The sequence below is a fragment of the Eublepharis macularius genome, chromosome 9 (genome assembly GCF_028583425.1).
Source record: "Eublepharis macularius isolate TG4126 chromosome 9, MPM_Emac_v1.0, whole genome shotgun sequence".
Classification (NCBI taxonomy): domain Eukaryota; kingdom Metazoa; phylum Chordata; class Lepidosauria; order Squamata; family Eublepharidae; genus Eublepharis; species Eublepharis macularius.
Genome location: NC_072798.1, coordinates 3,982,468 through 4,225,699, shown reverse-complemented (window position 1 = coordinate 4,225,699; position 243,232 = coordinate 3,982,468). Strand labels below are relative to the sequence as shown.

The 243,232-nt window shown below is 46.4% G+C and overlaps 6 protein-coding genes across 7 annotated transcripts; 4 read left to right on the top strand and 2 right to left on the bottom strand.

Moving 5' to 3' along the window:
- Positions 1-6,247: 6,247 nt before the first annotated feature.
- LOC129336274 (carboxypeptidase A2-like) lies at positions 6,248-28,567 on the bottom strand. The gene is made up of 11 exons (XM_054989391.1): positions 28,463-28,567; positions 25,695-25,776; positions 19,192-19,326; positions 16,907-17,005; positions 15,461-15,562; positions 13,556-13,657; positions 12,724-12,834; positions 12,539-12,629; positions 10,933-11,132; positions 8,804-8,888; positions 6,248-6,566 (listed from the first exon to the last, which is right to left on the bottom strand). The coding sequence occupies exons 1-11, from the start codon at positions 28,525-28,527 to the stop codon at positions 6,379-6,381; spliced, it is 1,260 nt and encodes a 419-aa protein (XP_054845366.1). The 5' UTR covers positions 28,528-28,567; the 3' UTR covers positions 6,248-6,378.
- Positions 28,568-49,314: 20,747 nt separating this feature from the next.
- TMEM209 (transmembrane protein 209) lies at positions 49,315-72,175 on the top strand. The gene is made up of 15 exons (XM_054987820.1): positions 49,315-49,407; positions 51,465-51,604; positions 52,156-52,214; positions 54,587-54,718; positions 56,231-56,469; positions 57,371-57,575; positions 58,063-58,238; positions 58,741-58,812; positions 59,452-59,548; positions 63,023-63,148; positions 64,844-64,941; positions 66,400-66,514; positions 66,760-66,857; positions 68,752-68,825; positions 70,317-72,175. Exons 2-15 carry the CDS (start codon positions 51,468-51,470, stop codon positions 70,369-70,371), a joined length of 1,683 nt encoding a protein of 560 aa, XP_054843795.1. The 5' UTR covers positions 49,315-49,407; positions 51,465-51,467; the 3' UTR covers positions 70,372-72,175.
- A 7,337-nt stretch (positions 72,176-79,512) lies between these two features.
- Positions 79,513-118,121, top strand: LOC129336045 (uncharacterized). Its single transcript, XM_054989012.1, has 20 exons — positions 79,513-79,580; positions 88,500-88,655; positions 91,593-91,720; positions 93,015-93,123; positions 93,889-94,005; positions 98,124-98,185; positions 98,713-98,850; positions 100,750-100,935; positions 102,186-102,288; positions 104,273-104,414; positions 105,555-105,738; positions 107,383-107,482; positions 108,495-108,613; positions 109,533-109,570; positions 110,437-110,549; positions 113,261-113,409; positions 113,802-113,896; positions 115,518-115,596; positions 116,423-116,531; positions 117,495-118,121. Exons 1-20 carry the CDS (start codon positions 79,526-79,528, stop codon positions 117,566-117,568), a joined length of 2,256 nt encoding a protein of 751 aa, XP_054844987.1. The 5' UTR covers positions 79,513-79,525; the 3' UTR covers positions 117,569-118,121.
- A 1,702-nt stretch (positions 118,122-119,823) lies between these two features.
- Positions 119,824-137,135, bottom strand: KLHDC10 (kelch domain containing 10). Its single transcript, XM_054988757.1, has 9 exons — positions 136,933-137,135; positions 130,256-130,477; positions 127,827-127,981; positions 125,731-125,879; positions 125,113-125,197; positions 124,063-124,129; positions 123,873-123,920; positions 123,124-123,263; positions 119,824-121,373 (listed from the first exon to the last, which is right to left on the bottom strand). Exons 1-9 carry the CDS (start codon positions 137,069-137,071, stop codon positions 121,164-121,166), a joined length of 1,215 nt encoding a protein of 404 aa, XP_054844732.1. The 5' UTR covers positions 137,072-137,135; the 3' UTR covers positions 119,824-121,163.
- Positions 137,136-141,575: 4,440 nt separating this feature from the next.
- Positions 141,576-161,383, top strand: ZC3HC1 (zinc finger C3HC-type containing 1). The gene is made up of 10 exons (XM_054988560.1): positions 141,576-141,727; positions 144,677-144,788; positions 145,553-145,703; positions 148,661-148,744; positions 149,925-150,052; positions 151,084-151,241; positions 154,034-154,277; positions 155,394-155,615; positions 158,473-158,682; positions 160,274-161,383. The coding sequence occupies exons 1-10, from the start codon at positions 141,576-141,578 to the stop codon at positions 160,346-160,348; spliced, it is 1,536 nt and encodes a 511-aa protein (XP_054844535.1). The 3' UTR covers positions 160,349-161,383.
- Positions 161,384-187,109: 25,726 nt separating this feature from the next.
- On the top strand, positions 187,110-237,553 carry UBE2H (ubiquitin conjugating enzyme E2 H). 2 transcript variants are annotated; one of them, XM_054988235.1, is made up of 7 exons: positions 187,110-187,436; positions 216,832-216,908; positions 219,097-219,171; positions 228,817-228,856; positions 229,884-229,936; positions 232,132-232,260; positions 235,697-237,553. In XM_054988235.1, exons 1-7 carry the CDS (start codon positions 187,384-187,386, stop codon positions 235,819-235,821), a joined length of 552 nt encoding a protein of 183 aa, XP_054844210.1. In that variant the 5' UTR covers positions 187,110-187,383; the 3' UTR covers positions 235,822-237,553. The 2 variants fall into 2 exon arrangements, with proteins under 2 accessions (XP_054844210.1, XP_054844212.1); XM_054988237.1 differs by lacking the exon at positions 187,110-187,436 and adding an exon at positions 199,575-200,655.
- The last annotated feature ends 5,679 nt before the right edge of the window (positions 237,554-243,232 follow it).

Below are 243,232 nucleotides of genomic sequence, written 5' to 3'. Positions count from 1 at the left end.
GTGACTGGAAGAAAGACAAGCGCCAAAGGTGTACCTCTGGATCTTGTCCTTCCCCCAGCAACCAGTGCCACAGGAGGAAATGATGGGCCTAACCCATGCCCATTGCAGCTCCCCAGATGCAAGGCAAACGAGACCCTGAGGTACTGTTAGGGTTACTAATCTCCAGGTGGTGGCTGGAGATCTCCTGGAATTATAACTGATCTCTACACCACTGTGATCTGTTCCCCTGGAGAAAATGGCTGCTTTGGAGGGTGGACTCTATGGCATTATACCCCGCTGAGGTCCCTCCCCTCCCCAAACCTCAACCTCTCTAGGTTCCACCCCCCCAAATCTCCAGGAATTTCCTAACCTGGAGCTGGCAACACTAGGCACTGCTGGAACCTTTGAGACTCCGCTTTGACGTACAATGGACAGTGCATGGAACTGACTTGGAGTGGCAAAATATCTTCAGCTGCCCTTTTCTTCTAGTACTTGAGTAAGTATCTAGTAGATTTGAGACTTGGAAGAGCAGCTGTGAGGGAGCTAGAGAAGATCCTTAGAGATAAAGATGTCTCTCTGGGGACCGAGATCAAGAGAATCCAAACTATGGCATTCCTCATTACGATATATGGATGTGAAAGTTGGACAGTGAAGCAAGCTGACAGGAAGAAAATTGATTCATTTGAAATGTGGTGCTGGAGGAGAGTTTTGCGGATACCATGGACAGCCAAAAAGACAAACAAGTGGGTACTAGATCAAATCAAGCCGGAATTCTCACTAGAAGCTAAAATGACAAAACTGACTCAGAGCCTTGCTACAAGTGACATTTTACACGTGAAGGATAAAGGATCATTTTCGCAAGTCTTTCTGGGAACTGAAGTTCCTCTCCCCTAACCCTTTTCCTTCTGTTACTTCCCCTCGCTGCCTGAAAAGACAGAGAGAGCCTATGGCAACAGCAACTTTTGCAAATCGTTTCTCCAGTCACAAGCCTGCTCTCAATGATCTTTGGGGCAGGCAGCTGCAACTTTCTCAGCTTTCTCCGGAGCATTCCCCCCCTCCAACAAGACGATTTGCAAACGCTGATGTTGCCGTAGGCTCTCTCTGTCTTTTCAGGCAGCGAGGGGAAGGAACAGAAGGAAAAGGGGTGGGGGAGAGGAACTTCAGTTCCCAGAAAGACTTGCGAAAATGATCCTTTATCCTTCACGTGTAAAATGTCACTTGTAGCAAGGCTCTACTTTGGTCCCATCATGAGAACACAAGATTCTCTGGAAAAGTCAATAATGCTAAGAAAAGTGGAAGGCAGCAGGAAGAGAGGAAGACCTAAAACGAGATGGCTGGACTCAATAAAAGAAGCCACGTCCCCCAGTTTGCAGGATCTGAGCAAGTCTGTTAATGATAGGATGTTTTGGAGGTCTCTCATTCATAGGATTGCCATAGGTCGGAGGCGACTTGATGGCACATCACACACACACAAACACACACGAGTCAGTATCCAGACTCTAAAAGAAACACTCCCATTTTTTTGTCGTGGGAACCCACCGAAGCACTACAATAGGCCAAGCCCGTAAGAGTAGGGTTGCCAACACCAGCTTGGGAAATTCCTGGAGATTTGGGGGCAGTGCTTGGAGAAGCTGGAGTCAGGGCAGGGATTTTGACAGGGATGTGATGCCATAGAGTGGATCCTCCAAAGCTTCCATTTCCTCCAAGGGAATCAAACTCTGCAGATGGTTTGCAATGCCAAGAGAACTGCAGGCCTCGCCTTGAGGCTGGCAACACGATCAGAGAGACCCATTCGCAATAACTAGACTCCAAACCTTCAGCAAACATTTTGCCTTCCAGTGAGTAACTCAACAGCTGTTGGGAATGGCGAAGGACACGGAGATAAGCCTTGTGGTGTTGACTGATCAGTCTTTGCGCCAGAAGAAGGAAATGGCCTTAGATGACTTTGGATTAGGTTGTGCGATTATCCTCCAGTTAGAAACTCATGTGCAACTGCCCGTAGGGTTGCTAACTCTGGCTTCGGAAAATCCTAAAGATTTGGGGATGGTGTCTGGGGAGAGTGGACATTGTGGAGGGGGATGAAGCCCACCTGGGATGTGATGCCATAGAACAGGCTCTCTGAAACTGCCATTTTCTCCAGAGGAACCGACCCCTGTAGTTGGGAGATCAGTTCTAATCCTGGGAGGTCTCTAGACGCCACCTAAATACCAGCTTTTCCCATCAGCGGACACCCTTGGAATTTGTACACCATAACCCTTTGTATTACTATATGAACGTCTAATGATTATGTTTAAAACTTGCACATTACAGATTTTTATGGAATTATAGAATTTCCTATTGTATTGTACTTTGCACTTTAGAGAATCGGCTACAATGTTCTGGGTTGAAAACCATCCCATGAAATGTGTTGTTTGGTGATCCTTAGAAGTCCTTGATATTTACAGAAGTTTATTGTTTGCATGTAAATAAGACTCTTAGGAGGAGTGATATGTAATTGGTATGGATTTTACCATCTGTGTATAAGAACTGGAACTTTGTTTGCTAACTTGGCGCCCCTCCTTACTGCGTATGATAAGTGTAAGTGGAGTTCTTTGTGTGACTTCACTTATCTTTTCTTTGTGAATTAATACACATAAAAATAATTTTTGTATATCATTTTACTATTGACTGGTATCTGAAGAAGTGAGCTGTGGCTCACAAAAGCTCATTCTCTACCACTAATTTTGTTAGTCTTATAGGTACTACTGGACTCTTGCTCTTTTCCACTGCTTCAGACAGACTAACACGGCTACCCATCTTGATTTGACTGCTCATTACCTAGCTAGATTTCATGGTTGTGTTGTTTCTTTCTGCCTTGTTACGTGATACTCTCTTGGCTATTTTTCCATGTGAAGGTTGGCAACCCTCTCTGTTGGGATCTGCCAGGGGCCTAGTAGTTCCTGCCTTGGGAATTCTTGCTCCTTCCCTCTTCTGGAACGGCCTGCCTGAGGAGGTTAGGAAAGCTCCCACCTTTCTTGCTTTCCGCAAAATATGCAAAACTGAATTCTTCAGTCCCATTTAGTCCAGCGCGCCGTCTCTAGCAATGGCTTAGAATGTCAGTCAATGAGATAATCCATGAATGTAGTTTCAGGGCTTTCTACTCAGATTATAGGGCTGTGTCATAAGAAATAGCTCAGAGAGACAAACTGTAGACTATGCTGTTAACTACAGCCTGCTGATGTAAATACGTTCCTACTGGATAGTTCGACATTGCTAAAGATGGCATGTTAATTACTAAAGAGTCCAGTAGCACTTTTAAGACTAACCAACTTTATTGTCGCATAAGCTTTCGAGAACCACAGCTCTCTTCATCAGATGCATCGACAGCTTTCGAGATGATACATCTGATGAAGAGAGGTGTGGTTCTTGAAAGCTTATGCTACAATAAAGTTGGTTAGTCTTAAAGATGCTACTGGACTCTACTATTTTGCAGCTCCAGACTAACACGGCTAACTCCTCTGTATCCATGTTAATTACTAACTCTTTAATTCCCTCTATGTTCCATTTATGTGTTTGGCTTTATGCTAGTTTTCAAATTTGCAGCTACCACACCCTATTGAGTTTTCACTGAACATCCAAACTAATGATCATACTGTATTTTTGCTCTGTGAATGTCCTAGCTATTGATTAGATTGTATTCGCAGTATGTAGTCCGCCTTGCATCTCAGCGAGAAAGGTGGACCATAAATAAACCATCGTAATGATCCTGTGGCTCATATAAATCCCCTTTCATTTTTCTAACTGTGATCTGAGGAAGAAACGCTCTTTTCCTCACCGGTGTTGTTCTTGCGCCTATAACAAAGAAATGTAGCAGTGGTTCATTCTCCATTATACTATTTCAGTGACAAGAAAAGTTTTGCCTGCTTAACTTCGGTGTATCGGGTACCAGTTATTTAGGGGCACCTGCTTCGAATCTCTCCTGCTGTTGTCTCCACTCATGGGCTGCATCACACATTGCTGGATTTTGCACAACTGTTGCTGTGTTGGAATCATTCACCTCATGCCCTAACTTGCCCACACGGGATAACCCAGAAGGGAAGGATTACTATAGTATAATGATAGTGCACAACCCAGCGTATGCATTCATGCATAGTCTTGACCAGCAGTCATTTTGTGGTGGTGCTAAGGTTGCCAACCTCCAGGTCAGCTACAACACGAACCACCGTCCAGAGATGGAACAGATATATCTACGCATACCTAAATGATTTACAAATATACTTTAGTAGAAAGTGCAACAGTGCTAAAGTGCTCAATATGAAAAGCATAAATATAATCCGGAATTCCCCTAGAAGAGCAAAATCCGGATCCAATAGCACTTTAAAGTGCAACACGGCTACCCGGCTGAAACTATCTCCCCCTAGGAGGGTTTCCAACTCTGGGATGGGAAATTCCTGGAGGTTTAGGGTGGAGCTTGGGGAGGGCAGGTTTTGAGGAAGACGGGAGGTATAATGCCAGAGTCCACCCTCCAAAGTAGCCATCTTCTTCAGGGTAACTGATCTCTGTGGTTTGGAGAACAATTGTAATTCTGGGACGTCTCCAGGCCGGACTGGGAGGTTATTATGCAAGAACAAAAGGGCTCCTCCAGGTACAACCAAGCACAACATGAACTACCATTTGGAGGAAGAACAGATATATCTACTCATACATAAATGATTTACAAATATATTTTAGTAGAAAGTGCAACAGTGCTAAAGCGCTCAATAGGAAAAGCATAAATATAATCCGGAATAAGAATCCTAATATCTACTCACTCATGAACCCATCAATAAATATCGACACTGTGGGACTCTCTGTGAAGAACTTGAGGTGCCTACTGATTGTCATTTGTTATGAACGTTATTTATTGTATAGCACTCAATGGCTGCTTCCACACACATTGGATAATCCACTTTCAATACTCTTTAGTGAACATTTGAAACTGATTTTCCATGTGTGGAACAAAAAATCCACTTCAAAAGGATTGTGAAAGTGCATTGAAAGTGCATTATTCAATGTGTGTGGAAATGGCCACGGTCTACTATTTATTGTTGATATTTACTGATTGATATTTATTGATTGGTTCATATGTGAGTGGATATTAAGATAGTTATTCCAGTTTGTATCTATGCTTTTCATATTGAGCACTTTAGCACTGTTGCACTTTCTACTAAAATATATTTGCAAATCATTTATGTATGCGTAGATATATCTGTTCTACCTCTGAGCAGTGGTTCATGTTGTAGCTTAGTTGTACCTGGAGGAGCCCTTTTGTTCTTGCATAATAACCTCCAGGTCCAGCCTGGAGACGTCCCAGAATTACAATTGTTCTCCAAACCTCAGAGACCAGCTACCCTGAAAAAGATAGCTACTTTGGAGGGTGGACTCTATGGCATTATACTTCCCTTCCTCCTCAAAACCTGCCCTCCCCAAGCTCCACCCCAAATCTCCAGGAATTCCCCAATCCAGAGTTGGAAACCCTACTAGGGGAAGATAGTTTCAGCTGGGTAGCCGTGTTGGACTTTAAGGTGCTATTGGACCCAGATTTTGCTCTTCTAGATAGAAGTGATCTCTGTAGCTTGGAAAGCACTTGTAAATCTGGGAGAATTCCAGCCCCCACCCCCGGGGTTGCCAACCCTACCCATTTCCCCCCTTACAGCTCTACTAAGCGGTGACCGGCAACCAGGGCTGCTGGCCAAGAGGTCTCCCACCACAGCAAAAGGCCTAACAGAACTGCCACCTTCCTCTGGGATGAGTGGAGAGAAGCCATAGATGGAGGATGCTGAATTAAAATACCATTTTAAGCATTTATTGGCTGATTAAAAGAAGCCAAGGAGTATCTCAGCCTTAGAACTAAGTGCTGAGATTTGAACCCACGGTTCCTGGCTCCCACCCCAGACTGCAGAACCTCTCTTTGTGCCTTTCTTGGGAATTCCCCCGAGGCCTCTGGCTGTGTTTGGTGGAAACAGAGGTTTGGACTCTACGGATCCTTGGTCTAAAATCTGGTCCACTGCTAGACCAACAGGTGGAATGCAAGTATCTCTTGCAAAAGACAGGGTGAAACCTAAAGTTCATCGAGTGTTCTTCTGTGCAGTCCCACATGAGAACTGTGTATGCGCAGACCAGCCATGTGGGACTGCACAGAAGAACACTCCATGAACAACAGTTACAGGTAGGCGCAACCCTGTTTTCCTGGTGCTTTGAGCAAGAATACTGACAGAGACCCCAGAAATAAATCCACATGACACAGAGGTATATTTAGAAATAAATTTGATTTCAGAGAGAAGACAGACAAAACACCGAGTGTCGCTATCCAGCAAGACCAAAAGGACTTTGTTCCCGTGAACATGATCCCTTCTTTCGCCACCTGCCCTACTCCCTTTCTCAATAAGGGTGGTCTCGCACGTATTCCATGGTGGTCTTCAGCGCCAGCCAGGTCTCTTCTGCTGTAGGAATGATCTGATTTGCGGGTAAAAGGAAGCCATACCGGCCGGTGTCGCGCAGTTCGAAGGCAAAGGAGTACTTGATGCCGTAGTCGTAAGACCAGTCAATGCTGCCACCACTCGCTTGGTCTGAAAGACACAACATGTCAGTGAGGTGAATTGTGGCCAAATGCCAGCTCTGCAGCAATTGGGGATCCCTTTCACAGCAGAGGGAAGATGAATGGAATTTGGAAGTGGGAGCTCTGGCCTTGCATACATAAGGGCCCTGGTTGTTGGAAGAGGAGGATTCAGTGCTGTCCCTTTCCTCAGGGCACTCTGTTTACTGTTTACTGCTCTGACTGTCCTTTGATATGTAGATTGCTATTCCCAGGATTTCCTCTTCTTGACTTCCTCTCTCTTACCTCTTCTCATCCTGGCATTGTTGCAAGCAACGCCTCTCACCTTTCCTCCCTCCATCTTGCACGCAGGAATGCAGGACTTGTCCTAGCATCAATGTCCATCCTTAGACTAGATAGATAGTCAGGATCAATCTCTCCTCCTTTCCTATCAGAGTATGGAGTTCCTACAATAAAGAACTCTTATTTCCTTTCTAAATATAAGCAAGTGTATGCTTTGTTATTTTCATTCCTGTACACACACCAGCCAGCAGAACCAGCTCACAACCACCTCTAATCACACTTCCTCTGCTAAACAATAGACTCTGCTAATGGCCCAAACATGGAATCCTTTAATTAGGTTTCTGGGGGCAACATATGATTTATTTATCACTGATAAAGGGTCTCTCTAGACATGGAGGCTTTTAAAGAGTTGGGTCAGGTTTCCCAAGACTCAGCTTGGGTTTCCACAGCCATATAGCAGTTAAAAAGTAAAGGGCTGTTAAAAAATACAGGAAAGCTCAAATGGCCTCAGAATGTCTCCATGGGGGGAGGAGGGGCTCCCATCCCTTCTCAAGCCGTTTCCTCTGTTTTTACTGCTCTATGTGCAGGGCCGGCGCGCCCATTGAGGCCAGGTAGGCGGTGACCTCAGGGCACGGGGTGCCAGAGGGGGCGCCAGAGGAGGCACAGGGGGCGGGAGCGCTCACCACGGAGCTGCAGCCTTGTAGCCCTCCCGCCCCGCGCCGCCACTGCCGCCAGCACACGCCCCCAGCCGGGCGCAGCAGCGGCGGGCAGGTGTCTGCAGTGGCACAGAGCGGGAGAGCTCGGAGGCCACCTGCATGCCGTCCCAGCCGCCCACCGCAACATTCAGCCTGGCGGCGTGCAAGCTCCCATGATGATGTCACACAATGTCATCACGCAGGCCGGTGCGTGTGTGAGTGCATGCACGGGGGCACCCGGCCCGCCGACCAGCTCCGAGCGCCAAAAACCCTGGCGCCACTGCTGTCTTTGTGCACAGAACACTCTACACAGAATAGGAAAAACAGGAGAAAAAGCTCCCTCCCCTGCTATTTTGAGAGGGAAACAGCTTGAGTGGGGAGGGAGGAGCCCCTCTTTCCCCCGCGGAGGCATTCCACAGTCGTTTGGGCTCACCTTTATTTTTTTTAACAGCCGTTGCCCAAAGGTACTGTGCAGTCAAAGGGAACTTGAGTTGTGTCCAGGGAGCCGAGACCCAGCTCTTTAAAAATCTGCATGTCTAGCTTGGCCCTAAGTCTCTGCCATCTCCAGTCTCAAAGGATCCATCATAGCAGGGGTGAAGAAAATCTCCCAGGGCTATTTCAGGCTGGAAGAGCAGCCTGGTGGCGATGGGCAGGCCCCATTCACATGTGTTGTGGTCCCGTTCTGAATTGGGCCTCCACATGTCTGGACCTTGCAGCGCACATCTGATCATCTCGGACATTATTTATTTATTTGTGTATTTATTTATTATTAATTTAATTTGTTGTTCATCCTCCTCGCAAGCGGGCTCAGAGCAGATTTACGACATAAATACATAAAAACAATTAAAAACATTGGTAACAATTGTGTACGTACAGCATTAATTTGTTTAATTTATTATTAATTTATTATTAATTATTAATTTTATTTTAATTTATATGATCTGAGAATAAAGACCTCTGATGGTAAGAGAGCCCTGAACCCTGTGGTCTGGAATGGTTTGACTTCTTAATGCTTTTTGCCTTTGTGTTTATTTTCGGTCTAAAAAGTTAGCTCTGATTTCCTTTTATAAAGAACATCTTGTCTTCCTGAATAGAAAACTTGGTCTGTCAGTTACGACTCCATCTACTTAGTCAGGCTATTATAAGAACATAATAACCTAAGAAGGGCCCTGCCAGATCAGACCGACATCAGCGTGCATCATACACGTGCATACATAAGATATAACATGGCCTGCCATGGTTACAACAACTTTCTAGGTATCAAAGTACTTACAGATCACGGAGCAAATTGGCCCGACTTTATATTTGGTGCCGTATAGGGATGTCAAGGCGCTAGTGGCAGCTTTCACCACTTCATCCTAGAAGGAAAGAAAAAGTCGATGAAGGGACTGCAACACACAAATCTGTGGGATATTGTTGGGTTTTTCAAGTGCCATCTCTTCAGTCATGAAAGAGTTAAGCTGAATTTTCTGTAAGCTAATGATAGCAAGTTTAGCATAGAGACAATTAGGCGTAGAGTAGACTCTTCCCGCCAAAGAAGGGCAAGTTTTATTCTTAATTAGGGGACCCTAAGATTGACTATTGGCTGATCAATATATTGGAGATAGTTTATGCTATCCTGCATGTACACCAGGGGTCACACACACACAGAGAAGAGAGTGAACAAAGAAACAGGATGGAGTATATCAGAACTAGAAAGATAATTTACAGTAGTTAGACTGTTGTTGTTTTCTTTCCCTAATTTTTGAAATAAACTTTTTCTTAGAAGTTAAACACGTGTTTGTGCTACACTATTAAGTTGTGTTTTATTTACTCTGCTAAGCATCCAACAAGTATCCATTAGCAAAGGATGATGAAATCTACGGAACTATGGAATGTTATGAGACTGCACAAGGTGCTGGTGAAACCACAAAAAGTTAATACAATCTCCAACAATGTGTTGGACTAAAATCTGGGAGTCGTGGATTCAAATTCCCGCTCTTCCATGAAATTGTCCTAGACGGACAAAATAATAGGTGGATGGGCAGACAGAGAGAACTATCTTTCTTCTACCGGGATGACAGCAGCTGCAGCAGCCGGCCGCAAGCATCCACCTGATCAAACCTCTTTGTGGCAAGAGGTCGGGCCTGATGCTTGATTTCCACAGACTGGTACACAAGGCAGAGGAACCCCCACGTCAATACTGAATTCTCAAAAGTAGAAACCTCTACAAGTGAAGGAGAACCCAATCAAAAATTATTGTAAAGCTAAAGGAATACTGTCGAAGGCTTTCATGGCCGGAGAACGATGGTTGTTGTGGATTTTCCGGGCTGTATAGCCGTGGTCTTGGCATTGTAGTTCCTGACGTTTCGCCAGCAGCTGTGACTGGTATCTTCAGAGGTGTAGCACCAAAAGACAGAGATCTCTCAGTGTCACAGTGTGGAAAAGATGTTGGCAGGTCATTTATATCTACTTGGGAAGGTGGGTTTGGGCTGAGTCATCCTGTAAGATCTGTGTCTTTTGGTGCTACACCTCTGAAGATGCCAGCCACAGCTGCTGGCGAAACGTCAGGAACTACAATGCCAAGACCTTGGCAATACAGCCCAGAAAATCCACAACAACAAAATGAATACGTTTTTTTCTTTACACAGGATCAACAAGCATTGCTTTGCTCAATGAACAAGAATAATTAACCAAGTGTATTCAGTTAATTAAACAGGAAATCATGCAAGCCCAGACCGCTTTCATGAAATAATCTCTCAGTCCATATAAGTCCATTCAAATGATCAAACCCATCCTTTATAAAAGTCAAAGGTAAGTATTCCAAAAGGTAAGTCCAAGGTAAGTACTCCAGTAAGTTCTTAAGTAACCTCTTTGGTTCTTTCTCTTCCTTTCAGGTGGTGTATGCCAAGTTCAAACAGCCAAAGAGGCATATCCCATTCGCCCAACACCAGGGCCGGCAAGACGCTGCCTGATGTTTTGTTCGTAGATCTCCTCCGGGGCGGTTACAAACCCACCACAATTTACCATAGATTCTCTTAGAGTACACTAATTGTCATCCACAACGTGTATTCTCCTGTAGTCAATAGTTGCGGCTGAGAAGCAATGATTTCCACAGACTGGCAAGCAGGATTTGAGTCCAGTGGCACCTTAGAGACCGACAAGATTTTCAGGATATGAGCTTTCAAGAGCCAAAGCTCCCTTCTTCAAATAACCTGAAAATCTTGTTCGTCTCCTAGGTGCCACTGGACTCAAATCCTGCTGTTCTACTGCAGACCAACACGGCTACTTACGTAAAACACACTGGCAAGTTTTTCTAACCCTGGTCATTCATTTCCCGATATTGGCCTTGGTCATCTCGTGTTCCTGCTACCGCGGGGCACGCCACAAAGGAAGAGAGGAGAGCGCCCTCCGATGTCTTACCAGCTCTTTAGCATCCTTGGGGTTGCTGCACTTATATCCATAAGGGTACATCATAAGCTGGGAGTAGCTGTGGATGCTGACGAAGGCTTTGACGTTCCCATGGCTCTTGATAAAATCCACAATGGACCTGACTTCCACTTCGGAGTTGGCGCTGGGCCCGTGGTAGGAATCGGAACAGGGGTTGCTGCTGGCTCCGGGTCCTGCAAGGAGGGGGAAATCAAAACCACGATTAAAACGGGAAGTTCAAAGCAGATGCATTCGCTTGAATCACAGTGAAAGCGATACAAGCAGGGCTTTTTTTCTGGGAAAAGAGGTGGTGGAACTCAGTGGGTTGCCCTCGGAGAAAATGGTCACATGGCTGGTGGCCCCGCCCCCTGATCTCCAGACAGAGGGGAGTTGAGATTGCCCTCCATGCCGCTCGGTGGAGCAGAGGGCAATCTAAACTCCCCTCTGTCTGGAGATCAGGGGGCGGGGCCACCAGCCATGTGACCATTTTCAAGAGGTTCCGGAACTCTGTTCCACCGCATTCCAGCTGAAAAAAAGCCCTGGATACGAGCGAATGGCCAATTAAAGAAATCCGGGATGTGAGACTCAAGCAACATCGCATATGCTTGGAATAAAGAACTCTTCTTGCTGTTAACTCCCTATGTGCCCTGTCAATGACTAGTCCATACCAAACCAGGAAAGAGGGCAATGTTACTTTGTCTGGCCTCAACCATGACCAGGGCTTTTTTGGCCCTGGCCACCAGCTGGTGGAACGCATTTCTGATTGAGATTCAAGCACTGCGGGATGTTTTACAGTTCCGCAGGGCTTGCAAAACGGAGATGTTCTGCCAGGCTTTTTGGTTCAGAGGCAGCAAATTGTCCCCTGCCTCATCCCGTGCTCCACCGGTGGCTGCCCTGGGCTTGTGACAGAGTACCCATGCTTTCTAGATACTTATTGTAGCCTGTATTGTTCATGCCACCAGTTTTTGTATTGTACTTAGCTTTTAAATATCTGTGGGTTTAGATATTTGTATATGGTTTTAATGTATGCCGTTTTCTTTTGTTGTTATCCACCCTGAGTCTGTTCACGGGGAGGGTGGGGTATACATTTGATAAAATAAATACTTGACACACACAACAAAATAATATTAGCAAAAACAAACCAGTCTTTTTTCGAAGGCTTTCACGGCCGGAGAACGATGGTTGTTGTAGATTTTCCGGGCTGTATCACTGTGGTCTTGGCATTGTAGTTCCTGACGTTTCGCCAGCAGCTGTGGCTGGCGATAGAGATCTCTCAATGTCAAACTGAGAGATCCAGTTTGACACTGAGAGATGCCAAGACCACGGCAATACAGCCTGGAAAATCCACAACCAACATCAGCCTTCCTTGAATTAACATAACCCCACTGTAATTCATTCCTCTGTTGATCAATCATTTGTCCAACCCTGCCCTCTTTATTACTGTTTCAGCAAATACAGAAACTGACAACTAAATAATATAAGATCATGTAATTTAAAAACAACAACTCTAGTATCAGTCATGGATATAGAGTAACTTGGCTGTAAAATGGGGGAAAAGAAAGAAATCCCTGCTACAGCATCGGCCCCAGATGAAACCAACCTCCAAAACCTGCGTCCCAGTTTCTGTTGGGATCCACTCCAACGCAGGTGCTGCCGGGGACCCTGGAACGGGTCTTCCTCCACATGCGGTTCTAAAAGCAAAAGGCAGAGGGGAGGCAGTTGCCTTCAGCAATCTGGTCTGAAAGAGGAGCCAGAGGAGGAGTTGAGGGTGCAGGAAGGACTCACCGTGGTATGAGAGAAGACATATCCGTCGGGATTGGCAGCAGGCAGCAGGAAAATATCCATTGTGTTTAATACGGCGGTTAATGCTGGATCATTCCCATAGTCACAGGCAATCTAGGGAGGGCAAAAGAGAGTTCCCAGACAGTTCTTCTCTCCACTTCTCTCTCAGAGTCTTTCTACATGACACGCCTTGGCACATGTTCATCAAGTGTAGGGAGACGCAATGCTAGCTGGGAAGTATAGTTTTAAAAGACAGAGCCGGTAGAGATCACTCCTCAGAAGGTTTGTTAATTTCATCTTCACCTCCTAGAAGGCCTCCCCTAAGGCTCTGTCAATTTCACCTCTCTGTCTTTTTAAACTACCATTCCTGGCTAACATATCATCTCCTTACACGTGTTCTACACATGCCAGATATCTTGTGTCGAGAGACTCTCAGCGTGCTTAAGTTGGGGCAGGGTTAGGGTTAGGGTGTCGTCCTTGTAACTTTTAGTTAGCAAGGGGCAGGAGGATGGATAGAAAATAAATGATGTGCAGACCAGCATCAGAGTCGGACATTAACAGTCCTGGAGGAAGCTTAGCCAAGCCGCCCTAATGATGCTACTGTAGCTGTAGGAGGTACCTGGCTTGGACCCAGGCTGCAGCAATGACGATGACAGGTGTAGGCTGTTACAATTGTCCCTAAGACCCAGATCTTAGCTGGGTGGCTTCTGGACTTTACCAACACTGCAAGGCCCACTGGGCTCAGCTTGTCCCTGGCCACCAGTGGCCCTCCACGCCAGCAGCCCACCCGAAACTTTCCCGGTAACTGACATGGCCACTCCTCCCCACCACTGACCTTGTTCGCTGTCCAGAGGGCCGTGGCTTGGGTGACCCATTCCCGAGCATGAATCCCGGCGTCAATCCAGATCGCGGGACGATTTGTCCCTCCGGTGCTGAACTAGCAAACGGAGTGCAAAGTTTCACGAAACTTCTTGCGTTTTTCATTTAAAGATGGTGTTAGACATTTTGTTCCATAGACAAAATTTGCCTTATAATAAAATCATCTACTTCTGTCAGTATTAAACCTGCTCCTGCCTCTCTTTGTTAGAGCCAGTGAGTACAATGAATGACACGTGTCAAGTTTTTTTAAAAATACATACAGCTTAAAACATAAAGAAAGACCAAAAAAGTGTGTGTGTGTGTGTGTGATTTATAGTCTTCTTTCTTTTCTTTTATCTTTTTTCTTTCCCTTCCTATGCTTCAAAGCCACAGTTCATTTTTTTCAGTCTCACACACAGGAGGGTCAATACGGGGTTTCCAGTTTGCTAAAAATGTGGGTAACGTTTTCTCTTTAATCAGAGCAGTAAGTTTAGCCATCTTGGCTAACTCCATTACCTTCACAATCCACTTCTCTACTGTAGGTAATAACATGCTGTGTAATCCTAAGCATGTGTACTCAGAAGTAAGTCCCACAGAGTACAATGAAAGTTAGTCTTGTTTATTACACATTTTTGGGGGATGTTTCTTCTATTGAGGAGGCCAAGGCAGAATCCAAAGAGGTCTCTTGTCCCCCATCCAGCTACGAACCAGGCCGAGCCCAGCTCAGTTTTAGCTAAGGTCTCCAGAGAGCCGCCCCCCCCCACCGCCACCTTGCCTAGGAAACTGATTGATCGGCACCAGGCTGTCTGCAGGGATGAACCCAAATACGAACGAAATGAATCGGGCTAAAATTCATCGTGGTTCATGAGAAATAAGCTCCCAGAAACCACCAGTTCGCGAACCACAAACCGGCCCAGTTCGCAACGAACTTCCGTTCGTATTTCAGTTCGTACCTGCCTCTAAAGCTGACCAAAACTGTAATTCATAGCATTTAAATGTGACTGCCACATTTCAATTTCTCCTGGAATGCACATGGCAACAGACTTTGGCAGATATATCCCTGGCTGGATACAGAATCACAGCCTAATCTGATGGGACAGGTCCCCCCCCCAATCTGGACCAATGCAAAGGCTGTGTGGACACAGCCCTTTCTATAATACTGCAATCCTGCAGATCAGCTGTACAGAATCAAAGGGGGGGGGTCTGGATCCAGTTCTTCCATCACATTCCCCTTCCCCTCCAAACAGAAAAATGGCAGGATTTTCAGTTTTTTAAAGGGAGCTAGGCTCATGAACTGTGCTTTTGTGGAAGTACCGTGCCCATTTGAGACACAGGCACATGTAAAATTTCTCGAGCAGAGGAGCTGCTCGGGAAATGCTTTCGCTGCACTCCGTCCAAGTGTTCCTTTCACCTCCAGATCAAAAAAAATTTCTGTACATTTAAAGTGGAAGCCCGCTGTGCCTGGCACTGACTGGCTAGTGCCTGTATAGTCACCAGTACAACTATCTTCTCCCTCTCTTGAAATCTGTGAAGCAATTTTGTGCTTTGAAAAAAAAATCATTAAAATGTAATACAGAATGAAATAAAGGGTCTAACAACGCTCCTTTAAAAAGGCAGGCATCCCAAAGAAGCACAAAGAAAAGGGGAAGATTGATAGCTGAGCCAGAATTCCATTGTTGGAATATAAATTTGGCAATTTGGTTGCAAAGCGCAGAAGAAGCCGGATATACCCAGCAGTGGAAGATGTGGCTCCAAGCTCTCGCGGTCAATAGTACTGCCATCTTTGCCCCTTTCTGGCTCGCCCCCACATGTGCTTAACATGAAACGAAAATGCTTATTGCTCATTCACAAGATTTTAATTCAAAGTTGGGGGGAACAATACCTTGAGAATGTTGAGAGGCCTTTTTTCATATGATTCTCCAATCTGGAGTTTGCTCACAAGCTGGGGGTGTTCGGCTGCAATATCGTCCATAGCTTTATAAATCTAAAATTCAAAATATAGACTTTATATTGTCGGTAGAGAGAAAGATATTTATGGGCAGAGATGGAAATGGAATTGTGCTTGAGGACTAGAACCTTGAAAGCTGTTCTACAGCCAAGTTAAGATGAAGTACACGGACGTATAAAATTCTTTGGTATCTTCAGAGGGTTTCTTCTTTAAAGTAAAGACTGAGATTTCTTGACTGTACAAAGGAATACTTCAATAATATAATACCAGGGGATGGGGTATATAAGTCTGATGCAAAGCAATACAATGGCAGGACAGGCCAACATGTGCCTAACCTAGAGGAGCAACCAACAGTAGATAGGCTGGCTGGCTGGCTGGCTGGCTGGCTGGTTTGTTCGTTCGTTCGTGTTATTTATAGTCTGCCTTTATCACTGAGACTCAAAGCAGATTACACAATGTAAGTCAATACAATCAGCAGGATGGGAACAATGCAACAGGATCTAGGATCTAGATCTGGGAGACCCAGGTTCGAATTTCCGCTCTGCTACGGAAGCTCAAGGGGTGATCTTGGGCCAGTAACACACTCTCAGCCTAACCTACCTCAAAGGGTTGTTGTGAAGATGAAGTGGAAGAGAGGAGGACAATGTAAACCACTTTGGGCCCCCATTGGGGGAAAAGGTAGAGTATGAATGATGTAAACAAATAAAAATGCAGTAAGGTTTGGATTGCAGAAATCTGAATTGAAGCAGAAATCTCAAACAGAAGCCGACTGGTGGGTCAGCAAGAGTGTAGCAGTGCAGAGGGACAACCTAGAAGTTCTCCTCAACGGCAAGTTACCACCACTGGATGAGTGCAACACAGTGGTATAGTAGGTGCAGGATTGGTTCTCTGGGGTCACCTGATTCCCAGGAACCTGGAGCTGTGGGGCTGGGGAGATTAACATCCCAACTTGTAATACCTTCCTCCAGCCAGAAGCTCTGGTGGCGCATGGGGCAGGAAAGCAGTCCTTGACTCAGTATGAGCCCAGACAATGCACCTATTGGTTCTGACCCCTCCATAGGCTCTTATTTATTTCCAATTTCTTTACACAGAAGACATGGAACTAGATTTATAGGTGATGCCAGTGGAGGCCAGGCAGGATTTGTACTGGTACGACATCTCAGGGAAACAGAACTGCTACCCGTGCAAAGAAGTTACGGAACTACTTTCTGTTACGGAACTACTTTCCTCGGGTGGCAGCCCGTCTCCCCTGTGACGCCATGTGAGCACAGAAACTAATGGGAAAGTTCTTTGGCCTTCTCTGTTGTCCCCTTTAAATCAGGTTGGAGATGAAGTAGAAGAGGAGAAGGGATAGACAAGCGGAAACGCCACCCCACTTACGGATTCCAAGGGGTGATAAGCGGCATAGTTGAAACCATTCCCGCTGCGTTCTCTTCGTTGACTTAATTCCATCTCTCGGGTTTCTTCATCCACCATGGCCTATGGCAAGAGCACCCATCAGAATGGAAAGTATATTCACTCCTTCTCCTCCCATGGGTTTTCACCAGGCGTCTGAGCAAAGGGCACGAAGTCTACTCACAAGATCTATCTAACTAAACTGCGGGAAAGTGACAACATTTTGCTTTGGAGTGATCTCTTTTTCCCAAGCAAGTCTGTATGGGCTTTTGTATTAGGATTTAATACTGTCCCTTTCCTCAGGTTTCAGAGGACAGGCCAAAGAAATAACAACTGCGCTCATATACTGCTCTTCTACACAGATTAGTGCCCTTCCCAGGGCGGTGAACTAGTGTTATTATTATCTCTACAATACAGCTGGGGAGCTGGGCTGAGAAGAGTGGTGGATCCACGGACACTTACGGAGCTCATGGCAGGAGTGGGATTTGAACCAGCAGAGTGCTGATGCGCAGCCCAACCACTTAACCACTGTGACAAGTCATGACATCTATTTACTGTTTACTGCTCTGACTATCCTTTGATGCATGGATTGCTAATCTCAGGACTTCCTCCTGACATACTTCTCTTCTTGGTTTTGTCACACAACAATCTCTTCTCTCCATCTTGCACCACGGATGGAGGACTTGTCCTGCCATCCATGCCCATCCTTAGACTAGATAGGTAGATAGGAATCTATCTCTCCACTTTCCTATCAGAGTATGGAGTTCCTATAATAAAGAATTCTCATTTCTTTTCTAAACCTAAATTAAGTGTAAATTCATTATTTTCTCTCTCACACACACACCAGCAAGCTTTAAACACCCATTATGTTTTCTTTGCAATTGATGCTACTCTGCTATCCTCCTGCTAGTTTATGGAGGAGTGCTAACTAGGGAGTCCAAGGTTATGGTGTTAGCGGTTTCCCCTCTACACACACAGATGGGCTGCCACTTGACATCTCCAGTTTAAAATGACCACGTGGTAGATGATATGAAAACCATTTCTTTACCTGAGACCCTGGAGGCAAGACTAACCTTAAGAAACCAATACTGTAACTCTAGGTCAAACTACACGAGACAAAATACACTCGAATTACACTCAAATACACTTGAATGACAAAATACACTCGAATTACCCGTGTAATTCGCATGTATTTTGTCTCGTATGGTGAGACCCTCTGTATAAGGCAGTTGCACTTGCTTTTGGTTTACTTCTACGGGCTTAACACAGCACAGCACACTTTGTGTCTGCCCCAGGTTCTGTCAAATGAGACATGCTTTGTTGAAACTTAAAGCTCAGGCAGGAAGTGGTCCAGTTCTGTTCGGGATTGCAGCATGCACAGAGAGGGGGCTTCAACCTCCCCTCCATGGCCTTTCCCCACCCTGAAATGGCTCGGAGAAGCTGTTATTTGCCCCGTCAGGGAAACTGCTGTGTAAGAATGTTTAGATACGAGTTTCCCCACTGGGAAAAACAGCAGCTCCCTGAGCTGTTTCAGGTTGTGCAAATGACACAGGCCCTTTCCATCCACATGCCTGATCCGAATTCGATCCCCCCACACTTGAGTTTTAAATTTCAAAAATAGATGGGAGCTCTGAACATAATACCCTTGGCTTGACAGTGTAATGTATAGTTAGGCCCTGAAATACTGAAGGCAAGATGAAATCCCACAAGAAGCAACCCCTCAGCCACCACCTTTAAGTTTTAGAAAGGCTTTACCAACGAACTTCTGTGAGTCAAAGGCAATTCAAACAATCATGAGGTTTGTGGCAGCAACATAAAACTCCTTTCCTGGTCTGACAGTTTGTGGGTTGCTACCATGCACAGGGTTATGTGCCATGCTAGAGGGCCAGTTTGGTGTAGTGGTTAAGAGCGACAGGAATCTAATCTGGAGCCGGGTTTGATTCCCCACTCCTCCACTTGAAGCCGGCTGGGAGACCTCGGGTCGGTCACAGCTCTTCCAGAGCTCTCTCAACCCCTCCCACCTCACAGGGTGATTGTTGTGAGGAAAATAACAATAACATACTTTGAAAACCACTCTCCCGCTCAGCAGCAGCCCAATCCTGACGATTTTGGGCCCCCTTTCAGCCATTTTCAGCCCCTTTTTTCCATTTTGGGCCCAATTTAGACCCAGGATTGGGTCTAAAACAGCTAGGACAGGTGAGAATCAGTTTGGTGTAGTGGTTAAGAGCATGGGACTCTTATATAAATTGAATGTTGTTGTTTCTGCCTACCTGGACATTTTCGATCATGACTGAGTATTTGATGTGATGGGACTCCAGGAAAACCTTGACCGCTTGGAGACACGCAAAGGGCACCTGGACATCCACCGGGCGATCCAGGTAGGAAGGGAACCGCCAGAAATCAAGCTGACAAAGAGGAAAAGAAAATAAGCAAAGAGATCCCTGAAAGAAGAAGAGGCTCCTGGGAGCAGTTTACAAAGTGCCCAAACTTGATTCCAGACACACCAAAAACACAATCGTCCAATCAGAAACAGAGGAGCAGCCAGGCCTGGTTGATGCAACGTGTATTCTACTTCGGGCCAAGCTAGAATTGATGAGTTACACTTGAATGGCAAGTGAACAGACTCAGGGCCAAACTACAAGTGACGCCTGACACTGGTTGGACACGTATCAGCTTCCCTCCAGTTTTGATGGGAAATGTAGGCAGCTTGGCGGAATGTCGGAGAAGTGACAGTTGAAAAGTCCATTGGACAGCAGTCGGAGAGCCAAGCTGCAAGATCAGGACGCCTGCATTTCCCATCAAAACTTGAGGGAAGCTGACAAGTGTCCAACCAGTGTCAGGCGTCACTTGTGGTTTGGCCCTCACATGTATTCCTCCCTGTTCACTTGCGCTCCACTCAATCAGCGCAAGTGAACAGGGAGGAATACATGTGAGTCTATTCACTTGCCATTCAAGTGTAATTCGTCACTTTTAGCTTGACCCCTTGTTTCCTTGTGTTATTTTACTCTCTCGACTGGTATAACTGCAACTAATACAAAGGGGTCTCCGACCCTCCAATGACCAATACTGAGATAATCAATAAGCAATGGATAAATATATCAATATTTATAACCCATAGGGCATAAGTGAATCATTTAAAATGCTGACATGCAATAAATAACCATGGTTGTTGGGGGTTTTCCGGGCTGTATTGCCGTGGTCTTGGCATTGTAGTTCCTGACGTTTCGCCAGCAGCTGTGGCTGGCATCTTCAGAGGTGTAGCACCAAAAGACAGAGATCTCTCAGTGTCACAGTGTGGAAAAGATGTAGGTCATTTGTATCTACTCAGGAGGGGTGGGGTTGAGCTGAGTCATCCTGTAAGAGTTTCCCAGGGTGTGGAATGCTAATGGCGGGAGGCTTCACTGTATCCTGAGGAGGTTCTTTTGCATATGGATTGGTGCTTGATGTGCTAATCTTCTCTGCAGGGCTATTGTCGGGTGTGGAGTGTTTTGTTGGCCTGGTGTTTTTCAGAACTGGAGCCCATGCTCTGTTCATTCTTAAGGTTTCTTCTTTCCTGTTGAAGTTTTGCTTATGCTTGTGAATTTCAATGGCTTCCCTGTGCAGTCTGACAAAGTAGTTGGAAGTGTTGTCCAGTATTTTGGTGTCCTGGAATAAGATACTGTGCCCTGTTTGAGTTAGGCTATGTTCAGCCACTGCTGATTTTTCAGGCTGTCCAAGTCTGCAGTGTCTTTCATGTTCTTTTACTCTCTCGACTGGTATAACTGCAACTAATACAAAGGGGTCTCCGACCCCTTTTATGACCAAGGTATCCAGGAATCTCCTGCAGGACCACATCGGGAAAACCTCGTCTTACATCAAAGATTCAGCAGATTTCATCAACAAAATCAGTTCTCTGAAACTCAATCCACAAGACATACTTGTCAGTTTTGATGTTGTATCCCTGTTTACCAAGGTTCCAGTAAAAGACACTATTGCACTGATTAATCAGATTTTCCCAGAGGATGTAACAGCCTTATTCCATCATTGTCTGACAACCAGTTACTTCCAATGGGACAACGAATTCTATGAACAGATGGATGGGGTGGCCATGGGGAGCCCACTCAGCCCAGTTATAGCAAACTTCTACATGAAACATTTTGAAAAAACAGCTCTAGAATCAGCACCCCACAAACCCAGTGTATGGTTCCGGTTTGTGGATGATACATTCATCATTTGGAGCCATGGGGAGGAAGAATTGAGGGAGTTTTTGAATCATCTCAACAACATCCACCTGAACATACAATTCACAATGGAGAAAGAAAGTGAGGGAAAACTCTCATTCCTGGATACCTTGGTCATCCGCAAAGCAAACTTTCAGTTAGGTCACAAGGTCTACAGGAAACCAACTCACACTGATCGGTACTTACACAAAAACTCCAATCACCACCCCCGACAGAAAAGAGGCATAATGAAAACATTAGTGGATCGTGCAAGACGGATATGTGAGCCGCGCTTTCTCAATGAGGAAATTAATCATCTAAACCACGCACTTCAGGCAAATGGCTACTCCAGAAATGAAATCCGAAGAGCAATCAAACCCAGGATGAATCAAACAACCAAGGAAAAACAGTCACCTACAGGAAAAGTGTTTTTGCCATATATCAAAGGAATTACTGATCAGATGGGAAAGCTTATGGAAAAGCATAACCTTCAAGCAGTATTCAGACCCACCCGAAAAATACAACAGATGCTACGATCAGCAAAAGACAGCAGAGACCCCCTCACCTCTGCAGGAGTATACCGTATACCCTGCAGCTGTGGACAAGTTTACATCGGGACCACAAAGCGTAGCATCCAGACAAGAATAAAAGAACATGAAAGACACTGCAGACTTGGACAGCCTGAAAAATCAGCAGTGGCTGAACATAGCCTAACTCAAACAGGGCACAGTATCTTATTCCAGGACACCAAAATACTGGACAACACTTCCAACTACTTTGTCAGACTGCACAGGGAAGCCATTGAAATTCACACGCATAAGCAAAACTTCAACAGGAAAGAAGAAACCTTAAGAATGAACAGAGCATGGGCTCCAGTTCTGAAAAACACCAGGCCAACAAAACACTCCACACCCGACAATAGCCCTGCAGAGAAGATTAGCACATCAAGCACCAATCCATATGCAAAAGAACCTCCTCAGGATACAGTGAAGCCTCCCGCCATTAGCATTCCACACCCTGGGAAACTCTTACAGAATGACTCAGCTCAACCCCACCCCTCCTGAGTAGATACAAATGACCTACATCTTTTCCACACTGTGACACTGAGAGATCTCTGTCTTTTGGTGCTACACCTCTGAAGATGCCAGCCACAGCTGCTGGCGAAACGTCAGGAACTACAATGCCAAGACCACGGCAATACAGCCCGGAAAACCCCCAACAACCATCGTTCTCCGGCCGTGAAAGCCTTCGACAATACATCAATAAATAACCATATTTGTTACAAGGATTCTCCCATCAACACCTGCAAGAGACAAGAAAGAGTATACATTAATTGGACTTTGTGGCCACTCTGGTGTGCTCCTTTATTGGCAAGAGGAGAAATCGGGCGGGGGGGGGCAATTTTGAATGAGAAACACTAGAAGGGAAAGGATTAAGTACCCCATCTCCTCTTCCACTGCTCCGCTCCCTCACCTCCTCCAAAGTTTTTTTTCCCCCTTACAAAAAGAAATGTAAATGTCAGGGCTCAAAAATACACGGTTACTTCCTCCACTTTAAGCAGAAGTTGGCTGTGCCTTGTGCTGATTGGCTGCCTCCTGTGTGATGTCACCAAAATCATGATCAATTTCCTGCTTTTTTAAAAAAGACAATAATAGTAGCAAAAAAGCAACTAACAACACCATCCGTCCGTCCGCCCGCCCGCCCGCCCGCCCGCCCGCCCGCCCGCCCGCCCGTCTGTCTGTCTGTCTGTCTGTCTGTCTATCATCATCATCATCATCATCATCTGTCAGTTGCCCCAGAGGGCCAACAAACAGGGAACAGAGGCCAACGTCCTCCCCAGATATCAGCTCCTAGCTCTGGTTTTCAGAGGTTAACTGCCTCTAGATGTGGAGGGGTTTTTTTTGGCCATCTTAGCTAAATGAATGGACAGGCATTCCTGTTGTGCTTTGAAACTGAAAAAGGAAAGCAGTCGGCCTGTTTTGGAGCAAGAGGAGAGGGGCGAGACTGAAAGCTCTTGCCAGCGTTTCATTCTCTGGTAGGCTTCTATATTATTTAATGTGAAGCTGAAAGGAAGCTTCAGTCACTCCACATTTGAGTACGGCATTTTATTTTATTTGCATCTGCCTTCACTCAGAGTTACACAAGCCAAAGCTGAGAACTAGCCTGATTTATACACCAACTCACTTGCAAAACTATCCACAAACCAGATGAACTGGGGAGTGTGCATTTGAATGTCGCATTCCCTGTTATTCTTTGTCTTGAGATGTCATGTTGCGTTGAAAAGCAGAGAATAAATAGATGTAAGTGACAAATTTGTCTGTTTGCTTGTTTTATTCAATTTGTATTCCGCCCTCCCCGCATCAGCAGGCTCAGGGCGGATTCCAATTAATACAATAATATAAAATACAAATACCTTTAAAACCAATAAAAACATGTTAAATATTTAAAAATACCCACAGACCGCAATCTTTCAGGCTGTGAGTGGAGGGTGGCATCCTTGAGTGCTTCCCTACAAGGGGGAAAATCCCCTACATGTGTTGTTTTTTAATTGCTTTTACGTCATTGATACCCCACCTTTTCTTCCTGATGGGACCCAAAGCAGCTTGCATGATTCTCTTCTCCTTCATCTTTCTATATGCTATATCATTTTATATGCTATATACTATATGCTATATCATAAACTTCCTGTGACAGGCTTACATAAACTCCGTTTTCTGTGCCTCCCTTCCTCCAACGAGCTCAGGTTGGCAAACATGATTCTCTGTTCACCATTGTATCCCCACAACAACCCTGTGAGGTAGGTCAGGCTGAAAGACAGCAACTGGCCCAAGGTTGCTCAGCGAGCTTAATGCCCGAGTGAGGATTTAAACCCAGGATTCTCAGGTTGTCGGGCAACACTAACCACTACACAACACTGCCTCTCTGACATCATTTGCAGGGGTGCAAGACTATGCTTTCCTCTTGGTTACCTTTCTGTGGTCCTGCCCATCCACCAACCTATCTCAAAAGAACATGTGGCAAAGTGAAGAGCTGATGGTAAGTGGACCCCCCCCCCTTTTATGGCATCAGGGACAGGAGGTCATCTGAAAAACCTGAAGATGTAGACCGCAGAGCTCTTTGGAAAGCAAAGAAGCAAATACAAAACAAAGGAAACAGAGCAAGCTTTGTAGATATTGGTGCCCACGGGGCTGTTTCTGCCACCATGCCACCCAAGCGGCATACTCTCCATTAGGTGATAATCCCTGGAGATGAATCATGCAATCCTAAACCGAGTTACACCCTTCTAAACCCACAGACTTAGAAGGATGTATTTCTCCTTAGGATGACACCGGAAGTATCTTGGAAGAATCCCAAATATTAGCCCTTCCTTCCCACTCCCTGAACTCCGGTTTAGAAATCCTGACACGTCTTTAATCAGCACAGGGTTTGGCTTAGGAACTAAGGAGGGGAGAGGACAGGGAGGTGGCAAACTTGTACTTTACTTGAGGTGACAAAATATCTTGACATATCCCTGGGTGTGATACTAGTATGTTTAGCCTAGAGAGATGACTGAGAGGTGATATGATAGCCATCTTCAAGTTTTGAAGGGCTGTTATATAGAGGATGGAGGGGAGTTGTTTTCTGGTGCCCCAAAGGCCAGAACAGAGCCATTGGGTTAAAATTAAACCAAAAAAGTTTCTAGCTAAACATAGGGAAGGACTTCATGATGGTTAGAGCAGAGAAGCCAGGTTCCTCGGGAGGGGGTGGGCTCGCCTTCTTTGGAGGTTTTTTAGCAGAGGTTAGATGGCCATCTGCCAGCAATGCTGATTCTATGACTCAATATGAATTAGGCAGATCATGAGAGGGAGGGCAGGAAGGGCTAAGCCAGCGCTTGGCTCTCGTGGCTTCTTCTTACGTGCTCAGGGTCAGGGCTTTTTTTCAGCTGGAACGCGGTGCAACGGAGTTCCGGAACCTCTTGAAAATGGTCACACGGCTGCGGGCCCCGCCACCAGCCATGTGACCATTTCCGCCAAGGGTGATTTAAACTTTTAAAAACTCCCCCCTTGTTCCAGCGTACCCAAAATGACGTCATTGGCCCTGGGAGCATGCGTGCACCTTGCGTGCACATGTGGTACCAGGGGCACCACCTCCTGCCAAGAGTTTCCCCCTGTGCTGGCAACCCACTGAGTACCACCACCTCTTTTCCCAGAAAAAAAAACCCTGCTCAGGGAAATATTGGATCACCACTTTGGGGTCAGGAAGGATTTTTTCTCCAGGTGTTTGCCTTCCTCTGGGCATAGAGCAGAGGTCACCAAGGGGAGAGAGATAGCTGTGAATTTCCTGCCGAGTGCAGAGGGGTGGACTAGATGACCCTTGGAGTTCCTTCCAGCTCTACATTTCTATGTTTCTATAACAGATTTATGGGCATAACTTTGGGACATTAATAGAGCCATCCCAGACAGCAGATAAGCATTGCCCTGGCTCGTAAATCAGAGTGCAACGCTTTCAGCTCCATCATTCTCTTCTTCCAAGGCACTCATTCACAGTCAGAAACAGATCATTATCAAACACCTTCATAACAACCAGCTACACACCCGGAGAGATTCTTGCGCTTCCAGCTGCTTCAGTAGGTGGACCTGTTCGGTGTTGCAAGGCTCAACCCGAAGAACTTGGTCGCTATAAAAACAACACGGTCTTGTTAGGAGGTCAGCAGCCTGCTGCAGTTGATTGATTGACAGGGTGTCTTTTTCTAACACCCCTCCTCAATTTTCTTGTTTTAATTTATTTGATGTCTTTTTGACTGCTTAGCACTCCTCATTTCCCAGCAAGTTCCTGGGCAGTTTTAGTGAATCTGCTGCCTTTAGAAGAGAAGATCACTTAGCAATGGTGGGAGCAGGGTACCATTAGAAGAAAAGATCTCTAAACGGCCGAGGGGGGTACCAAAACGAGACGAGGGAGGAAAGGAGATACCCTATCCTTGGAGGGAATTTTTGGAAGCTGATTCCCCCCTGCAACTTCTCTCCAGCCACTCTCCCACGACCCAATTATGAGAGTTTTGTAGTGTTGATTTGTGCAACAGTTTCATCTGATGCTTTTGGGGTGCGCTGGTACCCAACCTCCAAGCCTAGTTACCTCCTCCAAAGGCTCCTTTGCAGCTTTGCGGGGGCACGGGGGGAGGTGGTGCTTGGGAGAGACGTGACCCTCTGAGCCTATTCTCTGCCCCCACATCCTTTAACCTGCAAGAGGCAATGACCCTATGCTATGGGCTCGCAGTGCATTGCCGTTCAAGGAGGCGTTTCCTCCAAGGCCAATTGGCCCATGAATATACACCCGTCCCCGCATGGCTCTTATAGGTGGGGGGAAACCCAGGCCAGCAGTGCAAACAAAAATCTGCAAGAGAAGCAAGTCTACACACCCCAATCTCGAAACAAGGTTGTCTTTCCATTTTCACGGGACAAATTTAGGGCCAAACAAGATAAGAGACTGGGCAAGACTTGTTCAGAACGCCCCAAAGCCCCCCCCCATTTTGTGAGTAGAAATTGCACGGGGCCCTGATATGGATTAAACTAGAGTTGCCAACTTCCCAGAATTACTGCTACTCTCCTAGACTACAGGGAGCAGTTTTCCTGGAGGAAATGGTGGCTTTGAAGGGTGGACTGTATGGCATTCTATCCCATCGAGGTACATTTCATCCCTCAAATTTGTCTGTTTCAAGGCTTCACCCCCAAATCTCCAGGAATTTCCCAACCAAGAGTTGGCAATCTTACTGTGGGCACTTTGAGAATTTTTGAGCATCAAATGGCTGCCATGGAGGAAGGGTTACCAATCTCCAGGTGGTGGCTCGTGATCTCTCAGAATTACAACTGATCTCCAAGCAACAAAGATCCGTTCCCCTGGAGAAAACAGCTCTTCTCGGAAGGTGAACTCTATGGCATTATACCCAGCTAAGATCCCTCCCCCAAACCCCTCCTTCCTCAAGTTCCACCACCCAAATCTCCAGGAATTTCCCAACCTGGAGCTGGCAACCATACACTGGGGCCAATCAGAAAATGTTGGAAAGTTGCAAGCCAAGTCTTCTCCTACTTTGAAGTCTGTCTTTTCTGGGTTCTTCTGCTCCAAGGAAGGGATGAAATTCAAGATAGGCTTTTTGCTTGGAGAAGAAGCAAACAGGCACCTGGAAATCCATCAGGGGCACCCATGGGCACCCTGTTGGGGATCACTGCTGACCTACCTTACAGGATTCATAAAATCACAGAATCACAGGGTTGGAAGGAAAATAAAAAAGAGTCCAGTAGCACTTTTAAGACTAACCAACTTTATTGTAGCATAAGCTTTCGAGAATCACAGTTCTCTTCATCAGATGCAACTTTATTGTAGCATAAGTTTTTGAGAACCACAGCTCTCTTCATCAGATGCAACCTGACGGTTGCATCTGATGAAGAGAGCTGTGGTTCTCAAAAGCTTATGCTACAATAAAGTTGGTTAGTCTTAAAGGTGCTACTGGACTCTTTTTGATTTTGCTACTACAGACTAACACGGCTGACTCCTCTGCATCTATGAGGGTTGAAAGGTACCTCCAGGGTCATCTAGTCCAACCTCCTGCACAATGCAGGAAACTCACAACTATTTCCCCTCCCCACACCCCCAGTGCCCCCTGCTCCATGCCCAGAATTTGGCAAAACACCTCCAGGATCCCTAGCCAAACTGGCCTGGGGTAAATTGCTACCTGACCCCAAGTGGCGATTGGCCTTACCCTGGGCATGTAAGAAGGGGCCACGAGAACTAAGCAGTGAAGTCGCCCTTCCTGCCCTCCCTCTCACTATCTGCCCAGGTTCACAGAATCAGCATTGCTGTCAGATGGCCACCTAGCCTCTGCTTAAAAACTTCCAGAGAAGGAGAGCCCATCACCTCCCGAGGAAGCCTGTTCAACTGAGGGACCGCTCTAACAGTCAGGAAGTTGTTAATGTTCAGCCGGAAACTCTTTTGATTTAATTTTGGCACATTGGTTCTGGTCCGACTTTCTGGGGCAGCGGCAAACAACTCTGCACCATCCTCTATATGACAGCCCTCCAAGTTCTTGAAGATGGTTATCGTACGTAAGGAGTAATGCCAGATAATGTACAGGAAGCACTTTGAATGTGCTCAATAGTATTAAGTCAGCGCCCTGTCTAAAAATGCCCCGTAAAAACCATTTATACCCAACATTTAAGCAAACACATTTTTCTTGGGCCTCACAATGCACCCTGATGCTTCCTAAAATGCAAAGACGAAGCACCTGTATCCCAGCCTCTGCTGCAACTGCAATGCTTGAAAGAGGCCAGAGGAAGGCGAGTACCTTCTGGAACGCAAAAAGAGAACTCACCCAGCAAATATTTGCAGGCCCCGGGCAGCCCCGAGAAGGGCCCCGAGAAGTAGAATCCACCTCATATCTGCAGACACGGCCAGAAGCAGGGAAAGGAAGCTTCAAGGCAGCTATATTTATACGTGCATCTCACCGGGGCTTCCTCTGGAGAGCGCCGTCCAAGAAGGCTGCATCTGCTCGAATTCTCATGCACCTCTCAGGTTGCGCAGGACCTTGGTAGATAAAGGAACTCCTTTCTTGCCAGCCCAGAGGTGGTGCATGCGGCTAAGGCTAATTAGAGGGAAGGTTCCTCTCCTTGCTGTGAGGAAGCAACAAATAACACACAGGGAAGAGCCGGGTGAGATTACTCACTATGTTCTAGCTGGTGGTTGCAGCCCGGTGTGAACCCAAGGCACACGCCTCAACTTTCAGGTGTGTAATGTTCCTCTCAGCACTTCGCCACTGATCGCCTGTCAATACGGCTGTCGCTTCCTTCTTTGTGGCTTCCCATCTTTTTTAAAAAATACTTTATTTAAATGTGGTTGTAATAGATCTATACAACATATGAACAGAAGAAGTGGTTTAACCTGATAGTCTGAGAACTATTGATCTAACATGCCTATTTTACAGTTAGTTACTAAACGATTGAAAAATAACAAAGTTTATACAATGATACACAACATTTACAGACAAAACAGTGCTTCAAAGCAGGGCTTTTTTTCAGCGGGAATGCGGTGGAACGGAGTTCTGGAACCTCTTGAAAATGGTCACATGGCCGGCGGCGCAGAGGGCAATCTAAACTCCCCTCTGTCTGGAGATCAGGAGGTGGGGCGACCAGCCATGTGACCATTTTCTCCAAGGGCAACCCACTGAGTTCCACCACCTCTTTTCCCAGAAAAAAAGCCCTGCTTTAAAGTATTCACTGGTTGAAGTAGACTTTCTTGCCAAGTCCTTTTCTGTGAGATATTCCATCACTGGAAGCCAATGTTCCATGAAGTATAATTTGTGGTCAGGGCGTTTTGTTTGTGCGATCTGATCAGAGAGTTTCTCTATAGTGAAGCAGTCCGAAACACGTATGGTCCAGTTGGAGATTTGTGGTGCAGTTTTTTCTTTCCAGAAAAGGACTATGGTTGATTTAGCTGCTGGTAGCAGAACAGCTATTAAATTCATGTGAGATGGTGGGATTGTTTTATCGTGCCGATAATTAAGGAGTATGAGAGCCCCGTGGTGCAGAGTGGTAAGCTGCAGTACTGCAGCCCAAGCCCTGCTCATGACCTGAGTTCGATCCTGGCGGAAGGCGGGTTGACTCAGGGCCAAGCTACAAGTGACGAATGACACAGGTTGGACACTTGTCAGCTTCCCTCAAGCTTTGATGGGAAATGTAGGCAGCTTGGCGGAATGTAGGACAAGTGACAGTTGAAAAGTCCATTGGACAGCAGTCAAAGAGCCAAGCTGCAAGACCAGGACGCCTACATTTCCCATCAAAACTTGAGGGAAGCTGACAAGTGTTCAACCTGTATCATTTGTCACTTGTAGCTTGGCCCTCAGCCTTCCCTCCTTCCGAGGTCGGTAAAATGAGTACCCAGTTTCCTGGGGGTAAAGTGAAGATGACTGGGAAAGGCAAACCCAGTCAAACCACCCCATAAAAAGTCTGCCAAGTATACGTCGTGATGCGACGTCCCCCCATGGGTCAGTAAAGACTCAGTGCTTGCACGGGGGACTACCTTTACCTTAATTAAGGAGTATAATCTCCAGCTTCATAGGTACAGTGTAATTAGTTATTATTAGTTTTATCATTTCAATTACCTTAGAGCAAAATTTTTGGATTACAACACATTCCCATCAGCTTTTGTGGCTTCCCATCTAAAAGCAAGGCCACGCCATGAGGTCTAAATGAGAAGCGGCCACAGTTCCAACGTGGAGCTACTCCAAGCATGCCAGAGATGGTGTGTGTGTGTGTTTGACATTAGCCACAAAAGGGAAGAGCACAGGATCCTCTTTCCACTTGCAGCCAGGGGTGCCAAGAGGGATAGTGATCGAGTAGAGCACAAGTGGAGCACATGTGAACAGGGAGGAATATGTGTGAGAGCCAAGCTACAAGTGATGAATGACACTTGAACGGCAAGTGAACAGACTCACGTATATTCCTCCCTGTTCTCTTGCGCTCCACTTGCACTCCACTTGATCACGTAGGGGCGCAAGTGGAGTGCAAGTGAACAGGGAGGAAGGGCCAAGCAACAAGTGACGAATGACACTTGAACGGCAAGTGTATTTCTCCCTGTTCACTTGCCCTCCACTCAATCCACTTGCCATTCAAGTGTCATTCGTCACTTGTAGCTTGGCCCGAAGACACGTGAGTCTGTTCACTTGCCGTTCAAGTGTAATTCGTCACTTCTAGCTTGGCCCTGAGTCTGTTCACTTGCCGTTCAAGTGTCATTCGTCACTTCTAGCTTGGCCCTGAGTGTATTTCTCCCTGTTCACTTGCACTCCACTCAATCCACTTGCTGTTCAAGTGTAATTCGTCACTTCTAGCTTGGCCCTAACAGTTCAAAATTGAGGGGTGGGGCAAGGAACTAGGCAAAAGCTGCTCTGAAGGACAGTTGTGGCATCTTTGTTTTCATCAAGATTTGGGTCCCGTAGCCCCTTAGAGACCAACTAGATTTCCAGGCATTGAGATTTCAAAAGTCAAAGCTCCCTTTGTCAGATACCTGACTTGAAAGTTCATACCCTGAAAATGTAGATGGCTAGCCATGTTCGTCTATCAGTAGCAGTAGAAAAGAGCAAGAGTTCAGTAGCACCTGTAAGACTAACAAAATTTGTGGTAGGGCGTGAGCTTTTGTGAGCCACAGCTCAATTCTTCAGATACCTGGAATCTGAAGAAGTGAGTTGTGACTCACAAAAACTCATACCCTACTACAAATTTTGCTAGTCTTATAGGTGCTACTGGACAAGTCTTTTTGGGCTCCCATGATGGCTTTTGAGTCACCCTGATGGTGGCTGGTTACCCTCCCTGCACCTTCTTCTCCTGAGCTCTTTTCAGCCCGGCTCAGCTCTGATGTAGGAAGTGACCTGAGGAACAGGGCTAAACAAAGACTGGTGTGATGCAGAGCACTGTAGATACAGGTTTATTTATTAATTAATTTATTTATGTAATTTATAGTCTGCCTTTCTCACTGAGACTCAAGGAGGATTACATAGTGTGAGATTAGTACAATCAGTGGCAAGGACATTTCCATAAACAATGTCATAGGATTTTACAAAGACCTAGCATTAGCAAGGATCCAATATAGAGCTGAAGAACTGCTGAAATAGAACATAATCAGTTCTAGGAATGACATTAGATAACATGATGCGCAGGTAGTATATAGGAGTACGTATTTAAAGCAACAGATAATATGGAAGGCAACATAGTGGTGAAGTCTACGGTCCCTAACTCATTAGCGAAGCATCTGAGATCCCCTCCCTATAATACAGCCCCCCCATTTGAGCAAAAAGCCTCTTTGAATAATTTGGGTTTGCATCGTTTGTGGAAAGCCAGAAGAGTGGGGGCTCTCCTGACCTCCTCAGGCAAGCCACAGCCCCTTTCTGCCGTGAATAATCTCATTGACTGAACTTAAGCCAATCTCTCTCTCTCTCTCTCTCTCTCTCTCTCTCTCTCTCTCTCTCTGCCTAACCTACCTTGAAGGGTTGTCATGAGAAAGAACTGAAGGAGCAGAAAACCATATGTGCTGTCCTGAGTTACCGGGCGGATGAAAATGTGCAAGATAACCCATGGGAGAGGGCGGAAAATTCTGTGCTATTGCCATGGGCATCCTTTGCTTTCGAAGCTGGACGCACCCAGCCCACACTTCTTTCTACGTAAATGGGCAGCTGTATAAACGCATGCAACTGCCAGCATTGTTTCTTGTTGGGCTCTTTGAGCCAAGCTACAAGTGACGCCTGACACAGGTTGGACACTTGTCAGCGTCCCTCAAGTTTTGATGGGAAATGTAGGCATCCTGGTCTTGCAGCTGTAATGGAGAGCCAAGCTATAAAACCAGGACGCCTACATTTCCCATCAAAACTTGAGGGAAGCTGACAAGTGTCCAACCTGTGTAAGGCGTCGCTTGTAGCTCAAGCTCTGTTTTTAGGTCACATCCCGTGCCTGGATTTCTCCTTACGGAAGAATGAGGCTCCTCCTAGTGGCGAAGGCTCTGTACTCCCTCAGGCGAACTCTTCATGGGTCCAACTTTTCTATTCTGCAAATGTTCAGGATGGCCTTCCAATCTGGCCCGAGCCCCTTTTGAGCCAGCTGCCGCAACGTCCTGCCTCTGGGGCTGCCAGCTCTGCATAACGTGCCTCTCGCCCACATTTGCATTCAAGCAAGCAGGCCGCGCCAGGGAGCTGCCGGAGGTGGCTACTGCTGTGGGGAGGTTGGCACCCAAGGAGAACTTTGACTTTGGCGCCCACATGCAATAGAGAGAAAAGGGAGCAGTCTAGAACGCACATTTTGCTTGGAGCAGAAAGTGCCCTTAAGTCATAGCTGCCTTACAGCGCCCCCTGGCGGGGTTTTCATGGCAAGAGAATAGCAGAGGCGGTTTGCCGTTGCCAGGCTCTGCAACCCTGGTCTTCGTTGGAGGTCTCCCATCCAATTACTAACCAAGGTCTAATGCCAATAAAGGTTATTATTATTGTTGTTATTGTTATTGTTGTTGTCATTACTACTACTAACCCTGCTTAGCTTCTGAGATCTGACAAGATCAGGCTCACCGAGACTATCCTTACCCACATTCAGAATGAACAACATAAAAATAAAAATCGATATGCTCTTCAAAAGCCATCCCTGTTCCATCGTGGCAGCAATAAAACTTACTGGTTGGGCCAGCCCTGGCAGAGATCTGGTGTGTCCCTGTGTCTCTCTCTCCATGGATCGGTGCTCCGGGCCCCAGAGCTATCTGAGGCGCATTGGCTTGCTGGCTGGTGCTATAATTCCATACTTCTGATAAATGGTTAAGCAACTCAGGGTTCAGATGAAAAGCTCCAGCATGCCAGATGTGGTCTCAGGGTCATAGTTTGTGCACTTGTGCTGCTTTATGCTCCGCAGGCTCTGGGGTGGTGGCCTGTCCTCTCCTGGATGCTATCTCTGCGCTCTCTATGCATGTACCTTGCAAACATCCACTCCATAGATTTGCCTGGCAGAGATGCGGCACTGGAAAGGATGCTTGAACTGACTCCGTTCCTCACATTTGAGTAAGGCGTGATGCAGAAGCCAGTGTCTTCTGCAGGAGGGGTCCAGCAAAGAAAACTGTAGGACGTCCCTCATTGTTCACATCGGCCAAACTTGACCGTCTCTATGCAAGAGAACAAATGGACACAAATCAGACATCACAAAAACCTGCACGAGAGTATTTCACCTCCCCTAGTAGAGTGGCCGGCTCTGGCCTCAGAAAACCCTGGAGACTGGTATACCATAGAGTTTGCCCTCTGAAGCGTAGGGATCCCAGGTGGTTCTGGCGGTTTACCTTCTTGCCCACCGGTCACTGGCGACCGGTGATAGGTTTTAGTCTGGCCGCAGAGATCGCCCACCACCGGCAGGCACCATGGGAACACGTGTGGAGAGCACACTCCCACGGGGCACAATGATGTCACTTCCTGAAGTGACATCATCGCACCGGCCACAGGAGTGCCTAAACGGGCCACAATTAGCCCCACACAAAGCATGGGAGCACGCCGGTGGCTGGCGTGGTGACAGCACTTCCTGGAAGTGATGTCATCAAGCAAGTGCGGGAGCACACACAAGCTTTTTGTGCATGAACAGAAGCATGCTCAGAACATGAAGTGCCAGGTCACCCTCCCTCCCACTAGGAGGGTATGGTAGCAACTCTACTGAGCCTCCCATTTTCTCCAGAGGAACTATGCTGTAGCATAGCAGTTAAGTGGTTGGGCTGTAAATCAGCACTCTGCTGGTTCAAACCCATCTACTGTCAGCTGGTGGCCTTGCGTAAGCCACTCTTCTCAGCCCCAGTTCCCCAGCAATACTGTGGGGATAATAACAACACTGACTTTGTTCACCCCGCTGAGTGGGGCACTAATCTGTCTAGAAGAGCAGTAGATAAGTACAGTTGTTATCATTACCATCACCATCAGAGATCAACTGTGATTCTGAAAGGACTCCAGGCTTTGCCTAGAGGTTGGTAACAGTACTCCCTGGACATTTAATAAACAATTAAAGCCTGTACTTATTCACCAGAAGCGTTTCAGAGAGAGACTCCAATGAGAAGGTACCGATTTGAAATTCAGATGAGACGAGTGACAGAAGGTGGTTATAGCACACTGCAAAGAGTAATTGCTACCCTATAGCAGCGGCTATAAACAACAAAGTTGGAAACACCGCTTGCTTGGAAAGATAGTCTGGTAGGACAGGAAAGAGGGAGGAGAGCAATAGGGAGATGAGAGATTTGACCTGGGCCTATTTTATTTTACTAAGTGATGCCGCAATTGCATCTGCTTAAGTTATGCAACAAACCTGGCGTTGAACTTAAATGGTACACAGTTGCTTGATACAACAGTACATGATATGTATTCAGCCTGCTCTCCTGAATGGCCCACACCGACTCTGGCTGCACAACCTGTTTGGAAAGCATTGTTTTCTTTTGTGCTCTGCAATGTAGTGTTGCAAATCAACAGTTGCCAACAGGCCTGGAGAAAAATGCCCCTTCCCTTTAACAAAGGCTTAATGTGCGGGAAACGGGGAGTCCAAGTAAATTACATCACCTGTTAAATAAGAGCCCGTGAAATCTTTGTTAAAGGGGCAGGACATTTTTCTCCAGGCCAGTTGGCAACCTCAGTCAGCTGGTCCTAGGGAACTGGGCCTTTTGGCCTCTCTTCATACTAATCCCCCACCCCCATGCTGTTTGTAAGTTTGGGTACAAATATCTTTACAAACTGAATGTAACACTTCGTGCATCTGACAGAATAGGTTTTGGAAGGTGGCGCACAATATATTTCCTTATCTTTAAGGTGTCGCAAGATGTTTTGGTTATTTAAGCAGTGATTCGTCTTCCAAATATGCTCTTGCATTAATGGCATTTATGGATGACATTAAAAAGTGCCAGAGAGGCTCTGTGGCCCTTTTAAATGTAAAATACAACTATGCCCCAAGAAAGTCTTGCGAGCCAAGAAGTCCCCAGGTCAATTTTCACCTCCACCACTCACTAGGAGATAAGAAATCCTTCCTTTGCTATCTGTTCTACAGATATAATCATCCTGGCCTCCCTAACAAGGCGAGATGGACAACTTTGAAACGTGCAATTAAATCTTTTTGATGTATTGTCGAAGGCTTTCACAGCCGGAGAACGATGGTTGTTGTGGGTTTTCCGGGCTGTATTGCCGTGGTCTTAGCATTGTAGTTCCTGACGTTTCGCCAGCAGCTGTGGCTGGCATCTTCAGAGGTGTAGCACCAAAAGACAGAGATCTCTCAGTGTCACAGTGTGGAAAAGATGTTGGCAGGTCATTTGTATCTACTCAGGAGGGGTGGGGTTGGGGATGACTCAGCTCAACCCCACCCCTCCTGAGTAGATACAAATGACCTGCCAACATCTTTTCCACACTGTGACACTGAGAGATCTCTGTCTTTTGGTGCTACACCTCTGAAGATGCCAGCCACAGCTGCTGGCGAAACGTCAGGAACTACAATGCCAAGACCACGGCAATACAGCCCGGAAAACCCACAACAACCATAAATCTTTTTGCCTGTTCACTTGGAAGCAAGTCCCACTGACTTCAGTAGGGTTTACTGAACTGCTGTAGCATACTACTTAAGTGGTTGGGTTGTAAATCCACTCTCTTGCTGGTTCGATTCTCACGACTGCCATGAGCTCAGCAGGTGGCCTTGGGTCAGCCATTCCTCTCAGCCCAGCTCGCCAGCTGGACTGTGGGGATAATAACAACATTGACTTTGTTCCCTCTTTGTGGGGCACGAATTGGTTGGGCTGCGAATCAGCACTCTGCTGGTTCGACTCATACTACTGCCATGACCTCAGGAGGCGGCCTTGGGTAAGCCACTTCTCTCAGCCCCACCTTCCCAGCTGGATTGGGGGGATAATGATAAGACTGACTTTGTTCATCCCTCTGAGTGGGCACTAACAGAGGAGTGGTATATAAGCACACTGTTATTATTTTAAGGGAGCTGCTGTAGCATAGTTGTTAAGTGGTTGGGTTGCCAATCAGCACTCTGCTACTTCGACTCCCACTACTGCCATAAGCTCTGTAGGTGGCCTTGGGTAACTGATTGGACTGTGAATCAGCACTCTGCCTGTTCGACTCCCACTCCTGCCATGAGCTCAGCAGGCAACCTTGGGTAAGCCGTGCCTCTCAGCCCAGTTCCCCAGCTGTATTGTGGAGATAATAATAACACTGACTTTGTTCACCACTCTGAGTGTGGCACTAATCTGCCCAGAAGGGCGATATATAAGCACACTGTTATTATTGTTATTATTCCCAAACCGGGGTGCTTGGGAGAACTAGGAGTTCAAATTCCAAGGGCCCAGGTAAGCCAGGGGAAAGTAACGTAATTGCTTTGCATAGAATGTGCGGGTTGTGTTAGGGGTGCCAAGAACCACCGTTGGGTCCCAGGGTGGCTCTTGGCAGTCCTGCTTCCGATTGGGATTGCAGCGTTAAAAGTGGCTTATTTAGTATTGCCAACTTGGGTTTTGGAAATTTCTGGACTGGGGGGGGGGATAGAGTTGGGGGGGAGGGTCTCAGTGATGCCACAGAGGGATGCCAGAGGGATGTGATGCCACAAAGTCCACCCTCCAAAGTTGCTATTTTCTCCAGGGGAACTCATCTCTGTAGTCCGGAGACAGGGGGTCACCAACCTCTAGGTGGGGCCTGGAGATTTTCGAGATTTGCAACTGATCTTCGGACTACTGAGATCAGTTTCCATGGGAAAAACACCTACTTTGGAGGGCAGCCGCTACGGCATTATACCCTGCTGAGCTCCTTCCCCTCCCCAAATTCCACCCTTCCCAGTCTGCACCCCCCCCCAATTTCTACAAATTTCCCTCTCAGAGCTGGCAAATCTATCTGGGAATCAGTTGCATTTCCGGAAGATCTCCAGGGCTCACCTGGAGGATGGTAACTGTAGTTATAACAGATTGGAAAAAAGGAAATGATAGGAAACGGGCCATCCTGCAGTGAAAAAGGATGGGAATAGCATTTGATTTGGAAATCGTATTTTATAGTCCACACCCTTTTCCAGTCACACAAACACAGACACAGATAGGTGTGTTGACAAGCCGATGAAGGTTTCCAGCCCCTCTGTGTTTATTAACAGGACCCAGTCTTTAGCTGAAGACTGAACCAGCTGTCTTTGTACGTCTGGTTCAGGCCGACAAACCCCAGGTGAGGCATAGGCCAAAGTTGGGCACGGGTCCGTTTTCCCCGAATGGATCCTCTTCAGATTAGCCGCTCTTCTTGTGAGGGGGTAGATCCCCTTCGAAAAAGTGCTGAGCGAGCCACTCCTTGGTCCTCTTGGCTTTGCAGTGGGGGCAAGGTGGCTCTCTCGCCCAGTGGGTCCCAGGACCCTCGTCCGCCCACCGGGTCTTCTTGGCCTTCCGGCTGGAACCGCTGAAGCTGCCCTCGGAGGTCGGGGGCCGCGTGTCCAATGTGCCCGAAACCCAGGAGAGGCTGTCACAGAAGGACTGCCGGTCTTGGCTGGAGAGGCGCTTGCTGCGGCGCCTCTTGAGGGAGACAGAGCTGGCCGAGCTGCCCGCGGACACCTTCGCGTTCTCTCCAAACAGCTTTCGTAAGATGCAGCACATGCGAAACAGGCAGCAACAGGCACAGCCGGGGCCCCTGACTTCACTGCGGGAACCTGTAAGAGAGGAAAAGTGTGGGTGTGGGTAGGAAACGTTTTAGGATTCCCTCCTTGGCATGAACTAGGCCTCAAGACCTGGCCAGTCCACAACACTGAGGAGGAGGAAGGGGGCCTAGGGTTGCCAGCCCCCTACTGGGGGCCGGAGATCCCCGCTCCCACCCTCAACCCTGTTTACCTGGCCGGCAGGGGGAGTGTTGCATTTCCTGGGACACGCTCCCAAGTAGCGTGGCACACTCCCGTGCTCCACAGCGACCCAATTCGGTCCCCTGCGGAGAGCGGGAGTGCTCCCAGGGTGGCACGTGCCCTACGCGATGATGTCACTTCCTGGAAGCGATGTCATCACATGGGCTGGGAGCATGTGCCTATGGAGGGACATCAAAGGGTGGGTGCCGGACCCCCAACCTCTTGCCTAGGGGGTAGGGAGACCTGGCAAGCCTAGATGGTCCTGCTAGGGATGCCAACTTTAGCTTGGGAAACTCCTGGAAATTTGGGAGCCGTGTCTGGGGAGAAAGGAGTTCAAGGAAAGGTGGGAGCTCGGCAGGGAAGTAATACCAAGGAGTCCACCCCCCCCCCGCCCCCAAAGCAGTCATTTCCTCTAGGGAAACTGAGCTCTGCGCTCTGGAGAGCAGTTGTAGTATCAGGAGATCTCCAAGTCCACCTGGAGGTTGGTAACAGGAGGTCCTGCAGAGGGGCCTGGTACAAACTTAGGGTTGCCAACTCTGGGCTGGGAAATCCTTGAAGATTTTGGGGTGGAGCCTGGGGAGGGAGGGGGTTGGGGATTGGAGGGACCTCAGCAGGGTATAATGCTATATACTCCACCCTCCAATGAAGCCATTTTCTCCAGAGGAACCGATCTCTGTAGACTGGAGCTCAGCAACAATTCTAGGAGATGTTCAGGCCCCACCTGGAAGTTGGCAACGCTTGTGGACCCAATCCTAAAGAAGCACTATTTCCAAGACCAAGGTGCCAGGAGCTGAGACACTGTATGCAGGCCACTGGAATGGCACTTTTCTATAAACCCCATTTTAAGCTCGTTCGGTGTCCTTGGGCCAGTCTCTCTTGGCAAAGCCTACCTTACAGGATCGTTTTGAAGATGAAATGTAAAGTTTACATACACCACCCTGAGTTGCTGTTGCACAGCGGTAAAGTGGTTTGGTTGCGAATCAGCACTCTGCTGGTTCGACTTCCACTACTGCCATGAGCTCAGCAGGTAGCAGTGTTGCCAGGCCCCCTCAACCTCCGGGGGGGGGGGATAGGGGCCTGGCACTTACCTTGGGGGAGAGGGGGTGCGCGCACATGCACCCCCACAAGCACCATGACGTCACTTCAGAATGTCATCACGCAGCCCCTGGGAGCACGTGCAGGCTCTGCAGGGGCTCAAAATGGGCCTGATCCGCGCTGAAACGGGCCTGTTTTTGAGGTGCTGCAGAGTGCAGGAGCACCCCCGTGCTCTGCAGTGGCCCCGATCCAGGCCAAAATAGGCCCGATCCCAGTGGCTGCTGTGCACAGCGCCATGCACAGTGCTGCAGGGGATCCCGCAGGGAAGGTGCATGCCCCCCTCCGGTTAGGTAAGTGGGGGTGGGGGCGGGGGATCCCCTGCCCCCACCGGGGGTCTGGGATCCCTAGCAGGTGGCCTTGGGTAAGCCATTCCGCTCAGCCTCAGCTCCCCAGCTATGTTGGTCACTGCTCTGGGTGGGGCACTAATCTGTCTAGAAGAGCAGTATATAAACTCAGTTGTTGTTATTAAAATATGACAGAGACGGACAGACAGATAAACCTCTCCAGAATGGATAAAGAAAGGAAGATAGACAGGTGGAGATACATGGTATGGGAAATCAGGAAAACATTTAGCACAACCTTTAAAAACTACCAAGCTCTTATTTCAACACTAATCATCTTAAAGTATTTTTCAGCCTGTTATATCAGCAAGCAAAAATCTATTAAATGTTAACGTTGACTTGTTAAATCAATGGCGTATCTTTAAACTCTATCTTTCAACCCAATCCACCTCATTGGGTTGTTGTGAGGAGGAAATGTGTGCTGATGTGATATGCAAATATATTTGTCACACAGTTACATATCTAGCCTTCCAGTATTTTAACCTCGCATGGGCTCTGCAATTTTACAAACTGACTGAAATACGTTTTCGACAGGTTGCATGGTCTTCTACTTTTATTTATTTATATATTTCTTTATTTAGAACATTATTCTGTGCCTCCCAAGAGGCTACTGAGTTGGTTTCCAAAACTTGTAGTAAAAACTCTAACCATCTCGTAAAAGCAACAAACAACATTGTGAAACAGATAACTAGCAATAAAAAATACCAATAAAACAAAGAAACCTTGAACTTGTTTCCTTAAAAATCAGAGTCAGCGAGCCATTTGTGGCCAATAAATCTGGGGGGGTGGGGGTGAAAAAAATGTTTGAGATTTGAGGTGCCACCAGAGAAGAGGCCCCATCTCTGGTAGCTTTTTGTACTGGTCTAACTTGGTATAAGTATGCCTTTTTGCATTCACAAGTTTATACTTGATCAGCCAAGACTTAAATGTGTAGATTGGAATCCAATTTGTTTCTGGAATGCTGTTTCCAGGTAAAAAAATTAGATCTTGGATGGTGTGCATGTGGATACGCATCAGTTACATTCTCCAATTACATTTCCCTCCTCAGCCACCATTTCCTCCTTTTTAAAAAGTCTCTTTTGTAGGTTGTACTTTAAAGAAAATGTAGACAAGAGGGAACAGGGTCAGAGGAAGGCAGCAAAGATGGTGGGGGGGGGTCCCAAAGATGAGGCCCTTCAGAAAAGTTTGAAGGAACTGGATGTGTTTAGCCTGGAGAAGACAGAGAGAAGACACTTTTCAAAGCCCTGAAGGGGCCTGTGGCTTGTATTGTCGAAGGCTTTCACGGCCGGAGAACAATGGTTGTTGTGGGTTTTCCGGGCTGTATTGCCGTGGTCTTGGCATTGTAGTTCCTGACGTTTCGCCAGCAGCTGTGGCTGGCGTCTTCAGAGGTGTAGCACCAAAAGACAGAGATCTCTCAGTGTCACAGTGTGGAAAAGATGTTGGCAGGTCATTTGTATCTACTCAGGAGGGGTGGGGTTGAGCTGAGTCATCCTGTAAGAGTTTCCCAGGGTGTGGAATGCTAATGGCGGGAGGCTTCACTGTATCCTGAGGAGGTTCTTTTGCATATGGATTGGTGCTTGATGTGCTAATCTTCTCTGCAGGGCTATTGTCGGGTATAGAGTGTTTTGTTAGCCTGGTGTTTTTCAGAACTGGAAACCATGCTCTGTTCATTCTTAAGGTTTCTTCGTTCCTCTTTCCTGTGGCTTGTTCTCTGCTGCCACCCAAGGCAAGACCAGCTCTGACGGGTTATTTAGGGGAGATTTAGGTTGAACATTGGGAGAAACTTCAGATCAAGAATGGAACCACGAACTGGGGGCAAGGGCTCTCTCTCACTGGAGGTCTTCAAAGAAAAGGCGAATGACCACTTTTCCAGGGTGTTCTAGTTTTGGATTCCCTGCACCGAGCTGGGGGATGGTTGTCCTAGAAGGTTCCTTCCAGCTCTAGAACTCTCTAACATTACTAGGAAAATTCCGCAATGTACAGGGGAAACTGCCCAAAAAAATTACTAATACCTAGCCAACTACTAGACTAGGAGACTAGATTTGGTCGTATTACTCTCTTTCTCCACCAGTGGAGGCAACCATTCACTTCTTCTGTCAAAGGAAGAGGATCAGTTGTTTTTTCCTATTGCATTCTCTGTAGGTCTTGTTGATTAGAAGCGCACTGCAAGGTTCATGTTCGAAACTCAATTTGCAGGGGTGTGGGATATGATTTGGACTGTGGTTGCAGGGAGTAGGGGCTTAAGACTTCTGCTTGTGCTGTTTTCCCAACCTGAAATGGCCCCAAGGGAGCTATTTACCCCACTGGGAGAACCACATGTACTGATGGACTGCACATAACTTTCTCCCAAGCAGGCAGCTGGCATCCCCCAGGGCCATTTCAGGTTGGGGAAATATAGTGAAAGGAGAAAGTTCAAAGCTATCGGCATTCACTAGTCCTGATCCAAACTTATGCACAGAACCTACACTGCATGTCTGCTAACCAGAGCTTGAGGAAAGTGTAAGGTTTGAGTTACACCCTTAGTGGAACGACATCGCTGGATCCAACCCGAAGCTTGAGTTGATGCTCCACCAGGAACCTGACCGTAATCCAACATGATGAGCAGTTCCGGGATTATTCTTCCTGGTTTCTTTTGAAAAGCAGGGGGGGCTGATACCAGTGGGAAGCTTGGCGAGGGTGGTGTTTCTCCCCCTGTGGCTTGACCACTCAAAATCACCCTCCCTTGGCATTCACAGGTGGCCATGTGTCTTTTCTGCCACATGTGGGAAAGCTAACTGTAAAGAAGCCTTCCCCAAGGAAGATACTGGAAAACAGAGAAACTAATGCAACAATGCTAATGTGAAGAGACTATATATACATTTATAAGTTATTAAAGTGCAACGTGTTCAAGTGCTATAAGTCAATAAATACATTAATAGATATCCATCATTCACAATAAATAAGCGTTATACAAAATTTCAGATTCTCTTATATCTAATAAGGCGACGGCCAATCTAGAAATGTCAATAAATATTGCAGTCCAAAGTATGTGATATTTATTGATATTTATAGATTGGCCGTCACCTTATTATATATGAAATTTTGTAATAACGCTTATTTATTGTGAATGATGAATATCTATTAATGTATTTATTGACTTATAGCATTTGAACACATTGCGCATGTGGGAAAGCAGCTGAGGGGAATCAATTTTGTGGAAAATCAACCATGGTTCAGAGTTAAGCAGCTCCTCCTACCCCAGGCTATTCCTCTCTGGCAGATTTCCACCTCTTGCTGTTCATTTGCATTGAATTAAAAAAAAGGACAGGAGGAAGAGTCACAGAATTGCCTGTCAAATGTTGTTGGCCTCGCAGGCAAGCAAAATAGTAAAGAGTCCAGTGGTAGCACCTTTAAGACTAACCAACTTTATTGTAGCATAAGCTTTCGAGAACCACAAGTCTCTTCGTCAGATGCATCGTAAGATGCATCTGACCAAGAGAGCTGTGATTCTCGAAATCTGACAATGCGCATGATGAAGAGAGCTGTGATTCTCGAAATCTGACAATGCATATGATGAAGAGAGCTGTGATTCTTGAAAGCTGACAATGCATTTGACGAAGAGAGCTGTGGTTCTCGAAAGCTGACAATGCATATGATGAAGAGAGCTGTGATTCTCGAAAGCTGACAATGCATTTGATGAAGAGAGCTGTGGTTCTCGAAAGCTGACAATGCATCTGACAAAGAGAGCTGTGGTTCTCGAAAGCTTATGCTACAATCAAGTTGGTTAGTCTTAAAGGTGCTACCACTGGACTTTTTACTATTTTGCTACTACAGACTGATATGGCTAACTCCTCTGGATCTCAGGCAAGCAAGAACCTCAGGGGCCACAAAAAGCACCTGCCCCAAGGTTGTTTCCTTGTTGCTGCCTGTCTTGCAGTGTGACTGCTCTGGAATGATGGCTGCCTCTGGCAGGATAGTTCCAGGTGGGTAGCCATCTGGGGACCTTCAACTCTTGTTGAAATGTTTTTTATTTTTTAAAACAGATAAAGTGGTACAGAAAAGGGAGAAAAGGGAACAAAAGTTTTAAAAGAAAAAATGAAGATTATGCATTACACGGACTTTCAAAATACAATAACCATATAACATTTAAAATATAGTTTTAGAATATACAACACAATCAAACTCAGGCGTATTTCCTCTCTTCATCCTAAAGAACCTTGTTATTAAATCAACCAATGATTAATAAACTATATAGTCGCATTAGCTTAAATGAAAAAAATATTTAACGTTAACTATTATTAACTAGTTATAGTTAATGTTAATTTTTTTTTCATATAGAGCTATTGTATTGTATTTTAACAGTATTTGTAAGAAATGTTACTGTTAAAAATACAATACAATAGCTCTATAGTTTTTATACGTCACCAATCAAATTATAACACAACCATTTTCCCTCTTAGTAAGTTTCATTATTAAGAAAACTATTGGATATTTTCATTTATACACTTATCCAGGCTAATTATATATAAGATACATGACCTAAGAAAGTATTCCAGTACTGGCTATAAGAAATCGTATTCTACAGGGACCTTCGACTCTTGAAAGCTCATATTCTGGAAATCTAGTCAGTCTTTAAGGTGCTACTGGATGCGAAACTTGCTCGTCTGGCAGGACAGAGGATAATATGGCGGGGGGTGGAGTGGAGTGGTTTGGGCTCAGAAGACTGGGGGGGGGGCTATTTATGCTTTGCCCAAAGAACAAATTTTGCTTTCTCCAACAGCACCCCTTTGCTGCCGGCTCCTACAAGCCAAAGACTGACATTTCAATCCCCAGTTGTCCCTCCCACTTAACAACAGTGTACCTTTTCTGCTACCATCAGAGAGCTCCTTTTTTCCTTTCGAACTTCTAAGCCAACAGCCCGATGACAGAATTCCACCACAGCGGTTCTCATGCATCTGTGCCCGAAACATACGGAAAAGTGATCCCAACTATAAACACATGTCGTGCACAAATACTATGCTGAGTGTAAAATATCTCATTTACTGTATTTACTGTATCACATAAGGAAAAATAGGCAAATCCTAGAACAGTAACCAATATTTTGGTTACTTTGCAAAGCTGGACTCCTTGTTCCACCAGTGTTCTTGAGCAATGCCTTCCAGTTCCAACTTTCCACTTTCTGAAAGGCCACCAAGTAAGGCAATTCCACAGATTTCCAAAATACTCCATTAATAATTCACTATAAAATATGACATTGACTTTAAGAATATTACCATTTAAAAAGAAGTGGGTGACTTCTTACTTTCAGTGTTTTTAATTGCATATTTTTTAATTTAAAATATTTGCATCCTGCTAATTGCATATTTTTTAATTTAAAATATTTGCATCCTGCTAATTGCATATTTTTTAATTTAAAATATTTGCATCCTGCTACTATTGCTAAGGAAACTAGCAATAGTAAGTTACAACAATACTCTTAAGTGGGCTGCAAACGTGCCACAAGTCCTCTCTGCAAATATGACTTTATGGAATGTTTTTTGCAACATTAAAATTTGCACCCACTCACCTCCCCCCTCCAAACACAAAAGATACAGACTAGCAGAAATATATGGGCTTGTGTCAGTTGTGAATGGGGTGTGTGTATCTCCTCCTCAGTTACTTCTGCTTTCACAGCAAACCGTAGCTGTTGCACCAAAACTAGTAGACTTTGGTTTGTACTTGCGCTGCAAATCAGGATTCAACTACTATTTGGAATCGCAGTTTGCAAGAAAAGTGTAAACCATAGTTAGTCCATTCGGATGTTATAGCCAACTATGGTTTGTTTCAAAAGTGGTAATAAATATCTTGTTGCGATGGAGAGAAGAAAGTGTAAGCCCAGGAAGCAAAGCTGCAATGTCCGAATCTAGCCAGAGCATTTACTTGAACCAGGTAGGGGCACAATTTCCTTTTGCCCTCTCTCTCAGGCTGCCCCGATCTCCCGTCCCACATGGCCAGAATACGGCTAACCAAAGACTCTCACCCACTCCAAGCCATGGTAAAGGAGCTTCAGAAATGCAGCCGCCAAACAGTAAGAAAGTAGCACCTCCCCTAATAACCAGCAAATCGCCTCTTCGTCTTCCTCCTCCTCGCACGGTAATTCCTCTTGCAGGTCATAATCTTCATCCCGATGCCACCACCAGTTGAGAAAACAGAAAGCCATTGCTTGACAGCCAAACAACGTGTATAGCAGAGACATGGAGACCCTCAAGGAGAAGCTCTCACATGGCTTTATATCGTAGGCTATGACCGGAAACTACTAGAATCCAGTTTCACACATCATTCTCAGAACCATGACGACACAGAACGGGAGAAGGCCCCTTTGACATCACAGTACTGTCATTCCTTTTCAATCACACTTTCTGCCTGGTCTCATCTAAACCACAGATATTATAGCGGCTTAATACCGTCCCATCTTTAAAGAACCTTGGCAACTGAAGTTTGCTAAGGATGCTGTTTGTTAGTTACGAAACTACATTTCCCAGGATTCCCTGGAAAGTAGGTGTGACGATTCAGGTTGCCAGTTACAGGTTGGGAAATTCCTGGTGATTTGGGGGTGGAGCCTGGAAAGGGAGGAGTTTGGAGAAGGGAGGGAGCTCAGCAGGGTATGATGTCATAGACTCCACCCTCCTAAGCAGCCATTTTCTCCAGGGTGACTGGCCACTGTTGCCTGGAGATCAACTGCAGTTCTGGGAGATCTCCAGGCGCCACCTAGCTCAAATGTTACTAATTTGCTCCTGTTTTTCAACTAAATGTTCATCCACTCCATCTGCGACACAGTGTATTGTGGTTTATTAATGACATCCCTCACAATTAAGGCACATTAGAGGCCAGCATTTCTTCAACTCTCGATTGGATTATTGCTGGTTTAACATCTTGCACATGTGCATTTATATACCCTATTACGCTGTTTATTTAAATTCTCTTAAAATTGACTGTACTGACTCACGCTGTGTAATCCACCTTGAGTCTCAGTGAAAAAGGCAGAGTATAAATAACATAAATAAAATAGGTCCAGAGGAGGTAGCCGGGTTAGTCTATAGTTGCACAATAGTAGACAGTCCAGTAGCACCTTTAAGACTAACCAACTTTATTGTAGCATAAGCTTTCAAGAATCAGATTCAAGGTTTTGGTCCTTACCTATAAAGCCCTATGCGGACTGGGACTGCCTCTTCCTATATGTGCCCCAGAGGACGCTTAGATCAGGTACCAAACAACTATTAGTGGTCCCTTGCCCCAGAGACGCCCGCTTAGCCTTGACCAGAGCCGGGGCCTTTTCAGTCCTGGCTCCAACCTGGTGGAACGCTCTGTCCAATGAGACCAGGGCCTGGCAGAATTTGTTATCCTTCCGCTGGGCCTGCAAGACAGAGCTGTTCCGCCAGGCGTATGGTTGAGGCTGAGCTGGGCCCCTACTGGCCAAATAGAGGCATCCGCCATCAAACTGTTTTAACCAACCACGCAAGTAATTTTAATATGGTGGAGCAGGTGGCAAACTGATTGATCAACTGACTTCTCCTGCGCTGCTTTTTTGTACCTTTTAAAATATTTATATTGCTCTGTTTTATATGGTTGTTTTAAAATTGTAAAATGTAAGTTTTTAGTGTGTTGTTTTGTGGAGTGTAATCCGCCCTGAGCCTGCTAGTCGGGGAGGGTGGAATAGAAATCGAAAGTAAATAAATAAAAACATTCGTCAGATGCAACTGACAAAGAGAGCTGTGGTTCTCGATAAATAAATATCTAGCTAGATACTTCTGGAGTTGTATGCGATTTTTAGCTCACCCTTGCTCCAAGGAGCTCAGGGGAATAATCACCGACTCCTCCCTCCCACTCTTTCTTTATGAGACACATTTTTATCCCATCCACCTTCTTCCAAAGAGCTCATGGCGGAGAAGTTAAGTTACGGTTGCCCACAATCTTGTAGAAGCAGAGGAGTTAGCCGTGTTAGTCTGTGGTAGCAAAATCAAAAAGAGTCCAGTAGCACCTTTAAGACTAACCAATTTTATTGTAGCATAAGCTTTCGAGAATCACAGTTCTCTTCGTCAGATGCATGGTACAGAGACACCAGTCTCTGTATCAGGCATCTGACGAAGAGAACTTGATTCTCGAAAGCTTATGCTACAATAAAATTGGTTAGTCTTAAAGGTGCTACTGGACTCTTTTTAATCTTGTAGAAAAATGTCTTGTCCATTTAATAGAGGAAATGGGTAGGTGAAGCTTTTCCTAGAATGGAGGTAAATAGCATCCTATTAAGGCTCTTGTTGAGGGGACAGGACCTCTTATTCTCCAGATATTTGGCAATCTCTCCCCCTCCAAGCTGTCCCCACATAAGGTTGCCAACCTCCAGGTAGAGCCTGGAGATCTCCTGGAGTCACAACTGATCTCTAGACTAGAGGTCACTTCCCCTGGAGAAAATTGGGTGCATTGGAGGGGGGGGGACTCTGTGGCATAATCTCCTGCCCGAGGTCCCTCCCCAGGCTCCACCCCATAAGTCTCCAGAAATTTCCCAACCTGGGGTTGGCAACCCTTGATATTGACTGCACTAATCTCACACTGTAATCCTCCTTGAGTCTCAGTGAGAAAGGCAGACTATAAATGTAGGGCTGCCAGCCTCCAGGTAGTGGCTGGAGATCTCCTGGAATTACAACTGGTCTCCTGGCCACAGAGATCAGTTCACCTGGAGAAAATGGCTACTTTTGGGGTGGGCTCTATGGAGTTATGCCCTGCCGAGTTCCTTTCCCTCCCCAAACCCCACTTTCTCCAGGTTTCTCCACGTTTCACTTCCCAGATATCCAGGAATTTCCCAACGTGGAGCTGGCAACTTTATATAAATGACATAAAAAAAGAAAATAAAAACAAATAAATAAAATGAAAGCTCATCCTAGAATAAAGATCGTATGCCATTAAAGGTATTTGAATTGAATTGAATAAATATTGTTAGTCTTTACGTTTTATTTTGCAAAAATATCAAGCCAATTTTCTCTCGCTCCCTTTCCTCCCGAGGAACTGTTTGTAATTCTGTGCACGCTCATTTAGAATTAAATCTCGCTGAATAAAACGATCAATAGTTTTTTTAAAAAAATAAGTAAAAAAAAGAGTGCAGAAGGCGTCTTCTCAAGTGCGCATGCGCAGGTAACTGCCGCTTCAACTTTTCTCCCGCCAGAAATTCAGAGCCGGCTTGGAGAGGGCGGAGAAGGGGCGTGGCTTCCCGCGACGAGACGAGAAACAGGGGCGGGACCCAAGGAGCCTCAGAGAACCGCCCCGAACCTCGTCGCCTTGGCAACAACTGCCGCCCCTTCTGTTCCCCCAATAGCACTTCCTTCCTTTAGTGAAGGTTAAAAAAAAAACCCGTTGCGCAAGCGCAGTGCCGGAAGTTAGCGCGAGGAGTCGGTGGGGGAGAGTCGGCTGGCTGCGCGCGCAGGCTTCTGGGAGCCGGTGAAGAGAAGCTACACGTGTCCTGGAGGTCGTGTGGAAACGCTGTAAGCCAAGGGGAAAGGGGAAGAGGTGGCTCCTTTTCTCTGTCCCACATCTGCTAGGCCCTACGGGGAAGAGAGGGGTCAGTTCCCCTTCTCTGTGCGTTGGGTAAGGGTTAGTGTCAGGTTAGAGGTGGGGAGACTCGGGTTTAGATTTCTGCCCAACCGTAAAGCTCGTTGGGAGGCTGTGAGGCTCTCGCTTGCGAACTCCGGGTTGGGAAGTTCCAGGAGATTTGGGGGTGGAGGCCGCAGAGGGAGCTCAGTAGGATAGGATGCCATAGAGACCTGGAACAGCCACTTTCTCCAAGGGAATTGTGTTTCCTAAAACCTAGCTGTAATTTGAGGAGATCCCCAGGCCGTGCTTGGAGGTTGGCAACCTCACACCCTGATGCCCCCCCCCCATACAAGGCTGTAAGAGTAAAATGGGGGAGAGCTATTTATGCCTCCCTTGAAGGAAGGGCTGGATAAAAAAGTGTAGGTAGGTAAATAAAGGTGGTTGTTCGGGGGGCTCAATGTAGATACCTAGTGGTGGTATGCCGAGTAGTGGGCTACATGGAACCACAGTCCGTCTCAGGCAGCTGCATGGGTATGCATGACTTTTGAAGGCGAGTCTTGAGCTCAGTGGTGTTTTCTGCTCTGAGTGGGGTGCTAATTGGCTAGAAGAGCAGTATATAAGGTGTGGTGGTGGTGGTGGTTAATAAGGGTAGACCCTGTGCTTCGTGGCCCCCAAGTCCTATGCTCTGTCCCTAGCACCTCTAGCTAAAAAGGGATCTTGGACAGCAGAGCTTAGAGATGCTTTTTCCCCCCTGAGTCTTAGGGGAGTTGAGAGTAGACAGTGCTGAGCTAGGAGCGCCAAGATTATTTGTTCTGTTTTGTCCTCACACCAGTCCTGAGGAGTAGGTGAGTTTGAGAGATAGCAGCTGATAGTTGTGTCCACCCAGTCACGGGGTGAATGGGAATTCAGGGGCAAGTGCCCTTGGTAAAATCCCCTTCAGCAAAGCTGTGTGTATTTGGCGGCTGCATACTGGGTATTTCAGCTAAAAATGAGGAGGGGTTCCCCTGAATTCTGTTTATGGGATGTTGTTCTTGGAGCATATCTGTGACTTTTCAAGTTGATGCAGCAAAATGAGGCTGTAGAGTGGGCTGTGCAGCTTCAGAACTGCAGGTGCAGGAGTCATGTTTTTAATGCCCCCTGTGTAAAAACTCCCTACAAATAAAAAGGAGCACATCTGGAGGAGAGGCCTGGTAAAGCAAAGAGTGTCAGACTGGGATCTGGGAGGTTCCAGGTTCAAATCCCCCCACTCAGTGTTCATAATGACATTCAATTTATATACCGTCCTTCAGGGCAACTTAATGCCCACTCAGAGCGGTTTACAAAGTATGTCATTATTATCCCCACAACAACAATCACCCTATGAGGTGGGTGGGGTTGAGAGAGCTCCAGAGAACTGTGACTAGCCCAAGGTCACCCAGCTGGCTTCAAGGGGAGGAGTGGGGAATCAAAACCGACTCTCCAGATTAGAGTCCCACGTTCTTAACCACTACACCAAACTGGCTCACTTGCTCAAAGTGGCTCACTTGCTGTGCTAGTCTAGCCCTTCATTTGCTGTGCTCGAGAATTATTAGTATACTAATACTTTGAAGAATATCATCTTTTTCCTGCAGTCCAAAGTAGTAAAGCCCAGTCCGTTTTGCCCCCACCTTATTGCCATATTCTGTTGCTACATAGTCCATGCCTAAGATAAGTAAATGCTTCCTTTTGAGTACCTATATCTAGATCACCAAAACACATAATTGTTGTGACTGACATTATTTATAGGTGACATACTTCTATTTAATTGTCCTTAAGATTGCAGCAGAAGTCCTATTGAACAAAATGGGACTTACTACTGAGTAGACCTGCTTAGGATTGCTTCCAGAAAGTACTCATAAAAGTATGGTTGAAACTCTTGCTAAGAAATGAAACGTCAAGATGAAGCTTTTTGATTAATATGGCATTAGAAGATTGCGTGTGTTACTTAATGCAAGAGAAATTATATTGTCTCCTTTTCTGCTCTTACTAGAACATGCAGGGGGAACCAAGTCCTACCGCTTCTCTCATTGACAGAACCATCAAGATGAGAAAGGAGACCGAAGCAAAGAAAGTGGTCTTAGCCTGGGGCCTTCTGAACCTGTCAGTTGCTGGCATGATTTACACTGAAATGTAAGAAATTCTCTACCTGGATGAGATCTTTAATTCAAGTTGGAGATGTGCAGTGGTTAAGCCGGTCTGAAATGGGCCCCATTCAAAAACATCTTCGCCAAGATGCTTTCGTGTCCCCAGCCCCTCTTTCTAGTTTGCAGTACGGGTGAGAAGAATTCCAGCCTGCCACGAAGGATTGTTGTGCTAACTGTTGAGTAAATGTACACAAGCTTTTTTTGAACATGTGTGCTGTTCAAAAAGTCAAGTATTGTGGAATAAAGAAGATTTACTGTTCTCTTGGAAGGTTGGGTTTAGGATGGAGACAGCTGAATGGGAGGCAGATTGGGCATAAGATGTGTGACAAGAACTTGGGCAGTGAGACTTTGAACATGGGAGCCCCGGGTTCAGATTTGATTCTGCTGAACCACACCATTCTTCTTGAGCGAAATGATTGTGTCTCTATTGCATTTAAAAGACAGGGTGATGTGGACATTTTTAAGGAATTGCTAGTGTTGCTTTCATACCATTGTGGGCTTGTGGATGACTTTTGGCTCCTCCTTCCATTTTTCTAGGTCCGGGAAACTTTTAAGTTCCTATTATAACATTTCTGGCTGGTTACTGTGGTATATTGGTAAGTGCTTTGTATCAACCACCAAGAGATATAGCCTGCAAAAGCTCCCATGTAAATGTGTGTGTGTGTGACTGAATATTTATTTATTTATTATGTCATTTATATTCCGCCTTTCTCACTGAGACTCAAGGCGAATTACATAGCGTGAGATTAGTACAATCAGTGGCAAGGACAAGGGCAGGTATTTCCATACCGTGTCGAGAACATTTCCATAAACAATGTCATAGGGTAAATGATATAAGTTTACAAAGACATAGTATTAGCAAGGATACAGTATGGGGTTGAGGAATTGCTGAAACAACACAATCAATTCTAGGACTTAAACAACATAAAGCACAGGTAGTATATAGGAGTACATATTTAAAGCAACAGATAATATGTAAGGCAACATAGTGGTGAAGTCTATGGTTCCTAACTCATTAGCGAAACATCTGGGACCCCTTTCCTACAATATCGCCCTCTTAGCTGAAAAAAGGCCTTTTTGAATAATTCAGTTTTGCATTGTTTATGGAAAGCCAGGAGGGTGGGGGCTCTCCCGACCTCCTCAAGCAGGCTGTTCCATAGGGTAGGGGCCACCACAGAGTAAGCCCATGTACGGTTGCTGTTGATTTCTCCCATGTACAGGCTGGCACCTGCAAGAGATCCTGTTCAGGTGTGCGAAGCTGCCGTGGAGGGACATGCGGAGGGAGGCGGTCCCATAGACACGTTTGTGTGTGTGTACTTTTGTGATTGATTAAAAACATATGAAGGTAGCGCTCTGATCAGCTGAGAGGGATGTTAAACTACCTTACTGTCTAGGCACTCGCTGTCCAGCCAACTCACTTGGATCTGGTCTAGATAATATAGTCCAGTGCGGATTCCATGCAAACAATAGCTTGCAAAGCAGGAGCTACCTGTCGGGTGCACTCTCTCTCCTGTCAACTCCCTTGGACAGATCCCTTGTTTGCCTTAACAGGAGTTTAGTGCTACATACATGTGAACTCTTAGCATGGGTAATTCAAAACCGGCCCCTCTTCATCCGTGTTTGCAAATCGGCTCAATAACCTGGTTTGAAACTCTTGAAGAGAGGAACATATAAGGAAGGGAAGTCAAAATGGAAAATGTAGCTATGAGTGCAAGGCTTGCAGTAAATTAGCTTCCCAGTTTGTGTCCGCCCCATCTTTCCGAGATTTGGTTGTTTAGGTGAGCAGTTAACAATTCTTGTAAAGTACAAAGGGGGTCTGACTGTTCTGGTTGCAAAGAGTAAGTATGAAGATGCAGCAACATGCCTCCGTTTCGGCGTCTGGGCTTGACTTGCGGAATAGATACTTTAAAAGGTTAGCTTTCTTGAAACATTTGCTGCATTAAACCTTATTATTGAATTTCAACCACAAACAGGAATATTACATAATAGCTCTGTTTTTATGTAAACAGCGATTTTTTAAAAAAAGAAATTGTGTTTGACCAAAATATTGTTTTCAGATGTCTGGAACAACACTGTGTTTTAACAGTATACAAGAGCTTTATTTATTCACAACCCTTGTTATCTTTTCGCCCCTTCGGGAAATTCAGAGCAACCTTTGTGGTAACTTGCCCTTGAATATCTTATTGATAGTGAGGGAACAAAGGGGTGTTGTTGTGTGCAACGGCTGTTTGGCAGGTGATCTGAAGACAGACAAGTCTCACAGTGCCTTAAAGACTAACAAATATATTGTGACATGAACGTTTCTGGAAGACAGCCCACTTTGTCACATGCAGGCAATGGTCACTCAAACAGGATGTGTATCCTGAGAACCAAGAGGAGAAAGACCCCTACTGAGTGGATCGTTTATCCAGCCGTTGTATCGCTTAGGGTCTAATAATACAAGGTGCTAAATGTGAGTTGGGGGAAACCCCAGTGGTCTCTGGAGTGCATACAAGGAGGCAGAAGAGGCTTCATCCGTCCTTGTCTTCCACCCACCGTGCTTTTTGCTATGGGAGGCAGGTGTCTCCTACCGCCTATTCCACGCTTCTCCTGGGCGGACGCTTGTTTCCAGCAGTAATACAAACAGCACACACACACACAGCCCTTTTCTCACTGCAAAGGTGTGCTGGGTGGAAAGCTAGGACCATAAAAGCCTCTCGTCCCTCTGCATGTGGACTCTGTAGCCCATTTCCCCCGTTGCACACCATTTTGAAGGTGAGTGCAGTCGCACGTTAAATGCAACTTGTATTTAGTGTCTTGTATAATCAGACTTTTGCTCATTTGATCTCACAGTAAAAAAAAGGTGTGAGTTGATCTCTAGACCATTTGATATCTGGACTCTTAAGCACGAAAAAATCTCAGAGTAGTTGAGTGTGTGATTTCTTTTGTAACGTTTTGTAAACCGGTGTCATCTTATCTCTTGCTCCAGAGCTTGCCCTTGCATCCCTCTTCAGCCTCAATGCCTTGTTTGATTTCTGGAGATACTTCAAATACACCGTGGCCCCAACCAGCCTGGTCGTGAGTCCTGGGCAGCAGTCCCTCCTTGGACTGCAGAATGCGGGTAGGTGCGCTTTCACGGTATCTGTAATGCAGATCTCTGATCATCCCAAATGTTTAGAACATAAGGAGAGCCGTACGGGATCAGACCAGTGGTCCATCCATTCCTGCATCCTGTCTCACACACTGGCCAACATGTTACTATGCAGGGCCAATAACTGGGCACAGAGAACAAAGCCTTCCCCCTGAGGTTGCCTTCCCCCTGTGCTGGTATTCAGAGGTACGCCACCTCTGATTGTGGAGGCTCCCTTTAGTTGCTGTGACTAGTAGCCACTAATAAACCTCTCCTCCACGAATCTGTCTCATCCCCTTTTAAAGCTGTCCATGCCTGCGGCCATCGCTACAGCCTCTGGCAGCGAATTCCATGTTTTAATCACTTCTTGTGGTGCGGCCGAGCAAATACTGAATAAACGGTGGGGATGAGAAGGCAAAGCAAATGACTTTCCAGCCACAAAGTACTTAAGTAGAAAAGAGACCAGTAGCACCTTTAAGACTAACCAACTTGACCGTAGCATAAGCTTTTGAGAATCATAGTTCTCTTCGTCAGATGACAAAGTACTTAAGATAGGGTACAATGTTGGTTGTAAGAAGCCAGGGGAGCAAGTCCATGAAGAAATAGTTTCTGATGTCTCATGGTGCTTAATGATGCAAATAATAGGACACATGCTGTGGTCAATGTCAGCATCAAATATTCAGCCTCCATCTTATTGCCCAGCAGTGGCCAAGGAGCATCAGCGACTCACCTACACCAGCCATTTATTAGCTACTAACTAAACTGTCATAGCTCTCAGCCAGAAAAGGACTAAGAAGTGTAGTGTTGCGATGGCGCTTTCTTGAATAAGCACATCACCGAATGAACAAGAGTTGCCTATTATAGCAGTTCAGGTTTGTAGTCTAAACATTACCGGAATGGTCAGATCTATACCTGTTTATTAGAGGGAATGATACACCTCATAGGCTGCCCTGATGATGTGCCCACCTTTATAGGCTGCAAAGGTGTCTGCCAAGCTTCTGGGATCCTCTGACTGGTATGGGTGGTGTGTAGACGCACAATGCAGGTCTTGGATGCCGGTTTGTTGATCCTTGTATGGGTTTATGCTGGTGGAGAAGGCTGAGGTAGCAGGGAAGAGGAAGCACTGATGATGTGTTCGCTTTTAAGGCTTTTAAGGAGAAGCGGGGAAGCGCAACAGGAGTGGGCTCAGAGGCTCATCTCTTCTGCATGCAGAAGGTCCCAGGTCCAGTTCTGTTAAAAGGACCAGGCAGGAGATGTTGTGAAAGGCCTGCCTGTGGCCCTGGAGAGCTTCTGCCTAGCAGAGTAGAAGATACTGACACTGACAGTCTGATTCAGTATAAGACAGCTTTGTATGTTTCCTTTCAAAACAACTCATTGACATGGGATTTAACCATGCTTTCAGTTTTTGTCTCTGAGCTGCAGTCTGAATAAACGGCTCAGTTCCCCAGATTCGGGTGGTGCCTCTTGTCTTGCCAGTCTTTCCAGTTTGTGTTCTAATTTTAGTGGTCCAGACAACTCCACCGCATGAGCTGGTGCCGAAGAGAACACCTCCTTCCACACCCTCCTCTCCCATCCAAGGCCAAAGTGTGCTGAGTTACAGCCCTTCCCGCTCGCCTAGTGCCAGCCCCAAATTTGCTGCCGGCTGCATGTCCAGCTACAGCCCTCAGCTTCAGGCCCTGTCAGGTGGAAGCGGCTCCTTTGGCGCTTCAGTGAGCTATTCTCCAGGCAGCAGCTACAATAAGGTAAGGCGTTTTCTCAGTCTTTTGTTGATTTTTACACTTACTTGCCTTCTGGGGAGGTTGTATGCCTTATACCCAATTTGCAGATGGGATGGGGCAGGGCTGAGGCTGCAAAGAGTAACTTGTTTAGGTTATCTACTGCATTCAGGGCTTGGTTGAGGTCTGAACGGCAGACTTTCAGTTCATAATCTTAATTGTTTCATCTCTGACTCGTGATCAGTATTTAAGAGCACGGTGCCTTGAATGGCACGAACATATTACTTTGCAATGCACAGGCAGAATTTGTACCTTCTGTCCCTTTTCATTTTCCTACGATCTGTCAGGCATGAATAGAAATTACTGTTATGTTAATGCAAAGTCTTTCTTTTACTTCATTTGTATCCCATGTGTCTCCCCAACGGGGAAGCAAAGTGTCTTACACCATTCTTCCATTTTATCCGTCCTCAACATTTTATCCTCGCGACAGCCTTGTGAGATAGGAGAGGCTAAGAGTGTGTGATGGGCCCAAGGTCACCCACTGCAGAAGGGGGGAGGTTTTTCAGCTCCTTGTCTGGCAGTCTAACCGCTGCACCACACTGGCTGTCAAATTAAACAGCAAATAAAATTTAAGAGAGCCGGATCTTGTCAGATCTCAGAAGCTAAGCAGGGTTGGCCTTGGTTAGTAATTGGATGGGAGACCTGCAGTGAAGACCAGGATCGCAGAGACAGGCCATGGCAAACCATCTCTATTAGTCTCTTGCGATGAAAACCCCACCAGAAGTTGCCATAATTCAACTATGACTTGAGAGCAGGATTTCATTTTCCAAGCAATCGAGTATAATTCAAGAGAGTTGCTTGTCTTATGAATAGCCAGACTTTTAACCCCCACCATTACGATGCTAGTTATTCCTTTCCTTCCACCCAGGTACCATCTTTCAGCCCTTCTCCAGGTCCTTCGCCATACCCCACCAGCATCGGCCCAGTGGATACCAGCGGAATGAGGTCTCGGTACCGTTCATCACCAACTGTCTATAACTCACCAACTGGCAAGGAAGACTACATGACAGACCTCAAGTCGCTAGAGAGCTTCCTCCGAAGCGAGGAAGAGAAACAGCATAGAGTTCAGCTGGGTAACCAACTCCATTTTGCGTTTAAAAAAAAAAACTGGGTTCTGTGGTGAGATGGGGACAACCAATGCCTGAATTTTGCAGCTGTTGTTGTTGTTTGTTTATTTATTGTCCGCCTTTCTCAGAGCGATCCAAGGCAGATTACAACAATGCAAGTGAAAATACAATATAATCGACAGCTAGGACGTTCACTGAGCAAGTACAATAAAGAACAACAGGGAGGACATTCAGGGAAACAGATAAAATAGAAATTGGTAGCAGAAAAATTTTAAACAAGCATAAAGCTGAGCACAGAGATGAAATCGATCTGAAACATAGCATAATTAATTTCCATGGCCTGCTTAGCAGCACGGAAACTTGCTAATAGGCACATATCTACATCAGCAGACTGTACCTAGTAGCGTAGTGTTTAGTCTCCATCCCTGCCGAGTCATCTTTCTGAGCTATTCAGTTTCCATTGCCTGCGTCCTTGTTTATTGGGTCATTACAGGTAGCTCAGATTCCAGCTCTCCGTCTAGCAGTCCGACCTTCTGGAACTACAGCCGGTCCATGGCGGACTACGCACAGATGCTCAGGAAATTCCAGTACCAGCCGGCATGCAGGTCTCAAGCTCCCTCAGCCCACAAAGATGAAGCCGATCTGAGTTCCAAGCAGGCTGCTGAAGAGGTGAGTTAATAATGTCAGGTTCTGATTGTGTTTAAGCCAAAGAGACTCCATTTTAATCCTGTCTGTATGTTAAGTGTTTCTTTTGCAGGTGGCAGGCCTTCCGCTGGAGGCTTACAGAGAGAAGAGGAATGTTATGTCTATATATATCTGCTTTTCCAACACCCTTGAGAAACTTTCACTTTCTCACCTGCAGGCTGATTGGTTTTGAGAACTGAGGGGGAGGATGGGGCCTGCAGGGAACTGCTATTCTGTACCTCAGCTTTTGCCTGGCATTCGTAACAATTTTCAAGCTCAGCCAAGATCCTTGGGTCTTGGAATGTGTACTTCTAATGGTTGTTTATCGTCAGTAAAGCCTTTTGAAATCGATGGACTTTTGTCTCATTGCAAGGGGTAGTCTGAGTTGCAACTTTTAGCAAGCCACAGTCTGACAAATATTTGGCGGCGTGTTGGCACAATGCGGAATTCCCGACTTGTTTCTGAGCTCTTTTGCTTTCTTGTGCAGGTTTGGGCCAGAGTTTCAATGAGCAGACAGCTACTCGATCACATGGACTCCTGGACGGCCAAGTTCAGAAATGTGAGTAATTGAGGGTGGGGTAGGAAAAAAAGAAGGGCCAGGCGAGGGGCAGCTTGTCCAACTTGATCATTATGCCAGATTATGCCTGTCTGCCTTAGGGCGGGGGGGGGGGGGCTGTTAGCGCTCAGTCGTGGTGCCTGCGGCCGACCCACCGTCTGCGGGGTCAGGGTGTCCCCCTCAGTCATCCACCAACCTGGACTTCCTTGATGGCTTTAATGGCCAGTCCACTCCTGCGTGCTGCTCTGGGCTCTTTGGAACCAGAGGAAGTGACTTGCATCCTCCCACACACAAGCTTCCCTTTTTATTTTCTGAGCTAAGGTGGAGGTAGCGTTCTAAACGTTGTGCTGTTCGCTTGGGAATTGTCATTGCCTCCCACACTCACTCGGAGGCAGCAGTGGGTCGATTTGTATGGCCCAGTTCTTCCTGACTTCATCTTTAACAAGTGGTTCCATAAAGTGTATCAGTCTGTATGTTGGCTTATTAAAAAGCACCATGAAAATCCAGGAGATTCTCTTTTTCTCTCTGTGATTCCTCCTTGGTGTGGGTTCGGTAATTTCAAGTTTGGGGCTGCTGCTTTAACTTCCTGTGTTTTTTTTCCCCTCCCACTTCTGTACTCTTCCCTGTCCTGCCTGGCCCTAGTGGATTAATGAGACCATTTTAGTGCCCCTGGTTCAAGAAACTGAGTCTGTGAGCACTCAGCTGAGAAGGATGGGCTGTCCAGAGCTACAAATTGGAGGTATGATAAGTTCAATGTGCTGTAATTTGTTTTATTTACTTAATTTATACCCCACTGTTCTCTCCAGTGGGAACCAAAGTGGCTTACATAGTTCTGTTCTCTTGTTTATCCTCCCAACAACCCTGTGAGGTAGGTTAGGCTGTGAGGGTGCCACTGGCCTCAGGTCACCCCGCAAGCTTTCATTGCAGAGGCTGGATTCGAATCTGGGTCTCCCAGATTCAGTTCTGATGCTCTAACCACTGTCCCATGCTGGCTCTTTTGTTCCGGGTTAAGTACCTGGATTTAAAACGAGCAGCAGCATTTTGAGATAATCTTATAAGAGTTCAGGGGAGTGATCCAGTACTTAGACCAGGAGTAATTCATTCAGGAGCTTTGAGCCCTTGGTGGCAATCTTGCCAAGAAGGAATGACCCAGTGACTCTATTTCAGCCGCCTTCTCACATTCTTTTTCTGATTGGCTAGTGACTGCTGCCGATCCTATTGTGCCTTTGCCAAGAGGTGCCAGGAAGCAGATCTGTTGAGGATTCCATTTATGATCTTATGCATCTGACGAAGAGAACTGTGGTTCTCGAAAGCTTATGCTACAGTAAAGTTGGTTAGTCTTAAAGGTGCTACTGGACTCTTTTCTATTTATGATCTCAGTTGCTTTTCTTGTTCTTCTGCCACTAAAGAACAGTTGCTCTGCCGTTTAACTATACTGTTTACCACTTGAAAACCATATATGATCAGCACCATTACGGCCGATTCATTTTGGCTCCTGCCCTAGGAGTCTGATGGTAGTGGCCTGCTGTGACCCAGAGCAAATAAATTTGCGTACTTCAGCCACCGAAGCTTGCAGGCCAAGGGAATGAACGGCCATGGTGAATGATGAACTGACCAAGAAATTGACGATTAGTAAAGGAACAAGACAAGGTTGCCCGTTATCTCCATTGCTGTTCATTTTAGTATTGGAGATTCTGATGATACAAATACGACAAGACGAGGAAATACGAGGAATAAAAATAAAGGACTATTCATATAAGGTCAGAGCATTTGCAGATGACATAATGTTAATTGTAGAAGACCCACTGGAGAACATGCCAAAAGTGATAGATAAGATTAAGGAGTTTGGAGACTTGGCAGGTTTCTTCATTAACAAAAAGAAGTCAAAGATACTATGCAAAAACATGACTAAGCAGAAACAACAATTGTTAATGGAAACAACGGATTGTGAAGTAACTAGTAAGGTGAAATATTTGGGAGTTGAGCTGACTGCAAAAAATATAGATTTGTTCAAGAATAATTATGAAAAATTATGGATTCAGATAGAGAGAGACTTGATCAAATGGAATAGATTGAACTTGTCATGGCTGGGCAGGATTGCAGCAGTTAAGATGAATGTGTTACCAAGAGTAATGTTTTTGCTACAGACAATACCAATCATCAGAGACTCTAAACAATTTGAAAAATGGCAGAGGAAAATATCAGATTTTGTTTGGGCAGGCAAGAAGCCTCGAGTGAAAGTAAAAGTTTTACAAGATGCAAAGGAAAGAGGCGGAATGCAACTGCCCAACCTGAGACTTTATCATGATGCAATCTGCCTAGTTTGGCTAAAAGAGTGGATGACATTAAAGAATAAGAAACTATTAGCCCTAGAGGGATATAAAAAAATTTTTGGATGGCACGCATACCTATGGCATGACAAAGTGAAGGTCAACTCGATGTTCCTGCATCATTTTGTAAGGAGAAGTTTATATACAATCTGGAAGAAGTACAGAATTTATCTACATGAAGGAACCCCCTTGTGGGTGGTTCCATATGAGGTGATAGACCCGAGAGCTGTTGATAATGAACAACAATGCTTAACGTACAAAGAAATAACTAAAATTGAAGTATCTAAACTTAGAATAAAGACGCAAGAGGAACTATCACCTAACTATGATTGGTTCCAGTATAGGCAGATCAGAGACTTATACAATTCGGACTCTGCAAAACGGGGCATACGAACAGAGAACTCGGAACTAGAGCAGACCCTTCTTAAAGAAGATAAGAAAAGAATATCCAAGGTATACCAAGTACTGCTGAAATGGTATACTGAGGACGAGACAGTTAAAACACAGATGGTGAAATGGGCTATAAATTTTAATAAAGAAATAACAATGGAGGCATGGGAATACTTGTGGAAAACTACAATGAAGATAACGACATGTACTAATATTAAAGAGAACATTTACAAAATGATTTATCGTTGGTACATGACACCAAAGAAGATTGCGCTAGGGAACTTGAATACTTCTAATAAATGCTGGAAATGTAAGAAACATGAGGGCTCCCTCTACCACATGTGGTGGTCGTGTGAGGTAGCTAGGCAGTACTGGGGGGAAATAATAAGAGAAATGAGTGAAATTTTACAGTTTCAAATAAATAAGAACCCAGAACTCCTGCTACTAAACTTGGGAATGGAGGGAATTCCAGCCCATCATAGGACGTTGATATTTTATATGACAGCAGCAGCTAGACTTTTGTATGCGCAAAAATGGAAAGTACAAGAAGTGCCAACTATTGAAGATTGGATCTACAAATTGCTGTATATGGCTGAAATGGACAAGATGACGAGAAAATTGAGAGATCTGGACTCAGGGCAGTTTAACACGGACTGGGAGAAGCTGAAACAACATCTGGAGAAGAAATGGGAGGTGGGAGGAAAACTGTGGCAGTTTGAGAACTACTGAAGTATAATATAAGTATAAAAGAGAGGGGTGACTTTACCGGGGGAGGAAGAGAAAAGTGAACTTATAAGCAGTTAGATTAATAGATTGATATATATATATAGATATGTATAGGTTAATTGATAGAACATTGATAGAGAATAATTAATGATAAGGTTTAAACATGAGGATTGAGTAACTAACAATATTTTCTTTCTTTGATAAGATTTATATGCACCAAACTGAATGTACAGAAGAGTTAAATTGATTGACTATGTGATGAGCTATATAGAATTACCATAAAAAGATGAAATGAGTAACATATAGAGAACAAATCAAATTGTTTGATTTGTTTGATTTAAATGTGGGAAATTTTTATGGTTTATGATATATAGGTTTATGATATATAGAAATATTCAGAATGGGAAAAGGGGATAAATTGTTTATCCAAGGACGTACAGTTTGGGTGTATAGTAAGTAAAGGAGTTAAAGATGTACTGCTTAATATAATGGAGAATGCATATCTGTTTTAGATAGAGGAATTTAATAGAAGTAAGGGAAAAGGGACAGAGGGGGGGAAAGCTGTTGGAAGTCAACAAAAGGGGGGGAAAGGGAGGGGGTTAGAAATGAAAAATTTGGGGAAAATTGAATGTAATGTAAAAATAATAATATTCTAACCCAATAAAAATTTTTCTAAAAAAAAAAAAAGGAATGAACGGCCATTGCTGCATTTTGTTCTTGCTTTTCTTTTGCGGCGCGTCAAGGGGGTTGGCTTCTTGTTCCTGCAGATGCCAGTATCAGCAGCCTGAAGCAAGCAGCCCTGGTGAAAGCGCCGCTCATTCCTACTTTAAACACGATCGTGCAGTACCTGGACCTTACGCCAAACCAGGAGTACTTGGTTGAAAGGATCAAAGGTAAAGTGGTCATCTCATAGGATGAAAGTGTTTGCGTGCAGCATTTGCTTCTGTTGTGTTGATCGCTTTGTACTTTGGTCTCCGCCGGTGCTGGGGAGGGGGTGAGTGGGAAGGGCCACGAGCTTCAGACAACAGAGTCCTGATAGATTACCAGGGACGTATGTGGTGGCGCCTTGATAACTTTCTCACTAGGCAAATGTTGCCAGTCTTTTAACTCTAAGAACATAAGAAGATCCCTGCTGAGAGAGACCAGTGGTCCAACTAATTCCACATCCCGTCTTGCACAGCAACCAACCAGTTACTCTGGAGGGCCAACAACAGGGTATAGAGGCAGAGGCCTTCCCCAGATGTTGCTTCCTGGTGCTGGTATTCAGAGGTTGACTACCTCTGAACATGGAGGTTCCCTTTAGTCACCATGGCTAGTAGGTCGCTGATAGGCCCCTTCTCTAGGAATCTGTCTAATCCCCTCTCTCATTATGTCCCCCACAGAGTCTTGCGCTCTGCAGATAATCAGCTTCTGGTGGTCTCTGGCCCGAGGGACGTTCAGCTGGCTTCAACTAGGGCCAGAGCTTTTTCTGCCCTGGCCCCGGCCTGGTAGAAAACGCTTCCAATGGAGATTGAGGCCCTGCAGGACCTTTTACAGTTCCGCAGGACCTGCAAGGTGGAAATGTTCCACCAGGCCTTTGACTAGGGGCCAGCTTTTTGTCCCCCTTCTGACCGCCACACCCTCTTTTTGCAGCTGCCCTTGAGTTATATCATGGTGGTGCCGGGGCTTATGATGCTCTTGTAGTAGCTTGTCTGTCTGATGGCGCCTGAATTTTAATGTGTTAATACGTTAATAGGTTTTTATTGTATTTTAATGGTATATTTGTAGGAAACCGCCCTGAGCCCGCTTGTGGGAAGGGCGGGGTATAAGTTGAATAAAATAAATAAATCTGCCTGCAGCCGTCACTACACCCTGCGGCAGCAATTTCTGTATTTTGGTCACTCTTTGAGCAAAGAAGTATTTCCTTTTTTCTGTCCAGAATGTATTGCCTGTCAAGTTCACTGGATGCCCTCGAGTTCTAATATTTTCTGACTGGGAGCAAACCTTTTCTCTGTCCACTCTGCTGTTGATGGCCTGCTATAGAAGAGCACCTTTCCCTATATATATCATCATTGATCTAATTTTTTTATCCTGCCCTTCCTCCTTGAAGCTTTTTATCCTGCCCTTCCTCCATGAAGCTTAGGGTGGCATCCGTATTTCTCCCCTCCATTTTATCTTCACTCCCAGGCTAAGAGAGGAGGACTGGCCCTTACGGCAGAGTAATGGCTTGGACCCTGTACTCCACCTATGTCCCAACTGACTTTGGTATCTCTTTTTTTCCCCCTTGTTTGATATGGAAGCATCAAGGACTGGCTCTTGGTGTACATGATTCTCCTTTCCTCACTTTATCTTCACAGCAGCCCTGTGAGGTGGGACTGACTGGCCCAGGGTCAGCTGTGAACTTTTGCCAAAATGGGGATTTGAACTTGGCTCTCCCAGGACCATGGCCCAAGTCCACTAATAATTGTACACCTCACTGGCTCTTATATTTTGCTGTCCTGCTAAGGTGATGTCAACAATGCTCATAATTTGAGATCATTGCTTCACCCCTGGCCTTCCCCTCATCTGGCCACAGAAATAATTTGCCATGCAATTCTGCCAACCCACAGAGCTTTCTCAAGGTGGGTGCATGAGCTCGTTCCGATGGAATCGTGGCGGAGACTTCAAAGCGCGCAAATGGGATACAGACTTACCCACGGATTCGGCAGTAAGTTTTTCGAGGCGTACTGGGGAGGACTCGATGGTCAGGCAAAGATGGGTGTGTGTGTGTGTGTTGTGTGTGTTGTGTCGGGGTTGCACTCTGCCCATTTTACCCTTCTGCATTTGAGCTTTAATGAGATGACAGTCTCCCAGGTGGTGGTTGTCTGCTGCTCTTATTAGCTGTTCTGCCCACGTCTGAGTTGACTGCAGAACTGGGTGTTTCCCATTTACCTTGATGCTTACATCCCTCACACTCTGAATCCCTTGAATAAAATTGATTCCAAGTGTTGTAAATGTGCCCTGCATGTTAGCAAATAGAGTAGTCATCTCAAAAAACACACTTTTTTCAACATAAGCTAGCCCAACAAGATAACCACATGGAAGAGTGATGAGTTGATTTTATTCTGGCTACATTCAAGGGGATTTTTTCCTCTTTTTGCTAAGTGAGTGAAGAGAGATTGATCCAAGTCCCTGTGTAAACCATTGTTCGGGGGTGGGTGGGGGAGCCAAGGCAGTGTGGAATTCTCAGAACCAGATGGGGTTAGGAAACTGGGTGGGTGTGGCATTCCAGAGTGTTTTTCCTTTCTCCAAAACCAACAAGGAAAAGTATTCGGCATTTTAATTTGAGCCAACAATCAAACCCCCGTATGCAAAAGGGAACTAGGATGCATGCATGGTGCTTTCCTGTCTTGCAGAATCTTTCCCATTCCTTAATTTATTTAGAGAATCTGTCTGGTACCTCTCACAAGGCCTGTTTCAGGTGGGGGTGGGGAGGGCAGCCTTTCCCAATTTCCTTCCTCACTGCAGTGCCAGTTATGCATGCCTTTTTGTCCATAATAACAAAGAGTCCAGTAGCACCTTTAAGACTAACCAACTTCATTGTAGCATAAGCTTTCCAGGGCCACAGCACTCTTCGTCAGATGCATCGTCAGCTTTCGAGAACTGCAGCTCTCTTTGTCAGATGCAATAAAGTTGATTAGTCTTAAATGTGCTACTGGACTCTGCTGTTTCGCAACGACAGACTTAACACAGCTAACTCCTCTGGATTTTTGTCCGTATAAATCCCACAAGCGGGAGCCCTCCCTCTGCACCAGTGGAAAAGCTGGTCGGATCCAGCCCAGACTCTTGTGCGTTTAAAGAGTGAAGCTGTGCTTGTTGCAAAGCTACTGTTCTATTTTTAAAATAAAACCAGCTGTCAGAGTAATGGATAACCCCCAACTTTGAGCATCATTTTTCATCATAGAATTTTGGTGTTGTATTTGGGAAGAGGGAGATTGATCTAAGCCAGTCATGGATTTGTGAGTTTATCTGGAAAGAGCGCATTGGGTCCTGCTAACCGTAACGCTGTCAAAGTGCTGAAAATGATTGTGTTAAGATTTCTATGGCTGAAGGTGTGTTTGGGGGGGCAGCTTGTTTCTACGGCATCTTGAGTGAGCCCTAAATTGCAGTCTTTCTCCTCCTTCAGATTGTTATGCACGTGTTCTGCACGTACCTTGACTCAAGGCTGCCGCCACATCCAAAATACCCAGATGGAAAAACCTTTACCTCCCAGCATTTCATTCAAACACCTGACAAGCCAGGTAATGTTTCTTTTATTAGTTAGGTGCGGTGGTTTTACCTTGTTTGGTGGCTCTGGTGCACACTACAGTTTGAAATTGTGCACATGATGCTTCATGTATGCAGGTTTTCCTTCACTGCCCCAGAACACTTTGAATAACAATTTCTATATGTGCCTAGCCCTATCCCAAGGGCTGTGCGATAAGCATCGCCTTATGTGAAAGCAGCCGCTTTTAATCAAGGCGACTTTTGAATTTGTCTTTCACAGATATTTCAAACGAGAACTTGTTTTGCATCTATCAGAGCAGCATCAATCCCCCCCACTATGAACTTATTTACCAGCGGCATGTCTACAATCTTCCCAAGGTAGGGATACTGCGGCATCCCCTTGATATCTCAAGAGCAGGGATGCAAATTTGGCAAGATTCGGATGGTACTGAAAGTGGCTAGAAAGAAGTCAGCGGCAAGCGCCATCTGGGGACTCTGCCTGCCTTGGATTGATTGCAGCGGGATATTTTCATGACATCTGCTGACCGCTTGTGAGCTTCCGTGTCTCTCAAGGAGTTGCAAATGCCAGTTCCTCCCTGCAAGGTGAATCCATGGCGGGGACTCAGCGTGTTGGTCTTCTGTTTTGTTTGCCAGATGCTTGTGTTACAAGAGACTGTCTGGGATTGTAAAACTGCTCATGAGTAATGGTGTTTTGGGATTATGCCATGCACAGCAGAGACTATGGCAAATTTGCCATGGGGGTGTCTTGCAGTCTCCCCATTCTGTTTTCTTGCCACTGATCCATACATATACTTATACATCCAGAGGAGTTAGCCGTGTTAGTCTGTAGTAGCAAAATAGTAAAGAGTCCAGTAGCACCTTTAAGACTAACCAACTTTATTGTAGCAGAAGCTTTCGAGAATCACAGTTTTCTTCGGCAGATGCATTGGCAGATGCATCTGACAAAGATAGCTGTGGTTCTCAAAATCTTACACTATAATAAAATTGCATCTGACGAAGAGATCTGTGGTTCTTGGAAGCTTATAAATAAATAAAGAGCTTACAAGCTTACAATAAATAAAAAGAGCTGTGGTTCTCAATCTCTATAGTAAAGGTCCAGTAGCACCTTTAAGACTAACCACCTTTATTGTAGCAGAAGCTTTCGAGAGCCACAGCTCTTTTTGTAAGATGTATTAGATGAAGAGAACTGTGGTTCTCAAAAGCTTATGCTACAATAAAGTTGGTAAGTCTTAAAGGTGCTACTGGACTCTTTACTATTATACGTACTTACATTTGTGCTCAGAGCTTGAAGATTTATCTCAGTTTTTCATGCAAGATCCAGTAAGGTGTAATGTGTTGGGACTAATAATGAGGAAACCCAGATTAAAATCCCTACTCCGCCATGGAAGTTTGCCAGGTCACCTTGGTTCCAGTCCCTTTCTTTCAGCCTGCCCACCTCTCAGGCTGGTTGTGACGATAAAATGGAGAGCAATGCCTGCCCCTTTGAGCTCCATTGGGATAAAAATAGGTAACTATGGGACTTTTGCTTCCCTGTGGCCCCTGGTGGAACTGTAAATTTTGATGACCGGTCCTCTGTCTAGATGAACTAGTTGACGGACATTTTGTACCTAGAAAGGCTGATTACTGATGGGGCGTGTGGAATGCCTACCCTTGCCATGGCAGCAGCAAGCAGGGCAGGAATGGTATTCACACTCACATTCTTATGCCACATTCTCTGTTGTTGCTCCCACCCTCCTGTCTGTCCCTATTGCACTTGCACACTGCAAAGGAAAAAGTTATAATATGACCAAGAAGGGTCAAAGATGGACTGCGGTCTATGGCACAGTACAACTCATTCCTGATTTAGAGCTAAGCTACAAGAGATGAATTACACGAGGAGGAGCATGTGAAGGGAGTCGCAATGTTAGCCAGGAAGCTGAGTTTGAATTTGGGGACACTTGCTGGGGACACTCTGCTGTGACACTGGCTGAGTGACCTTAGGGCAATCACATACTCTCAGCCTAACCTACCTCACAGAGGTGTTGGAACAATAAAAGAGAAGAGAATGATGTAGGCTGCTTTGGCAGCCCATTGGGGAGAAAAGTGGGATATAAATGAAGTTAAATGGATAAAAGTGTTTTGACAGCTCTTGGGGCATAGAAGTGGTGGTAGCAATGAACAAAGGAAGGTGGAGCAATAGAGCTTGTCTGTCTAAATTCTGAATATGTGGCTTTGTCTCATAGAGTCTTGTTTCTCTTGTCTCTGCATCCAGGGCAGAAACAACATGTTCCATACCTTGCTTATGTTCCTGTACATCATCAAAACAAAAGAGTCTGGGATGCTTGGGTAGGTATGAAGCACTTTGTGCTGTTGTACGTGGTACAGATTTGGTAACCTTTTTGAGATGGGAGGGGAGGAGGAACAGAAAGTGCTTGTCACTGGCATTTCTCCGCATCCCTGTAATGTCGGAAACCGTTGTTCCACTTCTCCTCTTGGGTGGTCGACTGGGCAAGGCACCCCTGCTTCCCAGTCTTTGTGTTGTGGCACATCTGAAGTTACTCTGAAATCAGCATCCATTTCCTGGTTGGACTTAGTGCTATCATTTGGCGCCTGGGTGCTGCAAGGAGTAAGAAATGACAAGGTCCTCTTCCATGGGGTTGCTCATCTAGTTTGGGTGGGCAGGGAAGGGCAAGGAAGAATCCAGATTGCAGGCTGATAAAGGAATAGTGAGGGCAGACATAACTTGTAGCAGAGAGCATTGAAAACAGAGTTCTCTGCTGGCCCAGAAGCAAATTGGGCAAAAGGAGTGGAGAGAGCTGTGTGTAGCTAGGGGGATAAAGCTGTGCAGTGAGAGGTGGCAAAGCGATGACCGCAGCAGTAGGAGGAGGAAATGTGGTTAATTAAGTTCTGTTGCTGCTTAGTGGTCGTGTTTCAGCTAAAACTCCTGCTGCGACTTTGCGTGCGAGGCGAGCTGCTGTAGTACAGTGGTTAAGTGGTTGGGTTGTGAATCAGCACTTTGCTAGTTCGAATCCCACTTCTGCCAAGGTGGTCTTGGGTAAGTCACTCCCCTCATCCCCAGCTGTATTGTGGGGATAGCAACACCCACTACTCTGAATGGGGCATTCATCTGTCTGGAAGAGTGGTATATAATTACCCTATTGTTGCTGTTATTGTTATTATTAAGGCAACACTGCTTCTGACGTGGCAGCTGTGGAATATTGCCTCCCTAGCCTGCCAAGGCTAGCCCCTGCTCTGAAACGTTAAGGCTCTCCTTCTGTGCTGTGTCCTGAAGGTGACTTTATTGGCACTGATGTATGTTTGAAAGGGGTGAGCAAATCACAATGTGGGGGCCACAGCTGACCCCCGGGAGCATTTTGGTGGGTGCTCAGGATGCTTAACCGTCTGTTGGCTTGATCAGCCCACCAGGCCAAAGCGTTGAGGACTGACGTTCTCGAGGCACGTTCGGCCACAGGAAATCTGTCAGTCTTGAAGGTGCCACTAGCCTCTTACTGTGGCATTTTAATGCTCCTTGTAAATCCTGCAAACTTTGGAAAAATCCTAGAAATATAATACTGGGACCTCAGAATAAGAAACAGCGCTGCAGAAACCTGATTTTTTTAAAAAAATTCTTCCATACTAGCTCCCACAAAAGGGATACTGACAGTAAGCATTTGAAATGCTTTTCCTCCAGCCTCATTTCTTAAGTTTTAGATTTTCTTGTTTCTGAATTATTTCTTTTTAAAGGTTGGGCTTCTAAACAGGCTTTTAAGATCTAATTGTGGATAGTACATCTCTGCATTGTATCAGTGTATGAAACGTATGCTCTTACCTTTGCAGACGGGTCAATCTTGGCTTATCTGGCGTGAATGTTCTGTGGATTTTTGGAGACTAAGGTGCTTGCCGGCTGGTGCAATAGAAATCCTGGTGAATGCCTGCCGCCTGTTGGGGAAGAGGACTTGGCAGCTTGGGGCCTTAAAAACATGGCTTGGATGTTAAGCGAGAAATTTTTAAAACTGTCTTTGGGACATAGTGAAATATTTTTAGCACTGAAGCTGAAGAATTTCCAGCTGAAGATGAAGGTCCATCGCTCCTGGAATGAGGTGAGCTTCCCTTTTGGAGTCTCACTTCTGCTGGGTAAAATTTCCCTTTTGGACAGCAGACGTTGGAAGTTTTGCGTCTGTGCCACTTCTGCTTGACATCAGGCACGCCATGAATTGCAACAGTTGCAGAAGTATGATGCTGAGTCATAGAATAACATCTTACTGAACTGGGTCCAGAGAATTCAAGTGTACCGCTGGTAGCTGCGTGTATTTTTAGTAACCTCCCCTTTTTTGAAAGGGAGAGGAACGGTCACATGAGCTCATCGAAGTGGAAAGTCCCAGAAATCCCAGACCCACAACAAAGCCAGAGTGCTGCATTCAGGTGCTGTGTTGTCTTCTCAATTGCTGCTACCCTCCTCCTTCAAAGGCCATGTGCCTTTGGCTTGCTAAGAGGGTTGGCGGGTTTGCTCTATTCCAAATTGCCCTTGCAAGCAGCCACATCAGCAGTAACATTTTGAAGTGATCTGGCTGCTACAAAATAGTCTCTGTTTTTAAGCAAAGTATACTTTTAACATACTTTCTCCCCCCCCCCCCCGCCCAAGGCCTTTGGAAAGTGGTGTTTCTTCTGTTCTGGTCTCTTGAGATTTTGTACCCGTATTTCTTTTTTCAAATTCTGAGGTTTTGATGAGACTCCGGGAAGTGCACAGTTTGACTGGCTTCCACATCTCCGAAAGAATGCATTTTCTTTTCCTGTGCATTACACTGCAAATAACTGGGGGTCCTTGAGGCCCGTAGCTTGGAAAGCGTGAGCATGAGATCAGCTTTTTGGCTACAGAGAATGAACTTAATGTGTAGAAATTGGGGCATCGTGCTATTATTCCAGCAAAGCTGCCTCATGAGTCACGTTACCCAAAAAGAAAAAAACTACTTTTTACTCTTCAGGTAAAATCACGAGTGACCAGAGAGGAGAGGCCACACTTGAAGGACGCCTATTTCTTTGCAAACTCTGGCATGTTTTGTTTGCTTAATAGAACATGGAATCCCTCCAGGAACATCAGTTGTAAAACCCTGTTGGAGTGAACAGGCCCTGCTCCCGTCTTATCAGTGATGCTTTCCAAGTGGGCTGCAAGCTCTTTGGTTACAGTTAAGCATCTCCTTTGTTGGGGATGCCCCCTGGCACAACATACGAGTTCTGTAACATCACGTTCAAGGTGACCAGCTTAGTGAGTGATGCTGGAAAGCAATTTATAAAGTATGTTTTCATAACCCTCGGTACCGAAACCTGAATTTATTGCCCGGAACTGTATTGTTTGTGGGTCTAACCTGGCTTGCTGGGGCCAAAAATAACACTTCTTAACATCTCCTGGAATAGCGCTAACAGGCCCAAATCCAGTTCTGTAACACCTTTCCTGAAGCGTCCCACTGGTCATGCCATGATCCAAATTGGGATTCTTGTAAGCAGAACCTCATGTTTGCCTCTTCACTGGGTCTTTGTACTGTATTTTATAGGAACCAGGTTGGGAAAGTCGGTAGAAGGGGGGTGGTTGATGGAGCTGTTAGATATACTACGCTGTGACAGAAGACCACATTTCTCATCCAAGCTACAATCTCCTTGGGGAGTTAAAGGCCTTTGTTAATATCTTGATTCTGTCATTAAAGGGATTAAGTCTGCTTAACGTTTGGTTTGGACATGCGTGCCTTTATGCCACAGTTCCAGGGGTTGAGTCTCAGCATTTTAGCTCCCCCCTGCCTTGCTTCTTTTGCCTGATTACTTGTAACATTAATCAGATACTCTACTCAAGATATCAGGGAGGTTAATTATTTCATGACCTTCAAATGATTACAAAAATTCTGCCTGCCTGCAAGAGGTAGGCACATGGAATGCTTTCTAGAAAGTTGCTTGCACCAAAGGAATTGTTAAACTAGCGGCTGTGTAGTAGGCTGATTAGATGTGCCTCGGGCCCGGTTTCTGTCTGTGCTCCTTTATTGTCAAGCCCTTAAAAATCCAATTGATTGCTGGCATTCCTGCGCTCATCGCATTCCTAGCTCCACATCATGCCCTCCCCACTTTACTAGTCCCCCAAGCTGCTGTCTTTCCTCACATTGACGTGGCCCACCCCACCCTCCGCACCCACAGCCAGCCAAATCCTAGTTTCTCTTATGTGAAGAGAGGCCGAGGTTCAGGGCTGGATTTCTTAGCTGTCAGTGGGAACAGTAATGGGGTGAGAGGGATGATGGCTGGGGAGGGGGGACAAGCTTTGCTCATTTTGCAGCATAACTTACAAAATCGCGCAGTGCGTTGGCAACTGGGTTTGTGGGTGCATGAGTAGTCACAGTAGGGCAAGCAGTAAAGCTGGATATCAAGTTTATAACAGAGTTCCGTTGAATGCTTAAACAGTGTATTATCCCACATGTTATAGCATACACGTTGTGGACAAAATCAGTCAGATGAAACTAAATAGGTCCTTGAAAACATTGTATTTGTCTGCAGTATGCAAGGGGCTTGTCGTTCACTGACGCTGTAGATTGTCTTAAAAATCTTCATGCTACGTTTCACTTAATTCCGGAAGAGAGAATATTTCATGTGGCTTTTTCCCCCAGCATTCTTCCAAATGTCTAATTTTCTCGCTGGAAAAGTGAAGGAAAATCCTTGAGTCTTCACTGTTCTGCTCTGCTCAGTGCTCTCACACATTCCTTCTGGCAAAATGTGAATTATCAGTTTTTCTAAGTCCATCTATGGAATATTCTTCGCCAGCTGATTTTGAGTTTTTCACATTTCTGCACCTGGCATTTCCCCCGTTTACTAACCCTGCTCTATGCGCAGAGCGAGCTAGAACCAAGATGAGCTGAGTGTATCTCAATACGGATGAATGCCTTTTGTCTCCATCTCTCTGGCTTGCAAACCCGCTCCCATCAAATGCCTTTCTGCTGACTGCCTTCCCAGACCCTTTCGTAGGTTTCCCCACCCCATGCCCAAATCTTCAATACAGGGCACTGGTGCTGTCTTTAGAAGCAGAACAGTTTGTCTGTTACCCCAACTACGGGGAGAGAGGGAAGCTGCAGGCTGCCCGGTGCGCTGCCTTGTGGCCCGAACTATAGTGCCACCCTCTCTGTGTTTTGCTTCCTGTTTAGCTGCTGGTTACTGGTGCCAACTTGCACCGGGTGCCAGCACAATGAGCTCTGGAGAGCTCAGAGGCAGGCAGAAGGCAGTCTTCCTGCCACTTGCAAGCTGTTGGCCATCTGTTTTCTTACTGCATTTTTCCTAACGATGTTTTTATTTATTTAAACATGCATATACTGCCTTTCTACATGATTTAAGCTACTTAAAATAATAGTTAAATACATTCCCAATTAAAGTCCAAATCAATAGACCCCCCCCCCCCAAGTCTCTATAATAGAAAAGATCTGGTTAATGCCATTATCCATTAACCAGATTTGGTTCTGATTAATGCCAGGTGAGCCTCCCCAAGAGGTGGCACAACCAACAAATGGCTGTCAGAGATTGTAGCTGGCGCACAGGGACACACAGCAGGAGATGGGTCTCTTCAAATGTGTGGGTCCCAGGTCATTGTACATATCGTCTAGCTGAAAGAGGCTTGCATATAATAAGAGCAAAGGTGGGACTTGTTGTGGAGCTAATTGTAAAAGTAACCCTGGGCATGTTTGGACAAAGGAAATCCGAAACCCCAGGCACAGCTGTCTGTTTAAACAGTTGGTGTAGCATGGGAGATTTCTTGTGACTATTGGCTTCACTACATTTTGGGTTCATATATTCCCAGAGAGAATGGTCATGTCTTCCACCCACTGCCAGTTTCAAAGAATTGCATCCAGAGGCGCAGGAGGGGCATTTTGTCAATCAGTGTTGCTCTCAGAATCAGTTTTGATCGCCCATCAGTGAATATCCATGTGAGGGTAACTACCTAAGGGTCTCTCTATACATGCAGATTTTTCAGGAGTTGGTCTGGGTTCCCGCAGCCGTATAGGAGTTAAAGAGTACATGGCTGTTAAAAAAATAAAGGAGAGCCCAAACGGCCTCAGAATGCCTCCGTGGGGGCAGGAGGGGCTCGTCGTCAAGCCTTTTCCTCATGTCAAAATAGCACAGGGGGAGTAGTCTCCCCCCCCCCCCCCCCGGTTTTTACTGCTCCACGTGCACAGAATATTCCATGTGGAGCAGAAAAAACAACGACAGGGGAAATGACGTGAGGGGGGAGGGGGAGCCCCTCTTCCCCCAGTGGAGGCATCGCACAGGAACCCCGACCAAACTCTAAAAAATCTGCACAGCTCGGGAGACCCTAGAATTTTGTTCCCTGAGAGAGTATTGGGGCCTTTAGGCCAGTTCTAAATCAAGCCGTCTTTCCAAAGGAGGCAATCTCAGGAGCGCCCCTCCCCATATCTAGACCCAAGTGCAACGGAAGGAACTACAGCCCCCAGACTGGGGCGGGGGGAGGGTCTTCTGTCATACCGATTGGTCATTGCTAGTTCCAGCTTATTCGTGGAAGTGTCCGAGCCTGTGAATCATACATCAGTGTTCCCTCGGTGTAAATAACTTGATTTGTTCCTAAGTTTGGCTCAGCTTAGATAGCATGATGCGTTGCGAAACAGCACCCCTGTGCAGAGTGCCCAACCACAAGCCAGTCTAAATAAAACCAATGAAAACCTCATTTCCTCTGTTAAAGCTGAGCCTTGGCTCTCGAAAGCGGCTTTGAAGATCTGGTAATGCTGGAGAGAGGCCTGCGCCCTTTAGGAAACACTCTTGGCTGTGGTGAGAGCTGCCAGGATCGCTTGCTGAGCAAATCGAAGCAGTCATGGGGCGCTAGCAAAGGGGGCACTGAACTCTGCCTGATCCGTTCAGAGCGCTTCTTAAAGGCCAGCATCGGGAAGTGGGACCAGGAGGCTTTGGTCTTCAGGCTGGCTCATACGTTGCTTTTCATACATCTATGCAGAATGTGTTACAGGGGTGTGACATGCACATTTGCAAGTATGGGTTTTGTGCAACTATAGACACAAAAGGAGCTGAAACTGGCCATGAACTCTTAGTGTGCGGGGTTCTTTATTCAGTAGGTAACCCTCCGGTGCTCTTTGGTTTCTTCTTGGGGTGAAATAGTAAAGAGTCCAGTAGCACCTTTAAGACTAACCAACTTTATTGTAGCATAAGCTTTCAAGAACCACAGCTCTCTTCATCAGATGCATGGAGGGCAAAAAGAGAAACTGGTCAGATATAGAGGAGGGGGGGGCGGGGTAGATGCAAACATCTTCTGATATGCAGATGCAAACAGCTCCTTCTGATGTGGAGATCAGTTTGCTTCTGTAAAGGTTCAGAGGACTTAGCCGTGTTAGTCTGTAGTAGCAAAATCAAAAAGAGTCCAGCAGCACCTCCAAGACCAACCAATTCCAGTCCAGTAGCACCTTTAAGACTAACCAACTTTATTGTAGCATAAGCTTTCGAGAACCACAGCTCTCTTCGTCTGATGCATCTGAGGAAGAGAACTGCAGTTCTCGAAATCTTATGCTACAATAAAGTTGGTTACCCTTAAAGGTGCTACTGGACTCTTTACTGTTTTGCAACTACAGACTAACACGGCTAACTCCTCTGGATCTATGTTCTTGGAATGACTTACTCTACACAGGTAAAGCCACAAAGGATAGACTAAGAGCACCTTGTTAAAATTTCCACGCTGCGCTGCAATTTGCAAGGTGAATTTGGCCAGGTAACTCCCTCACCCTAACCTACCTCATAGGGTTGTTGCGATAAGAAAATAGGGAAGGGATAACTCTCAGTTATGTTGCCCTGAACGTTTTGAAAGAAGGGTAGGATTAAATGTACTAGAGAGAGAAACAAAATGGTAGAGTTCAGTAGCACCTTTAAGAGTAACCAACTTTATTATAGCCTAAACTTTCTAGAACCACAGTCTCTGTCATGCATCTGACAGAGAGAGCTGTGGTTCTCGAAAGCTTATGCTACAATAAAGTTGGTTAGTCTTAAAAGTGCTACTGAACTCTTTACCATTTTGCAGCTACAGATTAACATGGCTAACTCCTCTAAAGAGAAGAGCAGGATTTGAGTCCGGTGGCACCTTACAGACCAGCAAGACTTTCAGGGTATGAGCTTTTGAGAGAGCTTCCTTCTGAAGTGTCTGAAGAAGGGAGCCCTGACTTTTGAAAGCTCATACCCTGAAAATCTTGTTGGTCTCTAAGGTGCCACCAGACTCAAATCCTGCAGTTCAACATAGAGAGCTACGTATCTGGAGGAAAAAGATTTGGGGTGCGCGCACGCACACAAAAACACGGCAACAAACAGGTTTATGTCTACAGGTTGTAGCCTCAAAGAGGAAAGTACATAGACTGGGATCTTCTCCTATCAGTATTCCCCAAGTATTAACCCACATTACAGCATTTCTAACAGAACAAGCAAGAGTGATTGCCAAGTGGCAAGCCACCAAAGAAGCCTGCAAGTGAAACTTAGTAAGGGACACGTACACATTGCAAACTTAAAACTGTGAGCCAAGGATCTCTGGAAATTGTAGTTCTTGGAAGTGGAGTTATGGTTCTGTGCCACAAAATTCTCAGCATCCACATAAATGTTTCCAGGATTCTTTGGTGGCAGTAAAGCAGGTTTCTGGTGATCAGTACGCAAAGTACAGGGTGGGAAAAGAGAACACTGATGATGTGGCTGCTGTGCCAGACGATGCAGTTGCTGTCTAATTATCTGTCAAAATGCACAACAGCTCCCCAGAAGTGCAAAAACTGCAACTGTCAGAAGCAATTAAAGGGGCTGTCCGTACGGGCCCAGCCTTATCCAATACAAACCTGAAAGGCAGCCATGCTGGTTCATGGCAATCAAGTTAAGCCTCCCACACACTTGGCATTCTGTTTTTTACCAACTGCAGGACCCAGCCCACCCCGGAACATCTTTTCCACCCAATTCCCACTGAACCCGCAGTCTGGTAAGGGGTTCTGGGGAAGTTAGGCACTTGCTATTTTATTGGTTGAACCTAATAAAAATGGCCTTACATGGGGGCTGCATTTGGAAAGGATCTGATACAAAATCTTTTACCCACCACTAGCCAGCTGCAAGAGTCATTCCTTACCAACCATAGAAAAGAGTCCAGTAGCACCTTTAAGACTAACCAACTTTACTGTATGCATGATGAAGAGAATTGTGATTCTCGAAAGCTTATGCTACAGTAAAGTTGGTTAGTCTTAAAGGTGCTACTGGACTCTTTTCTATTTATGCTACTACAGACTAACACGGCCAACTCCTCTGGATCTACCTTAACAACCACAGACTGTACTAACTAATCAGTTCGTTTGCTGCCCATACAAACCTGGGTCATTTTTTGAGAATGACTGCACCTCACGCTGGTATAAGTGGCAGCCTGTTGGCACCTGAAAGGCTAAACTTCTAGCATAAACTTATGTGGCCTGCGTCTTCAGAAGCAATGAGTGAATTTCCCCTATTTCCCTGCATCTAGTTCACATACGCTTAACGCTGGAATAAAATGTGTCGTGGACCTGTTTAATGCCACAAGGGTAGGTCTGCAGAAAAAACAAACAGGAGTTCTGCGCACCCCATGGTGAATATATGCCAGCATCAACTTCCTGAGGACGCGCTGCATGCATCTGATGAAGTGGACTCTAGTCCCCAAAGCTGCTGACTGTCTACAAAGTTGTTAGGCTTTCAGGCATCCCAAGACTCCTGTCTGTTTTTGCTTCAGCAGCCTCACATGAGGGCAATTTGGAAATTCACAGGGGGGATAACAGACCAGATCTAATTCTGATGAACAAACATTTTCAAACAGCCGCTGTAATGGTCATTGCCAGATAACCTGGTGGGGGACCCCAGTATTAAAGGCATTCCAAAATAACCAAGAAATTGAAGCAAGCCTGGAAAAATGCCTCTTCCCCCACCTTGCTGCCACGTCCCCAAAAAGAAAAAGAAAGGGGGGCACCATATCTCTTAACTGTACTGCAATAAGCCTTCCTTCTCCATACAGAAACCACTGCTTAGGCACAGTTACAGAGGAGGGCTTGAGCAACAGAAGTCCCTGTGGTGCAGAGGTTGGAGTGACACAATAAGATCCAGGAGACCCAGGTTTGAATCCCTGCTCAACCATAGAAGCTCTCACACTCTCAGCCTAACCTACCTTGCAGGGTTGTTGTAAGGATAAAAGAGAAGAGGGAAAAGATGTAAGTTGCTTTCGGTCCCCACTGGGCAGAATGGCAGGGTGTAAATGAAGTAAATAATATGGGATCTCCCTCTACTCCCGTGTTGCTGCTGGCACAACTAGGAACAGTAATAACACTGGCGCCTTCCTGCGTTCGCAGTATAGCTTGTGCCCCAAACTATGGTTGAGAATGAACGCCATGCCCCTGAATATGCGCAGAGTGCCTTTCCTTCGCTGACAGTGCAATCCTAAACGGAGTTATGCCAGTCTAAACCCATTGATTTCAATGGGCTTAGAATGGAGTAATTCTTTAGGATTGCACTGCGTGTCCTACAGACCTGCTCCTCCTTGCCAAATTCAGCTCGGCTTGGCGCTGCTTCACACGTTGCAAAGCGACCCAGTAGGCAGCCGCGGCCTCCCCCTAAGCTGCGCGACACCCGTGTTTTGCAAACGCGCACCCGCCGCCTTCCGGCTTGACGTCCCTAGAGGCGCTCGCCCAGCACGCCTCTGCTACGCACGCTTCCTTGGGAGTAAAGCTTTGCTCGCCAGTCACCTCCAAACTTGCAACCTTCGCGCGGCAGGCTTGGAGGCCAACAAAACACCCGTCACGTGTGAATTGCAAAACCGGGAGGCTGCACGGGAGGAGGCGTCCCCGGTTCACACACCCCTCACCCCCGGGAGGGCGCATGCTCGGTGCGCGCCCCTTTAAGCCCCTGGCCCAGCCCTTCGCACGCGTCTTTCTGGCCCGGGGAGGCGGTTCGGCTCCGGCAGAGCGAGAGGCGGAGGCGCCGCCGCAGCAGCAGCCCTGGAGGCGTCGGGGGGCCGCGAGGGCTCGGCGACGATGTCGCTGGAGTCGGATCCGGGCCGGCGGCGGAGGTCCACGCACGACTGCCTGGGTGAGCGCGCCGGGCTGCCAATCCGCCCCGGCGGGGCTCGGCGCGGTGCTTTTCCGCCCGCCTCCTTCCCTGATCCTTCCTCGCCTAGCCTCCCGGGGGCGGCCCCAGAGGGCTCGACCTGCGCTTGCTTCTGGCCGTCTTCCCCGCTCTTGGGATTTGGGGTGGAGGCGCATCTTTCCAGGCCTGCTCCAATCTGACAAGCGCTGGCGGCGGTGGGCTTGGCTGCTACCCCGGGCCATCTCAGGACCGCCCCGGGTAGGCTGTGGCGGCGGCCGGGTGGATGCAGAGCCGGGGCTGGGTGTGGGGAGTGGGCAGTCGCCCAGGTTTTCATTAGGGAGCGCAGGCGGCACACCTGTAACTTTCCACCGGGGCTTGGGGTGTGTGTGTGTGAATCTAGAAAATGCCCCCCGGGTGGAGAAAGGGAAATTTTCCACCTATTAAAATGCATTCAGCACCGAAGCCTTAAGAATCAAATCTTTTCAGGTTAGAGTTCTGTTTTAATGATAGAAAAGAGTCCAGTAGCACCTTTAAGACTAACCAACTTTGCTGTAGCATAAGCTTTCGAGAATCACAGTTCTCTTCGTCAGATGCAAGAACTGTGGTTCTCGAAAGCTTATGCTACAGTAAAGTTGGTTAAGTCTTAAAGGTGCTACTGGACTCTTTTCTATTTTGCTACTACAGACTAACACGGCTAACTCCTCTGGATCTGTGTTAATGATGAGAGGCATTTTGGTGGCATCCCACAGTTGTAGGGGACAGAGGAAATAACAGTAACAGCAAAGCGACGCATTTAAGAAGATAGTAAATGGAAATTTTCCTACTGGAAATGCTTGGGGGTGGGGCTGGAGATCAGCTGCAGAGCATCTCCTTTGCATGCAGAAGGCCCCTGGTTCAAACCCCCGGCAGAACCGGCAGGTACGGGATATGGACAACCTGTAAAAGAGACCCTGGAGAGCTGCTGCCAACCTGAGTAGGCGATACTGGTCTGATTCAACGCAAGGCAGCTTTGTGTGTTCACCATTTCAGGTGGGTAGCCATGTTGGTCTGGAGTAGAAGAGCAAGATTTGGTTCCAGTGGTATCTTAAAGACCAGCACAATGTGTTTATGCGCCTGCTCAGGACCTCTGGCATGGCCAGTTTTTTGGGGGCGGGGGGGGGGGGGGCTTGGCCTCCATGCCCAGGCCTGTAAGTCTCCCAGGGGCAACTAGTTGGGAAGCAGGATGGTGCATTGAAGTGACGGGCTTAATGCGGCTCAGCTGCTCTTGGGAGTAAACAGTTGCTTTACCCCCCCCCCCCCCCACTGCTCACTGTTTGACTGAGTTATTTCTTATCCTGCTGTTTTGGCTGACAACTAGAGGGGATCAGTGCTGGAAACTTCAGTGGCTGTGCTTTGTCTGTCCATATCTATGGGCTGCAATTGCTAACTTGATCGTATTAATGAAGGGGGCTTTGACTCTCAAAAGCTCACATCCTGGAAATCTAGTTGATTTCTAAGGTGCTGGGGGATCCAAACCTTGCTTGGCTCACATTGTGAATCTGCCTTGAGTCTCAGTGAGAAAGGCACACTGTAAATGAATAACCGGAGCCTCCAAGTTTAGAGGCAGTGTACCTTTGAGAATTACATGCTGGGGAACGCCAGCCAGGGGAAGGGCTGTTCCCTTCCTGGCCTGCTTATGGCATTAGGTTTGCCATTGTGTTGACAACAGAAGACGGGCTGTGGCCTGATCCTGCCAGGCAAATCTAGCATTCTTCCCTCCCCACACCTGATTTGTGGTGGAGAGTGCCCTCAAGTCATAGCTGACTTATGGCGACCCCTTCTGGAGTTTCCCAGTCAAGACACTAACAGAGGTGGTTTTCCATCGCCTGCCTCTGCAACCCTGGTCTTCCTTGGAGGTCTCCCATCCAATTACTAACCGAGGGCGACCCTGCTTAGCTTCTGAGATCTGAAGAGATCAGGCTCACCTGGACTATCCAGGGCAGGGCCCCCTGATTTGTTGCAAATAAAATCAAGGGTTCTACTTGGAGGTAAATCCCATCAATATCTTGTGCCAAACTAGGAAACTGGAAGAGGCGAGGGGGGGGGACACTATGAAGTGGCTTCACATGTTCCAGGTACAGAATTGCTTTGCGGTGCAGAAAAGAACACGTTGGGCTTAGGTGTGGCCGGGTAAGGTTCACATTTTGGGTTGGCCTGATGCTTGGGAAGTAAACACTCCCAGGGCTAGCTAGAGAATTTTGTTCTGCTGGCGGGCTTCCCATGCCTGCCTTTTGCACGAAGTTATGTATGCAAACTTTAATTAATTAAACTAATTTAAACACAACAAAGGGTCTGGTGACCTGAAGCTGGTCGGGTCAGAGAATGGTGAACCTTTGAGCTAACGCAGAAACTTTCATCAGATGGAAAATTCTGTCTAACTCAAATGTGTGTGTGTGAGAGAGAGCTACTTGGTATGGTGTGTAGTGGTTAGAATGGTTAATGGTTGAACTAGAATCTTGACCAAATCCTTAGTTTGCACCATTGCGTGCCGGATAGCCTTGGGCCAACTGCACTGTCAGCCTAGCCTACATTGCAGGGTGGTTGTGATAATAAAATGGGGGAGGGAAAACGGCATATGCCACCTTGACCTCCATGGAAGGAGGGGTGGGGTAAAAAAATAATAATAATAACTGCTTATATATCGCTCTTCCGGACAGATTAGTGCCTCATTGTGGCACCTGGACTCTAACGTGGCTTCTCTGCAGCCATGGAAAAACCCCAAGTGCCAGTCAGTACACAGAGGCAAAAAGGAATTCCAAATATTTTTTTCTGCACTAGGTGAAGCCGACTCCTAATCATTTTAAACGGGTGCTGAGGGACTGCAGATCTGTTTCCTAGCCCCGCTTTTCCGTGTCTTGTTATTCTACAACTTCCAACAGAGCTCCTTTGGGTAGGAATGGGTTTTCTGTGCTTTGCATTTGGATCAATGTTCCTCCTTGTTCGTTCTTATTTAGTTCTCTGCCTTATCTTGCTTTGCAGGTTTTCTTTGAACGCAATAGACTTATTTTAGGGACGTCCTTGCGTCCCTGAAGTGGAGAGCCTCACGTGTGGAAGGGTCTGGGCTTCATTTGTTCTTAAAAGATGGAATGAATGAATGGAATGGAAACTGTGTTGTGTAGAAGAATGCTGATGGTGAACCATATGTGTGATTATTGGGGAGGGAAGAGTGAGGTTTTAGTAGCCCTGGCTCTTGATCCTGTATTCGATGGACTCTGGCCTAATCCAGTGGACCTCCTGCCATGTTCTTGGACAGTAAACTAGATTCAAGGCTGGCTTTCTTTCTTGCATGCTGACGGGGAGCAGATTGCTGCTGTGGTGGTGACGGGGCAGGCACGTACATTGAGCCGGCTATCTCCTGATGCCAAAGTCTCCCTATCAGACCCCCGCCTCTGATCCAAGACCCTCTGCTTGCTTTTCTTAGCTGAGCAAATAACACAGCTTATAAACCTTTTGTACTAAAACGGAGTTTGGGAATGATCAATGGTAGCAAGTCTCTGGGCAGGACAGGCAGATGGGATATCGGAAGCCTTTTTTGTATGCAGTTGCCCGCTTGCCCCTGAACGACGGCTGTCGCATCATGTTTGAAATGCTAGAAGGGTGAGGTCATTGTGTGATGAGACCTTGGTGTGTTGGTTCAGCAGAGGCTGCTGCGGCAACCTTGGTATTAAGATTGCGATCTCGGTTATAAATTTTATTTACTTAGGCTATAAACAGTAAACATAAAAGATAAAAAGACACAACAGTCTAAAAAAACCCACACTAACAATACATATAAACATAAAAGAACAAACAAGACAAGCAGCTAATAATAATAAAAAGAAAATACAGTTTAGAAAGATAAGAAAAAGACAAGCAAAATTACAAATTGAGTTCCGATCTTCTTCGCAACATATCATTTTCAAAGTCTCACTTATTCTATGTTAAACATAAGAGCCCTCTTTTTTCTATTGTTCATGATTCTTAATCCGTAGGTCCAGATACCATCAAATCATTATTATCTGTTTCATGTAAAAAATCTATAAACGGTTTCCATTCAGCCAAAAACGTAAAATGTCTTTTCTCTAATCAGTGAAGTAAGTTTTGCAATTGATGCAAACTCCGAAACTTTTATCCACCATTCCTCCATTGCAGGCAGTGTTGGAGTTTTCCATTTTTGTGTGTTAGGATTGTAATTTTGAGGAGTCGGGTGTTGAAGAGCGCGGAGTTAAGACACTCACGAGCGCCAGTTTCAAGCTTTCGATGCTGCAGTGGTCGTCTCGGGTTGGCTGCTTGCTATTTCCCAGCCCTACATGCCGTTGTCATTAAGGGAATTGCCAAATCCAGGTTTTCTAAGAAGCACAAAGTCATTCCTGTTATCGTTACTTATCAAACAGTCAAACTAATATGGCCTATTGTGTTCCCCCTCCCAAGATATGGTCTTATCTAGATAATGCCCTCTTCAGTCTGATTATATCTCCTCTTCCATCTCCCTGCAAAGTTACCTTTCCTACCAAGTAAATTGGCTAAAAAAGACCTGGGAAATTCCTCCCCCCCCCCACTCCATCCATGCTTCCAAGCATGTTCCCTGCTGTGTTGTGAATGTCATTGGTTGCACAATTTCAGCAGGCATATACTGGCTAGTGCCTGTGCCATCAGTCATAACAACCAAATAAGCCTTTATGTACTGACTAGCTTGATACCCGTGCTCCGCTACGGTATTTAACTACTTTAAATCCAGTTGAAATACTTATAGGCATGTAACAGTCTGGGGGGGGGGGTTGAGTTGGTTTTGTAGTATAATAACATAGGACCCAAGCTTCACAAAGGTGTTTGAATAAAGCGAAGTGTGTTAATGCCAAAAAACAATGAAGTGAATTCTACAGCTGACCAATCAGAGAGAGGGGAGGTGCAAGCGGGCAGGAGCCTGCCAGCCACACAGGATATCCAGCCGCCACAGGGAGATTGGTAACCCTAGTGAACTTTTAGGGGGAAACTAGGAGGTGCATTTGACCTCAGGACACATTCAAAGGCTCCCAATAGCAACTGCAGACTGTTTAGAAAGTGGGGGCATACACAAGTGACCTCTGTGTTCCAACTGTTGGGGGCGGGGGGGGTGGATGAAGTGTGGAATGTTGTGAGCCCCAATCAGGCCACACATGCAAATGACCTCGAAAGGCTGGCCCAATCAGGGAAGAGTGGCCGAGCTGGCAGTGGACGGGGACGCAAGCAGCAGCTCAATATCATCTTGTAACACAACCGCCACATGAGATAGGTCAGTATCATTCTGTAATGGGGGGGGGGGGGTCAGCTGATGCTGGGAATGACTTGCATAAACCCACTTGTTGAGTTTATGGCAGGAGCAAGATTGGAACTGTGGACTGCATAATTAACGGTTTGGTCTCTGCCACCCAACCGTGAGTAGCTCTTGACATCTTCCTTCTTCACTCCTGGGTGAAGGCTGGTGTACTTCCAACATGTTCACAAATGTTGCTTTGCCGGCTTATGTGAATTCTCGTGGCTCTTCCCTGTCTCAGGAGCTTGCATCAGAATTATCACGCACCCCCCCCCCCCAGCCATGCTCAGGCTTGGAAGAGAACATGAACAGCTTCCCACACCGGCTTAATTCTCTTCAAGGGACATCCTCTTTCTCACTCCCCATGGCACAGAATTGGCTTCAAAGCAGTCTGAGCTGCATAAACCATCTTCCCGTCTATTCTGCTTCTCCCCCAAGGAACTAGGATGACCCTTCTCCATTTTATCCTCCAAACAACCCTGTAAGGTAGGGGAGGCTGAGAGCGACTGGCCCAAAGGCACCCAGAAGTTTCATGGCAGAATGGGGATTTACACCCAGCTTCCCAGTTGGACACCCCAGTTAACAAACAGGTAGTACTTAAAAGCCGAGCATGGGAAAGTACTGGGTGTACTTTCCCATACATTATGCCATACTGGCACACCAAAGTATGCAGTTTTAAATCCGTGTCATCTGTACCACAATGCACTTTGCTCCCAATCCGTGGGGCAGCTCTTGGGAATTCTGCCTCTCCAGTGCAACATCTTGCAAATTCCTCGGCTGCGCTTCGTGTTAAGCAGGCTTTTGCTCCTTTGCACTGTTAAGTGCTATTCGGCAGTCAGGCAGCCATAGGGCTTTTTTCTTGTGGCTTTCAAGGAAATGTTGGGCAGCTCCAGGCAGCTCCAAGAGGTAATATTTAGGGACTCCTAATCCTTTGGGTTTAGCCTCTGGTTTTTTTTTTTAATAAAGGGGATTTTTTTTCCTCTGGGGAGAAAGCATTAGGCCATGAAGCAGCCAGCATCTTGCAGTCTCTAACTGGCGGAAACGGCAACTTAATTGATTATCTTAGTACGGCGCATGTGAGCAGCGCATGTTTGGCTCTCTTTGGGGTGATGTTCGGCCCACTGGACTGCATGGCATCTCCTTTGACTTTTGAGAGACTGCATTTTATAGGGTGGAAGGGGAGAGTTGGAGTTCCCATTCCACAGATGAGGAGTTAGCCAGGACGGATCTCTTCAACGCTGTATTAAAAGTGTGTCAATAGCTTGGTGCATATGATCTTTGGGGGGGGGGTGTCCGTAGCTCTGCGCATATGATCCTTGTCTCTGAATGGCTGATGAGCGGCCAAGAGAGGAAGGAGTGAAGCAGTCGCATGTCCTGAGACCTGAACCGGGTACTGGGTCGCATCTTGCAAATCTCTTGTGCTAATGATCTCTCTGGCTGGTGAGGCAAGAGGCCCCTGGCACCAGCAGCCGGCTTCTTGCACGGGGCGGGGGGGGAGTGCAACTATCAGTGGGATGGATTTCCTAGAAGGAAATTGCCTTCTAGAAAGGCAGGTGTGAACACAATCCCTATAACACCTTTTATTAGGACCAACCTAATGGCGCTTAGCTGTGAGTACTCCAGAACTTTTCTTCAAGCTGGACGGTGCCAAAACAAACAAGCAAAACCCACTCCAGTTAACAAACAGGTAGCCCTTAAAAGCAGAGTATGAGAAAGTACTGGATGACACATGAGATCCAAAATGTAGCTTGTAAAATATCAAAACTTGCGCAAGCATTCAGGGCTGGTTCAGTTGTAATGTTTTATTGCTGTGGGGTTGCTTGTGCCAATGGGCCTGTTGCTTGTTTTGGATACTTCCCGCTTCAGATGTAACATCTTTAGGGTTGCCAGCCTGGAGATCTCCCAGTATTACAACTGATCTCCAGATTATGGAGATCAGGCACCCTGGAGGAAATGGTTGCTTTGGAGGTCCCTTCCACCCCCAAATCTCCCAAGAATTTCCCAGCCCAGAGCTGGCAATCCCATACATCTTTCCTACATGAAAAACACCTCAATTCGTTCAAGATGGGTAGCCATGTTGGTCTGTCTGTAGCAGTAGAAAAGAGCAAGAGTCCAGTAGCACCTATGAGACTAACAACATTTGTGGTCAGGTATGAGCTTTCGTGAGTCACAGCTTACTTCTTCAGATACAGCTAGAATGTGAGTCCATCTGTCCTATATCTTGGAGAGTGGAGTGATTACAGAAGCAAAATGATAATAGCCAGTGAATGACAAAGGTAGGCATGATTGAATAGGGTGAGGTATGCCGAGGGGTAGTGGGTGTGGAGTAGAGGTGGGCACGAACCAAAATTCGTCACAAACTGGGCCAGTTTGTGGATCGTGAACCAGCGGTTCATCAGAGCCCATTTCTGACGAACCACGAACTTTAGGCTGGTTCATTTGGTTCGTTTTTTCGGTTTGTCACTGCAGACAGCCTGACGCCAATCAATCAGTTTCCTAGGCAATGGGGGAGATGGGCTTTCTGCAGCCCCGGAAGTCACCTTCTGCTCCCCTGGAAGTGACATTTTCACAAACCAATCAATCAATTTCTTAGACAACAGGGGGATGGACTTTCTGCTGCCCTGGAAGTGATGTTTTCATGAACCAAACAAACCTGTTCGCAAACCAGGGCAAGTTCATGAAAGTTCGCGGTTCATGAAACACGATGAACCATGAACTGCACTGTTCTTTTCCCCCCGGTTCGTGCCCACCTCTAGTGTGAAGAAATCAGCATTGGTAATGAGAAAGGAAGTCTATGTCTTGATTCAGTCCAGGTGAATGTATTGTCTTGAGCTTCATTATCAAAAGCAATTCGGCAGTCTCCTACTCTCCCTTTGAAATTTTTCTGCAGGAAAACTGCTACTTTTAGGTCAGCAACTGAATGTCCCGGAAGGTTAAAATGTCCCCCCACTGGTTTTTGAATGTTTTGACTTCTCATGTCACACTTACGTCCATTAATTCTTTGTCGAAGGGACTGGCCAATTTGTCCAGTGTAGAGAGTGGAGGAGCATTGCTGGCATTTGATGGCATAAATCACGTTGGTAAAAGTGTAAAAAGAAAACGGTAGGATGGTTAGTTGCACATTTGTCTTATTAGAGATGTATGCCTGAGAAGCCCTTCCTGACGGAAGGCGTTGAGCGCAGGCGTGCAGCTTGTTTGCCCAGCGCAAGAAGGCATCAATGGACCTATTCTCATCTCTCTTGGAAATGGTCCAGAAAGCGCTTCTTGCACAGCAGAACTCATTTAGCCTTTAGGTTTCCTGAAGACAACTCTGCCAGGTCTTAATTGTTATTAACCGAAAGTGATTTGTTCTGGCAGGCTAGTCTTGTTAGTTTGGGAAGATCTTTTATTTTAAAACTGGCAAGAATCCTGTGAGTTGAAACTGGAAAAGCAGGATATAATCTACAACCCTGAAAAACGGGCAGGCACAGCAATCCGGGATGGCACAGCTGGTGTGGACCGGCCCAATAATTTGGCTGGCTCTGGAGACATGAGCAGCGTCAAAGTGAAATTCCCCATTTGTCGAGAGTCTCTCTGGTCTTATGGTCACTCGGTCTGTGTCTGCCTTCCAGACTTCCCCAAGGATTTGGAACACAAGCCTGACCATCACCGGCGAGGTTCTCTCTGCGACCGGCATTGCGTTGCCGTTAACAGTGCCCAGGTAGATCTGGGCGACCTGCACTCTGGATCCCATCCGCACGGCATCCTCACCCCCAGGATCGTGCCAGGTAAGAGGGAGCGGTGAGGGACGCCTGCTCTAGCGCTTGGGCTTTGGGGAGGGACGCAAAGAAGCAGCATTTTTCTGGCCTCTCTTCTTGCTTCTCAACCCCTTAGCAAAGGGGTTGCGGGGTGAGGGGTCTAGAATCCCCTGCACTTATTAAGGACGTGTATCTCCTGTGCAGCAGGGGGGCAAGGGGGCAGCACGCCCAGGGCAGCCAGGCCAGCACGTGAGCATCCTTCACATACAAGCCAAGGGGCCCAGTGGTGGAGGACCTGCTTTGCATGAAGAAGGGCCCTGGCTGGCCCCATTCCTGGCCTCTTCAGTTTAAATATATATATATATATGGTAGCAGAGCTTGCACAGCTCTTTTCCTGAGGGTCTGGAGGGGGTAGGCTAAGGGCACTAGATGTCCCAAAGGTCTGTCTTGGTGGGGGGCAGCCTCATTGGTCCATTGCCTTCCACCTTTAGCCCTGTGCACAACTTACAGTGGACATACGTACACTTGTATGTAGGGCATGCGCTTGCTTTTTCTTTATACATGTGTTGAATATTCTCTTGTTACGTTGCACGCATGCACAGCTGAATGTGGGACTGAAGCCTCACAATTCTCCTAGACCTAGTCCCCAATTTCTTTTGTCAGTGGAACGCTTGTTGGCTCTTTTTCCAAACATGTATGCACGTTACGGGCAGGATGCGCATGTGTTCAGCGTAAGTTGTGAACTCCGCCAGCAGGCGAAGACTTTGTTTCCCCAAGGACCCATGCTTCCTCCCTATGTTCTAATTGCTGTTTTTGTCTTTTTACATGTATATTTTACTTTGGGTTTTTAATGGGCTTGTTTGTTTATTTATTTATGTCATTTATAGTCCGCCTTTCTCACTGAGACTCAAGGCGGATTACACAGCATGAGATTAGTACAATCAGTATCAAGTACATTTCAATACAGTATCAAGGACATTTCCATAAACAATGCCATAGGGTAAATAGATACAAGTTCAAAAGACAGAGTATCAGCAAGAATCCAATACAGAGTAGAAAAAATACTGAAGCAGAACATAATCAGCTCTAGGACTAACATTAGACAACATGGAGCACTGGTGGTACATAGGAGTACATATTTAAAGCAGCAGATAATATGTAAGGTAATATAGTGATGAAGTCTATGGTCCCTAACTCATTAGTGAAGCATCTGAGACCCCCTCCCTACAATACAGCCCTCCCATTTGAGTAAAAAGCCTTTATCATGTCTTTTTCTTTACTTGTGAGCTGACTTAGTGGTAGTGATGCCAGCTCCAAGTTGGGAAATTCCTGGAAGTTTTCCGGGGTGGAGCCTGAAGAGCGTAGGGTTGAGTGGAAGGGTCTCAGCAAGGTATAATGCCATAAAGTCCACCCCAGCAAAGCAGCCATTTTCTCCAGGGGAACTTCTCTCTGTGGCCCAGGGATCCGTTGAAATTCTGGGAGATCTCCAGCCACCACCTGGAGGCTGGCAACCCTAAGTAGTGGCCCTGGTTGGAAAGAAAAGCAGGATATAAATTCTGTAAATAAATGTCTTAGAGATGTTCGGATTAATTTAGTAGCAGTCAAAAGACAGTTTATCTGTTCATGGGGCTCCAGAGAAGTTTCTCCTCCCAGGAGCCAAGACCCACTTCAGATGTTCGGTGGTGCTGACCTGGAGTGGTAGAGGACTATGGTAAGGCCCTCCTTTCTGCTCCACAAAAAAATTTACACTGTGATCTAGGCTCCAGGTGAATCTCTCCAGGCAAGCTGGGTGCTTCCTAAAAGAGAGGATAGCTTGAAAAAACCAGAAGATCTTTTTGCTGACGGCTTATTCGTGGCAGCAATTGCAAAATTGGGGAAGAGCCGCAGGGCCTTTGTAGTGGTGGCTCCCGATCACGTAGCAGAGGCTTTTTCAACTCTCATCCCTGTTTCTTTTAGGAGGCATATGCAAAGACACCTTATTCAGAAGTCTGCTCACCCATCAGAACTGAACGGCAGGTGGTTCTTAACCCGCTACAGTCACAAGTCCTTGTTAATTTAAAATGTTTATAGAGGGGAAGCAGTTGCACTTTCAAGAAGGGTGAGCAGTCATAGCGATGATGCTTGTAAGGGATATTCCAGACCTCTCCCAGAATGCTCAGCTTTTTAAAAGGAAAATATTGCTATCCTTTTTCTGCAAATAGACAAAAGTGCATGAATGCATTAGTCCACCCACTTTCTCTGCCAGAAGCAAGCCTGTTTATCGGGATGGCAGGCGAAGGCTTTGTAGTTAAATTAAATTACTCAACACGTTACCATTTCTTTAAAAAAAGTGTATATGCTGCTTTTCTGGGTAACAGGCATTTAGGGTGGCTTACAATATAAAAAACACTCGTACTTGAAACAGAACAGTAAACAAAATCCTTGAGTATTTTATTCTTAGGGTTTGGCATTTACTTTTATGGTTCCGCTATTGCTCTTTTTCTACCTCTCATCCCACACCTGAATGCCTGAGCTGGCTCTTGGAGCTAAGAATGAGCCATGGGCTTAAAAGGTTTTTCCTTAATTTCGTGAATGTGCTTGAAAAATTTATATTCTAACTTCCTACAGTTCAAAGTGAGACATAATCAATTATCACCCAACGACAACCACCATTGGACACTGTTATGACCCTTGCTTTGTCTTGGGTAGATTTTACCTTTAATCTTCACCTGTCTCACACCAAGCATTTAAAGACACATGCACACATTTACTTGAAATCATTACAGACACATTTTCTGTTTTGCCGGGTTGCATTTTTATTTATTAGTTGAAGCCTTTGGGAAGGCTTCGAGCATACACTTCTGGGCCACCCCAGAACCAATCAGAAGCCACAATTTCAGTCAGATTGGGCCGGTTGTGCAGCCGTGCGGCGGCGCCTGTTACAATGCAGTCCTCACCGGGGGCTTCTTTCTTCCTGTGCCTTTCTAGTGATTTCAAACTCTTCCTTCTGCCCTCTGCACTCCGAGGAAGTGCAAACGTGCGAAACCTGCCTCACGAAAACCACCATCACGGCTGAGAATGAAGTGGAGGCACACAAGCTTTCCAACAACTACATGGTAGGGTTGTTGCTGTCGGGCAGAGCCCCTGATTTGCATGGTAAAGGCTTGGGGGGTTCAGTCCAGTTCCAGGTGAAGGATCTCACATGATGAGGAAAGCTTTTCTCTTCCTGAGACCCTGGAGAGCTGCTAGCAATCTGAGCATACAAAAACCGACCTTGGTAGATCAGAATCATGACTTGGTAGACGTCATCTTCAGGGTTTGTCCTGTTGCTACTCTGGGAGGCAAAGGGGGAATGCAAAACTCCGGGTGGAGGGTGGCTAGGTGGAGTTGACCAGTTTTCCTTTGAGGGTAAGGAGAACCCTTCACCTGGACTGTAAATGTCTCTCGGTATGGAACATGGCAGAAGAGGGACACGCCCTGTTCTTTGGTGGCTTTCTTTGTCTTGAAGGAGAGGAGGCAAAAAGAAAAAAGAAGAAAAGTCTGCTCCGTCTTGGTGCATTTGGCAATTGGGGGAAAGGTGAAAGGGCGTGTTAACTGTGCTGCAAACGAAGGAACTGTTTGCTACAACTGCAAAAAATAATCTGGCCAGAGGAGGAGAACATGGTTTTGGTTTTGTGAATTGATTAAATATTTTTATTCTGCTTTTCAGTCTGAGCACCCCTGCCTTTCCCCTGCCTGAGTGGTAGACAGACTTTTAAAAAATGTATTATTTTTTTTAAAAAATCCTCTCTTAGGAGAGCAAAACGGTTGAAAACTGACCAGAATCCAAGGTGGGAATTGCTCAAATGCAGGTGGAGCTTTGGGCCACAGGTAGAGCACCTGCCGGGCTTGCAAAAGGTCCCAGATCCCCTCTTCGGGATCCCCTCCAGTTAAAAGGTTCCGGCAGTTCTGTTCTGATCTGACCTGAGATCCTCAGCCAGTCAGAGGAGGCAAGACGATAGATCAGTTCGACGACTTGATATAAAGCAGCTTCATACGTTATATTAAAAACCCACCGTAACAATTTTCAGAAAGTACAAGGAAGAGGAGATCCCTGAATGCTCCAAATTCCCTTTCTGCATCATTGCTTGGAGTCTTCACTCTTCCAGTATATCAGCGCTACACAACTGGTGGTAGTTTCCCCCCCCCTTCCCTTTTAACTGCTGTGGCATTTCTCCTTTCCCCCCACCTTCCCTGGCAAAATTTTGGTGGCTTCTGGTGAGAGTTAATCATATTTCATCCACGTCTCCTGTCCCTTCCTTCCTCCCCACCCCCAAACCTTAACAGTTTCCAGGATTCCCCAGAGAGGGAAATGGTAGTAAACTGGCTTACGTCAACAGAGCTGATCTGTTTTTTGTTTTTGCTCAACAGTTTGGCTTTAAGAAGTGGAAGAGCCACGTGACAGCCAGACCTTGGGAAGACCGCTCTGAAATTGTGAAAGAGCTCTACTCGGATCTGAATGTCATTAAAAGCTCGGCAGGTGAGAACCAATCCGCCGCTGCTCGCCGAGCTTGGCGAAACCTGGGAGGCTAGCTTCGGGCTGGACTGAACTGCTCATGGCAGCCTCTTGTCTCCTGCTGAGAGATGCAAAACTGGAGAACTTTGGGCCTGAAGCCTCTTACGACAATGAGCGCAGCATTCGAGGAGTGCTGCAGAACAAGCAACAAAAATCCTGTGATGTTTGACTGATGTAGTAACTTGAGACGCTTCAATTGCTGTGTCCAAATCCTTGCACAAATTCGAAGACGGAGAGTAGAAGGGGGAGAGAAGTCTCTTTCGCTTGATCCTACCCATAATGTGTGTTGAGTAGGGTTGCCAACTCCTGGTTGGTTTGGAGGGCAGAATTGGGGAGGACGGGATTTGGGGAGAAGAGGGATCTCAGCAGGGTATAATGATATAGTCTCTCCTCCCCCCCCCCCCCCCCCGCGCTGCCCTTTTCTCCAGAGGAACTGATCTCTGTCCTCCGGAGATTGCTGAAATTTTGGGACATCTCCAGGTTCCACCTGGAGGTTGGCAGCCCTAAATAGGACTGGTGACCTCAAACCATGCGCGGTCCTGGGCATGGGTGACTCTGGAGATGAGATCTACAGCCGAGACCTGCTACCCCTGGATGGGAGTGCCAGCGTCCGTGGCAGCAGTTTTGCACTGTGGCTTCCTGTGGCCTCTGAGCTGCTTAATGTGCCAGCTCTTGCCGTGGCACGTCTGAGGTGGTGCCCAGCCTGAGATAAACTTTGTGTTCCCCCAGGCAGGACTGTCACATGTGGCAACCTCTCCTACGTGCTCTTCTTTGGATGGTGGCTCTCCTTGCTCTACGTCCTGATCTCTCTCGTGATGTTCCTCACGGTGGTGGGGGCCCCATATGGTGAGTAGAGCAAAAACTCCATGGATTGCCTTCAATCCAGTTTTGGCTAACTGGGTATTCAGTTCCCTCTGTTGGAAAAATGGAAAGGGGGGGGGGATACCAATTTATGGGCGAAATAGCAAAGAGTCCAGTAGCACCTTTAAAACTAACCAACTTTATTGTAGCATAAGCTTTCGAGAGCCACAGCTCTCTTCGTCAGATGTAGCATCAGCTTTCAAGAACCACAGCTGTCTTCATCAGATGCATCATCAGCTTTCAAGAACCATAGCTCTCTTCGTCAGATGCATCATCAGCTTTCGAAAGCCACAGCTCTCTTCGTCAGATACATCGTCAGCTTTCAAGAAAGTTGACGATGCATCTGACGAAGAGAGCTGTGGCTCTCGAAAGCTTATGCTACAATAAAGTTGGTTGGTCTTAAAGGTGCTACTGAAGAACACATGTCAGGAGATGCAATGTTAGCCAGGAAGGGTAGTTTAAAAACACAGAGCCGGCGGCAGGGCAGAGGCTATACACTGGAGCTGTGTGAAGGGTATGTGAAATGCCAGAAGGGAAACCTGCCCTTTATAACCTCTCCAGGTCCAAGCCCTGCTCTGGAAGGCAGCTCCAACCCATTTCCATTCATCACTGCCCTTTGGTTACCATCCCACAGTTTTAGACTGGAGAGGTGAGATTGACAGAATCTTTGAGGAGGTGAAGATGAAATTTTCAAACCCTCTGAGGAACGATCTCCACTGGCTCTGTCTTCTAAAACTACGCATCCTGGCTAACATTGTGTCTCCCTACACTTATAAACACACGCCGAGGCATCTCATACAGAGAGACTCTGAAGTTCATCAAGCTTGCTTCACAGCACCACCGGGCTACACACAGCCCCAAATTTTAGTACCCCAGATGGGGATGAATTCTGTGCTGGAGATTTGGGAAGAATCTCAGTAACCCTTTGTGGATTGGGAGTGGAGCAGAAACCTCCCAGCCCAACATCCCCTTCTGTACAATTATAGTGGCTATTAAGAGGACCCCAGCATCGTGCGAAGACCTCTCCCACCCTTATTTAAGGGCCCCTTTGTAGCATTCGGGGTGGCAGTTTGGGAATGGGTGGGTAGGAGGAGATGAGCCAAGCCAAATACAGACAAGCCCATGGCTGCGGCTTCTGGTTTGGGTTTATCCAGGGCTCATTTCAAGGGGGAACGCACAGGAACGCAGTTCCAGCAGTTCCCCAGAGGTCACATGTCATGCCCCGGCCACCTGACTCGGCCATTTTGGGCCCGTTTCGGCCTGGATTGGTCCTGAAACAGCCAGGATGAGGCCTCTGACAGGTGGTGGATCACTCTCCTGCTCATCAGTGGCCCAATCCTGACCATTTTGGGCCCCTTTTCAGCCATTTTCGGCCCCTTTTTGCCATTTTGGGCCCAATTTCGGCCCTGAATGGCCAGCATAGGTTATGTCAGGGGGTGTGGCATATGCAAATCAGTTATACTAATGACACACTTCTGCTAATGGCAAGAGGCGTGGCATATGCTAATGAGTTCCTCCAGCTCTTTTTCTACGAAATGATCCCTGGGTTTATCTATATTTCTGCAAATCAAATCTATCTGCCTCACAGGTGCATCAGCCTATGAAATAAAGCAACAAAGGCAAGTCCCTGCCCCAAAGATCTTACATGCTACAATTTGGCAGCTGGAAGAGACTAAAGGGGAGGGATTTGGGCAGGGAGAAAAGTAAACTAAGGCAAGCTTAGCTCTGTTGCAGTGTTGGTCTCCCATATGTGTTGGGCCCTCTTCCATCTAAAGTCAGGTGTTTTTTTAAATCCCAAGACTTTCTCTGGGTCACTATGTGCTTTGGAGTGTTACGAGTTGGATTCTGGTGTTGGAAATCGGAAATGCCAGTATTCCAGCTTGGAGCCCTTCCTGGCAGCCAGAGACTCAGAGGAGACCCCCCTACCTTGCTCTTAATGGTGTTTGGCCCTTGAGCTGTTGAACAAACTGTCCAGATGTGGTCCAGCACGCTGATGCTCCCAATAAAAAGGTAAAGGTGCAAGCACCGAGTCATTACTGACCCATGGGGGGATGTCGCATCACAACGTTTTGTTACGGGGTGGTTTGCCATTGCCTTCCCCAGTCATCTACACTTTACCCCCAGGAAACTGGGTACTCATTTTCCAACCTGGGAGGGATGAGTCAACCTTGAGTCGGTTACCTGAACCCGGCTTCCACCAGGATCAAACTCAGGTTGCGAGCAGAGCTTGGGCTGCAGTACTGCAGCTTGCCACTCTGCGTCATGGGACTCCCAATAAACAATTATAATAATAACAACATTCATTTTATATACCACCCTTCAGGATGACTTAACACCCACTCAGAGTTGTTTACAAAGTATGTTATTATTATCCTCACAACAACAATCACCCTGTGAGGTGGGTGGGGCTGAGAGAGCTCCTAGAAGCTGTGACTGACCCAAGAACACCCAGCTGGCTTCAAGTGGAGGAGCTGGCTTCAAGTGGCTTCAAACCCAGTTCTCCAGATTAGAGTCCCATGCTCTTAACCACTACACCAAACTGGCCCTCAGTCTGTGGGCCAAACGACAAGCTCCTGTGGATCAGATTTGGCCTCCAGTTTGCATCTTGCTCCCCCTTCTCTAAAGAAGATACTGTGGCTAAATAAGCTAGTTTGGTGTAGTGGTTAAGAGCGGCAGGACTCTAATCTGGAGAGCCGGGTTTGATTCCCCGCTCCTCTGCTTGAAGCCAGCCGGGTGACCTTGGGTCAGACACAGCTCTCTCGGAGCTCTCTCAGTCCTACCCACCTCACAGGGTGTTTTGTTGTGGGGATAATAATGACATACTTTGTAAACCGCTCTGAGTGGGCGTTAAGTCGTCCTGAAGGGCTATTGGTCTGCAATACACTCCTCTGTTCTTTTAGCTGCAGGGTTCGTGGGAGCACTTCCAGGTAATGTCCAGGGGCTGAGGCTCCATTCAGGCTGTGATGCTAGCTAGACCGGCTAGGAAGATGAGCCCCAGGCTATTCCTCTGCCCTGCTCCCTGGATCACTCCCAAATGCAACATCCGGTTGGATGTCTTACTTTTAGATGCCTGTATTTTGTATCCTACCTCGAGACTTGGCAAGAAAGGTCGGCTCCGAAGGAGGCCCTGCTTTGGGTGCCCCCACCGTCTAAGGCTAGACTGATGCAGCTCGAGAAAGGGTCTTCTCAGCTGTGGCACCCAAATGGTGGAATCCCCCTTCTATTAGTGGCATCTGCAAGTGGGCGATGATTTTCTTTTTCTTCTTTTTTTTAATAGAAATTTTATTGAATGGGTTAACATATTACATAATACACAATACATACTTATTTACCCTTATAATTACAGTATATGCCCCCCCTCCCTTCCCCCTCCCCCTTTTCCCTTTTTGACTTCCAACAGCACTAAACCCCCTTAATTTCTTATCGTTATCTCTAATTACTATGTAGTCCCTATTATCTAAGGTGAAGTTCACGTTCATTCTCATGGCTCATATTACTTAATAACTATCTAGAGTCCACAGTTGTCCTCTCACATCCCATTTATTTTCCACTTAGTCCTTAAACTTCTTCCAGTCAGTTAAAAATTCATTCGGATTCTGCTCTCTCAATTTCCTTGTCAATTTGTCCATTTCCGCCACGTGCAACAGCTTTTGGATCCATTCCTCAACTTCTGGTATGTCTTCTTGTTTCCATCATTGTGCGTACAAGATTCTTGCTGCCACAGTCATATAACATAACAGAGTTCTGTCCCTCATGTTAACTTCTTGCATATTCAATCCTAGCAACAGCATTTCCGGGCTCTTCAACAAATTACATTTCATAATTAACAGCATTTCTCCATAAATCTTAGACCAAAACATTTTGGCCTTTTCACAGGTCCACCATATATGGTAAAAGGAGCAATGATTTTTCTGGCTCGCCTTCCTTCCTATTCACGTGCTGCCTTGGTGACCCCAAATTGGGTGGAAAGGTGGCTTAACAGTGTTTTAAATACATACAGCTTGACTTTCCTCAAGAAGCATTTGGCTCTTAGACCCATGTGGGCAAGTGTGGGGCCCCATTCTGCCTGAATCTGAGCTGGTATCTTCCCTGTCTTCCTGCAGGAAAGCTGTGTTGGAAACTGGCCGGCTACTTCTTCTGGCCTTTTGGAAAAGCGATTCAGAAGGTAGGAAGAAGGCGGAGGATGCAATCCTGGTTGGGGCGAAGCTTGCAAGCTGCACGTACGGAGTGGAACGGCTGATTTGCACGGGGTGGCTGTGAATGGGGTGCACTGAAGAGGCACCTGCGGGGTTGGGGTGTAGTAAGGATGTGGGGCAGGGGTGGGCATTTGCTTGGGGTGGTAAAATGCACATTTCCTTTGGTCTCCGCATAAGCACAGTGCAGAGAAACTTCCTAAAGTATTTGATTCCAACACGAGCACTTCCAGCTGCCCACCTGGCGTTCGAGGGAGGGTGCTGATTTGGCAGGCTGGCCACCCGGGGCTGGGTTTGCCATGGGGTGGCATCTTTGCCATCTTCCATTGTGGAGCCAAGAGATGGCGCTCTGAATGCTGCGCTGGCCAGACTCGTCTCTGGCGTTTGTAGCTTAACTGGATGCACAACTATTCTGGTGCGCAACATCCCTTGGACTGTCAGGTTGTATGCCCCGGTTCTACAAGAGGTCTCTGTCCTTTCCTGTCTCCATATCTCACAGACCAAAGTTTACAGTCAAAACTGCCATGTGAGGTTCAGCAACTACGACACCATTGCGGAAGTGAACGAGAGCAAGGAGACGGCTCCGCTTCTCATCCGAAAGGGGCCGGTTTGCAAGGACTCCTCCGTCTCTCACTGGGTAAGGCGAGGGGGAGCTTGTTTGGGGTTGTCTTAATTTTTTCCCCCGTTGGGTTTGAACCAAATGAGTGGCAGATTCGGCTCCTGAAATCCCTCCGGAGGTAGCTTTTTCGTATCTGTCGGGACCAAGGGTCTTTCCTTCTAAAGTGGAGTTCCTTGCAACTTAGTTCTTGGCCATGGAGGTAAAACTGGAAGTCCTCAGTTCAAATCCCCTCCATTACAAACTTATTAAGTGGTCTTAGAAAGTTACCTCCTACAATATGGAGCGAGTAATACCTTATGAGACTTTTGGAAGGATTTCATTGCACAATTGTGTACAATGGGGCTTTTGAGCATAATAAATGGTGCGTGTTGGACTCTGTGTTTGAGGAGTAAATGTATGGGGGGAGGATTTCCGGCAGCCTTTTTCTTATGTAGTAAGGGAAGTGGAGAGAGAGAAAATACTCAAAGCTGTAAACTATATGAAGGCTGGAATTGAGGATTTTGAGGCCTTCAGTGGACTGAGGGCCAAGCTAGAAGTGACGAATTACACTTGAATGGCAAGTGAACAGACTCACCTGTATTCCTCCCTGTTTTCTTGCACTCCACTCGATCACTATGTGATCACTGTTCACGTTTGAGCATAATAAATGGTGCATGTTGGGACTCTGTGTCTGATTGAACACTGTTCACCGTTCACTAAGTGATCGAGTGGAGTGCAAGTGAACATGCAAGTAAACATGTAAGTCTGTTCACTTGCCATTCAAGTGTAATTCATCACTTCTAGCTTGGCCCTGAGAGCAGCACCAAAGAGATCTGGGATGACTCAGGATGTGGGAGAGGAAATGGGTAATGAAGGCGAGATTTGTGAAGGAAAGCTTACACTAAGAGCCAAGCTACAAGTGATGCCTGACACAGGTTGGACACTTGTCAGCTTCCCTCAAGTTTTGATGGGAAATGTAGGCATCCTGGTCTTGCAGCTGTAATGGAGAACTGGGCTGTAAAACCAGGACGCCTACATTTCCCATCAAAACTTGAGGGAAGCTGACAAGTGTCCAACCTGTGTCAGGCATCACTTGTAGCTTGGCTCTAAAAGATCTTTACCCACCTAGAGTCCCATCGTTTGTCAATTTCTTTTCCAGTTTTTGTATGCTATCATGAGGGTTAGAAATTTGATGTGCCTGTGTGTGCGCCTGTGACCTATTGATCATTTTAAAATCAAAGCTAGCAGCTTTGGCCAGTGCTTTTATAGTGAAATCCTACGCAGAGTTACTCCAGTCTAAGCCTGTTGATTTCAGTGGGTTTGGACTGGAGTAACTCTGCTTAGGATTTCACTGAAAATGTCACTCCCTGGCAGTTAGGTCCCTCAAATTCTCCACAGTTAACACACAGGTGTTCCAGTTGAAGCAACTTTATCAGAGATCCGTACAGTCCAAGGTGTTCACACAAAGGTAGCAATTGGCAGAACTGACTATTCAAAAAGGGCACTGCTAGTTATAGGGAAACTTCTCGCCCTTTGGGTCCGTTGACGTTCTGGCGCAAAAACCCCAAAGAGTTACATAGGAACTGAATAGTTTGGGCTAGACAGAGTACAGAATGAAATCATCTCAGACTCTGAGAAAAGATACATCGCTCGCTGCCCGCAGCTTGCATCCGAGGACACTTACCCTAGAAGTGAAAGTAAATACTTGCAACAGATAACAGTCAACCCCCACTGGTCCAGTACATTACATGTTAGCAGTTAACACACTCTCAGATGAATTGTGCAGTATACAGAATACAACCTTAGCAAACAGTTACGATCAGTACAAAATGCAAAACACGTTAATGGCAGATATGCAGGCATACATGAGGTAAAGTCTGCTAGGAATCTATGCCTGTTGCCCAGCCTTTGCTATGCCCCTGTCCTTTCTTCTCCCAGTGGCGTGTGAGCACTTACGTCTGGCTCTTCATGGGTTACCCATTCCTCTGCCTGGCCCATGGGCTAATCTGCTCCATCTCCTGGCTTTTGGTCTTCACCATCCCCATGGCCAAGATGAACTATCGTATGATCACCAGGATCCTGCTGCTGCCCCCAGAGCGTGTCCATGTGCAGCGCCTGCGGAAGGTAAGAAAGGGGACAGGTCAAGAGAGTTTCTCACTCCAATCAAGGTAATCCATCTCTGCCTCCCTGTGTACACTGTGTTGTACAGGTGTTTTGCAAAGGGTGGCACTCTAGTACCCTAGATAATTTTATGCCATCTTTCTACATGTACATTTCTTTTTTTAATTTTATTTTCAAAACAAAGAGGGATACAGGAAAAAGAAGGGATAAGAGGGTCCAGGGAACAGTAGGATTTTGCACCACACGATCTGTTAAAATACAGAGTGCACACAACGTATCTCAGAGTTCATCAATGTTAAAATGAGGATTGCATCTACTATTCCAGCTTCTGTTTACCTTAGTAACTAAATACTTTCTTTTCTCTACGGAAAGTTCAGTTTTAGATCAACTAAAGGTCAAAACGAGCAGTCTTCATGTACATTCTTACTGCTATATCTTCATAATTCTACACGTAAATTTCGTCCATCAGAAAGCATGTTATGTTGCAAAGCAGACTTGGGGTCCACAGCATCTCTCCTGGTGTGTGTTTTTATGTGTATGTGCCGTCAAGTTGCAACCAACTTACGGCAACCTCAGCAAGGGGCTTTCGTTGGAGATCCAGGCCCTGCGGGACCGGTTACAGTTCCGCAGGGCCTGTAAAGCAGAGGTGTTCCGCCGGGCCTTCGGCTGAGTGCCAGCGGGTGTCCCCCTTCTTCCATCTAAGACCGCCACTTTTTCTGGGGCTGCCCTCGGCCATCTGCTGTGCCCGTATACGGACTCCCAAATACTTATTTAAATAGCCTGCCTCTGGACTATTTTAATGACTTTTAAATATTATTATTGATTTTATGGTTTTGATTGATTCACTGTGTTTTATGAAGGTTGTTAGCCGTGCTGAGCCCATTTGTGGGGCTCAGCCGCCCTGAGCCCATTTGTGGGGAGGGCGGGGTATAAATCAAATCAAATAAATAAATAAGTGAGAATAGAGGTGGTTGGCCAGTGCCTTCCTCCGCAGAGTCTTCCCAACTCAGTACCGATCCTCCTTAGCTTCCGAGATCTGATAAGACTGGGCTATACCGTGCCACCTTCCCTCCATGCCTTCTTGCATAAGCAGTACATCTTAGTACAACATCTTGAGCGTATATCTTGAGGCAAGATTCAAGTCAATTGGAATGGAAATGTTGCTCTGAACTGTGGAGTTCATCAAGAGTCCAGTGTATTCTGAAAGTTTGTTTTCTTTCCTCTGTTCTCCCGCCTGCCCATTCCCTTGACAGACAGAGGTGCCCCTGGATGCTGAAGTGGTTCTCTGCTGCTACCGCGCAGTTAATGCTTACTACTACAAGTACGCCGTGGATGGGATCAACGTCTTTGCTGTCAGTATCCTTTTCGGTACCGGGTTCTGTGTTCTAGGGAGGGTTGCTAACTTCAGGGGGAGCCTGAAGATTGCCTGGGTTTAGGTATGATCTGCAGATTACAGAAATCAGTTCCCCTGGAGCAAATGTTTGATTTGGAGGGTGGACTCGGTCTGTTCTGCTAAGGTCCTGCCCCTCTCCAAGCTCCTCCCCCAAATTTCCAGGAATTTCCCAACTTGGAGTTGGTGACCTGCATTTTGGGCTTCCGGCGGTCAGTTTAGCTAAGGGGGAAACTAGAGCTGTTCTCCACTCCTTTGGTAACCTGGATCCAAGCATTCGAACTTGACCTTTTTAAAAAACGGATTAATGATTTTGATTTACTCTGTGCAAACTTCCTTCTGCGGCCATAGGGAAGGGCCGGGGGGTGATGCCCAGAATTTAATCCTAATTTTCTGGACATGCAGAGGTTCATGCCTGTGTGAAAGCCATATATTCGCCAATATGTGAAATATGGGGATAGGTTTTTTGGTGAGAGGGAAACACTCTTCCAAAGCTCAAAGAACACTTCTGCATGGTGGAACATCAAACCAGATTTCATGGGGAGTCTTCCCTTAGATTAAGCTTTATGTACTGGCCCTTCACCAGGTGCAGTTTACATCCTGAAGTTTAGCCTCATGGCCTTCGCTTCTGTCAAAATGGGAGCTGTGAGAATGCTCAGCTTGGCCTCAATTCTCTGTATTCCAAGCACCTCTCAGATATCCTAGCAGAGTTACTCCCGTCTGAACCCCTTGATTTCACTTTCAATGATAGGAGTAACTTTGGTTCGCGTTTAATTTTAAACATTTCTGTGCCGCCTTTCGACCCGAATAGGGTTCTCAAGGTAGCAAACATCAGACTTTAAAATATTTTAAAATATTAAAAAAACATTTAAAATGTGTATATATAAATACAGTAAGGACATATAGACAGAAACACAACCACGGAAAAGGACCATCTAGAGTTTACTGGGGGTATGTCAAAAGGATCAAAGAAGTCTGGCTATGATGGAGACAGGTAAGTCTGTCAGTTCTCAGGATGTCAGGCGATGGTAGATAGACCCCCTGTACCCTCACAGCAAGAAATCCACGTTCTTAGGTGAAAAGGCTTTATTTCAGGAATCACATTGTATTCAAGGTTGATCATAAAGTCGACAGGAATACTAAATGTGCGAAAAGCATTCCTCTTATAGTCATCCCCCCTCCCAACTGCAAAACAGCTTTTGGTGCGAACTTCTCGGCATATTTTACATATCAGGTCTAGACTCTAACCAGGCAGCAGATTAAAGTTGAAACACAGTAATTCATGAGAAACAGTTTACAAGGTCAGAAGCTCTGGGAGCGTCCAGCCGTTAGATAAGACACCAGCGGCTTCAGTATGCCTATGAAAGCAAGGCGGTTATGGCATTGGTAATATGACATCAAGATACAGAATTAACAATGGTTCATAGTGTCGGCTCAGCGTAGCATAATGGCATGGATGGGGGCGCACACATGACACCTCACCAACATAAAAAGGCAAGAATCTCACAAGTTCATAGTCTTTTTAGCATTTATATAGTATTGCTGAGCCAGAAAACTGCAGTACACGGCCATTTGGCACACAGTATAGAGGCCAATCCCACGGCCTCCTTCTCATAGCTTATTTTGTCACATCTTCACCCTCCCAACCTGCAGGAGACAGAGCGGAGACCTCCTTTCAGCCCCCCCCCCCATCTGTGAACCCCCAAGATAGGGGGATGTGAACTCCTGGGGAGGGAGTTCGAAAGTGTTGGTGCCACAACCAAGAAGGCCCCCCTGGGTTGCTACCTATCAAGGCTCAGATAGTGGGGGCACCCAAAGCCAGGCCTCCAAAAATGACTGGAGTGGATTGCACTGTAAGTCTTTTCCAAAAGCGGAAACTCCAGTGCCACAAGGAACCAGACCTGAAAGAAAAAGCCTGTGCTCTTTTTTCCTTAATCCACTTGCAATCAGATCTGATTCCCCTGGTGATTGTGACTCTGATTCTGGGTTATGGCGATAAACATAACCATTATACCGACTCGGTCGTGAAGTTCACCTTGGCTCTGGTCTCCATAATGCCTCTGTCGTACTACATAGGCATGGCGATTGCTAGGTAAGGCACTCGTACTTGAATAACCATGAGACCTAGGAATGGGACTCTTAAATCTAGCACTAACATTTCAGGGTTCTGCCACCTCCTCTAGGTTACAGGCTGTAGGCTGCTCTGCCTCGGTAGCTTGTGTGAGCTGATGGGTATCTTGATAGAGTGTGTTAAGATTTTCCCCACTTGAATAAAACAATTCTTGATAGCCAAAGTGGCTTCAGTGAAGATTCGAATCTCGTGCATCTCTGCACTAAACGGCAAGGATAAGATAAGCCAGTTTGGTGTAGGGGTTAAGAGCGGCAGGACTCTAATCTGGAGAGCCAGGTTTGATTCCCCACTCCTCCACTTGAAGCCAGCTGGGTGATGTTTGGAGCTCTCTTAGTCCCACCCCACCTCACAGGGTGATTGTCATAAGGATAATGATAACATACTTTGTAAACCACTCTGAGTGGGCATTAAGTTGTCCTGAAGGGCAGAATATAAATCAAATGTTACTGTTATTATAATGAGCATTTTCAGACTCTGCCTTTCTCACTAAGGCTTAAGGTGAATTACAAAATAAAAAAACAATTCAATAAGACAATAAAGACCGCCAGTAAATATTGCACTAGAACTAGAGAAGTAATGCAAATGAAAAACTATCCAAAGTATGGTATGCCCCAGTGCAGATCTGCTAAAGCTGGGTATGGTAAAGGTTAAAGAAATGGAAAGTATGGTACCTAGAAGAATCTTCTAGCTCAGGCAGCAAAACTTCCTAGCATTGGTCCATTGGTTGTGCGGGGGAGCTCACATGGTGTGCCAAACTGCAAATGGTGTGTGTGTCTTGTGAATGGAGAAGTGTTGTGCTCTGATAACCAGCCAGTAAGTCTTTCCGTTGATGTACAGCAATAGTTTAGGAAAAGGGTTATGATGGGCAAAGGCAGAGCTCCTTCCTACAGTCTCCATCACATTTTTTATTGCAAGGGGGGCAAATGTGGGTTCTCCCTTTCCCAGTTTGTCCTCACAACAACCCTGCAAGGTAGGGGCAGTTGACTTCGCTTCATGGCCAAGCAGCTCTCTGAATCCAGACTTCCCACATCGACGTTCGACTGGTTGGGCTCGACAGCATTGCCTTTTAAAGCTCTCCACCGCTTTCTCTTTGTTTTCCAGTATCTCCGCCCAGAGTAACTTCGCAGTGGGGGCTGTGGTGAACGCCACTTTTGGCTCCATCACCGAACTGACATTCTACATTACGGCGCTCATCAAAGGTGCTCGTGAAAAGAACAAGTGCTACGAAGAAATCGTCAAGTCTGCTTTGACGGGGACCCTCATAGGCTGCGTCCTTTTTATCCCGGTGAGTCTGTTGCTCTGTCCTGCCTTCTCTCTCCAGGTTGGTGGTTTATTTGTGGGGGCCCCTCCCTCCCCACCTCGTGGAATGGATTTCTTGAAAGGTAAAAGGCTCCATCTCTGCTGGTCTACAGAAAAGGCTATGGGGCAGTCCTTTTTGAGAAGGCATTTGAGGGAACGGTGGGTGCAGTTTTAGGTAAAGGAGTCAGTCCGAAATCAAGAACACACTCCAAAACAATGTGCAAGCTTTTGGGTGTTACAAAAGTTTTCAAAACGGGATGGGGGAAACAGCAGCTGCCTCTTGATGTTCAGATGTGTTCGTGCCACCATTCTGCGCTTAATGCTGTGCAGGCGTGCAAATTTAAGATGGGGCTGGTGTCAGGTTGCACCCCTGGCGTTCTGGAAGCAAGAGGCAGCAAATGGTTTCTCTTCACTGGAAAAAACACCAGGCGAGATTTGGAGGTCTTCTGTAGAGGAAAGGAATCTCTTGGTAGTCACCATACTGACAGTTCTGGAGATACATTTAAGGTGTTGCACTGAGGCATAAAGTCCATTTCGGTAGCTTTACTTTGTGGGTAAATTCCCATGCGCACAGTCCCTTGCTCGTCCCATTCTCTTCCTATCCGCATCTCCTTCTCTCTGTCAGCTGAATTCTGGTATTCTCAGACGTAAGTGTTCTGCTAGCTTTAGAGGTCAGGCTATCTTCTGAAGTGTTGGATTTCATTCCCCTTTTGGGGATTGGTTTTCGTTGGAACTTATTTATACATGGTCATAGATCCAGAGGAGTAAGCCGTGTTAGTCTGTAGTAGCAAAATCGTAAAGAGTCCAGTAGCACCTTTAAGACTAACCAACTAAGAGCCAGTTTGGTGTAGTGAGAGCTAGTTTGGTGTAGTGGTTAAGAGGAGCAGGACTCTAATTTGGAGAGCTGCGTTTGATTCCCCACTCCTCCACTTGAAGCCAGCTGGGTGACCTTGGGTCAGTCACAGCTCTCTCAGAACTCTCTCAGCCCCACCCACCTCACAGGGTGTTTTGTTGTGGGGATAATAATAACATACTTTATAAACTGCTCTGAGTGAGTGTTAAGTCATCCTGAAGGGCAGTATATAGATCGAATGTTGTTATTATTATTACTTGATTGTAGCATAAGCTTTTAAGAGCCACAGCTCTCTTCGTCAGATGCATCTGATGAAGAGAGCTGTGGCTCTCAAAAGCTTATGCTACAATAAAGTTGGTTAGTCTTAAAGGTGCTACTGGACTCTTTACTATTTATACGTGTGTTGATTTCTACGCTCACCCTCCCAATAAAATGCACTTTTTGCTCCTTTTAACCCAATTCCTCTCTTCTGGTCTGTTGCAGTTGTACAACTTTACTAGAATATGAAGCTTCCTTTTTTAAAAAATGTCTTGCCTTACAGATCTTGGAAGTGTCATTGATCCAACCTTTTTCTCCTCCTCGCTGTTTGGGAGAAGAAGGTAGCATGGGGCAGAGAAAGGGGGTTTTGAGGCCCCAAGGAGGCGGTGGCAGGTGTCCGTACGCTTCCAGTCCCGTGTACAGAACGGAAAAGTCTCCTGATTTTTTTCCTCTGGGTGTTGTGTCTTCTCGGCTGGCGAGAGCAGAGTTTACACCAACTGTGTCTTCCTTACCTTCAAGGGCTTGTGCATGGTGATCGGAGGAACCCGGCACCAAGAGCAGAGGTTCAACAGCCGGTCTGCCGGGGTGAGCTCTGCCCTTCTCTTCTTGTCCGTAGGAGGTAAGTGATGTTGATCAGAGTTGCTAGAGCTTGCTGCCCCTTTCCCCGCTCGCCTGTGGCCCCTTCGGCGGTATCTACCAAGGTGCCTTTAAGAGCACTTTCATGGTTGCTAATACTGGGCCATTTTTTCCAGTGGCCGCTTCTACAGCACTACAGTGCATTAAAGTGTATTGTGTGGCTTCTACCCACTGTCTGAAGAAATGTGTTCGCTAAAAGAATGGCAGCTGTGGGGGGACAGCAATGTGTGCATTAAGCTGTGGGTTGGCCCCTAGTCCTGGTCACCGTGTTTCCTTGGGCTCTGAATGGGTCTCCATGGGTGTAACGCTGTATGGAGCTGAGTGCAGTTGCAACAGGAATGCTGGAGGAAGATGCAGGGCAATGGTAAGGGAGAGGGAAGAGGCTGGGTAGGTTCCTTGCAGAGTAGAAGGTCACCTGCAGAAGAGGGAAATTGCAGTAAGAGGCACTGGAAGGGTACGGTTCTCTCCACGCATCTTTTGCTGCCCTTTAAATGTGTTTTTCCCCTGCCCCAGGGTGAGTTCTCAGAAAGAAATAGCTTATCAATTTTCCACTGGGGTTCATTGCGAATTGAGGAGGGGGAAAAACTTAACTCAGATTGTCCTCTATTGGCTAGCGCCTGTTACGTCACATACTTTTCTTCCTTGAACACCAGAGCTTTGAAACTGCCTTAATAAAGTGTCATACCCCATTTTTGCAACTGAACTGCCAACTCAGTGTATGCAGAGCTGGGCAAGAGGAGGGCAAACACGTTCTTCTTTAGCATGGGTCAGTTTGTTGATCCTGCTTTTGACTTGTGGGCCCCTGTGCTTGCGACGCAAACCAAAAAGGTTGAGTTCATGCTGGCAGCTGCAGGCGCTGCTGGGAAAACTATCCAAGTCTGCCCAGTAAGGAACAGGTTAATTTGCCCTTGGCTGTGGCATAGAGTCACAGACAACGCAGCCCAAATGCTTCTTGGCTGTTCAGCCAATGATCTGCTTGTGCTGTCCTTGGCCAGGTGTGTTTGCTCCCACCCTCTTCTCCAAAGTGTACGGGCGGCTCGTCTGTGGGGAGTGCCAGAACATCACCCAAGAGGCAGCAGGGCACTACGTCTGCCAGAGCTGCCACTTTGACCTGGTGAGTAGAAACCTGACCTCCCCGGGGTGGGGAGTGCTTACCAGCCCTGGTGCCTGTAAGCTCGGTGTGCTTTGGACAACTTTATGTTAAGCCCTATGAATTAAAATTCTAACTTGAACAAGAATACATTTTGAATTATCCAGTTGGGGTGGCACCCACAATTCTTGTGTCCCAGTCTTGCTTTGTGCTTGGTGGAAGGAATAATAACAACTTTCGATTTATATACCCCTTTCAGGACAAACCCACTCAGAGTGTGTTATGATTGTCCTCAGTGAAATCACCCTGTGAGGTGGGAGGGGCCAAGAGAGCTCTGAGAGAGCTGAGACTGACCCCAGGTCACCCAGCTGGCTTCAAGCAGAGGAGTGGGGAATCAAACCTGGCTCTCCAGATTAGACTCCTGCTGCTCTTAACCACTGCACCAAACTGTCTGTAGCATCCATGGGGCATGGTGCTGCCCTTACACGAACAAGTTCAGTGTGCACCACCTGCCATGGCTGGTCCTACTCGTTATGCTGTGCCAGCCGTCTGCCCCCTGGTAGCAGAACTGACCCACCTCAGCAAGCAGATCTCCCAAGCCCATCTGGAAACCCTGGGTGCCCTGCTATATTTCCCTTTCGATGGTCGATCTTGAACTCTGCATTCAAGCCCCGCCCCAAACCTCTTGCTGATGGTAGCCAAAGCAGAAGGTGTGGACGTTGGCACTTCCTCTTAATGAACGACATACTCCCATTTTTATGTTTGGGCCACATTGTGTATCAGAAAGTTTCCAGAGGTGCTGCCAACGCAACCTGGCACACTTTTAGAAGGGAGTCGTTGGCTCCAACTCTGCTGATACCCAGTATCAAATGCAGGTTTCCTGGGCACAGAATTTGTAACTTCAAGCGCGGCAGGATTTGACCGTGAACTTCTTTTTTGGCAGATGGAGAACAACGGTACTCTGTACTACAGCCATGTCCAGTAAGTGCCTCTGGGATGGGGCTGGAGCTTTGCGGTGGGGGCTGACAAGGGTGTGGAATACAGCTTGGCGTGCTGGTCGGTGCTGCTCTCCTTTTACCTCCTCCTCTTCCTCTCCATTTTATTTTTCCTGGTCATGAGAAGCTTCTTAAAACGGGGCAGAAATAAGCAGAGTGTGGAGCTGGCAAAAGGCCTCCTTGGATGTATTTTTGAGCCTAGAACTGGGGGAGATCCCGATGGAATTGGCTGGCGGTCTGTTCAAGACCCTTCAGAAGGAAGCTTTCCATGATCACAGATCCAGAGGAGTTAGCCGTGTGAGTCTGTAGTAGCAAAATAGAAAAGAGTCCAGTAGCACCTTTAAGACTAACCAACTTTAGCATAAGCTGTAAACTGTAGCATAAGCTTTCGAGAACCACAGTTCTCTTTGTTAGATGCATGGAGGGTAAGAAGAAACCATGCCTCTGACAAAGAGAACTGTGATTCTCAAAAGCTTATGCTACAGTAAAGTCGGTTAGTCTTAAAGATGCTACTGGGCTCTTTTCTATTTCAAAAGGAAGAACTACTTCACACCAATAGTCCTTTCGACTTGTGGAACTCCCTGCCCCAAGGGGGTTGCCAGATCAGACCATGACGGCCGCCAGCTTAGATGTGTTTCAAAGCGAATTGGCCAGAGCTAGGTAGGAGAGATCTATTGCTGGCGATTAGCCGTGATGTCTGAATGAGGCCTCTGGGTTCAGAGGCAAAATCCCTCTGATTGGCAGCCGCTGGGGAGTAGTTGATGGGGGAGGGTTGTACGTGGGCTCTGTTGGTGGGCTTACCTCCAACTGGGGCAGGAGTGTGAACTGTAATTTTTATTTTGTGTGTGGCAGGCCCCTGGTGTACACGGTGTCCGTCCTGCTTCCAGTGGCGTATCTCATTGGGCTCTTCTTCACCCTGAAAACTCACTCCCACATCTACGACATCCACGTCAGTGACTGCCACAGTAAGTCCTCGGACTGGGAGTTTGGGGCAGAACGGGACTCTGGCCAACCTCTGGGGGCCTGTCAGAAAGACGGGGAGAGTGCCGTCCGCAGGATTCGGGATGTTGAGGCTATCTGTTGGTTTGGCAGCTGATTTCTTCCTGTGAGGGTGTCTGGTGTCCCTGTAGATTTCTCAAGGCATAAATTAAGAGCAGGAAATGCCTGCTGTCACAAGAACTGTGGAAACTCTTCTCACATATACTGGCTTTACGGAGGGGCGGCCCATCGGAGGCTTGGCCCATGTCTATACTGCAAAGCCATTTTGGTTAACCTTCGCCGAGCTCTGTTAAGGACTACGGGAATCCTCAGTCTCTGTCTCCCTCCTTCCATCTCTGTCTCCCTCCACATATCCAGTATGATAAGGTGATTGGATGAAACTCCTAAATAGAGAAGGCCTAAATCCTTAGAATCAGAACGATAGGGTCGGAAGGGACCAGCCTGTGGAAAACCGCCACCTGTCCCCAAGGTGGTGATCGGCACCACCCTAGGCATGTAAGAAGGGCCATGAAAACCAAGCACTGATGCAACCCTTCCTGCCCTCCCTCGCATGATCTGCCCAGGTTCACAGAATCAGCATCAGATGGCCATCTAGCCTCTGCTTCAAAACCGCCAAAGAAGGAGAGCCCACCACCTCCCGAGGAAGCCTGTTCCACTGAGGGACCGCTCTGTCAGGAAGTTCTTCCTAATGTTTAGCCGAAAGCTCTTTTGATTTAATTTAAACCTGTTTGTTCTGGCCCAAGCTTCTGGGGCAGCAGAAAACAACTCCACACCATCCTCTGTGTTGCAGCCCTTCAAGTACTTGAAGATTGTGCAAGTACTTCTTGCACCATGTTCTAGAGGGACTCCATGGGGACGAGGACTGTAGCTTGGCTGCGTTCTTGGTGATTCTTTGCAGGCAGATCCAGAGGAGTTAGCCGTGTTAGTCTGTAGTTGCGAAATAGTAAAGAGTCCAGTAGCACCTTTAAGACTAACCAACTTTATTGTAGCATAAGCTTTCGAGAACCACAGCTCTCTGTCAGATGCATGGAGGGTATGAAGAAACTGGCCAGAGATATATAGGTGGTGAGGGGGGGGGGGCGTGCAGGGAGTGAGGGCCATGTAAATGCAAATCAGTTGTAAAAGTCACAAAAGAGGAGGTGTGTGCAATCTGGATTGCACTCTCCACCCAGCCTGGATTGCACACTCCACCTCTTTCATGACTTTTGCAACAAATTTGCATTTACATGGCCCTCACTCCCTGCACCCTCTCCCCTTCTCCCCTCACCACCTGTATATATCTGACCAGTTTCTTCATACCCTCCATGCATCTGAAGAAGAGAGCTGTGGTTCTCGAAAGCTTATGCTACTGTAAAGTTGGTTCGTCTTAAAGGTACTACTGGACTCTTTGCAGGCCTGTTTCAGATACAGGCATGCAGTTAAGGAGCCCTAGGCATCTAGTTTGCTCTCCTATCGCAGATCCTTCATCTCCTGGAAAGAAGTTCACCTCAAGAATGTTTTTGTTTCATTTTGGGGTACAGTACACAAGTGAAAATAATTACTCGGGAATCCTGGCTTCCATTTTATCTTATTAAAACATAATTATTTGCATCTGTCAAACTAACTTAAAAGAATATGATGATACCATCCATTGGTTCTGCATAGGTAGTAAAAGGACAGCATTTACAAGCAAGGTGGCCCTTTTAAGAGAGAGTTCACAATCAGTTCAGACCCTCATATGTATAGGTATTTGATCTTTCAATAATAGCTGGCTAACTTCTTGATAGAGGTCACTAATTACCTTGTAATTTCAAACACCATGCGGAGTTTTCAGTACTTGTGTATCTTCTTTACAAAACGTATGAATGCTGTGCTAACTCGTTCTTACTGCTTTTAATCATATCCCAAAACACAAAAATAGCGGTTACAGTTTTCTCCTACATCTGTTGCACCCGGATTTATGCACCCGGTCTTTGAGTGATATTTTTACTCCTGTATTTAGTTGGGACATTCTTGCCATTCTCAGACTCTTCTCCCACCTGGGGTCAGATGCATTTTATATCTATAGATATGTTATGCTATTTCTAATCTACTAGAGGTCTAATGATTTCGTAGCTGCTTCTTTCCTCTCTGGGGCTGTTCATTTTGGGGCTTCTGGACTCCCCTGTTTGTTATGATTAGCAGAGAACCCAGTCCAGGCCTGATTCTGGCCTGCAGATTTGTCCTCCATTATCTCCTTTATACTTCTGGCCGTATCTGTGACAGCTGCTTTTCGCTACCTCTCGTCTTGGAGAGCCACGATCTTGTCCTCTTCCCATTCACTGTGAGCTTCCGGCCATCCGCCAGGGATGTTGAAGTTTCAGGTTTCCTGCATTAAACAGGCCGTTGGACTAGATGGCCTCTAAGGCGGAGAGACCTTTGTGTGCCTGTATTGTACTTTCTTTTTTAAAAAATCAAGAGCTGCATCTGTGGTCCACAGAGAAATTCAAAGTAGAAAACTTGACAATGTAAGGTACATCAATGAGGTGTCTTTATGAGACGTGCGTTTTTCTGGGTTCTGCTTCTCCGGGAATCTTTTTAGGGGCTAAGTTGGGTTCCTGGGAGTGACTGGGTCGTGTTGCTGTGGGCTGGGTGGTGGGCTGGGCCTTGCCCTCTGGCTTCTCCTTGCCTGCAATGGGCACCTCTCTGTTCTCCCTAGTGCCTGGGCATCACCACCATGCGGTGGTCCATTGGTCCCGTTGCCGGGCCCTGATCATCCTCTTGGTGTCCACTTTGGGTATGTCGGCCTGTGCTGACCTGGCCACGGAGCACATCAGCCCCATCCTAAGCAGCTCAACGGTGTCACAGGTAAGCAGCCGGGGGGGGGGGGGCAGCAGGGGAAAGCATGGTGCTGTCCTCTTCATGACTGGCAGCAAGCAGTCCGGCTCGGAGGCAGAGTGTCCCAGTCCCCTAGCCCTTCCACTTAAAGAGCATTAGGCGGCAGAGGTAGGGCTCCTAGGGAAGTGGGCATTTGTCAGAGTACACACTAATAGGCTAGAGAGAACAGGGTCTGATGTGGTGTAAGATGGCTGCTCATGAGTGCCCGTGTGGTATAGTGGCTAATATCTCACCCTATGATCTGGGAGACATTCCGGTGGCAATCCTGCCTCACCCCCAGCAGAGGGCGTGAGCAAGTCTTGGGCTGGCCGAGAGCAGCGGCCAGCCGTGAGCTAAGTCATACTTTCTCCCTTTCTCATCAGTATTTCATCGGTGTGACAGTGCTTGCCATGGTGCCGGAGCTTCCCGAGATAGTCAACGGGATCCAGTTTGCCTTGCAGAACAATCTCAGCTTGAGGTGGGTCCATCCGATGCTTCCCTTCCAAGAAAATGTAAACGATTCTTGCTTCTAGTGTTCTAGCATGTCCTCTTCTCAAAGGGTTAGGGAAACAAAAAGATCCACTTTGAAGCCAGGGATCAGAGAGGACGAAGAGGCAGCATTCAAACAAAGCATTCCCAGGGCCCTTGGCAGCCCTGTCCATGCCCTTGGGTATTAAGGCCCGCCCCCCCACGCTTCAGATTGTTCAGTCTTAATGGTTTTGCTAGCAAAGCAAACACAATAAGCCGGGGAACCTAACTAAATCACAAGTCAAATGCTTATATTTAGTCAAGTTCTTAATAATACAAGAATCGTAAGATTTAAATGCATGTGTATTTAATCAGTTACAAAGCTTTTTAATAGCTAACAAAGCTCTTCAAAGATTTAACTAAACAGTTCATTAACATAATAGCATAAGTAATGTCAATATCAGACCCACTCAAATTTCACAATCTATCAAGTCCAAATATAGCAGGAAAAAAAAATTTCACCTCTTTAAAGTGTCAGTGCAGATATAGTCAGGGCTTTTTTTCAGCGGGAATGCGGTGGAACGGAGTTCTGGAACCTCTTGAAAATGGTCACATGGCTGGTGGCCCCGCCCCCTGATCTCCAGACAGAGGGGAGTTCAGATTGCCCTCCTTGCCGCTGGAGCGGTGCAGAGGGCAATCTAAACCTCCCTCTGTCTGGAGATCAGGGGGCGGGGCCACCAGCCATGTGACCATTTTCGCTGAGGGTGATTTAAACTTTTAAAAACTCCCTCCTTGTTCCAGCTGACCCAAAGTGATGTCATTGGTCCTGGGAGCATGCGCGCATGTGGTATCAGGGGCACCACCTCCCACCAAGAGTTGCCCCCTCTGCTGGCAACCCACTGAGTTCCACCACCTCTTTTCCTAGAAAAAAGCCCTGGATATAGTTCATTCATAAATAATTTTAAAATTGTGAGCTGTCCTGCTATACTTGAAATAAACCAAATTGGTCCTTGATTCCTGAAAGAACATGATTCCAGCTGTGACCGCGATGGGTAATCCAGTTCATTGTCCCCATTTCAGAAATCTTTCTCAGAGCAGTCAGAAATTAATGGGATCCAAAGTATCACATTCTTTAACTTGTGATTTGATTAGTTTTCACAGCTTGTTGTGTTTGGTTTTGCTAGCAAAGCATGGCCCGACCATGGAGTTTGACGCATCCTAGATAAAAAGGCATTACGGCTGGGTGTGCTCAGACCAGATTCCAAGCATTTATTTACTGCTTTGAAATCCCCCCCCCCCACCATTTACTGCAAATACATGGAAAAATTACAGCAAGATAACCACAGCTTCCCTGTCAGAGGCTGAGAGGAGCCCCGAGTTGCAGATGACGGGGACAGAGTTTGGGTTGCGTGTGGCTTTCTACAGCAACTGCAGAGTTTGTGGGAGGTGTGAGATCTGAGCTGCCGTTCCCTGTGCTGTAGTCTCTTGGCTGCCAGGCTGTACCACTGGCTGTCTAGAAGTTGTGTGGTACACTGCTGCTGTTTGTTCGTATTTTTAAAAATGTGGACAGCAAAGTACCTGATGGTTCTGGCAAACTATTTCACTTTCCAAATGTCTCTTTTCGGCTCTAGCATTGAAATCGGGAGCTGCATCGCAGTCCAGGTGTGCATGTTGCAGATACCCATCCTGGTGCTTTTCACAGTCTTCTATGTGAGTACTGAGACTGGAACCAGAGAAGAGCACCTTTCTCCCTCCTGCAAACAGGCACTCTCTTCCTCGCCCCACCCAACTTGATCTCCATTGTTCCGTCCTGCTATGTTCTCCCAGGCGATACAAAGTTCGCAGGAGGCTAATGGGGTTCTTTTCTTTTGCCGCATTTCAGAGCACTTGCACTAAAAAGGCTCCTAATGGGAGAAAAATTGGCCAGCCTTCATGCCAGCAGAGGGCCTGTGAGGTTGATTTACTGTTGGCAGGCTTCAACTTCTTTGCATAAGTAGCACAAAGAGGCTGAGAGACATAGCAATCCCAAGCAAGATTAAGGGATCTTGATTTCCCGCCCCCCATCTCATAATCATCTGACACCCTCTCTAACCTCCCCAGTCTTTGTTTCACCTGGGACTGGTCCAGGCGGTTGGAGCAGCCCTCAAATCACCCAGGCGCCCACTGACCCTATTTGATGCTATGTGCAAAATTTGTGCAGACGAAAAAAAGAGACTAATAGCTGGTTGGATTCTGCCAGAAGAAAGTCCCTTGCTGTAAGGGTGGGACAGCTTCCCTCTTGGGGTCTGAATGAGATTAGACTATCTGAATGAAACAGGGATTGATCAGCAAACTTTATTATTTACTTCATTTATATCCTGCCTTCTGTTTTATCCTTCCAACAGTCCTGGGAGGTAGATGAGGCTGAGTGTGTGTGACTGACTCAAGGTCATCTGGCCAGCTGCCGGGTGGGGTTGAACCTGGCTCTCCTAAATCCTGGTCTAACAATTAACCCCACCCCAGGGGTGTTTTTAAATTCCCATTCTCTTGTTTGCAGGCTACAGACTTCATCCTTGTCTTCAGTGACCTCCACGTCTACGCCAGCATGTTCAGCGTGGTACTCATGAACTATATCTTTATGGATGGCAAATGTGACTACTTCCAAGGTAACGGATATGTGCCTTCTCGAGGCTGGTCTGACGCTGGCTCCTGGGTTACCCAGACTCAGATCACTACTTCCAATAGGCAACAGATGTGGGTGGGAGGGGGGCGGACACAGGACTAAGCACTATTTATTTACTACATTTGTAGTCCACCTTGCTCTCTGGGGCTCAAAGCAACATCATAAATGGCATCTTTGGAAGTTTTGTTTTCTTTTGAAGAAGTTTTGAAGAAGAAAAGGTTGGGGAGGAGGGAGTTACTAGCACTCTGGCCAGTTTTATGACATCAGCTAGTGGAAATGACACAAGTTATGTGAAATACTATATGTAAATTGACCTCCAGCATGACTTGGTGCTTGCACAGGGGGACTACCTTTACTTTTTTACATAACTTCCATTGGCTCATGTTTATTTTTTCTGTAGGCGCAATAAGTGTTCGGGGTGGGGGGAGATTAGAGCCAGAGAGAGAGCTGCCCCCCCTTTAAAGGACAAAGGAGCCAGAAAAAGGGTTCACATTGTCCCAGTGCCTGCAGGCAATAAAGCGCCCATTTGGGGCTTGGCAAATGTCTCGCATGCCATTGCTGAACCCTGGGACATATGAAACAAAAATACTTTAAGGCACCCTTGAACATGTGCAGAGTGCACTTCATTTAACGAGGCCTGCCCCCCGTTGCTTTTTGATCACAAAATGTCATTTTCTACCTTGAGTCCTGGTGCCTCCCCCTCACTGCTTCACAACGAAGCCCTGCCCTCCCCACCATCACAGATAGTTATATGTAAAGTTACGAGGAAGGGGAAGAAGAGCACGTTTGTGGCTGGGGGGGAGATGCCTAGATTTTAGTGCTGGTCATTTCTGCTGTTGGGCTCAGCCAGTTCGCACATTACATTGGCCCCCTTCCAACTGTAGTAGGCAAGGCTTGGATCCAGAGCTCTCCTAATGCCGGCATGTTCTCTGCTCTCTTCTCGCAGGCACAGTGTTGGTGATGGTCTACTTCATTCTCCTGGCGGTGTACTTCTTCGCTCCCTCGCCCGCGGGCTGCTAAAGCAAAGTTCTGCGGGCCTTCACCTTCATACCATCTTTTCCCCGCTCCACACCCTTTGGGAAGGCAGCTGCTCCTATTCATCAGCAGCTTTTCCTTCAAGAAGGATTTCTCTCAGGGACTTGGCTCAGGCCTGGCTTTTTTAAAAACCGTGAAGCCCGCCTGCCTCTGTGGGAGGAAGGAATTTCTGCCACCGTCTTGACCTTTGCAACTCTGCGTCCCACCCCTATGCATATCAATATTTTAAATGAAAGGTGGAGTTGGAAGTCAACATCTCTGCTGGCAGATTTCTCTGGCCCCAAGAAGGGATCCTGATGACGGAAATGGAAAGCTCTTCTGCCGCACACAGTGTTCCTGAGGTCCAGAAAACTCTCACGTTGGCTGATCTTTTTTAAAAAAAGACTGATACATAGCAATGTGTTAACAATGGCTACCTCACATCCTTGTTGCTGCCGTTGACAAGGACTTCCAAGGAAGTCTTTAGATTCTCAGCACCGTTAAGGATGCTATTTGATGTGGTATTGCAGTTTGCCATTAAAAAGAAATTTGTATTGATTATGGGTTTGGCAAAATAAGTCTCTGCTTAAGTATTGTGTGAATCTTTTTTGTGACGACGCAATGTGAGGAAAGAACGGCGGAATCACCCAAGCTGCCGCTGCTTGCAACGCACGTTCCCTCTAGTGCCAGGCACCCCACACAACAGCGGCAGAGTTTGTAGTATTTGGAGATGTGTGCAAAGTAATTGCCGTGTGAATTGGCATACTTGTAAGTTTTCAAGGGTACTGCTGCTAGTGTGAAGTCAAGTTGTGGTTTAAATGGAAGAATGCCCCCAAGATGCTAAAGGGAGCGAGGATGGGGGAAATCAGATGAGATTTAATATTGGTGTGGTGTAGGGTGCAACTGCATGGAATGAAGTGGGGAGGGGCAGGCCTGGTGCACGCACAGCAGACTAGGCAACGGATGGAACAGGGCGTGGGTTTGTGAGATGGCCGCACCCTTACTTACCCGTAAAAAGTTTTGACAAAAAGGACTGGGCAAGGGGGGCGAGGGGAGTGAAACTTCTATAATGCGGGACAAGTGCACAATTGGAATGTACAGCATTTGGCTGTAATGTAACCTCAGCTTAACAAGCTGCTAGCCCTTAGCATTTCTAGTAGGCTTTGTATTTATTTTGTTTTTATCTTCTTTCCTCCATGGGGAACAGGGTCGCCTACGTAGTTTGTCCTTCCTCCATAATATCGAGACAGAACGACTAGTCTGAGATCCAGTGGTTAGGCAAACACTGTAGCTGTTCTAGCGCAGGGGGCTGAGAGTGACGGCACGGGGCGGCGGGGGGGCACGGATACAAATTTTGCTTGCTTTCTGCAGTTTACATAAGGAGCAGGCTGCAGGTTAGATGGCTCAAGAAGGCTGTACTAGAGCTCTCTGCCACGTTTGCGGTTCCTGCGACCTTTTTGTAGTCCCGATTCATTTAAGCCTTGTAGCGCAAACAGCCTCTCCGTTTGGATCAGAGTATATGACGTTTTTAAATGTATGTGTTGTGCTTTCTGCTCATAATCACAAAATATATAAAATAATTTTAGAGCAGCAGGTGCAGCAGCAAGGATCTGGAAACCTGACTTTTAATTGCCAAGGCTGCAGATGGCAGTGTTGTCCCTGGCCCAGCATTTACAGCATAACCTCGGGGGGGGGGGCACTTTGGTTCATTTCTGCTTATGTCACCTTGGAAAAGGAGTGCAATGTGCTAGCCCAGCGATTGCTTCAAATTGGGATTTCGGCGCAGCTGCCTGTTTGGTTAGCTCTACTGCTGCTGCTGCTGCTCTGCTCTTTGGCGTTCTGTGCACACCAACCCTACTTCTGACAAACTGGGGACTAGCCTTGGCTGTCGCTTGGTCACCCCCACCCATTACGTAATTATTGCCGTGATGAAATAAACGTTCACCTCCTGTCCCTTCACTGGCTGAAGGAAAAGCTTTACCTTTTGGTTCTGCTTGCTCTCAAATCTGGCCCTAAGGCAGCTGCTTCAGTAAAAGGCTAATAGGAGGGTTACTGGTGAGGGCTTGAGGTACGTAATAATCAAAGACAAGAACCGATGCCAGGACTCTGAGCCCTACAGTATACGCACAGCATTTAACCAGAGGAGCCAACAGGCATGCTTCTGGAAAGGATGCTCCACCACCACCCCCCTCAAGAATTTAATGTACAATAAAAAAAAAGAAAACGAGAAAATCAAACCCCTAATTTCTCTGTCAAGGTATGAATTTTCGTTGGATGGCTGTGTTGATACATTTTACAGAACTTATTTCCAGAATCATTTTGGAACACAGTGGTTAAGACACAAACACGGTTTCTTTTTCCAATGCTTGAAAAAAGGCAAATACTGTTCACACACAAAAAAATGGCAAAACTTCTTGCCCTCTCTCAACTCCCCCTAAGGGCTGGGGTTCCTGCAGATCTGGTCCACTAGAAAAGGGGCTTACTGCCAGCAGGAGGAGCTTTTCCCCCAAAGGCGCCTTCACTGGCAAAAGGGCTTCCTGTATCAGAAGAGGGCTCCTCCAGCTGGAAGAAAGTGCCTCCCCTAGCAAATGGGTTTGGCAGATCCCCCCCACCCACTGTGGCACTTCCTGGAAGGAACATTCAGTTCATAATGAAGCTTTTTCTTGGAAAAAAAATTGATGGCCCACTGAGATGGGATTGTTAAAAGTAAGAAAGGGCACAGAAAACAAAAGCAAAGGCAATTCCACCAATAGCTACAGCAGGAAAAGCTGGCAGGTGGTTTGGTTATGGCACTAGGCACGAAACTTCAAATTCACTCATACACAACTTGCAACAGCAAAAAAAACAAAAGAGGCCGCACTCCTGTCTTACGGTTCCTCTGTCCCATTAATTCCTTCAGTGTCAGATAAGAGCAGGAACTGTAAGGCTCGGTAACATTCTAATGCCTTCCCGGGGCTGGCCTGGCAATGCATCCGCCAGTCCTTTCAGTGTCCAAAGGCAAGAAACGGAAAACACATTTTCGGACGTCACAGCATGCTGCGCCAGTCTTTTCCAGCTGCAACCTCTGGAAGTAACAGCCTGTGGAGAACATACCATGTAGGCCTTTCAACAGTTTGCAGATACAGAGCCGCTTGAGTGGGATGAATTCCAGTGTGCGCGCCATGGACGTGGCCCCGTTCTGTCTGTCATATTGCCGGAACTGCTGCACTTTAGCAAAGTCGTGAAGCACACCTTACGAAACAACAGCTAGGAGAATGGCAGACGAAGGCTAGAATGCCCACCCGCCTTCCCATCTTAAAAATACAAGCATGCAGCCAAAGCAGGACGAATTAGTTCAGCGACAGCATCTTTAGTTCGTGATGTATTTATAGAGATCCATAAGGTTTTTTTTTTTTTTTAACAAAGCTGACTTCCATAAACTTAAAAATTCACAGGAAAGGCAGCTGATGCATTTTCCTAGTAAGGCTTTGGAGCAGGGCTTTCTAGCTCCTTAGCAGCATCCTCTGCAGTACTCATAAATAAAAACGGAGAGAAAGAGAAGGGGGGGGAAGAATGGGTGGCAGAGTCACTTTTAAATTAGTGTTTTAGGTGCAGGAGGTTTTCATTTCAAGCGTTCGATGAGTCCCTGTGTGAGTCCAAGGTGCAAAAGCCGTGATCGGGAGAGGTTTGCTAAGTGAGGGAAGTATCCTAAAAGCTTCTCCCAGGACAATTCCAGGAGACTGGGCACCACCAACCACATCTTAAAGAGAGAACCAGTCCGTCTGTTTTGAAGGATGTCCACTACGCCGCCGTGGACGTACATGCAGCCAGCCTAGGAGGTAATGGAACAAGAAAGAAAGTCATCCTTTGGCTTGTAATAAGCAGGGCTTTTTTTCAGCTGGAACGTGGTGGAATGGAGTTCCGGCACCTCTTGAAAATGGTCACATGGCTGGTGGCCCCGCCCCCCGATCTCCAGACAGAGGGGAGTTTAGATTGCCCTCCGCACTGCTGGAGGGCAATCTCAACTCCCCTGTGTCTGGAGATCAGGGGCTGGGGCCACCGGCCATGTGACCATTTTTGCCAAGGGCGATTTAAACTTTAAGAAACTCCCTCCTCCTTGTTTCAGCTGACCCAAAGTCATGTCATTGTGTGGTCCTGGGAGACCGCACGCACTTTGCATGCACACACGTGGTACCAGGGGCGCCACCTCCCCCCAGGAGCTGCCCCCTGTGCTGGCAACCCACTGAGTTCCTCCACCTCTTTTCCCAGCAAAAAAAGCCCTGGTAGTAAGTAAGGGCTTTCAAGCTGCGACCAACTCAGGGCAAACTGCTAATGGTGTTTTCAAGGCAAGAGATAAGCAGTGGCGGCTTTGCTATTGCCTCCCTCTGCATAGCAAGCCAGGTGCTTGGTGGTTTCCTGTGGCTGACCCTGCTTAGTTTGAGAGGCTAGTCTGGGCTATGCATGCCGCTGGCTTGTAGGAAGAGCTAAAACCATTTGGGGCCTGCTCGTAAAGACATGCTGCCTTTTAGGTACAGATAGGAAGGCTCAGAGAAGAAGGGAGGAGCCTGCGTCCCGAAAGGTAGAATATGGAGCACCATTTTGCATTGTACTATTCAGCACACTTATGACATTTTAAAAATATAGCTTTCATTTTTTACAAGTAGAATTGCAAATACACCCAGTATCAAAGAGAGAAAAGCACTGCAAACTGATAATACTTTCCATTTTATTCCTTGCTGCTTCAAAACTGCTGGAAATTTTAAATCTCCTTCCCTGGGGAGTCTTTCTAACTTGATTCTGTGTGTGCCATTTGACATTCTGAAGGCATAGCAACTGAGCAACAGGAAGAGGATCCAGTAAGCATTGTTACAAGGCTGCCAGCCAGCCAGCCAGATTCCTTATCATTATAATAGCCCCTATGGCTTTACAGAACAACAGGTCCCTGCTCCAAGGAGCTTGCAAATCTAAAACCCCATACCAAGCCCCTCACACTCTCCTTTTAAAAAAATTATGAAACTTTAAGCAGCATTCAGGGGCCTAGCCAGAAAGGAGCAGCTGAGAGGCAAGGTCTTCATTCGAAAACGGGCTGCACTCTGCTGTCTCAAACGTCTGCCTGATAGGAAAGTGGGCCAGCTTCTAAACTCCCTCCACTATGAAAGCAGAGCTAATATGACAGGTTTTCCTTAAAACTGTTGCTACCTTGCCCTAAATTGTTACGGTGGAGCAGATTACACCATTGAGATTTTAAAGAAACCACAGCCATTTATTTATTCCTGTTGCTACATCCCTTCAAGTCCTCAAGCAGAGCTGGAAAAGTTTTCTAGGGATGCCAGTAGCACGTGCCAGGAGCTGCAATCCAGCAAGCTTTAGCTACCAGCGGCTTCAAAGTTAGGGGGGAGGAAGGGGGCCCAAATGGGCAACATCCCATGGTGGATCAGCCCATCTTATCAGGAGACCAGGAATGACTGGAGACCAATATACTCAACCCTATTATTCTTGGCCAGATTGCCGCCCTCTCCTGACGGTCAGGTGACTTTTGCTGCAGGTTTCTTGACCTGGGGGTGGAGCTCACAGCCACTTACCGGAGTCACAGCAGCACAATGGAAGTAAACTGGCTCGGGCATAAGAGCAGGGAGTTTCACCCACTGGAAGGTCTGCAGGCTCAGCTTCCAGATGTCTCCCAATATGACTTCTCCATTGTATCCTCCGCACACGAAGACATCTGTGTTTGAAGCCAAGGAAAAACCAAAGAGGGAACAGATGGGTTCGGCTGTCAAAAGGCCGTGCCAGAAACCCTTTTTGCCTAGAACTGTTCTAGGTAGGCAAGTGATAAAACTCTGAATAATTTAGTTTCAAATGCTGTGCTGGAAAAACCACCACTTTTTAAAGCCTCTCTTTTGGTGGTTGGTTATTTTTCAAAGTTGGTTCTACCTAGACATTAGTTTCGAGTGAGGAAGCCCTACTCCTTAACCCAAGATGTGTGGCCTGCATATGGTTAGTGGAGAAAACCACCACTTGGAATTTCCGCACACAGCCATCTCCCTCCTGCATTTCTGAGCTCCCACGCAGTCCTAGAGAACAGCTCTCCACCTAGCCCAGTCAGCCTTCTATTTCTGTCACAGCCGCTCTCACGGTGTTTCCAGTATGGCTGACCCTTCCCCTTCAGAAGTTAAGATGTTCATGAACGTTCTGAGCCTGCGAAGATGCTCAAGGCTGTGGGTGGGAGGCTGGGGACGGTTGCAGACAGCAGCCCAATTAAGATGCCATTCCACCCCCAATGGGAAAATCTGGGCCACTCGTGTAGCGCAGTGGATGAGCTGGCTATGCTTACCGTTTTTTATCTGTACGCAGCTGTGACATCTCCTGGCGGCCGGGAATTCTGAAGGACAAAAGCACAAGAAAGCAAAAATGACCCAGTGAGCCAGTTTCTGTTTGTTGGTGCAACACACACACACACACAACACTCACACACACACACACCTTCCCCTCATGTCCACAAAGGCCATGTTTTGAAAACCCACCTTTTTTCTTGTAAGGCTTTGTTGTGATTTCCTCCCAGGTGTTTGTTTCAAGGTTATAGGCATGGATCTGGAGAGACAGGAAAGATCCATTTATACAGGAAGGGCATAAGAACAGTTCAAGGCAATAACCAAAGCCAAGACCCTTTGTGTTCACTGGGCTGCAAATGCTCCCCCCACCCCACGCCTCAGCTGATGGTCAGCAGGACCACAGTAGGTCCTGGAAAGGCAGGCGGCAATGCTATTGGTCCACTTCCAGTTGCATGAAAAAGCCACAGGGAGCTGGTTTGGTTAGTAATTGGTTGGGAGACCAGGGCTACAGAGGCAGGCAATGGCAAACCACCTCTGCTAGTTTCTTGCCATGAAAACCCCACCAGGGTTGCCATAAGTCAGCTATGACTCGTCGGCACTCTCCACCATGAGCAGCCCAGTCTTCAGAGAGCGAGAGAGACTTGCCCGGAGGCCACTAGAAGCTCATGCTTAAACGGATAACGAGCTTGATCCCATAGAAAGCTTTTCTGTGCCAAACCCGTTGAAGTGAACAGAAAATATGCACGTGCCCTAGCACTCATTTCAGTGGGGTTTATACAGGAGAAACTCCTGGCCACTTTGTGCCCCCCTCATAAATTCTGAATTTTTTTTAATGGCAAGCTTCCCTTCTGTCCCACTGTGCAGAACACAAGGGTAACACCTTAAACACCTTCTGCTTCATTTTTGGAGCAGAAGCTTAACTCATTTTGCCAGATACAATTTATTGCTCTCACCCTCATAGCCAACCTGGGGGACAGTCATTGTTTTTTGAGGGGTAGGGAAGGACGTGCAAATGAGAGAAGGCGCTGTCTGAAACATTGCTGGGGTCCAGCCCTCTCAGATCAAAGCCCAGAGCCCTTCACTCAGCGCTCTGCTCAAGTCCCCCATATCCCAGGTCACCTCCTAATATGCTGCACTGACTCTTTACGCAGCAGCAGTTCTGCTCTCTCTCTCTCTCTCATATCCCCTTGACAGCAGCTAGAAGTCACAATGGCAGAAGGCCTCTGACACTGATCCCCTCACCTTGTCCAAGGAGTAGGCTGTCCAGGAAGTGCCACCTCCCAAGATGTAAATCCTCTGCCCATCGTGTGCGATTTCATGCCTGTATCTGAAGGGACACAGAGAGAGAGAGAGAGACTCTATTTGTAGCCTTACCTATCCTTTGACCAAATTTTCAGACAAAGGCACACAGAGAAATCCAGTTCCTAGACCCTATGGTAAACTCTCAACTTCTGGTCATGTAAGAGTTGTCGTATCAAACTTTTCCGACAAAAGCACACAAGCCCTTTGAGAGAACGGAATAAGGGGCTAACGGTCCAATTCAATTCAGCCCTCTGCATGTTTACCTTTTGTTGTTGGGGGGGGCTCCACCCAAGGAAACCTGTATAAAAGTTTGGCAGTATGGTAGGTGGGATTTAAAAAACAAAACAAAACAGCAAAGATGGGCTGGGAATCCTCCAGGTTTGTTCTGTGCTCAACTCAACCTCTCCCCCTCCAGTAAGCTGAGCCCCCTAGCCCAAGAAACTTGTTAAGCAACTCTGCTTCTCCCAGCAGCCCCTCGAAGCCCGCCCCCATGGCACAGCCAGCACCAACAGTGGGAGGTGTCCTTCCGAAGCAGGGTGCCCTCCTCTCCCGGCTCACCTCTCCTCCGGCATATCACAGTGCATGTTGTTAGGCTTCAGCTGGGTCCACTCGCGGGTGTTCAGGTCCAGCTTGTGAAGGTCTGTGCTGTAGATGTAGCCGGTTGTCCCTCCAAACACATATAATGAGCCGTTAATGATGGCCATCGCCTGGCAGGATAGAAAAGAGAAGCACCTGTGTGAGAAACCGAAGGGCCAGGGCTCCCGTGGGCTGGGTGTTTGGTCTGACCTCTGCTCCCCTCCCGAACCACCAGCTGGTTTTGACCTTTCATGCTCTCAACAGCTGGGTCCAGGGCGCATCAGGGACTGCCTCGCCCCATGCAGTCTGCGGAGGCCCTCCTTCTGAGGGAGGTCTAGCTTGTTCCTCTCTGCTGTGTTCTACCAGCAGGTAGAAACCGTCCTGCTTAAGAGGGCAAGAGCGTCTCTGAATCTTAGCTTCTGCTGCTAGTTCTGGTCATTGCTGTGGTGACCTCCTCCAACCAGCCCAGTGACTCAGGGAACTCAGAGGAAGTGCTGGAGAAGCTGAGGCCAGGGGACCTGGAAGGCCAGAGGGACCAGGAATGGACTGACACTGCAGAAGCCCCTGCTGACCATGCCCCTGAGAGCCAGACGTCACCCTGACAGATCCTGCAAGAATGTCCCTGCCACTGGTCCCTGAGACGGTTACTAGGCCTTCAATGGACAGGACATGAACCCAGGCCTATCACCCCTCAGGACCCACTCCCACACCGCAAGAACAGCATTGGTGGAAGGCTTGGGCCGAGGCCGTGTAACGGAGGCGAAGCGCCAGGCTGGCGGTATGCGCTCCAAGCCTGGATCCAGAACAGGGCCCTGAGAGCTGTACCTCTTTGCGGGATCTTGACCAAAGCACAGCCCAGTCTCAGGAGCCTCAACACCTGCCAGCAAATGCAGCTGAACCAGATCAGCTCTCAGCCTATTTAAGATCAGGCTTGAGAGGGCTGCATTGCTGGAGCAACCAGTCTACTGGACAAAAGCCCTGTGCTCCACTTCTAAGCGCCCAGCTCCAGTTTATGCTCCCAAGTCTAGCTGCACCTGTGCTGTAGAAGAGCCCCAATCTGGCCAGCTTGCAAAGGGCAGGACCATTGTTTTCTATACTGTTGGCTGTTACTTGGAATTTTCCTGGCTGCTGTCTGTTCTAGTTTTTAATACTGCAATATACTTTTTAATTTCTTTTGTTTGTTTTTAAGTGGCCCTGTACAGAATGGAAAGGCAGGGTAAAAGTTGGGGTTTCAAAAATAAATGACACTTTTCTATTTGTCAAGGTTAATGATGGCTTTTTAAAGAACTTAGAAAAAAAACTTTTAAATAAAAATAATGTTAGAATATCCTGCTAAACTGCATAGTAAACATTGCTCAGTGGATGAGTATTTTTAGAAGCCAAACCATGCGGGCATAAAAAATCCCACCACTCGACACACCCAGCCATGAGAAGGTTTTCCAAACCAAGCAAAGAGCTCAGCTTTGACCAATTCCTGAATCCCTGAAAGAGTTCCCTCCAGAGCTTAACATCTCCAGTGAAGGCTCTTCTCCAGGAACTACCATCAAGAGGTAGATAGGAGATCTTTAGGATCAAGATCTAGAGGAGTTAGTCTGTAGTAGCAAAACAGAAAAGAGTCCAGTAGTACCTTTAAGAATAACCAACTTTACTGTAGCATAAGCTTTCAAGAACCACAGCTCTCTTAGTCAGATCAAGAGATCTTTAGGATCAAGAGATCTTTGGAGGTGTTGCCAGGCCTGTCTGTTCACCAGGGTTTTTGAGGAGGTTTGAAATGAATGGCATCACTTAAGGAGAGGAGGGAAGGATTTGGGCATGAATTTATTTTGATTTTAACTGTAAATGCTTTTAATCTGTTATTGTAAGCCACCTTGAATCATGAGGAAAGGAGGAGTAAAAATGTTTTAAATAAATAAAAGAGAAGAGAAAGGGTCCTCTCAGGTAGAGAGGCACGCCTTGGGACAATGTTTATTGGAAGAGCAGGATGCAGAATAATTTTAAGTCAATGAATAAGAAGCCTCAGATGTATGCAGGCAGTGCATATGCTCAAAGGCATGCTTATTCCCCTGGTCACCCAGTACCTGTCCATAGATACGATTTGGCTTCTTCCCTCGGCAGTTGAACAGAGCCCAGCGCTTGTACTTCACATTACAGACGTGGACGTCGTTGCCGTTGCTCTCGCCGAAAGGGATTCCAGTGCCACCAAAGACCAAGAGGTTATTCCCGTGCAACACAACTGGCCAAACAAACAAATAAAACCCAAACTCAGAAGCGGACATGGCACCCATGATTTCATTGTCACAAGAGTGCACCATTGAAACAATGGCAGAAAGATACATCTAGATTTATGTGGCAAGGGTTCGGCCTACTGCATTCTACTGACAGACTGTTTTTAGTCTAATCTACCTGATTTGAAATCTTATTTTGTCGCAAGTTGTTTCATATGGAGGAAATAATGGATTTTGCTGAAAAATAAGACTATTGCTCATTTTAGAAGCGAAGTGAAATGGCAAGTTCATCTAAATGGTAAACGTATCGAGATATGTCAGCATTCTTACAACGTGAAAATAAAATCAAGAGAGGGTTTATTAATAGAGGGACACACTTGCTGATGGTTTAGTTATAGGCAAATTATGGAAAAGTTTAAGTTGACAAGAAACAATATGATTTTGAACAATTTAAGACTGAATTTGAGATAGATTTATGTACAAATGATGAACATTTTATTGAGGAAGAGCAAGTGAAAGAATGTATGATTAAATGGGCTAAAAACTGCACATGATATATTAATGGAACAATGGAGAAATATGTGGTTAAAAGAGTTGAAATTTACATTGTTCTACTCTTGAGGAGAATTTTTATATGATGATGTGCCATTGGTATATGACCACTGAGAAATTGGCTAGAATGTTTTAAGAGTTTGTCAAACTTATGCTGGAAATGTGCTCAACAGGAAGGGTCATTTTTTTCATATGTGGTCGACATAAGAAAGCAAAAACCTTTGGGACACAAATACAATTATCAATTCAGATTTTAAAGATTAAAATACAACTGAAACCAGAGAACGTCTTATTGGAAATGATGGATACTCAGTTGCAAAGAAGTCATGGAACTCTGTTTTTATATATGACTCTCATATGCACAAAATTGGAAGAGTCCAACTCTGCCTGCCATGGAGAATTGGCTGATAAAGGTGATGGAACTTGCAATGATGGCCAAACTTACTTCATTGATTAGAAAGACGACAATAAGTTAGTTTGTTGATTAACGGAAACCCCTAATAGACTTTTTACATGAAATAAAAAATGATTTGATGATTTCTGGATTTATGGACTAAGGAATTTGGACATTAGTAAAACAAGAACTTTTATCTTTAATAAAGAGTAAGAGAAAATTTGAAAAGTATACCAACATTTGTCATGGAGAAAATTGGAGGCCTTCTTTCAGTTTATATAGTTTTACTTTTCTTTCTATTTTTTTTTGTTCTGTCTGTGTGTTTTGTTATTTTTGTTCGTTGGCTAGTTGTTTCTTTGTTTTCTTTTTTTTTGTTTGACTAGGTGTTATGTAACTGTATTTTTATGGGTTTTTTATTATCTAAAACTCCTAATTTACAAAAAAAAATCTAAGTGGCTCAGGGAAAAAAAGTTAACTAGGAGGATCCAACTGGTGCAAAATGCTGCGGCTCGACTGTTCTCAGGAACGAGCAGGAGCATCAACATCACTCCCATCCTACAGTCGCTCCATTGGCTACTCATCAGTTACCGTGCTCAGTCCAAGGTATTGGTTATTACATACAAAGCTCTTCATGGCCTTGGTCCAGCATACCTACGAGACTGCCTCCCGCTCATCTGAACAGGGTCTCTTGCAGGTGCCAGCCTGCACATTTGCGAAATCAACAGCAGCCCTTACCCTGTGGAATGGCCTGCCTGAGGAGGTCAGGAGAGCCCCCACTCTCCAGGCTTTCTGCAAATGGTGCAAAACCAAATTATTCAAAAAGGCTTTTTACTCAGATAAGAGGGAAGTATTGTAGGGAGGGGGTCTCAGATACTTCACTAATGAGTTAGGGACCACAGACTTCACCACTATGTTGCCTTGCATGTTATCTGTTGCTTTAAATATGTACTCCTGCTTCATGTTATCTAATGTCAGTCCTAGAATTGATTATGTTCTGTTTCAGCAATTCTTGAACTCTGCTTTGGATCCTTGCTAATGCTATGTCTTTGTAAAATCCTATGACATTGTTTATGAAAATGTCCTTGACACTGTATGGAAATGTCCTTACTACTGATTGTACTGATCTCACACTATGTAATCCGCCTTGAGTCTCAGTGAGAAAGGCGGACTATAAACAACATAAATAAATAACCAATCCATTATTCTTACATTAATTAAATAAATAACCAATCCATTATTCTTACTTTAGTCTTGCCAGCAACAAAAAGCAGCAATTAAGAGTCCCTATTTCATTAATGTCAAGCGACTAAAGCAATTCAGTCCGATCCCCACTCACGAGACATGGATGCCAGCTCTCTAGGCATGTAGCCCTCTGTGCCCATTAGATGCCAGGTGCCTGTAGCAAAGTTGTATCGCCAAAGCTCCCTGAAGAGTGGGTAGTCTTCATTCTCTGTCCCTCCAGACTCTCCAAAGTCAGGATTGTACCCTCCGAACACATACAAGTTGGCGTTGTCTGCGACACAGCGGTGGCCACTCCTGGCTGGAGGGGCTCTGGAGCCTGCAACAGAGAAGAATGCCAGATCTTTTCTTAGTACACAGGAGGGACAAAATGCGTTCAGCAGCAAAAGGTGATTAGAGAATCTAAAAGGAGGGAATTGCACAGTGATGTGGGGTGGAAATTTTTCTAAAACAGAAAAACCTTCATAAAATTGTCTGATGTTATTTTTCCATGAAAAGATTTCCACCCCACATATGTAAGCATAACAACAACAACATTCAATGTATATACCACCCTTCAGGTCAACTTAATGCCCTCTCAGAGCAGTTTACAAAGTATGTCATTATTATCCCCACAACAAAACACCCTGTGAGATGGGTGGGGCTTAGAGAGCTCTGAGAGAGCTGTGACTGACCCAAGGTCACCCAGCTGGCTTCAAGTGGAGGAGTGGGGAATCAAACCCGGCTATCTCCAGATTAGAGTCCAGCGCTCTTAACCACTACACCAAACTGGCTCTCTGTTTATGGATAGTTGTCAGGGATGTTGTGTTACAAATCAGTCATGTTAGATGATCTAAATGTGGGATATGAAGCATGGACAAAACCCAGTGCTTGTACATAGTCTAGGCTTGTACAGGGTGTATTTTGCTTCTTTGACTAACATTATTCAAATTTTGCGAACACTATTCAAACATTTAAATTATTAATTTAAATTATTGATTTAAAACAGAAAATTTCCCCAGAAAACCCACATCACTGATATTGCAAAGAGTAAACCCTTAGCACCCACAAAAGAAACATCTCCAATCCTGTGGCCTTCACTGAATGAAACTAGCAGGCTCCTAAACTTCCTGGTTGGGGTGGCAACATGCATAAGAAGCCCCAGTAACAAGAGACAAGGAGTTGCCGTGCCCTGAATCCCTCTAGGCGCCACCTACCCCAGACTTCTTACTGAAACACCCTTGCTGACTCTCACATAAGGAGGACTCAATCATTTTTATAAATAGTGAATTCATACTAAAAGGTGAGAAATTGTTTTTGTTGTTGTTGTTTGTTTATAGTCCACCTTTCTCACTGTAATCCAAGGTGGATTACATACTGCCAGTGAATACAATATAATTAATAACTAGGACATTCACATCAAAAATACAATATGATCAACAATTAGGGTATTCAATGATAATGGATACAACAGGGTATGGTAGATGCAAGTTTGAAAAGTAGCATAAAGCTGAACACACAGATGGAGCCTTTCTGAATTAAAGCATACATAATTACCATGACATTCTTCGCAACAGTATGAGCGTATCTATATCAGCAGACTGTACCCAATAGCCCAGTTTACAGTCCCTGACCGTTACCAATGTATTTCTTATGACACAGCTCTATAATCTGAGCAGAAAGCCCTCACAACAACTCTTTCATAGTTCCTTGTTATGAACACACCTCCAAAGCAGAGACATCTGAGGTATAATAGCAGGAGAGGGCTACCAAAAATAAGCCGGGTATCCTTTGCTCTGAAGGAGATGCAAGATCTATGCAGATGAACAGAGCAATGCTGTTTTTCTTGCTCATCTTTTCGACTACATTGGCCTACTTTCTATGCACGCTTAATCACAAGTGTCATTGAACACGGTGGGCCTTGCTTCTGAGTGAACATGCACGGAGCAAGCAGTGAAACGTATTCCTTGTAATCACCTGCTACTCTCCCTCCACTCCTCCCCCCACCCTAAAGTTTCTGTTGTTGTTTTTTTATGTGTTGTTGCACTAGTTTTAATTGTTTTAAAATATCGTTATATTGTATATGTTTTAATTTTGTTAGCTGCCTTGGTGGCCCTTATGAAGGCAGAAAGGCAGGGTATAAATTTTGTAAAATAAATAAATAAATACGAGTAAAATCCTGCCAGGCATGGAGTGCTGTCACTTCTGCCTCTGGTATACAGTGAGACCATCTAGGACATGAGTTTAGACCTTGCCCTTTGCTGCTGTTATTGATAAAATGTCTATGTTACCTTTCTATATATATTTCCAGGACAGCATGCAGCAAACCCCCCAAAGCAGCCAAATCATGTTAAAATACCACTGAAAACCAATATATATATAATTAAGGATACAATTATATATATAAATATATAATTTAAAAAGCCAACCACCACCTCCTCCAGGTACAATAGAAACGTTTTAATCTGACTGGAGAAGTGTGACAGAGAAATGCCGGCTTCTTATACACAGGCCTTCCATCATTGCTACAGAAACCATGGCTTCCGCTTACACAAGGCCACAATGGTAGATTTTAAACCTTGCAGGTCCTTAAGGTAATCAGTCCTTTATATAAAGCTTTATAGGTTATATAAAGCTTTATATGGCACATAGGCATAAGCTGAAATTTCCAGACTATCTTCAAGGGCGGTTTCAATCAGAAGAATTTTTTAATCAAATCTAGAAGTCAACAAAGCACAAATGACACTGCAAAGCTTAGCCCTAGATCATATGAAGCAGTGCAACAAAAATGTGCCTCTGAGCATGTGTAGAGTATGATCTCCAAGTCTGCAGCCTGCCTAAAGAACTGGCATTAGAGGGGGAAATCGCCTCATCCAAGTTATGCAGCCTGCAGGTGAGTCAGAGCTACAGAACTTCTCTTTTAAGGAACTTGCTACTACCAGTATTTTTCCATCCTCTAATGAGAGTTTCTGCAGAACAAAGGAACAAGCTGTAAAATCTCACTTTAGCCCTCAGCTCATTGGGAGCCCTTGGGCAACCAAACCTGTATTAAAGGAATCCTTTTCCTGTTTTATGTTCTGCTTTGATCCTCAAGGCTGTTTTATGAACGTCATTTTTAGACTGTTTGTTTCCTGGCTTGTTTTAATGACTTTTAAAAATCATTTTATGTTTTTTTATCATACTATCTTTTTTTACCTGAAAACTGCTTTAGCAAATCTCTGGAGAGGTGGCATATGCATTTTCTTAATTAATTTTTTAAAAGAAAGTAACATATGTGCATCATGAACATCCTAAATCACAATATGCCTGCTAAGTATTTATTTTCTTATCATGGTTATTGGGACGGGCAGAAGTTCTCCAAGTCTCAGACAGGAACCTTTCCAATGCCTCTCATTACTTTTCAACCAAAGATGCTGACATTGAACCTGGGTTCTTCTGAGCATAATGCAGGTGCTCTGGACCCAAACTGTCAACTCTTCCCCACTATAAGATGCCCTCTACTGAATGAGACGGTTGGTTTGCCTAGCCAAGTACTGGCCATGTAACGGCTCTCCAGCGCCTCAGAAAAAGGACAGTCAATGGCAAAACGTACTTCACTGATTACGGAAAAGACATTAGTTACATTTTTGACTGAATGGAAACCGTTTATTGACTTTTTACATGAAATGAATAATAAGGACTTGATGACATCTGGATTTATGGATTAAGAATCATGAACAATAGAAAAAAGAGGGCTCTTATGTTTAACTTGGAATAAGTGAGACTCTGAAAATGATCCATATTTGTGGTGGGGAAAATTGGAGCTCCATCTGTAGCTTAGTTTAAGGTTTTTTTTTCCTTTTTCCTTTTTTCACTTGTTTATGTATTGTTAGTGTGTCTTCTTTTTAGAATGTTGGTTTTCTTATCCTCTGTGTTTGTTGTCTATAGCTTTTATATTATTGTTTATAGTTTAAACAAAGAAAAATTCCACACACACACAAAACATGACAGCCTTTCCCTGCAACTGCTGCTTGAGATGCTTTAACTGAGGAAGCCAGAGCTTAAACCTGGGACTTCTTTCATGCAGCACAGGTAGTCTGCTAGTGAGCAATGCATCCTGCAACAATAAAAACCGGAAGCCTTTCAAGAAAATGACTAAGGCCATGAATATGAAATACCTAGGACATTCTAAAGCTCAACATAAATGCAAAGTAGTACTGTGAAAGGGATCATAATACACTGAATATGCAAAAATGAATCTGTGACTCCTAACAGTGATGTGGGCCTTTTGGTTTTTAACTTCTTTTGTCCTCATAGTTTTATATCGTGTGATTTTTTACTCTCTTTTTTTTAACTGTTCATGGAAAAAACAGTTCATGCTTCAAAAAAAATAAAAATACCATCATGCAGGCTGAGTAACCACAGTACAAAAGTTTCGCAAGGATTGCTGAGCACGGGCGTAGCACAGCAGCACCCTAAAAAACAGGAAGTTCTTCGCTCAAAACTTGCTTTACCACTCAACAATAACATTGGGGAAATAATGCCCTACTTTACAAGAATGTTGTATAGTTTACAGCAGGACAAAGTATAGAAAACACTTCAGAACACTTTTGAACAGCTATCCAAACACTAAATATTAAGATTCCCTACAAAGCACTTTGAGTGCTAAAGAGCTCATCAGAAACACAGTAAGTGCCTTGCTGTGCCAGGCCGAGCATCCATCAAACTCATAACAACAACAACAACAACATTTGATTTATATACCTCCCTTCAGGACAACTTAATGTCCACTCAGAGCGGTTTACAATAATCACCCTGTGAGGTGGGTGGGGCTGAGAGAGCTCCAAGAGAGCTGTGACTGGCCCAAGGTCACCCAAATGGCTTCAGGCACAGGAGTGGGGAATCAAACCCGGTTCTCCAGATTAGAGCCCATGCTCTTAATCACTACACCAAACTGGCTCAGCATCTGGTTTCCAAGAACAGCTAGTCAGATGCTTCCACTAAACTCACAAGCAATAGTGCAGGGGGTCAGTGCTCTTTTCCTGCTGTTTGCCCCCTACATATACCACTGCAGCTGCTTCTCAGAAGTATATATGCACCCCTTTTAAAAATGTACTTTATACTTTTACAATGAACGTAGCTGTATGGACAAGCAGCAGCTCGAAATAAGTTTTTAAAATTGTCCCAACACAGAAGATCCATTCTGCAATAGACCCATCTTCCTCTATCCTTTATTTATTTAATGAATTTATTAAAACATATTTACACCACCCTTTCTTGTGGTTCAATGTGGCTTGTAATAGTAGATTAAAAACATTAACAGTTAAAATCAAAATAAAATAACAAAACCCAAACCCTTCTCTCCTCCTCTTAAAAGATGACTGCCATTCAACCCCCCTGAAATCTTTGAAGGCCCACTCCTATGGATCTCCACAGCGGGGGCTCCCCACACCTCCTCAGGGAGCCCATTCCACAGAGCAGGGGCCATAATGGAAACGACCCAGGCTCTGGTTGATGCCAGATAGGCTACCCTCAGGAGTGGGTTTGCCAACATATGCCTGCCTAAAGAACATGGAAGGAGATGGATCCCTCCAAATAAGTAGGACCCAGGCTGTGAAAGGCTTTAAGCATCACCTTGCACTGAGCTTGGAAACACACTGGCAGCCAACATAGTCAATTCAAAACGAGTAACATATGTTGCTGGTGGCTAACTCCTGACAATAGTCCAGCCAATGCATTTTGGACCAGTTGTAAATTTCTAGGTCGATTTCATGTGCAGCTCCACACACAGCACATTGCACTAATCAAACTGCAAGGCTGCCATGAATTTGCCTCTCTCTTTTCCTAATCATCACTTGTATTTGACGTACTATCAGAGTGGAGAGTATCGAAGTCCATGGACCACTACAGGGCCTACAATTCCTGCTTTAAATATACAAAACCTGTTAGTTGATGGCATACAACATTTCGGTGTGCCTAAGGTGGAAACCCACAGATTGCCAGGATAGATCAGACTAACAGGGGCCACCCAGCCTAGCCTCCTTTGTGCCTGCTACCCTCCACCTCACCGGGGAAAGCCCAAGGAGGGAAAAGGAAGGCAAAGCCTGTCCCTTGCTGCAACTGTACGGCAGAAATAGACTGCCTCTGGATGGGGAGGTTCTCTCACTATCGAGAATGGGGGGAAAGTAGCTACTGACAAGCACCACACCACCAGGTCGGGAAATGCTTAGAGATTTGAGGGCAAAGCTTGGGGAGGGCGGGGGGGTTAGGAGTGAGGTGGGACTTCAGCCCACCCTCCAAAACTGCCATTTCCTCCAGTTGAACGGATCCAGGGTTGCCAGCCTCCAGGTGGTGGCTGGAGATCTCCCGGAATTACAGCTGATGTCCAGGTGAGAGAGAGCAGTTCCCCTGGAGAAAGTGGCTGCTTTGGAAGGGGGAGTCTATGGCGGTATATCCTACTGAGCTCTAACCCCTCCCCAACCCCTGGCCTCCCCAAGCTCCACCCCTCAATCTCCTGGTTGCCAGCTCCAGGTCAGAGAATTCCTGGGGATTTGGGGAGTGTAACATGGAGAAGGGAAGTACCCAGCGGGGCATAATGCCACAGACAACCCCCCACCCCAAGCAGCTATTTTCTCCAAGGGAATCTCTGTGGCTGGGGAAGGGATCTCCAGCCACCACCTGGAGGTTGGCAGCCCTAATGGAAAATAAGATGAGGCTTCAAAGCACCTGGCCCCGCCCCCTTTCGCAAGCAGGGCGGGGCCTGCAGCTTAGGGGCGGGGCCTCAAAATGGCCGCCCGGCCCGCTCCCCTCACTCACCGCCCCGCCCCTGGCCCGGCGGGAGCTTGACGAAGCGGTTGAGGAGTCCCCCGAGGGCCGCCTGAGCCGCCGGCCCGTCTCCGCTGCCCGCTCCGCGCTGCCGGTTCCCGTCCCAGGCGTCGCCGTCGGCTGCCGACATCTTCCCCGCGCCCTTTCCGCCGCCTCCTCCGTCCCCTCAGACTCGCCGAGCCCACCACAGTCGCCCGAACGGAACGGCAGGGGGAGGGGGGAAGAGTTCCCTCCCGCGCAGCCAATCGGCAGCACCCGTACTCTGCAGCAGCCAATAGGGACGCCGCTTCTTTGACCGGCTCGGAGGAAAAGGGGGGAGGCGACAGCCTCGAGACGGGCAGGCCGGACCAATCGACAACCGCCGGCCCGTAGGCGAGTCCCCTGTACGTTAGTGGCGTAGGAGAAAGGCAGGAGCAATCGAAGCAAGAATATAGGTGGAGGGAACTCTGGGAATTGTAGTTCTAGAAAACCGGGAGGACAATGATTTATAGTCCCCAACCGAACTACAATTCCCAGGATTCTCTGACAGGAAGTTAAAAGTCCATCGGCGGCCTTTCTCGAGCCCTCGAAGTTTTTGAAGGGTTGAGCAGGTCAACCCCTCCCCCTTTCAATTTTTCCTTTATTTTTAAACTTTATCTGATTCCTAACTGAAGTCAATGAATGATATTAATCACTGGGAGTTATGAAGCATACAGATATAGGTAACACATTAATATGGTAATATGGTTCTGTTTCAGCATTTTTTCAACTCTGTATTGGATTCTTGCTAATGTCATGGCTGTGTAAACTTGTGTTTATTTTACCCAAAGCGTTCTTTATGGAAATGTCCTTGATATTGATGGTTGTTGGGGGTTTTCCGGGCTGTATTGCCGTGGTCTTGGCATTGTAGTTCCTGACGTTTTGCCAGCAGCTGTGGCTGGCATCTTCAGAGATGTAGCACCAAAAGACAGAGATCTCTCAGTGTCACAGTGTGGAAAAGATGTAGGTCATTTGTGACCAAAGCCACGCCCCAGCTAGAAAATAGTAGCCTGGCCCAGGAGTTGCCAAAAGCCAAGCCACTCCAGGTGGGGCTATTGGAGGCACTCTGCAGGAAGCCCTGGGCAACCAGCCAAGGAGCCGCAGCTGGACCCACCTTCAGCCATCAGCTCAGCCAGGCAGGCCGGGCTGCTAGCCAGGGGACTGCAGCTGGACAGGCCTGCAGCAATCAGCCAAGGCAGGGAGGCTGGGCAGCCAGGGAACAAGGCACAGCTGGTGCTGGTCAGTGGGGCCAGATCAGCTACCCCAGCTGCAACTGCTTGGTGCAGCCCAAGACCAGGCTGGAAGAGGGGTGGGACAGTAGAAGGAAGCCCTATAAAAGCTGGCTGGGAAGAGCCCTGTGGTGGTGGGTGTGAGTAGGGAGTGATGATGTGGAGCAAGAGCGGTGTGATGCAAGCGTGGAGGTTTGGAGGAGAGCTCTGGGAGGAGGAAGTGAAAGAGGACGCAGAGGGTAAGCAGGCCAGGTTGAGCAGGCCAGCGAGTGGACTGAGAGGGAGTCTGGGTGAGGTATACCGCCCCTCCTTCCACAGAGCAGGGTCCTGCAGAATCCCTGGCCCCCCTATGACGTCAGGAGCAGACCGCCCAGTGCCACGCCCAGTGGCAGCGGTGGCAAGCCCTGACACTGACGTTCTGACAGCTAATTAAGTCCCCTTTCGATATTTCTTTCAGAATTGCTTCATCATTTGCACGTCTGACCTTGTGCTGGTGTTACAGACTGTTAATTATATCCGCCAATCATGGAGGAAAACTGAACATGTGCTACATAAATTGCAAAACTTTAGACAGTTCCGGAAATCCACCTATACACAGCCAAGATATCAAAGAGGCCAAGGTGCACTGCCTTTCTCCACACTGGAGGTCCAAAGTGCCTTACATTGTTCTCCAAAACCCTGTGAGGTGGGGGAAACTGAATGCATACAACTCGCATCAGCTTCCATGGTGGAGCAGAGATTTGAACCTGGTTCTCCCAGATCTGAATCTGGCACTCTAAACACTAAACCACAAGTTAATTTTTCCTACACACGTATGATTACAGTGGTTGGTGATTTTCAAGGGACTCAGCCCTTCTTGTCTGTGGTGGTCTGTTTTTTATGTCTTTCATAATCAGCATGGGCTGCCCACGTCTTTATTAGATATAGTAATGACTACAATCAAGCAGGATAAAACGAATATCCAGATCTGTCTGTTATGGAGTTGGGCCAGTGCTGTCTTCTCTGACTGTCAGTGACTCCGCAGGCTCTCTAGCAAAGTGGTCTGTTTCCCTGTCTTGCCAAACTGGGACCCTTGTTTTATTTATGTCATTTATTTATGTCATTTATAGTCCACCTTTCTCACTGAGAGTCAAGGCAGATGACAGAGTGTAAGACCAGTACAGTAAATTTCAAGGACATTTCCATAAACAATGTCATTGGGTGAATAAACACAATTTAACAAATACATAGCAATAGTAAGAATCCAATGCAGAGTTGAAGAAATCCTGAAACAGAACATAAGCAATTCTAGGGCTGACGTTAGACCACATGAAGCACAAGTAGTTCATAGGAGCATATATTTAAGACAACAGATAGTACGTAAGGCAACATAGTGGTGAAGTCTAAGGTCCCTAACTCATTAGCAAAGCATTTGAGACCCCCTCCCTACAATACAGCCCTCCTATCTGAGTAAAAAATCCTTTTTGAATAATTCAGTTTTGCATGGTTTGCAGAAAGCTAGGGGAGTGGGGGCTCTCCTGACCTCCTCAGGCAGGCCGTTCCACAGGGTAGGGGCCACTACATAGAAAGCCCGTGTATGAGCTGCTGTTGATTTTGCCTGTGTGCAGGGTGGCACCTGCAGGAGAACCTGTTCAGATGAACAAAGCTGCTGTGGAGAACAGCCTGTGTTCCTGTGACTAAATGTAGGCCCTTCTGTGTTGAAAGTGTGAGCTCAGCTGAGCTGTGGCTCCTCCCCCTCCCCAATATTCTTAGAGTGCTCCCAAATCAGTTCGACCCACAATTGATTGTGATTTCATCTTGTATATTTTATCTTCTGTTGTAACCCGCCCTGAGACTGCTTGCGGGGACGGCAGGATATGAATAATAACAACAACAACTTTGGCAGGATGGAATGGGGCAAATGAGCTTGTACAGCAAGCAGCTGTAGATCTACAATACAGGTGTTTGCCGTTTTTCCCCAGGGTGGGGAGCTTGTGTCCCAAACAGCCACACAGCAGGCAGAAATCCCTATATTTGTTCTCCACTGCACATATCTGCACCTGTTGTGCTTCTGGCTGAGAACCAGAAGGTAGAGGAACTCAGCCTGACAAAGCCTTCCAAGACAGTCCCAAACAGATTGGCTGCTAAGGATGCACAGTTGCTTGGGAACAGAATGTATTGACATCACTTAAGATGCACAGTTGCTTGGGAATAGACTGTATTGACTTCACTTGCTTCCAAGTAAACACGGAAAAGCTTATTTAGTGGGGATTACTAGAGAGTAAACAAGCACAGGACCAACTTGCAAGATTTCCAGGCTTGCCAGCCTCCAGGTGATGGCTGGAGATTTACTGGAATGACAACTGATCTCCAAGCAACAGAGATTGTTTCCCCTGGACAAAATGTCTCCTTTGGAGGGCGGGGGGCTCAAAGGCATTATAGCCATAAGGTCCCTTCTCCCCAAACCCTACCATCTTCAGTTCCACCCTCTAAAATCTCCAGGAATTTCCCAACTTGTGCATTATTCAGCATGTGTGAAAGCAATGTGTGTTTCAGGGGGAAGGGAGGCCACTGATCATCTTTTTCCCACCCTGGATGGCTAGCAACATCCCCCACCCCACAAGGACAGATAGCAAAAGTGGGCAGGTAAGGGTGCTTGATTTAGAATATTTATTTACAATTTTGTAATGCTACCTCTCTAGGAACTTGAACAAGGCAGCTTACAAAACAAATTTTAAAAGACCAAAACATTAAAATATATTAGGCAAAACTCAGTATGACAAACCTAGCCCAGGCCCAGCATAAAAACATGGACCATAAAAGCAGACAAAATAAGAGGCACACCGTTTTTAGCGTGTCTGAAAGGTCCGATCCACTTGAGTGCTTGTTTGCAAGTGGGTTTTCCCTTCTACCCAGTAAAATCCAGTGACAAAGCAGATGAAAACCTGTTTATTTAGCGTGTCTGCTTTTACAGTCCGTGTTTTTATGCTGGGCTGGGTTTGTAATGCTGGGTTTTAACTAATATCTTTTAATTTTTTGTTTTTTTTGTTTTTTGATTTGTTTTGTAAGGCGCCTTGTTTGTTTGTTTGTATTTGTTTGTTTGTCATTTATAGTCCGCCTTTCTCACTGAGACTCAAGGCGGATTATTAAACAGTATGAGACTAGTACAATCAATATCAAGGACATTTCAGGTTCTTAGAGAGGCAGCATAAAAAAACATTTAAAATAAATAATAATAAATAATAACAATAAATAAATATAATAAAATAAATATTGTAAATTGAGCACTACTCCCTATCCTCTTGAGCTTTGTGGAGTAGGCGCGGCTTCCAGCCGGAACGGAAGTTTCACGGACCGCGAGCTCCCTGCTTCCGGGGCGGAGGGGGCAGCTTAGAACAACGGACCAAGATGGCGGCGCCCAGCCCCGCAGCCGCCGCTCCTGGCCCCGAGAGCGAGGAGGGCGGCCCGGGGGGCAAAGCCAAGTCCCCCGCCGTCACCCCGCAGAAGATCCGGGAGCTGATCGACGGGGGCATCGCTCCGGAGGAGGCTGGCCTGGAAGGGTGAGCCAGCAGGGAGGGAAGGAGCCAGCGGCCGCCGCCTGAGCCCAGCCGCTCTCCCTGGAGATGCCAAAGGGCCTGGATCTCTTCTTCCAGTTCTTCCTAGGCCCTCGCCGCCCTTACGCAGTAGAGTCGTTTTATTAAGCCCCGCGTCCCTGCGGAGCAAGAGGGGAGGGAACGGGTGGATCGAGCGTAGCATGGACCTGGGTTGACTTGACTCCTTGAGGGGAGGCGTTTCAGAGCTGGCTGGTTGCCATTTCAAAGTTGGGAAATTCCTGGAGATTTGGGGGGGGGGGAGGGGGGAGCGTAGAAAGGGTAGGATTTGGGGAGGGGAGCGGCCTAGTGGGGTATAATCCCATAGTTTACCCTTCATAGCAGCCATTTTCTCTAGGAGAACTGATCTCTGTTTCTTGGAAATTAGTTGTAATTCTGGGAGGTGTCCAGCTACCATCAGGGGATTGGCAACCCCGACTGACAGCATGACTTGAAATGCAAAAAGAGCCCGGGAAAGGCTCAGTGCCAGTTAATGGAACCATCAGCTGAGGCTGAGAGCCCCTTGGTGGGGGAGAGTGCCGTCAAGTCATAGCTGTCTTATGGGGACCCCTGGTGAGGTTTACATGGCAAGAGACTAACAGAGGTGGTTTGCCATTGTCTGCCTCTGCAGCCCTGATCTTGAGCAGTCAAAACAGTCAAGCCAGAGATGTTAGCCTGGACCAAAGATAGGACCTGATGTACAGTGCAGCAGCTCTTCTTAAGGTTGCATCTGTTCACAGGTCAGTGCGCCTGATTGTTGGAATTGAATAGCTAATTAAGTGCTGCATTATGCTTTAGTACTCCACTTTTCAGTAAAATATGGGCTCCCAAAGCAGCTTAGGTCAGCCTAGCATCACAGGATATCACAGAATCACAGAATTGAAAGAAGCCATACAGACCTTCTAGTCCAGCCCCCTGCCCAATGCAGGATGAGCCTAAAGCATCTCTGCCAAATATTCATCCAGCCTCTTCTTGAAAACTGCCAGTGAAGGGGAGCTCACCACCTCCCTAGGCACCTCCCTAAATAAATAATCAGAAAAGACGCTTGCAGAAGCAGTGAGGTCTGAGTGCAGGTATGATGAGCAGTTGCCTGACCTAGCTGTTGTCTCCCACAGTCTGTACTTGGAGGAGGAGGTTCTCAGTTGTAGTCAAATCTGGGCACTGTTGGTACAGCCTGGCTGCTTTCCCTTCAGCCTCTGGCCTCAGGAATGGCAGTTGGTAACTGAGAGTAGCTGGATCCAGGGCAGATCTTTAAGCACAGAGGTGATGGTTTTGTTGCCTTTCATCTAGTGTTGTGCAGAAGATATTGGGCCAAAGACCAAGATCTCTGGCCTTGAAATGCTGCAGTCACTTCTATTGAGGGTGTATGCCTTTGGGGGGTTGGAAAGATTGGGAGAATTGGGCTGAAAAGGGGCAAGGTGGAAACTTGTTCCCATTTTCCCCCAAAGTAAAGATTTTATTTTTTTTAAAAAGATAAAACAATAGAAAGTGCATAGAAACTTATGCAAGCACTACATTTGAATTTAATGTAAGCGAATAGAAAGATATATTCAGAATGTATAACAGCACAGCTAAATATATAATAACTCCCATCCCCTCTCCTTAGTTACTTTTACCCAGACTTTAATATCAGTCATTTTTAATCAGGCATTTCTCCTGTGTTTTATCTTTGTAGCATAATTACCTTAATTTATTTTAGTCTTAACCTAAGTAATCAAAGAAATCTTTCCATTTGTTCCAAAATTCTACTGATGGTCTATTGTGCACATAGGAGGTTAATTTGGCCATTGATGTGTATTCATACATCTTGTCTATCCACTCTGGCATTTTCCATTTCGCTGCGTATAATACTCTTGCAGCGGTCACCATGTATCGGAAAAGACCTCCCTGTTCTTTTGTAACATTATTTGGTAAAATTTTTAGTAACATATTTCTCGGGCTTAGTTCAAAACTGAACATGAAAACCTTCTGCGTCTCTTCATGTATCTTTATCCGGTATCTTCATGCTTCCTTACATATCCACCACATATGATAAAATGTTGCGTCCATGCATTGACATTTCCAACACTGTCCACTATAGTCCTTACTAATTCTCGGGATGTTTTGGGGGGTAGTATACCATCTAAAAAACATTTTATACCAGTTCTCTCTTAACAACTGACAATCTGTAAATTTAATATCTTTGGTCCATAGATCTTCCCATTGATTCATGGGGAGAAACCTGTTGTCAATCCCTGGCAGTTAGATCCCCAAGTTCTCCACAGTTAATGCACAGGTGTTCCAGTTGAAGTAACTTTATTAGAGATCCATTCAGTACAAGGTGCTCAGACAGTGGAATTGGCAGAAGTGACGTATGTGGAACTATCAGTGTTAGTTATAGGAAATATTCCCGCCTTTGGGAAAGAGGACCATTAACAGGGGAGGTTGGGGTGAGACAGGGTTTTAGAGTAGACAGTGAGAAAGATGAACTTATCTTTGGTTCTCAAGAGGGATACATTTCGAGCCAGTTTCAGCTGGCAGTCAAGGATACTGGCTCAGCAGAGCAACAAAAAGAAAGTAAACATTTGTGAGATAACCTACTGGCATTGCAGCAATAAAGAACTTCCCATACTCTCAGAGACCAGAGGCGGAGCCAATATACATTCATGGCAGATATGCAGGAGGCATATATGACACCTGTTCCCATTGGCATTTCTTTTATATATATATATATTTATACCCTGCCTTTCTCCTCAATGGGCAGCTTACATTGGTTAGGCTGAGTGTGTGTGATTGCCCAAGGTCTCCCATTGAGCTTCCATGGCAGAGTGGGGAACTGAGCCTGGGTCACCCAGAGATCCTAGTCCATCACTCAAGTCACTACTGGTGCATCATGAAGAGAAAAGTATTGAATGTTATGTTCTCTTACTGACATTTCAGAAAGGACACTTCTGCCTTATCTGACGCTGCAAACGGACCCTCCCAGGTTGACGAGCTGCCTTTTGAAACAACCAGCAAAGAAGCTTTCTTCAGCAGGGTGGAAACGTTCACCATATCCTTTTTTCCAGCTGATACAATAAAGCTGAGGAGCCAGTTTGGTGTAGTGGTTAAGAGCACGGGACTCTAATCTGGAGAGCTGGGTCTGATTCCCCACTCCTCCACTCACAGCTTCCCAGAGTTCTCTCAGCCCCACCCACCTCACAGGGTGATTGTCGTGAGGATAATAATAACACAGTTCATAAACCACTCTGAGTGGGCATTAAGTTGTCCTGAAAGGCGGTATATAAATCTAATGTTATTATTATTATTATCATTTCCTGTTAATGAACTGAATTTGTGTTGAGGAAGCAAAATAAAGGAGATCCCCAATAAATGGGAGCTAGGTCGATGGGGAGGGGGGGTCCATTTGGAAGCTGGCAAACGTGCAGAGCTCATGCCAAGTCTTCACAAGAGTGAGTCCGTCCCCTAGATTGGAGGAGTAAATGGCAGAGTGCAAGTCAGGGTGAGGAGACAGTTCTGTCGGGGGAAGGAGTGGGCTGGACAAGATGATGTCAGGGCTGGGGAGGAGCCGAGGCTGGACAAGACGATGTCAGGTGAGTAGCAGAAGGGACGAGTTGGCAGCAGATAAAAATGAGCCACAGTTGAAGCGGATTTCCCCAGAAAGGTGAATCAGCTACTTGGAAGGTCAAGCTAGGAGAGGGTTGAGGCCTGGGAGAAACCAGCAGAGAATACTGGGCAAACAGGAAAGTAGCTGATGAGACCAAACCTTAATCCAAACCACAGAAGTCTTCCCTCTGGTATCCTTAACTCAAGCACTCTCTCAAATGGGCAGGCAAGCCCCATGAGCTGTCTCCCCTGATCTGTGCCCGATATGGATGGACCAACATTGAGTGTGACATGTTGAAATGCGCCAGCTGCCAGGCCTACCTCTGTGCCAGTCTACAACTGGCTTTCGACTTCAGCAAGTGTAAGGGGTATAGGGCCTTCCTATGACAATAACCAGGTTGTTGCTATCTGAACACAGGCCACAACAATATATATATAACCGTGCCCGACTTACTATGCAGCAAAAGTGCTGTATAGGCTATTTAGAATCAATAAAAAGGCTATAAAGACCATTCAATAAAGCATATAATTATTCCAAACTGTTTCATACACGTAGAAAATGATTTCATCAATCCAACCACTCAAGTATATCATTCGTATTAGGTAAATAACATGTATTTTTACAGAGAAAATTTTTCATATTGCAATGCAACTGAATATTTCCAATACAATAAATGTAATACAATAAGAGCAAGAGGTTCCCGTTCCGGATTCCCCTTTCTCAAAGCAGTTACCAAATTACCAGTTTGATGGATGTAATATCTCAATAATTAAATCAACAAGTCAATATTTTTTTGGGTTTCAAAGTGCATAGCAATGGTTCGTTACAATAAATGTAACTGCTGGCGACCCGTCAGCAGTTACATTTATTGTATTACATTTATTGTATTGGAAATATTCAGTTGCATTGCAATATGGAAATTTTCTCTGTAAAATACATGTTATTTACCTAATATGAATGATATACTTGAGTGGTTGGATTGATGAAATCATTTTCTACGTGTATGAAACAGTTTGGAATAATTACATGCTTTATTGAATGGTCTTTATAGCCTTTTCATTGATTCTAAATAGCCTATACAGCACTTTTGCTGCATAGTAAGTCGGGCACGGTTATATATATATTGTTGTGGAGTTGTTCTGTGCCTCTCTCTGTTTGTATTTCTTGGTTATCTGAACACAGGCTTCAGCAATATTGCATGATCCTACAATTGTGCTTCTGCTAGCACAGAAACTGAGTTAACGTCCTGGGAATTTCAGTGGTCATTAAAAAAGCTCAGCAAGGTGCTAGACCTAATAGCTGAGAACAAGTGCTTGAACATCTCTTGGCAACGCCTGGTGAAACCTCAGAAGCATAAAGGAGTGTTGAGCAGGATTTTGGAGGGTGTTAAAGGGCTGAGAGGCAAATTACTTTCATTTGTTCAGTTCCTGCAGCTCTGCTTTTTACTTAGTACAGATTTTTCAAAAAAAGGTTTAACCAAAATACGTGCAACTCTGTGTTTGTTTGCCTGATCTGTCACGCTGGCATCCCGTCGTTTTTTCAAGAAGCTCAGAGTGGTAGATGTGGCGGCCAATTGCAATAGAACATAATGCTCAGCCTTGGCAGGGCACTTTCAGAGAGCTCAAAGAACTTGAATCCAAGAGCCTGCTTTATAATGAATTGGACCATTGGTCCATCAAGATCAGTATTGATTACTCAAGACTGGTAGTGGCTTTCACATCACTTACTACCTGGTTCTTTCTATTGGAGATGTAGGGGATTGAACCTGGGGCCTTCTGCATGCAAAATAGATGCTTTGCCACTGAGCCATAGCTCCTTCACACACACCATCTGTTGTCATCCTTACAATAGCCTTGCAAGATAGGTGGTATAATCTGTCTTAACCCACTCTATCACAACAGTGCAAAATAAATAACGTAAAGGACACAGCCTGGGGAACGTAAAGTATGTAGGAATGACAGAGATTTGTCCGTGGCAGTCCAGTAAACAGGATGACTTGGAATCAGGAAGTAGAAGAAATAACCTTTAGACTCCTATGGTTTCCATTCCAGTTGCTAACCTTTTCTGAGAAACTCTGGTCATATTTTTTCCGTCTGGAGCTACTGCTTAGTTCTTGTTTATTAGCATAGTAACCAGACTCGGAAGCAATGGTGCTCCAAGGATTTTGTGTAAGATGAAGTACGGTGCCTTGAAGAACAAGTTAGACAAGAAATGCAACAATATATTGTTGAAGGCTTTCACGGCTGGAGAACGATGGTTGTTGTGGATTTTCCGGGCTATATCGCCATGGTCTTGGCATTGTAGTTCCTGACGTTTCGCCAGCAGCTGTGGCTAGCATCTTCGGAGGTGTAGCACCAAAAGACAGAGATCTTACAGGATGACTCAGCCCAAACCCACCTTCCTGAGTAGATATAAATTACCTGCCAACATCTTCTCCACACTGTGACACTGAGAGATCTCTGTCTTTTGGTGCTACACCTCTGAAGATGCCAGCCACAGCTGCTGGCGAAACATCAGGAACTACAATGCCAAGACCACGGCTATACAGCCCGGAAAATCCACAACAACCATCAAGAAATGCAACCTTTCCAATATCTACAGGCAGTGATTTATGCAAATATTTCACTGTTGGGGTATTACGGTACTTTTGAATCAATCTCAGATCAAACAAAAAAATTACTGTATGCCATTCACAGCCAATTTGTGGAGTCCATGGAGAGCCTTAGAGTTCGGAGCTGTAGCAAACGTATTTTTGTGGATTTCTCCTGCCTTGCAGTTCTGCTGTATCTGACATAACAGTGACTCATGAAATAGCTCACTTATGCCTGTCTCTTCCATAAACAGCCTTAATTTCATTAAGGCTGATACTGTGTTCTGTCACTAGGTGTCACTGTAGTGGTGTTTACTGTCCTTTCCTGCGCTCAGAAGCTTGCACTGAACCGGATAACTCAATAGTGACACCTTCTGTCAGAATATAGCATCACAGCCATCATAATGTAAAAGGGTGGGTGGCTTCTTTCAGGGAGGACACACCATTTATTAAAAACATCAGTTGACTGTTTTTAAGCCGAATCTTTCTGCACCCCGCCATAAATCACTGAGCTCTTCCTTAATTACCAAGGGTTTCTTTTTAAACGACTGATTATTAAATAAATTGTTACCTTGGGTTTTGCTTGCTTGGAGATTACTAGAAATACTGCTTTGGGGTTCCTATCCTTGCCCAGTCCAGTTTTTGTTATTTCGCTACTTAGCAATATCTTAATAACGTTTCTTTCCTTAAGAAATGTTGGTGTTCAGGAAGTGCGTTTGTCTTCCAGATAAGGAGAGGTGTTTGGAGTTGAAAAAAGCCTTGTGCAGTGCACATGAGAAGTTCTGTTTCTGGCCAGACAGTCCCTGCCCAGGTGAGCAACAAGGTGTCGTGAAGGAAGTGGCAAAGCAAGTGCGTGCCAGTCCTAAGTGTTAGAAACCCAAGGGAAATAACTGATTTCTGAAAACATCAGCGTCCCTTAAACCTTTTCAGAAATGTAGATTTCTATTACCCATCAGTGGTTCGAGTGTCGGGCTAGGATCTTGGAGACCCAGGATCGAATCTCTCCTCTACCCTGGAAGCTCACTGGGGGACCTTGAGCCAATCATGTTCTCTCAGCCTAAGCTTACCTCGCAGGGTTGTTGTGAAGATAAAATGGAGAGGAGAACAACGTACGCCACTGGGGACAAAGGTGGGGTGAGAGAGAGAGAGAGAGAGATCATAAGCATTTAAACTATATCTTTTATTCCCCTCCCCTCTCTGAGGTCCACAAATTTTGGACTGGCTTTGATGAACGGGGCTCTAAATGTAGGTGGGATCTTCTCATGCTGAACTTAGGAGGCATGGGGAAGCAGCAGGTGGTCCGAGGAGAGCCCACCTGCCCTCTGCTGGTACAGGCTTTGAGAGGGTCAAGGGGGCTCTGAGGGAGAGAAGGCAGAAGCGGGCGAGATTGCCTGTCCTGGCACTGTAGGGAAGAGCCCAGATATGCTGCCGCAGAGCACCACCAAGGGCAGCGGTTGCCAAGGCAACCATAGCACGGACTGCACACATTTTTGTGGGCTTGGTTGCCAGGGCAACTCTTTTGTTCCCTTGGGGCCTAAGTGTGCATGGCTCGACCAGCCTGGGAAGAGGGGATACAGCCAGGAAGGATTTCTCTGCAGCTTCCAGACATGGCCGGAAAGGGGGTTGTGGATGGTGGCAAGTGGTGGCAGCCTCTTTCTTCCCATCCCAGTCTGAAGCCCTTCAGGCAGCTTTGGGGCGGTCTTTCCTTCAGTGCAGGCGCTGGCCAGATCGAAAGATTTGGCTGCCCGTGGTGACGAATGTCAGCAAATGGAGCTGCCTTTTCCCGAGACTGTCCATTGGTCTACCAAGAACCGTCTTGCCTGTTCTGGCTGGCGTTGGCTCTCCAGGGTCTGAGACCAAGGCCTTCCACGTGTCCCACTTCCTCATCCTTATTTAACTGGATATTTGGGGGGTTGAGCCTTGGACGGTGTCTCCCGCTCAGCCACAGGCCCTTTGGTTATCAAACCTTTGCTTATTTTGCTGTTGGTTAGATCGCTTTGCCATCTTGCTGGTCGATGAACCCCTGGCCCTTCTCAGTGACTTCCTGGAGCGGTTTCAAAGCCTTTGCCAGTTGGAGCTTCAGTTGCCCTCCCTGAAACCGGAAGATCTGAAAAACATGGTGAGGCCTCACGCCATCGGCAGTCCTGCTGGGGGGTGGCGAGCTGAGAGGAGAGGGTTTTTTTTAAAAGAGGGCCTCAAACTTGAGCAACGCAGCTAAATCTAAGTGATCTTCTAACCTGGCAGAAGGTAAGGTGCAAGGGGAGTAGTGTAGGTCCTGCAGTTTCCCAGCCACTGCAGATCGGCTGAGATTGGAACCTGCAACCTCCAGAGAGGGCTTGATAGGAGTAGGCTTAGCCCGGGAAGCCAGGTGAAGAACCAGCACGGTACAGAGGTTAGAGTGTTTGAATAAGGAAGGCCTAGGTTCAAACTTTCCCTTTACCATGAAGTTTGCTGGTGACAGAATTGGTTATAAGATAATAATGAGATACTTTGTAAACTGCTCTGAGTGGGCGTTAAGTTGTCCTGAAGGGTGGTATATAAATCGAACGTTGTTGTTGTTAAGATACGGATGGAAGCATTTTTAATGTTTCCCTGTGTAAAAGTAGTAGCTGTACAAGCTGTAGCCTAGTCCTTCTCGTGCTGGGCTGTGTTTTGTGCTTGGTGGTGGAGAATACCATCAAGTCATAGCTGACTTATGGTGACCCCTGGTGGGCTTTTCATGGCAAGAGACTAACAGAGGTGGTTTGCCATTGCCTGCCTCTGCAACCCTGGTCTTCGTTGGAGGTCTCCCATTCAATTACTAACCAAGGCTGACCTCGCTTAGCTTACAAGATCTGACGAGATCAGGCTCACCTGGGCTGTCCAGGTCAGGGTGTGTTTCTGTCCAGGTCAAAGTGTGTTTTCTGCTTACTAGGAATGTATTAGTGTAGGGGAACCTGGGGAAATATCATCCCACTTAGCAGTCTGGAGTGGAGCTTTCCATTCTGCCTGACTTTGTGCTCCCTGCCAAAGATCATTTGGGGAAATGTGACTGTTTCAACAGCTTCTCTCCATGGACAAAAGTCTAGGGACCCAAGTGGTTAACTGAACAGAGGGAGACGGGCACCCGCACCATGTGTGTAAACTCGCTGTTGTTTTTCTTCTCCCAAGTCCTTGACGGAAGAGAAGATCAGCCTTCTCCTGCATCTGATTGAGGAAGAACTTGACCACAAAGTGGAGGGTGAGAAGACGGCAGCCAAGCGCCCGTCAGATCTTCTCCAGGTCCATATTCCCGCTTGCGTCTTGGCACTCTGCGGCTGGGCTAGTAGGTATGTCGGTGGCTGGAGTCTCGAGCAAGTTCATAAAGCTCTTCCGCAAACCTACCTGTGCTCTGTCCAATTTATTTTCGGACATGCAAGTGAAAGCTAGTTGTTGAGCAGTGGCCAAGAACTGGTGCTTCATCAAGGAAGTCCCTTGTTCAAATCTCACATCGGTCCCAAATGGCCTTAGGCAAGCCACTCCTACTCAGCCCCCACTGGCCTACTTTACAGGGCAGTTGTGACTACACTGGCCTACCTTACAGGGCATTTTAAGGATCCCAGCAACCTAGTGTAGATATGCTGAGTATTATTATTTCTATTTATATAAAAACCAATAGGTGATTGGTTGGTTGTAAAAAGCCTATACTTATAACCGTAGAAAATTGATATTTGGTACAGAATCCAGCATCCCATGAGTCTGATAATTTTTAAACTAGTGTACAAACCAAATTTAAGTGCATATTTGTGCATGTTCATTCCATCTGGTGTATTACAGTGACTGTTTATATTGTATTTGCTCACTGTAATAATTGGAACATACTGTTTGTGCTTCATGTGGGTCACTTGTGGATAACTATTTGAAATTGTTCTCATGCATTGCATTTATGTAGATATTACTTCATATATTTTGCATATTTACAGAATACACTTAATATTCAATCTATTTTTGGTATACATGGTGGTTTTCTTTGGCTTGTACATCTCTTTGCACCGCGGGCCTTGAATTTTCAAGTTTTTAAGCAAGGCTAGGAGGGGCAGGAATTCTAGTTCATAGCATGCAGTGTTCATAGCTAACTTTTGCATGCAAAAGGTCTCTGGTTCTGTCTCTGGCATCACCAGTTAAGGATCCCAAAGTGCTGCTCCCGTTTAAAGTAATCCAAAGAAGAGTTTACTCAGGAATATGAAATGCTCAGAGCACATTATTGCATTAACTTGCACAACGTCCTTATTGTTGCATTAATTTGTACAACGTTCTGAAGAAGTGAGCTGTGGTTCACGAAAGCTCATACCCTACCACAAATTTTGTTAGTCTTATAGGTGCTACTGGACTCTTGCTCTTTTCTACTACAGCGTCCTTGTGAGGTAGGCCAGTCCGATCGGCTGAGGATGAGACATAGTGCCGTACCTTAAGCCATCCAGTAAATGTGTAGCAGAGTTAGGTTCGAACAGGCGGCAGAGGTGGTATGTGCTCATCATGGTTCATAACTCAGGATTTTAACCAGTTCTCTCTCGCTCTCTCACAAGGTGCTATGCCACACTTGTACTTTGAAGATAGTTTAAAAGCCAGTCCGTCAGAGGGATACATGAAGGTGCTTTATGTTAAGTCTGACCATCGGTCCATTCATATCAGTGGTCTTCAGGCATCAACATGCAGATTCCACTGAATTGCAAGCTTGTGGCAGGATGTGACGACATCAGAGCCACCTAGGAGGAAGATTCAGTTATGATCTCACCCGTTGCAAGGCCAGGGCAGCAGACCAAGAGAACAGGGGACAAGCAACACGAGCAGAAGTGACAAACAAGCCAAGGGTCGAAACCTTTCCACCAGCTAGTGACCACACTTTGTTGTCCCACTTCTCCTCTCTACGTGTTTCCAAAGAGAGGCAGGAGCTGTGGTTGCTTTTTTTCCACTCAAGTGCAGTGCCACCAGGTCCTTCCAAAAGGCAGCCCCAAAATGGTATCTCTTCTGTCCAAATGAGGGTTCCAGTCCGGTGAACTGAAGACTGTTGATCTTGTATGGTCTTCTCGTCTGGCTGGAAGCAGCTGTTGGACAGAGACGGGTCTTTCCTGGCATCTGCAGCTGAGTTCCTCTGCTGTAGATGACAGAGACTGAACCAGGAATCTTCTCTATTAAGGTGGCCATCCTATGGAATAATGTAGCACCTTTAAGTGTCTTGGGGCGACGTCTCATGGAAAGCCCCCTTGGCAATAATGAGAGCCTCAGTTTTGAGAACTACTGGGGTCATCTTAAAATTTTACATCTTGAAAGGCAGGTTTCTAGTTGAGTCGGCCTTGAAACTGTTCCAGTATAAAGCCATCCTGCAGCTGAGATTTAGAATGAATGTGTGGAATCTGATCCTGACCCTGGAATCAATCCAAAACCTCTTTTTAAACAGAATTCTAACTTTGCCTGATAGTACTGCAGTAGCTTTAGTGCAGTCAACTCTCCAGGTTTTTTTGAATCTGCAAAGGTTTGAGTATTAGGAGTGTGCACCCAAAAAAGATTCAGGTTTCCCGCTTCAGATTTACCCAAAGTGGGAAAACAATTCGGAATAACCTGAATCCTGATGTGGCAAACCGCCGCCTCCCCCTCTCATCGGGTAAAGAAAGTGGCAGGGCGTTTGAAAGCCACCCTTTTCTTGCCGCTTGCAAATGGTACAGAAAGGGTGGCTTTCAAACTTCCCACCCCGCCGCTGTCTCCTCCTCCCGTTGGAGGGGGGAAAGTGGCAGGGTGGGAAGTTTGAAAGCAAGCGGCACTTTTCTTGCTGTCTGCAATGCAAACAGCTAGAAAAGTGCTGTGGGTGTGGCTACTCCCACTTTGCCCAAAGCTTCCCGAAGCGATACAAATTGCTTCGGAGAGCTTTGCTTCGGGATTCACAAATCAGTTCAGCAATGCTGAGGCCGATTCGGGAATCCTGAATCTTTCCAAATCGGGCCCGATTCAGGTTAAAAACCTGAACTGGAAACCCGAAGCGCCCATCCCTATTGAGTAAGATGTTAAAATTACATACTTGTGTAAGTCAAATGCTTTTGCTTTGGTCCCTGACTGTCTTTTGTCTTTCTCGGTTTTCACCACCTAGCCCTTCTTCCGGATCCATCCCTCTCCCCTTAATCACCTGTTGTCGCTGCATGAGGAAGGTGGGGCTGTGGGGCTTCCACCAGGTGGAGTCTGCTGTGCCTGAGATGGACCCATCTGTTAGCCTGATGACCACACCCTCCAATCCTACTGATGGGCGATCAGACAAAGTCCCAGCTGTCCCCACGTCTCCGCGCCGCATGATCACCCGAAGCCAGGATACAGCCTTCCCCCTTGGCTCTGAGCAGGTGGGCCTTGGCAGGTTCAGCCCTCCTCAGGGAGGATGAAAATCCATCAGCAAAGTTGACCAAAGGAGCGGAGGACAGCACCTGGTGTAACTCTTTCCTAAAGTTTTTTAAAGACATTTGAAGAAATTACCTCTTCTAGATCAGATAGAAGAGTCTATCTAGTCTAGCATTCTCCTTCCAGCAGTGGCCAGACATAAGGTTCTGGGAAGCCCACAAGACCATTCCCCTGCTGTTTTTCCCCCAATACTGCCTCTGAACATGGGGGTTCCATTTAACTACAACCATATTCATGGAAGATGGATCAAATCCTCTTCCTTCCTTCCTTCCTTCCTTCCTTCCTCCTTCCTTCCTCCTTCCTTCCTCCTTCCTTCCTTCCTCCTTCCTTCCTTCCTTCCTCCTTCCTTCCTTCCTTCCTTCCTTCCTTTCTTTCTTTCTTTCTTTCTTTCTTTCTTTCTTTCTTTCTTTCTTTCTTTCTTTCTTTCTTTCTTTCTTTCTTTCTTTCTTTCTTTCTACACCATCTAGGATAGTGGTGAATTCCATCATTTAAATTATGGAATTCAGTTTTATGGGATAGTCTTGTGTCCAAGGCTTTCTGGGCTGGGCGGTGGGATTGTCTCCAAGGTTCCAGTGAAAGCGATTCCTAAAATTCTGCAGGCATCACTTGGTGAGTTCGCACAAGCACACTCATCACGCGAGGACTACATCGTCAGGTGTTGGCTTGCATGTGCGAACAGGCTGTTGCTGTTTTTTCAAGGGCAGAGATTCCACACTGCCGTGCCGCAAGCATGGCTTGCTTCAAAGGAGGCCATTCGCAAATCCAGCTTTGAAGGATTGCGTCATATTCCTGTCTGAGAATCGTCCTCTCTCCATTGCTGCGCTGCTGTGAGCGCAAAACCTTTTTCTGCTGCTTATTGAAAACCAACTTCCCTGTACTTGGAGCATTTTGCATCATCTTCCTCTCCTTGGTGGTGGTTGGCGGTGGGGAGGATAATTTTTGTTCCTCCTCCTCGTGGGTTCCTTGCTTCTCCTCCAGGGACGGGGAGCATCACTTTATCCAAAAAGGTACGGTGAAGCCAGCTCACTCGCAACTTTCTTGTCTCTCCTTTCTGCATGCAGCAGCGTGAGAAGAGCCCGTCTCCTGTGATCAGCCGCATGCGTAGCTGGGATAGTTCAACACCCGGCGAACGCCTTGATGGAGAAGCAGCCAGCCCCACCACCCGGAGTCGCCCTGTGACCCGCAGCATGGGGCAAGGCGAGGCGTGCGGCCTGGGCGCAGAGGTGCCGTCCAGTCCTCATCGGAGGGCCAAGCGGGCACGCCTGTGCTCTTCTGGCAGCTCGGTGAGTGCGAGGTAGAGTGAACGGACAAGGAGGTACCCACTGTGTATGTGTTGATGGAGAGGGCCCCGAAGTCATAGCTGACTTATGGCGACCCCCGGTGGGGTTTTCATGGCACGAGACCATCAGAGGCAGTTTGCCATTGCCTGCCTCTGCAACCCTGGTCTTTGTTGGAGGTCTCCTATCCAATTACTAACCAATGCTGACCTTGCTTTGCTTACCTGGGCTGTCCAGGTCTGGGCACCCATTATGTATGTACACATACAGTGAGAGGGCTGTGGTTGAGTGGTAGACCATCTGCTTTGCATGCGGAAGGCCCCAGGTTCAATCCCCGGCATCTGGAGAGCTCCTGTCAGTCAGAGTAGACAGCTCTGGTCTTTTTAGATTAATGGTCTGCTTCAGAAAAGACAAAACAGATCCTGGAGATTGAAATTGCTCTGAAGTTTGGCCTAAATTGAAATTGGAAAGGAGGGAGCTCCTCTTTTAATCAAAACATCGGAGGACATTTGAGGGAGGTCAGAAATGTTTTCATGTGGCTCACCAACTCCTACCCGGATTGAGAGTTTTACTGGGCAGAAGAGGGACTGCAGCTCCATGGCAGAGCATCCGATCTCTATGCAGCAGGTCCCAGGTTCAGTCCACTTAAAATGATCAGATAGTTGGTGGCATGTTTTGAGTCCAGAGGCACCTTAGAGACCAACCAGATTTTCAGAGGGGGAGCAGTCGAGAGGCAGAGCTCCCTTCTTCAGACGCGAGTTGAAAGGCTGGTAGACAAAGGACGCAAAACATTCAGTTGATGGGCAGGAAGTATCCTGCTGCACAAAAGCATATACAAAGATATGAAGTTGCTTTGTAGTGAGTTAAACCACTGATCCATTTCGCTCAAGATAGATTGATTAGATTTTTAGCCCGCCCTCCCCACAAGCAGGCTCAGGGTGGGTTTCAATCATAAATAAATTACGACGGATAAAAACAATAAAATGACATCTCAGTACAAACATGAATTTCAGTATTCCAGATGGGGCACCCTTCCCCCTTCACCTGCCCACCATACACAAAGGAAGAAAAGGGTGGAGGTGTGGGTTGGTGAAACTCTTAACTCCCCAAGAATGGGGGGGGGGCAGATGGACCATACGGGGCCCCCCATTTGGTAGGAGACTGGCAGGGAGGCTAATTAGATGGATCCCGTGCTGGCCTCCACCATATGCCTGGTGGAACATCTCTGTCTTACAGGCCTGCCAAAAAGATATGAGATCTTGGTGGGCCCGAGTGTCTTCCGACAGAGAGTTCCACCAGGTTGAGGCCAGGACAGAAAACGCCCTGGCCTTGGTCGAGGCCAGCCGACCCTCCCTGGGGCCAGGGACCACCAATAGGTGTTTACTTGTAGATCTTAGAGCTCTCCGAGGTACATACAAGGAGAGGCGGTCCCTCAGGTATGCTGGTCCCAGTCCGTTGGCTTTACAGGTCAGAACCAAAACCTTGAACCTGATCCAGAACTCTACGGGGAGCCAATGCAGCTGCTGCAGAGTTGGAGTCACGTGTGCCCTGAACGAAATTCCTGTCAGGGCATGAGCAGCAGCATTTTGGACCCGCTGCAGTTTCCGGGACAGACCTAAGGGAGGCCCTGCGTAGAGTGAGTTACAGTAGTCTAATCTGGAGGTGACAGTTGCATGGATCACTGTCATTAGGTCACGGATTGGGAGATAGGGGGCAAGCTGCCTGGCCCGCCGGAGATGGGAAAAGGCAGTTCGGGCAGCTTCCTTGACCCGGGCCTCCATTGACAAGGAGGAGTCCAGCATCACACCAAGGCTCCCGACCGATGGAACGGGCACAAGTGGTTCCCCATGAAAGGCCGGGAGCTGGATCCCCATACCTAACCCCCCCCCCCCCCGCCCATGGCCCAAGTACAGGACTTTCGACTTTGTGGGGTTCAGCCTGCTCTGCTTCACCCATCCAGACACGGCCCCCAATGCCCCAATTAGGGCATCGGGAGCAGAGCCAGGCCAGCCGTCCATCAACCGGTACAACTGGGTGTCATCCGCATGTTGATGGCAACCCAGCCTGAAACTCCATGCCAGCTGGGCGAGAGGGCGCATGTAGAGGTTAAACAACAACGGGGAGAGTAACGCCTCCTGCGGGACGCTGCACACCAAGGACTGGCGCACAGATAACCTCTTCCCCCAGCGCCACTCTCTGTCCCCATCCATGGAGAAAAGAGACAAGCCACTGCAAGGCAGTCCCTTGGATCCCACATCGGCAAGGCGGTGGGTCAACAATTCATGGTCGACCATGTCGAACGCTGCTGAGAGGTCTAGCAACACCAGCAGTGCTGACTCACCCCAATCCAGGTGCCTACGGAGATCATCTGTGTGGGTGACCGACACTGTCTCAGTCCTGTGGCCTGGGCAGAAACCGGACCGGAATGGGTCCAGGACTGATGCCTCTTCCAGGAAACCCTGCAGCTGCTCCACCACCGCTCACTCAATCACCTTACCCAGAAACGGGAGGTTTGAGACTGGGCGGTAACTGGATGGGTCGGTGGGGTCCAAAGTTGTCTTTTTCAGGAGGGGCCTCACTACGGCTTCCTTTAATGCCCGGGAAAAAACCGGTGATAGATTAATAATGGCCACTCCAAGAGGCCCTCAGCCCATCGATACTGGCCTTAACCAGTCTGCTTTGGCTAGCAGAGGCTCACAGCCCTTGCTCTCTGAGGTGCTTTAACTGGAGATGCTGCCCGAGATGAAACCTGGGATCTTCTGCCACTGATCCACAGCCTGTGGGTGGCTGTTTAAGAACCATTCATGGGGAAAAGTCCCCTCCTTCTCCCTTTAAACTGCCCCCTCTTCTCTCCCTCCCTCAGGATTCCTGCACCCGGAGTTTTTTCAGTCCTGTCTCTCAGCATCGTGACTGGTGTCCTTGGGTCAATGCGGTAAAGGAGACGGACGCCTCTGAGAATAACAGGGGCCAAGTGGACGGGGTGCTGAGGAAGGCGGACCTTGGCTGGCAAGTCGTCCTGAAGGTTCTCCTGGCTTCCAAGCAAACGGATGGTCTGGCAGAGATGGAGTCGGAGGTGAGAACTCCTCCTTCGGCAGGCATGGCGTGGTGAATGCTGCACAGAACGCATGTGGTCCTAGCCTCCGAGGCTGTTGTGTACAGACAAATGGCTGTTGTGTTTCTGAAAGGCCTGCGTGCCGGTTGTGTAGGCCTTCCCACCCCAACCCTTACCTTCACTCTTGCAGCTCCAGTGCTGTGATGTTAGCCTGCCTGAAAGGTAAGGAGGGCTCTCTTGCTGGCCTTCTGAAAGGAGTTGCGGCTGTGATATTCAGTGGGCTTTTTAATTATGGTTTTACATTGACGAAACGAGAACTGGGGTTTGCTTTGAGCTGGGGTTTCTTTTTTTTTGTGGGTGAATGAACTGATAGGTAGACTCATCGCATCGTAGAGCTGGAAGGACTCCCAAGTGTCATCTAGTCCAACCCCCCCCCCCCCCGCGCAATGCAAGCAGTTCACAGCTACCACCACTCCCCACTCCCTCAGTGACCCATGCTCAATGCCTGTGGTGGTGGTGAAGAGTGCCGTTAAGTCATAGCTGACTTATGGTGACCCCTGGTGGGGTTTTCATGGCAAGAGACTAACAGAGGTGGTTTGCCATGGCCTTCCCCTGCATATCAATCTTGGTCTTTGTTGGAGGTCTCCCATCCAATTGCAAACCAAGGCTGACCCTGCTTAGCTTCTGAGATCTGACGAGATCAGGCTTGCCTGGGCTATCCAGGTCAGGGCTCAATGCCTAGAAGAAGGCAAAAAACCCTCCAGGATCCCCAGCCCGTGCAGCCTGGAGAAAAATTCCTTCCTGACCCCAGAGTGACGGTTCACAATGCCCTCATCACATAAGAAAGGGCCAAGAGAGCTAAGCACTCATTCTTTCCTGCCCTCCCTTTCACCATCTGCCAAACTTATAGAGTCATAGAATCAGCATTGCTGTCAGATGGCCATCTAGGCTCTCCTTAAAAACCTCCAAACAAGAAGAGCCCACCGTCTCCCGAGGAAGCCTGTTCTGCTGAGGAACTGCACTGTCAGAAAGTTCTTCTTAATCATAGAGTTGGAAGGGACCTCCAGGGTCATCTAGTCCACCCCCTGCACAATGCAGGAAATTCACAGCTACCCTCCCCACACACACACCCAGTGACCCCTGCTCAATGTCCAGAAGATGGCAAAAAAGTCTCCAGGTTCCCTGGCCAAACTGGCCTGGAGAAAATTGCGTCCTGATCCGAAAGTGGCGATCGGCATTACCCTGGGCGTGTAAGAAGGGGCCACGAGAACTAAGCCCTGATGAAACCCCTCCTGTCCTCCCTCATGATCTGCCCAGGTTTAGCCAAAAACTCTTTTTAATTAATTTTAACCTGGTGGTGGTTAAATTGTTGTTTTTATTGCTGTTATGGATACCCCTGGGTATTTTTTTCTGAGTGGCCTTGGGCTCTTTGATGGAAGAGCAAGGCTGTGATTGTGCATGTGAACGGGTTTTAAACAGAAGCAGGGGTGAGGCGTATACTCCTGACTACGCCAGAATACAGAGGTAATTACGTGGCTGCAGCGGTCTTACGTGTTCTTTCCTCTCGCCTCTCTCTCTCTCGCTTGCTTTTTTTCTTTCTCTCATGCTGTAGAGCCTTTCCGTGAAATCCTGCAAGGTGTTCCGGATCTTCCGACAGTGGGAGGCAGCCTGCTCTTCTAGCCTTTGATGGCAAATGGGGAGTGAGCGTGCCTGGTGGAACTTGCGTTTGTTTGTTTTTTGTTTAAATGGAAAAAGACTCTGCTTTGTGTCGGAACCAAGGCTGTCCTGAAAACGAAAACCGCCTTCCAGCCCGGAGCAGTTTTTGAGGCCACACTGACAACGGAAGGAGAGATGCGTGGACTCCTCAGCCAGAAACTGTCATTTGTCTTTCTCCTTTGGTTTTCCGTGAGTGTTTCCGGAAGCCTTTGCACTGGTTTTCCTCTGCTTGTGTGGTTCTGCACCTCCGTCGTGGGAGAATCCCATGAGACGCTCTTGTTGGATCTATTTGTTCAGGAAGAAGGGGTCGATGGACAGTTTCTCGTATTGGGGCACGATCAAATTCTTTCTCTGTTAAGTCTCATCCCAGCCCACTTCCAAGGAATTCTGGGAGCTGTGGCCTTAGGGGTATTAGATAGATCATAGAACCAAACTACAGTTCCAAGCTTCCCATGGGGGGGGGCGGTTAGTATTGTGGGATTTAAATGCGTTAAAACTGGTTTTTGTTTGTACTGTGGATGCAGCCCTCCTCTTAAGTTGATGTCCTTTTCTCTGGTCGAGCTTAAGGGCCAATCTTTGTGTGAGACTGGAATTTTCTAGCTGGAACTTGCGTAATTTGACCTTTTTAAAGTAGCTGGTGGGAGTGGGGGGTACAATATGAGTCAGGTCTATGGTGCAGAGAAAGGGGAGGGCAAACAGCACGGAAGGTGAGAGTTACCCCCATCCCCAAGGGACACTTTTAAGGGCCAGATTACACCTCTAGTGTTCTAATGGGAGAATGTCAGCAGTACCCACAGTTTGGCCTAAAATGAGACCCCCTTTAAGGTGCCTCTGTGGTAACTGGCAGGCATTATATTATCAGTCAATAAAATCTTTCACTGTCTTTTTTTATTTTTATAACCTTTCAGAGTTGTTCTTGGGCACATCATTGGTGGGAATTCTCATATTGTCTTCTGGAAGACTTCCATATTCCTGATCTTAATCAATAAACCTAAATTTTGCAGTTTGAAGTCCCACAGAAATAGAATTTCATCTGGCGCTCTGCTTCCAGGGCTTAAGATGAATGTGGCGTATTTTAAGGAAACAGCACCAGAAGCCAAATACTGTTGCTTGCACATATCTTTTTCTCTTTCATAGCTTGATAATAACGTATTTTTAGAACTAAAGCTGAGATTCTGATTGAAGCAGGCTTCTAAACCAAAGAAAGAAAACAGGACTGGACTCTTGGGCTCAGGGCAGGTCGCGTGCACACTGAAGGCATGCAACAGTGAAAACGGTAGCGAGGCCTTGCTCAGCAGTCTTGCAGCAACGGCGTGAAAGCAGAACAGACAATATCCTAATGTCTTCCTATAAAGCTAGGGGTCAGGCCCACCAGGAGTACCGGGTACAGTTCTGGTCTCCCCTGTCTCAGCCCCCATTCCAAGAAGAATATGATAGAGCTAGGAATGTGGAGCCAAAACAGCTTCTTCGGGGAAGGCGTTTTTTCTCCGTTTGTTTCCATTGTTCGCAGTCTACCTTTCTCAGCGAGACTCAAGGTGGCTTGCACAGTGGAAAATATAATCAAGAGGATGGCACATCCAGTGAACAATGCAACAGGATTTGTATTGCAAGAATTTGAAACGGAGCTAAAACAAAGCATAAGTGTTAACCTGATTTGTTAAATGGTGCAGAAATAATCCAGAGGGATAATAAATACAGCAACAAATACTGTACATCCAGATGCCTCTGTCTCTCACAAGCCCTAGGTGGAAGATCTCTCCTTGCCTACAGACAGCCCCCCAACCTTAAACAACTTCTCACTAACAACCATGAACCGGCTAACAGTAACCAGCACAGGTACCAGGCCCTGCAACAGACCCAGATGCCAGCTCTGCCCCTATATCTACCCAGGGAATACAATTACAGGACCCAATGACATCAACTACACTGTCTCTGGCTCTTACAGCTGCTCATCCTCCAATGTGATATATGCCCTCATGTGCCAACAATGTCCTTCTGCTCTGTACATTGGACAAACCAGCCAACCTTTGCGCAAAAGAATAAATGGACACAAATCTGACATAAAAAATGGCAATATCCAGAAACCAGTAGGAGAACACTTCAATCTACCAGGACATTCCATCAAGGACTTAAAGGTCACCGTAGTTCAACAAAAACTTTTCAAAAACAAAATCCAGCAGGAAGCTGCTGAATTGGAATTCATATGTAAATTTGACTCAGGCAGACTTGGATTGAATAGAGACTCTGGATGGTTATCTCATCACAAGTAACTGCCTTTCAGGCATTCCATTCAGATTCAGCTATGGCGGGGAGGGGTCACACCCAGCCTGTATTGTGCACTCCACATCTTTCATGACTTTTGCAATTGATTTGCATCTACTCCCCCTCCCCTCACCACCTATATATCTCTGGCCAGTTCCTTCATACCTTCCATACATCTGACGAAGAGAGCTGTGATTCTCGAAAGCTTATGCTACAATAAAGTTGATTAGCCTTAAAGGTGCTACTGGACTCTTTACTATTTTAAATACTATACAGTGGTCTCGTCCACAGTCTCTTTCCCTTTAAAGCATCTTTCTGAACCATTTTGTTACAGTTCAGACCTATTACCCGTGTTTAAAAAAAACCTGAATAACTCAGTTTTGCAGTTTATGGTATGCCAGGAGATGGAAGCCTTCCTGATTTTGCCAAGCAGGCCGTTCCATAAGGTGGGGGACACAGCAAAGAATATGCATGAGGGGCAGCTATTAATCTTGCCTGCTTGCAAGGTGGCACCCACAGAAGGCCATGTTCAGAAGAGCAAAGCTGCTGTAGCAGAGCATAGGAAAGAAGTGTTCCTACAGATACGAGGGACGAAGGCCATCAAGGGCTTTGTATGTGACAGCCAATTCCTTGAACTGAGCCTGGTAACTGATGGGCAACCAATGGAGGGACTGCAGAATGGGGGTAATATGCTCGCTCTGCCTAGTTCCTGGTAATGAACAAGTAGTGGAGTTCCACACCAACTAGAGTCTCCAAGTTGACTTTGAGGGGAGACCTATGTAGGATGCATTACAGTAGTCTAGTCTTGATGTTATCATGGCATAGATCCAAGTGGCGAGATTGGCTGTGTCTTGGTGGCTAGTTTGAATGAGAAGAAAGTGTTCTTTACAGCAGCTTAAACTTGCTTCTCTAGTGGCAGTTCAGTATCCAGTAGAACCCCTAGGCTTGTCACTGAGTCAGCAAGAATTAGCAGCAGGGCAAAGCACCTTAGAGACCAGCAAGACTTTCAGGGTGTAAGCTTTCGAGAGTCAGAGCTCTCTTCTTCAGACACAAGGCTCTGGAGATTCTTGAGTATCTCAAGAAACAGCATCAAAAATGGGAAGTACAGTGTCATCGCCTTTCCCAGCCAGCATCATTTTTTTAAGTGGTTTCAGTTTTAGTTTGTTCAGCTTTAGCCATTTGACCACAGCAGTCAGGCAGTGAGTGGCTCACAACCTCTTATCATATTGCCAGGGGATTTGGGTAGAGAGATACAGAGCTGGGTTGCATCTGCATATTGGTGACATCCGATTCTAAAGCTGTAAATGATTTCTCCTAAAGTTTTTACATAGAGGTTGAACAACCTAGATAAGATTGCACTCTACAGAGCTCCACAAGAGAGCTCCAGCACTGAAGATAGCTGGTCTCCAGCTAGCTTTTGATCTGATCCATGAGTCTGAACCAGTCCAAGGCACATTCCCTGATACTTACTTCTACCTCCAAAACACCTCAACTGGATAGCATGATCTACTGTATCAAAGGCTGCTTTTGTAGATCCAGTAGAAGCAACAAAGAAATACGCCCTTTGTCTACCTTCAAATGGATGTCATCAACTAAAGCCACCAGCGCTCTCTCTGTCCCATAGCCTGGCCTGAATCCAGACTGAAAAATATCCAGGGCACAAGAATTATCCAAGAAGACCTGGAGTTGGTTCACACGACTACTCTCTCATGCACTTTGCCCAAAAAGGGCAAATTGGAGATGGGGTGATAATCAGCAACGTCATTTTTTTCAAGGGATTTTTTTTTAAGTTGTGGCCAGGTAACCACCTCTTTGAGTGGCCAACAGAAGGTGCTCTGAGTTAGTGATTGATTTATAATATACTAAGTGTTTGATGAGGTCCTTAAATGATTTTAGCAGCCAGGATCAGCAAGAATCCAGGACACAAGCGGCCTTCACAGACCCCAGGATCCTGTCAATGTCCATCACAGAAACTGGGTCAAAATGGTCCATAAGTAGTCAAAGTGGAACATGTCTTCTGGCAGACCTTTATTACAACCAACATCTAGATCAAAGTGTATTCTTGATATTTTATCAGCAAAAAAACCCTTTGTAAAAGTATCATAGCTAATTGTCTTTTCCAGAGACAAAGGCTCAGATATAGGAGTCGGCAGATATTGAGAGACCTCAAACAACTGGGATGTCGTGAATTAGCTGATCCAGTGGTAATAAAGTAACATTTTGTTGTTGTTATCATGGCTGCCTTATAGGTCTTCCAGTCGTCTCTAGCTTGCTCTGTCAGATTCAGTCAGTGTTTTCCTCCAGTATCTTTCTAGATGTCTTCCAGCCATCTTTAGGTTGCCCAACTCCGCAGTAAACCACAGGTCTGGCTTTCGACCCAGCTTCACATTCCTTTTTTTTAAAAAATTATTTGTGGAAAACAAAAACAAAATTAAAAAAACAAAAAGGAAGTAAAAACCATGGTGGCAAATCAATACGTAAGCTTTACAATCTCAGAACCTAAAAATAAAATCCATACACATTTGCCATCTCTATGCGATGCACTCAAATGAGCCTCACGTTCCAAGCTTCCACTGTTCTCTTCCTTTCTGCCCTCATCAGGGCTGCCAAGATAGCGAACAGATAAAAACATATAAAAACATGCCTCAAAAAACATTTAAAAAACAAAAATGAAGCTAAAATACACAAAAACAAAGATAGGCTTAGGACGTTTTGACATTCTTAACCTCATACGCAGGGGTCATTTCGTAGAAAAAGAACGGAAAGAACTCATTAGCATAACTGATTTGCATGTGCCACACCCCCTGACATCACCTGTCCTGGCTGTTTCGGACCCAATCCTGGCCATTCAGGGCCGAAATTGGGCACAAAATGGCAAAAAGGGGCTGGAAATGGTCAGGATCGGACCGCTGCTGAGTGGGAGAGTGATCCACCACCCGTCAGAGGCCCGATCTGGGCCGTTTTGACCCCAATCCAGGCTGAAACGGGCCCAAAATGGTTGAGGGTCAGGTGGACGGGGCCACCTGACATGTGACCTCTTTGGGGAACTGCCAGAACTGCGTTCCTGCGCGTTCCCCCTCGAAATGAGCCCTGCTCATACAGTTGGGGAATCAGGAGTTCCATTCTCAGAAGCTATGCTGATTCTTTTTTCTGGTAAAGGTGGGTTTTTAATAAGGGTGCCTGTTTTGGGCAGGGTATCAACAGCTGAATTCTTTAAGAACTTTTGGCTATATACCTTCCAGAGCGGGTGGCGTGTGTTAGTTTTCAATAGGTCAGGTTAGGCTTAGCATTCAATCTCATGTCTATTTGACTCACTTTATCCAATGCCCCCCTCCCCAAGCTGTTCTGGCATGGGTCTCTGTCCAAGATCTTCTGCAAAAAAAATTCTCTTAAAGTCTCCATGTTCCATTTTTAGTTATCTTTCTTTTTCAAAAAATCAAATGTGTTTCATGTTTCTATGGTGGTGGAAAACGTCATAAAGTTGTAGCTGACTTATGGTAACCCCTGCTGGGATTTTCAAGGCAAGAAACTGACAGGTGGTTTGCCATCACCTGCCTCTGCATAGCAACCCTGGACTTCTCTGGAGGTCTCCCATCCGATTACTAACCAAGGCCAACCCTGTTTAGCTTCTAAGATCTGCAGAGATCTAGCTTGCCTGTCCTATCCAAGTCAGGGTTATGTTTCTATATCGCATATCATTAGCTTATGGAGCTCACTTCCACAAGAAGTTGGCGGTGACCATTCATTTAGATGGCTTTAAAAGGGGGATTAGGCAGATCTGTAGGGGTTAGGGTTATTATTAGCCCTGCCAGGTAAATGGAGCCTCCATGTTCAGAGCAACATATCTCTGAACTACTGGGAAGTAACAACAAGCTAAGAGCTGTTTGTGGCCTTCACTCTCTGTTGGTGACAGCTGGTTGGCCACAGTGGGAAGTAGGATGGTTGCTCGAGGCACCTTTGGCCTGATCCGGCAGGGCTGCTCTTCGTTCTGTGTGATCCTGAACAGCCAATCCTACATCACTGGGGACTTTGCAATCTGTGCTGACTCCCTTTGTTTAGGCGCCTTGTTTGAAGAAGGCCTTCTGTCTGCCAAGCTCCTAGCCGTCGCTCTTCTTCCTCTCCACCCTACACTTGGGTGGCACTCGGAGGCTGGAGTATCTCGTGTCTGCAGTGACAGGACCCTTCCTTGACCCATGCTTGGCAGATAAAGCCTCTTGCAATGATAGCAGCATCTTAGGCAAGGGCTGGGGGTTTGGATGTCAAACAGCTGTTCTGCTCGACAGCGGAGCCTGAACTCCTCCCAATGTTTATCAAGCAAAGTGCAGAGAACCCAGCTGTGCCACTCACGGCTAAGATAGCAGACTCGAGCGAGGGTTGCCCGCCTCCCTTGCATTGATTCCGTGCTGCTGGGTAAGCCGCAGGAAGGGACTGCCCCGCCTTCTTTCCTTTGCCAGCTCTGCCTCTTCCCCAGCCAGTGGGGTCAAGCATTGATTCAGACCACAAAGAGAAAATGCAGCACGGCTTCCTTCCATTCTCCTTGGCTTCATTTTTGTTAGAAACCTGAAAACGGGGGGCCTCCACAAACAAAGCAAAGAACGCCAGTTTGAAGACATTTTGGATTTCTGGTTTTGCCTCCCAGGACTTAAGTTTTCAGAGGATTTGGAACTTTGAAAGCCAGCAGTGAGAAGGTGGCGAGGGGGGGAAAGGTGTGGTGGTGGCAGACAGTTACGCATTATCTCCTAGATAATACTGCTCGTTCTCCACAAAGACAAATTAAAATTCTGCACCCAGGAAATCCAAATTCCACATCAAGAGCAAATGAAGTCATAGGTATGGTGAACCTACCTGTCCACTCTGGCCGTCTTTGGAGGCCCTATTTCAGATGCTCCCAGCATCTGAGGCTAGACAAGTGGCAACTCGAGAAAGGGACTTCTCAGTCGTGGCCCCAAAACTTGGAAACTCCTGCCCAGGAAGATTTGTCTGTCCCCCTCTATTGCTGTCTTCTGCCGGTTAATGAAGACTTTTGTTTTGTTTGGCATCCCCTCAATAACTGTTATTGGCCTTCCTCCCTATTCTTTGTATTGTGTGTTTGTGTGTTTGTTTATTGGGTAGTTTTTATACTATTTTAAATATTGTTTTAAATTTAAATTGTTTTTAAATGTTTTAATTTTTTAAAATGTTTTGATATTGCCACCTTGGGGACCCTTTTGGGGTAGAAAAGCGGCATGCAAATACTTTTCTTTCTACTTTTCATAAAGTTTGCAAGCTATGGGTGCTCAATCCCAAGCTTTGGAACACTTGTTTGTGTATCCACCTGTTGGGCTTCCGAGGTTTCACCAGCCACTGCCCACACAGTTTCATACCTTTGCTCAATCATAAGCACTAGAAACTTGGGTATAAAAAAAAACAGGAAGCTGAATTGTGTACCAATCCCATATGTTGTTCTTATTCTTTAAGAATGTGGAATTGTGACATATCTATCATAGCTTTATTCTTCCTAGAAGCCCAGGGCAGCATACATGGTTCATAGCCTTCTCACAGCAGCCCTCTAAGGTAGGCTGAAAGTAGGGTTGCCAGCTCAAAGTTGGGAAATTCCTGGAGATCTGGGGTGTTAAACCTAGAGAAACATGGAGAAAGTGGGGTTTGGGGAGGGAAAGGGCCTTGGCATGGCATAATTCCATAGAGTCCACCCCCCCAAAGTAGCCACTTTCTCCAGGTGAACTGATCTCTGTGGCCTGGAGACCAGTTGACATTCCAGGAGATCTCCAGCCACTACCTGGAGGCTGGCAACCCTAGCTGAAAGTGATCTCCATGGCCTGAGCAGGGTTTCCATCTTAGATTTCCCCCAGTCTTAGAGCAGCATGCCAACAACTACGCCGCACTAGCCATGTCTTGGCCCGTGGTCAGCAATGGATATGTGTGTGTGTGTATCATAATAGCTGGGTGGGAAACCCAAAAAGCATAGAGGAAGTGCTTTGAATGCCAACGGTACCAAAATAAATGCTAAGCCCTACAGACCTTGAGCAAGAGGCTATTGGTAGAGTTGCCAATCTCCAGGTGGGGCCCGGAGTTCTCCTGGAGTTCTAACATCTCCAGCCTACAGAGATCAGTGCCCCTGGAGGAAATGGCAGCTGCCCTGTGTGGACTCTATGGCATCCCATCTCAGCTGAGCTTTCTCCCCTCTTTACTCTCCCTAGGCACCACCCACAAATCTCCAGGAATTTCCCCCAGCTCTAGCTTGGGAGGGGCAGTCACCTTGGGAGCATTTGTAAGTGTTTTTAGATGGAATAATCGATTGTTTGGCCTCTGCCAACCATGAAAGTAGCACTACCAGGCAACTAGCAGATAAGAAAGGAGAATCTGCTTGCCTGGGAAACCCTGGGTATGCTTGGGGAAGGACTTTGTGAATTAACCAAAAGAAACGGGGACATTTCTTAAAAGAGCAGCCCAGTGTGAAAGCTTCAAGTGTCGAGAGTCTGTTTATTTTATTAATGTCGTTTCTAGTTCACCTTTCTCACTGAGACTCAAGGCAGATTCCATAGTGTGAGATTGGCACAGTCAATATGAATGACTTTTCAATAAACAATGCCAGAGGGTAAATAAATGCAAGTTTACAAAGACACAAATGCTGTTCAAGGCAAAGCAGGGCTAGGGGAGAGAAATCTGTGTCTGCTCATGCCCTTGAGAGCCCATGAAATCCTGGGGTTGGGAGAACTTGAAAGTGACTACGGGTATGTGTTCCAAATCGTTCTCCCTTCCCATAATTCTTCATGCTTCCCCCCACCTTTTACCAATATAGAAAAACTTTAAGCTGACCACATTTCTTTTTCATAACTTACCTAGAAGCATTTTCTTGATTTTTAACGGCACAATGGGGGCAATCCTTAAATGATAGGCTTATAGGCTCCTAAAATCATAGTGTCATTTTCAAAAGCAAAATAACTTGTTTCCTAGTTTTTAGTAGCATAAGCTTTCGAGAACCACAGCTCTCTTCGTCAGATGCATCAAAAGCTGACGATGCCTCTGACGAAGAGAACTGTGGCTCTTGAAAGCTTATGCTACTATAAAGTTGGTTAGACTTAAAGGTGCTACTGGACTCTTTACTATTTTGCTACTACAGACTAACACGTCTAATTCCTCTGGATCTGTTTCCTAGTTTGAAATTAGTTGTGACACGTCTGAATTTAAAGTCATGTACACATTATAGATGAACGTGTGGCGTTTCTCTCTGACTATCCCACTTGGCCAGAAGACTCAGACCAGTTTCCTTTTTTTATTTATTTTTAATTTTCTAAGCAATTAAAGGGATACAGAAAAGAAAAATAAGAAAAAAACAGGAATACACATTACGCTGATGGAAGACTGAGTTATCCATTACATGAATTATTTAGAGGACAATTACCATATATCATTTGAATATCATGTTCAAGTTTATAACAACCATTCTCAGAGACGTTTCCTCTCTCTTTTACTATGTCTCACTATTAAATCAAATATTAAAATATTGTATTATAAAGTATTTAACAATATTTGCTTTTGTACTTTTCTTACCTCCAAACTAAATGCATAAAACATGTTATAATCTGTGCATTTTAATACTAGCAATACTATACTACAATACACCAAATTACAGTATACATAGTATACTAAATTACTCAGATTGAAAAATATATGTTTCTATTTTGGAAAACTGGAGACTTAAAATAAATATTTCTATAACTTCTGTTAATTTGAGCTCCTATCCAAATTTACATTATTTATTCATATCTTTTATTTCTCATCTTTATCTACAATAGGCAAAGTCATTTTCCCATTTCTTTTCGAGAGACAGACCAGTTTCCGATCCCTGTTCAAGAGGGTGTACATCGAGAAGAAGGGTCATAGTTTCATTGGAAGGCAGACGGACGCAGGCAGCAATCCTAGGAACATTTTTGCGGGAGTAAGTCCCACTGAAAAATTCGGACATCCTTCTGAGCAGGGGCCATTTCGTAGAAAAAGAGCTGGAGGAACTCATTAGCATAACTCATCAGTATATGCCACGCCCCTTGCTATAATCAGAAGTGTGTCATTAGCATAACTGATTTGCATATGCCACGCCTCCTGACATCACCTATCCTGGCTGTTTTGGACCCAATCCTGGCCATTCAGGACCGAAATTGGGCCCAAAATGGCAAAAGGGGACTGAAAATGGCCGAAAAGGGGCCCAAAATGGTCAGGATCGGGCCGCTGCTGAGCGGGAGAGCGATCCACCACCTGTCAGAGGCCCGGGCCCAAAATGGCCGAGGGTCAGGTGGGTGGGGCCACCTGACATGTAACTTCTTTGGGGAACTGCCGGAACTGCGTTCCTCACGTTCCCCCTTGAAAAGAGCCCTGCTTCTGAGTAGATCTGTTTAAGATTGCTCCCACAGCCGCCTTACTTAAAGCAAAGAAATTCTAGGGCTAATAATTGCCTGAATGGGAAAGATCCTGGAGAACCAACATACATTCTCTTGAGTTCTATAATGGAGGACAGGCCAGAGAGAGAGAGAGAAATTAATTTACGGGGAGAGCAGGTGAATTGCGTTCAGAATACAAGGTGCGAATCTTGCCTCAGCCGTCAACACATGCAGTGGCCATAGGCAAGCTGTTCCATCTCAGTTCTTTCAGGCCACAAATGACGAACAGAAGACCGTGCGGTCTGGGGTGCAGATAAAAAAAAAAGTGCAGGCTAGTAACTTTGGTGATTTTTATTTCCAAGGAAACTCATACTGGCAAGGAACAAATAACTGAACAGGACGTCATTATGATAAGCAACCACTGTTCCCAAAGCTTCCTGGATTAAGGATGTCACTCGCTAGTCGTGTCAATCACACGAGAAAACAAAGGAACGGAGGCCTATTTTGACGGGGATGACGCGGCGAGGGATGAGGCTGGAGACACACGCTAGACCGGAAAAGCCACGAAAACAACCTCCTGGCAGCTGCCTCACCTGCTGCTGTTTCGCTGGAAGGCTTTCCCTGTCATGCGTCCTTGCCACACCTTCGGGGGGGGGGGAAGGTGACTCAACCAGATTCCAGGTCATTGAATCCATTGGAGAAGAGGCCAGTTTTCAAACCATGGATTCCAACAGCTGGAAACGCTGGAGGGTTTATGTTCGGGGCTGGTTCAGAGTATTTTGTCACTCCAAGCCATGTACGCCTGTCCCATCCTGGGCCCTTGCTGCCATTGGGCACGTCGCCAGTAGATTGGAGGAGACACCAGTCACCGCATACACATATACAGCTGCCTTATATAGGGTTGCCAGCCTCCAGGTAGTGGCTGGAGATCTCCCAGAATTACAACTGGTCTCCAGGCCACAGAGATCAGTTCACCTGGAGAAAATGGCTACTTTGGGGGGGTGGACTCTATGGAGTTATGCCATGCCAAGGTCTTTTCCCTCCCCAAACCCCACTTTCTCCAGGTTTCTCAGGTTTCACCCTCTAGATCTCCAGGAATTTCCCAACTTGGAGCTGGCAACCCTAGCCTTATACCAGCAGGCCACGTCTATTCACCAGGGCCGTATTAACCCATGGCTGGGCCCCTAGTCTTTCAGGTATTTTGGGGCCCACTTTGGCACTTCAGTCTTTCACCCCACTACAGCTGACAGCCTGACCCTGATATGGTAGGGTACACGACCGCAGTATATAGCCCTATATCCATTTTGTGGGTCTCTTGAAGAATTCTATTCACATTTTAAAAAAATATTTTAATTGTGTGTGTAGAACTCTTCAGGAAAGCACATTTTGGGGATATAATTGTTCAATACTGTAATGTTTTGAAGTGAATAAATTTTTTATTATTTATTAAAATATATATAATTTATGGATAATTGTTTTAATATAAGAGAGAATTTGTTTCACTCCAATAATTATTTTATTAATAGAGGTTATATAAGAGAATCAATTAATTGTAATTTATGTGGGGGGGGTGCCTCAGCAAAAAAAATTGATGGGCCCCTAGTCCCTGTGGGGCCCCCAGGCTTCGGCCTAGTCAGCCTTATGATTAATACAGCCCTGGAATCAGCTCTCCAGCGTCTCAGGTAGAGGTCTTTCACATCACCTACAACTGGGGTTGCCAGCCTCCAGGTAGTGGCTGGAGATCTCCCGGAATTACAACTGGTCTCCAGGCCACAGAGATCAGTTCACCTGGAGAAAATGGCTACTTTGGGGGGTGGACTCTATGGAGTTATGCCATGCCAAGGTCCTTTCCCTCCTCAAACCCCACTTTCTCCAGATTTCTCCAGGTTTCACACCCCAGATCTCCAGGAATTTCCCAACTTGAAGTTGGTAGCCCTACCTACAACCTTACCCGTTTAATGGGAGACGGGGATTGAACCTGCGGCCTTCCGCATGTGTACCACTGTGCCACAGCCCCTTGCCTACCTCAGATGCTGACAAATAGACAGTTTGTGACTGGCAGGAATATGGCTGGAAGAGAGCCACTGTGGTGGTGTGGTGAGAGTGTCGGCCTAGCATCTGAGACAGCCAGGTTCCACCCCCCGCTCACCCCACTTTGCTATGGAAGTTACTGGGTGACTTTGGGCCAGTCACACACACGCAGCTTAACATACCTCACAGGGTTGTTGTGAGGATAAAGGAGAGGAGAGGAGAATGACATAAGTACTTTTGGGCCCAGGTTGGGGAGAAAAGTGACATATAACTTAAGTTATATGCACCTGCCCTCTGGAATGAATTGCCCCCAGAGATACGTATGGTCCCTGACCTACACACCTTTCGCCGTGCCCTTAAGACGTTATTATTCCAACAAGCGGGGCTGGCCTAAATGTGAGTTAAATTATTTAATATGTTTATTTTATATTCTTAGTGTTTTATATTTGTATGTTTTACTTTTGCTGTACACCGCCCTGAGTCCTTCGGGAGATGGGCGGTATAAAAATTCAATTAAAGTAAAGTAAAGTAAAGTAAATAAGTAAGCACCTAGTGCAGAGATCCAGAGGAGTTAGCCATGTTAGTCTGTAGTCGCAAAATAGTAAAGAGTCCAGTTGCACCTTTAAGAGTAACCAACTTTATTGTAGCGTAAGTTTTCGAGAACCACAGCGCTCTTCATCAGATGCATCTGACGAAGAGAGCTGTGGTTCTCGAAAGCTTATGCTGCAATAAAGTTGGTTACTCTTAAAGGTGCTACTGGACTCTTTACTATTTAGTCCTGAGGTGAAATCACGTGCCGCCACAAAGGAAGTTGGCAGGCTCGGTGGAAGCTTAATAATGCCCCAAGGAGGTGAGCACACCATTTTGGCACTCCTTGGCGATGAGGTTGCAAAGGGGAAGAGTCACATGAGAATTTGGACACCAGGCGATGGAAGAGGAAAAGAGTGAGCAGCCCAGGAAGAAGTGGGTGTGAGGAGCTTCCGGACTTTCTGGCAGGTGGAGAGAAGGCAGGGACTGAGTCTATTTAAAAAACACCCTGCCTTCATACTTCGAGGAAGACTAACACTAAAGCAGAGTTTCCCAACCAGGGTTCCGTAGGGCATCGTCATGATACCATGAGAAATCATGGAATAAATAAATAAATTGAAATACTGTGAAAAATTCCAAATATCCCTCAAAATATTGGTGTTAGGTTATATTGAGTTGTATTTTGCTTGTGTTTGGTTCGTATTGTTACAGAGCATTAACAAGACATATGACAATAATTTTGCAGTAATTGAATTGCGCTCCCCACCATCAACTTTTTCTGGCTTGTAAATGCTTTCATAGGTAGGGGTTCCTTGGGATTTGAAATATTAACTTAGGAGTCCCTTGATGGGGAAAAAAACGTTAGGAAACACTTCACTAAAGAATAAATTTTTAATCTGTTTGGTCCTGTGGCAGTGGAGGGTGCCCTGAAGTCATAGAGCCAGAGGAGTTAGCTGTGTTAGTCTGTAGTAGCAAAATAGTAAAGAGTCCAGTAGCATCTGACGAAGAGAGCTGTGGTTCTCGAAAGCTTATGCTACAGTAAAGTTGGTTAGTCTTAAAGGTGCTACTGGACTCTTTACTATTTTGCTCAACTCATAGCTGTCTTATGGAGACCCCTGGTGGGGTTTTCATGGCACGAGACCAACAGAGGTGGTTTGCCATTGCCTGCCTCTGCAACCTTGGTCTTCACTGGAGATCTCCCATCCAAGTACTAACCAAGGCCGACCCTGCTTAGCTTCTGAGATCTGATGAAATCAGGCTCACCTGGGAAATCCAGGTCACAGTGGCTTGGTCCTATATGATAGCCATAAATAATATACTGGTTGGTATTTATATAATTTATATAATTCCTCAAAGAATTTCATATATATAATCTCAGTAATAATTAGAATGACCCTGTAAGATCAGCCTTATCGCGCAGATGATATTTAATCTAAAAACTGGGTTCTCAAGATACTAGAGGTGTCCAGCAATTAAAGAAATCTCATCTGATTAATCATGAAGTTTTAATTGATCAAATATGTTAACTGATCGTGCATTAATTCGGAGGTGGAAAGAGCCATCAAGTCATAGCTGATTTACGGCGACCCCTGCTGGGATTTTCAAGCCATGAGACTATCAGAGGTGGTTTGCCATTGCCTGCCTCTGCATAGCCACCCTGTTCTTCCTTGGTGATCTCCTATCCAATTACTAACCAAGGCTGACCCTGCTTAGCAGCCAAGATCTGACAAGATCAGACTTGCTTGGGCTATCCAGGTTACGAAATTCGTTAATTTACACGTGGACAAAAATATTTCTCAAGGAGGGAAAGGTATTCTAGAAGATGCACGTACATGTTGTAGCCAGAGCTGTCTTGTATGGGGGGAGAGAAGGAAGAATGCCTCTTCTAAGACCACATCTACCACCTGCAGTTTTTGGAAGTTACCATCTTAAAAATAACTTTTAATCAGTTATCCAATTAATCAAGAAAGCGTTTTAAACAACGGATTTAAATTGATTAACCCATCAACAAAACTTTGCATCCCTATGAGACACAAATGAAGCTTAGCCAAATCCACACGCACTCACCATCCGCTTATCTTGCGCAGTCATGGCAGTTGGGTTCATTCCGCTACCATGCTGTGCATCATCACATTGACCCTCCCAGTGTGTCTTCGTGGCGCAATCAGTTCTTCACATGCCACTGAGTAGAGCGTTATAGTGGGCGGTTCCCTCCTCCGTCGTCAGTGCTGACGGCGCACGTCACTTCCCTATTAAAAAAAAAAGTTAATTTTGAGCTATACCGGTATTCTGACTTTTAAAAAATGGCAAGGTCCCCTCCCCCTCAACTTTGATTGGCCCATTTTTTGCTCGTCACAGACCACTTTCTAACCATTGGCTGGTTGTTATGGCGGGAAAATTTCAAAATAATTTGTCCCATTAAAACATTCTCCAGAAACCCATTTGGGAACAGCAAAATGTCAGATAAGTGTTGGAAATGTGAAAATCATGAAGGTTCATTATATCATATGTGGTGGACCTGCGAGGTAGCAAAGCAGTTCTGGGGAGATATTATAGAAGCTATGACTGAAATTTTACAAATTCCAATAAATAAGAACCCAGAGCTGCTGTTGCTAAATTTGAATTTAGAAGAGATTCCCGGGCAACAAAGAACATTATTATTTTATATGACAACAGCGGCAAGAATTTTATATGCTCAGAAGTGGAAGACACAAGAAGTACCATCTATTGAAAACTGGATACAAAAATTGCTGTACATGGCAGAAATGGACAAAATGACGAGAAAGTTGAGAGAACAGAATCCAGAGGAATTTTTCAATGACTGGAGGAAACTAAAACCGTATTTGGAAAAGAAGTGGGACGTAAGGGGAGAATTATGGGTGTTAGATAACTATTAATTTTGTAGAAGGGAAGAGACATTGATCTTTACAAGAGAAGAGAAAAGTTAGAAATATAAGGTAACCGATAGTTCGATGTTAGGTTTTTTTAATTCAATATATATTATTTAGAATAGTAGTGTATTAAAACAGGTAAAAGAAAAAGAGATATAAGTAGTAGATTTAGACAGAGGATTGGAAAACTGTTGGAAGTCTTAGATAAAGGGGGAGGGGAAAGGGTGGGAGAACATGGAAATGAGGGTGTTAACTGAAAATTTGTGATAATAAATTTTACCCACCCAATAAAATGTCTTTAAAAAAAAAACCTGTTACTCACAAAGTAGGTTTTCCAGTATACCGACCTTTCTTTATTGTGCAAATGCGCTTTGAAAGGCCTTTATAAAAAAAAAAAAGGGCTGGGCAAAAACAGATCTCTGCCATTATCACGTGGTATGGTAGGGACCGCCTCTCCCTGTACGTTCCCCGGAGATCGCTTCGATCAGCAAATAAATATTTACTTGTGGTCCCCGGCCCTAAGGAAGCCCGCCTCGCTTCAACCAGGGCCAGGGCCTTTTCAGTCCTGGCCCCAGCCTGGTGGAACGCTGTCAATGGAAACCCGGGCCCAGCGGGACATATTATCGTTCCGCCGGGCCTGTAAGACAGAGCTGTTCTGCCAGGCGTTCGGTGATTGAAGGGGGCGGTGCCATGTCGGCCTCCCACCTTTGGGGTGGGGGAGGGTTCTCCCCACCACTGCACTTTGTTAATTTGTTTTATTGTTTGTATATTGATTTTAGTTCTTGTTTTTATCGATTTTAACTGTTCACCGCCCAGAACCCCTGGGGATGGGCGGTATATAAATTGAAATATAAATAAAATAAATAAATAAAAGGAGGCGCAATTGTAGCGCGGTGATGGCAGGGAACACGCGGAATGGGAAAGCATGTGAGTATCTGCTTGAACAGCACCACAGTTGCGAAAAAGGCACGGAAACAAAAAGGAAGTGTGGATTCAGCTTTTGTACCGCTACATCTTCATGCCATCTAGTGAATTGTTACCTGCCCTGTGGACACTCCAAATGGGATCCTTTCCAGTTTCTCGCAGCCTAATTTATCTCAAAATTAAAAAGTTGCTTGGTTTTTTTTAGAAAATGTATGTTCAGCCTTTCAGCCTCTAAGAAGCTATAAATATGACTAATGAGCTATAAAATACAATAACAAACATGTAAAGCATTAAACAAATTAAGACAGCTTAAACGCATGATTTAAAAAAAAATCATTCATTGGGGCAACCGAGAGGCCTTCTGGAATTGCTTTTAAAGTCTTTCGCCAGTTCCAGAATGACGGCAAAAGATGGTGGTAGCTTCATCTCCTGGAGTTTGGAGTTCTGCAACCTGTCCCCTTCAGTACACAAGTGAAAAGGGTGGGGAAACAAACTCCTTTTAATAAACAAATTGCATGCTCAAGAGAGAAAGAGACAAAAGATAGCTGAGAATTACACATTTCTTCAAAGGTTGGAGCGTTAATTATGCAGCTATCAGGAAACCTGACAAAGCTTAATCGACTAAACTTTTTGCAAAGATCGGAGGGTGTGGCCTTTGGGGGCGGGAGGAGGAGTCTGTATTTCTTTGAGAGGTCAGGTTTTGGCTGGTTCTGCTTCATCCATAGAAATATTTAAAACACACATCGCCATTGGGGCCTGTTGGGGGTCAACCTTTGTTCCCAAGGCCTGGATTTCCCTTTGTAGTAAGACTGGGGGATGGACGGTGCCTTTTACCAACGTGAGACAAAAAGAACAGTCGGGGGTCTCTCTGCTGCTCCCTCTCTCTAGACTGTGCCAACATGCTTTAATGAGAAGAAGGACTTCATTAGCCACTGTTTATACAGATGAGCCTCAGCAAGAATTTCTCTTCTTTTTCTCTTCCTCGAGCAAATGACTCATTTTCTGGCTGTCTTCTCTTCACATCCTGATACGGAAGCTTCATTTTCTCTTCCTTTTCTATGCTCCCGTGTAATCTCTCCCTCCGCATTTGGCTCTTAAGAACTAAACAGTATTTTTAGAGGAAGGATCCTATCCCCCTCCCCTTGTATCCACCTCTTCATCAGTGTTGAAGAAGTCTTTGCTCTGCAGCCCATCTCAGGGTTGACTTCCTCCATATAAATCTGGCTGGATTGGGGTGAATAAACCCCAGATTTACAGAAGAGACCAGCTCTGGTTGCCTTCTCCGAAAGACGGGAGAAAGGCAGACCTGAAGTGACTTTGCATTGCAATAATATCTGCTAATTCATGAGCAAGATTCTGGTCCAGTGGCATCTTAAAGACCAACTAGATTCCCAGGGTATGGTTGAGAATCAAAGCTCCCTTCATCAGATATCTGACATCTGATGAAGGGAGCTCTGACTCTCAAAAGCTCATACCCTGGAAATCTTGTTGGTCTTTAAGATGCCGCTGGACCCAAATCTTTCTCTTTTACTACAGACTAACATGGCTACCCGCCTTAAACTATGCCAATTCATGGCTTGCCGTGTTATATAAGGAGTTGCCAACCACTGCAGGGTATGCATGAAGATGGTTCCAAGTTCAAGTTCTGCAGACTTTTGTTAAAACACCCTGAGTAGTATAGATAGGAATTGTCTTTCTGGGATCGTGGTAGACAGTATTGGAATGCAAGGAGAGGCTGAAAAGAATGCTAACAAGGGCAGCCCTAAGCAGAGTTTATACTCCTCTAAGTCCATTGAAATGAATGGTCTTAAATTAGTTTAACTCTGTTTAGGATTTCACTGTTGGTCTCACACTTACGGCATGAAGGGTGATGCTTCATAAGAGGGGCCGGCACTCCAGCAGAGACCTGACAAACCAGGAGTCTTATGGTACCTTAAAGACTAACATGTTTCCATTCTACCATCAGTTTTCCTGGTCGACACAAAATGGACTTTGGCCCGCAAAGGCAGACGCTACAATAAAAATGTGTTAACTGCTACAGCGACAAAACTACCATTTCTTTTTGAAAAACGTGTTAACTGGTCAGGTGACACAAAACTACCATTTCTTTTTGCTCCAAAAGACTTAATGTAAAGGCTCCTCCGGAAAGACTCAGTAGTATGACATCTGCCTGGCATGCACAAGGTCCTGGGTTCAGTCCTTGGTATCCCCCGTTAAAAGGGTCAGGCAGCAGGTGATATGCCATTGGCACTGGCTGCCAACTGGAGTACACAGTATTGACCTTGATGGACTGATGATCTGAGTCAGTATACGGCATGTTTATGCAGTCAACACCATGAAAAAGAGGAGCAACCAGGGCTTTTTTTCAGCAGGTACGCGGTGGACAAGTCTGGGCTTATCCGCATCCCGGTCCATGAACTCCCAGGACAAAAATGCAATTTTTGCTCCTTGCAGCTGGGCTGCAACTCTGTTTGTGAATCAGTTCTAGAGGGGTGACAGGCACGTTTTGGCATGTAATGATCAGAACGTGGCGTGTTAATTTTACGCCATTATAAAAGGATAGCCCTGCAGGACAGAAGAATTAAAGCCGCGCTTGGGATGGAATTTGGGGCTGTGAATGTTTCATGGCCCTTTAGCTAATTTGCAATGAATCAGCCTTGGATGGTGGAAGAGGTGTTGTAGAAGCAGCCAGCAACGCACGTGCTTGACAAATGCAAATGGCATATATATGCATACGTGCTTGTGTACGCACACCTGAAAGACTCATTTCTGAATGCCATCACAAGTTTAAGCCTTTGGGGGTTGGGTGAGCAAAAAAATCCAGTAAAGAAAAACATGACCAGGTTGTCCAAAGCTGATCAGGGGAGCTGTGTGTTCTGTACACGACAACTTCTTTGAAAGAAGAACTGGGAAGGTGGGATTTTAATTTCCCAGAATGCAGTTCTTGGAGGTCAGCCAAGGTCACACACCTGTTTCACCTGTACAAAGAAACCTCTCAGCTTGTGATGGGTTGCAAAGGGAAAACGTTAATCTCTTTCTTGTGCAGGCATTATGTTTTCCAATGCTTAGCAGATAACTTTTTGAGGATCTATCATTGCTGTAGACTTATGAAAGAAGGACTTATTTATTTTGTCATACCAATAATGTGTTTCATAAGACAATGTAAAACATTTTTCTGGCCATGTAGAATCCAGTGTTTCCTGACTGTTAATCAGAGAGGCTGAAAACCTCTCTGATTAATGGAAATAACTTTGAAATTGACTGTATTAATCGCACACTGTGTAATCCGCCTTGAGTCTCAGTGAGAAAGGCGGACTATAAAAGACATAAATAATAAATAAAACCAACCTCCCCTCTCCAAAACATGGATTACTTATCGTTCTTGCAGTCCTACAACTGAAAGGCCCCAAAAGTAAATGTTGGGCTCCGAGGAAAGGACCTAGCTGACTGCGATTCGGTGTTCTTTAGACCCAGTTTAAATGTTGCTGGCAGGCACAAAGAATTTAGCTGTGCAATACTGCATGCACTCAGCGGCTCCATTAAACTGAGCTGCTGCTGCATCTGCAATATTAAGACACAAGCGCAATGCCCACCTGGGCTGTGGCTGTCTGCCATGCACATGCTAACGCTGTACATGTATGTAGCAGAGTTGGGGGCAAGGGTCAGGCACGCGAGCAATGTCGCACAGATTATTTTCTTGCCATCCTATGCCACATTTAGATCAGTTCTGCCTGGGCTTGCAGTACAGAAGGCAGCAGGGTTTATACATGAGCAGCCCCTGTGGCTGGCATGCAAAATGAAGCCTCTTAGAAAGCCAAGTTTGATATATACAGTTGCCACGTTGATATATACAGTTGCCAAGCTCTGGCGGGGGGGGGGGGGGGCTGGAATAATTCCAGAATTACAACTGATCTCCAAGCCACAGAGATCAGTTCCCATGCAGACAATAGCTGCTTTGGAGGTAGGGTGGCAGGTCCCTATACCCTCCTGCCACGGGGGTGGGGGGGACGGAGCTGGCACTTACCTCGTGCTGGCAGCAAGGGCCTCTTCGCTTGCATGATGACATCACCGCCGCTGGAAGTGACATCATCACGCCGGCCCCACAAGTGTTCCTGTGCTCTGTGTGGGGACGATTCACCTTGTCTGGGACCCAAATTGGCCCCAAACAAAGCGCAGGAACGCTCCCATGACCTGCGTGACATCACTTTCGGAAGTGATGTCACCTCGCATGTTGGGAGTGTGCAACTGGTGCACGTTCCCAATGTGCTTGCTGGTGGTGGGCAACTTCCGGGAGCTTGCCACCTCCCGCCAACCACTGGCGGGTTGGCGGGCAAGGTGGCAAACTCCCGGGAGTTTGCCCGCCACTGGTGGGAACCTGGGAACCCTATTTGGAGGGTGGACTCTATGGCATTATACCCCGCTGAGGTTCCTCCCCAGCTTCAGCCACCACATCTCTAGGAATTTCCTAACCTAGAGCTGGCAAACCTGCCCTGGCATTCTGTCCTTGTCTCACCACTGACTCCTCGGGGACTTTGAGCTGGAGAACACACCAGCCAGCCAGAGTTAATGACCAGCTACTTTGGCAAACGGGTTTTTGCTTATTTCTTAAAATTCTCCACGGATCTCAGAGCAGCGTACTTTGTTCTCCCCCGTGCCCCCATTTTATCCTCGTAAGATCCATGTTCGGTCTTTTAGGCTGAGAGAGAGTGCCCGGCCCAGCCCAAAGGCACCTGGTGAGCATTAGGGCTGATTCTGAACCCAGGGCTTGACAAAGGGAGCTCTGACTCTTGAAAGCTCTTGCCCTGGGAATCTAGTTGGTCTTTAAGGTGCTACTGGACCCAAATCTTGCAGAGCCTAGTCTGACACTCTAATCACTGAACCAGCAAGAGAAGGCCCATGTTGCATCACACAATTGCCAGCAGCTGTGTGATCTTTACATTAGGCAGAGAGGTAGATGAATGGGAGTGGAGCAGGATTAGAGGGGGTTCCCCTGTGAGGCAGCCAGCTCGCAGCCAGCTCTTGCAACGGAGCTGGAACCGAGAAGTAGCACAACAGGACGTCCTCGCCCCACTTGCTTCACCCAGCGGCGGCAGATGTGGAGAGCCTCCTGATAATTACATGCCTCTGGAGGACTGGGTGTTGCCCACAGTGGTCATGGCAGGGCCAGGCTTCTAGGCCAAGGCAAGAAGTAGAACACAAATGTGGACGGTCTCCTCTGTTGGCGACAGCAGTGCTTTCATGCGACTGTCATTCAAGTAAGGTCATGCTGGACGGGAGAGTTTCCTGGTGGATCATAAGAACATAAGAGAAGCCATGTTGGATCGGGCCAATGGCCCATCCAGTCCAACACAGTGGCTAAAAAACCAGGTGTCCTCAGGAGGTCTGCCAGTGGGGAAGGGACACTAGAAGCCCTCCCACTGATTGCCTCCCCCAAACACCAAGAATACAGAGCATCACTGCCCTAGACAGAGAGGTCCATCTATACCTTGTGGCTAATAGCCACTGCTCTCCATATGTTTATCCAGTCCCCTCTTGAAGCTGTCTATGCTTGAAGCTGCCACCACCTCCTGAGGCAGTGAATTCCATGTGTTAATGGCTGAGTTGGGAGAGTTTCCTGGTGGATCATGGCTGAGTTGAAATCTGTTCTTAGCAGCGAAGCTCACAAGGTGACCTTGGGCAGCCGGTTATTATCATCGCTCAGCATGGTCTACCACAGAACTATTGTGAGGATAAAATGGGGAGAGGAACACGAATAACAACAAAACAGCAGCAACATGGGGATGAGGTAGTTGTGAATTTCTTGCATTGTGCAGGGGGTTGGACTAGATGACCCTAGAGGTCCCTCCCAACTAGGGTTGCCAGATCCTCCTGTTCTCCTGGTGGGAGACAGTTGTTGACAGTTGTTGACAGTTGCACGTCGTGCAATGCACACGTGCTCTCTTGGGCTTGTGCAATAATATCACTTGTGGGAAGTGACGTCATTGCACAGGCAGTGGATGCCTCGGGAGCGCTCCTGTGCTCGGCTTGGGAGGCCCGAATCAGGCCTGAATTGCCCTGGAACAGGCCGCTGCAGAGTGGGGGAGTGCTCCCATGCTGTGCAGCGGCCCAATCCGAGCCAGTTCAGGCCTGGATTGGGCTCGCAGGAGCGTGCTCCTCCCCCACCAGCCAGGTAAGTGGAGGGTGGGGTGGAGGGTGGGGTGGGAGCAGGGGATCCCCTCCCACAGTGGAGGATTGGCAACTCTGCTTCCAACCCTATAATTCTATTATTCTATGTTTGTGTGCCAGGTAGACAGTTGAATTTCTTGAGCTTACCTTTCAATGTTAAATTTAAATTAAGGCCACCATACCCAGGGCTTTTTGGGCGCGGGGGAAGAGGTGGTGGAACTCAGTGGTGGAACTCAGCACAGCACAATGATGTCACTTTGGGTCAGCTGGAACAAGGGGGGAATTTTTTAAAGTTTAAATTGCCTTTGTGAAAATGCAGCACAGAGGGCACTCGAAACTCCCCTCTGTCTGGAGATCAGGGGGCGGGGCCACCAGCCATGTGACCATTTTCAAGAGGTGCCGGAACTCCATTCCACCGCGTTCCATCTGAAAAAAAGCCCTGGCCATACCTAACACTTGCTCAGTGCTTTCAGCCATTCTAAGGCCTATCTTATACAAGGCTTTGCTTTCGGAGCTCGATGAGCCAGCAGAGAAGTAGGTTCTCTCAGGGTGGGAGTGCAGCAACCATGGGACCCCAAAATGGTCATATCCTATGGATTTGAAACATACAGTCCAGGTTCCCATAAGAGGGCCATCCTTGTGCCAATAGACTTCCTAAAATTAGAGGTTCTGGGGCCACAGCCCCCCATGCCCTCACACTCTTTCCCCCAGTGTTTGACCCCTTCAGCTTGGAAGACGGGTTAGAAAGGTTTTTTTAAGTCCACTGATAACCCAGACTGGGGCTAACTGGCTACTCAGTGGTGCTGATGGAACAGTATGCATATTTCTTTATTTAGATGTTTATACACTACTTTTCTTTCCAGTGGAGAGCCAAAGTGTGTTATAACATAATTCTCTTCTCCATTTTCCCCTTACAACAACCATGTGAGGTAGGTTAGGCTGCGAGTGTGTGACTGGCCCAAGGTCTACCCAGTGAGCTTCTATTGCAGAATAGGATTTGCACATGGGTTTCCCAGATGATCTAGGGTTGCCAGCTCTAGGATGGGAAATTGCTGGAGGTTTGGGGAGTGGGGTCTGGAGAGGGTGGGGTTTGGGGAGGGGAGGGTCTTCCGAGGGGTATAATGCTGCAGAGTCCACCTCCAAAGCCGCCATTTTCTCCAGGTGAACTCATCTCTATGGCATGGAGATCGGTTGTAATTCCAGGAGATCTCCACCCACCTCTTGGAGGTTGGCAATGCTATCCTAACCCAATTCTAACCAAACCAATAATGCTCAGTAGAGTTCTTGCGTCAACACTGGTAATTTGAGATAGAGGAGAATGAAAAATCAATTAATGTGTATATTTTTCTTTCTTTTCTTTACCAAAACAAACACTTGGGCTGAAAGTCTAGCATAGCCTTTCCTTGGATACGTGATAGACCCTCTGCACATGGTCAGGCGCTCTCTTGTTATTATTTCTCATGTGCCAGTATTCCAAACAAGATCCAGGTGCTCAGGGTTGCCAACTCTGTCCCAGGGGGTGGGATTCATGGAGATTTGGGGGGCAGTGCCTAGGGAGGGGAGATGTGGAGAGGTGATGGAGCTTAGCTACGGTTGTCAACACAGGTTGGGAAATTCCTGGAGATTTGGAGGTGAAGTTTGGGGAGGAGAGAGACCTCAGGTATAATGTTATGGAGTTCACCCTCCAAAGTTGCCATTTTCTCCAGGAGAACTAGGATTACCAGGTCCAGGCTGGGGAATTCTTAAGATTTTGGGAATTGAGGTTTGGGAAGAGGCTTTGTCACAAATTTTATTTATTTGGTTGTTTATTTATTATATTATTTATAGCGATTCTATATAGTCCACCCTCTAAAGCAGCCATTTTCTCCAAGGGAAGTGAACCGTGTAGACCGGAGATCAGTTCGAAGTGGAGTTGCCAATTCTGAGAAATTCCTGAAGATTTGGGGCAGTGGGGATTTGGGGAGAGCTTTCACTTAGAATCTGTGGTATATCATAGAGTTGCCCCTCCAAACCTGCCATTTTCTCCAGGGGAACGGATCTCTGGCACCTGGAGATCAGTTATAATTCTGGGTGAACTCCAGCCACCATCTGGAAGTTAGTATAAATACAATTACCACCAAGTTCAAACTAAATTCCAAATATTTTTAGTCATCTCTATCATACATATGTGTTCAATACAATATATTCTTACAGAGAATCACAGTTCCTTAAAGGGATAGTACACCATTCCAATGATACAAATAATTGTACAAAATTTCAAAAGTAAATGTGAAGTTAACCAAAGTCTCTTATTGGTTTCTTCTTCTTTTCTCTTTTGTCAAATTTCTTGAAGAGAACTTCAAGAACTTCAGCTTTCCAGCGACCAAACGAGCTACTGGTGCGGGTGCATTTTCATCAGCTTCCTCAAAGTCACTTAATATACACAATTGACTTATGGAACCAAAGCTTTTATATATTCTTTCCTGACAACATTTTGCTCTCCAGAGGATAAATTCCTCCAGCACCACAGGGAACTGTTGTAATTCTGAGAGACCTCCAGCCTTCACCTGGAGGTTGGCAACACCAGCTGATGCCAATAGCTGTAATTCTGGGAGATTGTCATCTCCCACTGGGAGACTGGCAACCCGACCCTGACACTCGTAGTTGTAATGTTTTGGAGATCTCCAGCTCTCACCCAGAGGTTGGCAACTCAAGGCTCAAATAGGAAGCTCGGTTTGAAACACCATTATCCATTCAAGAAACCCATTCAAGACTGTAAAGAGCCCAGTATCAACTTTAAGATGTACCTACTTTTTTGTAACATAAGCTTTCGAGAACCACAGCTCTCTTTGTCAGATGTGTAACCAACTTTATTGTAGCATACGCTTTGGAGAACCACAGCTCTCTTTGTTAGATGCATAACAAACTTTATTGTAAGCATAAGCTATTGAGAACCACAGCTCTCTGTCAGATGCATAACTATTGTAGCATATGCTTTGGAGAACCACAGCTCTCTTTGTCAGATGCATAACCAACTTTATTGTAAGTATAAGCTTTCGAGAACCACAGCTGTCAGATGCATAACTATTGTAGCATACGCTTTTGAGAACCACAGGTCTCTTTGTCAGATACATAACCAACTTTATTGTACCATATGCTTTCCAGAACTACAGCACTCTTCGTCAGATATATCTGACGAAGAGAGCTGTGTTTCTCAAAAGCTTGCTACAATTCAGTCGGTTAGCCTTAAAGGTGCTACCGGACTCCTTGCTATTTTGCTACTGCAGAGTAACACGGCTATCCCCTCTGAATTCAAGACTGAGGAGGCTCCAACGTCAGCCAAGGCCTGCCCTCCCCCCTCCACCCCATTTCCCACTTCGCCTCAGAGGAGGCGAACTACAACTCCCGCCCGGCCCAGCGCGAAGAGGGGGCGGGGCCCGGCGCCCCGACGCGCCTGGCGTCACTCCGCCTGGGCCAATGGGGCGCGGGCTGGGCGGTGAGGTCACTGTGGGTGACGTCAGGGGTCCGGAGAGAAGCTTCGGCAGAGGCCAGAGCAGGAGCGGCAATTCGGGAGCGGGAGGGCGCAGGAAGCGGAGGGGGGCCGGCAGGCAGCAGGCAGCAGGCGGGCGGGCTGCGGAGGGAGCCGCGAGGAGCGAGGGGAGGGGGCGGCCCGCGGGGCAGGAAGGAGCCGGCTCGCGAAGGGAGGGGCCGCGGCAGCCAGGGGAGGCCTCCGCGCAGGCGCACAGCGGCGCCGGACCCCCTGCCACCCCCCCAGCGCAGAGGGGTCCTGACAGGACAAGGGAGGCAGCTCGAGACTCCGCCCGGGAGGGGCCGCCGGCCGGGGGGGCACCATGTCCTCCCCCAGCCCGGGCAAGAGGCGGATGGACACCGACGTGGTCAAGCTGTATCCTTACCTGGAAGGCGGAGGGGGGGCTTTTTGTGGGGGGGTCAGAGAAAGGAGCCTGCTTCCCCCCACCCTCTGGAATGTGTGTGTGCAAGACCCCCCCCCCCGACAATGCTTAGGGGACGAAGACTTAAAATGAAGAGCTGGTTGGGGGGGGGTCAGAAGAGGCAGAATCCCCCCCCATGGAATTGGAGTGTGTAAACTGGACAAAAATTTCTTGCATGGGGGGCAGCCTCGAATTAGGGGGGGAAGGGTATTAATTCTAATGAGAACAACCCCCCCTCCCTCTCCAGCTGCAGGTGAAAGAAAAGCTGTTTATTAGGGACAGAGAAAGGGAGCCCACCACCATATAATAGAAAGGAGGAGCTGCCCCCCCTTTTGTTAAGAAAGAGTCAACCCCCCCCCATAATAACTAAAATGCTTAGAAATTGCCCCCAGTAATGGGTTTAGGGGGAGGAAAGTCTCCACTTCTGAAGCTGAGAAACCCTAATAGTTCTCCAGCCCGGTTAAGGAAGGGGAAATTAATTCCAATTCTGCCCCCCCCTTCCCCAGGCCCAGGTGAAAGAAAACAGCCGGGCTGTTAAGAGATCCAAGGGCGAGGGGAGAGAGGTCCCAACAGAGGCAGACCAAGAGAGACCAGAGACAAAATGGGGGCTGAGACACCCCACAGCTGGACAAAGCAACCCCCCCCCCCCATACACATACAGCAAGCCACCGAAAGAAGGCCTTCTTTTCAGGTGGCCTGCGATTTAGAAGCAGCCCGTGGAAGGGTTAAGGCCCCTTTGCCACCAGGGCAGAGCAATTTTGGAACTTCTTCCCAGCCAGGTAGACTTGGCAGGGGGGGTGCAGGTTATATGTAGAATCCAGGCCTTTTAGGCTTCGTGTTTACCATGAAAATCAGCTTCCCCTCCTTTGCCCCCCCCAGTATGAACCTCTTGAAAGCGCCCCCCCCCCCCCGTTTTCCTCCCCTGTACCCTGAACTTGTTAAAAATAACCTGTGGCAAAGCTTTTGCTAAGTTTGAGCAAATAATGCCCCCCCCCCCATACAACCTCCTTTCCCAGACAACAGCTGCCCTCCTTGTTGGCTTCTCAAAAGAAATGGATTGGTTTTTTTTTCATAATTCTGCTTGCAGTGCCAGACTCTCTTGGGGGAGGGGGGGGGCTCCTATAAACAGGAATCCCATCAGAATTAAGGAAAATTGTATAAGTGACGATGTTTGGGGGGGCCTTCCCTTGTCTGCCTCCCTTATGGGTGAATGATTCTCCCCCCACGTTCAGGTACTGTGACTGTCTTTGAATAATAATCCCCCCCCCTTTCAATCACGGTATCTCCCCACCACCACCCTTGCACAGGAATGAACATGGACAGCTTTGTAGGGTAGAGAGCAATGGGACGGACTAGGGGGGTTGTTGACAGTTGCAGTCTTGCGATCAGCTTCTGGTGGTGTGTTACTATTGACTCAATTTAGGTCTAGTCTGCTGTTTGGGAAGACTTGGCTCCCAGTCTTTGGGGAGGGGGATTGAGTTGGGGTACCCGGAGAGCAACCTAAATTAAGGAAAGGATTGAAAACAACAGAAATTCGTTGCCCCCTTTTTCTCTCTCTCTTCCCGTTCCTTCGCTGCTGGTTTTGTTTATGTAACACTTCAGTTCTCTAAAGGTCTTTCCCCCCCCCCTTTCTGAAGAATCTGTTTTTGTTTTTCAAAGTGTACTTTGTTCTTGCCCCTTAACAAGATTGTATCTTGCGGGTGTGCATATAAATATAGATAGATATGGCGAGTGGGATGCCTCTGAATTATTGCAACAAATTTGCTTGTAGAATTGTTTTATTAATAGTTCTGTTTGTCAGGTGGTGGGGAGTGGAGCAGTGGTGGGCTGGCGTTGGTGTAGGCCACAGAAATACATTTGGAGATGTTTATTGAACGTGTTAACCTCCCCCAGGAGAATTTAATCGAGAAGGAATTAACTCTGTCGTGGGGGGAGAGGGTTACAAATCGCGTTTAGTTTCCAGAGATAAACTTGTTTAGATTATACCTGCTGGGGCGAATTCTTACAGGCCGAGGTGAGTTGCCAACCCTTCTGATAACTGTTTCTGTGTATTTTTTTTAAAAATCCAATGTTTAATAACCGTGTCTATCGTTTATCCCCCAAAATATTGCTTATAACAATTAGGAAGTGGTTTGTGATTTCTCTGGCATCAAAGCTATTTTTATCCCCGGCTTGAGTTACATGCCCAAGTCATGCTCCCTCAAATACAAACTTCATTTTGATGGTTAATTTTCTTTGGGTTGGAGAGGAGGTTAGAACTCCAGCTGTTCAGGCAGAGGGGAGGGGGGAGACCCTAAGAGTCTCATTATGTATACATTTTAAAAAGGCGGCTGGATTATAGAGAGATGAGGCCCCCTGTGACCTAACGTATCCTTTCTCTCTTCGCCCTCCCCCAGTTGCTGTTCACTTGGTAGCTGGCGTGTTGAAAGATCACAGCATTTAGGAGACAAAGAGCAGGGTTGTGTGTGTATTTTTTTGTTTAAATGACTGCATTTGCCTTATTGGTGGTGGGGACGGTTGCTGTTCAATTTGACAGTGGAGGGGAGTACGTTGGCATTCCTCTCCCAGGTCTGGCTAGCTGCTGATCCTTTCTGTTCTCATCTTGACAAAAGAAACCAGCCGCTTCGTCTCTTAACGCCTTCTGACCTGAGCTCTTATTATAATTCTTGGTATTTTAAGTGAGGCAGACCTACCCATCCTGTGCCTGAGAGTTGTGCATATGCCATGACCATATAGGTCTGGGGTTTTTGTTGTTGTTTGTGACCTGCCTTTATCTCCGCACAGTCAGTGCTCTGGGAATGTAGGCCTTGGCGGCTGCACAACCTGATTCTCTCCAGGTTTGCTCACGATTCCCATTGATTTCTGTCGGACTTGCTCTCAAGTTGTCTAGGTTGAAAGGCCTTTGTGGCTGGATGAAGAGAAGCTATCTAGATCAAGCTTGGGGAAGCCGTGGTTGCTAAATGGTAGAGCCTTTCTGTTTCCTGTGCTCCCAGGGCGGTTGTGCTGCTGGCCTCTCCTTGCTTCTGAATGGCCTCTGCTCTGTAATTGTGATTTATAGCTTGTGCCTAACTTTGGGTTGTGGGGTGGCTGGGGAAAGGAAGGGGGTGGCCCACCCAGTGTCGTGGAGCTGTCTCTTACTGCTCTGACAGGTTTGGTGGGGAGGTGGTGTAGCTCTTCCCTTCCCCCCCCTTCCTATTTTTAATCTCAGCATGTCTGTGCCTTATGTACACACATCTAAAGACCGAGAGAGGGAGAGGCCTCTTGCATTGCAGCAGAGAGCCGTTCACGTGTTTAGTTGTTAAAAAGAAAAACCTCCGACTTCCTAATGGCACGGTGGCGCTCTGAAACCCTGAGTCATTTAGCTTCTTTTTTTGGACGCTTCTCTAAACGTTGTGCGAACCTTCGAAAGCCTTGGTAGCTCTGTATGTGTGTTTTCAGCCTTGAGAGAGAATTGCAGTCCCAACCTTTGCTTTTCCTCACTGCTTCTTGTTCCTTTCTTGCCCTGCAGAGTCACTGAACAAGTTTTTTTTAAAAAATCAACTCTCTACACTTTTTGCAGCCCAACTCTCAGCTCTGGCACCAATTATTTGGAGACTTTATAAAGTTCCAAGCCTTTCCCTTTCTCTCCCCCACCCTCACTTTCAGAAGTTTGGAGAAATGAGATCTAGTCTTGGAGCAGGAGAGATTCCCCCCTCCCCATTGCATGGCACTTGGATTCCCTCCTTGCTCCGGAAGGACCAGGGACGGCTTGTTTTGGAAAACCCTTTGCTGGCAAAAGGCCTCCAGGCTGAGCCTCCGAGTCAGCTGATTGGCTCTTCTGTTACTACCCGGAAACTCGGGCTTGGGCGGAGCGATCCGAACAGCTGATGGAGTGACAAGAGTGTTTATATACAGGGGGCTGGGGAGGGGGGGAAGCCGCCCCTAAAAGTGCCCGTATTCCTCCTCTGTGTCAGTTGGATGATTTCATCAGCCACCGAGCAGGGACGGAGTTCATTTCTTCCCCTCCCCACCCACAGAGTTGGCAGTAATTTGAGGCAGAAACGTCTAGTCTCAAGTTTGGGACTAAACTCTTTAACTTGAGAAGACTGTAGCCTGCAGGAGTTACTTTATCTTGACTACCAATCTGAGCCAGCTCTAGTACATGGTTTACCATGAGGCTGGAACCCCACTTTTGGTTTTGGGGAGCAGGGTGGGTTTTTAAAATATGTATGGGCTTGGACTTCATTTGTTGACTTGCTCACTTGTGGTGGTAGTGGAGAATGCCCTCAAGTCCTGGCTGACTTATGAAGACCCCAGAGGGATTTTCATGGCAAGAGACTAACAGAGGTGGTTTGCCGTTGTCTGCCTCTGCAACCCTGGTCTAATTTGTCAAAGACAATAACACAAGATAGCTGTGTTAGTCTGCAACAAATGGGAGACTCCTGAGACCTGGAAAAAAATACACTTTTTCCTTCTCCTGTGAGCGTCTTTGAAGCCATTTTGTGGCCTTTGTGCCCTGGAAACATATGCTAAAAACATGTCAGTCTTTCAGGTGCCACGGAACTCCTGTTAAGTGGACTTTTGGTGCAAACGGAGAATGCAGGATATTAGACAGCTAGAAAATAGGTCCGGAGGAGTTAGCTGTGTTAGTCCGTAGTTGCAAAATAGTAGAGAGTCGAGTAGCACCTTTAAGACTAACCAACTTTATTGTGGCATAAGCTTTCAAGAACATCTGATGAAGAGAGCTGTGGTTCTCGAAAGCTGACGATGCATCTGACGAACAGAGCTGTGGCTCTCGAACGCTTTTGCTACAATAAAGTTGGTTCGTCTTAAAGGTGTTACTGGACTCTTTACTAGAAAATAGGGACGCTGATGGGCCTGCACTGAATTACATGCTGTGGAGTTTCTCTTTTAAGGGTCATAAGATGTGATGGAGGGGTGTGGAAGTGACTTCAGCCATTTTGACCAGCCTTGGAGAATTGGGAAATGGGGCAAGTTCTTTTGACCTCTGGGAATACATCTGTATCTTGTCGAGTGCATGACTCAAATACCAGAAGATCCTGTCTCATCTTTGTCATTGCCTTGTGTTGTAGCTTTGGGCAAGTGAGCAGTCTTTAAGTCAACCCCTCCCCCCATGATTAGTGGTTAATCTTTTTCTATTTAAAGTGTACCTTTTTACGAAGGAAACTTACCTGGCGTGACATGCTACTGTAGGGGGAAAATCCAGCCCCAGCTAAACTTAAGAGTCTCCACTGTGGCTTTCCTCACTCCACTGTGCAGCCTGAGTTGTGACCAAGTAAAATGCCTGCAATGGGCTAGAAAAGTAGGTAGGTACAGCAAAATGGTATTCAGAAGTAACATGTGCTGAGCTCATGTGGTTGGAGGGTCCTGGGGAAGCAATGTGTATTGCAGCATCTCCTCTGCCACTGACTTGCTAGAGAGCCTTAGGCAAGGCCTGGCCTCTCAGCTACCCTCTCCCCATGTGTAAAATGAGAATGATAATAACCGTTAGCATTTATATTGCATTTTCAGAATGTAGCCAACACATGTATTGCGGATGAGTATGGATAAGAACTGCGATATAAGCTAAAGTACAGTTTACAGTTGCACAGGCCAGTCCTATTTGCATTTATTTAGAGCTCAAGTTGAGTTCGGCGGGGCCTACTTCCCACAAAGTCTGCATAGGTCTGCGAGCCTTACAACAGGTGGTTTTCTCGTTTTGGAGGTTAGCAGTTTCCTGTTCACATAATGTTCTTCCTAAGGTGGCCAAACTGTGGCATGGTTCAGATGAAGCAGAGAGCCATGGCTTTCAGCCTTGCTTGCTTAAATCCTGCACGCTCTTACCTCTTGCCCGCCAAGATAATTCGTTTCTTCAGCTTTGCATGTTTGCATGCCCTCCGCAAAACTGTGATGTATGCTTTTCTTGCAAATCGTGATCAAGCCACCATTTGGAATTCTTGTACAGACTGATTTTTCTTAATGTCATGTTTGAACTAGGCCTGTACCACTTCAGCAAGAGGGTGGGGCTCATGTGATTGAATATCGGGACCTCTGTTCAAATTTTTCCCCACTCACATTGAAAAGTAGCTTGTCAGGGAAAAGGAAACCAGCTTTCTCTCTAGGTGTGCTAGTTTTCTGTGTGTATGGGGGGGGGGGCGTTGTATGAAGGAATATTTGATCATGTGTGTCTCCACCTGCAGTCAAGTCACAGACTTACCTTCTCTGTGAGGACTAAGCCAGCATCCCCCATCTAGTGTAAAGTAGTTGCACTTATTCTTTTTTTTCTCTTTTTTATTATTTTATAAACATAAACATGAACAATAACAGTAACTATCCAATGTAAAATTACATAAAGTGTCTAAAGAGACTAAATAACAGAAGTGCTTTTTCCTGAAATCGCGTTTTAGACATAGAGTGATTTCGCACACGTTGGGTAATGCCCTTCCAATCCTCTTTATAGATCATTTGGGATGGATTTTTTTGTGTGCGGAACAAAAAATCCACCTCAAACGACTGATAAAGTGCATTGAAAGTGCATTATCCAACATGAGTGGAATCAGCCATAGCTTAATACATTGAAGAGCAAAGATCTTATGTATATATATATAGGTTGATGATATCTCGATAAGGTAAGTTAGATGCCAATAACTCGTTGTTTGTAAGAACCTCAAAAAAGGGCTCCATTTTGTATATAGTTTTGATGATAATGATGGGTTACTAGACATTAGTATATTTTCCTATATTTTCTCCATTATCAGTTGTTCCCAAATTTTAGTATACCACGAATTAAGAGACGGTGGATATTGTGAGTTGCACTTACTCTTAATATTTCAGTTTTTATTACAACATTCCTAGGAATCTCATTACTATAAAAAAAACCTCCAATAAATGTGTATCTGAAATTGTAAACAAATATAATACTAAAATACCATAAATTACACCATACCTGCTTACCTCCAGCTGTTTAAGGCCTAACCCAAACAAGACGGTTTTAAAGCCGTTCCATACTTGGATTATTTGTTGTTCACACAGGGAGGCCCTTGGACCTGATTATTTTCCACTTTGGAGGGATGTTTTCAACAACCCTTCTTTGAAAAACGTAACCTCAGAGGCGCACTGCTCAGGTTTTAACGAAAGCATTCCAATGGGCTAACAAGCCAGGACCGTTACCTACAGTGAAATTTACATTGGTTGCCGTAGGATAGTCGCTTCTGGAAGCCTACCCTATTGAAATGCTGAGTTAGAAATTGGTGGAACAATCCTGTTCTGTATGCTTGGTCTTCCTTTCTGATCAGGTGCAAAACTGAGGGAGGAGTCATTTCTCTCTCTCTCTCTCTCTCTCTCTCTCTCTCTCTCTCTCTCTCTCTCTCTCTCTCTCTCTCTCTCTCTCTCTAAAAAATCCTCTGGAAACGTGGTCACATTTGAAATGTTTAGAATTAACGTGTTTTCTCTCTCCCTGCCCTGCACCTTGTGTGGTGACATCATCAGTTGTGGTGACACCAGGTGTTCCTTTTAATTTTCAGTTTGTGTGACTCACACTTCACACACTTTATTTTTGTTTATTTCTGCAAAAGGAAAGCCACAACTATCTGTAGCAGCAGAGAGTCACAAAAATGTGGAATGCCTGTTCACTAATAGTCACTTCAGACACCAAAATTTGTGTACCGCTCTTTGTGATTTTTTTTTTTTTAAAGAATGAGAACTGGAATGTATCTCGTCAATCTGTTACTCGACTAAAACAGTTTTAATTGGTTGTGTGATTGATTAACTCGCAGAAATGCTGCCAGACTCAAGTGAAGTATGTTGCATTTTTAATATAAATAATTTCTCTTTGTCAGATGCAGGGAAATCCTGGATAACGTGGCAAATCTTTGTTGTCTGAGTCGCGAGAATTGCTGGTTTACAATGATAGCGTGAGCACTGAACACCGTTTCACAGAGGGACATCTCTGATTAAAAATTCATATTTTTAATCTGCGATTAATGAGTTGCCTGTGCATGCTGATTAATTGCTGATGTGACATCAGCTGCGCATCCGCGATAGCATCCCAAGGCCTTACCTTGTTGCTTTCGTAGATAAACTTCCGTGGTTGTACAGAGTCCCCTACCCGGATGGAAGGGCTCTTGGCTTTGATTTAAAATTCACTGTCTCGTTCCTTGCTTTTGTCAGTTTGATTGCTTAGCCCATTGAAGCTTCCTCTCGCGGTGCAGTCTTGAAACAGCGCTGCATCTACTTATAATATCATTAAAATGGTTATTCGGGGCTGGAGCTGCCTAACGTGAATTGGCTTAGAACAGCTTGCAGGCTTTTCCTTCTGGCCTGCCTTTATAAGAAACGCTCCGATTGTGTGTGTACATGTAGATTCAGCATGATTGCCTACTAGAGCTGAAAGCAGGAATTGAACTGCTGCAACTAATTCATTAATCAGATTCCATCCCCCTCCCCCCCAAAATCTGTTATTAAAAAATAAAACTGGAAACAGTTGCGTGCCTTGAGTTGAACAAAAAATGGCCAGTGTCAAAATAATGCAATGATTGGCAGCCCAGTGTTTTGTGTCAGTGCTCTTGAAAGCAAGACAGATGATGTAATGCCTTCATAGATCCAGAGGAGTTAGCCGTGTTAGTCTGTAGTTGCAAAATAGTAAAGAGTTCAGTAGCACCTTTAAGACTAACTAACTTTATTGTAGCATAAGCTTTCGAGAACCACAGCTCTCTTCGTCAGACGCATCGTCAGATTCATCTGACGAAGGGAGCTGTGGTTCTTGAAAGCTGTCGATGCATCTGACGAAGAGAGCTGTGGCTCTCAAAAGCTTATGCTACTATAAACTTGGAAACAATTTACTTTTTAAAATGACGCTATGATTTTAGGAGCCTATAATCCTGTCATTTTGTTTAAGGATCGCCCCCATCGTGCTGTTAAAAGTCGAGAAAATGCAATTATTGAAACAGCTTCTTAAGGAAGGCAGTTAAGGAATACAAGTTACACTGGTAGCCTCTTCTGGGTAACTTATGAAAAAGAAATGTGGCTGGCGATAGGATTACAGGCTCCTAAAATCATAGCGTCATTTTAAAAAGAAAAGTAACTTGTTTCCTAGTTTAGAGTAGCATAAGCTTTTGAGAGCCACAGCTCTCTTTGTCAGATGTATCATCAGCTTTCAAGAACCACAGCTCTCTTTGTCAGATGCACCGTCAGCTTTCGAGAACCACAGCTCCCTTCGTCAGATGTAGATACATCTGACAAAGAGAGCTGTGGTTCTCGAAAGCTTATACTACAATAAAGTTGGTGCTTTAAAGGTGCTACTGGACTGTACTATTTTGCGACTATGCCACAATAAAGTTGGTGCAATAAAGGTGCTTCTGGACTGTACTATTTTGCGACTACAGACTAACACGGCTAACTCCTTTGAATCTATGTAGTACCTTCAGTTACTGGTCTTGTTGATTATGTGTTAAGAATTTCCCTGGTGGCCCCAACCACCGATTCATCCCATTCGGTGCTGGGTCTGCCGGTTGTGCTCAGTTGATGACTTAGGGAAGTTCACACACAGGATGCGATGGCAACATCTGCCTGCTGTCATCTGGTAGGCAGGGAAATGCAGGGTACTGGGAAATTGGGCCATTCTGTTTTCTGTCTCTCAGGGCTTGTAGCCCCAGTAGATCTCCTCTGTGTGTTTCCTTCAGCTGTCTAGGAGAGCACTGTGGTCCCCAGGAAGGGGGCTTGCTCATGGCTGCTGATCTTCCCCCTTGCTGCAGGGGGATGCGGTGAGGCGCTTGGGTCCACTTTCTGTTTACGCGGAGGGAGTGGGCGAGATGCAGCACGACGCATCAGGCCTTGCCCCAGCTCTGTGTGAATGGGAAGCTTACAGAATAGGCCGTGTCCCAGAATCCTCTGCTGTGCATTTAAAGGCTCCTTGCCATGCAAAGGTTTCCTTCCCAGCACTTTGAACTTCCCAGCAGTTCTCAGTTTGTTTTTTTTGTGCAAACTGTTTATGCTAACAACCGTGATTTCCTGTGGCAGATGGTGCCAGAGGTTTATGATATATGTTATGTGGCTTAGAATGAGGGTGTACCAAAGAGGGTGGTAGCAAATGAATCCTTGGGGTTCGCTCTTCGGCGCCTGCCTGGGAAGGCAGTGGCAGCTTCAAGGCAAGTGGGGAAAGGTTGCTGAGCAGATCCTGGCTAGGAGTCAGAATAACTGAGCCCCTTGTTTTGGGTGGGCCGAACGGAGCTCCTGAGAATCGGCAGCGAAGTTTGAATTCGTGGCTGCAGCCGAGAGCAGCAATTAAAGGGGAGAGAGGAGCGCCAGTGTGTGTCCTGGTATTCTGCATATGGCTCCGAGAAGCTGCGCAAGACCAAGCTGGAATTAAATAGCTCCGAGTGGAGTCAATCGTACTTTAACTAAGGCTTATTGATTAAACTGTCCCTGTAGACTGCCTGCCTTCTGTATTGTTTTTTTTTCTACAGTGCATTTTAACTACAACTTAAGGCAGGGTGGAGCATCTTTGTCCTGCGTCCTCCTGCTTATAGGTTTCACACCAATTAATAGCTTTTTTTTGCAAGGTGAGGGCTGCCTTCTGTACGCCTGGCAAGGTCTCGAAGAAGGCTGTATGGATGACATCTTTTAGCATAATCGAGGTGACCCCTCTGAGAGGGTGGGGTGGAGGGAGACCTCGGGAAACGCTGTTTCTTAAGCAGACACCTCTTATTCCGTGGCTTTAAAATCAGGTTTGTTCGTGGTACAGTTTTGAAAGTCTTTAGAATAAGCGATTCGCCTTTCTTGGAAAGGTTTGTCTCCCTTTGGCTGGGCTGTTTGTTTGGTTTGCTTTTTCTCAGGTCTGTGAAACTTTAGAAGTAACATCCTATAAAACCCAAGGTCTGTTATCGCAAATGTAGCTGCATCCAGAGCAGAGAGAATGGCGATGGGGGGGCAGGGAGGAAAAAATTGCTGAGCTTACTTTAAAAAAAAAAAGCCTTTTGAAAGGCCTATTCATGAAAGTGAAGCCTTGGAAGTTTTCTGTGTTCCTGCCTTGTTGCTATTATGGTGGCTTTTCCCAGGGCTCACATAATGGCATTGGAGTGGTTCAGCAAAAGCTCTTCCTTGCAGCAGGCCATGAATGTCAAATTGCTTTGCCAGTCCCGGCGCTGATATTGGTTAATAAATTAGGGGCTCTGCTCGACAGTCACAGCGTGTGACCTTTGGTCAACAATATGGTGAGGTTTGAGCCACTTAGAGGCTGGGGGAAATAGTCTTTTGGGGGGGGCGGGAAATAGATTCCCATCATTGTGGGTGCCGCCGTACTACGGGCCTGCATCTGCCAGTCCGCGTGAGCTGGCCCATTGTTCCTGCCAGTGGTAATTGGGGGCCTCAAGTTGATCATTAATCTGAAAACCCCGGTGCCAGAACAGCTTCTTTCAAGTGCTTGTGTGCCCATGGCGGCCATTAATTAGCGGGAGTGGACTCCAGGCAGGATCGTGGCCCTAACGAATCTTAATGTGGTATTGCCACGCTTGGCTCAGGAAGAAAAGTGTACGCTAACTTTTGAAATAGGAAAGAGTCCAGTAGCACCTTTAAGACTAACCAACTTTATTGTAGCGTAAGCTTTCGAGAACCACAGCTCTCTTCGTCAGATGCACCTAACGAAGAGAGCTGTGGTTCTCGATAGCTTATGCTACAATAAAGTTAACCAGTTGCTGACTAAATGGCAGGGGAACTTAGTTATGGAGCCAAATATGACATGTTTGTGTGGTTTAAAAAGCCATCGATCCGAGAGCTTGGGTGTCTTTGTTCAGTCCATTTGTATTGATAAGGCTGTGTGCTTTTGTTTGGCTTGTTGTGTACTGCAGAACTCTGAGGCTCAACTTACCAGTAGCAGTGGGATCTGGTCAGGTGGAAAGGAGGCCTGTTACAGGCTGCGTTCCTCTCAAGTAACAGCCTGAGAAGTGCTTGTGGGTAGGGGAAAGTTTTGGCACATTTTGAATCTCATTGTTTCTGCTCGCTCTGAAAGGGTGGCAAACCTCCCGCTCATGTGTTCCTATGCCTTGTTCACAGCGTACTTCTAGTAGGGAGTGTCGGTTAACCAATGCCTTCTCAGCAGTTACAACAGAAGGGCAAAGGGTTAAAACCTCTTTAGCCAGCCCTGTGCAATATATGAACAATTTAGTTTTGTAGGGATCTTAATGTAACTGGGTGTTAGTCTTCCAGAGGGACTGGATGTTCTCTGATCTTGCCTTGCTGAGAAGAGGGGAAAACAACTCTTCTGTCTCATGCTCAGCTTGGATTCCTGCACCTAGAACTCTGTAACTTGAAAACGCAAATGGAAACTCCATTTAAGATGAATTCTGCTGGGCTGTTCTTGAACGTTTTAATGTAGCACACCATGTTTACAGAAAAGAAACTCCATAATTGTAAAGACAGACTATTGACTGGGGCCCAGCAGTGGGTCGAGGTTCGGGCAGGTAGATTGCAAGACCTGCTTTCGTTCATAGGGTCGCCATAGGTCAGAGGCAACTTGGCGGCACATAACACACAAAGACCAACAAGACTGAAGGGAGCTTTGACTCTCAGAAGCTTATACCTGGAAACCTTGAGGGTCTTTAAGATACTACTCAAATCTTGCTCTTTTTGGCTATTGGGACTTAATGAGCTGCGGTGAACCAATGGAGAGCAGGTCTCATTCATTGTTTGCAAGACCAGATCTCTTGGTTTCTAGTCCAGCTGTTTCTCTGCTGATTGAATCCCTTGAGCGGATTTCGTTTCCTGGTCAGACTTTTAAGTTTACACAGTTTTGTGAAGCAGTGGAAATTGGCAGTGAAGGAGGGGCTGCTCTGGGCTTGCACTGGGGCTGTAGTTGCTAGGGAACCACATTCTTTGCACCTGTTAATCTTTGTGCTTTCCTGAAACGGGGTTTTTCACAGACCCATAGCCATGCTGGGTAATTAAAGGGGACCTAATTAACAAAACGTGGCTGCGTTTGCAACTGCACTCTTGGGCGTAGCACGGTTTTCCCTACCAACAGAACAAGTTTTCCCGTTCTGAGATCCCAATGTTCTTGTGACATCTGGGGCAGAGGGAGCAAGTCGGTACTGAGAAGGCCTTGGTTTCTTTTTTCCCCCTCCTGGAGCTTTGTCTACTTTCTTGGCAAGGAAGCCGAAAAGCCACTGTGGACAGACGCCAAGTGCAGCTGTATTACTAAATGTGAGTATATGCCGGTATTTGTTTTGCTCGGCCATTGTATGTCTTTATGGTGCGCTTTCAACTCATCTGATGCCGTTCTGCCTTGTTTTCCACTAGAGACTCTATATACATTGAGGGACGCCAAGCTACCCGTTTTAATGTCTTGGCTCATCTGTGTGGCGTGCCAGTGCCCTGCCAAGTTACTTGCCAAGTGATTTTAGTTACTTAATTTATATTCCTCCTTTCTCCTCAAAGGGGCTCCAAAGTGGCTTAGAGCGATCCCTCAGTGGAACAGGCTTCCTCGGGAGGTGGTGGGCTCTCCTTCTTTGGAGATATTTAAGCAGAGGCTAGAGGGCCATCTGACGGCAATGCTGATTCTGTGAACCCGGGCACATCATGAGAGGGAGAGCAGGAAGGGTTGCATCAGGGCTTAGTTCTTCGTACACGCCCAGGGTAATGCCGATCACCACCTTGGGGTTAGGTAGCCATTTTCCCCAGGCCAGTTTGGCTAGGGATCCTGATGGTGTTTTGCCATATTCTGGGCATGAAGCAGGTGTCACTGGGTGTGTGTGGGGGGAGGTAGTTGTGAATTTCCTGCATTGCGCAGGGGGCTGGACTAGATGACCTTGTAGATCCATCCCAACCCTGTGATTCTATGATTCTCCTCCATTTTAACCTTCACAACAACCCTTTGAAATAGGTTAGGCTGAGCGTGTGTGGCCAGCCAGCCAGCTTCTGCAGCAGAGTGGGGATTCAAACCTGGGTGTCCCAGATCCCAGTCTGACGCACTAACCACTGCCCAGCACTGTCTGATTTGAAGATGCCTGGAGCAAGGGGGCCTTCCGTCTTCTGTGGAGCCTCTTTTCTCAGCTAAGAGGGTGGTATTGTAGGAAAGGGATCCCAGATGTTTCGCTAATGAGTTAGGGACCATAGATTTCACCACTATGTTGCCCTACATATTATCTGTTGCTTTAAATATGTACTCCTATATCCTACCTGTGCTTTACGTTGTTCAATGTAAGTCCTAGAAGTGATTATGTTCTGTTTCAGCAATTCCTCAACCCCATACTGGATCCTTGCTAATGCTATATCTTTGTAAAATTATATTCATTTACCCCATGACATTGTTTATGGAAATGTTCTTGACACTGTATGGGAATGCCTGCCCTTGTCCTTGCCACTAATTGTACTAATCTCACACTACATAATCCGCCTTGAGTCTCAGTGGGAAAGGCGGAATATAAATAACATACATACATACATACATACATACATACATACATACATACATACATACATACATACATACATACATACATACATACATACATACATACATACTTTCATGGCAAATGCTCAGTCTCAGCAACTTCTTCCTCTCGGATGTGTTGGGATATTTTATGCTTGATTTAGGTTCTTACATGCTGTCCTTGCCCACCTGTAATTGTTCATCATCCAGCCAAGAAATAACTTGTCTTTTATTCATGCTGAGCACCATTGGAGTGGAGGAGGTGATTATTTACCGATTTCTGTTATTTATAGTCCGCCTTCCTCGCTGAAATATTAGAGTCCAGTAGCACCTTTAAGACTAACCAACTTTATTGCAGCATAAGCTTTTGAGAGCCACAGATCTCTTCGTCTCTTTCTCACTGAGACTCGGGAAGGTTTACACAGTGTGATTCAATTCAGTAAACAACAGAATAGGGTTTAGATTGCAGAGATCTGATACAGAGCTGAAATTTAGGCATAGGGGAGTTGATGGTCGATCGCTAGGAATTGGGACTCCCTGGTTTTAATCTTGCTTCTTCCATGATAAGCTCACGGAGTGGCTTTAGGCGAGTAAGCCCACTCATGCTCTGCCTCATTCCACGTCTGTAGTACAGTAGCAGTAGAACACTGACCTACCTTCTAGGGTTGTTGTAAAGGTTATGTGATGCACGTGAAGTGCATTGGATGCCCTGAAGTGGTATACCGGTGTATGCTAGTAGCTGATCCCAGATACACCCAGATCCTAATCTTCTCCTTGTTAACCTTCTGGTTGAAATCTGTTCAGAGACCTCTCAAAGCCATATTTATTCTTCAGAATCATAATAGTTTTCTATCACTCACTTTCACAGCTTTCCCTGAACTTATCCTGGGAATTGTAGTTCAGTAAGATGCTGAGAAGTCCCCGGTGCATGCCCCCTCCATCAAAGTACAGAAGTCCCTAGTGTTCTTTGGAAAGAAGGGAGTGACTGTTAAACCCATTTTAAGCCCTGTGGTCTAGCTGTGTCTCCAGAAATCACTTGTTTACATTGTTTTGCCCAAACAGCTGCTGCTGGTACTTCTTAAAATGGTCACACACATTCCACAATCCATGGGTGTAACCTACCATGCTAGAATTGGTGTTTTTGCAAGGATTTGGAAACAGATGCTTTGCAAAAATTTCCTTTCCAAGGATTTGTTTGGAAGACTGCTGTTCTTCCTGGACTTTTTCTTGTTGCAGTAACTTTCTAGCCACATCGTCATGTTTTCAGCTCTCCCCAAAATCCTTTCCAGCGTGAATCTTGAACTCAGAATGTCCTTCATTGAAGTTTTGGGTTAGGCAAGTCTTGGGGTAGAAACTGTTATTCCCTTTCCTCCTCCTTTTAAAAAAAAATGAAATCCACTGTCTTCTCGGCTGCTTGGGTGTGAGACAGCTCTGGGATCATTACGTTCTTTCTCTTGCAGGCTGCAATCAAATAGATTCCTTTGAGGCTTCCCCGTAGATGCTGGTCAGTTGTCAGGAACTGTAGGAGATTTTCTAGCTGTTGATGTGCAAGGGAATTGGGAACTAGTTAGCATATACAGGCCTTAACAGCTCAAGTGCTCAGACACCACGGTGGATCCCCCAGTGAGAACCTAGAACAGAGTTGGTGTAAATGGCAGTGTGAAAAAGGGAGGGGGGTTGGGGAGGAACAGAGGCCTCTGTATGAAAGGAGTGAAGTATAGATTGGAAAAATAAAGGCGCTCCTTGTTATCTGCCTGCTCCTGTTCTTAAAAATGTATTCGTTATATCTTGATCTTTCTGTGTGAGTCTGATGCGTTGCTGAACAGACTTTTGAAGAACCTTGAAATGCTCGGTTTCAATGCGTTAATGGGATTTTTTTTCACAAAAGGCTTGCTATGGGAAAGAATCCTGGTTTCAGAGCTGTATATAGAGAGGTTCAGCCATAGACGTTCTCATTGACAAGGTATATCTTGGAGAAGCTGCTCTGACATTTAAAGAATAGTTTGATTTACTTCTAAAGATTTAGTCATGGTTGAAAATGGGTCCTTGGGGCCAGAATTTGTCTGAAAATATTTTAAACGGATATGGAATTACTGTACCTCAAAAATAAATATTGCATGATAGCTGCTTTTGCGTTATTAGCTGCCAGCAGTCTCCCATTTGGGCACTGGCCAGGACCCCCCCCCCTTAACTTTCATGGTGCCGTAGCATAAAGGCTTGCAGTTTTTTCAAGTGAGGGAAAATTAAAAATGCTCAAAGTTGAGGCAAAAGGGGAGAGGAACCATGACACTTTGCGAATCGTCGTTAGATAAAATTATTTTTCCAAAAGCGCTTTAATTTTGCTAGCCCTTAGAACAAGTCCCTAAAATAGATCAGTATTGTTTACATTTTACAGATAGCGAATTAAGGGGTTTGGACCAGGCCTCGTAACGCGGATCTCCCTACTGCCTTTGGAGAATTAGAAAACGGAAACGTGTGCTTACAGAAACGTATGCCTGCTACTTATGTGGGGCTGTCTGTACAGAGAGCAAGCGGGGGCCTGTTCTTTGAATGATCAAGGTCCCGAGTTCAGCTCAGAGGATCCAGTGATGTGAAAGACCTTTGCTGGAGAGCTACTTCCCATGAGAGCACGTGATGCTGAACTAGACAAGCGCGTCAGTCTGACTCAGGACAAAACAGCTTCATTCGTTCAGCGTAAGACTCAGATGATGTCCTGGAGTGCCCCTCTGACGTTGTCTCGGAAGCTCTCCAGCCAAGCCAGTATTGGACCAGAGCGTGCTTAGGAACCACGAGTATTTGGCTCAGAGCAGAGGTTTTGGGTGAAGTCCGGGATAAAAATGCAACAAATATTTAAACTTGGTAGGCAGAGGACTCGTGTACCTTTTAGAGATTACCAAGGCCTGCTTGGAACTAGCTGTCTCTAGGTTACGTTCCCGGTATTCTTGTCTTCCGGTTATGTGATCGCTTGAGATAATATTGAAGCTCTGGAGTAATGTTGCTTAATATTCATAGAATGTTCTGTATGCATTATCTTTTGCAATCCTTCTGGCATTCCTGTAAGGTATGAGCCCCGTGGCGCAGAGTGGTAAGCGGCAGTACTGCAGCCCAGGCTCTGCTCTCGACCTGAGTCCGATCCTGGCAGAAGGCGGGTTCAGGTAGCCGGCTCAAGGTAGACTCAGCCTTCCATCCTTCCAAGGTCGGTAAAATGAGTACCCAGTTTCCTGGGAGTAAAGTGTAGATGACTGGGGAAGGCAATGGCAAACCACCCCGTAACAAAAAGTCTGCCAAGAAAACATCGTGATGCAACGTCCCCCCATGGGTCAGTAATGACTCAATGTTTGCACGGGGGACTACCTTTACCTAGGACAGCATTTTCTTCACCTTAGACCAAGCTGGCACCCCAGTGTTTTTAGAAAGTGGGCAGGGCCAGGTGAAGATTTTTGAGTTTTTGATAGAATGCAGAGACTTTATATAAAGTACTTTGCCTGTGCAAATAGCAGAGTGATACTAAAAAACAAAAAAAAAACAGTGGGACTTCTGTTTGGCTGGACACAATTGGGCTGCATGGCTAAAATGCTTAATGCACCTAACTGGAAATTCTGTTGAGTCATTAGATCTTCCCAGTTTTAATGCATTTCTGTAATTTGGTCAGAAATGGATAATGCCATCACTATATCACATTTTGTTCACTTCTCAAAAATCATGCATGTTCCTAGCAAAATCTGGCTAGAATCTCTCACTGTATACTCGCGTGCTGAGCTCTCACCAACCCTTCAGCACCCAATGTCATTGATACAAGAAGTAACCAGGGCAGGTTAAAAATGGCTGGGCTGATGTGAAAGGGTAGCCAGGAGAAGCATTTCCCCCCATTTCCCTTTGCAAAAGCGCACTAGATGTATGAAAAGTGAAAACATACTGTTGGATGAGAATTGTTTGGCTAGCTCAATATGTATACCTATTCTGTATGTACGCAAGAAAACATTAACCATATGTTAATTTCAGAAGGCATCCTGCTAAGCAGAGCTTCTGCCCGAAATGCTGAAGAGCAACTATTAGAGTTATGTATAACCTCACGCCCGGACACTTTGTGGCTGTCCCCACCTCTCGTGGCAGCCATTTTTGCATCCACCACCCTGTGTCAGAATTTCAAAGGTGCCTGCAGGCTGAAAAGGACTGGGGGACCCCTGCCTTAGATGCTGATTTTTTTCCCCTTATAAATGGCAGGTTGAAGTTTTGTGCTAATGGCTCTATTAAGTTCCTGACTGTGGTGAGTCCCAGACCATTAACATTTTATTTATTTAATTTATTATTGGACTTACAGTCCACTCTTCCCCCGGATCACATCAATTTAGAAGACATAAAAACAGGTAAAAACAGATAGCATAAAAAGAGCAAATATAATTTCACAAGTCCACCCTCAACAGCACACATTGCACAATCCCGTATATGGTCATTTGGGGGCCTGCGGGGGCTGGTGACAGTCAACAGATGAAAAAAGCAAAGACTAGAAGAGGGACACCCCTCCCCACCCCCGCTCAGCAGGAGGCCGAATAGGAGAGTCACTTGCCTCAACCACCAAAGACCTGGTGGAATATCTCTGTCTTACAGGCCCAGTGGAATCACAGCAAGTCCCACTAGACCCATTGTCACAGACAGAGAGTTCCACTAGGCTGGGGCCAGGGCCAAAAAGACCCAGGCCCTGGTTGAGGCAAGGCAGACCCCCTTGGGGCCAGGGACCACCAGTAGATGTTTATCTGCTGAACGGAGGGAGCCCCCTCTGGGGAGTATAGGGTAAGAGGCGGTCCCGCAGGTGTGCTGGTCCCAGGTGTTGGAAGGTCATTCTCTTCACCGCTATCTCCTTTGCCCCATCTCTTTCCAGTCTTGGCTGTCCAGATCCTTATAACTAAAGATTGCGACTTGTCTGCCGATCTTGCGAGCCCCAGGTTTTTTCTCCCACAGCTCAAACCATCCCTTGCTAAAGTGTGCTCGCCTTTAATTTGGGGAGGGGTGGGGGGAGAGTTGTGGATCGAGTTGTGGATCAGTGGGAAATAGAGTCATGTTGACCTTTCTGAAAATCTTTAAACATGGCTGTGTTGAAGATTACACCTGCCAGGCATTGATTCCATAAAGCAGCAAGGAGAGGATTACGCCTTGCAGTGCCTTGGCAGTCTCCTTGCTGAGCTAATGTCCTGGGTTAATGATCTGTCCAGATCAGGGGAATAGGCACCTCCGGGTTTGTTTCTATATTTATATGGGAGGTTATATCGGGCGTTGTGTGTGTGTTGCAGTGTGGTGTGACCTGTGCAGCTGGTGGCATCTTACGAAGCTAGGAGAATGAAGGGCTAGAGTAGGCCATGCGCTGTTTTTCCTTGTCAGGAGCAAGCTGGGACGGAGCTGTGGCTTGCAAGTGCTCAGAAGATCAGGCTCGGTTGCCCCCTCCGGTACTGAATCTCAAGGTGGCCTTAGACAAGCCTCTGTCTTCTCAGCCCCCAGCCTCCCTCTCCCTCTATAACATGGGACTAGTGCTGGGCCTACCTTGCAAGGTTGTTATAACAGACACTGAGTTGGGGCCTTTGATTGATGCCTTCGGTTGGGTCCCTCTCTGGTCAGTCCTGCCCTCTTCAAATCTTGGTGCTGTCAGAAGACAACGGAGTGGTTTTTTTCCCAGCCTTCCTCTGCGGCGTACGAACCTGAATGCACAGTGCAAAAGTTCCCCTGGGGCAGGGGAACATGCTTTGGTTTTGGCCTCTTGCACCCTGATGCAGAATTTTCCTGAGGCTCAGTATAGGTGTGATACCAACCCTGGGGGTGGAGGGTGGGGGGGAGAGCATAGAGGTGTGGCTTGAAAGTACTCACCTGGAGGGTCTTCTTGTGAAAAGAGGTGCCTCCATATGGGGGCTTCCTGGTGCATGCCACGGCAGACAGTCACTCCATCTGAACCCGGTCTTGGTGTATTTATATGTACTTCACAGGTGCTTCCGGTCTCTTGTGCAAAGTGGCTGGGGAGTGGGAGGGGGAGTGCCCTCAGACTGCCCAACTACTGCATGGATATTGTTGCTCAGTCTACGTTGGCAGACATCCCCCCGCCCCCCGCCCCCGCTTTTGGATCAGATGGCTGCAAGATCTCTCGTTCTGCCCGAGTCGCACATGCTTGCACGTCTCCCTCGGTGTCTGTGGCCTCTTGCATATCCCAAAGTGTTCCCCCCTTGTCAGCAGCTCTGCTAGGGGAGGGAGGGAGGGAGGTGTCAGTGTGGTGTCAGCATTCCCTGCAACCTTGGACGTTCAGGAACAATTCTGCTTAGGATGCTGGGTGCGTGCGTCTCACATGTTGTGCCAGCTTCCTGCCTCTCCCAGATAACTCAGTCAGTGTGCTTGGCAGATGTGCTGGCAACTGGGAGGAGGGGGTCCACACACAGGCTGCAGAAAGCTTTGGTGCCCAACCAGGAGGGCCTGATCTCTATTCAGAAGTTGCTTTCTGTGCTCAGTTTTGGTCTTGTTTCCGAAACGGAGATAATGCCCGCTTAATTCACTCCGGTCTGTGCTGTTTACGTGGCTGAGAGGTTATTCAGGGCCACGTCAGTCGTTAACATTTTAATCAGCGATGCCCGTAAAGCTCCCTGCCTTCCCTCCCCTTTCACAATTCGTGGAGATGGTGCAGCGATGTCTGGTTGGTACCTGTGGCTTGCCAAGTTCAACCCTTGTGCCTTTTCATGCCAACTGTGCTAGGTCCCAGATGTTTGATGCCCTCCAGTTTCGTCTTCCCTTGCTGGGGTGGGGTGGGGGGTGCACCGGCGAGCTCAAGTGCTATTTGTGGGGTCAGCCCTCCCGGCCAGTGGCTAAGGAAGAGATCATAGTTTTCCCACGGAAGCCACAAGTGGCTGGGAAGACAGCAGACTGTGCAAGCAAAGGGCAGCTTGACCAGGGAGGTACTGAACCTGTGTAGAAATTGCCCTCGCCTCCCTCCATGTTTGAGAGCGAAAGGCTCTTTGCACATGCTCCAGGGCACTGGGAACACATTTTAGGGAAAAACTCTGGCTCAAGGGATGCTGAGCCCCTAAAACCCCATACGGGGGGCACCATTATGTTGGCTCATATGGCCCAGCTGTACACTTACGGGGAGGTTGCCCCATCTGGAGTGCAGCCACTGGAGGGGGAATTCCAGGCGTTCCCAGATGCCAATTGCCAGGGAAGCAAAAGGCGAGGCTGTGTTCTCCCCACCCCCTTCAGAGTTCAAGGGGGATAAGAAACCCATCTCTCAGCTAGCAGATCTTAAAAAGAAGTCCTCTGAATTGGGGGACAAAGCGCTTGAAAATGAGGTCACGAAGAGGGTCGTCTGAGGTATATTTTAAAGAGCGGTTGGTGTGAAAGTCCCATATTCTCCATGGTATACGTGTGCCTCTTTCTGTACTATTTAGGTCAAACAGGTTTTGCAGGTTTTCCCCCTCCAGTACTTTTAAAAACCTGCCCAACCTGTTTTTACCAAATACAATAGTGGGACAAAAGAAATGTGTGCACAGTGCGCTCTCCATGGGTAACAATGGCTGTATTGTCCCATCTCTGGGGATGTTTTATGGAGAACACTTGGTCTACGTGAGAATTTGGGAACAACTTGGTTTAATTGGTGTTGGTGTTCATATCTTGCAGCCTCCTGGTGACCACAAATTTAATTCTATCAACCAGCTGAGAAAATTCCTCTGAGCATTTGGCAATGGCCACGCTCACGTTGCCATTGAGTAGCTTGTTGTTAAGGATTTCCTTGTCAGCTTGTGATGAAGGACAACGCAACTTCAGCAGTTGTGAACTTTTCCCACCGGTCTTGGGAAATGGGTGTTGCAAATAGTCGGAGCCTGTGAATTTGTTCTGCTAAGAGCGGCACACAAAGATGTCAAGCTGCTCAATGCTGAATTGGATCACTGGCCTGTTGAGCTCCGTCTTGACTCCTCTGTTGTAGTCTGCCACTACAGACTTAACATGGCTAACTCCTCTGGATCCAAGTACCAGCAGCTCTCCAAGATTTCTGGCAGAGGTCTTTCACGTCACCCACTGACCCTTTTCACTGGCTGTGCCAGAGATGGAACCTGGAATTTCTCTATACAAAGATGTTCTGCCCCTGAGCCCCACCTAGAATGCTCCTCTCTTCTCTGGTGCAAGGAACCTTCTGTTGAAACGCGAACAGAAGGTTCCTTACACCAGAGGAAAGCGCCGCATGCAGCAGGACAAATCCACAGGCTTCAAGATGCAGATATGTTCTGAGTTTTAATTCCTTGTCTCAGACTGAACTCTTTGTGGGAAATAACTCTTGGAGATAGTCTCCCGAAGTTCAGCCCTCTTCAGGTTTTTTTTTTTCATTTTCTCTCCGTTCTAATCGGTTTATTTGTGTGTGCATGCACGTGTGTGAGTTCTTCAGTGCTGGGTTATTGCTTGCTAGGAATAAGAAAGTGCTTCTGAGTCTAGCCATTTTGAGAAGGGGAAGATACTTGAAACCTCACGTTTATTTCTCAGCGGTTGCTATTATCCTTTGGCAAGTGGGGTGTCGTTTGACACACGCTCCCCAGCTGAGCAGGCAAAGCATCCCTGTAGAAAACTGGGTGAATTGTTACTGGGACAGTCGGTCAGGGCATGACAAGTAATTCTCCAGGATTAAGAACATTTCTAGATCACCAGGCTGCTAAAAACTTGCCAGAAAACATAACCTTAATTGGACAAATCTACTGTTTGACACTTAAAGTACTGTGAAGTGTCTTTCTGTTCTGTACCAGGACTTGGAAAATATTCCAGATGTTAAAGTACCAGCTCTACACAAGGCTAAATACACATTTCAGCATTGCAATAACTAACATTGTTGTTCTTTGAAACCAAGCGTCTGGGAGTTTTCCAACTCTGATTTCTTCTCTCTGTCTCATCTGATGTCAGTCCTCGAATTGCTTATGCTTTGTTTCAGCATTTCTTCAACTCTGTATTGGATTTTTGCTAATGCTCTGTCTTTTAAAACTTGCATTTATTTACTCTATGACTATTTATTGAAATGTCCTTGATATTGGCTATACTAATCTCACACTATGTAATCCGTTTTGAGTTTCTGAGAAAAGCAAACTATAAATTTATTTATTTTATTCGACTTATACCTCGCCCTTCTTGCGAGCAGGCTTAGGGCAGCTTCCAACAAAATATACCGTTAAAATACAATACGACATTATTGCAAATAGCATAAAATCCAATATTAATCCACATTATTCCAAATAGCATAAAAAAATCCAGGCGCCACCAAACAAATCAGGTTACTGTAAAATCACCATAAATCACGGGTAACTCCAGGGCGGCTGCAAAAGGAGGGTGTGGCAGTCAGAAGGGGGGACAAAATGCTGGCCCCTAATCAAAGGCCCGGCGGAACATCTCTGTCTCGTAGGCCCTGCGGAACTGTAAAAGGTCCCGCAGGGCCCGGATCTGCGGAACGTCCCTTGGGTGGAGACCACCAAAAGCCACTTATCCACAGAGCGCAAGGCCCTGCGGGGGGCATAATGGGAGAGGCAGTCCCGTCGGTATGTAGGTCCCCGTGCGTGGAGGGCTTTAAAATGACATTTTTTAAAAATCTCCGTCATGTATGCATTCTGGATCTGACTGCAGTCTCAGATTGCTGTGGTGTAAAATTGTTGGACTGCCTTGGTGTTTTATGCTAAGGCAGCATATAATAAAACAGGAGAGAGAGTCATGCCGCCTGTCTTGAGTCTGATACAGGTTGCTGGCTAAGAAGGGGCACATTGTGTAGTGCAGGCCAACAGATCGTAGGCCCGTGGGCACGTAGAAATTTCATTGCAGTGCCGAGTATTTTTATCAGCCGTTCATTGTGAGCACCTCTTGGCGATTCTCAGTAGAAGTCAATAGGTAAAGGATAAGGGCTAGCTTTTTGCGTCAGGGTTTACCCCGTATTTTGTTCTAGTTTTTAAAAAAGGATTAGCTTTTGTGGTAGCAACAATTAGGAAGTGTATTCATTAAACTATAAAACTCTGAAGGCTTTTAAAAAAAAACCATTCTGGGCCCTAAATTTTTTGGCTGTCTTCTAAAATCAAAAGAAAATTGGTCGAGCCGTGAAATAATGTAATGAGTTGTTTCCTAGCTTGAAGTTAGGATGTGGTGATGTTCAGAATTCCATTCAGTGACCCACGCTTATAGGTAGTGCAGAACTAGCCAGGACGGGGTGCATACCGCTGAGAGCGCTCTCACTCTTCACTGTACTGAGCAGTGTTGATACAAGTGACGTTCAGCAGTGGAGAAATCGCCCTGGCTCAGAGGTAAGGCTGGCCTGCCTGGCCTTAGGTGTCAGTGATGGGGCAAGGTCCCTCACTTTCTATGAGTCTCTAAAGATCTGTCGGTCAAGGTGAGCATGGCTTGGCAGAAGGCAGTTTTCTATATAGATAAACCAAGATGGGTAGCCGTGTTCGTCTGTAGCAGTAGAAAAGAGCAAAGAGTCCAGTAGCACCTATAAAGCTAACAACACTTGGGGTTGGGTATGAGCTTTCGTGAGTCACAGCTGACTCACAGGTTTCTAAAGAAGTGAGCTGTGACTCACAAAAGCTCATACCCTACCACAAATGTTGTTCGTCTTATTGCTGCTGGACTCTTGCTCTTTTCTACTGTATAGATGAGTCCAGTATCTCAGGGGAGACTGGAGAATTGGGAGAGGCTCCAGAGGAATGCTCGGCTAGATGGTCTGAACCAAGCAGGGCAGTTCTGAACACTTGCATGCTGCTTAGATCCAGGGGTTCTATTCCGATTGCAAGATTTTGCAGAAACCTGAATACTTCACTGAACGTTATGGCACTATTGGGCAAGGATAAGGCATCACGGAGTGAAATGAACCCCCACCTTACGTGAATTCAGAGTGTTGGTCCATCTAGCTCTCATACAGTCTTCTCGGACTCTCCAGGGTCCCAAGCAAAGGTCTCGCTCTTGGTAGAGGTAGGATTCAGACTCAGAACTTCACAAGCACAACCGAAGAGCTGAATGGAGCGCCGTGTTCTGTAGCAGCAGAGCAGAGATTTGTGGGTTTGAGCAGTCTGTTCAAAAGCGGTGAGCTACAGGAGCATTTATGGCACTTCGAACGTATTAGGTGTTCAGGGCACCCAGTCCTAAAGGCATGGAGCAGGCATAATGTTCTCTCTCCCTAATGCATGATGTACCAATCATGTTGCTTTAATGTCTCTGGCCACACAAAGCCAGCCCAGATTAGTCATACAGCACTTTTGAAAAATGCACTTGTGTGTGTGTTCCCCATTCTTCTTCCTTTCCTTCCCCTCCCAAAATGAAATCAGCAGCTGCCCTCTTTGAAAATACATCTATTGTGTCATGCATGCATGGCTTCAGATTTGGCACGGTCCGTGCTGTAGCAGAAGTCACTTTCAACCAGTTTGTTGAGGGTAAAGGAATTTCATAGACATGTAAGCGCAATTCCAGCTCTGCTCACGGACTCTTTTCGCCTGTTGTCAGTTTTCCAGGGGAAAGGGTGGGTTGAGCGTGTGTTTTTCCCATTGTGTTTAAGGGTTGATGACGGTATCTCTGGGCATTTCAATAGCAGTCTTGTAGAAACCCATTTGGCAGTTCGGTGTTCGTTACCCCACAAAGTAAAAGCCACATCTCACAAACTAACAAGTGTACAGTTTACAGGAAACTCCTAAAAGCCTTTGGCACCATCTGCAGGAAAACGGGTCGCCGGTGTCTATTAACCAGGCACAGATCTTAAGTTAGGCATGCATGCTTAAAGCGAAACTAGAAGAATGAGAACGTACCTGACCAGATGGTTTGAATACTGTAAAGCCAAAATGGTTTCATATTGGCAAGAACAGAGCCGCTAAAAGTTAGCCATAAACTAGCTTTGTTGAAATTGCTGAGAGCTCCAGGAAGGGAAGCTACATATGCAAGAACCTAGAACATAGACGGCACGTGGGGGTGGGGAGCTGCCTGACCTTTCCCGTTGCTTCTCATAGCAGGTTAGGAAAGCAGTGTGTGTGTGGGGGGTGAGAAATGGTATAGTGCTTGCTTCATACTTCTTCCCCTAGTTAGAGTTCCTCTGTTGCGTTTCCAGGGAGAATTTAACAATCTAAGACCTGGAACTGTATGTGCCAGTGAGTCGGGAGCCAGTGCAGACCTTTGAGCACTGGTCTGATGTGTTCTTCTAATGACCCGTGCGTCATTGCGGTGCGCCTTGCGTGCCTGCTGTGAGTTCTCAGCAGTCGTCCTGTGCCCGTTCCCACCTGCCAGAGTTTGCTGAGAAGAGAATCCATGCCTCTTGGTCAGCGGCAGCTGTAGCGGTATAATACCTACTGCAATGAGACCTTCTTTGCGCCCTGTATATCTGTGCAGTGGGGCAGCCAGGAGTCAGACCTGTAAATCACCTAGCTGTCATTTAACCAGCGCCCAGGTATTAAGGAACATGAAGGAACATTTTTTTAATCTTTGGTGGACTTGTCTTAAAGCAAAAAAAAAAATAGTCACAAATTGATATGATGATACAGAAAATGTTGAAGATCGATATACAATTTAAACCAGAAGCCTTTTTGTTGGGACTAATGGACCAGCAGTTAGAAAATAAACATGGTATTTTATTTCTATATATGACAATGGCAGCTAGGCTTTTATATGCGCAAAAAAGGAAAAATACAGTATTGCCTTCAATTGAGGACTAGATTGTGAAAATGGAGTTAGTGGAGACGGCTAAACTTACAGCTCTGATTAGAGATAAAACATTGTCTACTTTTATGGTTAATTGGAAACCCCTTAATGACTTTGTGGGTGAGACGAGAAAAAATGAACTGATGATTTGTGGATCTGATTTCTAAGAAGATAAATTTGGGAAAAATAAATAGAAGGGGCAGTATTGAAAAGGTAAATTTTAGAGGTATTAAAACTACAAGTATAATATGTGTAAAGATTAGGTGTTGTAGAGGAAAATGAAATATGTATTATTTTTCTTTGTTTTTCCTTTCTTTAATTTTCTTTACTTTCCCCCCTCCCCTCTTTTTATTCCTTTTTATTTAATCGTTCTTTTCTCTGCCCCTTTATTGGGCTTTTAATCTTATTAATAAAATTTAAATGATTAATTAAAAAAAGGAATTAGGTGTGGGGGGTATGGGAGTTCTGTATTACCTATATAAAATCAGCATTGAACGTTCTGCACCGATTTATATACTTCATTTATACCCCACTTTCCCCCCTTATGTGGGCCCCAAAGAAGCTTCTAGCATTCTCCCCTTCTCTGTTTTATCCTCACAACAACCCTTTGAGGTAGGATAGGCTGAGTGTGTGTGACTGGCCTAAGGTCACCGAGCAACCTTCCGTGGCAGAGCAGGGATTCAAACCTGGCCTCCCAGATCCTAGTCTGACACATCAACCACTGCGCCGTGCTGCTGACTCTGAGAATTTTGGCTTCCATTTTTCTTCTAGTCACAGAGCATAACGTGGTGCCTTGTGCTCTTGTGAATTGGGTGCAGCTTCATTGGCACCCTTAAATTGCTGCTGCCCCTGAAGAGTGGCTGGCTGGCTTGGGTTAGCTCTTCATTTAGCCCTTGCCGTGGTCAAAGCCGGTATGTGAATAATGCTGGAACGGCTAAAGAGCAGCCGTTACGGACGCTGCTGCAGTTTGGGTGTTGGGCTCCCAGAGACCCACCTCTACCTGGGTGCAAGGAATGTCTTTTGAGTGCAACTCCAAGATTGGCTTTTTAAAAAATGTGCTTTGTATTTTAAAATAAGGGGTAACTCTCTCGGACATTCTCCTTCCACAGTATGTTTGTGGATCCAAGTCAAAGGGTTTTGTTTTTTTTATGTATTTCAAATTTCTATTCTGCCCTCCCCGCAAGCAGGCTCAGGGCGGATAACAACGTATGGTATACAGTGTGCATCTCTGCCGCCTCCACACACACACACACACACCCAGGTCAGGGATGCCTCCAGAGCACCAGCGCAGTGCAGAGGGCTGTGCTGGAGTGGGGGGGGGATGCCAGCGTGCCCCCTCCACCTTGTGTACCTCCTGCTTGCATAAGCCCACAACATGGCTTGGGCCCATGGCCCGTAGTTCGGCTTGCAGCCACACTGGGGCTAGTAGTAACCCTTCTTGGCTGGAGGAAGACGTCTGTTTTCAACCACGTTGGAATTGTTCTTGGTTTCCCAAAGCTGAACATAGGTCTTCTCTTCTAGGATATATTTGCACGGACTTCTCTCCCTTAACCATCTTTCCAGTGACATTGGAGTCCCTGATTGCTTTGCATTGTGCGGATGCATTTCGTGGCCGAGTGTTTGAGAAGGCATGGAATGTTGGAACGGGCTGGGGAATAGAGCCACATAATGGAGATACCAAATTCAGCACACCTTCTCTTAGTACTTTCCTCTTGTTAAAGCTCTGGGATAGAGGAGGAAGAATGAATGTACGCCGTGGTCTGTTAGCAAACTTGTAGGTCTCATCTGTCACTTCCTTTTAAATCAACTGCTCATCTCTAGAAACAGCTCAGGGTTCACCAGTGTTACAGTAAATTTTCATTTAATGAGGTTGAATTTTTGCCAAGGAATGGGTTTGCGTTTTTGATATCCAAAGATGATTTCTGGCTTTTTTTTTGTTTTTGTTATGCTTGCTAGTCCCCTTTCTTTAGCAAGTTCTAGGAAATGCACCATAAAAGATGCAAATTGCAACCAAAAACACCTGAGAAAAACCAATTGCAAGTTACTGGTCTTTTATATAATAAGCTGAGGTTTTGCCTCATTTTATCTGGCAAATGCTTTGTTCCACTTAATGAAAAGAAATGAAACATATTTTTGAATGGGTGTCGTTGATTGGAGGATTATTTAAGAGGTGTCTTTACAGCATTCTAGCAGTTTCAACTTTTAGATGTTCCTGGGGTGCTAGAATCGTTGGGACGCCAACTCAACACCCATAAAATGATTCCTTTACTTTGCTGCTTTAGTATCGAGAGCAAACATGAAGTCACAATCCTAGGAGGACTCAATGAATTTGTAGTGAAGTTCTATGGACCACAAGGAAGTAAGTATACAGTCTGTTGTTTGTCAGATTTTTAAAAAATCTGTGAATTCAGGTTTAATGTAACAGAACAGCCATTCTAAGTGTTCTCTAATTATCTACCTTTTCTCTGCGAATCCAGCCGGTATGTTTTCACTTAAGATCTCAACTTGTGTTCAAAAATCTGTTCCCTTACGCCAGACTCTAACCAGTTTTATATTTTGCCAGTGCAGGTTCAGAGATGATCGTTTGTTTCTGTTGATTAAACCTTTAGTATAACCTATTAGTCCCCGTTCTCTGTTGAAACTAAAGCCTCATTCAGACATTACAATAAACTGCAGTTTTGATCAAGACTTGGTTGTGGACAGGATCCAACAAACTGGGATTTGTTAGTTGATGCCTAGCTGGGCATGAAACTGAGATTTCATGCTGGTATATTAACCAAAGAATTCAGATACCAAAGAAACCTCAAACCCCAGATGGCTGAATAGCACTGCCCCTTTTAGGTAAGCAGCAGTAGAGGGCAGAGAAGTGAGAACAACAACAATGTAATAATAACATTCATTTATATACAGCCCTTCAGGACAACTTTACACCCATTCAGAGAGCTTTACGAAGTATGTTGTTATTATCCTCATGACAATCACCCTGTGAGGTAGGCTGGATTGAGAGAGCTCTGACTGGCCCAAGGTCGCCCAGCTGGCTTCAAGAGGAGGAGTGGGGAATCAAACCCGGCTCTCCAGATTATAGTCCTGCCACTCTTAACCACTACATCAAACTGAGGGTGTCTGTTCGGGACAATTTCTTTTTGAAGAAACGGCATACAAATTTCTTTAAATAAATTAACTGAGATTTCTTACTTAGACCCAGTGAACTATCCAGTGTTTGCACAAAGCGCGATTTATCATGACGTCCAAATACAGCTGCATGGGGATGCAACCAGAATGAACGAGCACTCGGCGGCTCTTCATTTTGTTTAGCGCTTAGAACAGTTGTTCGCTGCCTCTCTTGATGTTGACCCCACCTCTCCCACTTCCTCCCTTCGTTATTTCCCTTGTCTTAAATTTCAAGTTCCTTGGGGCAGGGACCTGTCTTCTCATACCCTCGAGTCCCATGCACACTGATGTTGCTATGTAAATAAGGAAGAAAAGAGGTTGTCCTGGGAAGGGCCATCCAAGAATCCCCTCTGTCACTGAACCTTTGCTACACATTCTTCTTAATTCTCAGAAAAATCTTGACTACATACACGTTTTTAAAATGAAATGGAGGGGAGAAAGAAACAGCTGACTATTATTAGGCAGCCAGAGTTTGGGTCCCACAGTAAGAGCATCCAACTTCGTGGGATTCCTGTCTAATGTCACTGAAACTGGGGCACTAGGCCAGCAGTTAGCGATGAGCTGACCTTTCTGCAACCCAGTCTTGCTGTAATGTTATCCGGTCTCTCCCTTCCCATCTTCACGTGTAAACTTTTGTACATAAAAGCACGGCCCTGCAGGCATGGAACGCACGTTTACCTCCTGAGGATTCTAGTACATGCCCGTTCGAGAGGACGTTTGCATTCCCAAATGCAACCATATTGTCTGTGTACAAAGGGGCCATAGACCACAAGTCATAGTTATGTTTAAAATTTGATGTGCAAAGTAAAGTTTTTTTCCTATAATTTTGCCCTGGGCACCGCTTGGGAAGAATGATTAGAACAGCTAAGAGCCTCCACAGCCTGATATTTGGTGTTCAGGAGCAGACTCTCAGCATTCGGAGATGTGTTGGACCAAATTCAGGACAGTGTTGCAAATAATTTTCCATTCAGCTTTGGTTCTGCTCACAGGCTCTGCTCCAGAATTCCATCAATGCGCATTTCTAAATCCCTTTAATTTTGTTGTGTAGTTATGGGGTTGAGCTGTGTACACAGTTGCTTCTCTGCCTTCCAGCAGAAGTGCTCTGTACTGGTAAGGCAAGCCGAAGAGGGCCACGAAGTAGGTTGGACGGCATGTTCCTTTGGGGCGCAATCCCCTGAGAAGCACATGTGCCCCATCCCAAAGGAAATGAACGGGGAGTCATGCCGGAGCTCTAAGAAATGTGCCGTCTCAAGACTGCTTTGCCGTCCTCTCGTGTGTTCGTCTTTGTTGCCCAGCAGGCCTGATACTCATATAAATTTCCATTAATGTTTTGTCCTGCACAACTTAACACAGTTTTTTCCCTCCTCGATTTGCAGCGCCATACGAAGGTGGCGTGTGGAAAGTCAGAGTGGACCTTCCTGACAAATACCCTTTCAAATCACCATCTATAGGTAAGTGATCAAAAATCATTGAGTGGCTAGTGGGATGTTTCACAAATACTGGTCTGAACGGCCTTGGGGGGGGGGGGTTTAGAGTGGTGTTCCGGGGGTTTCTTGCCTTCTTTGGCTAGTACATAAAGTGGAACAAGATACACACCTCCTGTGCAGCCCACACCACTGGCTTCTTGCTGGTATCTCTACAATCTTCAAAACTAGGTACATTTTTCTTTCTCCAAATGGATGCTGAAGTACATATCATCTTAACAACCAGACAGGTTCCAAGCCACTGAAGCGGAATCTCGGATAAATCCTTCAGCGAAGATGGGGACGTTTTCTTGTTGGAAGTGGTGGATTTTTGTATGTGTTTTTCTTTCAAGGTGTGTGGGAGTGGTTCTTCAACAAAATTGTTGCCTATTGTCAGCGTGAATACCCACGGATATGAGGAGGGTGCCGTATGGGACGGGATTTCCCCGCATACCAGCAGTGTCTATAGATGGGGCTGTTAAGGACATTTTCTTAATTCCTCTTTACCCTTTTTTCCTCTCTGAAATCCAACCGTCTTTTTCTTTCCCTCTTTTTAGCAAGTTGCAGTCAGTCTAATCAATTCTATTTCGATCAGAGAAATTCAGAGAGAGGAGGGGCAGGCAGGCAGCAACATTTGAGAATTTCACTCTGTAGAGCTTGGAGGCAGGCAGTGTCTTCCCACATTTCTCTTTTCTTCGCGCTAGAGCCCCACCATCTGCTGTGTAACCTAAAACAACCGCAAATCTGATTTCTGTACAGAGAGAAATGAAAGAGAAATCCCTCTTTGAGAAGAGGAAAGAACAAGAATTAAGAAGAATCAACAACTCTATTTGAACAAGTTAATTTCTGAAAAAGAAATTCCCCTCCCCATAGAAGAGCAAGATTCTGGTCCAGTAGCACCTTAAAAGACCAACAAGATGTCCAGAGTATGAGGTTTTGAGAGTCAGAGCCCCCTTTGTCAGTTTTGACTCTTGAAAGTTCGTATCCTGGAAATCTTGGTGGTCTTTAAGGTGCTACTGGACCAGAATCTTGCTCTTCTATTACAGACCAAAACGGGTTACCGAACTGAAGCTGTCTCCTCCCCGTAATGATACTACCTATGAGAGAAAGTAAATAATGGGGCGTGGCTGCCCCCTAGAGGACAAAAGCAGGCAGGAGGAACCAAAAGTTGTAAACAGCCCATACAAATAATGTATATGGGCAGGGTGGGAAGTAAATATAGGAAAAACGTCAGCCAGAGGAGAGGATGGTGCAGGCTCGGTCTTCGTCAAAGCCTGGCGGTCCTGAACTCCTGGTTGGGGTGGGGATTGAGTTAGATCTTGCAGTAGAGTTTGCCTTTCGTACAAGTGCTCGGTATGTTTAGTCTGGAGAGGAGGCGACTGAGAGGCGATATGATAACCATCTTTAAGTACTTGAAGGGCTGTCATAGAGAGGATGGCATGGAGTTGTTTTCCGCTGCCCCAGAAGGTCAGACCAGAACCAACGGGTTGAAATTAAATCAAAAGAGTTTTTGGCTAAACATTAGGAAGAACTTCCTGACAGAGCGGTCCCTCAGTTGAACAGGCTTCCTCGGGAGGTGGTGGGCTCTCCTTTGGAGGTTTTAACGCAGAGGCTAGATGGCCATCTGACAGCAATGCTGATTCTATGAATTTGGGCAGATCGTGAGGGGGAGGGCAGAAGGGGTTGCATCAGTGCTTCGTTCTCGTGGCCCCTTCTTATATGCCCAGGGTAATGCCAATCGCCACTTTTCGGTCAGGAAGCAGTTTTCCTCAGGCCAGTTCAGCTAGGGATCCTGACGGTGTTTTGCCATCTTCTGGACACGTGGTAGAGGTCACTGGAGGTGTGGGGGGAGAGGTAGTTGTAAATTTCCTTCATTGTGCAGGGGGTTGGACTAGATGACCATGGAGGTCCCTTCCAACCTTATGATTCTGTGATTCTAAGTAACCTGCCCCTGAGGGATCATGAGCTGATGGAACGCGCCCCTGCTAATGGAATGGATCTGTGGCCTGCGGTCTTGTGATCCTGCCTTCCTCCTTTTCCTTTTGGAAAAGGCGCTGTCTATGAGGGACCTCTCTTGGTAGGGGCCAGGTCACTGGCTGTTTTCCCTGCAGTGCCCTCCCCACCCCAAGGGCTTTACTTTTTCGTTGTAGGCATGAACACTGGCCTGTTGGCATAGGTAAAGTGAAGGAGTGCATCTGAGGACACAGTGGGGGCGGGGGCAGAACGTGCTCTGTTTCTGGCAACCTCGGCCGCTGCAAATCGAGGCTGCCACAATCCGCGTAAGTCCAGTCCTGGATCCAGTTTCTGGTCATGCTGAAGTGTGATGAGGCCCAGCTTTCCTTGTTTGTGTAATATTATAGCACTTTTGGGAGGTGGGACAGGCACTGCTTTAGGTCACATCCATGTTGAGATAGCTTTTGCATAGTAGTAAAGAGTCTGGAAGCACCTTTAAGACTAACCAACTTTATTGTAGCATAAGCTTTCAAGAACCACAGCTCTCTTTGTCAGATGCATCGACAGCTTTCGAGAACCCCAGCTCTCTTTGTCAGATGCATCGACAGCTTTCGAGAACCCCAGCTCTCTTTGTCAGATGCATCGACAGCTTTCGAGAACCCCAGCTCTCTTTGTCAGATGCATCGACAGCTTTTGAGAACCACAGCTCTCTTTGTCAGATGCATCGACAGCTTTCGAGAACCACAGCTCTTTGTCAGATGCATCGACAGCTTTTGAGAACCACAGCTCTCTTCGTGAAATGCATCTGATGATGCATCTGACAAAGAGAGCTGTGGTTCTCGAAAGCTTATGCTACAATAAAGTTGATTAGTCTTAAAGGTGCTACTGGACTCTTCACTATTTTGCGACTACAGACTAACACAGCTAACTCCTCTGGATCTTTTGCATAGGGGCCTTTTTGTTTAAAAGCTCGACCCAGAAGCGGCACGGCAGGGGCAGGATTGAGGAATCCAGGCAAAGTTTTGACCTCTCGGGTTCTGAAAAGCAGGCTGCTGACTTGCCCCTTTGCCCATTCAGAGTATATTTTAAAAACTCGACCCATGGAGGTTCTTTTGAGGAATCTTCCATCCAAGGAACAGGAGCCATCGGAGAATGGGTATGGATATGTAACTTTCAAGAGGCTTGGGGGAAGAAGTCCCCCCCCTTTGAGTCAGCAGGCCTTGTCTGCTTGCTGTGCTTAAAATAGCCTGTTGCATAGAAGCCGTGTGCTATTTCCAGCCAGCTGTCTGGCTTAGAGTGTTTTGCTTTTTAGGCACCCTTAGTGCTCTTGTGCAGTACCCACCCAAATAGGCCTAGGCCTATATCTCAACCCAAAACATGTTGGAAATAAGAGCCCACTTTAGACACGGAGTTTGCTTTTGTCAAGGGCTGAAACCGAGGGAGAGCTTAGAGTATCGGCACCCGCTTGCTTGCAGAACGTTGCATTCGTCTAACATGGATCAGTAGAGGGTACCAAATGGCATGCATGCTGCGCGTTCCAATCTGGAACCATTTAGAGAGAGGCCGGGGGAGGGAGGGCTGCTCTTTGCTTTCCCTGTTCTTCAAACATTTGTCTGTCGTTTTTTAATACAGCGTTCAATTTGCAAGCATGACTCCGCAAACTCTTGGCAATTTTCCACAGAGACTTGCCGTCTTGCATCCCCGTTAGAGTAGCTGGCACCTGCCGCTCGGTATATCTTGTGCATCCAAGGGAAATGAGAGGACGTTCCCGAGCCTTGAGCTCTCGACATGGTCCGCATTTCAGCAGCTTTGCCACAGTTCAAAAGAATGGTTCGGGGACCAACACAGAGATAGTAACTCAAGTTGCTTTGTGATGAGGGGTAGCCTTGATTGTCTTTGCAATCCATTGGGTAAGGTTAACCATGAGTGATTCCGCACACGTTGGATAATGCACTTTCAATGCACTTTATCAATCGTTTGAAGTGGATTTTTTGTTCCGCACACAAAAAAATCCATTCCAAATGATCTATAAAGAGGATTGGAAGTGCATTATCCAATGAGTGCGGAATCACTCCATGAATATCTCACACTCTTAGTAGGTACGAGGCGGGAGAGTAATGCATGCCTTGTGTTCCCAAGTCAGGTGCAAGTGACATTTTCCAACTGGATTCAGGTGGGGGGATTGCCCCCAAAGGAATGTATTTATTTATATCATTAACAGTTCACCTTTCTCAACTGGGACTCAAGGCAGACCAGACAGCAATGAGACAGTCACCTCTACAGGAATGAGGCCTCTGATAAACAATGCAACCGTGCTGGAATGGCAGAAATCTGAAAACAGATCTGAAACAAAGCATAAGCATTAACATATCTGTTAAAGAATGCAGAAATTACATAGTAGGGTCATCCTTAAAGCAGCAGATTGTACATCCTATACACAGTAGTATAGTCCGCAGTCCCTGTACTTTTACCAAAGCGTCTTTCAGAGCGATTTTGTTACACTACAGCACTATTACCTGTGTGGGGTGGGGAGAAACCCTCCTGAAGAATTCAGTTTTGCAGTTTGTGGAAAGCCAGGAAGGTGGAAGCTTTCCTGGCATCGTGCAGCAGGCTGTTTGTTTGTTTGTTTGTTTGTTTCGATTTCTATTCTGCCCTCCCCACATTAGCAGGCTCAGGGCGGATTACATTTATGCACATTAAAAAATTTCAGTTAAAAACACAATAAATACAATATAAATAATTAAAATACAAATACAGCACAGCACTAAATTAATTCAGTTTAACCATTTCCATTGTCACTAAAGTTTCTTTGGAAGTGGATGTTTTGATAGGGAGGGCTCCGCTCTACCCTATTCGGCCAGCAGGGGCCCAACCCAGCCTCAGCCATACGCCTGGCGGAACAGCTCCATCTTACAGGCCCGGGGGAACGTTCCTGCCGGGCCCTGGTCTCATTAGACAGAGCGTTCCACCAGGTTGGAGCCAGGACCGAAAAGGCCCTGGCTCTGGTCGACGCTAGGCAGGCCTCCCTGGGGCCAGGGACCGTTAATAGTTGTTTTTCACTAGATCAAAGCATCCTCTGGGGCACATACGGGGAGAGGCGGTCCTGAAGACACACAGGTCCCAATCCGCATAGGGCTTTATAGGTTAATACTAAAACCTTGAATTTGACTCGGTACTCCACTGGTGTACCATAAGGTGGGGGCCACAACAAAATGCATGTGCTCAGGCAGTTGTTGATCTTGCCCACGTGCAGGGTGGCACCTGTTCAGACGGGTGAAGTGCCATGGCAGAGCATAGTGGGAGAGGCATCCTTCGGGTTTTGGGTCAAGGCCATGAAGGGCTTTGCATGCGATGGTGTTTATGTTGAATTGAGCCCTGTAACTGATGGGCAGCCAGTGGAGCGACTGCAGAATGGGAATAATATACATGCTGTGCCTAGCTCCTGAGGATAGCCAAGCAGCGGTGTTCAGCACTAACTGGAATCTCTGCGTTATCTTTGAGGGGGAGACCTATGTAAAGTGAATTGCAGTAGTCTAGTCCCATAGTTACTATGGGGCAGATCCAGGTGGCCAGATCAGCGGTGTCAAGATAGGGGGCCATCTTGCAGGCTACACCGAGTTGGAAGAAAGCGTTTTTGCAGCTGCATTAAGTTCTTCGGCAGCAGTGCAGGATCCCATATAACCCCCAGGTTCTTAACCGTCAGCAACGGTCAGCTGAACCCCATTGGAAGTGGGAGGCGCAGCGTCCTTCAAGGTCTCCGCCTTCCCAGCCAGCGTCACTTCTGTCTTACCTGGGGTCAGTTTGTTCGCTTTCAGCCATTTGACCGCAGCAGTCAGGCAGGGACTCAAGACTTCTGTGTCACCAGGGGAGGGGGATGGAGAGAGAAAGACAGAGCCTGGGTGTCACCCACATATTGATGACACCCTGTTCCACAGCTTCCGGCTCCCATCTATACTGAAATAGTGTCTTCATCAAACATTCTGCCCCAGCGTTTTTAACAGAATGTGAATTATCCTTCCATCCGTCTGGACTTTGTTTGGACTTTTCCTGATGTTAAAACAGGACTTCTCCTGTTTTCTGAAAGTGCAGCCCGAGAAATGCTCAGTAGAAACATCTCTTGATGGATGTAGAAACGATCAGCTGCAAATCTGAGACAAACAGTTGATCAGATTGATCCCACATCCTTTGCCAGGCCGGTCTGAGGCTGGCAAGTATACTTCAAGCTTAAGAAGGGCAGGGATTTTTTTCTGGGAAAAGAGGTGGTGGAACTCTCAGGAGGGAAACGAGGAAGAAACACACGGGATTCTTTGAAATCGTATTATTTTCATGCACTATTGCCGAGTATTTTCAAGAGGTGCCGGAACTCCGTTCCCCCTGAAAAAAAGCCCTGAAGAAGAGGAATCAAGAACTATGAACTTTAGTCCCTCCTGGGGTTGCACCTGAGCGGCGTGGAGCAGTCAACTCAGCCTCTCTCTGATTTAAGATGGGGAGTGGCGAGGCAGGCTTTACCAAGCAGGGATCTCAAGACAGTTAATAGAGGTGTTCAATTCAAGGCAGTTCTTAGATTGGAGTAGAAGAATATTCAGGAATCTGATCACTCAAGATGCCTTGGGGTTGAATTCTGATGCATATGAATTAAAAAAAAATTTAAGCTGGTTATCACATTTGGGAATCGGAAATGTTTTGTTTTGGCATGTGTCGTAACCTCCAAGACTAATCTTGGGAGGAAGGGCAGCAGATTTTATGGGTGGGGAGAACAGGACATCAGCAGGTACAAGGGGAACAAGATTTATTTATTTATTTATGTCATTTATAGTCCCCCTTTCTCAGTGAGACTCCAGGCAGATTACACAGTGTGAGATTAGTACAGTCAATACTAAGAACATTTCCATAAACAATGCCGTAGGGTATAAAGATACAAGTTCACAAAGACGTAGCAGTAGCAGGAATCCAATACAACATAGCGGTGAGGTCTGTGGTTCCTTACTCATTAGCAAAGCCTCTGAGACCCCCCCCCCCCCCCGCTCCCTACAATACAGCTCTCCTATCTGTGCAAAAAGCCTTTTGGAATAATTTGGTTTTGCTGTGGACTGAAATGGGCTGCTGACGAGCGGGGAAGGGCAGCTGGGAGGGGAATAAGCAACAGAGGGAAGGTAAAAATGAGGCGCCCGGCTCGAGTCCTGTCTGATGCAAATCCTGGCCCACACGTTGAATGCATTGCAGGTGGGGTGGGGCCACATGAGGGGTGGGATAGCTGTGCTGCTGCATTCTTCTTCCCCCTCCCCTAATAAAGACTGGATGGATGACAAGCCAGAGTTTCCCTGGTACAAAGCCAACGCCAGATCCAGAGAGAGGCTGAGCAGGGCAGCAGTCGAGGTGGAAAATGCCCCAGGGGACTTCGGGTGTATACAGCTGACACCAGGGGCTTCCCCACATTTGCTCGAGTCCAGCCATTCCGTTCCCGCACGAGCCTTTTCTCTGCAGAAACAACGGCCGTTACAGGCCGAGCAGTTGTAGCTTGTATCCAGTAAACGTCAGCAACACCGAATGCGGTCGCAGTCATCGTTGCTCTTCAAATCCCGGTAGCATTCATTTATGTCATTTATAGTCCACCTTTCTCGCTGAGACTCAAGGTGGATTACACAGTGTGAGATTATCCCAGTCAGTATCAAGGACATTTCAATAAAAATGCCATAGGGTAAATGAACGCAAGTTTACAAAGGAATAGCATTAGCAAAAGTCCAATACTGAGTTGAGGAAATGCTAAAACGGAGCATAAGCAGTTCTAGGACTGACAACACAGAACTACCCAGTAGGGCCATACTTAAAGCAATGGGTAGGACATAAGGCAACATAGTGGTGAAGTCTGTGGTCCCTAACTCATTACTGAAGCAATCTTCTGAGCTCGCCTCCCTACAATACAAGCATCTAAATAAAAGCCCTTTTGCATAATTGAGTTTTGCATTGTTTTCAGAAGGCCAGGAGCATAGGGGCTCTCCTGACCTCCTCAGGCAGGCCGTTCCATAGGGCAGGGGCCATGACAGGGAATGCACGTGTACGGGCAGCTGTTGATTTTGCCCATGTACAGGGTGGCACCTGCAGGAGACCCTGTTTGGATAAACAAAACTGCTATGCGCTTCGAAAGAGGAATTACACACACCGTTTACACGATGAGCCAGTTGTCTGCAAAGTCCCCTCTAGCTGGCTTGATGTCCGCAGTCCTTGAGCACCAATGAAACAGCTTGGTGGAAAGTTCCAGAGCAGCACAAGGATGTGCGTCTTCAGATAACACTTCAGTACATGAAGTTCACTGTCACGCCTTGGGGTGATGCCACAAATGTCTTTTTGCCAGGGTTACATGCGTGCATGAAGAATCGATCGGTTGGCTGTCCTCTTTCCGGGGCAGTGTCTCTCTAAAGACCAGGTGTTAGGAGGGCTGACTAATGCCTTGAGGACCTGCCTGTTTGCTTACCTGGCCACTGTTGGAAGGTGCTTACCTGCATTTGGTTCTTGCACTTGCTTGCCAGTCGTGTGCCATACGTATATACACAACTGAGCATGCTGGGAAGCACCAAGCTTTTTTTTGACTTTTACTATAATGAGCAGGATTTGTAGCCAACGCAAACATATCCTTGCTGTAAAAAGGAAAGGAGGGTTTTGTGTTTTCTCCAAGTCTAATCTCAGAGACTACAGTATCCCACGACCTGTATTAAAAACAGTGTTTTGCATTAGAGGCATGGAGAACTGTGTTTCAATCCCAAATCTATCAGGTGACTGTGAGCCAGGTTTGTAAATAGCCTGTGTCACGTTTAAATCATTCCTAGGTTAACAGTAGGACTGAAGCAAACAGATGCAGGGAGGGAATTCCACTAGCCACAACAGAAAAGACCCTGTGACTAAAAGCAGGTCACGCAGAAGGGCCTCTGGTGAAGATCTTAACTGTTTGTTTATATGGGAGGTGGCGATCTATAGGATCCCTTGGCCCCACGTTTTGTTACAGCTTGAAAATTAAGAGCTGGCATTCAGAGGAATTGCAACCAGAAGCTAACTGGAACCTGGCAGAGCTCTTCCTATGTTTTTGAGAGGTGTTTCCTATAGCCTGCTTCAGTCTCACCGCTGCATTCTGAACCAGTTTAATTTTCTGAACAGTCTCTCTCATCCCGTTTTATTTTGCGTTTCCTCCCAAGAGAAAGCTTTGTTGCATATTCTGTCTTTTACAATTTTAAAAAAGCCCATGTCGGACCATCTTCTAGCAGGGAGACTGATACTTGTTCAGCTGAGGTTAACTGTAGGCTAAAAGCAGGGCCTTGTGGCTCTGAAGACCCCTGTAACTTTGTGGCATGTATTTGCCTTTGGAAGAAACACACACTCCATGAGTCGAGGGGTACTGGCTGTTCAAGGCAGGTACATTTCTGACCTGCTGGGGTCAGAATTCAAGCATCTTATTTTGAAGGTTGGCCAGAGTACTGTAGTTGATGCTCAGGTTCCCAATGGCTAGGATTTGATTGTGGAATCCAGATGCAGTCGTGAATTTGGTCTGGATGGAAGCTGTTGGTCATTTGTTGTGTGCAGGCGGCTGTGTTTTATTTTGTGCTGCATTTAATTGTACGAGCTCTCCTCTAACATTAGGCATAATGGGTGCCTGACTGCTGCTAACACCCATGTTTCTCTCTCTCGCAGGATTCATGAATAAAATTTTCCATCCCAACATCGATGAAGCGTAAGTAACTTAAAGCGAGTTGCATGAAAAGTTTTTGTATTTGGGGTGGGGTCTTCAATTGCAGTTCTGTAAATCTGTTTTCAGAGATGTGTTGAGATTTGGAACGGGGTGTAGAAATAGAGTTGTGACAAATACTTTGGACACTTGATAGTTTCATGTATGTCTACGAGGCGGTCAAAGATGAGGAAGCCCTCAGGGTGCAAACAGTCTGCCAAGAGGAAACCCATTCTGTGCTGTCTCGCTGCTGAGAAATCCCTAACTGTTGGAGGGGGATACATATTATAAAGGGGCATGCTTGAGTCCCATGTTGGCACTTACACACATCTGAGAATGAGCATACACTCACATGCACGCCCTGGTTAATCTAGATAAGTGGGCACTCCTTCTTGGGAGGTTTTTAAGCAGAGGCTAGGTGGCCATCTGACAGCAGTGCTGATTCTGTGAACCTGGGCAGATCATGCGAGGGTGGGCAGGAAGAGTTACATCAGTTCTTTGTTCGCGTGGCCCCTTCTTACATGCCCAGGGTAATGCTGATCACCACCTTGGGGTCAGGTAGTAATTTCTCCCAGCCCAGTGCAGCTAGGGATCGTGACGGTGTTTTGCCATCTTCTCGGCATGGAGCAGGGGTCTCTGGGGTTGTGGGGGGAGGTGGTTGTGAATTTCCTGCCTTGTGCAGGGGGTTGGACTAGATGACCCTGAAGGTCCCTTCCAACCCTGTGATTCTGTAGGGAGTAATTGGTATGGCTTGTCAGGGCAGCCCCTTTTAAGAACTGTGACACAGACCATGTTTGTTCATGTTGCCTGGAGGTATAGAATTGTATATAATCTGCCCAAATTGCAACTTCAGAATCTTTCGCATAGAATAAGGAAAAAGTTTAGCAGAGAATATTAGCATCGTGGCAGAAGCAAGATTTGAGTTGGGGACTTTTGTATTCTCATTCTTAGCCACTTTACCATTTCAGCACCATCAAACTGTAAACTGAATGTATCCTTTTCTCTGTGTGGTTTCCCCCCCCCCTTCCCCCAGGTCAGGAACGGTATGTCTAGATGTAATTAACCAGACTTGGACAGCCCTTTATGGTGAGTTCAGTGTATTTTTCAGGTTGCATGCATGCCTTGGTGGCCCTTGTGAGGGCAGAAAAGGGGGGGATATAAATTTTGTAAAACAAATAAGTAAAAGGCTACTCACCCGTAGCTCTTGAGCAGTGCGTGATGAGCTGCATATCCCTTGCAGTGGAAAAGAGCAAGAGTCCAGTGGCGCCTATAAGACTAACAAAATTAGTGGTAGGGGGTGAGCTTTTGTGAGCCACAGCTCACTTCTTCAGATCTGAAGAAGTGAGCTGTGGCTTACGAAAGCTCGCCCCCTACCACTAATTCTGTTGGTCTTATAGGAGCCCCTGGACGCTTGCTGTTTTCCACTGCTACAGACAGACTAACCCGGCTACCTGTCTTGCATATTCTTTAGTTAGGCTTGTTAGCGGCAGCTCTTGACCAAGTATGACTGGAGATAAGCATCCCCCAAATCCTTCAGGAAGCATACTATTGTGCCTCCTCTGAAGTAAATTTACATCATTCACAAGACTACCGTGGGAGGGAGAATCTGTTCCCCTCTTTCTCTTCTACAGATGGGTCATATTGTCAAAACCTTCAGCTTCCATAGAGCTATCTGAATTGTCCACAACCTTGTTCTTTGCAGCTTGTGGCTAGGTGCCCAAATGCACATCCCTTCCTGTGCTTCTATCATTTTCTCTGTCTTGGTTGCATCTTTTTTTCATTACGAATATCAACCTTACAGAGCCAAATCACATGTAAACGTGTATAATCAAATATTATATTGCTAAACATAAGCGTATAACAAACCAGCCTTAATTCTAATGGCTTAATTCTGACTTATGACACCTCTTAAATAGGATAGCATCCTATAATTTTTAACAACTTTCAAAATATATCTTAATATTGCAATTTGAGTAATCTCTTCTGGTGTGACTCTATTCCAGTAATTTATGAATAGACACCGTTGTTAGGCACAGAGAACCTGTGAATACATTTTCCTCCTCTTCACTTGTTTGCAAACTGTTATTTTATTTATGATCATAATTAACCAGCATTTTCTAAGCCAAATGTCAATAGGTGGTGTATTCATTTGTTCCCAATATTTTGCAATCAGTCGTCTTCCTGGTATGATGTTTCTTAAAATGTATCCATGCTTTTTTCCTAATCATTCTTCCATTTGACCAAGAAAGATCAACATTGGAGTATGTTTTGCATTAGAAACTACTATTTCACTAAGAGCTTAACAGTTATTTTGCCAAAATTGATTTACAATGGAACAGCGCCACCAAATATGTAAGAAGGGGGGCTTCTCTTGTCAAGAGTGCAAAGATTGATTGACAGCTGTCACAAAACATCTTCCCTAACCTCTCTGGAGTGCAATGCCATCTAAACAACAATTTCAAGCCATTTTCTCTGTTGTTAGTATTAATTGAGGCGCTCAGTATATCCATACCCATATCTATATTTCTATCTATATCTATCGATATATACATTCCCGCTTATCACTTGTGATTTCTTGCAATAATTCTGCTTGCCATTTTACCCCATATATCGGCGCTCTCCGATCTGATTCCATCAGATGAGCATAGAATTTTGCCAGTAGCCCCTTAGGTGACCCAGAGTAAACTGTTAGCTTCTGAAACTTATTTAGAGTCCTAAATATATCAATTCTTCATGCTGAGTTGCAAACAAAGTTCTTAATTTGCTGGTACTGAAATCGCACTAAAGGTTTGTCTTCCATAATTCCCTCTAATTGTTCCCCAAAGCAAAACCTTTGAATAATGTGACTTTCAGTGCCGTCCAAAGCAGAGTTACACCAGTCTAATCCCATTGATTTCAATGGCCTTAGACTGGCGTAACTCTTCTCAGGATTGCACTGTCTGTCCTGTTTGTAGCCACTTCACAAAGATTCCTGCTGTCCTGGCCAGAATAAAATACTTGTTGTAAATAAGTGTCATCAGTGGCGAATAATCTGGTACAATCGATGCTTTGTATTTTTTTCCATGTGGCTAGCAATGAAGACATACATAAATTTGGTTTAGAATTGGTTGCATCGTACTTGAATTGTAAACCGTCTACGGAAAGGATTTTGTCACTTCAGTCCGGCTACTGGAGCTAGATAGATGGCCATGTAGTGGCAGCAGCCGTTGTGGAAGAATATTTGCAGGCCGTGGCAGACATGACGTGGCCCACACCCATTCTTCTTTCCTGGTTCTTTCCAGATCTCACCAATATATTTGAGTCGTTCCTGCCCCAGTTGCTGGCCTATCCCAACCCCATAGACCCCCTTAATGGTGACGCAGCAGCCATGTACCTTCACCGACCAGAAGAATACAAACAGAAAATTAAAGGTAAGGTCTTCTTCTTGTGCGGTGAAAGCTTTTGGGTCCTCCTGCTGACATCTGTCAACTAAGATGTAGGCTTGCTTAGGGAAGGTAAAGGTGAACTCCAAGGAGGCGAACCTGTGGCTGAAGATCCAAGCAGTGGGGGTGCTGTTCTGCGGACACAAGCAGGCCTTGGGGAGAGAGAGCACGCACTTCCGGAAGGGCGTGCTCCCAGATCTGTTAGAGGGTTTTTTTGTTTGTACAGACATATAAATATAATTGGAAGCAATAATATGGCACCTTCAATGTACCTGGTGCTTTGGAGAAGAACAGGTCCCAGCCCCAAAGAGCTTACAATCTCAGTTTCTGTAGCAAGGCAAGCAACAGAGAGAGTTGGGGATGGAGGGGAGAAAATGGTACAGTCGTGTCTGTATATTTATCTTGGCCACAGGGTGGCTACAAAAAGTAACACAACCCATATAACTGCTAAAATTAAATGACAGCTAAACCTTAGTGGCATCAAAACAGTGTTTCTGAACTGCTGAAGTGGTAAAAGCTTAAACGTTGCAGAGCCTGCTAAACATCAGAGTGAGAAAACATGTCTGAATCAGAACACGGCCCGTTAAAACAGCCAGCGACTGTCCATAACAAGCCACAGATGCCTGGGAGAGTAAGAAAAAGGCACCGAAAATCTAGCAAAGAAGAAGTCCATCTCTGATAGACACTCACCTTGCTTCAGTAGGTGAGGGCCAAGCAGACCAGGACGGTCTTAGCCGGCAGGCAGATTTATGAGTGATGGTGGGGGAGGAAAAGGTCTTAGAGTTCCCTAGTCCCAGGTTCCCATTAATATGGAGGGGTTAAACCAAAGGCAGGAACAACGGGGGAGGGTTAGGGCCAGGTAGCAGAAAGGGAGATGGGACCAAAAGATCCAGAAGAGTTAGCCAGGTTAGTCTGTTGTTGCAAAATAGAGTCCAGTAGCACCTTTTAAGACTAACCAACTTCATTGTAGCATAAGCTTTCGAGAGCCACAGCTCTCTTCATCAGATGTACAACGCATCTGGAGAGCCAGTTTGTTGTAGTGGTTAAGAGCGCAGGACTCTAATCTAGAGAACCGGGTTTGATTCCCCACTCCTCCACTTGAAGTCAGCTGGGTGACCTTGGGTCAGTCACAGCTTCTCGGAGCGCTCTCAGCCCCACCCACCTCACAGGGTGTTTTGTTGTGGGGATAATAATGGCATACTTTGTAAACCGCTCTGAGTGGGTGTTAAGTCATCCTGAAGGGCAGTATATAAATCGAATGTTGTTGTTGTTATTTGGCACCAAAAGAGTAATTAAAGGGATTCTCGGGTCTGTAGGTGTCCCAGAGAAGAGTAAAGAGTCCAGTAGTAGCACCTTTAAGACAAACCAACTTTATTGTAGCATAAGGTTTCGAGAGCCACAGCTCTCTTTGTCAGATGCAAGAACTGTGGTTCTCGAAAGCTTATGCTACCGTAAAGTTGGTTAGTCTTAAAGGTGCCACTACTGGACTCTTTACTATTCTGCAACGACAGACTAATACAGCTCATTCCTCTGTGGCCAGAGAAGAATGTTTGTTTGAGTCTGATTGCTTTGCGTTAATGCCTCTTGCTCATGAGGTGCCTTGGTGGGCCTCTCCAAGTAGGCTGGGGACCCTGGTTGGATTGTAGTAAGAAGAGGCTGGGTCAGTTTAAACCAAACCAAAGGGGAGCTGAAGTAAGCCAGGTGTGTGGTGTCCAGGCAGTGTCAGGCCTGCCTGACGGAAAGATCCCTGCTGCCAGGGCGGCCTCCAGTGAGCAGCCGCCCCTCTCCCCGCCTTCAGGCTGATACCCCCCTCCCCCCAGCTGTCTGTGCCTTTCAGGATTGTTCTGGAGCAGTTCCCTGTGGGGCCAGCCCAGAGGGACTTTCCCACAGGTGGAGATTCTCAGCTTAGCCTTGTCTCAGGGTACTTGACTGGCAGACTTGGGGGAGGGGGGCGCCTGCTGTAGCTCCTGATGCCCAACAACCAAATAGCTACAGTTCCAGAGGAGTTAGCCGCGTTAGTCCATAGCTGCAAAATAGTAAAGACTCCAGTAGCACCTTTAAGTCTAACCAACTTTATTGTAGCATAAGCTTTTGAGAACCACAGCTCTCTTCGTCAGATGCATCATCAGCTTTCAAGAACCACAGCTCTCATCAGATGCATCTGACATAGAGAGCTGTGGTTCTCGAAAGCTGTCGATGCATTTGACGAAGAGAGCTGTGGTTCTCGAAAGCTGTCGATGCATCCGACGAAGAGAGCTGTGGTTCTCGAAAGCTGACGATGCATCTGAGGAAGAGAACTGTGGTTCTTGAAAGCTTATGTTACAATAAAGTTGTTTAGTCTTAAAGGCACTACTGGACTCTTTACTAGTTTATAGCCACAGTTGGAGTTGTTCAATGGGTGTGTGTGTGCGTGATTCCATAAAGTGCCAGAGGAATGTAAAAATAGTCTTTAAATTGAAAGTGTGAGACGGAACGTCTCCTCCAAGAGGCAAAGTCTTGCAAATTTTTAATTTAAGCCCTGAAACGTCCTCGTTGTGAGGAAGGGGGGGATGATGGCCAGGCTTGGAGGAATCTGCCCACGATGCTGGCTCTGAAATGCAGGCAACGGGCACTTCCCCTTTTGCAGCAGAGCAACACCCCCCCCCCCCCGAGTTCTGCTGTTCTTTTCCGTTCTCGGCCTTTCAAGTTAACTTCTAAAGAGGCACTTGGCCTGCAGATGTCAGAAGGCTAGCTGTGTTTGCTTGTCCTTGAAAAATAAAACAAAAACTCAGAGTCACCATAGACTCTTTCAGAACAATCTTTATTTTAATGCGAGCTTTTATTAGCCCATCTTGACAACGTTGGTGGGGATCACGGTTGCCAGCCCCTTGGTGGCAATAGACAGGGAGTGGTGGTGGAGTCAGATTGGAGCACGCCGTGGTGACCCCACAGTGGCGCTTCCAGTGCGAACCTGGAATTGAGGTCACTGCAGTACTCTAGGACCCACCCCAAACTATATGGTAAAAACATAGAGTTTCAGGGGAACGCTAGAGCGTTGCAGCAGCACAGCGATGTCACTTCTGGGTTCATTCAGTGGCTGAGTCTGGGGTGGGAGGTCTCTCAACAAAGCAGGAGACCTGGCTAGCCCAGCTCTGCCCCTGTGGCACCAACCGGGTCTTTCCTCTAAAGAGAGAGGCTGCCTGAGCCGGGCAGGGGCTGGGCCAAGCAGCTGTCTGGGAGTGAGCTTGTACCCCTATGTGGGGCATTGGGACTCCAAGAAGGTGCTCCGAGTAGCTTGGCCGGAGTTCCTCTCCCACGACATGCAAGCGGCCAGTGCTGCCAGGAACATGGGCGTGGTCCATTTCCCATCCCTTCGTTGGTTGGCTTCAAAGTTACGCGCTGATCCTAACCTCGTCTCTCTCTCTCTCTCTCTTGTCCTTTCCAGAATACATTCAGAAATATGCAACAGAGGAAGCACTCAAAGAGCAGGAAGAAGGCACCGGGGACAGCTCTTCCGAGAGCTCCATGTCCGACTTTTCAGAAGACGAGGCCCAGGATATGGAATTGTAGTAAACGAGGCGTCCTGCTTTTCAGAGAGACTATGACTTCCTAACCATGCGCTGAGAAGCAGACAATAATATTCATATTTAAACAAAGCAATTTTTTATTACTAAACAAGGTTTTTATGAATAATAGCATTGAGATATATATACATATATATATATCACCCTTTAGATCTTGATTTCTTGGTCATTTCTCAGAACCCAAAGTGCATCATAGCGCATCTCCCACATTCCACTTCAGTAGCCGTGTGCAACCCCAGGCGCATGCACGCGCATCCACTCACAATTCCATTTCAGCTAAACCAACTCGTGGGCCACTGAACTGTCAGCCTAAACCGCTGCTTTGCTAGGGTGGGTTTGGATGTTTCTCTTTGCCTTTTTAAAAAAAAACAAAACAAACGACAACATTAAAATTAATGGTTCCAAAGACGGCAGATGCCCTTGGATGCAAAAACGGAACAGCGCTTTCAGAATGGAAAGAGAGGAAAAAATTGGGGGGGGGAAACGTAATCTAGAGAAATTAGGCAGCGAAGTCAAGGGTGCTCTTGCAGAACAATGTGTTGGCTCATGCTTTGAGTGGAGTTGCATTTTTAAAAGAAAACAACCCAAGCCCGAAGTCCTTTGAAGAACCATTTTTACAAACTGGCTTGGATTTTCAATACGTTTTGCATGGACTTCCTGTCTGCCTCTAAGGCCTGTTGTGATTAGTCTGGTTTGCCTGGGGAATCTTTTAAATTCCTGCATCTGGACCATAAAGTCAATTTATTGGTTAGGATTCGGGAGAATCTTTTTTTTTTCCTTTTCTTTTGAAGGGACACCAAGCAAGCGCTACCCAAGGTTGGCTTAATTTGCCTGGAGGTACACCACATCCAACCCATTTTGGTTCCAGCTCCGAAAACACCAACGGTCATGTTTTTTAAAAAAAAGAAAGTTTCCCCCTTGATGTCTTTGCTTTGTGAGCATTCCCCTGCCAGACGGGGTCTTCTCAAGAGCTCGGAGCCCGTGGCTGGTTCGGTCGGCTTCTTGGGCCACCGATCACGACTGCTCCCTTGGCACTCCTGCTTACTTCTGCCAATCACTAGCACCTTTCCTGTGAGTTGGTAGAACAGAACAGACAATCGAGGAGGATCTGATGGTGAGAGGGGGGTGGGTGGAGGTGCTGCTCTTGTTGATAGGAAACTGCTAATTTATGCTGGCTTCCAGGATTCTTTGGCGCGGAAAGTTTTTATTCTGGTGTATTTTGAACAGATGAAGGTCCTTCTCTTCCCCCTCCCCCATTTAATGGTAAGAGAGGCTCTTAACCATAAATGCCTACCTGGGATGTTGTTGATACTTGAATATGGCAAAAGCAGCCTGCAAGATGATGGGTTTCCAATCTGGATGTTGCTTCTTTTGATAAAGGCTTTTGGACAGGATGTGTGTGAAGGGAGGGGAAGCAGAGGGGCGCAGCCTCTTGGACGGGACATGGAATTTAAACATGGGTGACTTGAGCAAAACACTGAATGTTAAGCTATGCTCGATATATGCTGTCATCTTCCCCTCTTCCGTTTTTCTCTTTAAACGGCGTTGAATTTAATTGGGGGGGGGGGCAAGAGAGTACAATCCTAAAACGTAATCAGTTTGTTTTCCTCCTCCTCCCCCCCCTCCTTTTGGAAACATCTTTATGTAAAGTAGAATTTAACTTTGGCATGATTATTTTCCTTTAATAAAGCAAAAGCATACCAAGAATTGGAATTACAGGCATGAAGCAAAACAAATTTAAGTTCTTTTTCTTTCTTTCTCATTGAAAAAGCAGCAACGTTAGGGCTGTGGTTAATTGCCAAGCTGAGCTTCTCTGCTTGAGCCCAGAGTTGAGCGTTAACCACGGAACAGGTAAGGGGTGTACCAGGCTGTGGTCATAGTCGCTTGCTTGAGGGTGGGTGGGTGGGTGGGTGGGTGAGAACTCGGCTCCTGCCACGGATCTCTGTGTGTGCTCTGCTTGGGTGATGGTTCTTTGATGCTGTTTAGGCATAGAATTAAGTGCTGGGGGTGGCAGCAGCGATGGTGGTACCAATTTAAACAAAATAAATTGTATTTTTTCAATATTGTATATAAAAAATATTAGTGTTCTAATTCCTTTTTCTTCATTCAGGTAACTTTAAAAAAAAAATCTAATCCTAACCCGTGATCAGACCTCAACCTTTCTTGACACAGCTTGTTTTTCTTTTCCTTCCCCCAAACCCCCCAATCTTGGATTAAACCATGCAAAAGAAACTTCCAATGGAGATGCGAGCCACAATAAAGAGGTTCCCCCAAAGATTCAGTGTTCATTGATCTCCTCTCTCTCCGTTGCTGGGCTACAAAGGCCCGCGCTGCCACTTCTTCTCTGAGCCGTTCTTGTAACTGCTCAGATGAGGTGACAGCAGACCTTAATATGGTCTAGTGGCGGCATCTCTTATCGACTGGAGCCAAAGTTTTCGCACTCAGCCCTAGTAGCTTAGTTGGCTGCAAAGTGGACTGACCTTTAGAGCAGTCGCAACAGGCCCAGGGAGCTTAGCCAAATGCCCACCATTCCCTTGGGTCTGCCCTGCTAGAAGACCCCCTTGTCTTAGAAAGACACTTGTTGAGCACAGAACAACTTGCCTCTTTCACATCGGCTGCTGCCACCGAGCCGTTCTTGCTCCTCGCTGCTCCATTGAAGCTTTCTAAGATTTCCTTTTGTGCAGTTACTTCACTCCTGGCCTAGGGGCTGAGCAAGAAAAACCCTTCTGCTTGCCAGTTAGATGCCCAGCCCACTAATGGTGGTTCTGATCCACTGGTTTTCATGTTGAAGGCTCCTCCTGTTATGGTGACGGCTGGATGTTCAAAGCTCCCCCTCCTCCAAAGTGGCCTCTGAACCCAAGAAATGGCTGCAGAGACGCATTGTTGCCCACTGCTGTGTTGTGCATTCTCTATCGGTAAGAATTGAGATCTCCCGTCACCTCTTTCCCCCCAGCCCACCTTCTGAACGAGAGACTGATCTGTGGGGTGACTTTCCTCCATCTCAGTGACCAGTGAAGCACAAAAGATTTTTATTCCACTTTTCCTCTTTCTGGTCTCCCAAGCCGGTCCTTTTTAAATCTTCCGTTAGCTCTTCCTTGTCACATTATCTAAAAGTTTATAGAAAAAAAGACAGCGGTCGCCTAAGAAGCATTGGTCACTGTTTGGAGCGCCAGGCTCGATCAGGCTAGCTGGTGAACGCCACAGACTAGGGAAGGGAGTCTACGGCCTGTCGGCTTCCCTTCCACAACCGTAGATCGCCTACGTTAAGTGTAAAAACAAGGTCTGTGGCTACTTGCATAATACCCCTTGCATTTGTGGTCAGTTGATGTTCTCCTCCTCTTACGGCAAAGGGAGATTAATTCACAGCGAAAGGCATGGGGGAAATCTCTCTTTTTCGTGCTGGCTTTCAGCCACCAGCTTCGGAGCGGGTTCTAATGGAAGATGTGAATCTGGGAGTGTCTGGAGACGACACTGTAGCCCCATCTGTGTGCCACCCTGGGAGATGGGCAGTGGATCTGGGGACTTCTGGTTTTATAAATATATATATAAATATCTCTATATATTTTCTTTTTGCTTTCTCTTGCTCGTCTTGAGTTGTGCTGGCACTTGAAGCAGGCGTCCGTGCCGCATGAGAAATGGCCATTTATTTTACTGACTGTATTTGGTACATATTGTGTGAATACTAGAAGAGATGAAAAAGGGGCGCCCAGCCCTTCCATTTGAGTCTTTTTTCACCCTCCTCCTCTCTTCACCCCACCCCACCCCTCGCATTGTGATGATGTAGTTGGGCATGCCTGACGCCATGGCAAATGCCTCTTCTAAGAATTATAACCTCTCAAAATAGTTGTGTATAATTAAACTGTAAACTTTTTTAAAAATAAAATATGTATATACCTTGGCCCCTTGACTGATAATTGCCCTCCCGAGAGTAGGTCTCCATTTCTTAAAAAAGGCTGCTCAAAGTGCGTCTTCCCCCTCCCCAGCGTCTGTGCAGGCAGCAACCATGGTTGCACATTGACCTGGTGTGTCAGTGCATGTTCCCTCTGAAGCGCCCCAGAGCAAGTGGCCATCTTAAGCCTTGGACATGGCACAGTGCACAGCCTTGGAGCTGCCCTGGGAGGGGAGCGAAGGAATGGAGTGGTGGTGGAGAAAGCCAGACCTGGGAGGAGGGGGCACGATGTCACATGCTGGTTAAATGCTTTAAACACTAGTTACCAGATCAAGAGGCGTAGCCATATTGCTCTACTCTAGCAAAACAAAAGAGAAGTCTAGCAGCACCTTAAGGACTAACAGCATCGATTCCAGCATGAGTTTTTATGAAGCAGCGCTCACTTCCTCAGATACTGTGAGCAATGACTCGACATGATGTTCTGGTCAGGCCTGATTCGGATAAAGGCGTGCACTTAAGAAGCTCGGAGTGTTCCTATATCACATCATTGGCAAGAGGTACTCCACAAATAACGTTTTAGGCTCATAACTGGATATTGTACACAAGTAATACAATTACAGAATCTCTGCTTCCATTCTAAACCTTTATTAAAACAACAGAATTATTTAGCATTCTTAAAACTGGCTCAATCAACAGAAAATCGTCCCATCCATTAAAACTACTGTGCAGATCATTAAAGGAGAGCAATTACATGAACCCAAAAAGTATCTTACCCAAAGAGGAGGAGATCACAGGCAAAGAGACCCTTCTAGGGAGAAGCTCCCTTTCGGTTCATCTTGTCATATTTATAGGATATCGGAACCACCTCCAAAGAGTGGCTGTCCCACTTCAAAGGGTGCACAATCTTGGCTAACTTACTATCTTATAACTTCCAACACCAGATAAGGTTATCCCTATTTGAAACATCTTAAAAATATAAAAACAGTTCATTCTTGCTACCTCTTAACAAAAGCGAAGTAAAATTAGTTAGTACAGGTTTCTCATACATACAAATATCTTTTGGCCCTCGACCAATACTACTACTACTAATAATAATAATATTTGATTTATATACTGCACTTCAGGACAACTTAACGCCCACTCAGAGCACTTTACAAAGTATGTTGTTATCCCCACAAGAATCACCCTGTTAGGCAAGTGGGGCTGAGAGAGCTCTGAGAGAGCTGTGACCGACCCAAGGTCACCCAGCTGGCTTCAAGCGGAGGAGTGGGGAATCAAACCTGTTTCTCCAGATTAGAGTCCTGCTGCTCTTAACCACTACACCAAATTGGCTCTCTGCATTCTATTTCTGACTTCTACGAAGTTAGACATTCCTGCCGTTCTCAGACAATCTCTGCGCCTGGGCTTTAGTATACTGTATAAATAAGAGGCTCTGCTAATCTACACAACTGTATTACTTCTCAGTTTTGTGCTGCTCTCTGAGGTTGTTCTAGGCCTCTAGAGTTCCTTTGTGGCACGTCTAGTTAGGGGGGCCAGGCTAGCCCCGTTTTTGTGCGCAAAGGCATCGGATATGACTTGGTCATATCCAGCTGTATCCATGACATGAATCAACGCTGTTAGTTCTTAAGGTGCCCTTGGACTTCTCTTTTGTGTTCCATTTCTTCCTTTATGTTGCATTGCCAAATTGAAGGAGGTTTATTGCTCTTTTGTAGAATAGACCAATATCTCTCTTTAAAATTAGTTTTGTTCAAGGTCCCAGGTGGGAAGTGGTAATGAAAGGTGAAATCCAGAGGTTTATATCAAATGGTCTGGATCACAGAGCCTTGTAAAAATTCCTTTGTATCCTCCTTTTTCCCTCAATGGGGACCCAAAATAAAATTTAAAAACAGAAATAAACAGGAGAAAGGGGGGAGGGGGGGCTTCTGAGTGGAAAGAAGGTCTTCCTCTCTCCCCCAACTGATCTCCCTGCAGAATGAAGGTCCATCTGCCTGTGCCTCTGCACACAGCCAGGTGGTAAATACCTGTGGCACAGGAGAAGAATGAAGTCGGGGAGATGTTATGCAGCTGTGGGTAGCCAGGTAGCAGCCTCTCTTCTCCCTGCCAGGGAGGGACTAGAAGCTGGCTGCGTAAACCCTTCTCATTTTGGTCCTTTCTCAGAAGGCTTTAATAAGAACCCTTCATTTCCAAGTGTTTCGTCTTTGATCATGAGGACTACCCTCTTGTGCGCCAGGAGCAGGTCTTTTGGCTTGGTTCTATGAGCATGTCTACATGAGGACCCTCAAGTGTAGGGAGAGGCAGCGTTCGCCAGGAAGCATAGTTTAAAAAGACAGGTGGCTCTGTCAATTTCAGAGTTTAAAAAGAGAGCTGGCAGCCATCACTCCTCAGAGGGTTTGTTAATTTCATCTTTGCCTCCCTGAAGGCTCTGTCAATTTCACCTCCCCTCTGGGGAGGCGAAGATGAAATTAACAAACCCTCTGAGGAGCGATCTCCGCTGGCTCTGTCTTTTTAAACTACGCTTCCCGGCTAACATTGCCTCTCCCTACACCTGAGCCGCCCTCGTGTAAGATGTCTCGTGTAGAGACACTCTTGTTAAAAGCCGCAGGTTGCAATGTAAGGCGATCGCAGTCGAGAACTTCCAGGAATTTTGCTGCCATTTGCTAACGATTACGAGCTATTACAATCCACAGGCCTGTGTCTCGAGTCGCTGGCTGCTGCAGTGGCCGGGTGTGGAAACCATCCTAGAGGTTCAGGGCAGGAGCGCTTTGATGAGAATTGAGCAGTTTTGGGGTGGCGCAAGAAGCGGGTTTGATAAGCCTTTTCCTGCGCTAGTGAAAACGGCTTATCTGAAGCGGGGAGGCAAAGCACCCTCCTAGCAAAGTCAAAGATTCAAGAAGGCAGCATGCTGCGTGGCACAGGAGGAGGCGAAAGGCAGACCAACATAAATGCAGGAATGCACACACGAGCAGTGTTCGACGTCTGTTCTTCATACCACGTCCCCAGTCCAGTCCAGTCCAGTCCAGTCCAGTCTCTCTCTCTCTCTCTCTCTCTCTCTCTCTCTCTCTCTCTCTCTCTCTCTCTCTCTCTCTCAAATCATCTTACACAAAATTATCTTAGGTGGTTAGTCCAGAATTCTTTGTAGTTAAGAAGCGGCACATGTCACCAGCAGTGGGGGCGAACATGGGGGGGGGGGGCTCCATTTGCAATAGGTAGAATTGTCTCTGAGCTTACCTTGTCCTTTTTCAAAACACTGGTTAAGCCTCAGGGTTGTGGTTCCATCGCTAATTAGGCCTGGCGAGTATCTAGATCTGCTTTGGTAAGGGGCAGCTTTTCAAAGGAAGCTGTAATACTGGCCAGGTTCTTAAGGGTGGGGGTATGCCTCATCCCAAGGAACGGCTCCTTATTCCCCACCGTATTCTCCCTAGCTGTGTTCACACGTCATAGCAAATGTCTGTATAACTTGCATATATGTGTGTGCGCCCAAGTTGTAAGAAGGAGCCCACGTGCATTC

Bases quoted from the DNA above. Each gene is read 5' to 3' on its own strand.
- LOC129336274 (XM_054989391.1), bottom strand. From the start codon at position 28,527: ATGAGGTGGATTCTACTTCTCGGGGCCCTTCTCGGGGCTGCCCGGGGC. The intron at 11,133-12,538 runs GTTGGTTTCATC...CCCTCCTTGCAG, and splicing joins CTGGGACGCAGGTTTTGGAG to GACCCGGAGCCAGCAGCAAC. The intron at 6,567-8,803 runs GTAAGTACTTTG...TGTGTCTTTCAG, and splicing joins GCCAATTTGCTCCGTGATCT to ACCAAGCGAGTGGTGGCAGC.
- TMEM209 (XM_054987820.1), top strand. From the start codon at position 51,468: ATGCAGGGGGAACCAAGTCCTACCGCTTCTCTCATTGACAGAACCATC. The intron at 66,858-68,751 runs GTAGGGATACTG...CTCTGCATCCAG, and splicing joins ATGTCTACAATCTTCCCAAG to GGCAGAAACAACATGTTCCA. The intron at 68,826-70,316 runs GTAGGTATGAAG...TTACCTTTGCAG, and splicing joins AAAGAGTCTGGGATGCTTGG to ACGGGTCAATCTTGGCTTAT.
- LOC129336045 (XM_054989012.1), top strand. From the start codon at position 79,526: ATGTCGCTGGAGTCGGATCCGGGCCGGCGGCGGAGGTCCACGCACGAC. The intron at 93,124-93,888 runs GTGAGAACCAAT...GTGTTCCCCCAG, and splicing joins TGTCATTAAAAGCTCGGCAG to GCAGGACTGTCACATGTGGC. The intron at 115,597-116,422 runs GTGAGTACTGAG...TCTTGTTTGCAG, and splicing joins TGCTTTTCACAGTCTTCTAT to GCTACAGACTTCATCCTTGT.
- KLHDC10 (XM_054988757.1), bottom strand. From the start codon at position 137,071: ATGTCGGCAGCCGACGGCGACGCCTGGGACGGGAACCGGCAGCGCGGA. The intron at 125,198-125,730 runs GTGAGCCGGGAG...GTGTCCCTTCAG, and splicing joins TGTGATATGCCGGAGGAGAG to ATACAGGCATGAAATCGCAC. The intron at 123,264-123,872 runs GTAAGCATAGCC...CTTCAAACACAG, and splicing joins CTGCGTACAGATAAAAAACG to ATGTCTTCGTGTGCGGAGGA.
- ZC3HC1 (XM_054988560.1), top strand. From the start codon at position 141,576: ATGGCGGCGCCCAGCCCCGCAGCCGCCGCTCCTGGCCCCGAGAGCGAG. The intron at 141,728-144,676 runs GTGAGCCAGCAG...CTGACATTTCAG, and splicing joins GAGGAGGCTGGCCTGGAAGG to AAAGGACACTTCTGCCTTAT. The intron at 154,278-155,393 runs GTGGGCCTTGGC...TTCTGCATGCAG, and splicing joins TCCCCCTTGGCTCTGAGCAG to CAGCGTGAGAAGAGCCCGTC.
- UBE2H (XM_054988235.1), top strand. From the start codon at position 187,384: ATGTCCTCCCCCAGCCCGGGCAAGAGGCGGATGGACACCGACGTGGTC. The intron at 229,937-232,131 runs GTGAGTTCAGTG...GGTTCTTTCCAG, and splicing joins GACTTGGACAGCCCTTTATG to ATCTCACCAATATATTTGAG. The intron at 232,261-235,696 runs GTAAGGTCTTCT...TGTCCTTTCCAG, and splicing joins ATACAAACAGAAAATTAAAG to AATACATTCAGAAATATGCA.